General features: G+C 41.5%; 1 protein-coding gene and 1 non-coding gene across 7 annotated transcripts; both read left to right on the forward strand.

Annotated features, from left to right (window-relative positions):
• Window positions 1-17268: 17268 nt before the first annotated feature.
• On the forward strand, window positions 17269-127205 carry SNX13 (sorting nexin 13). Of its 6 annotated transcripts, XM_040964933.1 has the most exons (27): window positions 17289-17491; window positions 40216-40346; window positions 54850-54962; window positions 59783-59885; window positions 63144-63233; window positions 65139-65260; window positions 74950-75071; window positions 75164-75265; window positions 76354-76442; window positions 84133-84216; window positions 90604-90742; window positions 91080-91168; window positions 94674-94773; window positions 97466-97659; window positions 100253-100357; window positions 101060-101192; window positions 102511-102548; window positions 104969-105038; window positions 108402-108574; window positions 112032-112139; window positions 112757-112867; window positions 116049-116210; window positions 117086-117157; window positions 118715-118860; window positions 119103-119171; window positions 120718-120830; window positions 123773-127205. In XM_040964933.1, exons 2-27 carry the CDS (start codon window positions 40320-40322, stop codon window positions 124018-124020), a joined length of 2922 nt encoding a protein of 973 aa, XP_040820867.1. In that variant the 5' UTR covers window positions 17289-17491; window positions 40216-40319; the 3' UTR covers window positions 124021-127205. The 6 variants fall into 6 exon arrangements, with proteins under 6 accessions (XP_040820870.1, XP_040820868.1, XP_040820867.1 ...); XM_040964936.1 differs by lacking the exon at window positions 40216-40346 and having other exon boundaries at window positions 17269-17491; window positions 108435-108574; XM_040964934.1 differs by lacking the exon at window positions 40216-40346 and having other exon boundaries at window positions 17281-17491.
• LOC121145965 lies at window positions 59400-59509 on the forward strand. Its single transcript, XR_005882123.1, has one exon. It is a non-coding gene; the product is annotated as a U6 spliceosomal RNA (small nuclear RNA).
• Window positions 127206-288358: the final 161153 nt, after the last annotated feature.

The raw sequence follows: 288358 nt of genomic DNA on the forward strand, positions 1-288358 counted from the left end.
AAATTAGAAATCTATGCAGCAAATTAAGCCACTACTTGTGATGCCCAAAGCCCCTACGGAAGGGCAAGATTGTGTGCCAGCTGCCCAGTTTCTGATGCAGCTCCCTGTTGCTACATCTGAGAGAGCCGGATAATGGCTCACCTATTCGGGTCCCTGCCACTCACATGAGAGATAAGGATGGAGTTATTTTCAGTTTTTTTATATATGGAAGAAAAACATGCAGATACTTAAGTATTATATATAAAGTAGACAGTGCTGTTTGATCACTTCTCTCATAAAATATATTAACTTCCTAAATGCTGGTACCAGTGTTGTGGCACAGAGAGGTAAGTTGCCACTTGTAACACACTCATCTCCTATGAACATTGGTTCAGGCCTCACTGCTCTGCTTCTGATCCAACCTCCTGTCAAGGTGCCTGGAAAAACAGCAGAAGATGGCTCGCGTGCCTGAAACGCTGCTACTTGCATAGGAGACCTGTAGGGAATTCTAGGCTCCTGGCTTTAGTCTGGCCCAGCTCCTGGGTAGTAATGGCCATCTGGGAGTGAACCAGAGGGTGGAAGATCTCTTTCTCTCTGTCTCTGCCAGATAAATGTTAAAAACAAAAACCCCAAACTATTTAAATGCTTAGTTTTTCTACATATTAAAGAGTTAGTATATTGAATATACTAACATACGTGCATATTATCTGCTTGTAATTGCTTCCTTGTACAGAGGTGAAAACATCCTCTAATAGGTGTCATTGGTGCGTGGCTGGTGTTTCACGAACATCTCAGTGCCTACAGTCTTTGGTAGGAGTTACCGCCACACGTGTGTTGGCCATGGATACTGCCTTCTTAACTTGCATCTCTATGTCCTTCAGAAGAGTGACTTATATACAATATTTTCCTTGGATTGAGATATATGACTGCTTTTTACAGTAGGGTAAGACAGCTTGTGGAGGAAATAGATCATTTCAGTAACTGTGTGAGATGATTCACTTGGTTCTTACTCCAAACTAGATTTCTTTGTATATCATTTTTCTTTTTGAAGCTGAATATTTCAGGCCAAGTTTATTTGTACTTCTGCTGTAATTAATGACCATGAAAATCTGAGTTCTGTAATCAGGAATATTCAGGGGGCGACTCCTTTATCTTATTGCATCCAAACCTTTCTTTTAGCAAATACATACCCATACACAGAAATACATACATCTACGTATACAATACAAGTACACATTTGTGTGAAGACTGGCAAAATGCTGTTATAATTTGGCGAGCAAGGATTTAATAACTTTCTGTGCCATGTCTTTTTATGAGCGAGTTTGAATTAATGCAGTCAATAGTGCAAGAGATATTTGTGTGGGCAGAACTTTCAAGCATCAAAGCTAGCCTTTAAGCTCAGACTGGCCCAAGTTTATGTTCAACAGGCATAACTTGTGAAGCCATAGAACTTTCTTTTTCAAAAAATTTTATTTATTAGGCCCGGCGCGGTGGTGCAAGTGGTTAAAGGTCCTCGCCTTGCACGCCCCAGGATCCCATATGGGCGCTGGTTCTAGTCCCGGAGGTCCCGCTTCCCATCCAGCTCCCTGCCTGTGGCCCGGGAAAGCAGTCGAGGACGGCCCAAGGCTTTGGGACCCTGCACCCGCGTGGGAGACCCGGAAGAGGCTCCTGGCTTCAGATTGGCATAGCACTGGTCATTGCGCTCACTTGGGGAGTGAATCATCGGACAAAAGATCTTCCTCTCTGTCTCTCCTCTCTGTATATCCGCCTTTCCAATAAAAATAAAATAAATCTTTAAAAAAAAGTATTTCTTTATTTATTTATATTGGTAAGGTGGATTTTACCAAGAGAAGGAAAGACAGAGAGAAAGATTTTCCATCCATTGGTTTACTCCCCAAGTGGCTACCACTGCCTGAGCTGAGACAATCCGAGGCCAGCAGCAAGGAGCCTTCTCCAGTCTCCTATGCGAGTGCAGGGTCCCAAGGCTTTGGGCCATCTTTTATTGATATACCAGACCACAAGCAAGGAGCCTGATGGAAAGTGGAGCAGCCAGGACACCAATCAGAGCCCATTTGGGATCCTGAAGCATAGGAGGCAAGGATTTAGCCACTGGGCCTTTGCACTGGACCCTGAAGCTGTAGAAATTTCTCTGGATTGATCTAAGAATCAACTTTGTTTTTTGTGTACTGAGTGAACATTCTCAGCCAAGAAACTCATTGGTTCACATAAAAAAAGAAACACGAAGGCTATCCATGATGGCTCAATGGCTAGAGCCTCACTCTGAATGTGCCAGGATTATATATATGTTTGTGTGTGTGTGTGTGTGTGTATACACACACACATTGACACATACACCGCAGAGAGCAAGATAATGTATATGTGTATATAATATATACAATGTATATATAAATGATGTTATATAAAATATACTATATATGTTACATACCATATAATATATATATACACACACCATATATAACACACATATATTATACATACAGGCTGTGATAAGAAAGAGTTTTTTATTTTTATTTTTCAGTAACTCAAACACGCCGCATTTTAATTTCCAAATCAATTTATTCTCAAGGAAATCACCACATTGCTCTATCGTGTGCACTTGGCTTAAAAGGAGATGCGAGTGAGTTCTCTGTAGTACAATCGGCACAGTTACCCACCAGCCTTACAGAAGCTGACAGTTACACTGCTCCAGGTCGGTGAGCGCAACCAGCATGGCTTTCTGGGTCATGCTTATCCAAGCAATAAATTACTTTTTTTTTTCTTAAACCCAAATCCACCCTCTGAAGTGCTTTAGCTTTTTTAAAGGGAAATGTATTGAATGCATGGCTCTGGGAACCCTGTCTCATGCTTTTCACCAAGTGCAATTATTTTCCACTTGACAGCTAACATCACCAGAGGACAGGACAGGTGTTTTGCATTGCAGTGTCTTCTTATTCATACTGAGTCCAATTTTAATTGACCCTCAGCAAAGATGCTTTCCATCCAAAAACTTCATCTCACTGGCCTCTTAACCCAGAAGTTGTTTTTTTTTTTTAATAACTTAAAAATATCTGAGAAATAGCTCATCATGTTGGAATCCAGTAGTTATTACTTCTAAATGTAATGTCTACTGTTATGGCCTTGCCAGTTATTGCTAACGATACATGTAGGCCACTTTAACAGGCTCCGAAGGCATGCTGCTTTTTTATTCCACATTCATCTTTCTCAGCATCACCCAAGTCAAGTGAATAACAAGTGCTTCTCATTTTAGTTTCTCTTGAGAGCTGTGCTAACAATATCACACATACACAAATAGGCTAGTACACCTAGAAAGTAACCAGGAAGAAATTAAATGAAAATTGAGGGAGCTGGGGATTTAAAACTCTTAGGGAGCCTTGGAATCTAGGTTGACATCAGGCAATGGCAGACTGCACGTTCAGAGACCTGCCCAAATGCAGAGCACCACCACGGGGCGGCTGTGGTGGGCCGCTGAGCAACTTCTGACACAGACAATTCTGTTGGCTTTTGTGGGTTTAAGTCTGTGTGTGTGTGTGTGTGTGTGTGTGAGAGAGAGAGAGAGTGAGTTGGGGGTGGGGGCTGCGGGGAAGCCTTGAACTCTGTTCACAGGAGGAATATGACTCAAAGACAAACTGCACAGCTTGCAGTAGGTTCCAAAAGCCTCCAGGTTCACCAGAGGCAGCCTGTGAACTGAACAGGGACTGTATTTTGCCCTAAGTCTAAATCTCAAGTAGGGGCCCAGCAGCATTGCCTAGCAGCTAAAGTCCTCCCATTGCATGCACCAGGATCCCATATGGGCGCCAGTTCTAATCCCGGCAGCTCCACTTCCCATCCAGATCCCTGCTTGTGACCTGGGAAAGCAGTCCAAGATGGCCCAAAGCCTTGGGATCCTGCACCTGCATGGGAGACCTAAAAGAAGTTCCTGGTTCCTGGCTTTGGATCGGCATAGCACTGGCCGTTGCGGTCACTTGGGGAGTGAATCATCAGACGGAAGATATTTCTCTCTGTCTCTCCTCTCTGTATATTTGACTTTCCAATAAAAATAAAAGAAATCCTTTTTAAAAAAATCCCAAGTAGGAAATAAGCACTTTATGTTGTGGTTAGGCGAAAACGAATACCAAGCTGGGCCCATGAAGCTGGGAAGGCAGCATGCAGAAAGCACAGGGCCTGGACTCTACACCGCCAGGATGTGCCCTCTGCCTGCTGCTCGCTTTCCCTTGCTGCTCTGCCTTCCAGGTCACGGTCTCCTGCTGGAGGAGTCGTCTGCCAATGCAGTCATCATTGGTGCCTAAATTAATCGAATGTGAATTCCAAAGCTACTTCCTTGGCAGGAAGGTAAGAGAGGCGGGCGGAGCATGCAGCCGGAAGAAAGGTGGCAGGCCGATGGACCGTTTGGAACACTGTGACCAACGTCCATGGGTGCTTGCATCAGGAATCCTAAGCAACAGCGGGAGTGACAAGCAGGTTTTTTTTCTTTTTTAACCTTTATCTGAGAACAATTTTAGGTCATAACTAATCAAAGTGTGGAGGAAAATGCATATGCATGAAGAGTTAAAAATGTATTTTACTGATATAAGGAATGAGTGGTATGCAATTCATTGAAAATGATGCAATATTAATGACTTTGATATACAGCAAGTTCTTGTCTTTCTGATGAGCTCTTGCATCCTTGATAGCTGCAATCAACAAACAACATTGGTTGGTTTCTTTTTCTTTTTTTTTTTTTTTAAAGATTTATTTTTATTATTTTTTCATTGGAAAGGCGGATATACAGAGAGGAGAGACAGAGAGGAAGATCTTCCGTCCGATGATTCACTCCCCAAGTGAGCGCAACGGGCCGATACTATGCCAGTCCGAAGCCAGGAGCCTCTTCCGGGTCTCCCACGCGGGTGCAGGTTCCCAAAGCTTTGGGCTGTCCTCTGCTGCTTTCCCAGGCCACAGGCAGGGAGCTGGAAGGGAAGCGGGGCTGCCGGGATTAGAACCAGCGCCCATATGGGATCCTGGGGCGTGCAAGGCGAGGACCTTTAACCACTTGCGCCACCGCGCCGGGCCCCGGTTGGTTTCTTTTTCATTGACAAGTACGTCACCTGTCATGTGGGCAGTCTGTTTGCTGAATTGCATAATTGTTTTTGAAATCCTTGAAGCAAGGTTCCTCAATTTTTTATGTTGTTATTCACAATACAACAGTCATAACATTTTCTAAATTTTCTACGCATCGTCAGCATTTTCTTGGTCGTTTTAAAAATTCTAGACACGGGGCCCGGCGCGGTGGCGCAAGTGGTTAAAGGTCCTCGCCTTGCACGCCCGGGACCCCATATGGGCGCCGGTTCTAATCCCGGCAGCCCCGCTTCCCTTCCAGCTCCCTGCCTGTGGCCCGGGAAAGCAGTCGAGGATGGCCCAAAGCTTTGGGACCCTGCACCCGCATGGGAGACCCGGAAGAGGCTCCTGGCTTCGGACCGGCATAGTATCGGCCCATTGCACTCACTTGGGGAGTGAATCATCGGACAGAAGATCTTCCTCTCTGTCTCTCCTCTCTGTATATCCGCCTTTCCAATGAAAAAATAATAAAAATAAATCTTTAAAAAAAAAATTCTAGACACACAATAATTTAAGACTTGATTTGTAGTACTTGCCAGCTCCCATAGTGTAAATTTTCACATCCTGGCTGATAAGTTACTAAGAGGTCACCATGAAATAGAGTTGAGTCTACCACTCTGTAGCATTTTTGCTGAACAGACATTATGTGACCTCAAAATCATATTTACTAGGGAAAAATAGTCAAATGATCAGAAGTGAAGATTGTTAAGTATTTAATTATCTGTGCCAGTCCAAACTAAACCCAGCACAGCAAGATGGTTTGCATGATTCTGATGAAGATAAAGTCATTGAAACAACAGTAATGTGAAGTTCTTGTGAATGATATTGGGGGGCTGGCATGCAAATCGAAGTTCTGCCAGGGATCATGATGATATGCTTAACACAGAGAAGGTAGTAACCTGTTTAGGTGAAAATCCAGGAGCAGATTCACTCAACACCCATTGGTTCCAGTGGAAGTCGGGGCTGAAAACAGAACCAACCCAGCAATTGCAACCACCAGCTGCCCGGGGTGATGGACTGTGCCGGGCCCTGTACTTGCTAGTACATAAAAGAATCTGGTCTGGGAACACCTCAGACAAAGTTTCTTTGGGGATTTCCCCAATCGAACTGCCGGATTCAAAACCCTAACCAAGAAAAGAGAGAAAACAAAACAGTTCAACCAACCACCTCAGCTATATGTTGGCAGAGAAAAACTGGGCAAATGAAGACTCTATGATGGAGTATGTCAATCAGTGGATTCCTCAACGACCTCATCATGCTTGGAGTGGTGGTGTTGTCAGCAATTCATAACTGTTGAACTATCAAAACACTTCAGCAAGAATCTTGGAGCATGCCCCACATCTGGGACCTAGGATGGGTGTGAGACTGGGTGGGGCTTCTTCCTTAATATTCCTCTTTACCCCAGATACATGAAGGAAACGATATGGAAATAATAGTCTTACTTCCTGTAGCCCTTGAAGCTTTTTACCCTAATTAACTATGTAAAGATTGTCAAAAATATAAAAAAGAGAGAGAAAAAAAGAATTGCACTAGACAAAGTGTCTTGAAGAACACTAAGCATATACCATCTATTTCAGATACACAGCTTTTGGGAATATTATTTTGCTGAGAAATAGGACTTAAGGTAAATAATAGTGAGAAATATCTGTTGTTTAATTTCATATTACGTATCTGGCAGTGACTACAGAAGTGTCTGCTTGGAGGCTTTCCTGCCTCTAAGTTCTACACAAAGCAATGGATCAATAAGGGTAAGTACAGAACCAATGAAGTTGGAAATCGGACAGTAGTTTTGTCATTTAGTAGTCATTCTGTTTTGATTTAGAGTTCAGATTTGCCACTTTTAAAGAATGTGCCGGCATGGGTGTTTAGCCTCACATTTCAGCTGGCATGTGGAAATATCCGAATTTCACACCTGGTTTTCACTCTAGCTTCCTGCTAATGCACACCTGGGAGGCAGCATGGGTGGGAGGCACAAGGTGGGAGACCTGGTCCAAGTTCCCTGCGCTTGCCTTGGACATGGCCTGTCTGTGGCCGTTGTGGGCATTTGGGAAATGCATCGTGAGCTAGGCATGTTCAAACAGATAAAACTGCAAACATTTAAAAACCACTACACAGTGGCAAGACCTCATCGTTTTCTAAGCACATATTTTAAACCTTAATATTTGTAACTTGAAATAAGCAAGTTAAAAATAAAAGAGAGTGTGTGTTATGCCTTGCGCCCCTGCACCCACTTGGAATATCCAGAAAAGGCTCCTGACTCCTTGTTTTGGATTGGCTCAGCTCTGGCCATTTTTTAATTCATAACCAATTAATTCATTTGGGAAGTAAACCAACAAATGGAGCATCTCTCTTTCTCTGGGTATGTCTCCCTTTCTCTCTATAAATCTGTCAGGAAAGAGGCATCAGATGTGAATGGAAATAAATTTCCATTGGGGATAACAGATGGAAGCTTGGGGATTAACTTTGAACTTGACGTCTTAGAAGTGTCCACCTGCTGCTGCTGAAGTGAGTGCATACTTTGCACTTCGTGATGTTGCAGCTCGTAAGATCCTCCCTTTCTGCCCTTATGCAGCCCAGAGCGCCATGGCCTAGCCCATCCTGGGACATATCGGGTACTAGGAACTAGCCTAAGGTGAAACAGGATGTGCTCATGACAGGCTAGCAGGGTCTGAACCAGGAGGAGAGACAGATGCCATTTATCTAGCAAAGTTAGCTTCTAAGAACACAACTGATAAGCTGGCCCAAGTCTTGCAGCTCACTTAGAAAGAGAGGCAGGATGAAAAGACAGACTTGATATCGAAACAGGAGTCACACAAGGCAGGGATAACGTGACTTCAGGCCAAAGTATACAAGTGTGGCTGACATCAGTGATAAAGAGGTCCCAAGTGGACTTTGTAAGACTGACTGAATGTACAGGTAGCATTGGAAAGTTCAAGGAACTGGAGCTAAAGGAGTATGAGCTCACTTCGATACAAGAACAATTCTGAAATCCCTTGCAGCATTTTTTTCATAATATGCATTTTTGTTGTTTACAAGAAAAGGTTTTTTTGCACCAAAAATAAACTCATTTTTTTTAAAAAACAAAAGACTTATTTACTTGAAAGGCAGAGTTAGAAAGAAAGGACACACATACACACACACACACACACACACACACACACACACACACACAAAGGGAAAGAGAGACAGAGGTCTTCAGTCTGCCAGCTCTCTCCCCAAATGGCTGCCATGGCTGGGGCTGGGCTAGGCTGAAGTCGGAAGCCTGGAACTTCATCCTCATCTCCTCCCCGAGTGAGCACAAGGGCCGATGCTATGCCGATCTGAAGCCAGGAGCCTCTTCCGGGTCTCCCATGCGTGGTTGCAGGGTCCCAATCCTCATCTCCTATGTGAGAGTTAGGAACCCAAGAAATACTTGTGTGGTCTTCTGCTGTTTCCCAGGTGCATCTGAAGGAAGCTGGGCTAAAATCCAATTTAGCCCTCTGCATCACAATGCAGGCACCTGAATTTATACTTTTAATTCCAATTTTTAAGCAAACTTGCTTGAAGTCTCTTCATACAATGTCATGTCAGTGGGAAAAACTTAAAACAGTACAGGAGATTATCAGTTTATAATCAGGAGATGTAAAATTTGTTTGGGAGAACTGTAATTAGATTCCCACAAATTAAGAAATCAGGTGTGACTCTGCTTGGCTCAAGCTCCTATCTTTCTTCTTGGAGAGGAGCAAAGAGTGGGAAAACAGGAAGGACAAGTCGCCACTACACAAATGATGGTTTATTTCAGGAGCTTCTCCTGAGACACGGCTTATAAAAAGCAATTAATGCCTGGGAAAAGGACACACATTTTAATTGGCCATCCAAATGGTGTATTAACTTTTAGAACTGAGAGACTGAGCGTGTGAGAAGTCTACCAGGAAGAAAAAAAAAAAAAGAAGAAGCTTTGAGTTGGAAACATTGACTCAAATTGTTCTGGCATTTGTTTAACAGAGATTCTCAGGCAAATTATCCAAATGAGTCTTAATTTCCTCATTTCAGAATCGGAGCCAGCAACCTTGTCCTTGGGGGTTTAAAGGTAGCGAGGTACAGAATGCAGCTGGGACAGAGGAGCCATTCAATGAACCTGACTTTCCTTGTTCACACTGGTGAGCAGGTCAGTGTGGGAGGCTTTCTCTGTGAGAGGTGAGAACAGGTGAGGCTCCCCAGGGAAGCCCTGGTCTAGGCCAGGTGACTCCACCTCACCACACTCCCTGCCTGAATTCTTTGGGCCACATCCTTGGGGAGCTAGCAATGAGAACTCTGGGCATTCAGAGTAACTGCTCCCTGATTCTCATTCACACCAGTCTCTTGTGCAGTCTTATTTCCCGTCCCATCCTTTCTTGGGTGCTCTTTGCAGAGAAGTCTTGAAGGAGTAAGGTCCTAAAGTTACCCTCTTCCAAGAACGTCATCTCTGTGTGTGATGTGTATGTCCAATTTGTAGCACCCTGCCCGTGGCTTAGTAAGTAACGCTCCTTTCCGAACTGTATAATCAGAGATCTCCTTACTGAAAACAATGCCTTCATTCTAAGGAGATAAATCAACAACAGCAAAGAGGGTGAACATGCCCCATGTCTGGGCACTTTGAACTATCAGCAAGCAGAGTCAGTTGCATCCAGGCTGTGTATCGTTAGCTGCTCTTGCCATAGCCCACGTACAGTGTTGAGATGTTCTTTTCCTCATCTTGTGAGTGAGCTCTCCTCTCTGCACTTTCTGTTATCTCAAAATGTCACATTCAAAGTCACTTTGGAAAACAAGGGTGAAAGGAAGATGGCTCCATTCCCTTGGTCTGAGCCAAAGAACTCTACCTAGTATGAAGTCTACTTAGATAGGAGGGAAATGTAATGAATCAGTGGACATACAGCATAGGCATGCCATAGGGTGAGTTACACACTTCATGAAAAGTCCCCTCTTCCCAAAACAGTGGCTCATACATGAGAGCCCTGCTTGTAAAGACAAAAATGGAATTCAGAAGAGCCTCAATTCTGCTTTTACCGGCTCACCAACATTTTTGTCACAACCAGCAAGATCAATGATTTAGCCACAGGAAGGGACACAGCATCAAAATAAAGGCTTTTTAATTTTTTTTTTAAATTTAAGGAATTAACATTCTTTCACAGGGTATTAGACTACAATTGAAATAATAAGGACACAGAAGTTAATTTTTGATCACTACAATCACAGTCAAAATAAATCTGTAGTTCCTATCTTAGACTTAGGTCAGCCAGAAGAGTCAGTTTCAGCGAGTTTTCAGCCTAATGTATGCCAAAGTATTATTCAATCTGCTGTTTGAGATAATTTCCCCATCGATTTCCTGCTGTAAACGGAGCACATAGTGTAAAGATGAATAGCAGATGCTTGGGTTTTAATAATATGATCACAGCATTGAAAGGGAAATCCAGGTCTCGTCTGTTTCTCTTCCCCTTTTTGAGGCTCAACTGTATCAGGCAAAAACGGAAAGGGCAGAAATGCCCCCTTTATGCCTTCTAAGCTCTACGTGTTGAAATACTAGATGCTCCTTACTTAAATTCCATAATCCCATCATCTCTGAGTTAGAATAGATAGCCCATTTAAATCTAATGAGTAATCTGTAAACAAATCAGCTAATTCCATGATTCCACCACAGGATTCTCTCGTCAAGAGCCAATCATTTGCCTCCACCCAGAAGGGAGACATCTTGTTTGCAAAAAGTCCAAAAAACAGATTCCTCCATTCATCCTTCTGCCACTCCTACCAATCCAAACACGTCCCATTCGAAGCAGAACATCCAGCCCTGTGTTAGCAACAGAAAGAACACTTCCCCAGCAACAGTAAAACCCCAAAAGGACATCTATTTTTAAAAATAAAATGTGAAGCCCTCAGCATTTTGCTGATCCAGTGAACAAAACAGTGTTAATCTCACCCATCTCAAACAGGTGCATATCCTATAGATTTGAACAACAGCATGAGCTTACAAGCACCTTGTTTGAGTATTCGCTTTGATTTACACCAGATCTATTCTTGACATTTCTACTGATGTCTTTGTTCATGGGTGTTTCCACGTAGTGTTTGTCAAAGATTGGAGATGTCTCATTTTAAGTGCAAAGGTGGTAATTCAAAGAGTTCATTACCATATGCAGAATAGCTCGTGGCAGTGTGTACCATCGGAGGTTTGTGTAAAAAGGTGATGATGAACCAAGAAGGAAAATGATAGGAAAACGAGCTGCCACCTAACTTGTTATTCATAACAACTTTAAAATGAAAAGACATCTTACAAAGGATTTGATCTTGAGGCACAGGGCGATGTCCAGTGATTATAATAATAAACCATTGTATTAGTGTAGACAGCAGATTAGTGCTGATCTGATTATGTGTTTCCATCTCCTAACTTCACAGAAAAGGAAACTGAAGCTCAGCAAGTGGTAAGTTTGCACTGGAAAGGCTTAATCCTATTTAATAGTAAAGGTGAAGTCACAACGTGTGTATTATCAAACTCCCATTCTTATTCCACAGCCAGTGTCATGGGGCATGTATGGTGTGAATATTTATTACCAATAGTTTTAAGTTTAAATTTCTTATTGAAAACTACCATATATGCAAAGATAGAGGCAAGTCAAATAAACTTTGTGCTTATTTAAAAACAATAACAGTTCTTGGAATAATCTTGTTTACCTTAGGTGTTAAGCCAGTAAAATAGAAAGCAATATAAAGACAGTCTTTGATTTCACTCTTCTGTAAAAATGAAACTAGCCGAGGTAAGCTTTAGAAGTAGCAGAGATGACACTCAGTTCATGAGCGCTGAAACCTAGTCTCATTTCCTCTTTTAACTAAAGTCAAAAACAGGAGGAGAGAGGCCAATTTGTGAATCACATGAGCCTGGGGACAGGGATGGTTGAAACATGTCCACTTTTTATTTTAAGATTTATTTTTATTGGCAAGTCAGATTTACACAGAGAGATTTTCCATTGACTGGTTCATTCCCCTAGTGTGCACAACAGAGCTGAGCTGATCTGAAGCCAGGAGCTTCTTGGTCTCCCACATGGGTACAGGTTTCCAAGGCTTTGCGCTGTCCTCTATTGTTTTCCCAGGCCACAAGCAGGGAGCTGGATGGGAAATGGAGCAGCCAGGATATGAGGCAGTACCCACATGGGATCCTGGGCATGCAAGGCGAAGACTTTAGCCACTGGGCTAGTGTGCCGGGCTCTCCTGTCCACTTTTAAAGTTAGTTTAGGTTACTTAACTTACAACTCTTAACTGCATACCTACATGGTATATAACACAAACCTATATGGATATTTGTGTCTGTATACATAACTATCTATATTGTACCTGGATATTTATCTTTTTCTTTGAATACTGATTCTACTACTAGCTGTAAATTGGACAAAAAATTTAACTGTCTGGGTCTCAGTTTACTCATTTGTAAAATGAGAGCAGTAATAGTTCATTTTCTATAGGAATGTTGTGAAGTACTTGAAAGAAAGCCTGCTATATGGTAAGTACTTAATAAATACCAGGTAATTAGGCATTATGGAGATTGAGATTTTATATACTCATGCATTTCTTTCAGTACTTCACAGCGTAGAAGTAATGCTTATTCAATAAAATTGCTAGTTGTTTAGGGTCTACAAATATATGAAAGAAATTTTTAGGAAGCACTCCCTTTTCTCTGTTTCAGGACAGTGACAATATTCTCCGTGATATTTTAAAACTGGTGGATACATGACATTACGCATTTGTGAAAATTTGTAAAACTTCTCAACGCAGAGTGAAATTCGATGAATTAATTTTAGAAATCAAATCATTTCAGGAGTAAGCAGATCTCTGGAAAATAGACTGTACTAAAAATGGATGAAACCACCACACTGAAAAGGTTACGAGGAAAAGTGCTGAACTAAGTAAGTGGAAGTGACTGAATTCTAAAACTGAAGAGAAAGGCAAAAGGAACTGCATGGAGGTACGATATTCTAGTTGGTAAATTTGCTTCCAACCAGGTATGGGCTGCAACCATACTACTACTGTACACAACAGCAAAATATATTGAAGTGGAACGGAGTGAACAGACGGCAGGCCAACAGCAGCGAGGTGTCGCACCATTACAGAAGGAATGGCATGGAAGCGGGAAGAGTGACTATACAGTGGGGGGAGCAGACAGGCCCTACCTTAGGTGACAAAGGTCAACGTCAATAATGAGCAGGCAAGCTGATAGCGTGGACCTTGATCCTAGGTGAGCTGCTAAACCTCTCATGGCCTCTTATTGCCTGGTCCACTGTAGGTATTGCAAAACAGTACCCATAATTATGAATTAAATATTGAAAGATAGTGAATTAAATATTGCAAAAAAAATTGTTTTTAAAACTTTTTACTGGGGTGTCACTGACCTACGAAAGCCTCTTTTATGTATTTATAATACAGAGTTAAAAATTTGTGTATTGTGAAGCTCTTATTGAAGACAGATGTGAACAAAATTGCATATTCACCTCATTGTTTCACTTCAGTATATCATACAGTTATGTATGGCAGTATCATTGTTGGAGCCCCTACCTGGTTGGAACGAGATCTATCAACTAGCATATTTTGTTAGGGTTGCCATTTGCTGTTAGCAAAGCATTGTATTTGTGCCTTGATCTGTTGGTGTTGAGTTGGTCCAGTATTTCCTCAAAAAGTACCTTGTGTGGATCAAATGCATGCTGGTAGACAGAACTCACAGAACTTGTACACATCCTGTACTTTTCTGCTTACTACTGTCCTACCAAAACTGTATCAAGAAAACCTGTATGCTGTGTTGCTGTCTCTAGACTGTCCAGTCCCGATGTGCTGGCTTTGGCAGTGGACGCTTGAACACTCAGCACGGGTGATGCCTGACTGATGCTTACTGAACTTACATCTTAATAGGAAGAAAGTGGAGTTAACAAAGTGGCTTATGTCAGTAACATTCTGTCCTTCAAATTAGCTGGAAGATTCTGAATCTTTTTCTGAGCACATGGAAGAAACTGTTTTTGCTTAAGTAAGAGGCAACCTGGACATTCTGGCTCTTCGCTGGACGTTTAGAATTCACTAGCAGTGGCCTGTTTAAAAATATCTCACATGTGACTTTTGCCTTTTACCTTGTCAGTCCTTCCTTCCAGTGTTAACTGGACAGAAGGGACAGTTAGTGAGAAATAAAACCTCCTGTAACAACAGCCACACGTGCACCCTTATCACGTGCTTGCTTCTTAACATAGCTTGTTTTGTTTTGAACTTGATTGATAGCCAAAAAGCTCGGCATCTCCAATCTTCCTGTCCCAGGAACAAGTGATTATGAAAAGGATGTTTTTAAGATCACACGGAAAGAAACTGCAATTTGTACCAAATTAGGTGTACTTTTTTTTTTTAAATAAAGCTAATTGCTTTTGTAAGCACTCTCTTATCTAGCACCATAACTTCATTTCCATAACTCTCTGAAACAGCATACCTTATTCATTTTGTTCCTTCCCCTGACAGCAAATTAACTTTGACTCATGCCTGATATGTTATTTGTTTAGCAGGGTGAATGAGAGGTGTAGCTCAAACCTGGTCATATATACTTCTCTTCAGCATTTTAAAGGTTTATTCATTTTTATTTGAAGGGCAGAGTTAGATAGAAAAAGATCTTCTGTCTGCCTGTACATTCCCCAAATGGCCACAAATGCCAGAGCTGGGTCTGGCCAAAGCCTGGAACACAGAGCAACTTCTAGTTCTCCCACATGGAAACGGGGGCCACCTTGTGCTGCTGCTTTCCCGGGCACAACAGTAGGGAGCTGGGTTGGAAATGGAGCAGCCAGTATTTCAAAATGTGCCTATATGGGAGTCTAGCAATGTAGAGAAGGCTTGATCTACTAAACCTATACAACGCCATGGTGCCAGCCTCTCTGTCTAGCATTTCAGCAGCAGAAGTGATGGTCCCCTAATTTCAAGTACAGTGTCCATTTAAAACATATTTTAATCTTTCCATATCAAGGCTTTTGGGGATTTTGCGGGGCTGGGGGGTGTTGGGAAGTTTTTAGGAGTTAATTCACACAAGAAACACGGGCTGAATAGCTGTTCCCCTCGCCAGGCTTTATTCTAGTATTTTAGGTAGTCAAGGAACACTGAGCAAGACAGAAAAATCCTTCTGCCATGCATGCATTAGAGCACGCATTCTAGCACAAGGGCCAGGAAAGAAGACAAAGAGAACGGTAATTATGATAGAAGATGGAATTACAACCAAGGAAACTGAAGTGAGGAAAAGGAGACTGATAGGAAGGAAGCAATGTTTGAGACGGGATGGCTGAGGTGGGTATCATTGGTGAGGCATGACTGGGCAGCCACGTAGGCTCCCAGCCATGCAGGTGTGTGGTACAAAACGATCCTTCAGGTGGAGGTCACAGTGCGAAGGCCCAGGGCAAGAACAGGCCAGGGCAGTCAGAACAAATTGGTAAGTAGAAACAAGGTCACCGAGGCGGGGGTGGAGTAGGAGCTGGGAGGCCGGGAAGCTGAAGTATTTTTAGGTCATAGGAAGGACCCTGGCTAAGCAAAGTGGGAAGCATTTGGGATTCCGGCTTGTTTCCAGCACTGCAGACTAACGTTCTGAATGCTGTGTGCATATCCTTGCCCAAGTAACAGGTCGGTGCAAACCTGAGGTCCCGAGGACATTGAATTTACCACTTAAAAATGTGTGGCCTGTAGAGAAAAAAAGTGGAATCCTATGACCAGGTGGCTACATTACAGCTTTAACTCCCTAGCTGCCTTCTGAAATATTCATGAAACTTCTCTGTATTTTTCCAAGTTCCTCTTTCTCTAGAAGCTCTTCTTGATTTCCCTTAGTACCCAAGGCCAAGGAGTTTATTTGCCCCCTCTTCCCCCATCTTATTTCTTGCTCATGGCTTACTACGCCGATACCAGCAGCCTACTGTATTGTCTTGCAAGAGGTGAGATTGTTCGCTGGTGCAGCCACGTGGAAACTATGCGTACGATGCAGATTCAAGCAACTATGAAAACTCCTTTGCTTCCATTACTCAGATGGGGTACAATCGAGAGTTCCTCTTAAATTTTTTGTGAAACGGTTGAAACGAACCATTTTGTTCCCTTGGTGGGGACACAGAAGATTCTGGAAGGAGTGTGATGCGTGCACCTACTCACCTAAGAATGTTAAGAGTTATGTATTAAACAAAATGCATTCAACATCAATACATCACGTGGATGGGAAGGAACTATTCCCTGTCCTTTTGCCAGATGTCTTTGTGCCCCTTAGGACATGAGAACTAAATGCCCTGCCTGTCAAATTTGAAACTCGCTTGTCAATTTCTTTGGTGAGAACTTCAACTTGCTTAGCCCAAGTCCTAACTTAAAAACCCAGCGCCGAGCACTTGGCCAACAGGCTCACTGCCGGGTTCTCCCCACTCGGGAATGGGGCAGGGCCACCTGCTGAAATCCTCTTCCCTTCTCCTCCATAAACACATGGCCTTGAAGACACTAAATCCAGCTGACCCGCAGAAGCAGCGCCACCAAAATCCAAACCCGTTTGAATTTTTAAAGACGGAGGAAAGCTAAGCCCTCCTCGTCCAGCCAATGGGCAACCCGGCGGCAGTCTCCGACTGGTTCGGATCGCATCTGCAACCTGTCGCGACCGCCGGGGGTGAGGAGATCCCCGAGAACTGCCTAGGGGACAAAAGGCAGTTCCTGCCCACGTCTGGAAAGAGAACACGGGACCGAGTGGACAGCAGTTCCCCAGGCCGTGAAGGAAGCCAGGAAGCCGAGCCACTTCTGCCGCCCCCTCCCGCTTTCTTCCGTCTCCGAGGAGTCCAGGCAGATGCCTGAGGGAGGCTGTGGCACCGGAAACCTGCCACCTGGTTCCCGAGACGCGCGAGGTCGCCGGCAGTGCAAGCCTCGGCCTCTGCCACTCTCGCGCCTGCTCGGGCCGGTCCGGCCGTGGCGGACGGCGGCTGACACGCGGGCCCAGCCGCCTCCCGCACGGCCACGGCGCTGGGACCTGTTCGCACTCCCCTGCACCCCAGGTCGACCCGAGCGCGGGGCCGCAGGGACCTCCCCGCCGGCGCCCAGGGGAAGGCCCGGCGGCCGCCACCGCCTCGCCGCACGCCGGCGCTATGGAGACGGTCACGAGACGCCGGCGGCTCCGGCGCCCGCCAATGAGAGCGCACGTCGCGGGGAGACGCGGGCGTCGCTCTTCCAAGATGGCCGCGCGTCCGTCGCGAGCAGTCGGGCCGGGGGGAAGCCAGCGAAGCCGAGTAAAGCCGCCGCCCGGGAGAGGACTGAAGGAGCAGTTGCCGCCCTTGGCGGCGGCCAGGGCAGTTTTCGCTGCTGCTACGGCTGCTGCCATGAGGCGAGGCTAGGGAGGACCTCACTTCCCCGGGGTGTAATAATGTTAACAGAGGTAAGCGGCGACGGCGGCCAGTGTGTTTACCTGTGAAATGGGGAAGGGGCCGGCGCCAGCCCGTCCGAGGATAGCGTCTCTCCGGCCTCCGCCGCGGGGGTCCCGGGGCCTGAGCAGCGGCGGGGATCCTACAAGTGTGCCTTCCCACCTCCCTTCCCCAGAATCAGGAGCTGTGCTGAGTCAACACAGTCCCCCACCACCACCTCCGGCCGCTCGCGCCTCGCCTTTCGCAGTTCGCCCCCTGGCACCGGTCCCTTTCCTGCTGCCCGCTGTCCTCCTGACTCCCCGCTCCCTCCTGGGTGTCCCCTTACACGCTGCAGGCTCGCAGGGTTGGCTTGTCCGCCCCTGCTGCGGGTTCCCGTCCCCCCTTACGACTGTGCCAGTGCCCGAGGGTTCCCTCCCCTCCTCCCTCCTCGGTGCCCGGGCTCTCCTCCGTCCCCGGGCGCGGGCAGCATCCTCCAGGCTCGGCGGCTCGGCCAGTCGGCTCGACTTTCCTCCTCTTCCCCACCTCCCACTGCTACTTGTGGGAGGACCTTCTCTGTCCCCCTTTTTGCCCCCCAAAGGCTGGGTCACTCTGGCCACCCTCCCCCGCATCCCGGCACCTCTCCTTGAAACCGTGGCAGCCTCGAAGTTGAACGCAGCATCCGTCTGTCTCCTGGGTTTCGCCTGTGGTCCCTTTGCTACTGTCTGCGGAATAGTGTGATTTTTCTTTTTTTTTTTTTTTCTTTTTAAACCCCCTCTCCGTACCCTTGGACCCGAAATGGAAGTAGTGCAGCGATGGCGAGCCAAGCGTTTCCCCTTTTCTAGAGCCTGACTGTGCATCGGTTGCAAAGGCGGACTTTGGGAAGACGGGGAGAGTTTGCCTTTGCTTGCCCTGTGCTGGGCTCAGGTGAACACGGTGAAGCAGGTGTCAGGCAGGCCTTGTGCAGGTCGAGCCGAGCTCCCCGATGGGATAGGACAGCCTCTGAGAAACTGTGGACCGGAGGACCTGGAGATTGGGTTCCAGGGCTCAGGGCGTGGGGTGAGCATCTTTGGGATCTGAACTCGGAGTAGGACACAGGTTTCTCAGGTGATGGGCCATAGTGCTACTTCCTCCAAGTGGGCAAAAAAGGGAACGTAACCATCTGTGGATGCGTCGTTACTGTGTGGCGGAATGGTAGAGGACGCCCCTTGGAGCCCCCCGGAACGTGACTAGCTTACCCCGTGCACCAAGCCTGGCGCCGGCGGCTGGTGAGTAGTGCCTGGAAGGTTGTAGTTCCTGAGCCGCAAGTTCCTACTGATTTGAAGCTCACTTTTCACTGCCCACGTTTGTGTGTGTTTCAGTCCTGGAGTTGGTTTCGTTCCTTGGAGATCATGGTTGAATGAGAAATTGCTGTTGTCACTAACAACAGGGTTAGGTTGGAAAGAAAGCAAGCTCCTAAGCAGCAAAAGTTCTGCTTCGCCCTTCAGTGCTAAATGGTGCTGAGGGTAGTTGGCCTCACAGTACGCTTTCAAGTGGCTCTGTAATGTGACATGCTTAATGAGATGAGCTTTGGATTAAACTTGAGTTAGCTGGAGTTGGAGATTTTCTGTTGCCGTGGGAGAGTGGTCTCCTGCTGGGAAGATGGTGCGTTGGCTTGGTCCTCAGCCTGGGTGTTTTAATGCAGGCCTGTTTCAGGGCTGTATTGTGTGCGCTGGGTCAATGCCAGCAGTGTGTGCCTCAGTGCCAGCGTTCCCCGCAGGAGCCGGTGCTGGGAGCCCCTGCTGTGGAGCGCCTCTGGAAGGGAGGCCCACGAAGTCGGTCTGCGAGCTTACCTCTGGGCTGTAGTAGGCCTTTTATAGATGAGCAAACTGAAGTCCTGACTTATCCAAGGTCAAAGTTGCCAGTGACAGAGCTGAAACAGCCCTCATTTCCGCTCAGTGTAGCTTTCTACTCTCGATAGATTTTAGAAAGCACTGCCTTCTTGTCTGAATGTTATCAGGCAACTGTACGGCTCATCATCACTTGAGACCTTTTCTGCTATCCTGGCACTTTTCTTTTAAAGAAGGATTGCTTTTAAATAGTCTATTTTTGTAATATTTCAGGTATTAAGTTTCACAGGTTACTGAAGAATTAGGGTTAGTGAGGGGCACCCCGTGCAGCTGTGTGGTTGAGGCTTAGATCAGCCGCGGGTTTGGAGGGGCGATTTGACGTGTTAGATCCTAAAATACGTGGTGATGAGCTGTGCTCGGAAGGGTTTCCTGTGTTTACCTCGGCCTGGTTTGGCAAGCATTGCCTGTGCTCTGACGTGGTGAGTTGTACTTTGTGCTTGGTTTGTGCCTGCACATAGAGATGGTTGATGCCATCTCTGTTAGAAACTTGCGGGAGTCAGAACAGCTTGCTGGGAGCACATAACTAGTGGCGGAGCCGGGAGTCGCACCTGGCGATTCTCTTCCAAAGTTAGGCACTGTTTTAACTGTCACTTTGAAATGCATCCTTGATTTTTTTTGGGTAACTGATAGTATCATTATACTATTTTTAGTTTTCAGGTTTCTTTCCCCCAGTTTGGGAATACTAAGTGCATAGGTCAACAGTGATAACAGTGGTAATAAACATTAAATGAAACCTCAGGTTTTGTTTTGTCAAAATATTCCTTTAATTGAAATCCTTGCTGAAATGAGAAGCAACACATTATTTATTAAAGGCTATTTTAAGTTAAAGGAAAAATTACAGTTGAGCAAACCAATGTGTGGATTCAACTTTGAGACTTGTGAAATGTGATAATTGGTGTGAATTTGATTTTTTTTTTAAAGATTTATTTTTATTTGAGTTATGTAGAGGGAAGGAGAGACACAAATCTTCTGTTAGTTCGTTCCTGCAGTGGTCACAGCAGCTGGACTTAGGCCAGGCTAAAGCCAGAAGCCTGCCACTTTTCCAAGGTCTCCCCACTCGGGCGCAATGGCCCATGTGCTTGGACCATCTGCTGCTTTCCCAGCCATTAGGTAAGGAGCTGGGAAGGAAGTGGAGCAGCTGGGGACCCTGTTCTTTAGTTCTTCACCCCCCTCTGCCCCATAGGGCATGCCATGTTCCTGGCCCCTATGAATTGAACGTATGGACCTGGCTACATAGTTCTCAGTATGTGTTATTTTTGTTTAAACACAGTTGAATTATTTAGAAGATTTGTTATTCATCTTTCTGTGCTTGTGTTTTGATTCTGTTTGTGTGTGTCTGTGTTTCCATACAGGGTTGAGTTATTTTTAATGTCCTGCTAAGATTTTTTTAACTGTCTTCACAGACTAAGATTTACTACTCTTACTATTTCTACTACTTTTGGTTAAAAAAAAAGTTGGCATTGTATACTTGAGAATTATTTAATACCCACTCACTTTTTTTTAACTGTTAACTTTAGAAAAAATTACTTTTATCTGAAAGGCAGAAAGACACAGAGAAGAGAATTTGAGAAGAATTGCCTCTCTTGGTTCACTGCTCAAACGCGCATGTTGACAGGGGCTGGGCCAGACAGGCCAGGATGCTGGAACTCAATCCAGGGCTCTCATATGGGTGGCAGCTACCCAAGTGTTTGAGCCTTGGCCTGCTTTCAGTGGAATCAGGTGTGTGGGGACTGAACCGCACGCCCTCCAAGAAGTACTGTAGGTGACCGAGGTGGCATTTCAACCTTTGTGCCCAAAGCTTGCCACTGATGGTGTGCTCTATAGACCAACATTAAGAAGGTGGGAAGTTTACAGATTGCACTTCTGCAATGCTAAACTTATTAGCATGTTTATCAGTGGATTTTTCTTAAACACCCTCCAAATCTTGCTGGAGACTTCAAAAGTGGTTAGGGTTATGATTCTGAGCATTTGTTTTCCCAGAGGACTAAAGGTATAGTCATACATTAGATGTGTGAAAATGTGAATTGATTTCCATGCTGTGGTATACTCTGGAGATTGTTTTTGCATAAAAAGCAAGTATTAGCTTTTTGTCATGTGCTTTTCAAATTAGTAATTAGAAATTGTGGTTATTTAAAGTTACTACTTTGTGACTGAGGGGCGTTCAGTAAATGTTAAATGGTTGAATGCATTTGTCCTCAGTTGCTTCATCTCTGCTTGCTGACGTTGAGTTTTAGTACAGATTCTCATTGTCAAGTTAAATGGTGGGAAAAGGTGTAAACTGAGGCACGTCAGCAGCCCCCAAGGTGATAGCTGTTAAAGAAGAAAAAGGCTTTGTGATTCAAAGAATTTGCCTAAAAGAAAGTGAAAAGAATTTCTTATCTGGAGAATTCATAGCTTTTTTTGGTGGTACAATTGAATGTGCAACATGTTGCACAGTTGTTTACCTGCACTTGGAAAATTTTTTGTACAAGAGTACTGCCCAAGTCCATCCCAGGGGAATTAAAAGATAAGCTTATCCCGGTTCACAGCAGTTTCACTGTTTTGGCATTATTTTCCCATGAGCTGCTCATCCTTCCCCCTCCCCCATTTACTTAAGGAAATCTTGCAGTGTAGAGATGTTGTCATGCATGCCTTAAGGATCTCTGAATTTTCAGGGCTCTTTGCAGGTGTGTGCACTTGTGTTCTCTCTCTCTCTCTCTCTGACAGGTGCAAGCACACCCATAAGTGCTTAGTACAATATTGCGACTTATTTTGGTTGATACATATATAAGGGGAAAGACTTCATTTGGATTAGCCTTAGATTATACCAGCTGTTTTTTTCTCTGTTTTAATGAATGACGTTGCCAAAGCCATTAACCAGAATAAGAGCTGTCTAGGTCTGCGGGTGACAGGAAGCAGGAAAGGGGTTTTCCAGGGGGGAAGAAGGATCTCTCTGTCCACAGCGAGTCTGACCTGCCACTCTGTTTATGCAACTGTTAGCATCTTTTGGCAAACAAAATTGAATATTATTAACCGTTTCTCAATAATTTTTATGTTTATCTTTGTTAGTGTTTTAAATTATCAGTTATGTTTATGTACATTTGTGAGGTGCAGTATGAGGTTTTGAAATATGTATACAGTGTAGAGCTGGTCATCTCCTTGCCTGCTCTGCTGCTTTGAAGCATCGGTGTCGTTCATGGCTGCGGTCTCCCGTCTCCATTGCTTTGTGCATGCATGCTAGATTCTGACCGGACACTTCGCTTGATCCTGTGGCTTTGCTGCTGTGAATACTGTTGTAGTGCCCATGTGCATGCAGATATCCTTTGGGCAAATGAAGCCCAGTACTTGGTCATGCTTGTGTATCTAAAAGTGTGATTACATCATATGATAGTTTTATTTTTAGATTTTTGAAGAGCCTGCAGTCTATGGTGATGGTGCTCCTTTCTTAACATCAATGCTAATACGTTCATCTTTTTTTTTTTTTTTTTTTGCTCGTTTAAAGATTTGTTTATCTGAAAGAGGCAGTTACACGTAAGGGGGAGAGGGAAATAGGGAGAGTGGAGAAAAAGAAGAGGAAGGGAGGGAGGGATCAGAGGAGGAGGAAGGGTAAGGACTCGATCACATGGACCATCTTCTGCTGCTTCCTGGTGTTAGCAGGAAGCTCTAGCAGCTGGAACTCTGATGTCAAATGTTGGCATTGCAGCCAGTAACCTAGCATGCTATGCCACAGTACGGATCCTAACTTACATCTTTTTGATAATAACTGTTCTAGCAGGTGTGAGGTGATACCATGTTTTTAGTTTGCATGTTTCTAAAGGTTAGTAATGCTGAGCAGTTTTTCATGTACCTGTTATCCAAATATATGATTTCTTTTTAGAAATGTCTTTTCAGGTTCTTTATTCATTTTTTAAAAAAGTTTTACTTTATTTGTTTGTTTATGTTTTCTTCAGGCTGCTCAGGAGGTGGCAGTGACCGGGGTGGAGAGAGCTTATTTGTATTTGAAAGGCAAAGTTATGGAGAGGACTGGAGGCAGAATGGGAGAGCTGCTGCAGCCCAGATGGCCACTCCCTCCAGAGCTGGGCTGGTCTGAAGCCAGCGGGCAGGAGCTTTGTCAGGGTCTTCCTCGTGTGTAGGGACCAAGCTCCTGTGCCATCCTCTTTGCTTTCCCAGGCCATTAGCAGGGAGCAAGCGCCTTTGCCCATGTTCAGAATGCGTTGTTTGCTTGTTGAAATGCTCGAGTTCTTCAGGTTTGACTGCTGACGCCTTATGGGATATATGGCTTGCAAATAGCCTGTGCTACTCTGGGTTGTTTCTTCTTGAAATTTATTTTTAATGACAAAATTTGCATGTATTAAAGAATCTTAGTGTTTGAAAGACTTGTGTTTAATTTTCTAAGTTTCGAATAAGTTTATAAATGCACTGTTTATGAGATAATTATTTTCACTTTAATCCAGCATTCATGTTTGTTGTTCAGCATCTCATGGTCAGCAGTCATCTAATCCAGCTAGTGTCACCAAAATCACAAGTAGATGTTGTGATAATTTAGGTTAACGCCACAGCTATGGTTCAGATTAATGTATCTGTCGTTGGGCATTTTGAAATAATAAGAGATTTAAAGATTCCTCTGAATATCCTTGGGAGTCCTAAACTGGGAGATTAAAGTGTGCAAAAATCTAGTGTTCCAGAGTTTGCCCCAAAGTTGTTGACCTACTTTCTGTAGCTTTTAGAAAAGACAGTTCTTCCTTGGTCCACTTTATGATTAAGAGTATTGTAACATTAATAGCTAGAAATGTATCAAATTGCTTTTATTTGAGGAAATGTGGATAAAATTTGGGGTAGGATATAAGTAGAAATGTCTGCAAGTTTACAGATATTTTTTAAAAAAGATTTATTGTTGTTATTAGAAAGTCAGAAATCCAGAGAGGAGGAGAGACAAAGAGGAAGATCTTTTGTTTGCTTGATTCACTCCCCAAGTGAGCGCAGCGGCAGGAGCTGAGCTGGTCTGAAGCCAGGAGCCAGGAGCCTTGAGCCTCTTCCAGATCTCCCATGTGAGCAGTGACCCAAGGCTTTGGGCTGTTCTCGACTGCTTTCCAAGGCCATGAGCAGGGAGCTGGAAGGGAAACAGGGTAGCCAGGATTAGAACTGACGCCCATATGGGATCCCGGCGTGTGCAGTGGGAGGAATTGAGCCACTAGGCTGTTGCTCCAGCTCCAGCTTTACAGATTTAAGACAAATGTGATCATAGGACTGCTGTGAAATATGTGACTTCATCTCATACTGTAATTGCCACCAGCTTATATGTAAACTTTTTGCAGATTATAAAGGAGTGCATGTCTTAATCATATTGATAGATGTACTCATTGTGATTTGTGTCATTGGAAGTTTAATTGAAATAAAGAGACTTAAAGGGAGAAGAAAAAGGGTAATGGCATGGTGATGTCATAGGTCACTTTAGGTGGCATCTGCTAAGCTGTGTCCTGCTGAGCGAAAATGGACAGGGAGGAAACCTGAGTTTTTGGAAGGGGAAGAGAATAGCATCTATGATAGGAAGGGTTCTTAGTTCTGGCCCATTGGTGACCAGGCTTAGTGACTTTATAGCTTGCTTGGAAAGAAGCACTCAGATTTCACAGACCAGCTAGTGCTTCCTCAGTTGATAGTAGTCTAGAATTAACTTTGTTTGAGTCAGATCTGATGTTAATAATGTAGTGCTTTAATAAGTGTTTGGAGGTAGAGGGGACTTCGGGCGGGTGGGCTAGGGCTGACACTGGAGTGCAGTGGGTGTTACTGCTGCCTGCAGCACTGGCATCCCATGACTTCTGGTTGAGTCCTCCCTGCTCTGCCTCCCATCTTGTTCCCCATTACTGTGCCTGGGAAAGCACTGCTTCCGGCATGGGGGAGATGCTGAGTCCTCGCTCTGGCTTCAACCTGCTCAGCCCTTGGACAGTGTGGCCATTTTAGGTGCAGCAGATCATTGAATATGACTCTTTCTTTCCTCTTTTTCTTTCTTGTTCTTTGTTATTATCTTTATTTGAGAAGAGTTGCAGAGAGGGAAAAATAGGCACACCCGCCAGATCTGGATTGATCCGAAGCTGGGAGCCAGGAGCTTCTTCTGGGTCTGTTCAAGGGTGCTGGGGTCCAAGGACTAGAGCCCTCCTCCTCTGCTTCCTCAGGCCATTCACAGGAGGCTGGATTGAAAGTAGAGCAGCCAGGTCACAAATTGGCACCCCTGTGGTATGGCAGCAACAGAGGCACAAGGTTAGACTGTAGGCCACCACCCTGGCTGTATTTGTCTCTATTTCTAATCTTTCTCTCTGTGTAACTCTTTGAAATCCATTATTCAACTCTTTTTTTTTTTTTTTTTTTTTGATAAACACAGTGGAACAGCTTTTAGATTGTTTAAGGATGTTAAAAGTGGGAGAAATGGAGTGAGTATCTGGCTGGAGTCATGGTGAGCCTCGCTGTTCCGTCAGCAGGGTATTCCTGTTACAGTGCGAGGCCCTGAGTCCCGCTTAGCGGAAGCGGTGTAGACCATCAGTCTCGGCCTCAGCACTGTTCGTGCTGGCATTGGGGAAGCCGTGGCCTTTGTAAGCGCTTTCCTTCTGTGTGAGGCAGAGTAGTAGCACCTTCCTGGCCGCTCTCCTCTCCTAAAGGCCAGAGAGGATGCAGCTGTGAGCCCAGTCCTCACGCACGTGCTTACAGATGAATTTAAGTTTAGACTTTATTGTTGGGGGAGAGGGGAGAGTGGGTGCTGAGAATTACCCTGACTCAGGTGCTGGTTAGAAAGGGCAGGTAAGAGACTAAACAAAGTGGAGGAAAGCAGAACTAGACTGAAAGTGTGTCTAGCAAATTGGTGAGTTCAGGGAGTTTCTTGTGTGATACTTAAATCGACCCCAAAAAGGGTTTTTTTTGTTGTTAAGGAGAATTCTAAAAAAAAAAATGTTGAAAAAGGCAAGTTAATTTAAGGGCTAGGAGTTACCTGTATGCACATACACTCAGATATTTTTGGGAAAATTGTTTTTAAACAAACCTGATTAATATTTTAAAAATTTCAACAAATTGGGATTTGAAAATTGTATATGTATTTCAGTATGTATTTGTATATGTATTTGAAAGGCATGTACTCACACACGCACGTACACGCACCCACACGCTTGCACACGCACACACACAGCAGAGAGAGATCTTACATCTGCAGATTGACTCCACAAATGCCTGCAGCAAGCACATCTGGCCAGGCTGAAGCCAGGAGCTTAAAACTCACTCCTGATCTCCATGTGGGCTGGCAAGGACCCACGTGCCTGAGCCATTGTCTGCTGCCTCCCAGGGTGCTCATTGGCAGGAAGCTGGAGCAGAGCTGAGATTTCAGGCTAGGCACTCCAGTACGGGGTGTGGTGGGCACACTCAGTCGTCAGATAACTACCTCACACTTGGTCATTTCTTGATCAAAGAAAAGCTGCCCTTTAGGCTTCTGTTGTCAGTTCTTGGGGATACTGGCTTTCGGTAGATTAGTTTATTAAGCATGAATACACCTGCTTGTGCTATGTGTTCTGGAGCTCAAGTGGTGAGCCTGAATGGAACCTACCCTCAGAAATCTTACTCCCAGTGTTAAATTTAGCTTTGTTGCTACTATAGCTGTCAAAGCTGGAGACTTGAGGTATTTGTTAGACTGAAACAGATAATATGATTAAAGGATGCAAAATTAAGATGAGGAGAAGTATGACGTGGATTGGCCTCTCAGCTTCTGAGCAAACTGCTGCCATGGTTGCTCTGAGATGGCAGCTCCGAAATGAGCTGCCTGCAGTCAGGCGTCCTCTGCTGCCTGCAGCTGCATCAAGATATCGCACAGTAGGAAATGGAATGGAAGGAAGAAGGGAAGGAGAATCTTTGAATTACCTTTTTTCCTTTTGAAGATTTATTTGTTTTTATTGGAAAGTCAGGTAGAAAGGAGAAGACACGGAGACAAAGATCTTCTGTTCTCATATTCACTCCCCAAGTGGCTGCAACAGTTGGAGCTGAGCTGATGATCTGAAGCCAGGATCCAGGAGCTTCTTTTGGGCCTCCCACATGGGTGCAGGGTCCCAAGGCTTTGGGTCGTGCTCAGTTGCTTTCCCAGACCACAGTTGGGTGGGAAATCAGGCCACCTGGACACGAACCAGTGCTGATATGGGCTCTTGCCACATGCAAGGTCACTAGGCTACCACGCAGTCGCCAGGAGGTGGTTGGAGAAATCTTGAAGAATGGAACATATCCAGAAGAAACTGAAATAATATGCTTCACAGATGGTGGGTGTTGGTTTTTTTTTTTCTTTCTTTAAAGATTTATTTATTTTTATTGGAAAGTAAGATATACAGAGAGAAGGAGAGACAAAGATCTTCCATCCGTTCATTCACTCCCCATGTGGCCGCAGTGGCTAGAGCTGAGCCATTCCAAAGTCAGGAGCCAGGAGCTCTTCTAGGTCTCCCACGTGGGTGCAGGGTCCCAAGGCTTTGGGCTGTCCTTGACTGCTTTCCCAGGCCACAGGCAGGGAGCTGGATGGGAAGTAGGATGCCAGGATTAGAACTTGTGCCCATATGGGATCCCAGTGCATTCAAGGTGAGGACTTTAACTGCTAGGCCACTGCGCCGGGCTCGGAATTGGTACCTTCTGAGTGATGCCTTATCTGTTGTGCCAGATACCTTCCCGCTTTCTGATTTTGGTAAGAGACTATCTCTTAGACTGCGCATCTAATTTTACGGAGACTGCTGAATCCCATTACTTTGGTGAATATAACATTTCATCCTCTTATCCCCCTGCCCCTATGAGTGTAACTTGTTTATTTGCTTGTTTGCTTGCTGCGTTTTTCTGCTGAGCTCCTGGAGGGGTATTTATAGTTTTGTTCCTAGATCCCAGAACAGAGCCTGGTACTCAGGCCTGATTGGATATCTTTGGCTATTCCCTGGAAAAATTAAGATAAAAATAAAAAAAAAATTGTTAAGATTTAATTGTCTCCAATGAACTCTTACCTTCACTTTCAAGGATCAATTGCTCTGTATGTCCATTAAAGATTTTATGTCATGAAGAAAGTTGTGGCTGAATATTATATTGGGGATTGATTCAACCAAGGAAAGCAGGAGGAATTAGAATAATAATTCTGTTTTAATTTTCTCTATATATGGAAACTGTTAGGCTATTTTTACATAATTATAAATACAAGAAGGCATATTTTATTTAGGGGGTCTCTTACTCCTTGACATTTATTATTTTGCAAGCATCATTGAAAATTTTATTTCTGAACATTATACAGTTAAAGCTTGTTTCTGATAGTCCAGTAATGGTGATTTTCAAGGTACTTGGGTGAATGTTTTAGGTTTTATGACCTTTAATGCTTCCTTGCATACTTACAGGTATGAATAAAAACCTGCTTGTGGATTTCAGAGTTGGACATTTTGGGGATGCATTTCAAGGAGAGCAGCTTCTGTCACAGGCTCTAGACACAAAATGAAATTCTGTAATTTCATTTTATCTTCAGCAGTAATATGTATCAGAAAAGTCCAATAAAAATAATTCTGATCTGTTTATCTGTTAAAATGAAGCTGTGATGATGGTGTGTGTAATGTACAGCTGAAGTTAGGAGGAGAGACGCCCGTGGGTCAGCCAGGTCGTTCCCTGCCCCAAGGGAGTCTGGTGCAGTTTCATTGGGTCTTTGCACTGTGACATCAGTGCAAACTCAAGTAAGTTCTGCTTTGCTCTTGACCTTAGCGTGGAATAGTCCTTGGATGTTACTTTGTTTAATTCCAAATTGATTTTGCTCCCGAAATCCCCAGGTATTTTTAGCCTGGCTGTGGTTTGGCCCAGGCGAGGCTGTGCAGTTTTTGTGCTGCGACTTCTGAGTCTAGGCCAGCGCGGTGGGGAGCAGGGCCTTTGTGTTCACCATCAGTTGAGGTTTGGATCTGAGAAAACTAATTGAAGTTGCACGATTTTGGTGGAACAGGTAAATTTGAAGTAAATTTTCACCTCCTTTTCAGTTATTTTGTAAATTTTAATGATACAGTCTGACAACAATAATATGTTATTCAAGGCTTCTGGTCTAAGACATGATATTGTATTTTGCAATTGTTATTTGAGTTATTTCTTGAGTTTGAGATAGACTCAAGTGTTTTTTTCAGCTGAGAAGTACAGTTGGTGTGCAGTCAGGTGTCGGGTATCATGAATAAAATCAGGTACATCTTACATAAGCACCATCTTTTTCATTGGATGCGAGTGATTGCGATCTCTGCTTTTCCTGCTGCTGTGTGTAAGGGTTCAACACCTGCTGTGAAGACTCAGATACAAGTGAGCCAGGTGGTGGCTGGAGGAATCCTGCAGAGTGGAACAACACAAAGAAACAGAAGAAGAAACTAAAAAATATACTTCACAGATGGTGGGCGTTGGTTACTTCAAGGATTTAGAAAAAGCAAATGGGCTTTATATTGCTTTATGATTCATTACAAATGTCTGGCATAGCCATCAAAAATAGGCACAAATGCAACATTTGTGTGTGGAAGTCTATCTTTGTAGTGGAGCTCAGTGTAAATCTCCCTTATATAAACCTTGTCATCACAGATTGGACATTTCTGATGGGGAGTGCACACTTGTGGTTGTGAGTGATGACTGGAGGCAGATTGGGCCTGCGTCTGAGTTTTCTGACTTCCAGGTTGCTGACCTTGCGGAGCCCGAGTGTTCTGCTGTATGACTGATGGATTACTGAGTCCTGTACAGTGCTTCCTGTGGCAGCACTCAGTAGATACTTCGCGTTGCTGTATTACCTCCCATACAAACAGCAAATGGTGTCTTTTCCAAACTTAGATTTTAATATATGAAGTTGATTTTTGTGTTCTTTGTTTCATTGAAAAGCTTTAAACTGTCAAAGTAACTTCTTTGACCCAGATAACTTAGCTATTTTTTTTTTTACCTCCTACACCATTTTTTACTGACCTTCTGATTGATTTATCATATTCCAAAATGAGTGATAAGAGCCAGGTCTAGATGGAGCTTCAAGCAGAAATCAAGACGGGTGATGACTGTATAGTGTGAATTGATCATGATCAGAAGTTTTGGCTACCCAGGTATTTCTTCTAACCACTGAAACTTATAGTGGGTGGAAGGAAAGGGAAATTACGATGTACTCTTGCAGTATGCTTTTAAAATGCTGGTGCAGTTTTCTGATTGAAGAACTAGAATTCAGACTAGCGCAGTGGGGTAGCCAGCTAATTCTCCACCTGTATGTGGGCATCCCTGTGAGTCCCACTTTTGATCCAGTTCCCTGCTCGTGGACCCAAATGGCCACAGTGCCAAGGCAGGTCCAAAGCTAGGAGACAGGAGCTTCTTCTGGATCTCCTATGCGGGTACAGGAATCTGAGACTTTACAGCATTCTCTACTGCTTTCCCAGGCATAGGATCCCGACGTGTTTAAGGCGAGAGCTTTAGCTGCTAGGCTACCATGCCAGGCCCAAGTAAAATAAATCTTAAAAAGAAAAAACAAAAAGAACTAGAGTTCCTCTCAGTGGGATAAACTTCTATTTAAAGTAGCTTTATGTTTACTTAAAGGTTTCAGAAAAAGAGGTTTGAGCATGGTTTTTGATAACATTCTGTTGAATTATTTATCTGACTGATAGCAGCACAGATAGAAAGTATGAATAGAGCTGTACAGCAGGTTAACAAAAGAACTCAAGGCTGAGTTATTACACATTTATATTTATTTAGATCTAAATGGTATTAGACAGGTAAATGATTACAGTTCCTTTACACAGTGACTGTTTATCTGGGGTCCTGTAATAACACAGTAAATTGTTACAGCCAAGAAATGGGGTCTTCCTCTCTTCTTAACCAGTTTACTTACTTTGTGGGTGAATCTGTGTCACCATTTTCCTTTTTATCCCCTTAGAGATTTATTTATTTGAAATAGAGACACTGAGAAAACCTTTCGTCTGCTGGTGTACTCCCCAAATGACCACAGTGGCTGGCCTGGGCCGGGCCAGGTTGAAAGTAAGAGCTTCATCCAAGTCGACATGAGTTGCAGGGGCCCAGAGACCTGGGCCATCATCTGCTTTCCCAGGCACCTTAACAGGGAGCTGGGTTGGAAGTGGATTAGTTGGGACTCAAACCAGCACCCACATGGGATGCTTGCATTGCAGGCAGCCACTTTACCTGCCGTGCCACAGTGCTGGTCTTGCATTTTCCGTTGGTACTCGGGTTGCCTTTGCTTTATGGCTGTGTTGATGTCCTCCCCTCCTCCTGCCCCTTCTGTCTTTTTAATTCACCTTTATGCTTGTAGACCAGCAGTGTATTCTTTAAAGATTTTTCTCAGCTTTCACTTTTCCCTTCCTCATTTGAATGGTCACAGTGGAAAATTTAGCTTTGGCTTTTTCTGATGCATTATTTATGGATTTTAAAGTGTTTTTCATTGTTAATTAACAGTGAATGTAGAATGGTCTGTATGTTTTCTTATTCTGTATAGCCCAGTATTTCCTTGTATGATTGTGTGAGTTTTCTGAATTTGTATTTTTTTTTTTTTGGTTGAGTTTTTATTTAATGAGATTTACTTTATAGGCAAAGAGACAGATGGAGAGAGATTGCTCATCTGTTGGCTCACTCTCCCAGATCTGCAGCGGCCAGTGCTGGGTCAAGTACGAGTCTGCGTCTCCCACTGGGTGGGATGGGGGATGAGCAGAGACCCCGGAAGCTGAGCCACTGGGACTCTGATGAAGGGTGGGAGCTTAGCTGCTGTGCACGATGTCCACCCTGGAAAGACCCATCACTCCTTGAATTAAATGCATATTGTTAAGCTTAATATTTGTTGTGAATGTTCATTTAAAGAGGATCAGGATCATTGTTCTGATGTTACAGCATTTTTTGTGATCTGGGTTTATACTAACTCGGAAACATACTTTGAAAGTTATCTTAATACCTAAAATATCCTCATCAGATTATTAGAGATTTTCAATGACTTTTGATGTTAGTGTCATGTTAGTACTTCTGAGTTTTCAGATTATTACAAATTTTGAATCTTAGTGAATGGCTTTTAACTATTCAGATAATGAGTGCAGTATTTTCCCTTCTTTTTTGAAAAAACAATACCTGAAGTAAGTATAAAGTACAGATGCTTAGGTTTTAAACTAAATTCAAGTTCCCTGACTTAGCTGTTTCTTTATTGGTTGATCATAAGTAATGTAACTCATGTCATAGAGCATTGGTGTGAAATATCCGGCTTCTGGCTCACATAGGTTTCAGATATCATTTGATCTGGCTCTGCCAAGGTAGCTGGAAGTGTGACCCAACATCCAATAAATCTATAGTAGTCTAATTTTTAAATAGATGATTTTGTGTATTTCGTGAATTATGTGAATATATTCAAATAGCCTTTGATAGAACAAATGATTCCCTACCCATCACAGTTATGAGAATGAGACATATTTAAAGCAGCTAATGAAAGTCCTAAGCAGTAGTAAACACTTTGGAAGTGATGGTTCTGTTTTAGAGGACTCGCCTCTTTGGAGGAGGAAATGGTATGAGATTGGTGAGGATCCAGTGCTAAGCCTTGAGGATTTAGATTAGATAGGCTTGTGTTTTGATTCTGCTGGTTGTGTGTTATGGGGAACAGCACAAGTTAACAGTTATGAATATTGGGGGCCCGGAGCGATGGCACAGTGGTTAAGGTCCTCACCTTGCACGCCCGGGATCTCATATGGGCACCGGTTCTAATTCCAGCAGCCCCGCTTCCCATCCAGCTCCCTGCCTGTGGCCCGGGAAAGCAGTGGAGGACGGCCCAAGGCTTTGGGACCCTGCACCTGTGTGGGAGACCCGGAAGAGGCTCCTGGCTTCGGATTGGCATAGCATCGGCCATTGCGGCCACATGGGGAGTGAATCATCGGATGGAGGATCTTCCTCTCTGTCTCTCCTCTCTGTATATCCGCCTTTCCAATAAAATAAATAAATAGGTCTTTAAAAAAAATAAAACAGGGGCCCGGCGCGGTGGCGCAAGTGGTTAAAGGTCCTCGCCTTGTACGCCCGGGATCCCATATGGGCGCCAGTTCTAATCCCGGCAGCCCCGCTTCCCTTCCAGCTCCCTGCCTGTGGCCTGGGAAAGCAGTCGAGGACGGCCCAAAGCTTTGGGACCCTGCACCGACGTGGGAGACCCGGAAGAGGCTCCTGGCTTCGGATTGGCATAGTATCGGCCCGTTGTGCTCACTTGGGGAGTGAATCATCGGACGGAAGATCTTCCTCTCTGTCTCTCCTCTCTGTATATCCGCCTTTCCAATGAAAAAATAATAAAAATAAATCTTTAAAAAAAAAATAAAACAATTATGAATATTGGGACTAAATAGAATTGCTATACCCCCTGTAAGTAGGGGATAAAGTTTTTGTAACTGAATATGGCCTTAAAATTTTTTTTTAAAAGATTTATTTATTTTTATTGGAATGTCAGGTATACAGAGAGGAGAGACAGAGAGGAGGATCTTCATTCGATGATTCACTTCCCAAGTGACTGCAATGGCCGGTGCTGCGCTGACCCAAAGCCAGGAATCAGGAACCTCCTCTAGGTTTCCCATGCAGGTGCCATCCCAAGGCTTTGGGCTGTCCTTAACTGCTTTCCCAGGCCACAAGCCGGGATCTGGATGGGAAGCAGGGCCACCTGAACCAGAACCAGTGCCAACATGGGATTCCGGTGTGTTCAAGGTGAAGACTTTAGCTTCTAGGCCTCTGCACTGGGTCAGAAAAATCTTGTTTTTCTTTGGGGGATAGAGGGCAAGCATGGAGAGGGAGAGCTCCCATTTAATGGTTTGCTCTCCAGTTGCCTACAAAAGCTAGTGCTGCTGTTGACCATGCCTGGACATACAGTCCAGATCTACTTCTTAGGATGGGAGAAACCCAGCTGCTTGCACCATCACTGTTGCCTCCTGGGTGTGTACTGGCCACATACGGAACCGAGGCACTTTGGAATGGGAGGCGGATATCCTCACTGCTAGGCCAAACGCCCATTTGCAGAAAGGGACTGTTTTATCTTGCTTGGCGCCAGTGAATTGCTTTGATCAACATTTTTTGTGCTTTAGAGAAGGATCTTGTGAAAGTGGAAGTTTTCTGTTGTATAAACTAAATTTATTCATTCTAATTCAATTATAAGAAGTTAGGATGGATTTCCAAGTAATGGTTTCTTTCTTTTTAAAGATTTATTTATTTTTGTTGGAAAGGCAGATTTCCAGAGAGAAGGAAAGACAGGTAAAGATTTTCCGTTTTCTGGTTCACTTCCCAAATGGCTACCATAGCCAGAGCTAAGCTGATCTGAAGCCAGGAGTCAGGAACTTCTTCTGGGTCTCTCACATAGCTGTAGGGTCCTAAGACATGGGGCATCCTCCACTGCTTTCCCAGGTGTAAGCAGGGAGCTGGATGGGCAATGGAGCAGCTGGGACATGAATCAGAGCTCATGTAAGATGCTCGTGCGTGGAGGTGGAGGATTGGTCAGTTGAGCCAGTACGCCAGCCCTAAGAGTTTATTTTTAATATACAGTGATATATAGAGACAGTGATAGAGGATGACCTTGATGTTTGAGCACGTTAAGTGCTGTCACGTGGCCCAGATAAAGGGAACTAATTAATAGGAAGTTTTTAGGTTAAGAATGTTTGACACAGTATTGCCCTGTGCATTTTAATTTACTTTAACATGTTGTTGTGACAGGGGATCTAAAGAAAATGGTATTGGACATGTCATCTTTAGATTCTTTTTTGATATTTTCGTTCATGCTTTGGAAAATATAGTTGGGTAATGCCCCTTTTCAATTAAAACGTTTCTGTGGTAATTTCAGAAACACAATGAACCAGAACCTACACCAACATTCAAGAGAAGCTTTCAAAGAAATGGTTTCAGTATAATTTTAAAATTCATTGTCAGGTTTTTTTTTTTAAAATATATGTGCTTATTTGAAAGTCAGTTACAGAAAGATTAAAGGAAAAAGTGCTTATGATCAGGGAAGCCATTTTCCACGTTCTGGCTCACTCCCCAAATACCTGTAACAGTTGAGGCTGGGCCAGATGGTGGCAGGAGCCCTATCCGAGTCTCCATGAGGATGGGAGGTGCCACTTTTGCAAGTGACAGCTTGACATGCTGCACGATGATGCTCACCCCACTTACTGGTAATATTTTTTTAAATTTTATAATGAAAATTTTCAAACAGAAATGAACACTGAAAAGGATATTAAGACTAGCACTTGTGGACCAAAATCTAGGGTAACTAATATTTGGTCCTATTTTCTTTATTTCTAACTGTGTGTTATTTTTGTTGTTATAGTTCAGACTTGTTAAGGTAAAATGCAGATAGTATATCACTTAGCATGAACATACTTTTATGAAATTCCCAGGAATAAGGATTTTTTTTTCAATATAACAGCAGCATGATTGTAATATAATAAATTTATTAGTAAATACCTTTATCATGTAATATTTAGATTTTGTTAGTTTGAGTCAGGATATCATGCAGTAGTGTGATTTCTCTCTTTAGTCCAGAATTATTTACCTGTTTTTCTTCTTCTTTTTTTTTTTTTTTCTTTCCGGCTGCCATTCTCTCCTTTTTTGGCTATTTTAAAATATTTATTTTATTTTAAAGATGGAATGATAGAGAGGAAGAGAGAGACAAATCTTCTGTCTTTTGTTTCACTTTCCAAATGCCTGCCACAGCCAGGATTGTACAGCTTCATCCTGGCCTCTCATGTGGATTTCGGGAACCCAAGGTTGTGGCCATCAGCTGCTGCGTCCCCAGGGTTTTTAGTATCAGGCTGGATCAGAAAAAGGGGAGCTGGAACTCCGCCCTGTGAGTGGATGTTGCTGGCTGCACCTTAGCTCGCTGTGCCACAGTCTGACCCCTCTCCTTTTCTCATTTTTATTCTCTGCATTTTATTTATTTATTTTTTTCTTCCTAGTCCTTTTCTGTGTTCTTTGTTGTATCTCCTGTCTGCTTGTTTTCTCCCTTTTCATCATTTTAGGGAATGGTCTCAGTGTGATAAGGTGCGGTGCAGCATCTCTGGTCTATATAGCGTCTTCTCCCCTGAGCTGTAATACCCGTAAACCTTGCTTCATGTTGCCAGGTGTACTTTAGAGGTAAGATTGCTCATGGCCCATGAACACTACAACAAAATAGCACTTTAATTCTGAAAATTACTTCAGGCTTGTTTTACCGCAGATCAACTTGTTCCCTTCGTTTGTGTTTGTCCTTTAGCCACCTTGACTTCTCTCTGTCACTTCTTGCTTGTACAAACTAGTAGTTTGCAAAATAGCCATATTGAGATGTAATTCACATGTCACATGAATGCAGTTCTCTTCAAATGTGAAATCAATAGCTTTTGTTATGTTTGAAATTACGCATCCCTTATCATGATAAGTTACGGAACTTGTGACCCTAAAGACAGTCCTCACTCTCTGAGTCTTCCTCCCCAGCACCCATGCAGTCACAGATCTATCTCCAGGAATTTGTTGTGGAAGGTCTGTATGAATGGAGGGTCTTTGTGACATGTCTTTAGGGTTCATTCATATCGTAGCATATATGTGCATTTTAGATATCTTTTTATTGCTGAATAATATTCCATCGTATAAATATCGTACATTTCTTTTATCCTTTCATTAGTTCATGGAGACTGATGAATTTTCACAACCTTTGGCTGTTGTAAATAGTGTCTCCATGAACATCTGTGTTGGTTTTGGGTGGACTATGTGTTCCTTTCCTGTGGATATATACTGACAAGTGGAATTGTTGGGTCTTGTGGCAAGTTTGTTGAGGCCTTCGAGGAACTGCAAGGTGCTTTGCGAATTGGCAGCCCCACTGGCACAGCAGGAGGGCTCTGCGAGGCATGTGCCAAATGCTCACGGGGAGTGCACATTGTTCGGTTGGGTTGACCCACCAACTTTTGAAGTCCCTTCATAGTTTCTGCATATCCTGCAGGGCCTGTGAAGAGGTCTTTTGAATTGTAGTAGGCCTAGTGAGAAGTGGTATCTCATGGTGGTTTACGTTTGCATCTCCCTGATGGCCAGTGATTTTGAGCAGCTTTTTATTTTCTTTTGAGCATTCGTGTGCCTTGTTCAGATTCTCATGCTCCTATTTAGTTGGGTTATTCCTCTATTTAGTTTTATGAGTTCTTTGTGTTTTACAATTAGGAGTCTGTTGTCATATACATGCTTTGCAAATAAGAAAAAAAATAAAACATTTTCTGGCGTGGCTTTTCGTTTCCTTGTTGGTATCATTTGCACCACAAACTTTGCTGACTTTTATGTCTCCTGTTTTGTTATTTATGCTTTTGATGTCAAAAGGTAATTATTTAAATTCTGTCTTGAATTTGAGATTTTAGCTTCATTAATAGTGTGTCATATTCAAAGGATAAGAGAAAGGATGAAGTTAAGGCTGAAATGAACTTTCCCAAACTTGAATTTCCATGGCATCTCTCCATAGTGTTATAACCAGATCCTTGTCTCTAGAGGACTTTGCTCAGGATTTGAGGTGTGTGTTCTGCATTGGAAACTAAGAGCGCCGTTACCTACAGTTCTCCTCTCTGCTTTTATGGTCCTACGTATGTGAGTTCTCTTCATGGTCAGTACAAAGCTCAAGGAAATGAATCCTCTAAAAGCAGGGACTCTGCTTGCAGTCCCCCCTTGCTGCCCCTGCAGTCTGTTACTGCTCCCTGCTGTGAGATCATGGGATCCTTCTGACACCCTGGGTGTTAACTTTGGCATTTCCACAAGGGACTGCCCTGTTTAGCAGTATGCCAAATCCTATTTGACACAGGCCTCTCTGAGTGTGAGAGAGACACAGTAGTCAATGTTAGGATATTGTTTATCCTACTGGTGCAGGGCAGTGGGTTGCTGGTGGTCAGTACCTTCCCCTTATTAGATTAGCACTCAGTTTCCCTACAGGCTGGCCAAAACACAAGTCTTTGGTAGGTTTATCACCACCTTTACCGGGCAGTTGGCCAGTTCAGAGTGTTGGAGTTCCCATGCATCTCATTCAGCTCCAAAGGAGTGTGCCCAGCCTTGACAGGACAAAAAGCCTTGCACCTGCTCCCAGCTTGCTGCACTCCCTGCTTGCTGTGACTTAATTCCTAGGCCTACACATGCTAAACTAGGAGGGATTTCTGCTCCTTCCCCCTTCATCACATTTATATTCCTTGCAAGACTCTTTGTTGCATTATCTTTTAGTATACCCATTTTTATTTGAAGTCATCATGGGAAGAAAGTATAGTAAACTTTCTAATATCTTTCCTGTAAAACTGTTGCTGAAGACCTTAACTAGCATCTTATACATTGTCTTTCAGATAAATTACATATTATAGTATGATTTAAAAATATAGAGGTGGACATTATCTGTGGTGGTTCGTTCACTATGTGGGACAACTCACATCCCATATCAGCATCCCTGGGCTCAAGTTCTGGGTCTGCTTCACATTCCACCTGCCTGCTGGTCACCCAGGAAGGCAGCTGTTGATGGCTCGTGTGCTTGGGTCCCTATCACCTGAGACTGAGTACCTGGCTTTGGCTTTTGAAGATATTTGGGAGAATGACCCAACAGATGGAAGATTCCCTCCCTATTTGCCTGTCTTCCTCTCCCTTTAAAATACAATGAAGATAACTTTAAAAATAGTAATGAAATAAAAATTCAGTGCTACAGATACAGATTATTGATAATTGGTTGACTTTTTATGTTTGTTCCACACCTATTTCACAAATACCTGGGCCTAGAAATTGTATCTTCTGACCCAGTGTTTTTGTTTGTTTTAATTCTTTCGAAAAATTGAAATAACATTGATGTCCTGTAGTAACTATTTTGAAAAGAATGGTTCATTCAAGTTGAAAATACAATGTTGTGCAGTCACCACATATTTTCTTCTGTCTAAAAGGAGGACTAGTATTCATTGTTTGCGCCGATTTTTTTTTTTACCCTTTGGCCACCACCAATTTGAGCTCTGTCTGCATGGTTTTGATTAATTATGGATACTGCACATATATTATTCCTGTCTCGATCTGCAAGGATGCATGCTAAGGTTCCCCACACCATTTTCCCTGGGAGTGCTTTAAACTGTGCATAGTGTGGAATCCTGTACATAGTATGCTTGTTGCTATATATGTGTTGGTAAATTAAGTTCAGTAAGAGATGAAAGACAATAATTACTAATAAAGTAGAGCAGTTACAGCAACACACCGTAATAAAATCATGCAAACTGAGTCTCAGTTATCTTACTGTACTGTATTCATGCTTTTTATGATTAGAGATACAGTGGCTACATGTGCTAAGTGAGGTGGATAATAGAGGCATTGAGACAAAGGAATACGGGTTAGGAGAACAGATACCTGCTACAGTTACTCTAGGTGGCTACACAGCGAATAATGTGGGGTAGTGCATACTTCATGGTCATGCCTGCCAGTGGACAACTGGCCTGCTAGGTGGGGTGGATCAGGAGGCTGCTCAGAGGAACACTCAGCTTGAAACTTAAGACTTCTTTATTTCTGGAATTTTCCATTCAGTATTTTCAAACTGCAGTTTACCAGGTAACTAAAAACATGGAAAGTGAAACTGGAGAAGGGAAGCTGCTGTAAATGGAGTTCTACAGTCTGTGGTGTTTTGCATCTGGCCTCTGGATGTAGTGCACTGTTTCCAGGTTCATTTACTTCCATCAGTACTCCATTCCTTTTTTATGACTGAATGATACTCCAATGAATAGAGATACCACAGTTTGTATATCTAATTTGTTGATGGAAATTGAGGCTGTTTGCATCTTTTAGTTGTAAATAGTGCTGTTGTGAACATGTGTCTACATGTTTACCTGTTTTCAGTATTTTTGGCTATGCACACCTTGGAATGGAATTTCTTGGTCATATGGTAATTCTATGTTTAACTTTTTTAGGAACCACCAACTGTTTTACACAGTGGCTGCACCATTTTACATAGCCCCAGTTTGTTTTTGTTTGCCCTCTATCATGCTGAGATCATGCTGACTTGAGAAAGAAAATGAGCCAAAGATCAGTCTTTTTTAAGGTATGAATCTTACTTGGTACATATTTTGCAATAGATTTTTCAGCCAGTATCTTTTTTTTCAAGTAATCTCTTAAATTTTATTTTGTTTGTTCCTTCTTCTCTTGTTTTCCTTCATAGTTCTTAATGTTGTTAGAATCTAGGAATGATTTTGAGGCTTAAGTAAATACCTGTTACACAAAGTGGAAAAAAAAATAATATAAGGATAAATAGCTTTTGAAATAGTTTCGGTTACTTTCAAGGAGTTACTACAGTTACTTAAGTGAGGCGTCAACTGATGATATTTTGGCAGTTTAAATCTGAGACTGTCCTGTGTTTACTAAAAGAATTTCTTGTGTAACACTTAACAGTAGGATGAAAATGTGAAGTAAATGGTTAAAATAGGTTAAATGGAAGCCAGACCTCTTCTGCTTTTGAGCTAAGGCTGACTTTGATTGAGTTTGAACTAAATGATGACCCGTCATGGAAGGTTGACCTCCCCCCTCTCTTTTTTTAGCATTTCATTTTTTAATTTGACTTTAGTGAAAATGAGCCTCAAATTTTGCCAAGAAAAGAGTTCAGAGTTATTGAAAATGACTGGAAAGCTTACTCAAGCTGTCAAGAATAGACAGTGTTTCTGTTAACCAGCTAGTTTATTGAATATGGTTTTATTTTGCATCATTTGACCAGGGCTTATTACTTGCTGCCAGGTGATAGCTCTAAAGAACCGTGGCTGCAATGACAATGTTAGGATATTCTAGAGTGCTTAAGACTCATAGTCCCTTAGTTGTTTTTGCCAAAATAGAGACCAGAAATAGCTGAGTCGCATATTTATTATGTGCTTTAATGTAGTTTTTTTATTAATAAAAATTCATTGTAAAATATATGGAAATATGTTTATGATGACTAATATCTAAGTATAAGTAGAAATTGTGGTTTGATGAAATAACTTTTTCTGAATAGTATCTAAAAGATTTGGTAGGATCTTTGTAATATATTCACATAAAATATTGAACATATGTAGGGCTGAGAGGCAAGAAGATGGAGGGATGGAAGGAGGAAGAGAGAAAGAGAGAGAGAATGAGAGGGAAAGAGATGTCGAGATCTTGCATTTGCTGTTTCCTCCTCCAGGTGACTGCAACAGCCAGTGCTTAGTCAGGCCAAAGTTAGGAAAGGACTTTTGTCTGTGGGGTTTTAGTGAGGGAAAAAAAAATCTGAAGATCATTGTTCATTACTTTAGTGTTAGAAGATATGTACCTGCTAGTAGGTTTGTGAAATACATGAAAAGTATTGTGTTTTTTCCTTTTTTAAAACTCTGCGTATAATACAGATCTATCTTCTGCTTTATCTTGTGGCCCTACCCGCATTAAACTTTTGTCAGTCCTTGTGTTGGTGGTACACCAGTTTGGTTGATACTTGCTTCCTGTTTCCTGGTTTATCTATGTGATAGTGAAATAATAATCCTAAAATAAGTTGTGATTGGTGAGATTTGAGTCTCAACTTATTATTTGCTCTTTAAACTGGCTGTGGAGATCCAAACTTGTCACTGTGGCTTAGTGTGTTAGGGATCATTCGTATGGTTCACACTGCTGTCATCTCTGCTTAAGGAGTCCCTCATAAAATGCCTTCAGATATGGAGGATGGGCAGGCCTTTTTGAGTAGTTCAAGAGGGGGACAGGTCAAATAAGTATGTTAAAATCCAATTTCATATTTTTACATACATACTCTACTATTTTTGTTTCCAGTACTGCTTTTTGATTTTTCAGTGGCCTTAATGACCTCAATAGCCAAATAATTTACATAAGACCCAGCCAGACCAGAGAATCTTTAGAAGGAAGCATGCTTATGCTTCAGATTTACATCCTTCTTGCCTGTGCAAAAAATCAACAGAAGTTCTCAAAAGAGTTGCTTTAAGAGTGTATCATTGAGTTTGTGTGCGCATACACATGTATACCGTACTGTCATCCCAAGTTAATGTTTTAAACTGTTCATTCATGTGAAATCTACAGTGAATAAACAGGTTGTGAGATACTTTGCTTGAGTTCACATGCTGTCATGGAGCAGAGCCAGGTATGGGAATTAGAGTTCTTGAATGCTTCTGTGTTAGCTACATAGTGCATCTTGACTAAGACTTACCTATTGCTGGCATTTGCCTCATCTTGTTGGTTTCCAGTTGGGATTCGTGAATGTAAGGAACAGAAGTATACTCCAATTACTTCATGGAAAAGGGGAATCCATGGAAGTAAACTGGAATACAGCTGCTCTTACTGGAACTGCAATGCTGCCTGAGGCTTCCCTTCTTCCATTTGCCTTGGTATCCACAGAGTCTGAACTTGGCTTTACAGCATACTCAGCTTTGTTTCTAGTGCTTCTCTTTGCTCGCTTCTTGACTTAGTGACCTGTATGTCCTCTGGAAGTGACTGTGCCAGCTCCAGAATCATTTTCCACATTTTCCTACTGACTGGCAGTCATTTATAACTTTTTGCATTCTTGGAAAAAGTCTATTTCAGATCCCTATTGGGCCAGGGTCTCCCAATAGTGTATTTATTCGCTGCCTCTGTGTTTGATAACATAGCTGTCCTAAACCAGCTGAGAGTTGGAGAAAGGGAAACTAGATAGGATAATATGGTCCTCAGGGCTGTGTTAGGGCTTGCATACAGGAAACATACATGTTTATTATTTATTGTTGTAACAATTACTGGTTGAATATTTAGTTTGTTTATAATGATGAAGTATGTCCTATTCCTTGCATCTCTGCGTTGCTCAGTTTGTTAGTTGTAATTGAATTGTCTTACTTCAGGTCCCCTGTTATCTACCTGTATTCTGGTTATCCTTTGAGAACCTCATTCCAGCTGTCTTTTTTTTTTTTTTCTAAAATGCTTTTTTTGATTCATTCCCTCCCTCTTTTGCAGCCACCTGGGAAGATATGCTCCTTACTAGCCTCTCATGATAGTTGATGGGTTGCTGTGATTGTATTGTATTTTGTTATCATATGCATTGCCTTTTGATGCAAAACTGTGAGCTTCTTGAGGCTATCAACTGTTTGCCTTTGAAATAGCAGAGCTTTGCTATCAGATTAGAAGAGGCAGATCAGCATTCCCAAGAACTGTGGCATTTGAAGTAGCATTCTCTGGGAAGAGGGTGCAAGGACTGAGGGAAGGCATGCCTCAAAGGAGCTTACTTGATACTTACTATTTTATTTAAAAATTTTTAAAGTTTTTTTTTTCATTTGAAAGGCATGCTTACGGAGAGGAAAGACAGAAAGATCTTCCATCCGATGGTTCACTCTCCTAATAGCTGCACCAGTCACAACTGAGCTGATTTGGAGCCAGGAGCTGAGGTGTGGTGCTTGTTGGGCGAGGAGTAGGCAATTCAACCATCCTGCTGGTCTCAGGTTCTCTTAATATTTTTTAAATTCATTAGAGAGAGAGAGAGAGAATTTGCATCAGCCTCCCCCGCCCACACTTTGCTCTGGAAATGCCGGCAATGTTTGGGCCCTGAGCCTGGCGCCAGAAGTGCAAACTAGGTCTCTTTCTTGGCTGGCTTGGGTTACAGGAACCAGGCTCCTTACACCATCAGCACTGCCTGCTAGAGTCTGTCTGGGCAGGAGGCTAGAATCAGAAGCCAGAGTCTAGGGAGCAAGTGTCCTACCGAGAGGCCAAAGAAACAAAGTGACAGAGGTATTTGGGGTATATAATGAATTGGATTTTGGGCATAATGAATGTGGATACCCAGGAGAGTTTCAGGCAGTTTTCTATATCGTAATATATGCAGTAGCAGCAGATTTGTGATGTCAGTTACTTCCTGTGTTAAGATGAGGGATTATAAAAACTGTGAAATGAATCTGAATTTTGGAAAGGCAGATTTACAGAGAGAACTAGATACAGAGAGAAAGATCTTCCATCTGCTGATTCACTTCCCAAGTGACGCCAGCAGCCAGAGCTGAGCCAATCCAAAGCAAGGAGCCAAGAGCCTGGAGCCTCTTCAGGGTCTCCCACATGGGTGCAGGGTCCCAAAGCACTGGACCATCCTCCACTGCTTTCCCAAGCCGTAAGCAGGTAGCTGAATGGCAAGTGGAGCAGCTGGGGCACCAGCTGCCCATATTGGATCCCGGGTGGTTGCAAGGCGAGGATTTAGCCACGAAGCCATCTTACTAGACCCTAAATGGTTAGTTTTAACATCATGTGAGACTAGGTTTTTCTACTTTTTACTGAAAATTGAATGAGTTTGAAAAGTTTCAGGGTTTTTTGGGGGGGGCATGGCTGATTGTTTCAGTTCATTCTAATTGATGGCTGGTGCAATGTAGATGCCATTGTCCTTTTTCATGTAATCACTGTGATTATTTATAGTTATTTGTGATAAATGCTTTTTGGAAATTTCTGAAGAGTATATTTATTTATACCACACAACTGGTACATGCAGAATAAGGGTACTAGCCTTATTTTATTACCATTTATGAATGAATTTAAAAAATATATTTAGACATCAAAGTATAAATCCCCTAGAGTGTTCGCTTTAATTTTGGGAATCAAATAAATTCTCCCCTCAGTTCTGCTTCTGCGCAGTGGGTCTCAGAGCACTTGCCTTGTGGGATACCTTTTTCTTAATTTATTTTATAATATTTATATGAAAGACTTGGGGAGAGAGAGAGAGAGAAAGAAGAGAGGAGAAAGAGTGGAGAGAGAGACCATGTGTGCGTCCATTCCCTGAGTTGCTGCAGTGGCCAAGACTGGGCTACTGTCAAACCTCCGGAGCTTCCTCCCGGCCTCCCATGTTGGTGACGGGGCCCAAGCACTTCGCCATGCTCTTTGGCTTTCCCAGGACAGTATCGGGAAGCTGGATGGGAAATGGAGCTGCCGGGATGAGAAGCAGCACCTTTTTGGGATATGATATTGAAGGTGGTGGCTGTGTGTACTATGCTACAGTTACAGCCCCTGTGGGGTACTCTCAAGGACCCTAAATAAATGCTAGGGAATCTATTCATGGGGAGTTTTTGTTTTTGAAAATTACTGAAACTCTAATGTACAAAGTCAGCAGTTGGTTCTTGGGTGACACCATTTTGAGGAAATAAATTACAAAGAAGAGTTTCATTGTGCTATACAACTTACCTTTTAAAGACAAAGGAATAGTTTAAACTCTTGGAGCTTCTGTATTTTTCTGTATTTTCCAAACACTGCAAATATCTTTATTTTGGTGTATATTATTACCTTTATGATAGTTGCTTTTGTTTTACCTTTGCAGTTTGTAAGCATATTGGGAATAGAAATGAATTCACCTTCGTGTCTTTGAGGCCTAATTAATAATAGAATCAGTGTAAATGTGTGAAATAGTTGGAAGACAGCAGTTTTTTGGAAGATACTTTATTTATTTATTTTTTGAAAGAGTTAAAGAAAGGAGAGTCACACACAGAGAAATCTTCCTCCCTCTGGTTCCCGCCCCAGATGGCTGCAGTGTCTGGAGCTGAGCCGTTCTGAAGCCAGGAGCTTCTTCTGGATGGGTGTGGGGGCTGGAGTACTTGAACCATCCTCTGCTTGAGCCATCCTCTATCTAGACAGTAGGCAGGGAGTTGGGGTGAAATTAGGGCATCTGGGCCATGAACCGGTGTCCATCTGGAACGCTGGTGCCTACCTGCTTTGTCATGGCACCTGCCCCAAAGGATCATAATTAAAAAAAAATAAATAAGTATTATACAGACCTGCACATAAAACAGAATATTCAGACTGCTTAGTTTCATATTTAAAACTATGTTTTTCTTAATGGAACAGCCATGTGTATGTTGATCCAATATTAACAATCATTTGAAACTTAAAAAGTTGTATTTATTACAGTGATACAGAGATGGAGAGACATTTCTTACCTGTTCGTTATTTCCAAAATACCTGCAACATACTGGGACTGGGATAGGTCTAAGCCAGGAGCTGGGAACTCAGTCCACAGCCCCTGTGTGACTGCAGAAGTCCAAACAGCCTTGTCAGCCCCTGCTGCCCTCCAGGGTGGGCATTAAAGGCAACTGCAGTTAGGAACAGTGCCAGGACTCCAGCCCTGGCCCTTCCGTAGGGGATGGTGGTGTCCCAGGCAGCATCTTTACCCCTAAGCCAAACCCCTGCGCGGGTGAATTTTTTAATCCCAGGTAATATATAGGTTAGTGACAGGCTCTTTACTTCCCTATTGGGAAATAGAAATGTTACTGTATTTATTGTTGAAGTGAAGTTTATGATCGCTGTGGTTTTAAAAAAGATGCTTAAAGAAAAATTTCAAACATTAAAAGTGAAAGAAATAGTACAATGCTGGGTTAGACATTTATCCAGTCCTAGCCAATTGTACATACTTCATGTATTTCCTACAGCAGTCCATTGGTAAATATTCATAATACAGCTCTAAAATACAGAATTCTTATTCTAAACATAACCCTCATATCAGCTTTAAAAAAAAGAAACTTTTTAAAATCCACCTGCTGGTTTACTTCCCAGATTCTCTTATCATCCAGAGTTGGGCCAGGATTCCATCCAGGTCTCCCACATGGGTAGCAGAACCCAAGTAGTTGTGCCATCTTCTGAGCCTGCCAGGCACACCCACAGGAAGCTGGGTCTGAAACCTCAGTTCGCCGGTCTGGAACCAGCAGTGTGCCGAATTTGGAGCTTCCACAAGCGTGCTGCTCCACAGCACCTGCCTTCAGTGATATGTTCACTGTATTTTTCCCCCTTCTTGCCTTTCCGTTATCACTTTCCTCTCCCCTCTCTCAGTGTATTTTTGTGAAAATAACTTTGAAAAGATCTGCATTTTACAGTTTTAATCCACAAGTTTCTCTGTCCCCCCCTTCTTCCTAGTCTATTTTCCCTCGAAATTTGTTGAAAGAACTGAACTTTTTTTAAATTATTATTTTATTTTGACAATCTTTACATAGTTAATTAGGGTAAAAGGTTCAAGGGCTATAGGAAAGTGGATAAGACCATTATTTCCATATTGTTTCCTTCATGTTTAAAGCGGGGTATTAAGGGAGAAGGCCCACCCAATTTCCCAACCTCCCCAGGTCCTGGATGTAGGGCATGCTCCAAGGTTCTTGCTCAGGTGGTTTTGATAGTTCAACAGTTATGAATCGCTGCCCATCTTGCCACTCTAAGCTCTATGAGGTCTTTGAAGAATCCACTGATTGACATACTCCATCATAGAGTCTCTGTTTGCTCCGTATTTTGCTGCCAACCTATAGCTGAGATGGTTGATTGAACTGTTCTTTCTTCTCTCTTTTCTTGGTTAGGGTTCTGAGTCCAGCATTTCAGTTGGGGAGATCTCCAAAGAAAGTTTTTCTGAGGTGTTCTCAGACCAAATTCCTGAATGTACTAGCATGTACAGGGCCTGGCACAGTCCATCGCCCCGATCAGCTGGTGGTTGCAATTGCTGGGTTGGTTCTGTTTTCAGCCCCAATTTCCATTGGAACCAATGGGTGTTGCAGTCCAGCCTGGTTCTGGCCAGCACACACTCAGTAAGAACTGAACTTTTTACCCGTAAGTTTCAAAATCTTAGTTTTACTTAGCTCATTTCCGTGACGTAGTGTAACACTTTCCATCTTCTGCATTTCCTAAGTCAGATGTGGCTTTTTTTTCCTGTTCTTTCTCTTATTCTTCAGAATTCTTTTGTAGATGATGATGTTAATTTCTAATTGTATTTCTTTTTGTATGCACTGTTAGTAATTTAAGGACAGATTTTTGATCGCTGATTACACTGATAAGTGTTAAATTCTTTACAACATTTCAAAATCATGAGTTGATTATATAACCCTCTTCAAGGGTTATTAATGGAACTCAAAAAATGTCTTTCTGGTCTCTTAAACACTGGAGGCCTTCCAGTGTGTGGCATTTGTTCTTCCACCCGCTGGCATCTCTCCAGGTTATCACGAGCCCTCCACTGACTGTATTGAGCAGGGTGGTCACTGTCTGGCGTTCTGGGCTTATCTGAAATGCGTTTCTTGCCCCTGACTCAGAATCCACCACTGCTCCTGGGTGTCTTATTTGAAGTAGTGGAATGAATAGCTATGGTAGTTTTTACTGAAAGATAAAATATTTGTGGGTTTTTTTTTGTGTGTGTGTGTGTTTGTTCCTTTTTCTTACAGTGTATCATGCTGGGTATTCAGAATCAATGCTTTCTGTGTTGTTAAAATCACTTGAAGTAGTTTGCATGACTTATATTTTGTTAGTAAATGCAGTTGAATAGTTTTATGGTAATGTACAATACTTACACTGCTACAAAATCAAGTCTACAAAGGAGTTATTTTTATTTGAGAGACAGAAGCAGAGTAAGTTCCTATCCAGTAATTTATTCCACAAATGTCTTAGCAGGTTGAGGGTGGGTGGGGTAGACAAGTCACCTGGAGCTGAGAACTCATTGCAGGTCTCTTCATGAACACAGCTGCCTGTGTCCCCGCTTGGGCCTGCAAGCGTCTGCAGCAGCAGGGGACAGAGTCAGCTGGAGCTGTGTGTTGCTGCGTGTCCAGCGCTTGCTCTCTGCCTAGCTGTCTTGGTTCTCCCTCAGAGTTTCTGTGCAACATTGTGTAGCACATATGTTCATTTTTGTAAATCTTTCTTAGATGAATGATAGCTATACATACTTAGCTAGTGTGTAGCTAGATTTAAGAAAAATAATTGGAGTAATTAAACTGGCACAATTTGTTAAAAATAAATAGAATGACTGTTTCCTTATATCTAGATTCTGTTCACAGCTCACATAATTAAAAATAATTTTTAAAAAAATTTATTGTCATATGAAAGACAGAGAGAAAGAGAGACAGAAAAACATCTTCCATCTGCTGGTTCACTCCTCACTCCCAGATGGCTACAATGGCCGGAATTAGGCTGGTCTGATGCCAGGAGCCAGGAAATTCTTCCATTTCCCACATAGGTGCAGGGCTCAAGCACACAGGCCATCTTTCACAGCATTCCAGGGCACATTAGCAGGGAGCTGGATCTGAAGTGAAGCAGGCGGGTCTTGAACCAGCTCTCATGTGAGTTGCTGATGCTGCAGGTAGAGGCTTAACCTGTGGGAACAACCCCTAAATATATATATTTTTACATTTATTTGGAAGGTAGTAAGAGCAAAAGACTCTTCTATCCACGGTTCATTCTACAATTACCTGCAGCTGCTGTCGCTGGGCCAGGCTGAAGGCAGGCTTCAGGAGCTTAGTCTCTCTCACAAGGGTGGCAAATACCATGGTACTTGATCCTGCTACCTTCTGCAGCACATGTAACAGGAAGGTGGAGTTGGAGGTGGAACTATTACTCAGAACTACACACTCTGGTATGGGATGTGGGCTTCCTGGGTGACATTGTGTACAGTGTGCCAAGTGTCTGCCTCTGGAATCCAGTTTACATGTTAGTGTGCAGTGGTATGTTGTCTTTCATAGCTAGTGGTTTAATAATAATAAAATAATAGAGTGTTTAGCATAGCGGTTACAGTGCCACTTCGGACACCTGCATCACCCCATGTTGAAGTGCCTGGGTTCGAGTACTGCCTGTCCTGGTCCCAGCTTCCTTGCTAGCACACACTGGTGGGCAGCACCTGATGACCCAGTCATTTGGGTCCCTGCTGCTGTGGGGGGAACCTGGATGGAGTTCGACCTGACCCTGTCCTACCTGTTGCAGGCACTTGGGTGTCAACCTGTCAGTGGAATATCTTCTTTTGTCTGTATTCCTACTTTTCAGACAAAATCATAAACAAAGGAACACAGAAGTTTAGTGATTTTTGTAGAGGTTATGTGGAAAGTTAATGGCAAACTGAAATGTGTGATTTCTGTGTTTTCTCTTGGTATTAAGCTGCTTTTCCAGTCACAAGTACTGGTAACAGTCAGGTGAATGTCAGTATTCCTTACAGGCTTAATTATCATGATATGCATCATTACTATTTTTTCAGGTTTAATTATTTTTTATTAGAAAGATTTACAGGGAGAGAGATTGAAAGATCTTCCATATGCTGGTTCGCTCCCCAAATGGCTGCCAGGGCTGGAGCTAAACAGATTCAAAGCCAGCAACCAGGAACTTCTTACGGGTTTCCCACATTGTGTAGGATTCTAAGGCTTTGGACCATACTCTACTGCTCCAAGCAGGGAGCTGAGTGGAAAGTGGGGCAGTTGGGATATGATCTGGCACTGCAAGGTGGATGATTAGCCATTTGAGCCATCACATTAGGTCCAGTTTTTTTTAATTGTTAAGCCAGGCATAGTAATAGTGAACAAACTAAATGGATCGCTAAGTCAGAGACTCATACAGTCCTCCAAGTAATCAGGTGATATGGATGAGGAAATGGAGGTATGTGGTAGTAATAAACAGTGAAGTATAGGGGTGAGAGATTTCACCTCAGTCATACTCTGGCTACTATTTGCTGCATTTTTAAAGTACTGTTTTGCTACCTTCTTGGCTGCTTCCTCAGTTCTGATGAGCAAAGGAGGTGGTGTGTAGGATGCATGATACGGTTTCAATTTTCAGCTTTTCATGGATTTTGGAATTATGAGTAAGTATTTCTGGATCTTGAGATTAATTTGGGGAAGTCAGAGATATATAATTATGCTTTCTTTTAAACAGTTCTGGTAGCTTGTTAGAAGGGAAAGATTCAGTCTCCACTCTGGCACTCTACCTCGGAATCTGCGTTGTAATCACCTGCATTTGACATACTTAAAGTTTGAGAAGTGCTGGAGAAGGTGATCTTGAAGCCATCCTGCAGCCCTCGGTTGTGAGTGATTGCAGGTGCAGTGTGTGGAAATTTCAGTGTTGATTATTCCATGTAGGAAACAGAAGGTTTTTTTTTTTTATTTTAATGCAAGTCACTGTTGTGTAGATTTGTTTTTGTCTTTTTTATTGCCTTTCATTTTGTTTTTGCTCTTGTGGTAATACCTGTTTGTGTGAATGGTTTTTAGCTTAGTACAATGTTTCCTTAAGTTTTGTCGTTTATCATTTTAGTAAATATTTATAACTCAGAAATCTTAAAATGGCTTTAGATCATCTTGATTTTTCTTGATTAATCTCACTAAGTAATAAGCTTATAATCAACCAATTATATATAGGAAACATTAAGGAAAATAGAAACTGTTTGGATAATGTACGATTTCGATGTTTTAATGAATAGTGTTAACTTTTTTTTTTCTTTCAAAGATTTATTGTGTTTGAAAAAGAGTTACAGAGTGAGAGAGACACTTCCAACTGATGATTCACTCCCCAAATGGTTGCAGTGGCTGGGATGTGCTATGCCAAAGCCAGGAGCCTGGAGCTTCTTCCACATCTCTCATGTGGGTACAGAGGCCCAAGCAGTTGGGCCATCTTTCACTGCTTTCCTAGGCATTTTAGCTGGGATCTGGATTGAAAATTGGAGCAACTAGGACTCCAGCCAGTGTCTGTTTTAAAGAGGCTGCTTTATCCACTATGCCACCATGCTGGCTGGTTGCAATAGATTAACATTTGGAGTTGACAGTTTAACTGCAAAAGAAATGAGTTGTTTCATTAGACATGTTTTCTTAGTCTCTTGAATTTAATCACAGAAATAATTCTGCAGGTTTTTAAAAAATGTGATTGTTGTTCAAAAACATTGATCTATTCATTTTGAGAGACAGTTGCACAGAGAGAGGGTGACGCAGAGGGAACTCTTCATCTGTTGCTTCATTGCCCAGATGGTTTTCAGGGGTTGGTCAGACTGAAACCAGGGCTGAAACTCTCTCCAGGTCTCCCCTGTAGGGGAGCAAACGTTGTAGGGGACCAAACGTTTGGGTCACCTGTTGCTGCCTTCCCAGCTACATTAACAGAAGTTAGAAGGGAAGTGGGAAAGGAACCTGTGCTCATGTGGGATGCCAGCCTTTTACTCGACAGCTTATTTATGCACCGTACTGTTGACCCAGATGTGACTTAAAAATCTACCTGTTTGGGCCGGGCACAGTAGCCTATTGGCTAAATCCTTGCCTGTATCTGGCGGGATCCCACTGCTCCACTTCCCATCCAGTGCTCTGCTTGTGGCCTAGGAAAGCAGTGGAGAATGGCCCAAAGTTTTGGGACCCTGCACCCACATGTGGAGGACCCTGAAAAAACTCCAGGCTCTAGGTTTCAGACAGGCTTGGCTCTGCCATCACAGCCACTTGAAGATTGAATCAGTGGATCGAATGTCTTTCTGCAAATCTGCCTTTTCAATAAAAACTAAAAAAAAAATTTGTAAAGCATCTCTGGTTCACTATTAAATCACTAGCTCTTGGGGCATTACTGGTATTTGCAGATATTTGTTGAATAGGTGAATGGATTTTGGGAAAAAATTGTTACACTTTTCAAATGAGGACTAAGAAATCCATAGGAATCTAGAACAATAAATGGATTAATTGCGGTGTCTTACTTGTTAATTAATTGCTGCATTAATTAATCTTGCTCAAATAAACTATGGTCTTGGGGGAAATTTAATTTAGAAAGATGATTCAAACTTATGAGTAAATAGGCATTTATTCAGCTGAAAGCAAACAGCCAAACACCAGAGTGAAAAATAGACCAGGCCCCTGGTGTGTTACTCTTCAGTTGCATGTTGCTTCATATCCGGAGATTGTTACTTTACTCGGTTTAATTTTTAAAACCTCTGAATAAATCCTTAAACAAAAGCTGTTTAGCTTTGTGAAACTAACCAGCATGAATAAATCTGCGTAAAGAAAGAATGACTTTGCTAGTATTTGATAACATGTCACTGGATAAGGTAGGTTTGAATAAAGTATGTGGGTTGTAGTCTAGTTTCAGTCCTCTGGGGAATTTATGATAACTGTTTCTTGGGAAGTTAGCCAAGATGATTTGGAGTGAGTCTTGGGTAATAGGGTAATAGCATGTGTTTCCTCTAGCCAGGCATCTTGTGGTGTGCCCTTGTGGGTTGGCTACTGGATTATGTATTCAGCAGGTGTTGTCAGAGGTGCTTCGCTGCTGCTCTGTCACAGTGTGTGGCTCTCAGCTCTTGGAAGGAAGTCAGAGGCCACTTGGGTGTGGGAAGTGTATTCCTCCTAATCTGGAAAGGTGGCCTGAAGGCATAGCCCACTTCCTTGAGCAGGCATCTTTATCCTTTGGTTGCTAGATGATAATGGCTGTGATAAGGAAAAAGATTGCTAAAACTAGAAATGAACAAGAATTGCATCAGTCTGATATAAAAACGAGAAATGCCAAAAAATTTCTGCTAAGAAACATGAATAGACTGTTTTCAAGGGATAGGAGACAAAATGTTAAAAATAAATTTTCCCTGAATAGATCTTGTCCAAGATTTCCATTCATGTGCCATTTAATTCAGAGCTTGTTGGACCAGACCTAGATGCTTGCTTTATTATTCCGGGTAGCTCGTATCCCCATCTGATATAATCATGTTGACTTAGTTGTTTTCCTCCCCTCTGGACTGTAAATTTGCTTTAAATAACTTTGTTCTTTGTTCAGCTCTTATTAGGTATGTAAGCCTAAGAGGATATGCTTGTGTAGTCCTTGGGAAATATGTTTTGCTCCTTGTGCTGTTGCCAGCACATTTTTGCACATAAGAAAACAGTAAATGGCGAATGAATGAATAAAACTCTCCTTTCTCTTATAGTCCACAGCACCATTGTCTGTTCCATAGTTTTTTGGTCATTGGTTTTGTTTAGTTTAGCTTCTTATAATGCTTTCTTTTATTTTCTTTTGGTTTAGTGTCAATTGTTTTATTCCTATAAGACATTCTTCTCTACCTTCCTTCATGGCCTTGGAAAGACAAATGCTTCCTTTATATGCCTCACAGTGCAAGTCAAATGGCTGTAGTAACTTGTTGAATGGAATACATTTATTTGTTTACAATGCCTTAAAACATTAAAATCCAGTTTATCTTGAACAAAAGGGGCATCTTTACTGGATAAGATAATATGATTCTATATGATATAGAGTTTTTACTTCTTAAGGCATAGATATTTTTAGAGATGTTTTGTTGAGCTGAAAAAACTTAGTAATTAGAGCTGACACTTTTGCAACTGTAATTGTATGGATTTTTCATCCAATTTGAGTAAAAGAAAATGTTACAGCTTTTAGGGAGATGAATCATTTTGATATTTTAATTAAAAATTAAATGTTTTATTGTGGTCGTGTTGGGCAAAGTTTTAAAGTGAAATATTGGGTTTAAGTAAGTAAAAATTTTGTATGCTATTTAACCTTCATATATGCTTTTGCATATATAAAGTAAAAATGTTTTTAAAAATGCTCTGAAGTTTCTCGTGCCAGCATTCCATTCAGCCATCTGTGTAGCTGTTGCTGTCTTTTACTTTGTGTGTGGCCACTGTTTTTTTTTTTTTTTAGGTTGCTAATGTTCCTTATTCATAAATACAAATTTATATATTATTCCTTAGAGATAAATTTTTAATAACATACTTAGTACTTCCAAAATTGAATATTTTGGCATCATTTGAAACAATAGTACACATTTTTAAGAGGAGAAACTCAAAACCGAAAATTTTATGATTGTTTTCTCATTGATAGGGTGAATTATTTATTTTAAAAAGCTCTTTTTATTTTGTGCTTGTTTTCAGGCTAGTCTGTCCATATGGGGATGGGGAAGCCTCGGCATTGTCCTTTGCCTGATAACCTTCGGACCCTTTGTAATATTTTATTTGGCATTTTATATCCTCTGCTTTGTGGGTGGGTAAGTATTCTTAATGATAACTTCATAATTCATATGTCATGGTGTTCAAAACAGAACAAATGGTATGAGACTGGGAGTATGATTTATTTGTGACTGTTGTATTAAAACTGCTTTTAGCAAAGTTAAAACTAAGATTTAAGATACCAGTTTGTGCAGAAATATAGTTTCATCCAAAAATAAAATTCCAGTTTCTGAAGAAAAAAACATTTAATGAGACTCATGAGGAAGGTTTAAAAACTTTAATTGTCTTTGAATGATGAATTTTTAAAATTAAATTAGTAGGGAAAGTTAAATTGGAATAACATACCAAGTTTTGCATTGTGGAAGATACTGTTTCATTGATTAGAATTCAGCTGTTAATAATTTCTCTTAATATTGTTGCCCTAGAAAATTCAAGTAAATATTCAATTTTGCAGGTTTGTTTTCATGGTTACTTGGTGTATGTTGCTGATGTTTTTCTTTGATAAATCTTTACAAAGGAAGTGTCAGTCATAATTTTTATAGCTTTATTTTCAGAAGATTTGATATCAGACGTAAATGGTAAGAGAATGTATAAACAGTGCAATTTTATTTAAACATTAACCAAAGTAAGTTAGCTGAAATGAATTTTTTTTTGTCATTAATGGATGTGTATGCATGTTTATATAATTAGCTGTAGGATACACACCTGTGAGTTTATTTTTAATCATTTAGATCACAAGCATTTAGAGGATGTGTTATGAGCCTATGCAAGTAGAGGGCTTAGCTGGGTCGGACGGCACGTGAAACAGTGACCTGAATGACTGTGACCGTGCAAGGGTGGCTTCTGAATCACTGTTCCACCTGTCACCCTCAGTCACGAGCCAGGTGATTGGTCGTCTTCTGTGGAGCATGCCCACTGACTGTAGAGCAACCGACTTAAATTAAGCAACTATGTCAAGTGTGTTAAAGTTGTATTTTATGTTATAGTTACCGAATAGAAAGGAGATTTAACTGAACAGGCAAGGTTTCTTCCAGTGAAGGAAAAGGATTTCAGCATATTTATAGTACTTTGAATCAAAGGTAGGAGGGCTTGGAAAGAGAAGGCTAGAGTGCAATTTCTCCTGTAATTGGAACTACTTCATATAAAGCTCGTGATAGAGAACGGTGAGCAAGCGCCTTCTTCAGTGTCTTGGGAGAATTTATTGCTCCTGATTGGAATTTGGTAACTTAGTGGGTAGTAATTTCACAGATCTGGACAATGTTTTGTAAAAAATTTTTTAGGTAAGGTTGAATATTGAAGAGTGTGTTATGAGTTCTAAAAGACTCTTGGGAAGATATTGACAGTTACATGGTGAGTCTGAAATCCAGGTTCATGCTGTTTCGTAAGTTGGCCCAGCATTCTGTTCTAGACAGCACCACTCCTGTGAAAGTCACTCCATGAGTGTGTGAGCTGATGTCCCAGAATGATGTCAGTTAATTATGCTTCCTCAGGTTAATGCAGTTATGGTCAGTGAGTAGCATAATTTCTTTATTCATAACTTTCTTATTTTGTCTCTGATTTGAAGAGTTAGTGTCCCTTTTTAATGTAATTTAGTGTGGATTAATGCTTTAAGAACAAAAATAGCGGACTGGCATCCCATATGGATGCTGGTTTGATTCCAAGGCCCTCCACTTTGGAGACAGCTCCCTGGTAATGTCCTGGCAAAGCAGCAGAAGATGGGCCAAGTATTTAGGTATCTGCACTCGGGGTAAAGCTCCTGGCTCCTGGGTGTTGGCTCTGGCCTAGCTGAACCCTGGCTGTTGAGGGCATTTGAGGAGTGAGCCAGCAGGTTGAAGATTTCTCCCTGCCTTTTGCCCTCTGTAACTACCTTTCAAAATAAAAAACCAGGGCCCGGCGCGGTGGCGCAAGTGGTTAAGGTCCTCACCTTGCACGCCCGGGATCCCATATGGGTGCCGGTTCTAATCCCAGCAGCCCCGCTTCCCTTCCAGCTCCCTGCCTGTGGCCCGGAAAGGAAGTTGAGGACGGCCCAAAGCTTTGGGACCCTGCACCCGCGTTGGAGACCCGTAAGAGGCTCCTGGCTTCAGATCGGCATAGCATCGGCCCGTTGCGCTCACTTGGGGAGTGAATCATCGGACGGAAGATCTTCCTCTCTGTCTCTCCTCTCTGTATATCCGCCTTTCCAATAAAAAAATAATAAAAATAAATCTTTAAAAAAAATAAAAAACCAAAAATGAAGTCTTTACTATCAAGTAAAATGATTCTGTTTCATATAATTAGAAGTCATTTCTTAGTTTTAGGTTTGTTTTCTTTTTATTAAGTTCTTTAAAAATTTTTTTTGTTTCAGACAGGCAGAGAAATAGAACATTTGTTTTTGTTGGTGCACTCCCCAGATGCACACAACAGCCGGGAATAGAGCAGGTGAAGCTGGGTGCTGGGAATTCAGTTCTGGTCTACCATGTGAGCGGCAGGAGCTGTTATCTCTGCCTGTGAGGGTCTGAATTAACTATTTGCTTTTGGATCCTCTGTTTTTAAAAATAATTAAATTAAATACGTATATGTTACTTTTGTTCTCTGTGTTGTATAGATGAGAGAACACTGGAGGGCTGACTGTTACCCAGTATTCCCCAGTGTCTGAGAGGAATATCTTAGTCTGATTTCTTAGCTCTCTCGTTAACTGTGTTCATAGATGCATAGAGACATTTCATTAACAGTTTTCCGAAATTACGTGTGTTAAGATCTGCAGTTTCCCCATCTGGAAAGATTGATAGTAATTTTTTTTTTGTTTATGATCAAAGCTAATTCCTTTCTAATATAAAAAAACATTTTTGGGAATAAATGTGAGGGATTTTTAAATTTTTATTTTTTGTAGGTACAGTAGTGATTGTGGAATATTATATTATGGTTATTCCATGACTTTCTGCTGTCTATTTGTCAGTATAAGTAACCATTTGTTGCATTTATTTTTACGTAGAACTCATGGCTGGATCTATCAGTCACGCTGCTTCTAATTGCATACTGTTGCTGTCCTGCTTTTCTTACTGTTGTGCTGTAGGCAAAGGTTAATCTTTTATCAGTCTGTTTAATAAAAATGTTTTTAGAAATGCAGTGTCTACTTTATATAAATATTTTGTTGTGTGTGGTTACTAAGGGAGTGAATCTAAAATACAGGGTCAGCTTCAGTCTTCATAGCATCAGTTACCAAGTGGCTTCAGTGAAACGTACCGCAGGAGCTGGCTGGCCTCAGGGGCTGCGCCCTCCCCAGCTGTCTGTGGTACCTGTGCTGAGCGCCACTGAGTGGATGCCCTCACAGAAACTGCTTTGGAGAGTCTTCCTCTCAGTAGTTGAGACTGTCAATTTTTATTTTTACTGTTTTAATCTTGTCGCTAGTCTGAATCATTGTAAGATTGCTCTAAGATCATCATAAGAGAAAAATCTAGTTTAGCGAATTTCAGTGCTTAGGTTTGTTTGTAAATTTTAATACAGACAATATTGATAACTTTTAGTCATTGGTAGTTTTTATCCAGCATTTATCTTATCTTGATCTTGTAGATTTTCCAAGATTTATTGGTTTTACTTTAAAGTCAGAATTTCTGAGAAAGAGGAAGGGAAGGAGAGAGAGAGAGAGAGAGAGAGAGAGAGAGAGAGAGAGGGAGAGAGAGAGAGAGAGAGAATGACTCTTTTTTCCACTGGTCCACCTCCAAAATGGCAGCAGTGGCCAGAGCTGGGCCAGTTTGGTCCTTCCACCAAATGGCTGCCGTGGCCAGAGCTGGACCAGTCTAAAGGCAGGAACCAGGAGGTTTTTCTTGGTCTCCCACATGGGTACAGTGACCTGAAGCCTTGGGCTATTTTCTGCTGCCTTCCCAAACCATCAGCAGTAGGCTGGATTGGAACTGGAACAGTGCTCATAGGGGATGGCACACCACAGGTGGAGGATTAGACCACTAGGCCACCATGCTGCTTCCCCCACCATCATCCTGTAATTTTAAAATCAGTGTTTTGGTAATGCATTTATGTTTCTTTTCTTGGTTCCAGCTGTATTTTATGTATTTAGTTTTAAAAATATTTGTTAGTATGTTTAATTATTCATTGAAAAGAGTGTCATAGACAGAGTATAGAGACAGAGAAAGCTCTTATATCCTCTGTGTCACTCTCCATGTGGCCATAATAGCTGGGAACCAGGAACTCCATCCTGGTCTTGCAGGGAGGGAGCTGGATTGGTAGTAAACAGCTGGAACTTGAACCAGTGTGAACAAACCAAAACTTAAACCTGCTCTGCTGTAACAGCCCCTCCGACTTTAAGCAATACCCTGAATAGCCCTTGATTATTTTATTGATTATATTATATATATTATATTTATTGATCATAGTGGCAAGTTATATTAATTAGTTAACAAAAACCATAGAATTCTGTCATTTAGCTATAGAGTTCGAGTCTCTTATCTATAATTGGTTATTTGCTAGCCTTTTGACTCCGCTTGATTCTGCAGCATGCATACTAAAATTGGAACGATATAGAGAAGATTAGCCTGGCCTCTGTGCAAGAATGAAATGCTAGCCTACTGAATTAATGAGGGTTGATTTTTTTGTTGTTGTTGTTTTTAAAGTTTGAAACTTCATGGGGTTCTTTGTGAAACAGTTTGATGAAATTTTGAAGGGCACTATTGTGCGAATCACAGAATATCTAGTTTTTTTAAGGTCTGAACAAAAAATTGTCAATTTTTGTTTTTGTGCTGCAAAGTCATTGGCTTCTAAGTGAGTGTTGAACCATCTATGAAATTTGAAAAATGTCCTTTAAAATAGGTGTGTTAAATCATGGTTGAATTTTATTTTTGTACCTTTAATTAAATTTCTTTTCTAGGGGTTTAGTGGTTACTCTCCTGTTCGGAAAAACAAACTCAGAGAAGCACCTAGAGCAGTGTGAACATTCATTTCTTCCTCCAACGTCGACTGGGGTTCCTAAGGTAAGCAGCGTGAGAGGATCTGAAGTGTCACATCCAGCCCTCCTCAGTGACAGGAGAGTGGTGTCTGGGTGTGGCTTTGCAGGTTTCACTCTCAGTTGCTGATGATTGGTGTGACTCTGGAGGTTTTCCGATGGCACTGACATGATTGGCTTTAAAAAGTCACCATGATCACTTTCTTACTGTTAGTGTGAAAGAAAAATTGTGATTTTGACATGTAGAAATTGGAATGTTTGAATGTTTTCCCAACTTTTTTAAGATGGAATTTTAAAGTATCATGGGTATGATATGACATATCATGACATATCAGAATAGTTTATTCTGAAGGTAATTGCAGGGAAGCTAGGGGTGGGGCAGTGGGCACTTTTTCTTTGTTTGGAAAATATAGTTTGAAACTGAGTTACACAATTATAGTTTTAATAAGTCAGACTTAATTTTTATTTTCTTGAATGTTGCTGTTTTCTATTCCTCAGTATGAATCTGTAAGTAAATGGGTAGACTTCAGATTTGCCATGGTTTTAGTTTTTGTGCAGTTGGGGCGACTTTATGTTCCTGAAGAGACATAGTCTGCATTTGATGGCAGTAACTTTACAGCTGTTTACTTGCCATTATGTGCCAAGCTGTAAGAGACAGAAGAGGTAAATGATGATAATACTATATTCTGAAAACTTAGATCTGACCTCATGCTACAAGGTGAAACATGCGTACCATCCTGTGTTTTCTGACAGCAGGGATACCTCCTGAGACAATGTTGTTAGTTTCCTCATCATGGGAGTAACATAGATTGAACACCTTTTTTTAAAGAGATATATATCCTTTTTTCTTTATTTTAGATGATGTTTGCATAGTTGATCAAGGTGGGAAGGATCCATGGTTAGGAAAAGCGGGTGTAATCATTGTCTCCAAGCTTTCTGTTTCTTCCCATTTTTGGGAGGAAGGGAGGAGATGGGGGATAGGCCATACTCAGCCTCCCACCATCCCAGTCCCAAAGAATGGGGAAAGACCACCCGATATCAACCCAGGGTCACAGTGTGGCACATGCTCCAAGGGTCCTGCCCAGCTGGATGCGATAGTTCTGAAATGCTGTTGATCTCGCCAATGTATGGAATAGGAATCCCTTCCAGTGTCCATTGGCTGATGCAGTCAACCTTAGAGTCTCCATTCGCCCAGATATTGCTGTCAGCATTTGACTGGGGTAGTTGTCCACATGTTCTGTTCTCCATTCTCTGCTATGGTACCAGATGCCCTGTGCAGACTCCAGTGGGCTACCATGTTGCATGTGCACAAAGGCCTGCTGTCCAGCACTCTGTCCTCTGTGCTGAGGAGGACCTGTTATTTCAGGTGGACTCATGAACCTGAGCCAGGCAACCTGGGCCAAACTGGACCCTCCACCTGGGGGGTTCTTGGAACTAGCGCTCACTGCACAGCTGGGCCCACAGTCCTGGGCCTTGCGACCCTGGGACCTACCAGGGCTCACAGACCCAGCTCCCACCATGCAGGCGGGGTCAGTAACCTGGGGCTGGAGACTCAGGTCCCACTGGGCCCCCTGCCCCTGGGGCTCACGGATTCAGCACCCACTGCACAAGTGGGCCCATGGGCTTGTGCCAGGAGACCCAGCCCTATTAGAGATTGAACAGTCTTACATAGTGTAGCCTGGCACATACCTCATCTGTGTGATATATAGTGTCTTGCTTCTATCTGCAAACCTGCAAAATGTTCCTGTAGTGAATGCCAGAGGCAGTTGGAACATAGAGCTAAATACATCTGTAATCCGAAACTAGAAAAGGTACAGTAAGGGGGTTGTCTAGCTATATGGGACAGTTAGCATGAATGGAATTTGTGGGAATGCAGGTTGTCCTGGGTGAGCTGGGGACTGAGTGGTGAAGGCCATGAGTGCTCCTGTGTGTGACTGCAGGCTTCATAACCACTGCACACTTAGCTTACACTGCAGTCATTTCAAAATAGGATTTTTGTCTCTCATTAAGTATTCTTAGCTCACTGTCACTTATTTGATAAACTTTGAAGCATTTTTGACTTCCTGACACTTCAGGTAGCACTTAGCTTTCAGCACACACACATTGGACAACCAAACCAAAATGTTTTCTTTTTCTGTATCCTTGTTCTGTAAGCTTCTGCTAAATTTTCTTAGCATTTTAAACTTACATTATAGACGTAAAACACAACTCAGTGACAGGCCTGCACAGGGTGAGGACCATCTGTGTCACTGTTTGGCACCGCCGTAATTTGTCCTTCTGGAAAGTCTTCGGGTCTGTGACCTGTCCAGTGCTCGGTGGCACTGCCGCCTTCTGACACATCCAGAAGGAACCTGCCTGAAACTGCTCAGGGAAGTATCATTTCTTTAGAGCCATGTCCCTGTAGTTTGCTAGATTTGTTTTTTATTATGGATTTGCTCATAAGCACATAATAAGCCATGAATATTACTCTATACTAGTTCTATATTCATGAAGATTTCTATATTCACAAAGACATTTTTGACATTAGGATCTGTATTTTCAAACCTTTTAATGAGTTGTTGAGCTTCTGCCAAAGCTTGTTATACCCTTTCTTGTGAATTTCTTGTTCAGTTTCCCATTCTGTCTCTCTCAGCTGTGTGTTCACTAGTGCTAGGAATTACTTAGGCCTGTTTCAGTGTTATGAGCCCGCTGTTATGTAGTCCATGTAATCCAAACATTGTATGGTCCATGATTTTTGTGCCAGAATTTCTATTTTTAATTTAAAGGTGTTGTTACCTTTCACCCTATTCCCAGGCCATTGTTCTTTCTGAAGATCTAGAATAAATAGAGAAATACATGTTTTTTAGTGTCCAGAAATCATCCTTACATAAAACCAAGTGTAAAGTATATTATTTTGGCAACTGGTGTGCTGTGTTTACTGGGAAAGAGGTAGAGGAAAGAAGAGAGTGTGAAATGAAGACAGTAATTAAACTCAATTGAAGTGTTAATTTTATTTAAAAGTTTTATTGAAATATAACAGCCGTATAACTTGCACATTTTTAGTTGACATCATTCTAAATCATGTTTTCTGACTTAAAATTGAGGGAGAATCGAGGTTCTTTTTCTCAGTGTCGGATTTTGTTAAGAAGTAGCGGGTGGTTGGTTCATTTATGTTAGAATAGCAAGAAATAAGGTTTTTCATTGGCTTGAGGATAATAAAGGGGAGTTGTGATGAATATTCAATTTGAAGTGTTTTAGAGAGGCTAGAATTAAGACTGCTCAGTAAAATATTTTGATTTCCTTTAAGTGCTTAGAAGAAATGAAACGGGAAGCCAGAACTATTAAGATTGATAGAAGATTGACGGGTGCCAATATAATTGATGAACCTCTCCAGCAAGTGAGTTTTAGTATGTGGTATTTGCTTCTCATATATTGTGTGCTAGTGTCACTTGTTTTGAAAATATGGAGAAAAACCTTTAAGCTACATTAATAACATATTGGATGTTGATGATGAGGCCATCTTTGAGTTCTGTGCTCAAAGGTGCTGATTTATTCAAGCACTTAACAAATGAAGCAGTTCATTTACTGTGAAAGCCCTTTGAATTTGCATTTGGAAAAAAGTCTATGATGACTTGATAGTGTTTCTAATAATTTGATAGTTAAACTGTCACTGATGATGATAGGTTTATTTGGTGATTGACTTCTTTGTTAATTTACTACTTAAAAAATGAAAATCGCTTGTTTTGCTAAAAAAATAAAACTTAGAATTAGGCAAATGCATTATCCTCAGTGTTTTTCACTGATAGTTATTTGATTATATGATGTTTATAAATTCAGTATACTTTAAAATCTCAAGATTGTCTTCTAGATGAGCACATATTTGGGTTATCTAATTTTCAGTTTATATTTTGAGTTGTAGTCTGTGCTTTTTGATGGCATCAATGATACTAATAGAATTAAGTGAATCATATGATTTTTATAATTTGATAGCAGTAGATTTGATGTCACAGTCTTAAAAACTGTGAATTACGGTCCCCATCAGCATTGTTTTGCATCTCAGTCTGTTGAACTAATTTAGACTCTTTAGCACCAACAGTTACTCTTTTTCTGCAAACCCTATCTTTACTTGAATGTGAATGGGTCATCTCTATTTGTATGTCTGGGACTTTGCCATATGTAGTGTTTTAATATATTTTTTTTAAAGATTGTTTTTGCTTTTGGTCCCAGCGTGATAGCCTAGTGGCTAAATCCTTGCTTTGCATAAGCTGATTCATATATGGGCGCTGGTTTGTGTCATGGCTGCTCCACTTCCCATCCAGCTCCTTGCTTGTGGCCTGGGAAAGCAGTCGAGGACAGCCCGGGCGGGCCTTGGGATCCTGCACCCATGTGGGAGACCTGGAGGAAGCTCCTGGTTCCTGGTCTTGGATAAGCTTGGCTTTGGCTGTTCTGGCCACTTGGGGATTCAGCCAGTAGATGGAAGGTCTTTGTCTCTGTCTCTCCTTCTCTTTGTAAATCTTCCTTTCTAATAAAAATAAATAAGCTTTTAAAAAAAATGTTTCTTTCCTTTTTAAAGTCCATTTTATTCTTATTGGAAAGACAGGTTTATGGAGAGACAGAGACAGAGATAGACGCACAGAGAGAAAGAGGTGGATTTTCTCTGATGTTTTACTCCCCAGTGATTGCAGCAGCTAGATCCGGGCTGGTTGTGGAGCGTGCCAGCGCCGCTGGAGGGACATTCCCTTGCTGTGTCACCTCACCAACCGTCACGGTTTCTTTAAATTGTGAGCAGCAGATGAATTGGGATACTAAAATTGAAAGTTTTTGAAATTATGTTTGTCAGATTGATGCTTTTTAAAAAAAAGATTTATTTTTATTAGGTAGATCAGATCAGATTTATAGAGAAGGAGAAACAGAGAGAAAGATCTTCCATCTGCTTCAAATGGCCACAGCAGCTAGAGCTGGGCCATTTCAAAGCCACGAATCAGGAGCTTCTTCTAATCTCCAATGTGGGTGCAGGGTCCCAAGGCTTTGGGCCATCCTCCACTGCTTTCCCATTCCTCACGCATGGGGCTGCATGGGAAGTGGAGCAGCTGGGATACAAACTTGCAAGGGAAAAATCTAGTCATTGAGCTGTCTCACTGGAGCCAGATTTTGCTTTTCTAGTGAAGGCAGATATTCGCTACTACAAAATAATATACAAATAGGAAACCTAAATTGACAGATGATCAATTATTTTTAGTTTGCCACTATTAATATTTTAAATGCTAAAGAGCTGAATTTTCTCCCAATGTTTGTGTTACAGGTTATCCAGTTTTCTTTGAGGGACTATGTTCAGTATTGGTATTATACACTAAGTGATGATGAATCTTTTCTTCTTGAAATTAGACAGACTCTTCAGAATGCCATCATTCAGTTTGCTACTAGGTAAGGGGTCTTGATGTATTGTTTATGCCAGTGGGAAGAATAACTGGAGTGGTGGGAGTTTAAAAGGTGAGTGAAACTGGAGATTTTTGTTAAGATCCTTTTTACCCTTTAAATTGCCCCAGCCTTGAGGGTTTTCACAGAGTGTTTCTGGTAGTTGGGCCCTGTTCTCTGACGGTGTGTGGACTGAGACAGGTGCCTTTCCAGGGTTTTACTTCGACTTGCTGATAACACTTCCATTCCGCTTCCCCAAATACTCTGTTTTATTTTGAATCTATTTTGTACCAGCCAGACTGATTAAAACAAAGCTGCTACTTACTGTAGTAAAATAAAAATAACGTGTGGCAGTTTTTGAAAATTGTGAGGCTTTGGAGCTCTGCATTTGTATGCAGACACCTGCTTTGTCATGGGCAGGATGGTTCATACGTTAACCAGGAGGAGTGCGACAGGGACATAGGGTTTTTTCGCAGCATGTTAACTCTTCATCCCCCATTGGCTAACTCACCATCAAGATGATCTGCCTTTGTCTCCCACCTTCTCGTTCCTTCGATGCAGTGATTTTCCTGATTTTGATATCTTTGTCACCGTCTCACTTGAATGTCATGCTTTTTTATTTTCCCATTTTTGTGATATTATCTACTCTCAGACTTAATATTTGGATGATTATGGTAAAAACCTGGTTGCCTCCATTGGACACTGATCTGGTTTTTTGACAAGCTAACACAAGCTGGTAATAATTAGTGTAGAGGCTGCTTTGAAGTAGAAGGACACAAACTGCCATCAGATAAAGCTTCCGGCACTGGAAGGCCTCGTAGTTGTTGGTTTCTACCTTCCCAGGAATGGTTTACTTCCCCTGTCCTTCCAGATAACCTCATCCAGGACTTTGTGAACAGAAGTCCACAAACAGAAAAATGAATTCAAGATTTTTTTTTTGCCTGTTGAGTATTTTCACAGGTTTAATATTTTAAGGGACCTGTGAACTCAGAAAGGATTTAGGACCACTGGATTCTGGGGTGCTTACTGATTCATCGACTTTGAGAAGCTGTTAGTGTGTGTTTTAAACCAAGTATTAAATCTTGAGGAGAAAATTGGGAGAAGGTAGAGATGTTCTGAAGTGCTGGGTTTGAGCCTTAGTTCTTTAATACTCAGTAACTGCTCTGCTTGGCGTGGGTGCAGCATTCCTCATCAGGTAACTGAGGGTACTCTTAGGCATGAGCGAGCACTCTTGAGTGCCAACTTTACCATGGGTGCCAGTTAATCCCTTGGCATTCTGGGGAAGCGGAATATTCTTGCTAACTCTTGGATTGTTCTTTTTTGTGGATGTGATTGAAGCTGGAGCTTTAGATGAATCCTTGATAACCTGCATTTTTGTTTCCCCTTCAAATAAGATACCACAACATAAGGTAGCTCTCAGTAAGATGTGAAAAGATTTCTCTTGAACTTGTTGCAAACCCCAGGTATAAGAGACAAACGAGATGGTAGGAGTGACATATTTTGTGAAGTAGTGATAAACCGTAAAAAGCATTTAAAACAACTTCTGTGATTTACTGTGCCTTGGTCATTTGGCAGATGGTAAATATTCACTAAATGTTAACTTTGCTGTCATCATTGTAATTGCATTTACAAGTACGAAGTGTCTTATTTTGCCATTTCATATGTATATATTTCTGTTGCAAAAAGATTCATCTCTTATTTGGCAGGTAGTCGTGGAGAGACATACAGAGAGATTTTCCATGCAGTGGTTCACCCCGCTCCACCAAAGGGCCACAGTGGCTAAGGCTGGTCCAGACCACAGCTAGGAGCCTGTAGTAGTTCCATCCATGTCTTCCATGTGGGTGCCTGGAAGCTTAGTTTTTGGGTCTTCTGGTTTCCTAGGCACATTAGCAAGAGAGCTGGATCAGAAGTGCTGCAAGCACGGCATGACCTGGCACCGGCGTTTGAGGTGGTATCTTGGCCAGCTGCACCACAGTGCTGGCTACCATGTTCTACTCTTTGCCATTTTTGAACTTTCGAAGTTGACACTACTCAGAAGGACATTTATTCTCATGTTTATGACAGTATAGCAAAGCAGTTGGAAACCACCTAAATAAAAGAAGTAATCTGATTAATTTGTGTTTTATCATGCTTCCTTCCAGAGCATTGTGAGCTCCATTATACTACAACACTCCATATTTGTAATAATTCTGGGGGGTATTATTTTTATTTCTCTCCCTTTTTTTTCTCTAAATGAGATTTATTTACTTTTGTGCAAGATGGAGTGAGTAAGTGAAAAAGGTAGAAAATGTGTTTGATCCACTGGTTTCACTCCTCAAACGTGCCTCAGTGGTCAGGACTGGTCTGGGCTGAAACTGGGAACCTGCAGCTCCCTGGAGTTCTCTAACAAGGCTGGCAGGCCATAGCTATTTGGTCTATCTTCTGTAGCTTTCCCAGGTGCATCAGCAGCGACTGGCACTCGAATAGCTGGGACTCAGTGCTTTGATCTGGGGTGCTGGCATTTCAAATGGTGATCACAATGCCAGCCCTTGGAATTATTTTTGAAGTGTGTGGATTGCTGTTCGAGTTAATTTACTTTGGGATTAAAGTGCTCTTTTACTCTTAGTATAGTATTGATAATGACGTTTACTTAAAGCTTTATATTCTATATTAATGTGTGGGCACAAAGGATATTGGGCTTGAAACCAGACATTTGCTGACCTTTTCTTGATGAAAACATTTGTATCATTCAAAGTCAAACTTGCTGGTCTTTATAGAAGGCAAACAGTAAATCTTTAGTGGTGTGCATCTATTATTTCTTTTTTGTTTGTTTGTTTTTTAAGATTTATTTATTTTTATTGCAAAATCAGATATGCAGAGAGGAGGAGAGACAGAGAGGAAGATCTTCCTCCATTCATTCACTCCCCAAGTGACCACAACAACTGGTACTGCACTGATCTGAATCCAGGAGCCAGGAGCCAAGAACTTCCTCCAGGTCTCCCACACAGGTGCAGGGTCCCAAGGCTTTGGGCCAGCCCCCACTGCTTTCCCAGCCCACAAGCAGGGAGCTGGATGCGAAGCAGGGCTGCTGGGATTAGAACCAGTGCCATGTGGGATCCTGACACGTTCAAGGTGAGGACTTTAGCTGTTAGGCCACTGCCCTGGGCCCTGAATCTACTGTTGCCAAAGTTTACAATGGTTCTGTTCTCCCACCTCTGCATGGTTAGCTATCATAGCGAAGGCATGGGCTGAAGAAGTGTGAAGAGAGGCCTGTAATAGTGTGCTCTCCCATACAGCACAGCACTGTGGAGACAGCTGTGGGAAGGACAGACCGATTTGTAATCACAGAGCCATGAGACTTTGATCCTTGTGGTTGCTAATTTAGCACCTATTAAAGAATTTCCTATTTACTGGGGGTTATGATATAAACTAATGGGAAGTGTAAATAAGTTCAGGAATGTATGTGAAATAATTAATACTGATAACTTGGGCACTTAAGGTAGATAGCCAGATGGGAGAGACAGGTGCTCCAGAGGGATGGTTTTGGTAATGTGTGCTATTGGAGAGTATTTTGAGGTTGGAGTATGAAGAGGATTTCCTATCAGACGTGTGATTCTGTGCCTGGACCATTTTGCCCAAGTTTAGTTTCAGGTTGAGCTTTTGACACTGTGACAAAATAGTCTTTCAAGGACTCTTGGAGGATGGAACTCGGTAAAGGATTTTGAAGTTTAAAGAGTATATCCTTGTTTTTAGTGATTTATAAGTGGGGGTTAATATCTGTGGCTTGCAGGAAGAACAAGAATTTTTCTTTCACAGACCTGCTCAAAGACTGGATTGGTAGTTTAGAAACTCAGTGGGCTAAAATTGTATTCCTTCTCTCACAGTCTTATTAAAATCTACCCAGGAAAATGGCCTTATATAGAAGATTAATGTATATCATGATTTGATGTGCTTTTTAAAATACTAATCTTACTGCAAGTTTTAAAAAGCCTTTTTGTATGAGTGTGCATGTACACAGTGTTACTTCAAGTGTTTTTTGTCATTGTTTTTTTTTTGTTGACAATTTTTAAAATTACAATTATCATTTTATGATACAGTTCCATAGGCCTTGGGATTTCCCTTGCTCCCACCCCAATCCCTTTGTATCCACTAAGTACCCCTATATTATTACTATAGTATAGTTCTTCATACGCAGTCATTTGTCCGTTATTGCAGGCATAGATAATGGCAGAGGATCCAGTATCCTATTTTCAAGATACAGTAAATGGTTTCATTGGGAGTTCATCTTTGTCTGGAAGTAGATCTGCGTAGTGCATTGTATCCTCACATCTGGATATGATAATATCCATTACACAGTTATTATACATCCCCCTAAATGAAAAACCAATACAAAATCAACAACAGGAACAAAAATTGAAACTTACAGTGCTGTGAAGTTCTCAAGAGGTTTGATAGCCCACCAGTCCTGAATTCTGTCATTCCCACCACTCCAGTCGCGATGAAATCTCTCCAGAATCCACTGGCTGCTGTGCTCTCCACCTTAGAGTCTCCATCTGTCTGCCGGTGTGTGCGATATCTGGCATTGGCAGAGATCCTGACAGAGGAGCTTGGGTAACTCCTCTGTCAGGACACAGTGCCTGCAGGTGAGTGCCAGAACCAAGATAGGAAGCAGCCTAGACCATGCCAAAATACGATATCCACTGGCATACATTTGGCGCAGGTCAGGGGCAGGCCAGGCTGGGTCAGTTCATATCACCTGCTGGCAAATCTGAGTGCCCGAATGCAATATAGGTCAGGCCGGGTTGGAAATCAGTACCGGCCAATTTACATTAGGGCCGGGACTGGTGGCCGGCTGAGCTGGGCTAGACTGTAGCCTCTACCAGCATGTGTTGGAATTGAGGGTAGGCCGGGCTCAGCCAGGCTACAGCACCCACTGGCAAATGACGAATTGAGGCAGGCTGTGCCAGACTGAACTGCAGCACCCAGCCAGCACATGTGAACCCGGGGGGTATGGGGATAAACCCAGTGGGGGGACTATGGCAGCCCCCCTACTGGGCCACTACTCCCACTGGTGACAATGAGAGCTGGGATGTTGGTAGACCAGACCAGGCAGGGCCACAGCATCTGATGGCCTATATGTAAGCTGGATCAGGGAGAAGGCAGGCTGGCCTGACTGTGCTTTCTGGTACATGCATAAGCCACAGTGGGTATGGGTGGGTTGGGCTTTGCTGCAGATGCTGGCACAGGGGGAAAATTCTGTCAGGCACAAGCATGACTAGATGGATGGTGGCATCCTCTGGGCCTGGTGGGGGTTATTGTGAGTCATTCCGACGAGGCTGCAGCTCCCATTTGTTTGTGTGAAAGTCAAGTATGAGGTGGACAGGATCAGGCTGGACTCCCAACATGCTTTGGTTTGTGTAAAACATGGGGCTGGAGACAGAACTGACACAGTAATTATAACTACCAGTGTGTGTGTACGCTGATTTTTGTGATGAACTGTGCTTGACCCTGTATTAAATTAAAAAAAAAAACAGAAAATTAGAATTAGGTCTGAGAAGGCCATGGGTTGACCGTGGTGTGCATGTGTTGGAGCTGGGCCGCCTCAGTGGCTCAAACGGAGCAGTGGGCAGCATATCCAGGTGCACCCGGAGGGTGTGGCAGTGTATTGGAGCCTCCAGAGAACACCTGGTACCATGGCAGAGGACGGAAGACAGAACAAATTGATCAACTACTCCAACCAAGTGTTGGCAGTGAATATCTGGGCAGATGGAGACTCTAAGGTGGACCATAGCAACCAGTAGATTCTGGATAGATTTTGTCATTAGTTTTTCATGATGAAATCTCAGTGATTTCAGTGATAAGTATGTGTTGGAACATAGCATTATAAGATTTCTATGGGAAGAGGGGCTTTCACTGTGTTTGTTTTAACATAAGTCACCTTTAAAAACACTCTGCTGAAAATGTAAAGATGCCGTGCTAAGCAACAGTCACTGTCTTCTCCAGTGAGGCAGGCCCACATGATGTCCACTGCGTGTGTGAACATACAATTAATAGGTTGTCTTTTTGTGTGTGGTCTCTGACAACATTTCAAGCTGATTTTTGAAATGTTACTTCTTTACCCCTGTAGTGAAACACTCCTGGCTGACCTTGAATTAGCAGTTGTTGTCCTAAGTTTCTGCACAGCAGCCTGCTTACTTACACCTGTAGCATCATGGTTCAGCTAATAAAGTGATCTTTGTCGATGCCTGGCCTTCCTGTTCCCATGTTTTATTCTAAAATGAATGAATCAAAGATAGGTTGCAAATGCTATCAAAAGTGAAATGTTTGGTGCTACTGAAATGAATAGTTGTAGACCTGGGGGAATATTAATGATGGCATGTAGAATTTAAATTCTGGATGAACTCCAAAACATAAATGGGAATTGTCATGTTGATGTGATGAAGGGAAATACTTGGAATGTGGGCAAGCAGACGATACAAGGAATATTTTCTTCAGAGCATTGAGATCAGAAGGAACGTATTTGATTGGAGAAATAAAAGGAAAGCCTCTGGGTTTATAGAACAAAGGGGAGAGGATGAACTAAACAATAAATAAGCAAAAACATGTATATGCAAGATCTGAAAATGTTTAGTACTAATAATGGGAATTTGTAAAAGTATTTTGAAAGCTCTTATTGTTCTGTTATTTTGTACATACTTTTTTTTTATCTGAAAGGCGGAGAGGGGGAGAAGGGAGATTTTTCTGTTCTCTGAGTTCACTTCCCAAAAGGCCTGATTTTTCATCTCTATCTCCCATAATGGGTTCAGGGACCCAACAGTTTGAACTCTTGCTGTTGTCTGTCAGGGTGCAAATTGGCAGGATGCTGGAATAGGAAACAGCTGGGCCTCAGACCCTGACTCTTCAGTACTGGGCTGTCATCCTAACCACTGTGTCCAAGCCTGTCTCAGATATTTAAAAGTTACTGTGCTGCTGTGTGGACCACAGAGTGGAAAGGGTATAAGTGGATGTGGGAGACCTGGAGGTAATACTGTGATAACTTTGGAGGTAGAGATGCTGACCTGGCAAAAACTGGGTTCAGAGAAGCATATGTTATTGTTTGGTTCTGGTTTCGTGCTTTAATTAAAACTTGTGTGCTCTTTTGCATCCATTGTTAATTGTCTTTGCTCAGATCATGCTGTTGAGCTATCTAATCTTCAGTGACCTACTATAAACTTTGTGTTTCGGGTTAAGATTGATCAGTCACTCAGTCTTTTGATCAGTATGAAGTTTTCTGTTTTTAAAATTTTTTTTATTTTAATTTTTTTACCTTTAAAAATTTTTTTAAATTTTAATTTTCTGTTTTTTTAATTCAAGAAATAACTTATAGCTAAAAAGAAAATGAAAGTGTAATAGCGTGCATTGTGAAATAACTCCTGTTTTCACTAGAATAGGAATAATGGAGTAAATGACAAAGAAGTTATGCACGAACATACTTTTTTAATTTTTTAATTATATTTTTGACAATCTTTACATAGTTAATTAGGGTGAAAAGGTTCAAGGGCTACAGGAGAGTAGGTAAGACTATTATTTCCATATTGTTTCCTTCATGTATCTGGAGTAAAGGGGGATATTAAGGGAGAAGCCCCACACAGTCTCCCACCCACCCCAGGTCCCGGATGTGGGGCATGCTCTGAGATTCTTGCTCAAGTGGTTTTGATGGTTCACCAGTTATGAATTGCTGCCAATCTCATCACTGCAAGCACGATAAGGTCGTTGAAGAATCCACTCATTGATATAGTCCATCATAGAGTTTTCGTTTGCCCAGTATTTCGCTGTGCGCAAACATGCTTTAATGATAACTGATTACAAAGAGCTAAGTAGTGGTTACAGTGGGAAGAGGGTGTTTATGTAATTGAGTGATGTCTTTGAAATTCACACTCACATCCCATTTTTTACATATTTGTCATACACCATAATTCAAGAAAACACTTAAACACTGTAAAAAGGTTTTTAAGTTTATTAAGGCAGGTATTATTAGGAAGCATGAGTATAGTGTAATTTATAAATGAAAAACAATGTACTGTTTTTCTAATCTAAAAAAGCAGGTGTTGAGATATATCATCAGTTTGCATGCAGTTAATGGAAAGTGTCAAGTGCAAGGATATTCTATATCCAGCATATTTCTACACTAAAAAAACTTTAAAAGAACCTCTATATATTTGCATTGGTATATGGTTTCATTCATTCTAAATTTCTATAATCCTCTATAACACATTTGAAATGAGTTCAAAATGTCTTCCAAAGTTGGTGAACATTATTTTATTTCAGCATGTCAGTAAATGAAGTTATAGTATGCTACAGAATAGAAGAGATATAACTGGAAATATTGCATATTGTTTTCTTCTAAATTTGTTAGAATGAATCTTTATAGATTAAGTGAGATAGTGGCCAGTAATAAGAGAAAGAAAGAGATCTCTTCAGTTTGCCGGTTCACTTTCCAGATGGCTGCGCAGGAGCGAAGCGAGGAGCCGGGAGCTCCATCTGGCGCTCACATGGCTAGCTGAGGGCTCACGCCGTGGGCTGTTACCCACTGTCTTACCAGGCACATCAGGAGTGGAACAGCTGGGAGCCTCAACTCAGAGATTCCTTTGTCTCTCTCTGTGTATATTTTAGAGTTTCTGTCTGTCTTGTCATGTATGTAACACACTGTAGTTATATCTCTAAAATAAAAATTGGTACAAATGTGTGTTTTTTGAAAACAATCATCTTGTTATTTCTCAGTGCCTGCAGCTCTCTTAGTGGTCACTGGCAAAACCTAAACTCCTTCACTAGCTTTTCAGTCATTCATGTATGGATAATTATCGCGAAGAACTATGGGGTAGGGTTTCTCCATTGCCCAGCATCTTAATAAATGGACTCCTTGTCTTTTATTTACTTGGCATGTTCATAAAAGAGTGAATTAAGTTTAGTGCTTTTTTCTTTGAAAAAAAAAACAGCTTTGAAAAAAATCTTTATTTCAAAGTATCGAATACTCACTGAATTCAAGGAGCGATAGCATTGCTTTTTATATCATCTGCTGTGTTTTTTGAGTTTCATTAGTGTATTGGGTTAGCTGTGTTTTTGAAGAAATCTGTTGTTTTTGATACAGGATGCTAGATAATATTATAAAGCTAGAGATTACCTTTTTTCTCTGGATTCTAGCAGTTTATATATGTGATATTTACATCATTCATTAACTGCATCACTTCATGATGGTTATGTTCTGAAATCCAGTATGTGCAAACAAAAAATCAGTGCACTCACTCATACCGGATGTATTTGGCTTAGAGCTCGGGCCGGATAGCTAAAGAGAAGAATGTCAAGAATTCTCAGAAAGGCTTCAGAAGAAACCGAAAAACGTCTGAAATATTAGCATCAAGTCAGAGACATTCTGCATCCCTTTGTTTTCCTTTGTCTGAGCTGAGAAATCAATTATAGTTATTGTCTGACCCACCTCAGATTTAATTATGAGATTTATTTTCCTAACCTGGGGTTTAGATAAATGGTTTTTATGTATAGCATTCTTCAAATATAGACAGTAAAATATGTATTTTATGGACTTTGGATATTATAAAATAAAATATTGCACACAATCAGTATAAATTTGCAGTGTCCTAATCATGTGCTTTGTTGTTTCCTATTACAATAAGATTGTGTTTTTAATATTTATATGATGCTTACTGTAATGTGTTTTCTGTAAGGTCAAAAGAAATCGACTGGCAGCCTTATTTTACCACACGCCTTGTGGATGATTTTGGCACACACCTTCGAGTGTTCAGAAAGGCTCAGCAGAAAGTAACAGAGAAAGATGAGCAAGTAAAAGGTAATGATTTTGTTCTCTGTGAGAATTTAGATTGCTAAATCTGATCCTATTTATCATTTTGCATGTCTCAAATTGTGCCTCTCTCTGTCCAGGTACAGCAGAAGACCTTGTAGAAACCTTCTTTGAAGTTGAAGTGGAAATGGAGAAGGATGTTTGCCGTGACCTAGTGTGCACCTCTCCCAAGGATGAAGAAGGTTTTCTTTTTCAACATACTCTTTAGGGAATAATAGCTAACCAGAGACAGGCTAAGGGTGAAGTTAGTACATAGGACAGGTAGCAGAGTAAAGATAGTATTTATTTGATTTGTTGGCTCTTAAAGATAGTTCCTAGATCTTTAAACATTAACATGCTGTCTTTGGAATTACAGCAAGCACCAACATTTCATATCTGAAACTTTATATCTTAGGATTTATAAATGTTTTTTCTTTGAAGTTCTAATTTCTTCTTTAATAGCACATCTGTTACTTGAAAATGATTTTTAATGGAATAATTAAATTTATGGTTTTGAATGGAGTCATCCTTTCTTTGTGGGAAGGTGGGCCAGCCAGATTTTAGTTGAAGATTCTCTTCAGTGTTTACAAATTACTTTTTAGTAATTATTATTATCTAGTTATAGTTATAGTTCCAGGAAGCACCAGCATTGGAACAGCTTCTAGTTGAGGAAATTGGTTTTTCGGTTTTGAATATATATATTAAATTAAAATTTTCCTCTCGTTAATTCTCCTTTTTTTAGTTTACATTTATTGTATCATTCAGTTTTTACTTGCTTGTTCATTAGCAATGATAGGAAATCACTAAATATAAGAAGTAGATACATATACCACATATAATTGTATCTTCTCTATATATTTATATTACTTTTATGTGTGATTAAATATGTGCATAATCATAACTACTCGAAGAGCATGCTCTCTTTTTCCTGTTGATACCTGTTCAGGTAGTAGAGGTTTCTTTTGAAAGAAGAATTACGTGTGTATTTTTGCACGTACAAATTGCTTACGTATACAAAGGTAATTGATGTTAGAAGTTTAAAATACATAGTACATTGAAAACTGCTTTGGGGAAATTTAAAACCAGTTAAAATAGAGCAGAACAAAGAAACCTAGTTTGTTACTCAGTATGTGCTGTTTGAAGAAGTGGCCCTGCTGGCTGGGCAGTGACGTGTGCTGACTTGTCAGGTGTGAGGCAGTCAGCAAGCTGCTCCTTGGGACTTGTCTCAGGTGAGCAACAGTAGATGCCTCCTGTCTCCTACCATTAATACTGTAACTTTTTTGGTTTTTAGGATTCCTAAGGGATTTGTGTGAAGTCTTACTGTACTTACTGCTACCTCCTGGAGATTTCCAGAACAAGATCATGCGATACTTTGTCAGGGTAAGCTTAAACTTACAAAGAGTGGAGGAGGTAAAGATAAAACGAAACAGTAGTTTTCAGAACTTTCAGTCAACAGACCATGTTACATTCTTAAAGATTATTCTAGACCTCAAAGGAGCGTTGTGTGGATTTTCTCTGTAATATTTATATATTATAAATTAAAACTGAGACATTGTTAAGGTACAAAGAAGCACAAGCATGTGATCCATGAGCTGATTCATTCACCAGCATGCTGTGTAGACCTGAGATCATGTGAGTGGAGAATAAATAAGCTTAATAGTATGAAAGTAGTTAGAGAAAGGGGCCAAAGTCTGTGACTGCTAATTTTGGGAACTGCCTGACTTAGAGTTAGGTACTTGCAGTTTTGATTATAACAAAGGGATGTTGGGCCCGGCACAATAACGTAGTGGTTAAAGTCCTTGCCTTGCATGCGCCAGGGTCCCATATGGTCTCCGGTTCTAATCCTGGCAGCCCTACTTCCCATCCAGCTCTCTGCCTTGTGGCCTGGGAGAGCAGTTGAGGATGTCCCAAAACCTTGGAACCCTGCACCCGCGTGGGAGACCTGAAAGAGCTCCTGGCTTCTGGCTTCAGATTGGCTCAGCTCCAGCCGTTGCAGCCACATGGGGAGTGAATCATCGGATGGATTATCTTCCTCTCTACCTCTCCTCTACTTGTCAGAAGATCCTCCTCTCTGTCTCTTCGCCTTTCCAATAAAATAAATAAATAAATAAATCTTTATAACAAAGGAATGTTTTAAATTTTTTTTCTTAAAAATTTAGTTTTATTGGAAAGTCAGATATGCAAAATGGAGGAGGGACAGAGAGGAAGATGTTCTGTCTGCTGATTTACTCTCCAGGTGGCAGCAATGGTCAGAGCTGAGCTGAGATGAAGCCATGAGCCAAGAGCTTCTTCTAGGCCTCCTGTGTGGGTGCAGGGTCCCAAGGCTTTGGGCCATCCTTGACTGTTTTCCCACACTGCAAGTAGGGAGCTGGACGGGAAGCGGGGCCATAGGGGCACGTAATGGTGCTCATATGTGATCCTGGTGTGTGTAGGGTAGGACTTTAGCCACTAGGCTACTATATTGGACCCCCCTTCTTCCTTTTTTTTTTTTTAAAGATTTATTTATGTGTATTGGAAAGTCAGATTTACAGAGAGAAGGAGAGACAGAAAGATCTTCCATTCGCTGTTTTCACTCCCCAAGTGACCACAATGGCTTGAATTGAGCTGATCCGAAGCCAGGATCTTCTTCTGGGTCTTCCAGATGAGTGCAGGAGCCCAAGCCTTTGGGCTGTCCTCGACTGCTTTCCCACACCACAAGCAGGGAACTGGAAGGGAAGTAGAATAGCCAGGGTATGAACCAGTGCCCAAATGGGATCTAGGCTCATGCAATGTGAGGATTTTATCTACTAGGCTACCGTGCTGGGCCCCAATTTTGTTTTTACTATAGGTTTTCTTAAATTGAGCTAAATAAAAAATAATGTATCTGGAGAAAGTATTTTTTAGCGACTTGAGCTGTTTTACAAAGGATTCTAAGTGTAAGTCAAATGCGAACAATATTTCTGCACATTTTATTCTCTGGGTGTAAACTTTTAACACTTGTATCAAAAAATGCATAGGAATAGCATGTGGTTTGGCTGTTGGTTTTGTTTGAGAAATAATAACTTTATCAAGTTGAATGAACTAAAAGGACTTCAAATCTTCCCATTTCTGAGCCTGATTTTACACATATCTGTGGTTTTGTTTGCAGTACCACAGACTTTCCTGAAACCTGGCTAAAGATCTGTAAACTTCTCAGATATGTTAATGACGCTCTTGTGACATGAGTAGAAAATGGTTGGTTTCCATTGGTAAAGTTTGATGGATTAACTTGGTGTTTTTTTTTTTAACTTTATTGGAAAGGGAGATTTATGGAGAGAAAGGGAGACAGAAAAATCTTCCTACGCTGGTTTCCTTCCCAAATGTCTACAATGACTAGAGCTGATCTGAACCAAAGCTAGGAAGCAGGAGCATCTGGGTCTTGCACGTTGGTGCAGGGTCCCAAGGCTTTGGGCCATCCTCTACTGTTTTCCCAGACTGGCAACAGGGAGCTGGGTGAGAAGTGGAGCAGCTTGGGCACAAACCAGCGCCCATATAGGATCCTGACACTTGAAGCCGGAGGATTAGCCAATTGAGCCATCTCCCAATTGCCCTTCCTCATTGTTAAGACGATTTATTTGGGCACATCATTATCGGGGGGTGGTAAATGTAAGTGTGTCACTAGATTCGCGTGTATCACAGAATGAAGATACCAGTGCTCAGTTGCAGTATTCGTTCCTGTCAAGAGCCTGCAGCATCAGCGCCTGTCCATACGGTCCTGTCCGAGCCTCTGTTGTGGCGTAGCTCTACAGCGTTGCGCATGACTGCCCATGTTTTCCTTCTTGAAGCTCTCTTTTCTGTGCCTCTGCCTCATACTGCCACCCTATCGTTTTGTGTTTTTTAATTTCTCCTTTTCTTAACTGTAAAATTCTCAAGTTCTCTTGTCCTAGCCCCTTTTCTTACTCATAACATTCCTTTGCTTTAAGCAACGTTGACTCGCTAACGTGTTCTAGGATTGTGTCGTTCATGCAGACTTCCTTTGGAGCTGCGTGCAGGAGGTGCCCTGACCGACCACCCACTTTAGTGATTCACAGGCCTTTGAAAAGTCACAATGGAAATCTTACTCTTGCCCCATACGCTGCCTGCCTGTTGGTCATTTTCCCACTTTGCAGGCAGTATGAGCTCCATCAGATGTTTCACACCAGACCCTGTGTATGAGGCTTGCTTATGTCTCCAGTATTTGTGCCCCATTGCATCAAAGAAAATCATAGTGGAGTAGCAGTTAAAGTGATGCAAGCTGATTCTATTCAGGATGTATTGCAGAAGGGCAGTGGAGTCTTCAGTGTACCTTATTCCAAACACCAGGGAAAATGGAGGGTTGTAGCCAAGGAACGGGTTGAGGATCTGTGGCTGGAAAATGACCAGGAGGTCGGCGTCAAGGGGAGCTCTGATTATATAGACATATTGAGATTCTGGCTGAAGGCCGACCAGCCAGGGTGATGGGCCGGCACACGGAGGACGGCAGGTGTGGGATTTGCTCTGGGATCAGAGTCTGCAGAATCCAGTTAAACCATCCCTACGGTGTTGTTGCTAAAGCTGCAGTGCAGAGATGGACAGTCAGTGAAGTCCTCACACCCAGGCCTCGTTGGGAAGAGTGTTCAAGCAGCATGGCTGAAGTTTGGTTAAGCATTCAGTCTTTTCCAGCAGTTGCTATGATGAGGATCCTGGCTTTTATTTCCTCCCCAAAAATGGCATTTTGTTTCCTGCAGCAGGGCTATCTCATAAACTTTTTTCCTCTGCCAGGAATGATTGATCTTTTTTCATTTTACCTAAATAGTACTCAACATTGAAATCGCACTTTTGCTGTCACTTCGTCAGAGATGTCTCCAAGACCCACCTCCTCACAGTCTCCTGTCATTCACTGTGGGTGGTGCCCAGTTGTTTCCCTTCGTAGCATTTACTCTATTTAAAGGTGATTATTAGGCTTTTGTTTCTATACTTGACACTACAAAAGCTATATTTGTGTTGATCACCCTTGTATGTGTAGCAGTTACCACAGTACCTGACACACAGTAGGTAGTAAGTCAGAGGATACCCTTTTCCTGGAGGTTTGCTGTAGGTTTCTCTTTGATGGCTCTTTGGGTGAGTCTACCTGAGTGAGGGTTGTTAAAGAGCAGTACATTCAGTAGACTGATTGGTATTCCATCTTACTCCCTTTGTCTTTTATTAGTAATTAAATGCTAGTTTCTCTGGAATATATTTTGTTTAGGTTAAATAACAGATGAAAGAGCTCATCTTGCCTTTGTATGGATCAGTTGTGTAGGTTGCACAAATGACAATATCTGACTGAAATAATTGCTGTTTTCAACTGCCTCACTTTATTTGCATTGCTGGATTTTATTTAAAGAATCATGGGGCTTCAATGACTGTGCCTCCATAGTAATAGCTATTTTCTAGAAATTATGGTTCTAAAAGTAGGAATTACTTATAAAGTGCTGCTTATTTGGGAGTGTTAAAGAGCCCTCAGTAGGACCTGTATAGGAATTTTTGAGTCAAGGAGTTAGTCCCTGACCAACCAAACACTTCCATGAGGCACATTCAGAGATCTTGCCGTTTTATCAGAAACCAACTAGTTGGTAAAAGAACATTTACTCAAAACTCTGCACCATGAGCTTTTTCCTGAATCTAGAAACTTGTGGAAGTCCAGTGTCATTGTACAGCAGGATAAGCCTACTGCCCTGGTGCCCATTCAGGTCCTGCTCATTCTGCTTCCAATCCATTTCCCTTGTAATACTCTAAGGCAAGCAGCAGAAGATGCCCCAAGGACGTGGGTCCCTGTCACCCGCATAGGAGTCCCAGTTGGGAATCCAGGTTCCTTGGCTTTGACCTGACCCACCCTGGTTGTTGTAGCCCCTTAGCGAGTGAAACAGCAAATTGAAGATCTCTTTATGTGTCTCTGTATCTGCCTTTCAAGTAAATAAGCTTAAAAAAATTTGTGGGGGGGGAGACATTTTGTGTAAACTTTCTTCCTACATGATTTTAGGGGAAAAGAAAGAAGATTGAAAGGCAAGGCAACAGAAAGGGAGGAAAGTAGAGAAAGAGAGGGAGAGACAGACGGACAGACAGACAATGGACAGATGGAGATCTATAGAAACCTGTCTTACATATATTGGTTTTCTTGCAAAATGGTTACAACAAGCGAGCAGTGGGCCTGGCCACGGCTGGGAACTTCCCCTGGGTGTCCCACCTGGATGGCAGGGACCTGGATTGCTTGCGCCACCTCGTGCTGCCTTCCCAGGTGCATTCTCCAGAAGGTGGAGGTGGGGACTGTGATGTAGGATGCGCAAGTCATAGACAGGGGGCTTAACTCGCTTCACCGCAGAGCTGGCCCCAAGGTCCATAGCGGAATTTGATCACATATAACCAGATGCCTAATTTGAAGGAAGAAGCCATGTGAGTAAACATTATTTTTTAGAACCTGGAGACTGAAGCTAAATGTGAAAGAAATAATCCCTTGTTAGTTGGGACTATAAAGTACTTAAAAATATGTTCCAAAAGATGCCTGGTAAATCTGTTGATGTCTTTCATAAATAATCATCACAGAAGAATGTTGTTAGTTGTCAGGGACTGCCATAACTTGCCGACGTTGAATTATATAAAATGCTTCCCTAAAGAAAAAGACTTAGCTTCTGTCAATTTAAACCTGAAAGTAACGTGGATTAATAGGGATTCAGGAAGAAGGAATAAATATGTCCTTAGAAAAGTGAAACATCCTTTCAAGATTGCTGTTATTTAGCATATCTAGTATTGTCAAGAAATAATGTGTGACAAATTTAAATATCAGAGGCATTAACATGAAAGTTAGGACTGAGTGAAAGCATTGCTTTGTTAAGTTAGTTCTGAATTTGTGGCTTTTCATTTTCTGTTCATTATTAAATGTTTAAAACAATGACCTTGAGAAGATGGAGATAATTATTTTGAGACTTTTGTTTCCTTCACCCGTGCATTCAGTGGCGCGTTTTTCGATTTCATGGTGCTGTAATTTTTTTGTTTGAACTTCATATCTGTTGATTTTGTTTCATGGCTTCTCATTTAAGGGAATGTATAGTGGTGGCGTGATAGGGACTGCCATGTTCAGATGTGAAGATACAATGCAGCATGTACTCCTGCTTCCAAATCCAAGATGGACTCCCAGCGAAACTGTTGGGCATATCTAGACAGTGGGATGCTGCACTGTCTGCCACTGTGCCAGCAATGCTGGGGCACATTACATAACAGAATGATGGAATTAGGACTGCTTGTGGAGGACTACACTATTGTAATAATATGGGGAAGGTATGTTAGAGGGTGGGAATCCTGGACTCTGGAATTGTACCATGAAATTCAAAATTAAAAAAAAAATAGTAAATATAGCAGTTGCTCAAATTCAGTTCAGATGCAGAGTTCCTAAATAGCTGCAGTGTGTAAGGAAAATGTAAGTATGGACCTGGTGCCATAGCGTAGCAGTTAAGGTCCTCGCTTTGCGTGCACCGGGATCCCATATGGGCGCTGGTTCTAATTCTGGCAGCCCTGCTTCCCATCTGGCTCCCTGCGTATGGCCTGGGAGTGCAGTCGAGGACAGCCCAAAGCTTTGGGACCCTGCACCCATGTGGGTGACCTGGAGGAGGCTCCTGGCTTTGGATTGGCTCAGCTCCAGCCGTTGTGGCCACTTGGGGACTGAACCATCAGACAGAAGATCTTCCTCTCTGTATATCTGCCTTTCCAATAAAAATAAATAAATCTAAAAAAAAGTGTAAATACAATAAATATTAAGAGATAGATGCAGGAAACATGTCAGTGTATGTTAATTATCTGTGAAAAAGTGATTAGGTGGAATGACAAAGGTTTATTTAAAAAGATGATTGCTCTGTAGTCAGAGTTGAAAGGAAGTGTAAATTTTTTTTTTTTTTTTAAAGATTTATTTTTATTATTTTTTCATTGGAAAGGCGGATATACAGAGAGGAGAGACAGAGAGGAAGATCTTCCGTCCGATCACTCACTCCCCAAGTGAGCGCAACGGGCCGATACTATGCCGATCCGAAGCCAGGAGCCTCTTCCGGGTCTCCCACGCGGGTGCAGGGTCCCAAAGCTTTGGGCCGTCCTCGACTGCTTTCCCAGGCCACAGGCAGGGAGCTGGAAGGGAAGCGGGGCTGCCGGGATTAGAACCGGCGCCCATATGGGATCCCGGGCGTGCTAGGCGAGGACTTAGCCACTTGCGCCACCGCGCCGGGCCCGAAGTGTAAAATTTTAATTGGAACACAAATTGATTGTAGAGAATGAGAAGGTATAGTCTGGAAAATGATGAGTATATTAGCATATTATTTATTTAAAAAATTTATTCAGAGTGACAGAGTAACTGAAGAAGAAAAAGGTGGGGATATGTGTATGAAGTATGAAAATTAGAAAGGTGTTCTTGCCAGGGTTAGACCAGGCCAAAGCCAGGGTCAAGAACCCCTCAGGGTCTCCCCTCTAGGTGACAGGGACCTCGGGTGCTTGGGCTGGTAGTGTCCCGTCTCTCCAGGCACGTTAGCAGGCAAGGATCTGGATCAGAAGTGGGGTAGCTGGGGCCTGCATGGGCTCTCTGATGGATGTAGGCGTTGTAAATAGTCGCGTAAGTCACCGAGACGTATTTTGGTTTTTGTTTGATTTTTTTTTTTTAAGTCAGGAAAATGTTTATACACAGGAAAGTATGAAGAAGAATATGATAGATATTTATGTATCAGTGTCAATATTTACTGTAGTTACTTTGTTCCCTCCCTTAGGGTAATTATAATTCTAAGATTGGAGTGTATTCTTTGTTTTCATACTTTGAACACACATTTCATTGTCTCATGTGTTGCCTTGAAACTGAATGTTAGCATACTAAATGTATGCTTTGCTTTTCCTGGTTGTTATTGTGGAGATGTGTCTGTGTCACTCTAGGTAATTTTATCTTTCTAATTTTAACTGAAGGTTGTAATAGCTCATCTTTAGTTTTCATTTTTATGTCCATGCATATCACTTCTTTCTTAGGAAATTTACACTATTGATTTGAAAGGACTATTTCATTAAATTTCTTCAAAAATTTTTTATTTAGGAAATCCTTGCACGAGGAGTTCTTCTTCCATTAATAAATCAACTCAGTGATCCTGATTATATTAATCAATATGTCATATGGATGGTAAGTAGAGCTCTGTTTTTGAAACAGTTTTTGAGATGTGAATAACATGTCTAAACATAAAGATAAATATTCACAGGAAACTGTCGAGTGAAGTGCCATTCGCCTAGGTAGTGGTGTGAGGGGCTCCCGTTTAGCCAGGTTAACCATGATGATTCATAAAGTCTGTATTTGAACTGCAGAAATCAGGTAAGAAATCTCAGTACCCCAAGTTACTAGGAAGCCGAGAAGGACCGTATTTAAATTAATAAGAAAAATTGTTTTCTTCTGTGTCAGCATCTCCCCCTTCTGGCACAACTCACAGTTGAGATAAAATTTACGAAAGAGACAAGTGCAAAGTTGCTCCAGTATTAGGGATGTTTCAGAGCAGTGTCCTGCGTTTGCTTCTGTTGTGAACTGCTAGTGGGAACGGTTGTCCTTTGGATACTCCATAACTTACACTGAGTGAAGAGAGCTAGTAATACCACAGTTAAAATCCTCCGGTCAGCAGGAAGTGTTCAACTCCTTCCTTCTCGCATGAGACAGAAAGAAAAGAGTAGAGCCTGTGTTGAAGTTGTGGGATTCACAGGAGGTTGTTGTGGTGCTGTTTCTGTCTTGGTCTGTGGAGGACGAAGCAAACTGCGGCTGTGGCAGCATCTGAACTTCTGTAGGCAGACACCAGAGGGAGCCAGTAACTAAGCAAACTGATTGAGAGATTAATTGTGAAAGGAGACCAGTTCAGAAAAGACGCATTCCTACAGAAGGTTTGTGAGGTCTCCCAGCCTCTGTAGCAAGGTTGACTGATGAACGTCTCCCCTGTAGGAACTACTCTGTAAATCTAGGAGCCGGAGGGGGGTGTCTTTTTTTTTTCCAGATGCAGAAATTACAGCATTAAGTGGCCACAGGATGAAATGAGAAAATAGCTAAAATAAAAGGACTAAATAAATATTCAGGAACTACAGAGGCAGATGTGTGTATTCCTTCATGAAGAACTGAAAATCATCAAGGACCAGCATTGTACAGTGGTTTAAGCCCACTGCGCATTGGATGCTAGAGTCCCATATGCAAGTTTGGTTAGAGTCCTGGGCATTTTACTGTCAATCGATTCCCCTGCTAATGCAGCAGGGAATATACTAGATGTAGTACTTGGGCTGCTGCTACCTGTGTAGGAGACATAGCAGAATTTCTGGCTCATTTCTGGCTCCTAGCTGTAATGTGGCTTAGAGCTTGTTGTTTACAGCCACTTGGGGCAGATTGGCAGATTGAGTCTGTATGTCTGTTGCTATGCCTTACAAATCATCTTACAAAAACAACACACCCACACACAAACAGGCTCAAATTAATCCTCTTAAAGAAGTTCAGCATACTGAGAGGATACATGGAGATAACCATGTTAGGAAAAACACTTGAACATAAATGAAAATACCAACAGAGAAATCATGAAAATGAACTCAGTTCTGTAGTTGAAGATTACAGTAATAGAATTCAGAAGTGTCCTAGAGGAGATTACCAGCAGACTGGTACTCAGAGGAAAGAATGAACTCAAAGGCAAGTTGTTTAAAACTGTTGAGACAGGTACAACTAAAAAAGAAGAATGAAGAAAGCCAGACAGGTGTACAAGATAGCCAAATGAAATCTGTATATGCGTGGTCAAGCACCATGAGAGAGAGGAGAATGGGCAGAGGGTTGTTTGAGGAAATAATAGCAGTAGATGTAATAGCAGTAAATGTAATAAATGTAATAAAGGAAATGGGATCTGGGACTGGTGTAGTAAGTAAAGCTGCTTCCTTTGGCACTGGCACCCCATGTAGATGCCAGTTAGAGTCCCTGCTACTCCGCTTCCAACCTATCTCACTGCTGATGTACCTGGGGAAGCAGGAGAAGGTGGACCAAGTGCTTGGATCCCTACACTGGCATGGGGAGAGCAGGGAGAAGTTCCAGGGTTTGGGCCAGCCCAGCTTTGGCTGGTGTTGCCATTACTGCATTACACCTTTGGATGCAAGACTTTTCTTTCTGTCTGTCCCTCTCTCTGTCTTACTCTATAACCCAGCATTTCAAATAAGCAAATAAATCTTTAAAAAACCATAAGAAAGAAAATGGCATCTTAAGTTCCAGAAGTTTAAAAAGTTTCAGGTAGATAGAACCTGAAGAGACACTGTACTCAGAGGCATTACAGTCACAGGATCTAAGTCAGTTGTGAGACACCCTGTTAAGCTGTTGCTTGAAGAGCCCCCAAACCATGTATGAGTACTGGTTGGTGTTCTGCTACTCTGGCTTCCCGATCCCCCTTCCTGCTCATTCTTTTGGGAGACAGAATGTTGGGATGGTACCTGAACTCTTGACACATGAGAGACCCAAATAGATTCCATATCTCCTGGCTTCAACCTGGCCCTGGCGTGGCTGTTGGGTGACATTTGCGGGGTTGGATCAATGGATGGAAACTCTTTCTCTCACTTTCCCTTGCCTTTCCAGGAGATGAGAATAAATTAAAAAAGAAAAAGAAAACAAGTCAAAAAGAATCTTCAGAGCAGCAAGAGGAAAACAGATCATCACTTATCAGCCCTTGTAGGATTATGAACAGAATTTTCAGCAGAAATCTTCTAAGAGTAGAAATAAACACCATCCCAGATCCGTTAAAGCTGAGGAAGTTCATTAGCACTAGCCCTGCCTGATCACTTTCTAAAGGGAGTCCATTGAGTTAAAACAAAGAGGAGGATAGATACTAGCTGCATGAGAACATAGGGAAAACTCTGACAAAAGTAAACGCGTCGAAGCACATAATCCTGTGGTACTATAGTGATGGTATATAAATCATGTTGATTTAGTTCCTGATTTAAGGGGTAAAAACAATTATGAAATTGCGTCAATGGATATAAAGCTTAAAGGCATCGTTTTAAAGGCTAAATGACATTGCTAAGATTAAATAAGTGTAAATCAATGCAGTTTTTATGTGATTGAAGTTGTTAGTTTAAAATACAGTAATTGATTTCCTGAGGGCCATGGTACAGCAGTTTAAGCTGCTACGTGTAATGCCAGCATGTCATATGAGTGCTGGTTCAAGTTCCAACTGCTCTATTTCCAATTCAGCTTCCTATTAATGTGTGTGAGAAAGCAGTGGAAGATGACCAGGATTCCTGAGTCCATGCCCTCATGTAAGAAAATCTTGGATGGACATGTAGGCTCCTGGCTTCATCTCACCTGTTAAGCCATTTAACAGTGAAGAGTTGATTGAAAATCTCCATCTCCCTTTCTCTGTGTAACTCTTGTCCTTAACAGTAAGCAAAGAAACAAATAAAGAAATCTTTTAGGGTTTTGAAAAGCAAAAAAAGTTCCCAATAAAATAAAACCCAGGACTGAATGGTTTCCCTGGAGAATTCTATCAGATATTTAAAGAAGAATAAATAACAATCCTTCTGAAGCTTTTCCAAATAATTGAAGGGGTAGAGTACTTCCAGACTGAGTATTCTGGTACCTCTACAAAGGAAAACCACATAACTGTTTCCCTTGATGACTGTTGAAACAAAAATCCTCAAAAAATGTTTAAAAGATTAGTGTTTATATGCCCAAAACAAGCAAGAAAAATAAGTTTTCAAGTAAATCCATTTGCAAAAGCGTCAGAAAGACTAAAATACTTAAAAAAATTAACTAAACCAGTGAGGCAAAAGATCTGTGCAGTGAAAATGACAAAAGTTTGCTGAAGAAATGAAAGACAACACAAATAAATGAAAACACATCTAGTGTTCACTAATTTGAAAAGTTAACATTGTGAAGATGTCCATACTGCTATAAAAAGGAGACTGTTCATTCAGTGTAATCCTGTCAGCTCTCCAGTCATGTGTTTGTAGAAATAGAGGGGAAAAAGGGCTACAGCTTATTGGACTCTCCAAAGACCCTAAGTAGGCAAGCCATGGTGACAAAGAAGGCTGCGCTATTCCTAACCCTAAAGCCTGTTTGCAGGGCTACAGTAATCACAGAAGTAAAGGATATATAAACACAGATACACAGCACAAACAGGAGCACAGACTAGGGAACCCAGAAATAGTGCTCATGAATATTGTCAAATTATCCTTTTTGTAAAGACTGAAAACATTCAATAAATATTTTCATTGGAAAACATTTCCAGAGAAGAGTCAGAGAGAGAGAGATATTCAGTGTGCTAGTTCACTCCCCGGTTGGCTACAACAGCCAGAGCTGGGCTGAGCTGAGCTGAGCTGATCAGAAGAGCCTGGAGCTTCTTTGGGATCTCCCAGATAGGTGCAGGGCCCTGTCACTTTGAGCTATCTTCTACTGCTTTCCCAGACCATAAGCAGGGAGCTGGATGAGAAGTAGAGCAACTGGGACACAAATGATCCCTTATGGGATGCCAGTGCTTAGGGGTGGAGGATTAACTAGTTGAGCCATTGCACCAGCCTCAGTCACATTACCTTGTGATACGCAGTAATAGTCTACACTACAGGAGAGGATAAACTCTTCCACATTCATGTTGGGAAAGCTAGATGTGCATATAAAAGTAGTAAAGTTGGACATTTACCTTATGCCTTTTTGTCATGCTGTAATCAACGTAGAACATTAAAAACCTGAGTATGAGACTTGAAACTACAAAACTAGAAGACTAAGGAGAAAAGCCTATGGAGTTGGCCATAATTTCTTGAATATGACACTAAAAATTCTGGCAACAGAAAAAAAATGAACAGTGGTAGCATTTCAAGCTATAAAGCTGCCCAGCAAAGAAAAGAATCACCAATAAAGAAGAACTGACAAAGTGAGGGAATCGGATTGAATCTGTGCCATGTATTTGACTAGGGGTTTGGGGGGTCATCACTCATCATATGTTAATAATAATAATAATAATAATACTTTTTGACAACAGCAAAAAAAAAGTAACAGTTCATTTATTTTAGCAGCTTTTTAAAAATATATATACATGTTGAAAGATGGAGAAAATTCTTTATCTGTTCATTAATTTCCATTTACTACTGATTTATCTACTCATTCATTTCCTCAGTACTCAGGGTTGGGCCAGACTGAAGCTAGGAGGAACCTAGAACTCAAGACTGGATCTGGCATATAAGCAGCAAGGACTCAACCTCAGGCACCATCACTGCCTCCTCTCAGGGCACACGTTAGCAGGGAACTGGAATTGGAAGCGGAACAGGGACTTCCAAAGGCAGGCATTCCAAAGGCATCTTTTAACCATGATGCCAAATGCCTGCCCCAAAGCCAAGTTAAAAATGGATAACAGATTGAAAAGACATTTGTCCAAGGTAGTTTTAAAATGTCCAGCAGTTACATAACAAACTGTTCAGTATCTGTAATCATGGACGTGTAAATCAAGGCTGTTTGCATTATCTTATTACCTTTTAATGGTCACTGTATGAAAAAAAAAACAGAAAATGATAAATGTTGGCATGAGTGTGCAAAAATTTAAGCCTTTACATATTAATTGTGGGGATATAAAATGGTCATTTTGTAGATCCCAAATTTTTCTTGAGCCATTTGAAACGTATGAAGAGTTTTTCAGTTTCCTTGTTAGAATTCATTATTTTGACTCATTAAGACAACACGCTTCCCTGATTTTTTTCTTCAACTCTTAAGGTCTTTCTCATTCTTTTTTGCTACTGAGCTGTGCCAGGTATCTGTCATCTCTTATTCTCCTGATGATTCACCCAGATTTGTGGACTTAAGTGTGATCTGTATGTCGGTAACTTTTAGCACCCCTTGTTTGGTCCTCCTTCCCGAATGGTTCTCTTTGCTGTCCATCGTCACTCTGCCTTCCGGCAGGCTTGTGATGGGATCACCCTCCTCACGTGGCCAACACCGAGGCGAAACAGTCCTGTCCTGCTCCACTTTGTCTCCATCCTGTTGAGGTTAATTTTGTTTTGGTTGTTCAGACCTGCAGTCTTGATGTAGTTCTTCTTTTTCATTTCCTGCTCGTATCTGATTTGACAGCGAATTTGAACACTTGTTACCAAAAACACTTGCTTGGAAAGCACCTTCCAAAGCACTTTTTATTGCCAGCTCCTTGCTTCTGGGCACCACATCATTTTTCACCTCCTCTTGACTGTGCCCTTACTTTGTTTTACTTCAACAGGTCAGTGTTTCTTCACATTTCCCCACAGTGAATCTTGCTTTTTGTTTCACTCTCCTGGTAAGGAGGGGGAGCCCCTCCCTACTACAAGGCTCCCCATCATTGCTGCAGACCTCAGCTGCTTCTATACCCATCCTTGACTTCACTGCAGCCGCCTGATGTTCTGAGCATACCCTTGTGTCTTCCAGTTCACACTCTACTTGTGTTTACTTTGATTGCCATTTGTGAGCTCTTAGAATGTGAGTGTCCTGAGCAAAGAACAACGCTTATAGCAAATGAACTCTCCTCCCACCTAGTTTATTTTTTTTTTACTTGATTTTCAGATCCGTGATTCTAATTGCAACTATGAGGCCTTTATGAACATTATTAAATTGAGTGACAACATTGGAGAGCTGGAAGCAGTCAGGGATAAGGCAGCAGAAGAATTACAGTATCTTAGATCTCTAGATACAGCTGGTGATGGTAAGTAAGTGAAAGAACATTTTCTTTAAGAAAATGTTTATTGTGCCTTCAAACAGAACTTTAATTTACCTAGATGTCATTTTATGCAGTTGTTTCTTTCCTTCAGTAACTCTTCCCTGTTAACATAAACATTATTTTCTGAATGTGAGTGATTATTCCAGTTATCTCTGAAGAAAAGGAATTGTTATGTGTTGTTGTTAAATAATATTGTATTCTTTCACTGCATGAAGTAATTGCACTATTAATTGGTTATTGTTACAAAAATTTTAAGTGCATGTTCAAACAGTTTCATAGCCAACTACCGCTTGGAGCTAAAAACCATTCTGTTTATTTCTAGATATCAACACTATCAAAAATCAGATAAATAGCTTATTATTTGTAAAGAAAGTATGTGATTCAAGAATACAGCGATTGCAGTCAGGCAAAGTAAGTAAAACACTTTTGAATTTACATTTCAGTTATAAATGTTTCTTAGTAAGTAGAATGCTAGCAGTTCAGTGCTCTAATAATGACTTAGAAAAGTTTGCTAGTATGCTGTGTTACATGGTAAGTGTGCATTACATGAACAACACTGCCTCAAAAATGCTAGTTAAAGATTTTTTTTTAATTTATTTTTTATTGATTACACTGCATTATGTGACACAGTTCTATAGGCTCTTCCCTCCCCAAAACCCCTCCCCTCCCAGGGTGGATTCTTGTTGCATTACTACAGTTCAGATTCAGTTGAGATTCTTTCCTTGCAAGCATCTACAAAGCATAGAGTTCAGCATCTTATTGTCCAGATAAGTTCAGCAGTTTCTTGGAGAGACCATCTCTGGTCTGAAGGTAGAGCTGACAGAGTATCATCCCAATCAATTAAAAACCCCGACATTACATCAGTAACAATTTATAACATAATGGAATTAGTTGACATGGTATTGTGTAACCAGCATGTTAAAAGAGAGAGAGAGAGAGAGAGATTTAACTGATGATTTAGTCATTGATTCAAAACCTAACACTGAATATTTGAGCACCCTTTTTGAAGGACTAAAACTCTTTACGGAGCTGGCATTTCAGTTACACATTCTGAAATCTTAAATTCAAGGAAGTGCTACTAAGTGAAGTTACTGTGTTAGGTATCATTTTATTTTTGCAGTGAAATGCTTGAAGTCACACTGCTTCATAAAAGAATAACATTTTATTTGGGATCATAATTCTACCAAAAGCAGGAATGCTAACATGAATACTCTTCTCCCCTGTTTCCATCTCCTCATGGGAACACAGGAGTCTGTCTCTGCCTGCGAAGGCGGGGGCTCTGTGTCCTCGTCCTCCTTAGAAAGCCACTTGGATTCAGTCCTGGAGCTCTCCTCCAATGACCTTATTCAGTCACATCTTGGAAGCCCGTTCATGATCACCATGGTCAGATAAAGTTCTGCTCTCTTAATTTCAGTAATGTAAGACTCAGGGGGTTAAACCTCTGCTCAAATTCTAGATCATCTTACTCAAACCACAGTATAAGAAAGAAGCTACTCCTCCCTTAATGTTAAGGCTTTAGTATTGTTTTAGGCAGAGTGCAGAACTCCCCTGGAGAAGCAGAGTAAGTGGCTGGTTAGAGTGAACACAGCCCTGCGGGTATGAGAAACCAAGTATAGAAGTTATCCGAAGACAGAGCTTGCTCGAGTGTGCCCACAGATAACACTGAGCAAGATGAAGACTGAGAATGGACCATTGGGTTCACACATGGCAATGATTGCTTCTCTGATGACAGTTCTGGCTGAGATTGGAAAGAGGATGAGAGAATGTGAATTAGAAGCAGTGATGATAAATAACTGGAAGGATTTACGGTAAAGGAGTGCTAAGGTAGAAATAAACATGAGCTCATACCTTTGGTTTTTAATGTGGTTACCATTTTTGCTCTGATTTTCTGTTTTATTAATTCATCTCTCTGGTCTTAACATTTTATCATGCATGTAAGGGATAGAAGGATTATTTTTTTTAAGTAGTTGTTTCCTGTATGAGTATTAGAAATTTCTGAAGTATTACCTAGGATTACGTTTGTCAGCACATACCATTCATGAACTTTAAAAGGTTCACAGGAAATGTGTCATTGATGGATTTGAAACTTTTTTATATGAAAAGAAATGTATTTTTAATTTTCACTTCCCAGGAGCCTTTGGAAGCTCCCTTTATATGTATGTGCTTCAGTTAACTGGTTTATGTGGACATGCAAGTTAGAAGAATGATATCTTTTTCTCTCCTCACCATTCTCCCCCTCATTTTACAATATTATGGTCCTTCAGCAACAGTCACAAGTCCATCATTCTGCTGTTTCAGTGTGTCCTAACATTGAAGGTACAGGCAGTGGTGGAGAGTGCAGCCTTCTGTTGTCAAGATACATTTAACAGTTTCATTGTGAGTCTTCCTTTTATTTGGGAGTAGATCAAGCTTTACTACAATCAGGTAAAATCAAGTAATGTTTTCCTTTTGAAAATAACCCCAGAACCCCTACAGGTTTGTAGGACTTTTTAATGCGATTTAAAAAAACATTGATTTGGAAGGTTGCATATTTTTTTTTCTAAGGAAGTCGTGGTGAGAAGAAGAGACAGACAGGCTTTCATTTGCTGAATCACTCTCCAGATGGCTGCTATGAGGAGGACTGTGCTAGATGGAAGCCAGGAGCTTGGAGCGCCATCCGGGTCTCCCCCACATTTCACAGCAGCCCAAGTGCTTGTGCCATCTTCTGCTATTTTCCTAGGTGCAGAAGCAGGCATCTGGAAGGGAAAGGGGAGCAGCCAGCACCTGAACCAATTCTCCCATATGGAATGTTTATATGACATTTGGTTTAACTGGCTATACCACATGTGGGCCCCACATTACCAGTTTTGTAATGCTGAGTTACCTGAAATCTTAAAAGACAACCTTTTTCATGTTACAAATAAAGTTAGGTGAATACACTCCCCCATCCCTTATCTGTGGGGCTCTTGCTGGACAGAAGAAAGGGGAGACAGCGTGAAGAAGGGGGATTAGTGAAAGTGCTGTGCATCCTATTCAATGCCAGACATCTAAAGTGAGTTTTCTTACACTATCTAGTACTTTCAGATTCTCTCCCATTTCCTTTCTGTGTCACGTATCTTCATCGGGTTGCCTGATTTGCAGTGAACCTGCTTGTCTTTTGTTGTGGTTGTTATTGATGCTGGTTTTCACATGTACAGTTGTGAGATGTGGCTTTGGAACTGTGGAGAAGCTAATGGAAGGACAGCAAAATTTGAAGACAAAAAGTGCTTTGCAGTGCTGTGTTTTTAGGCGGTCTTTCTCATGTTTTTCCTTGCCTGTTAGAGTGGGGGGGTGTGTATCTAGTAGGTGTGGCAGTCACAGTGCTTGGCACACAGGTGCCCTGTATGTGTGTGCTTCCCCTTAATCCTTTTGTTTTTCTTCCTTTTTTTTTTTTTTTTGGTTGGTAGGTAAATGCTGGCCTTGAAGAATATGTATGATTATATAGAATTTGATTGATTGTTTAGTAGTTTGTAGAGAAATGCATTTCCTTTGGTTAGTACAGTTTTTACTTAGGATTAAGCTATATCTTTCGTAACAGGTAAAGTCTGTGGCTCACACTTGAACGTGTGGAAATTTACTTACTCTTGGACGTGGTCAGTGCTTGAGATACGTCCTTCTTACTTTAATGCTGTGAAATGTTTACTTTCATTTGAAATGTGTAGGACAGAGCATAGCTCCAGTGTGATGCTTCACATATAGTTTATGTAGGGAGACATTAATGCTTACACTAATGCAGATATGTCTATTGAGATACTCTTAAAGAATTTGTTATATTGGGAAACAACATACATGAGAAGAGAAAAACTTAACATTTTTATTCTAATTTCATTTATTGTATTTAATTTTTTAATGTAAGTGGCTGAATAAAATATTGACCTGTATTTACTCTTTTGTGTAGGAAATAAATACTGTGAAACTTGCAGCAAATTTTGGGAAGCTTTGCACAGTCCCCTTGGACAGCATTCTTGTAGATAATGTTGCACTACAATTTTTTATGGGTAAGTAAATTCATTTTACTTAGAGAAAACAGCCAATGAACATTTTTGTGTGTTTTTTAATTTGTGGTAAAGTATATCAGCATATACTTTAATATCTTACCTAGTGATTAATGTACAGTTCTGTGTCAGTAACTACATTTTCAGTTTGTACATCTATATCACTTCTAATCTCCAGAACTGCTTTGTACAAGTGAAACTACATACCTTTTGGCTCCCTGCTCCATCTTCCCTTCACAGTTGGGCAGCTTCAGTTTTCAAACATTTTTTATTTTATGATTAACATTGCTTACATTGTTGACAGGGAAGCATGCCCATGTGTGCCTCTGATTAGAGTGGAGGATTGAGGTATAGAGGAAGCTGGGCAGAATAAATGTTTCAGCTTGTTTTTCTCCTGGGACCAGAGGGATGGGAAGGGGGATGGAGCTAGCCCTTGCTGTAAAACTACATCAACACTTGGGGATGGGGTGCAGTGATTTGATAACACCGTAGAGACCCCGGTATGAGGAAGAGTGTTATTTGAGTAGTTTGGCAGTTCTCAGACATCGTTGCCTTTGTAGTATCAGAGTTGAGAAACTCTTTTCCAAAGTCTATTGGCTGGTCAAGTCCAATTTAGTATATCCAGTAAGATTGGCCAGGAGTGTGGTCCAGCCTGTTCTGCTTTCTGTTCTCTGCTGAGGTGCTCGATGTCTTCTGCTGGCGCAGATGGGCTGGCTAACATTTCCTCTGTGTACACCTGGGTATGCTCTCCACTGCATGGGCATTGGTAACTGAGGAGGTCCCATTCTGATGCATACACTCCAAGGTTGGACCACATATGATATTCCCTGTGGCTGGGGTTTGAGTCCAGCAGTCTAGTTGGGGAGTCCCACAAGAAACCTCTTAGGGTGACCTCAGATTCAACTCTTGTGTGTGCAGCTAGTACAGGTCAGATTGGTCTGTCACTGCATTGAACCAACACACATGCTGGTAGATGTAGTTACCTAATCAGTTCTGCCCCCAACTCTGTGTCTCCGTGAATCAACAGGTACTGTGGCCTAGCCCAGCCTAGACTGCCTCAGGTCCATTCCTCATGCACACCAGCAAGTGCCACAGCCTGGTTGGGGTGACCCCCAGTAACACCCAAGAGGCATGCTTCCAACCCTGTATTTAGCACACGTGGGCATGTGCTATGGCTTGAAACAGCCTGTGCTACATCCTAGACCTGGCTTACATGTTTTAACTGGAGTTGCTACCTTGTCCAGACTGGCCCACCCCCAGGTCTGGCTTTCATGTTCAATAGTGGGAGCAGCAGTCTATCAGGGGAGTGCCCACAGTTCTTCTAGGCTCACTTTCAGCCCTGGATTTTATAGTTATTAGGGGTACTGTGGTTGAACCTGACACAACTTGCATCCAGTCCCAGCACTTGCCAGCAGGTGCTGTGGCCTAGCCCAGTCTGACCTGTTAAAAGCCTGAGTCCACGTGCAGGCTATCAGGTGCTGTGTAGCTCTCCTAGCCTGACCTACCCCCAGTCCCAGCTCTGAGCATCATCATTGGAAGCAGTAGCCTAGTATGGTTCTCCCCAGAATTTTCCTGTGAGGCCTGCTCTCAGTGCTGGGTCTTAAATGTGCCAGCAGGTGCTGCAGCCCAGTCTGATACAACCCTTTTCCCATGGTGGCATTTTCTGGCAGGTGCTGAATGGGAAGTGGGGCCGCCAGGATTAGAACCAGCACCCATATGGGATCCCAGCGCCTTCAAGGCGAGGACTTTAACTGCTACGCTATCACGTCGGGCCCATCATTCATATTTTTAATAATCATCTTACTATATTTCACATATGCTGTTGTTTTTACATTCCTACCCACAGTGAAAAAGAGTTCCCATTTTTTTTCTAAACCTCCTAGAACTTGGTATTTTCTGTGCTTTTGTTGTTATTAGTTACTAACCTAATGTGTATAGAATAGTATGGTGGTATCTCATAATTTTGATTTCCATATCCTTGGTGACAGAGGAGAAAGGGAGAAAGATCTTCCATCCTGTAGCCAGGAGAGGCAAGGCTGAAGTCAGGAGCTCTGAACTCAGTTTAGATCTTCCAAATGGTGGCACAGAACTAGACACAGAGAGTGGATGTGTGTCCTAAGCAGCACCACCTATTCTTTTTGGGTGTTTCCAAAACTAGCATATTATGACAAATGTTTGTTAAGAGCAACTGTTGTTTTTCATGAGGTAGTTTATTTCTGATGAAACTTATGCAAAATTTACTAAAGGTTTTATCATGAAAGTGCAGTTTACATTTTCTAAATGTACTTGATTCTTCTTTGGTGTCTTAGAGGAATAGTGCTTAGCTTTTACTAAATTTATGTTAATGCTTTTTCCTTCAAGGATTTAAATGTCCTGGATGTAGTATTTCAAGTACCTTGATTGTTATTTTATTTCATTTTATCTTTTTGGTTCACTTGGGAGATAGAGATGGAGGGAGCGAGCTTCCATCTTCCCAAAATGCACGGAATGGCGAGAGCTAGGCCGGAGGCAGAAGCTGACCGGCAGGAGCCTGGGCTCGCACAGCTGCCCCCCAAGTCAGCCTTAGGCGGAAGCTGGAGCCACGCGGCTAAGTGTGCAGTCCGCTTCCTAAAGTCCTAGTCCTGCTCTTTACTGCAGCTCCAGGGACCATGAATCGTTGACATTAACTACTGCGTTGTTTTTATCTTTTGGGTAGATTACATGCAGCAAACTGGAGGTCAGGCACATCTTTTCTTCTGGATGACAGTGGAAGGATACCGGGTTACAGCGCAGCAACAGTTAGAGGTTTTATTAAGTCGTCAAAGGGATGGAAAACATCAAACCAAGCAAACCAAAGGTCTTTTAAGAGCAGCAGCTGTTGGGATTTATGAACAGTATTTATCAGAAAAGGTGAGGATTGATTTTGATTTCTGTACTCTTATCTTCTTTGACGGTATCATGTATTATTTTGTAGGTTTGGCAAAAAATTAATCAGGCGTGGCTACATCACATTGTCTCATTCAGTCCTGGTAAATAAACAGTTCTGGAAAAATAAATAGAAAAACAAGCACAGATAAAATTTGAGGAAAAAACTGTTAGGATTGGCCCAGTCCTTGAGATATCCCTGGTACAGCTTGTCTCATCATCAGAAGCCTATGTGTGAGTCCTAGCTTGCCTCTGTCCCAGTGCTCTGCAAATGCACATGCCAGGAGACAGCAGGTCTGGACAGTCCACGTGCTTGGATCCTTGCTGGGAACAAGTGGGAGAAAAGAGAGCGTCAGACTTCCTCATGAGAGGAAGGGGAGACATCATGACCCTACTGAAGAGAGATTTTAATAAATACTATGAACACATTCATGAAAATAAATTATGCAGGGTAGCTGAAGTGCACTATTTCTAGGAAGTTACAAATTGTAAAGCTGACCAAAGGAGACATTTAAAAATCCAACTGGATAAGTTAAAAAAAATAATACTTGGAAATCTTTTTGTGAACTTTCACTGATGTTTCTGCCAGCTCTTTGAGGAAGTAATAGTACGTCACAGATTGTTGAGGAAGCAGAAGAGACAGGACAGAGGTCCTGTGGCATCTTGTGCTGCAAGGCAAGTGTTACCCTGATGAGAAAGCCAAAATAACTACCTGAGGAACTACAGACCACCATCCCTCATGAATGGAGATAAAACATCCTCAAGATCCCAGATTATTGGCTCTGTAGAGCTAAAATGGCTATTACTCGTATTAGCATGAAATTTTTATTTGAATCTTATTTATTGAGTTAGTTTACTTGAAAGAAAGAGGGAGAGATGGAGATCTGTCTGTTTGCTCACTCCCTAAATGGGCACAGTGGCTCAAGCTGAGCTGGTCTGAACATGGGAGCCAGGAGCAGCTTCCAGATCTCTCACGTCTTGGCCCGTCTTCTGCTGCTTTCCCAGGAAGTTAGCAGAGAGCTGGTTCAGAAGTGAAGCAGCTGGCACACAAGCCATTGCCCATGGGGAGTGTAGATGCTGCAGGTGGAAAATGAGCCTATTGAGCTGCTTGCCACCCCCACCCCGCTTTTAAAAATTTATTCACTTTTTCCTTGAAAGAGTTAAGGAGAGAGAGGGAGAAAGGGCGGCAGAGACATGGAAAAATTAATTTCAATTTTAGACATGAATTTAATCTATTAAAGTGATATTAAAACTTTTTCCTTATGAAGTATATTTATATTCACAAGAGTGCCTAGTTTTGAGACTGTGTAGCAAACACATTCATACGTACAATCCAAGTTTAAATGTGCTTTAAAGTTTACGTCACTTGTTCTTATCTGTCATGTTCACCTCCTGCCTTACTTAGAACTTTGTGAATTTGAAGATAATTTACTTGATTTCCCACACACTTTTACTTTAATTGTACAACACGTTGCGTAACTTTTTCTCTAATGTTTGTGTTAATGGTATGAAACTATGTTTATTGGGATTTTAAAATCCCCATGACATTGAAATAAATAGATATTGATCCATATCCACATGGAAGACACAAATGGAATCCAAGATCCTGGCTTTGGTCTGACCCACCTGTGACTCTGTAGCCCTCTGTGACAGTCCCTTTCTCTCTGTCACTCTGCCTGTCAAATAAATAACAAGTGGATAAAAGTAAACAAATATTAAAATCTTACTTTCAAACTGACCTGTGTTTTAATTTTCTGGAACCTTTAGTGAGCTTAGAATATGAATGAAACCACAACCAATGAACATTATTAATTTTTTTACCATATTGAATTTTTTTATTTCTTATTATATCAGAGAAGCCAGCTCCCCACATACAGCACATGAATGCCTCCTCTACGCCATGTAAAAGGCGGCAGGAACAAGGTCTGTGTGGGTTGGCTAACAGGGATGTTGGACATACATACCTTGTTTACTTCTTCCCCACCTTTTCTTGTTTGTTTTGTTTTGTTTTCCCTCCTTGCCTAATTTCTTTCTGTTGCTTTGATATTTTATTGAAAATAGTGAAATTAAGCTGTGTGCTTTGTTACTCTCTGTAAGTTACATCTCTCTGGTACTCATTTACTGTCTAGAGCCTGCGTTAGATTCAGAAGCTGCCTGAGCCAAAGCTGTTGACATGCCCTGAAGCTGGCATCAGAAAAACAAATTTAGGCTTATTGTAGTCTGTTAAAGGCATTCAAAAGAATTTTCTAGTATGAAGTGAGGAGTCATGTGGCAGTCGAGTGCGTCTAGTACATTAGATATTAAGAGTAATTAGTTCTTGATGATTGCTTCCTGTGTGCCAGCCTCTGTTACAGGTTTTGTGTAGGTATTTTTGCTTCTTAATCTTAAATTGCCTTATGTAACATTAGCTGCATTTCACAGATGGAGTAAAATTTGGTGCAAGTCTGTGTCTGTGTGCTGGTCACCTCTGTGACACGTGAGGAAGAGAACTCTGTTTTGCCTTGTTACTCCTACCATCCAGTGTTAGCACTGTTTCCACTACCAAGGTTATTGCTACTGTGATTTTTCTGTCTGACAGGCATCTCCAAGAGTTACTGTTGATGACTATTTAGTTGCAAAATTAGCAGATACTTTGAATCATGAAGATCCAACCCCTGAAATCTTTGATGACATTCAAAGAAAGGTACTGTTTACAGCATTTATCATTGTATCTTCTCAGAAAAAAAGTGTGTTTTTCTGTCAGTATAGTTTTTTCCAGCAAGTTGTGAAAGCATTAAAAAAATATATAGTATGAACTAAAAAATATAAATTATGACCTTAATGCTTCTCAATTCCAGTTTTGTAGGGCAATGTTTTCTATTTATGTAACTGACTAGTGAAGAAGATCCTTCTGTTATTTTATTTGAATCTGACCAAAATCAGATATTCTAGTATTAAAATTTGGTAAATTAATATGAGTAGCATGCCTTTCATTCATTTTAGTGTGAGCATTGAGCCTTTCATGTATGAATATATTTTTAAAAACACATGGATAAGTAGAATTTGTTTTGGCATAATTTTTTTTTGAAATCCATGTGTTATTTTTTTGCTAGTGTGTGTTTCTGTGAACTTTAAAAAAAAACACTGTGCTTGTTTCATAGAAAACACTATTTTGTATGTGTGTAAAGCCTGTCATGTGATTTGTGTTGACACTAGGATTCTCTGTAGTATAGTTTAGATAGTAGAGAAATCAGAAATACCCATTAGCTCTGCATTGTTTCACTGCTGACAGTGACTGTGATATGTTCTGGCAAGACCCCAAGGTAGCTTTTGGTGAAATGTTACTTAACAAAAAGCACCATAATGTGTGTATTCATTATTGAATGTCTTGATTTATTTCCACAAGGTGTATGAGTTGATGCTACGAGATGAAAGATTCTACCCTTCCTTCAGACAGAATGCGTTGTATGTACGCATGCTAGCAGAATTGGACATGTTGAAAGATCCTAGTTTCCGAGGATCCGATGATGGGGATGGAGGTAAGCTGGCATAATTTTATGTTGAGATGCACGTGTTTCTTTTTAAAGATTTATTTAATTATTTATTTGAAAAGTGGAGTTAGAGAGGAAGGGGGTTGAGGGAATGTTTCATCCGCTGGTTTAGTCCAAAAATGGCTGCAGTGGCTTGGGCTGAGCTAGGCTGAAGGCAGAAACTTAGATCTCCATCTTGGTCTCACACGTAGCTGAAAGGGGCCCAAGTACCTGGGCCATCTTTGCTTTTCGAGGCCCATTAATGGAGAATTAGATGAAAAGTGTAGTATTCAGGACTCCAGATGGTGCTCATGGGGGATGCCAGTGTCAGAAGCAGAGGCTTGACCCACTGCAGCACATTGCAAGCTGCTGTAAGTGTATGTAGTTTTGTCTATGGGGTTGGGTCTTCAGCCTACTGGTTAAGACATGATGAGGATCTCAGTGTCCCAAGTTAGAACACCATGTTCCACATATAGCTCTACCCTTCGCTGACTTTACTGAATGGCCACAATGATGAATTCCTACGTTATTTAGATTTTTGCCAGCCAGGTCTGAGCCCTGGGTTGAGTTCTTAGCTTCTGAGTCTTGACTAGCCCAGCCCATTCCATCCCCAGCCCTTGTGGGTATTTGGGGAGTGGACCACTTAATGGCATTTCTGTCTCTCTCTTCATTTCAGAAGACAGATAGATAGATGCAATATATCTGGAAACCCAACTGCTTAGATACACAAGAAAATCCTGAGAAAAGTATTTGTGTGTGACATTCCCTAATACCAATTTTAAAATTGGTTTCCCAGTTGCTTTTTAAATGTACATATAAATTATTAGGAATTTTCTGGTCTAGTAGTTATGTATTGAATAATGTGGGATTCAATGTTTTAGTGCCAGATCTACCAAAAAAACTTGATAGATATATTTAAAATCAATCTGTTTCTCTCTCTTGCTGAACTAAATTATTTGGGATCAGTTAACCCATTGAGACAGAAACAGCAGTGCTGCTGTTCCCTGATGGGCTTCACCCTGCAGTCTCTTCTGACTGCGAAGGCTGTTTAATAGGAGACTATGAACATGTATCCTTTGCTCTTCTATACGTGAATGTCTTTTTGTTCTTGGTCAACTGTCAAATTCATGTCTGTATTTCATGGAAATACTGGCTTATGCAAAACCAGGAAACTTAAGTGACCAGATGTTGGGAGTATACCATAGTTTTTCTTTACTTTTTATATTGCGTTGGCTTGTTTTTTTTTCCTTCTCAGCATTTGAACTTTAAATAAAATAACAGTTTGAAATGTTTTTTACAGTGTACTAAGTTGAATTTCCTCTTACAGAATCCTTTAATGGGTCTCCTACAAGAAGCATAAATTTGGTGAGTATTACAGGTGCTTTCATTGTTGTAGTGACTTGAAATAATGTTAAAGGCCAAGCTGTGCCAAGCGGCTTAGGTAGGCAAATAACACACCCAGAGCTTCTCCATATGTTTCTAAAGAAATGTATGGTTACCACCTAAGGCATTCTGGAGCTAAAATTTAATGATTTTATTTCATTTTTACTTTGAGAATTGGGTTGAGTTCGCACCTGCATAAATATGATCACATTTCATAAAAAAATAGTTTATCTATTTCCAGTGTTTGTTGTGGTTAGGTGGTACTTTTATTAATACTGTGGTTGGCAGTAAAATGTGACACATAAATGTTCACCTTAGAATCAGTTTGTCTCTTCTTATTTTTAGGTGACAACATGTAACTACTAAGGATAGCCAAAATGTTTTAGATATTTTTATATTCCACACTAAAAAAAAAATCAGATTATTCTAAAAAGGATTTTTCAGCTTAGAAACCCTGTAGCCACTACACTGTATGATTTGAGATGTGAGAATGACCTGTCTTTGGCATATAAACTGTCACTAGTATTGCAGAAATTCACCATCAAATATAAAATAATATACATTCTATTACATCATATATCAAACTTTGCCATTGAGCAACTTATTTCCTAAAAATCTGTTAGGAAGAAATATCAGCAGTTCTTTAATAATTTCAATGCTTTATTTTTGAAAACTGGCTCATGTTTTCTGTGCTTGCTTGAAACAGTCGTTACAACAGATAACATAAATTTGATGGTTATTTCATTTCTCTGTCATTCTCATGAAAATAATATTAAAGGCTGTGCTGTTTCTGTCCAATTATTTTATTGTTGGTACCACAAGTATTTCTTTAAGAAGTACGTGCTGATTCTTTTCATAATATTTTCACTCACATTGTTTCTTGTCACAAATATGAAGTTATTTTTTAACACCATTTTACCACTGGGAAAAGTGAAATGCAAGAATGAGTTATTGGTGTAATGAAGTCTTTAATAGATCAGTAGTAAATCTTGGAATAGACCTCAGTTAATTTAAGGGTTCTCGATTTGACCTCAGAAGTTTTATGGATTATTTATGTGGAACTACAACCTTCTGCTTCTCTCAGCAGTACTTAGTAAATGCTTTATTGACTTGTCCTTAGGAAGCAGTTGCCTTCATTTAAATGGTCTTATGTCAGTTGGAAGGGTACAAAAATCATTTCAATGTCTGTTTATTTTTTGTTTCTCCCACTGTACAACAAAAGGGCTCATTTAGTTCCTATGTTTTTGAAGTGTGAGATATATCTGAATTTTGTAATGCCTACGTATTGAGGGTCCCCAAGAGCATTCCAGCATAAGTACTTTGCTGAAAAAACCCATCGGACTCAGCGTCTTCCCACTCCCAGCTAAGATGTTTTACAGAGAGAGAAAGCAGCATCAGCACAGGGCAGTCATCAGGGTACAAGGCCCAGGTCTCCCATGTCCTCTCCTAGGACAGTCCCCCAGATGTGCTCACTTCCTGCACCGTGAGCCCTGCGGCTGTGGTGGTGCCCCTGGTGTGACTTACAAGAACGCAGAGCAGAGTGGTAGGCGGATCACAAAGCTCTCACTCAATGTGGCAGTTGCCAGAGCTCAGGACTGTCAGAAGCAAGGCGGATGTTCAACATAAATCATGTTGTTTATACAAACCTGAACCGCAGTGTGCAGCTCTGGTCAGCTAGACTGTGGTGGGGAGTCTCCCTACTTCTGAATGCCCAGTGCCAGCCGTGGATACCTGCAGGTCGGTTATTTCTGGGAAGTTACAGGCCACCTGCTCACTGTTGTGCCTTCTTCCTGAGCTTTTGTTCATGCTGTGTATGTGGGTTTAGGCACATGGCAAAATGATTTTAATGTTTATATCCAGAGTCTCTGTTTGGACAGAATTTTTGTTTATGAAGTTATTTTTGTATGTTAATTATTTAAACTTTGTTGACAGTATATGAATTATTCTCATTTAGTAATTTCTGTTTTACATGCCTTACTTAATTTTTGTATAACCCTGTATTGTAAATACTATTATCTTCATCTTATAAATAAGGAATGTAAATAAACTAGTAAAATGCTTTCTAAGCAAACACAACTTAGCTGGTTCTAGTACATTTTAACATAGCTTGAGAATATATTTGCTTACTTCTTGCCATGGATTGAATATAACTGGAAAAACTTCAGTAAGTTACTTGAGGATTAGCAGTAAAGAGAGAAGCCTTATGTATTGAATTGGTCACTTTTTTTTTAGTATAATCTTGGCTTTTGTTTATTCTGTTAGGATATGAGGAGGATTAGTGTGTGGGGGTGAGGGAAGAAGCGTGGGAGGGAAACGGACCTGAATGCAGTGCGTGTGGGATGCAGACTTGGTCCACACTTGTTCTCATGTGCTTACATGTGCTGTCCCCGGCTCTTCCCCAGTCTCTAGATGACCTTTCCAGCGTGTCTTCGGATGACTCGATCCAGCTGCACGCGTACATTTCAGACACTGGTAAGAGACGGTGCTGGGACCCTGCTTCACAGCCAGCAGGGTTGCTTGGCTGATTTTCTGCATTGATTTGACAAGTCATATTTTTTGTTTCATAGTCAATTTTCAGTTCTTTTTTTTCTACAGCATTTTCTTCATTTGAGTTTGTGATGCTACCTTTTTCTAATGTCACTGTTAGCATTTCAAAATTCTTATATTCTGTTTTGTCACCTAATATTCTTTAAATCCAATGTTCTGTTTAGACCTGAGTCTGGTTGATAATTTGCTAAAATCTTTTACTGAGATATATCCGAGCTGAATAGGGTTTGTTTGTTTGTTTGTTTGTTGTTGTTGGTACGTGCAGCCTCAAACTAGAGAACTGGGGATAAAGGAAGTCTCTTTCCAGGAGTGTGCGGAAGTTGGAGAAATGTTTGAACAGTATGGGAAACCTATAAGTCCATGAACTGTCAACATCAGTGAGCTGAGAAATATTGAAGACAAGGGGCCTATAGTAGCGTAATGATTACTGCCTTGGTTATTTTTTTCTTAAATTTCTGTTTATTTGAGGTGTGGGGTAGAGAGAATAAGAATTGCTGAGACTGAATATCACTCTCATCCACTGGCTGTCTCCTCAAATGCCTGTGTGGACCATGCAGCAGGGCAAGGACAAAGCTGGGTGCTTGGAGCATACTTCAGCTCTCCCATGTGTGGGTGCCAGTGACCCAAGCACTTGAACCATCGCCTGGTGCCTCTCAGAGTCTCCAGCAGCAGGAAGCTTATCGGGAGTGACAGCTTGGGGTTGGACCCCGGGTACTTCAGTGAGGTGTGCGATGTCCAGGTGCCATCTCCACTGCCACACCAGGTAGCCACTCGTGTGTGGGCTGGCTTGCCCATGTTCTTGCTCTGAGGTTGAGAAGAAACAGGAAAAGCCAAGACCATGGTTAGCTGGGACCGAGTCCTTGGCACACAGCTTGGTTGTGAAGAGCTGCTTGATGTGGAAGAACAGAAAATCTTAGCCTGCCTTCTGTGGAAGGAAGAGTAGTGTCCAGATCAACCACAGGAGATGGGAAGCCCAGTTTGTATCCCAGCAAGGAGCTCTGGGTTTCGCTGTCCTGAGATCATCATGTCCTAGTGTCTCATACTAGACAGTGCAGACTTCCGTCATTATCCATGAGGAGTGCTTCCAAAATCCACAGATGCTCGGGTCTCTTATTTAAAGTGGCAAAAACTTTGTAGAGAGCCATGCTCGTCCTCTTCTATGCTTTAAATCTTCTCTGTATTACTTACAGAAGTCTATGCTGTGTCAGTGCTGTGTTGTAAATAGTTTCACACTCTTGTATTGAGAATAATGACAATGACACTAGGGCCAAATTCTTTCTGAACCTAACAAACTAACCGTCATAGTGGTGACACTGCTCAGTGTGAATGCTTCCCCATGTCGGGCACTCAGAATTCCCAAAGAAGAAACAAGATCTTTTGGAATCAAGCGTATAGAAATGAGTTCAGGGCCCAGTCAGTAGCCTGGTAGCTAAATCCCCGTCTTGCAAGCACTAGGATCCCATATGGGCTCCAGTTCGTGTCCCGGATGCTCTACTTCCCATCCAGCTGCTTGCCTGTAGCCTGGGAAAGCAGTTAAGGATAGCTCAAAGCCTTGGAACATTGCACCTAGAAGAAAGTTCTGGCTCCTGGTTTTGGATCAGCTCAGCTTCAGCCATTGTTCTGCGTGGGGTGTGAACCAGCAGATGGAAGATCTTTTTCTATTTCTTTCCTTCTCTCTGTAAAACCTGTCTTTCCAATAAAAATAAATCTTTATTTAAAAAATGAGTTAAAAGCTACAGGAAGAAATATGAGCCACAATTAGGGAGATTCCACAGAATAAGCTAATAAAATGATTTACATCCTAAAAACTCAGCAATCTTTGGATTTTCAAAATGTGTTAAAATATTCAGAGATAAATCCTGAGGCCAGACTAAACAAATAAAAATAGCTTAGTAAAATTTTGGAAATCAAAATATGTAGTGTTTGAAATCAAGGCAGAAGAGTGGATTAAGAAATAGACCAGAAACAGCTGAAGGAGACTCAGTAACCCTTGTCGACCTAGCTTAGTGTAGGATCGAGCGTGGAGTTAGAAGTAGCGAGCAAGCCAAGTTTAGAAAAGTGACTGTGCACGAGTCCTCTCTTTATTTGCTTTTTCTTTTATTCTTCTAATTTTTTAACAGATTCCATATAGTTCATATGTATTGTTCTAGGAATATAATGATACTCTTTCCCTTTATTCTCTTTTTCCCTCTCTCTTTCATTTTTGAGATAGTGTTCTTATTTAACATTGTACTCATAGGCTTAATGCTTCACCAAAGAAGAAAAGTAACAAGTAAAAAGACCTTAGTTCAGCAGGAATTTTAGCCAAGAGTAGTACAGATGAACATGTCACCCATACGTGGTAAATTTTAAAGTAATCCATAGGTCATTAAAACTATGGTAGCATAACATGTATATATGTTGTATATTAAATATGTATCAGTATGTTTATATATTATACTCGTGTTTTATAAATGTATAACAGTAACATATTACATGCTGTGCAGTAAATGTAATACACATATGTATATGTAATATATTTATATAGTGTGTATACTTGTGTCTACATAAAAATACATGTTATATGCTCATTATATATTTATATAATACATATTTATATAACATATCAATAAGTATTACACATACAGCCATTGCATTTCCTATGTTATATATTACATATACATACATGTATATAGGAGATAAATGTACAGACTTAAAATTTGATAACCCTTTCTCGAGATTAGTACAAAGAAAGAGTGTATTCTGATTTAAAAGATTGCCCGACCTGGTAGCAATGTTTCAAATTAGCAGGAAACTATCTTTTTAGAAACCTCAGATAAGCTAAAATTTTGAATGATTGCATACTAGCTGAAAGAAGTGCCAGAGGATGTCTGTTATCCTGTTGCTTTTGCTGTCAGTTGAAGCAATTTTAGATGAAATGCAGGAGAGTAAGAAAGGTAACACCCAAGGGTGTGATTTGGTTATTTTTCCTCCATTAATTTTAAGGGAGTGTAATGCTGCCTTCTGAGGTGGTACTTACATCACTGATCATGTAGGTAAAAGCACCTGAGAAGAGAATCCAAATAGACATAACTTTGTGGTTATCAGTGGCATCACAAACTTCTGTTTTGTGTTGAGCTGTTACATGTAATTTTTTAAAGAAATGAATCCCTTGTTGACATCTTTTTATCTCAGTCTGTCATTTCAGATCCCCTTTCATTTCATTTCATGTTGTCTTTTTTGTTTTTGTTCTTCATCTTCCTCCTTTTTGTGTCTTTTGTTTCTCTTCATTTTGTTTTAAACGGTTAGTATATGCTGACTGTGACCCATATGCTGTGGCAGGCGTTTGTAATGATCATGGCAAGACCTATGCCTTGTATGCCATCACCGTGCATCGACGCAGTCTCAACAGTGACGAGATGTGGAAGACCTATCGCCGCTACAGTGACTTCCATGACTTCCACATGAGGATCACTGAGCAGGTAATGACGCCTTTGAGGCACGCTCACTTCCTGTTGCTTCTTGACTCAGTTTTGGTTTAAATTGTTTTCAAGAGTCTCAGAGCTCAGATATTATCCAAAGCTAATGACGTAAAGTAAGTTCAGTATGTCTTGTACAAATGTTAGAGTCATTTGAGTATTTAATTGATCAATATACTGTTGAAAACATTGACTAATTGTAAGTACTCAGGGCTACTGACAAAATGTCCATGATGTACCTTGAAAAATTTAAATGTGCATTGTAATTTTTAAAAGAATTTGTTTTGCCACGATATTTGATCTTGGTTGGAAGTAAGGACAGGAGTCTCCATACTGTAGGTATTTTATTTCCCGATTCATTATATTTGCATGGTAGAGGTGCAGACAGAGATAAGACAGAGATCTTCTGCCTGTTGGTTCACTCCCCAATGTTTGAAACAGCCAGGGCTGGGCCAGGCCAGTCAGGCTCCTGAATACGGTCCCAGTCTTCCACGTGGCTGGCAGAGAGCTAGTATGTGAGCCTTACCTGTTGCCTTCCAGGGTGTACATTAGCAGGAAGCTAGAATTAGAAGTGAGGTGGGACTTAGAACAGTCACTGTGGCGTGGGATGCAGCTGTTCCAGAGTGGTGATGAAATGCTGAACCACTTGCCTGTCTCAGATATAGTTTATGATAAATACAGCCTCAACCAGCAGTGTAACAGTTAAGTCTTTGATCTACACTTCAGTAATTTTGAATCATTAATTTAAAATAAATGTATTAACTAAATAATATAAGTAATATTAAATATATCTTCTGAACACATCCCTCTTGTTTTGTACAAGTAACTATATGGACTTTCACAGTCTTTAAATACACCCCCCTCATTTTATACAAACAGCTGTAAGGACTTTTATAGTCTTCGTATTTTCTCTCTGTGGCCCAGTGGATAAAGCTACTACCAGCAATGCCAGCATCCGATGTGGGCACCAGTTCAAGTCTCGGCCTCTTTGCTTTGGCTCCAGCCCTCTGCTGACACACCTGAGAAAGCAGCAGGAGATGGCCCAGATCGTCAGGCCCTTGAACCTGCTTGGGAGACCAGGGAGAAGCTTGTCTCCTTCCTGGCTTCAGTCTGGCCAGCCCTGCTGCTTGACCATTTGGGGAATGAACCAATAGGTGAAATATCTGTCTGTCTTGATTTCTCTTTGTCTCTCCTATTTTTCTTTGTAAAAAAATTTTGTAAGTAAATTTTTCAAAAAATAAAATTTTAAAATTTTATATATATAATATATATTTTTCTTCCTTAACAAAGAATAAGAAAACATTGCCAGATCATTTGTATTAGATCTGTGAAATTTATTTGATTCTTTTTTTTTTTTTTATACTGCAGTTTCCATTGGCTCTGGAATTTCTCCTCTTTCCTACCCCAAAACCTCACAGCTTTCCCTTTTGTTATTGTAATAGTATAGTCCTTCATAAATGGGTCACAAGTCTATCATTCTGCTATTTAACTGTGTCCAAACAGTGTAGGCATAAAGAAGAGTCTAGCATCCTGTTGTCAAGACATAGTTAGTAATTTCATTGGGAATCCACCTTTGATTTGGAGGTAGAGATGCACACTGCATTTCATCTTCAGAGCTGCTTATGATAGTTTCTATTACACGTTAACTATACATCCCCTTGAATGAAAAGCCAGAAAACAAAATCAGTATCAGGAAGAAAGCTAGAAAATATACACCATGAAGTTGAGCAGCATGCTGCTGAACAGCCAATATTTTGCTGAAGAAATGACAAAGTCAAAAACCTTTCTGAAGGAAACGATGACCTATGTATTACTAAAGATATTAATAAGGAAAAAACATTTTTTTTGAAGAAATGAATATAAAAAAAATCAGAACTCATGAGATATAACAAAACTGGCATTTTTAATTACATTTATAGTAGCTCCCCTCCATTGTCCCCTGTCTTTGTAGTAAAATAATATTTAGTTCTTAAAAGTTTTTGATATATTAAAGGCTTTTAAATACATAACTGGTAATAATACAGTAAAAATAATAACCAATCTGATTAAATGACATTTTGCTACTGTAAAAATTATTCTGTTAAGATAGTGAGAAATGTTACTGCCTTTAATCTCCTTAAAATATTTTTGTGGGAAGTGAGCTCTAATAGTATAAAAGTAATTAAAAGCGTGATTTGTATCGACTTCTGAAATTCATATTAAGAAGACTTGAATTGCATTAATAAGGAAATTAATAACTATGGAGACTTCTAGTGTTAAATGTATCTTTTCTTCATGTTTAGCTTGATTTGTTTGCTAAGGTGAAAGATTTCTTCACCTGCATTGAGTCATTGCTTAAATTTTTCGGTTTAATATTTATTTGATATTGTTTTAAGGATATGTATTTCATATATGTTTCTTTCTGTGTTTAAACTTGTAATAGCCTTACTTTTAAACTAATAGGAAATGTGTTCAATTTGAAATTTGCTTCCTATGAATAGCTAGTACTAAGCTTGCTGGCCAGGCGCTCTGAGTGGATAAATCACTTTGCCCTCGCACTGCTCTGATGGCTGATAGGACTAACAGCCATGTCCCAGCAAATTACCATGGACCCATACGTGGAGTTAGACATAGAGCATTAGCATCCCTTGTGTTAGTGGTTTTACAGAGATAAAACACATATACTATGGGTCTTAATTTTATAATGTAGTTTGAATTTCTTCTGACCAATGTGGAAGAAGTATTAGTGTTTGTTTTGTTTGTATGTAGAGGTGTACAGTATAGCTGTTATCTGTATTCTGAAATTTGCCTTTTGCCCTTCAGTGATCACATAATAAATTTGAAGTTACCAATATTAAAATGTTTTAATTAATTTTCATTGAGCCAGAAACCCAACCTTGATTACTAAACATTTGGTTAATACTTTATTTACAAAGCAAAAGCTTGTGAATGAAAATATTTCCTAAAATTCATTTATTATGAAAAATTTGAACAATATTAAAATGAGATAACATGGAGCTTCAAGTGACCCATCTTTAACTGTTATTTATTTGGAATTCAGGGTTATGTAGAGAGGGATGGCTTCCCCGGGGTTTGATTCAGGTCTCTAGCTGTAGTTATAGGGTCCCAGGGACTTGGACTGTCTGCTGCTTTCCCAGGTGCTTTCACAGGAAGCTGGATCAACCATAGTGTGTGACAGTTGAACCTGTGCCCATATGGTTTGCTGGCAGTGCAGGCAGCAACCCCATGTGCTGTGCTACAATGCTGGTCTTCCCTAAAACTGTGTTCTAGAAAATGACATATAAAAGTTGTTAGGTTTTAGACAGATTTGGATAATTTTGCATCTTCTGTTGATTAGTATAATAAAATATATTAAAACATTATGCTCTTGACAGTGTTTTTAATGTGTAGAGAAACTCACTTGGAAAATCTGTTTTGTATGCTAAACTAAGAAAGACTGTTGAATTAATTCTGTTTTCAGTTTGAAAATCTGTCAAGCATATTGAAGCTTCCTGGGAAAAAAACTTTTAATAATATGGATAGAGATTTTTTAGAAAAGAGAAAAAAGGATCTAAATGCATATTTACAGGTAAGTCACTTTTCTTAACTGTAAGTTTTTGTTTAATATAGCATGCTGTTATAGTAGATTGCCTTATTAGAGTTTATTTGTACTCCAACAGTGAAATAGCAATAACACTTAACATCATTTCCAGTATACTGTGATCTGTTTAGTAATTTGTGAACACATCTGTGTTACCAATAAATTTGTTTGTTGTCTAGGTACTAGGGATCTTTCATGTGTAGATGAACCTGCAAACCTACATATATCTGTCCCAGATGACTGTAAAGTCTGGGTAATTTAGTTTAGACTAAATGTGTTAAATTTAGTCTAGAATTTAACACATGTGTCCAGTTCTGTGGACAGCAGCTCTTTATGTGTGTTGAAAGCTAATGGATTTTTATTCCCAGACAAGTGTGTGTAGCTGCCCTCCGTAACCCAGACTGATTCTGTGTATAATATGTGACATCCAGGACATAGCAAGGAGTCATTGAAAACTTCATAGATTTTTTTAATGGCCTTGTTTGTCTATGAAATTTTTAAGAATAAAAATACTATGTATTAACATTTTACAAGGTAAAGTTATTAGCATTAGCTGATTTCCAGCAGCCTGCCCACGTACGCCTACCCTCTTCTTTTCCTGGCAGTTACTGTTAACCCCTGAGATGATGAAAGCATCCCCAGCGTTGGCACACTGTGTGTGTGATTTCCTGGAGAACAAAGCCTACAGCAAAGGGAAAGGGGACTTTGCTCGCAAGGTAAGCAGCTCCTGCCTGGGGTTTCGTTTGGAGGCTCTTGTCCCACTGTGTTTTGAATTAAAGGAAAATAAATTTCAACTTGGATGTATGACTTAAAGCTAGAGGAGTTTATTAAGCGCTCCTTTCCATCTTCTGGTGCTAAGTATGCACTGCATGTTAGCTTCTGCCCTATCAAGCAGAGGCTACCAGGGAAGAAATATAAAAAGCATCAAGAAAAGTTTGCCTAATAGACAAGTGGCATACTTGTCGTTATCTTGAAAAGGAAATGTTTCTTACTGGGAGGAAATATTTCTTGGAGTATGATTGGGGAAAATGTTAAATGGAATGTTGCTGTAAAAGTCTTTATTCCTCCGGAGTAAAATGCTTAGGATTTACAGTGGGGCAAGACCTGTCCTTTGGGACCCAATGTGGTTGCCCAGCGGCTAAAGTCCTAGGCTTGCATATGCTGGGATCCCACATGGGCATGGGTTCGTGTCCTGGTGGCCCCACTTCCCATCCAGCTCTCTGCTTGTGGCCTGGGAAAGCAGTGGAGGACAGCCCATGGCTTTGAGACCCTGTACCCATGTGGGAGACCTAGAAGAAGCTCCTGGCTTCAGATTGGCTCAGCTCTGGCCATAATGGCCAGTGGGGTTTGAATTGGTACAGAAGATCTTTTTCTCTGTCTCTCCTCCTCTCTGTATATCTGAATTTCCAATTAAAAAATAAAAAAGACCTGTGTTTGAAATAAAATGCTAGGTCATGACAGTAAAGAACAAATATTCAACATGCACAGGACATGTGCAATTTGGAATCTGGCAACTTTGCATTCAAATCCCTGCTCTGCTATTTATTGGCTACATGTGGTCATGTTACTTAGCCTCTTGTGATTTTAATTTTGCTCAATAAATGAAGAATTTAATCTTTGAGAGCATTGAATGAGCCCTGTGAGAGGTTCTGTTATAGTTTCTGACCCGTGATCATCCTCTGACTGAATTTGCTGTTAACAGTAGGAGCAGTTAGAGTGGCAAGGGCAGCTGCAGCGGTTGTGGAAGGAGGGAGTTTTCATGGGACTTCTGCACTGCATTTGCAAGTTTTCTTTCATAATCCTGACATTATTTCCAAATGGAAATTAAAGACTCCCCCATGACTCCATCACCCTCCTAAAATGACCTTAAAGAAATGGATGAGAGATAAGTAAAAACAAGTTGTTGTTATGTGTAATGAATTTATAAGATTGCACTTTGTGGGTCCACACCTTATATTAGCACCGTTCGTTCAAGTCCAGGCTACTTGAACTTCTGATCCAGCTTCCCACAATTGGGCCTGGGAGGAAACACTTGATGAACTATTTACTTGTGTCCCTGTTACCTACCCATAAATTGTGGAGGTGCTTCTTGTTTTCAGCTACCCCAACTCAGAGTAAACTCACTAAGAATAGACCATTATTATGCATAATAAATTTATAGGATTACACTTTGGATGTCCTCACCCCATGTTAGGGTTACTGGTCATGTCCCAGATACTCCATACTTCGCAGCCCAGCTCCATGCTGTTACACAGAAGTTCATGCTCACCCTGTCGTTCTGCACTTGCCTAGTATTCAATCTTTATCACTTTGCCTTTAAGTGAAATACATTTTTGAAAAAAGATTTGCTTATATATTTGAAATGTAGGGGTACATAGAGAGAAGAAACAAGTCTTCCATCTGTTGTTTACTCCTTAAGAGGCCACAACGTGCAGGCTGGGCCTGGCCAAAGCCAGAAACCTGGAACTCCATCCTGCTCTCCCACATTAGCAGAAGGAGCCAAAGCAATCGGCCCATGTTCTGTTGATTTTAGAGACACGTTAGCAGAGAGCTGGTTCAGAAGTAGCTGGAACCTACGTGCCATGCTAGCATTGCAGGTAATGTCCCAGTACACCATGATACTGGCCTGTAAATAGTTTTTACAAAAATTAATTCAGTTTGTTGTTGGCACCATGTTGTTATGCTGAGCCTCGGCCTGCAGTTCCAGTAGCATAAATGGGCGCCAGTTGTGTTCTGGCTACTCTGTTTCTGGTCCAGCTCCATGCTTAAGGCCTCGGAAGGCGAGAGGGTATGGTTTAGGTCTTTGGGCCCCTCTGTCCTTGTGGGAGACCTGGAGAAAAGCTCCTGGCTGCTGGTTTCGGGTTGACTTAGCTGTGGCTGTTGCAACTGGTGTGGAGTGAACCAGCAGATTGAAGACCCTTCTTTCTGTCTTTCCTTCTTTCTGTGATTCTGCTTTCTACATAATACACAAATAAATAAGTACAGTTTAAAAAAATATTTCATGAAAAATCAGTTGCATTTTCCATGAATTATGTAAGTTCTGTGGTAGTTTTTGCATTCTACCTTAGTAAGATGTATGTAACTTACATGTCTGATTTGTAACTTATTTTTTCCTGCTATCTGAATTACCTCAACAGATTGTAATTGAGTATAAATGATATTTTTAGAAATTAATCCTGGGGAGCAAATCTTCAGCCTAGTGGTCCAGATGTCAAGTGAGGCTTCTGCAGTCTGCTTTGTCCCCTGGTTTGTTTCTTAGCTCTGATCCTTGTGTCCAGCTGTTAATGACTGTAGGAAGTCGTAGTATTTATTCAGGTAACTGGCTTCTTGGCTCCCTTGTGGAGGACCTGGTTTGAATTCTGGTTGCCAGCTCTGCACCCAACCTTTCCAGCCTGGCCCAGCCCAGCCTAATACAGCCCAACCCAAACTGTTGGCATCTGGAAAGAGAAACAGCATTTGGGGGTTGTGTGCGTGCGAGCATGCATGTGTGTCTCAAATAAATATTAAATATGTGACTCGTTAGTCCAGCTTTCTGTTTTCTTGCCGTTGTCTTTTTGATATCTACTTGAAAGATCTGATTGTTCCTGAGATTGTAACAGATGGGTGGCTAATTCTGTTTGTATCATTTTGTTCTGGAATATTTTTCTTTAATAAGAAGGCAACCAAAACGTTTATTTCTTTTCTACAAACAGTCTCATCAGGCAGAATCATCCATTTATATTAAGTACGTGAAGAGTAATTTTTAATAGACACTGAAGGTAGTAGTTTAAAATACAATATAATATGGAATGGAGAATTATTTTATGCTCTCCAAGTTGCATTCTGTTTTCCCAGCCTTCTGAATTGAATAACAAATCTGATGCGACAAAGTCACAGTATAATATTCTTTCCCTTTAGATGGATACTTTTGTAAATCCTCTTCGCAATTCTATGAGGAACGTTTCAAATGCTGTTAAATCTCTTCCTGATAGCCTGGCAGAAGGAATGACTAAAATGTCAGACAACATGGGCAGAATGTCAGAAAGATTAGGTCAAGACATAAAGCAATCGTTTTTCAAGGTAAGACATTGTCAGCAACGTCTAAGGCAACTGAGGCACCGAGGGCAGTTCTGCCTGGATGTATGCTTTATGTCCTCTCACAGTCTTACTAGGACAGACAAATTGGATACATTTGTATCTGAAGAATACATGATGATGTCCATGGTATAGAGTTTAACACAAATGTATAGAATTGGTAAGGTTAATAGTTTGTGGTGCTTTATTTAATTATGCTATTTCAGAATTCTGTAATGTTGTGCCATAGGAAACAAATGCTGTTTGCAAACGAGTTGCATTCTCAACCATAGGATTCAGTCATTTTCTGTTGCTGACATGTTGTAGGACTTTGCATAAAACTTACTAAACTCTTCCAGGCTTTTTGTCCTCCCCTGTAACTTGAAGGGATTGAAATAGGTGACCTCGATGGTCCTTCTTGGGCCGACAGTTGATCTTCAGTTAACAGTGGTCTCCATCCTTCTGTCCCCTAAAGTTACTAACAATTGGTTACTGGTTGCTTAACATCTGTTAACATCCTGTCAGGAGAGCTCTTTATGACAAAGCAAGAAAGCGTGTCATTCTGCTTACTGGAGACTGTGCTAGGTGATCTTCGAAGCATTTAAAACATCCTAGCTTCAAGTTCTTCTAAAAGTTCAAGTTCCATTAAGTTACCTCGCTTTCCACCTTAAAAGCCAGCCTGATAATTTTTTAAAGGGAAAAAATTAGGTAATGAATGAAATAATCCACCCTTTTATAATTGATTTGAAAATATAGATGATTAAATTTGCATTTATAGTACTTCAAAAATAAAATTAAATGCACATTTTGATTCTATTATGTGTTGCTTTATTTACTTGAGCTTGTTTTCTTTCTTCTTTTTTTTTCTTTGTAAATGTTAGGTCCCTCCTTTGATCCCAAAGCCTGATTCTGATCCTGAGCACTGTCGAGTCTCAGCTCAACTGGATGACAATGTGAGTGCTTTTACTTGTTCAGCGGCATAGTGTCAGTTTATAATCACAAGCTTCACCCTGCGCTAAGGGAAGAAATCAGCAGGTAGTAAGTAGAAAATCCACTGCTCCTTGAGAGGATAGACAAGGGCTGCTAGCAGTAACCAGGTCTCACAGTGCCCATGTGGTTCATGTTCACAAATCAGGGAAAATACAGTACTTGCCATTGGGACTGCTTTACTTTGCTAAATGTAACAGTCTCCAAGAGCATCCATTTTTGTTGCTAAAGGGCTTTTTTTTTTTTGGTTACTTCTCTAAGCAGTATTATTTCATGTCATGTGTGTCACTGTTTCTTTATCCAGTCATCAGTTGATAGGCATGTGGTTTGATTAGCCATTCTGTGGTTATGTTTCACATGACTTCACCTTTCTCTGATAATAATGACAGGTTGGACACCAGTTTGAGTGTCTTGTCCAAACCTTCTGCCCATTGTTCTCTTGGCTTGGCTGTGTTTTTCTTTTTGATGTGCTCTGAATGCTTTGTGAGGTGTCTTCACAAAGTTTAAGGAAATGCATATCATTAAAAATGGTATGCATGGACAGCACAGTAGCCTAGTGGCTGAAGTCCTCACCTTGCACTCACTGGGATCCCATATGGGCACCAGTTCTAATCCCAGCAGCTCCACTTCCCATCCAGCTCCCTGCTTGTGGCCTGGGAAAGCAGTCGAGGATAGCACAAAGCTTTGGGTCCCTGCACCCATGTGGGAGACCTTGAAGAGGTTCGGGGCTCCTGGCTTCGGATTGGCACAGCTCTAGCTGTTGCAGCTACTTAGGGAGTGAATCATTGGACGGAAGATCCTTAAAAAAAAAGGATGCATGGATTTCAAAATTTTTGCATCAAAATCAGATTGTCTGTTTGAAGGACTTATAGTGTGAATGTGAGTTCTTTGTTTAGTGTATTGGGAATATTTCCTGCCTCCTGTTGCTTTGTTTATATACACCCCGTGTCTCCTGCAGGGTTACATGATACTGCCCTGTGACTTCTTTTAAAATAACATCCTTTTGTCTTGCCATACCAGTTTTTAAATTTATAGTTCATCTGCAGTTGGTTTTTGTATATAGAGTGATGTAGGAGTCCAAACATCATTTACTAAATGCACCTGCTTTCCCAGTTGTGTTAGCTGGGAACTGGGTCTAAACGGGGCTGAGTTGGCCGTGACTGAGTCCTACAGATGCAGGAAGCGTGTCACAGCTGCGTACCGGGCCTCACCTACGGCCCCTGCTGAGAGCCAGGCACCTCCTTCACAGACCGGGATGAATTCAGTTTGAGATTTGTTTTTTTTTTTATTATAACCTTGAAGTTTTTTTCAACTTGGTAGGTTATAAAATTGTGTGTTCCATCAAAATGACTCTTAGAAGTGTTTGTTTTTAAATTTTAGAATGAAGTACCAAATTTTGAAGGCCATGATGTAATCTGTTTATTTGACTTAGAAATAAATAGTGGCAAATATTTATCAGATGTTACCGTACATTCTAAGCATATAACTTAAACTTCCTCTTATTTATTTCCATATTTTGTCAGGTGGATGACAATATTCCACTTAGGGTGATGTTACTTCTCATGGATGAAGTGTTTGACCTAAAAGAGAGAAACCAGTGGTTGCGAAGGAATATCAAAAACCTGCTTCAACAGCTTATTAGAGCCACATATGGTGATACCATTAATAGGTACTTAACCCCCACTAGAATCTGACCTTTCTTAACCTTTAGCCTTTTACTTCTGGAAGTGAATTGCTCAACTTATATAGTAGATTTTGTGTTTTTCTGGGCCATTTGAATTCACTAAAACATTGCATAGCTCTCAGAGCTCATTCATATCCCAGTCAAGCTGCCTGTTCCATGGAACTCAGGTTTGTTTTATTCATCTTCTAAAATTGTAAGATTCATCATTTAAATTTGTTTTCTTTCAGGAAAATAGTTGACCATGTTGACTGGATGACCTCACCTGAGCAAGTTGCCGACTCAGTGAAGCGTTTCAGGTATGACTCCCTCCAGACACAGTCCCTTCTCAGGGAGGTACAGGGCTTGTCATGGTGAGCATTACGTGACTTCTGTTACGTTGTTTTTCCCAGCCAGATCATTGGCTCAGTCATCATTGGTAAGCAAAAAGAGATGTAAGAATTCCAGTAACGGTTTGTCTCTGGAACCTACTAGTGAGAATCCAAAATAGGAAAAGTGTAAAAAAAAAAAAGATAATTAGGCCTCGTTGCATGTAACAGTTATGTCTTTAAGATGACAGAAAGATTAGAAGCTGCATAATTGTAGTGTTGGGTATTAGTTTTCTCCATTGTATTTGCTAGCCTTGATTTTAAATGAAGGCTGTTTGAAAAGCATGTGTCTGATTGTGGTCTGATTTTCATTTCACCCTCTGAAAGGGATACAGCCTAAGCAAAACTGGCACACCATTTCATAGGCTGTTTCTATAGAAATACACTGAGCCTCCTACCCCCTGTGAAGAGTGAGAGATAAGATGCAGTCTTCAGGAAAGCACAGAAGTATAACCCTCTTCTCTAAAAGTGATAAGCAATTGCATAGAAGTTCATGGCATTGTGTACCTTGAAGGGAAGGAAAGAACACAGGGCGGGCATTGTCCGTCATGGGCATTCGGTGCTTGCCAGCGTGCCTAGCTCTTACTTCATCTTTTCTGATTTCCATCCTGCTTTACAAGGTCTGTATTTTTGTTTCTCTTTGGTTATGAGGACTGGAGGAAAGACCGAAACCTTTAAGTGAAAAGTAGGGGACCTGGTCTTTCTAACTTGAAACTAAGTTTGTCTCCTTTATTCTGCAAGTTGGATGGCCTGCCTAGCACATACTGGAGCTGTCGTTCTCAGTCTTGGATATACTTGGGGAGCACTCAGAAAGTCCTGATGCCTGGATCCCTTCTCCAGGGAGTCTCTCTTAGTTAATTGTGGGGATAGACTGGACAGTAAGCTCCCCAGTATGTCTCATAAAAGTTAAGAGTGGTTGCTGTAGGGAGTCTCTCTCCCTCAAAATCATATCCAGATGGAACCTTATGTTCAGTGGCTGTCGTTGGGTCAAGAATTAAGGGAATCAAATACACTTAAAGTCAAGGAGAATGAGTTGCTTTGTGTATGAAAGCACCACTGCATCCAATTGAGGCATCAAGTTGTGGTTGAGTTTCGTTTTGTCTTCGTTATAAGGGAGATTAGCTATTAGACTTTGATTAAGCAAATTCAAGACTTAGTGAAGTTGAATTTGGGTGAAGTATGTACGCTTATTAAAGTCTAAGTGGCTGTGATGTGGTTGTCCACACAATCCTTTTTGCTTTCTTGTTTAGAATTTGGGAACTATTCTGAGGCAGAAATTGTTTGTTATATATATCATTTATGGCTACATTGAAACCTGCATGAAGTGATGCCTTTTGTACATCTTTGTGCCTTTATAACATTGCGAAAACTTTTCTTATTTTTGTTCACATTTGTGTTTTCTGTAAAAATTTGAAATATTATTTTGTATCATTAGAAATTAAAATGTTTACAAAATCTATTTAATCTTCTTAAATAGAGATGCGTTTTGGCCAAATGGCATCTTAGCAGAGGCTCTTCCATGCAGAGATAAAGCTATTCGAATGAGAACACGAGTAGCAGGAAAAACAAAATTACTTGCAATTATGCCAGGTGAGTGAACAAATTTGATAAAAATCTACTAATTTGTAGTTTTTAATTTTGGGCAGTGATTATGCTTGCTTAGCTTTCTTTTGTGTGCCACCTACCATGTATTTTATATAGCAGGCTCTGTACCTGGTCATTTCTTACATGGTCTTAGCTAATCCACGTTATGGTTTTGTGAAGGTAGGTCGTGCTAACCACACAGCTTTAACACGTGCAGAAGCCACAACTCTGAGCAGTTAGTCATTTCCTCAATCTTTAGGATAAGTAGTAACATTAGGGTTCTGTCTCAGCTCGGAGGGACTTGATAGCTTGTGCTTTTAACCACTTCACTCTGCTTTACCTTGAAGTGTTTGGGGAGCAAAATTCTAAAATAATTGTGTGACGCGTGAAAGGATTAATCAAAGAATGTAATGCATGTTTTATAAGAATGTTTGTTAAGAGAGCAAATTCAATAGATTTATTTACATAAATATAGCTGATTAATTCAATATTACTAGTCTTTACTAATTAGACAACCATAAGAAAATATACACAGTGGCGTTTGGCCTAATTTGTTTCTTTAGGATATGGCATTTTCCCTAACTTGGGCTTTCTTGATTCCGGTTGTATTCTCTCTCTTTATGGTAGGTGGAAAATAGTTTTGTATGATAGAAAGATAGTAGTGGTGATTGTGTCTCTTGGTTGATGAGTTCATTTCGGTTGCTTGGGTAGCTTTTCTCCACATAGCAGTTATGCACAAATAGAATTGACAAGACATACTTACAAATTACCGAGTGTCATATAGTGCTTATTTCTCTCCTGATAATATATTTCTTCCTGTAATTGTTTTCTTATTTGAAAACTATTTTCATTATTCAGTTGTCATAATATTTTCTGTCAAAATTTTGTTACATGTGACTGCAGATTGTGTTTTTATATAAAACGTGATCTGTAGAAATAGTTGCTTAAAAGAGCGACACAGTGGCTTAGGTTATGACTTAATCTACTCTTAAGTAAACCTGACAGTCCTCTAGCCCGATTCCAGCAGGCAGCGGCAGGGGGGCTTGGTCCTTATGTAATATTGATTGAATGTGTACCATGTACCAGACAGAGTTCTTACACGTCCTGTTCCTTGAAGTATTCTGTGGAGGGGGACGTGAAACAAATACAGTATGGTTTATTGGGTAGCAGTAATGTGCAGGACGAGAAAACAGGCAAGAGCTGCTGAGCTGTAGCTGCAGGTGGGATGGTTAAGGAAGGCCTGACGGAGATGGAAGAGCCATGTGAGGGTCTGAAGGACATGTGGGTAGATATAAAGTGTAACTTTTTAGCTAATTTAGCTAATTTGCTCTAAATTATATTGTGATTCTTGCTAGCTGCAGGCATTTTAGAGAATCTGCCGTTTATAACAGCAAAATAGTATTTTTGCTTTTGAGGACTTGATTATGAATGAGTAAAATTGGCCATATGTGTTGGTCCTGTACTCGGGGTTCTTCAGTGATGTCCTGCTGCCTGTGGGTAAACTCCAGGCAGCCCCAGCACGCCAACTTTGCATTAGTCTGTCCATTTTCTTGTAGAGCAGGCATGAAATCCAGCCAAACTATCACATTCGTATTTATCTTTTAAATTTTTTAATAGAATTTTCCTTTTTTTTTTTTAATATGTGTTTATTTTTATTGGAAAGTCAGATTTACAGAGAGAAGGAGAGACAAAAAAAGGCCTGTCTGCTGGTTCACTCCCGTAGTAGCCTAGGGCCAGAGCTGAGCTGATCTGAAGCCAGGAGCTTCTTCCAGGTCTCTCATGCAGGTGCAGGGTCCCTAGGCTTTGGACTGTTCTCCACTGCTTTCACAGGCCACAACCAGTTTGCTGGATGAGAAGTGGAGCAGCTGGGACATGAACTGGCACCCATATGGGATCATGGTACTTTGTAGGACAAGGATTTAGCCACTGAGCCATCACACCAGGCCTGTCATGTTCCCATTGCTTAAATACACCCTGTCATTTCTCCACTCACTGGCTTGCTTGTTTTTTGATGTTCTCTCCAATGGTAGTCATTCGCAAAATAGTGAAGAAGCAAAATATGTTTCCATTGTCACTTCCTCAAAGGGAACCTTTCCTTTTTAATCCACTTAGAATTGTCCACGTTATAGACATCTTTCTGCTTATTAGTGTTGTTTATTAGAAAAAAAAAGATCAATTTGCTGGTTCACTCATCAAACGCTCACACTAGCCAGAACTGGGCTGATCCAAAGCTGAAACCCAGGAGTTTCTTCTGGGTGTCCACATGAGTGCAGCAGTTCCGGGCCTTGAGTCATCCTACGCTGCTTTCCCAGGCCATTAGGGAGCTGCCCTGGAAGTAGGTCAGCCGGGACATGACAGGTGAGGTGCTGGTGCTGTAGGCGGAGGACTAGCTTACTACCACCACACTGTGCGAGTCCCTACATCTTAGTATTCTTACGACACCGTTATTATATTGCAAGTTTCTAAGTTTCTTGAGATTATAGATGAGGATTGTTTTGGATTTTTTTTTTTCACTGTATTCCAATTAACTTTATTCTCAGTCATGGATTAGTTTCTTTCCATATAATACTTCTCACTGTTACTAGATGTAGTAAGAATGTATGGTATTTTCGATTGTACAGTTAACTGTTCATAGTATCTAATTAATCCTTACGGCTCTGAAGATATGATTATCAGAAGTACACATGTAATAGATAGCAGACAGCTGGAGTAGGTTAGTGTCCTTGAGTGCTGAGGAACAGCTCTTGTCTCCCAGAGTCCAGTTGTGTAAGTGGCTGGATGGGTGCATGTGTGCACACCTGCATGAGCGTCAAGTTTCAGCTCCAGTAACTGTGTACCACTCACCAGTCTCTCTGCCGTGTACGTTGCACACTTGAGGAGTGTTAATTAGACTTGTGTTTCCTTTATTTAGGCAATGAGTTATTTGTGTCATTCCTTTGTTCCTTCAGACGAACTGAAGCACATTATTGGGGCTGAGACGACACGGAAAGGCATTCTTCGTGTTTTTGAAATGTTCCAGCACCACCAGTTAAATCGGAGAATGGTTTATGTCTTCTTGGAAGGCTTTTTAGAAACCTTATTTCCACAGTACAAATTCCGTGAACTGTTCAACAAACTACATTCGCGGTCTAAGCAGATGCAGAAATATAAAGAGAAACTACAGACTACTCAAGCGCCTTCTTTACAGAAAAGGTGACACTTCATTCAGTGAAGCTGGTGTTTGCTTTGTCCAGGACTAATGGTATGGACAGATCTTCTGGGGCTTAACTCATACATGGTTGTGTCTGCACCAGTCTTAGTGTTTCAAGGTAGATTATTAATACATCCATGATACTGTGGTTCTTCTCATCCTCATCTATAATCTTGCCACTCCCGAGAGAGGTTTCTGTCTGAAATGATTTGGTGCGAGTTTTGCAACATTGATTGAGAGGACCCTGCCCCCATCTCAAGCAAGAATGATCTCTTCCATTTCAAGCTGATCAGCGTCCCCCAGCAGCAACAAAGTGCCAGAGTGTGTGTGCAAGCCGAGGAAAGCCCACGACGGAGGTTCACGGATACATTGGCTGCTTGGCAGTTGGAGACTGTGGCGTGTGATTTGGAGGGATTTGCTTTCGTAAGAATTTCATGGGTCTGTGTCAGCATTTTGATACGGTGTTGATTAGCCACGTACCGATCTTCAGAAGTGTGACAGAATGCCATTAAGTGCGGAGTCACCCGATCCCTGACTACAGTCTTGTCACATGAAATAACACTGAGTGTAAGATAAAACCAGTCAAAATAGATTTTGATTGACTTATTTGTTGGAATAAGATTTCTGTTTTAATTGACGGTTTTCTGCTTTAAGGGCTCTATTTTGCTCTTATGGTACTCTTTTTTATAATTTATCTTTTGGCATTCTGTGTACAAACAAGAAGCTTGGGGTGGCTGTCACTTCAGTTTAAAATGATTAGCTTTATCCTTAACAAATTACTGATTATCCAGGAGAGGGTAAATTGTTGCAAGGACTGCCAAATACAATCTGTCCTTCTAAAATATGGAAAAGACAACAGTACTCTACTGAAAGTTAGAATCTGAGCATTTTAAATTGTGTGATCCAGACATGCCTTAGATGACTGCAAAAATAGCAAATCAGAGATTAATGAACTTATTAGTCATGTAAACATATAAATTCTGAATTCTATTACGGTGTACATATATCAAAATAAATAATGAAGACAGAACTATAATGTTTTTAGAAATATGCTCTTATTTATATTTCACATAATGTAAGATTCTATTAAATAAAGCTAATAGGCAAAACTCCTTGGTGTATACATTTAAGTCCCTAAAATAGCTTTATACCATCAAAGCAAAATATTTTTTCCAGTTTTGAAGACTCTGCACTTCCTGTAGTTTTCTCATTCTCCGTTTTGTCCATTATGAAAGTCTTCATATCCCGTTTATGCAGGATTTCTGCACAATTTTAATGCTTCCATTGATTAGGGGTTTGAATGTGTCACCTCTTTCTGTTTTAAAAATATTGAACACTAAAATCTTAAAATAGTGAAGCTATTTTTCAGACCACTGAGCCAAGATCCTGGTATTCAATGAACGCCTGGGTGCTTAAGATAAAAAAGGGACAGAGTATCGGTATCCCAGTTATTTGGGAGCTTTAAGATTGGAACAAGATCTTTGTGTCTTGTTTTCACATAGATCCTACATTCAAGGTGAATCCTGTTAACAGAATGAAAGCCTTCCTTTAAAGCTTTATGGTATTCCTATTTATTGGCAGTGCTGATGTGCATATGTGCTGTGTGCATATATCTAGCAGGTGTTGCTGTCTGCAGAATTACAGAAATGAAATCCCTTTCAGTGCAGCTTGTGGCTCTGGAGGAAGGAAATAGTATTTCTTCTCAGTGTGTCTTCCTGCTCCGGCCCCTCCCCAGGCTTCCGGTGCAAACATGGGAGTCATGTCAGTAGGAAGCCACAGCATGGCCATAAGTGCAGTGATTTCTGTAGATGCACCTGCCCAGTTCAGCATGAAAAAGTCTCAAAGTATTCCAGAAGAAGTCTCATAAGAACCTTGTGTGTCGCAGGTGAGAAAACATTTCTGTACCTCGTGAGGAACACTGCCGTCAAACCAGGGAAAGAAAGGTCATGTGAGGTTACAGAGTTTGCCCAATAGAGTCCTGCAAGGTAACTGCAGTTATACCAAAAATAATTTGAATACATGGATTTTTTAAAGTAAATTTTTGTCTAAAAGAGTTTATATTTCAAAAAGCAGAAATGAGAGTAGCCTGTCCAAATGGCTTCTTCCTTATGCACATGCGTGCTCCCCATCCAAGAGAGCCATGGTTGTGCTAAAACTAGAGATGGTCCTTGAGTGACTTGGTCAAGATGTGTGTAAAATGGTTATCCCATGTGTCAGGTCACAGAATACTATGTTTAATAAAGTTACTACATTTAATGCATTCATTGCATACATGAATAGAAACAAGAGGCTTCTGGTATTTGATTTTTGAATGTGATTATAAGTCAGTGGTGCCTTCAGGCAAGAACCTTCAAAAGTAATCATTCTTTGGATTTTCCGACTCTCCAGGTAACATATATAAACTATTTAGAAACCATCATAGTTTATTCATCCCGAAAATTGATTGTATGATTTAAATATAGCACTTACATGAGCATTTCCTATAATCAGGATGTTCAGAATAGTTGCTGAAAACAATTGTGCCATTGACCGATGGATGCACTTGGTTAGCCTTAATTTTTTTAAAGAAAACATTGAAAACTTTCTTGAATATTTCAGTTCACTCATTTTATGTTTGTGCTGCTGGTGTTTGGGGGGAAAAATCAGTAAAGTGCTACCATAAAGTGTACCAATTTTTTTTTAAAGAACAATATAAATTTCACAATCTGAAATTTTAATTTTGTGCAATATTTTCATTTAGTGCATGTGTATTTTGAGTAATTGTAAAATAAATGAATTTTTAATGTTTCGAGATGTAGTTCAAACTGTCTTCTTAACCCAACAACTTACATTCCGTTGTTGCTGCATCCTTTTATTTAGGACTTGTTTTAAAAGTCTTTTTTGTCACTCCTTGTAAAATTCTTTTATTAGTAGTAAATTTTGCTTATAGGAGCATGGCTCCTGTACTACAAGGGAAATACATAAAGAGCACATTTTAGGATTATAATTGTTAAAAGATCACTTGTGCATATCATTGTACAGTAAGTGTCAGCTGTGTGCCTAACTGTTCTATCAATACTTTCCTTCTTTAACAAAGAAGAAACAATCAGAATGTCGGTTATTTTTATTAAACTAAAAGAGAAGACTAAAATTTTATTTGGTTTGCGTTATGTTCTGTCCATTAGAAAATACTAATAAAGTATTAACAAACATTTTTGTCGACTTTATTTAGTAACAGTTGTATTTGTTTTAGAAGATCTTGGACAGTAGCCTGATTTTATTGTGTTTTATTGTTTTCATTTCAGAAACTAAGAAATGCAGATTCTGTGATGGATGAAAAACTGATTTTTTTTTTCACTGATACATATTTTTCTCTTTGTAGATGATATCACCACCCCAAGGTTGAGGAAACTTCATATTTCTTTATTAGTCTAAAACTTTGCAGGAAGGAAGAGCTATCACTAGTAACTCATTGATTTTGATTTCACTTTTACTTACTGTTTTTGCTAATACTTTACACATTGACAATGTTGGCTTCCTCTGGGAACTGGCTATCACCACATTTCAGTCATGTCAGATACGAGGATTGCTGGCCTGCCAGATTGTATTTATTAAAGCAATGCTGTAAAGTGGTAGTCCCTTAATTTAAGTGTTCCTGGGTAAAAGCTTTTTTATGCCGCTTAGGCAGAGTTATGTACATACCATCCATAACCCCAAAATGTTCCTTCACAATTCAAAAGTTTACTTCATTGCCTCTGAGAAGTTTTTTGAAGATCTGTGTTTTTGCTCACCTGGTTTTCCAAACTCACTGCTTAGCCAATGATCTTGTTTTATAAATAGCCTAAGGATCATGCTCCTGAGATGCAGTTAGGTAGCAGAACACAGAACGAAATGATGCAGAATCTTCAGTTAGGAACTACAAGTTGGGCAGAAAAAGCAGTAGGTTGGGACTATGATTTTTTTAAACCTTCAGAAAAAAACAATATGAAAAGCTAACATCTGCAATATGAAGAGATAACAGCTGATTGTATATCAGATATTGTGGAGATGAAATTGACTTTGGGTATGAAAATAATGAACTAAGGGATGATGGAGATTTTTTAAAGTTATTTGAAAGGCAGAGCTCTAGAGGAGGATGGAAGAAAGGTCTTCCACCCACTTGTTTGCTCCCCAAGTGACCACAAAGGCCATTGCTGGTCCATGTTAAAGCCAGGAGCTGGAAGCTATGCTGACCTCCCGTGTGGCTGCAAGAGGCAGGTGCCGCTGCTTTCCCAGCTATACTCGCAGAATCTGAAGCAGGGTAACCAGAACTTGAACTGACATTCAGATATTGACTTAACCTGAGGTGCTGCAGTACTGATCTTTGGGGTGTGTTTCTTGAACATTGGGAAACCTTGGCAAAGATTTTGCTGATTTAGAGAATGGCAAGAATAAGAATTGTATAGTTCAGTTTAGAAAATGTGTTAGACATTGACCCACAATAGAAAGCAATGTGGTTGGGTTGGAAATACCATCTAGAGGTAGGGAAATGCTGTTGGAAGTTCCCAAGAAATCTCCAGATTGAGCTCACGAGGTGCAATTGCAAAACAGCATGTACTGCTATAACTGAGATGGGTAACAGCTGAATAGTAGAGAGCAGGGGGAGGAGGTGCAGGAGACAGTCTGGGAGAACCAGGCTGAAACTTCCGGTAGTTCCCTCCCAGTAGAATCACAGGATGCATGTAATTCTAGAAAGTGGCTGTACAGAGTGCTGCCAACCAGGACAGCCCCTTGTGCCTGTGCTTCGTATCAGGCAGGTCTTGGGGGCGCCCTCAGCTCGCCTTGTACTGAGAGTATTAAGGGGATGCAAGTATTTTGTTTTTGTACAATTTGGGTTTGTTGGGCCACTTTTGACATTTTTGGAAATTGAGGGCAGTATAGGGTCCACCAAGTTCTCAGATGTCTGAGAACAGCGCTAGCAATGTAAGCAGGTTTCAGAGAACAGCAGTCAGGCTTGCTGTGGTAAAACTTGTTAATGACTGTAACACTATCCAAAGAAATAGTTCATGGAAAATGATGAATCATGTTGGAGGTCAGTAGAATTTGTTCTTCTATGGAACCCTTCACACATGGAAGTGGAAATATGACAGAATTTAGATGGAAAGGTAAGGTAAAAAGAAAAAGTTTGATGGGGCTGGCACTGACATAGTATTTTAAGCCTCCACCTGTGGTGCCAGCATTGCCATGTTGACATCAGTTCTGGTCCAAGTTACTCCACTTCTGTTCCAATTCCCTGCCAGTGTGCCTTGGCAAACAGCGAAAGGTGGTCCAAGTTCTTGGGCCTTTTGTAAGATGAAGAAGCTCTGGGCACCTGGTTTTAGACTAGCCAGCTCTAACCATTGTGCCCATTTGGAGAGTTGACCAGAGGATGGAATATTTCTGTGTCTCTCCTATCTTTGTATATCCACCTTCCAAATAAAAATGAATCTTGAAAAAAAAACAGGTTTGAGTGATGCTGATATGGATGTATATTGTAATCAGAGAAACTGAGAGAATCTCTTTAAAAATTATCAGAGCGAAATTATATAGCACTGGATAGAAACAGCATTGTGAGGCGTAGGTACTGTTATTTTCAACAATATACAGCTGGGGAAACGTGTGCCTAGTGTGATGCGGTGGTAGTGGATCCAAGTTTTTACAGCTGTGTATGCTCAAGGTGGAAAGTCGACCCAGGTGGTCTGGCCTCTGCCTCTTTGTGGTTCCTCAGCAGTGGAATGATGGAGATTTGCGGTTGCATAGCTATTTGTTGTGGATGCTTTTCTGTGCATTTTAGGATATTTATCAGCCTTCTTCTCTGGCCCAGTAAGTGAAGGTGGGTAGCTCTCCCCTCCCATTGTAATAGCCCCAAAACATCTCCAGAGTTTGTCTAGTTACGTTGGAAGAGTGCGAAGTGCCATCAGCCTCAGCCCTAACAGGATAAACCAGGGACTAGAGCCTTGGAAACACTGGTGGTTTGACGTGTGGGAAGAATGTGGAGAGGATGACCTACGGCCTTAAGGGATGGCCCTGGCGTGGGTCAGCAGGGGGGTCCTCACTGCCTGTTAGTAACCCATAGTGGGGAGGCACTTTGCAAACCTGAAAAGCAGGTAAAAGGCAGTGGTTTTCCACATGTTTGAGGATGAAAGATTGCATTGGAAAACTGCAGTTTTGCTACACAAGCAAGCTATTAACTCAGTGGTATGTGTGGTATTAATTCAGATGAGTAATTGTGAAAGCTTTTTCCCACCTTCCTCCCCCTCCCCAAATGACTGGTCTCTTTTATTCCTAAGCCAGCCTTTCACAGGCTTGGATGACTCCTGATGGTCTCCCCTTTTTCTTGGATGCTCTTGTCTGTGTTTTCCTTTGACAGGTGAGGTTTTCCCGAAGGCCCAGGTGAGCCAGCTTGGCCTCCCCAGCTAAGCCTCCTTCAGCCAATGAGGACTTGACCTTCGCGGACTCAGCTTGCTCAGCCCTCCTCCCGCTGCTTTTCCTGGGTCTCGGGGAAGTCTGATGGTGCTTTGGATGGGTACTAGACTGCTGCATTCTTGGGAAAGTGGAGGCAGATGCTGGGAAGCTGGTGTCTGCCCTTGACTTCTGACTGCCAAGCGGCCATTTCACCTGTTCTGGTTGTCTTTTCCACTTAGAGGATTTAGAGTATCTGCAGGGCATTTTGGCTGCCGACTCTTACTGTAGGGCTAAGACGCTGTTCGTGTTGCAGCCTGTGCCAGTTTCCTGTGCCCGCGGCACCATCTTCCTTGGTGTTCGTCTTACTTGCCCAGTACTGGGAACCTAAAACCATCAGCCGGGAGCAGCATCTTTACGCCTGTTGGGAAGGAACCAGCTCTATGGATTCTTTGTGTGTCTATTCTCCTTGCTGTAACAAATTGGTGAGTTTTATTCTTCTTTATATGTGTTTTGAAACTATCTGTTGACTTCAGAGCCAGCGAGAGTGAGCTCTCATCTGCTGCTCCACTTTGCCTGGAACAAAGAGTGGGTGAAAGAAACCTGAGGTTCAAAACCCAGTCCAGGTCTGCAGGTGAGTGGCAGGACCGCAAATGGCTGAACCATCACTGCTGCCTCCTTGCACCTGCGTGAGATGGAGCCAGAGTCACAAGTCACTCCTAAGGTGTTTGGATGTGGGGATGCAGGTGTTGAGACTTTACCACGAAGGGCCTGGTGCTGTGGCTTAGCGGCTAAAATCCTCACCTTCAATGCGCCAGGATCCCATATGGGCGCCGGTTCTAATCCCGACAGCCCCGCTTCCCATCCAGCTCCCTGCTTGTGGCCTGAGAAGACAGCCCAAAGCCGTGGGACCCTGCACTCACATAGGAGATGCAGATGAAGCTCCTGGCTCCTGACTTTGGATCGGCGCAGCGCCGGCTGTTGCAGTCGCTTGGGGAGTGAATCATCGGACAGAAGATCTCTCTCCTCCCCTGTGTGTATCTTACTTTCCAGTAAAAAATAAATAAATTTTAAAAAATAAAGTCTACCACAAGGTCACAAATATGCGTTTTTTCATTGGTTTTTGTTTTTTAAGTTTCCTTATTTTACTTGAAAAAAAAAAAAAAACAATAGAGTTACAGAGGGAGAGATGGGAGAGAGCTCTCCACCTGCTGCTTTCACTGCCCAAAGTGGCTGCAAAGGCTGGGGCTGGGTCAGGTGAAGTCGGGAGCCTCGAACTCAATCCTGTGTCTCCCACATGTGTCCCCGGGCCCCAAGGACTTGGAACATGGCTCAGATGCACTAGCCCCACTGCACCACAGCAGAAGCCATGGCCCTTTAAAACAACTCGAGTGCCTACTGAAGACAGGGAGAGCAGTGAGCAGGGGTTCAAACCAGCGGCCCAGACTGGCATATCACAAGAAACAAAGACTCATGATCGAGTACCAAGAAGAGAACCACAGCTTTCGGTGTTTTTAAATGAAATAAGACATTTCTGCAGTTAGATTTGCAAATGTAGGACAATCCAGGTAAAATGACAAACAATGTTTGGAAAAATCAGGTTTAATTTTATTTAAAATAACAGTCTTCAGTGATGGTATGATATTGTATCTGTAGTTTGGAGTTATATTCTAGTATTTTTAGATTGTGGTTAAGTGTATTCCAATACTAAGCATTCCTTGAATTTCTTGGATTCATCTCAATAGGTTGTTATTTATGGTCTTTGTAGTAGATTGATGGATTCGATTTACTGATAAGGATTTTCATGCTTGCGATCATGAGGGAATCACTGGATGTCTTGGAAGGTCCCAATTGGGTGATGAGATGTCAACTTCATAAAATAGCCTGGGAGGTATTCTCCGTGTTGTATTCTGGAAGGATCTGTGTGACACTGACAATTTCTTCCTTTTGTTAGAATTTGCCTGTGGGGTTATGGGGCTTCCAAGATTTTTTTTTAAATTTTAATAGATTTATAGAAAAAAAAAGCATCTTTCAATTGGTGTTTCACTCGCCACATGGATACAGTGACTGGAGCTGAGCCTATCTAAAACCTGGAGCCGGGAGCTTCTTCTAGGTCTCCCGCGTGGTGCAGGGTCCCAGGGCTTTGGGCCGAGCTCTGCTGCTTTCCCAGGCCACAAGCAGGGGGCCTGGATGGGAAGTGGAGCAGCCTGGACAGGAACTGGTGCCCATACAGGATCCTGGCACTTTGCAGGGGAAGATCAGCCATTTAGCCGTTGTACCAGGCCTTTTAGTTTTCTTTTAGTGACAATTTTGAACTCCCAAGTCAACATCTTTTATAGATAGGGATAATTCAAAATCAGACAGCTTGGGGGCAGAAGTTGGGTAGTTACGAAGGCTCTGCCGCCCATGTTGGAGGGCCAGCATGCAGACTCTGTGAGCATCTGACGTCATCTTCCTGCTGATGGGCATCCTAGGAGGCAGAAGGTGACGACAGGAGGGTCCCTGCCGTCCGTGTAGGAGGACCTGGGTTTTGTACCCTGCTCTTGGCTTCCACCAGGACAGTCAGGGAGTGAGGCAGCAGATAGCAACAACCCTTCTTTCCTTGTATCTCTGTGCTTTTAAAATAAAATTAAGAAGCAAACAAAATTTTGAATTTTGGAGGTTGGGATCTTTTGAGAAATTTCATCTAAACCTATTCATTTCATCCAAATCACATGTTGGTAATCAAGCTTTGAGCAAGGTCATTTCTTATAGCAGGAGCGTGTTGGTGAATTTTAGGACTGGGAGCAGCGTCTGCGGCATTTGGCCAAGTGTCCCTTTGGGTGAGAACCTCTGAAGCAACATATCAGATTTCTTGACTTGATGTTTCCTGTGTTAATCTCCTGTCTTGTTAGAGGCGCCGTAGGGATGCTCTGTCATCCCTGATACTGCTTGCTCACGTCTGTTGCTTTGCATTCTGTCCCCCATGCTTCCCGCTGCCTCTGTCCTTTCAGATTGCCTAGAACTTAATTTAAATATTGATTTTTGTCAAGAACTATTTTGTTACTGATTTTTGTCTGTTTCCCCTGTTTTTAGTTTTATTTATACACTTTCTAAGGTTTGATTTAGGTTGAATTTGTTCTTTTTTTTTTATTTCTTTGGATGGATGTTTAGATTTATTGAGTTCGATTTATTTGTTGGTTTTTAATCTGACTTTTGGAGACCATCATACTTAGTGAAATAAGCCAGTCCTAAAAAAAAGACGAATACCATTTCTTTGATTGGTGGTAATGAGTTGAATAACAAAAAAAGTGATGAATATGAGTGAAATTGACCCATCTCTGATGGGGACTGTTTGAACAGTGTATTTTTTTTAACATGTCTGACTTGCAATGTTTTTATATTTTGGGGAAGGGGTTGGTAAACTTGTCATAAATGGTTACCTAGCTATAAGAGTACACCCCACCCCCAAAGTTTGTAGAAACATTGGATTGAAAGATAAGTGTTAATTTTACATGGATTTTTCGAAAGTGTTGATTTCTGGGCCAAAGATGTCTTCCATTATATATATTTTTATTTTTAGCAACATTTTGGAAATAGAAAACTGTTGCTTCAGGTTTGGTTTTGCCCAGGCTGTGTGATCTGAGCATCATTTTAACAGATTTCTTGGTGACAAGTTACAGCTGGCTATTTTGAGTCTTATTTTTGTTAGTGTTTATTTTCATTTACTTGAAAGGCAGATGGGGGAGTGGACAGGTTGATTATGGGTGTAGGTAATTGACCTTTAATGATTCATTTTGCAAATGCCAGCAGTATGCAGGCTGAAGCCAGAAGCCCAGAACTCCTCCCAGGTGGCAGGCAGGGCTGTCATCTTCCATCTCATGATGTATTGCAGGAAGCTGGATGGGAACCAGAGCACCCAGGACTGCATTCAGCTCTTCAGGATGGAGTGTGGGCATCCCAAGTGGCAGCTCAACCCACTGTGCCACAATGCCCTTCCTTGTTTGCTTTTTGAAATATCTGCTTTTTGAGTAAACTAAATGTATTGCTATGTTTGAATTTAAACTGTATTTTTTTACAATAATTATTTTTAATTTTGATAATTTTTATGTAGTTGATTGAGGTAATAATGGTCAAGGGCAACAGGAAGGTGGGTGAGACCATTATTTTAACATTCTCTCTTTTTTATTTACTTCCGGTATCTGGAGATAAGGGGAGAAGCCATACCCAGCCTTCCAAACACCTTTGTATCCTGAGATGGAGGACAGCCATCCAACACCATTCCAGGGTCCTTGATGAATGGCATGCTCTGAGGGTCCTGCTCAAGAAGTTTTGGTAGTTGAAACAGTTCTGAATTGCTGCCAATCTTGCCACTCCGAGCACGATGAAATCACTCTAGAATCCACTGGCTGACTTAGTACACCTTAGAGTCTCTGTTTGCCCAGATATTCACTGCTAACACTTGGCTGAAGTAGTTGATCAATTTGTTTTGTCCTCTATTATGGTACCAGATGTCTTCCGCAGACTCTAATGTCCTAATATATCTTTCATGTGCACCTGGATATGCTGTCCACTGCTCTGTCTGACCACTGAGGAGGCCCAGCTTTGACACTTGCATTCTGTGGTCAGACCATGGAACCTGCAATTCTCTCCGTTGTTGGGTTCTGAGTCCAGCAGTTCAGTTGGGGAGATCCCCAAAGAAGCTTCATCTGAGGTGATTCCAGACTTGGTTTTTGTGTATGCTTGCCATGTGGGCTGGTCCGTAGGTCTAACCCAGAATGGTCTTCTGATCTCTCTCCTCCAAACACCAAGTCTCAGTCCCCTGACTTATGTGCAGGTGCAGTGGGCCTGTCATTGGGTGTCACTCAGGATTAATTCCTTAGTTATGCACACAGTAGCCTTATCCATGGATGTCCCTAGGCAGTAATTAAATACCCTCAAAACCCCAGAGCTTGTTGCTAGGCGGCGAGAGCACCAACGGCATCAGGCTTCACCCACTGGCCTGCCTGTAAGCTCAGAATTTGCCCACTGCCTGGCAGCATGGCACGGGGAGCTAGGATCCTCAGCACAAAGCCTGGCCCTGTGTGAACTCCCCCAGCCACAGCCATCCGCACCTCTGCCCACACTTACCTGGACTCTGCCCACCAGCAGGGCAGTGTTGAGCTGAGCCATGGTCCTGAGCATGCTCAAAGCTGTCTGAGATCCACCATTGTGGAAGGAGGGAATTCTTGGACCTTGGACTTAGACAAGCTCAGGATTTGTCCACTGCCTGGCAGTAGTGGACGGGGAGGTAGGATCCTCAGGAGGAAGCCTGGCCCGGCGTGAATTCCCCCAGTCACAGCCACGTGGCTGGGAGAGTCAGACATCTGCACCTCTGCCCAGACTTTCTTGGACTCGGCCTGTCTTTTTTTTTCTTTCTTTCTTTTTAAGAAAAAATATTCATTTGGAAGGCAGAGTGACAAAGAGAGGAAAGGACAGAGTTGTATATGCTGGTTTTCTCCCACAAATGCCCAAAACAGCCAGAGCTAGGGTGGAGCCATAAATTCCACCTGGTACTCTCATGTTAATGGCAGGATCCCCAATGCCTGGGCCATTAGCAGGAAGTAGAAGTGAAAGTCAAACCAGCTATGGGATGTGGGGACTCCAAGCTGTGTCTTAGCCTACTATATCACACCAAACTCTAAGGTTTCTGCCTTGCTGTCTATTCTCTTTTGTGTTTTACTCTTGTTTTCCTTTTCTTGTGGATAATTTTTTATGATTGTTACCTGTTCTAGAGGCTTACTAGGTTTATGTCCATAAAAGCAATTAATGGTCCCTCTCAAGTTCATAATGCACAGCTGTAATTTATCCCAGCTGCCGCAGAATAATATTGTGGATCTTCATGTACATTTTATACATGACTTCTGAAAGTTATAGAAAAACAGCATTGTCTCATTTCATTTGTCCATAAACCTTTTGAAGCCTCCTAACATAGTCTAGGTGTCTTGGAATAGTATGTATACAACTTCTACTTCCTTTAATGTTTAAATCATCATACGTTTTATTTTTGCATATATTATAAACCTTACAGCATGGGGCCGATGTTGTGGCATAGAGGGTAACGCTGCTGCCTGCAATGCCAGGATCACATATGGGTACCAACTCATGTCCTGGCTACTCCTTTTCTGATCCAGCTCCCTGGAGATGGCCTGGGAAAACAGCAAAAGATGCTCCAAGTGTTTAGACCCTTGCAACCATGTGCGTGACCCAGATAAAGCTCGTGGCTTGCCACTGGCTATTGTGGCCATCTCTGGAGGGAGCCAGCAAATGAAAGATCTATGTTCCCACCTCTCTCTGAATCTGACTTGCAAAATAAGTAGATAATTACTTAAAAAAACACCCCACAGTAAGTTGTTATTTATGTTAGATGTCTTAACGGTAGTTCAGATCAAGAACATCTATCTTTTGCATTTATGCTATTTTTTTTTCATTTTTGTACCTTTTATTTCTTTGTATAGATTTCCGTTTTAGTATGCCCTTGCCAGAAATTTTTCAACATTTTTTTGAGTCATCTCTGCTGCCGCTGAATATGCTCATATATTGTCGTGTATAAGCCTTTAGTTTTGAACAGTGATTTCACTGCAAACAGTTGTGGATCAGCTGCACTGCATGCCCCTCGGTATTCTCAGTGGGTAAGTACCTGTCAAATGATGAGTGACTGCCAGGAATTTGGTCAGTGAACCTTAGGGTAAATTCCATGCTTTGGTTACTAAAAATGTAACAATTCTCTAATTATTGCCCTAGCACAAATCAATTTAACTTTCTATCACAATAATCAGCTGCAACAGATGAACTACAAGAAAAAAAGTGGATGGGGGCCAGGGCTAATGAACTGGGTTGCATCTCTCCTTCACTCTGCCGTTGCTGAGTAACTCCTGTGTAATTCTTTGCAGCGTGCTGGCTGTCTTCGCTGGCTGTCTTCAGGGTTGGTTTCTTCAGCTTTGGTGACTGGTGTCTCCAGGGGGGTGCAGATGTGTGAGCATGTGCACCTGTGTGCTTTTTGTCTTTGTCAAAGAGAAATCTGGCCTCACCAGCCCCTTTACTGGAAGATAAAGTGGCAGACAGCGACCCTGCACACACTGTGACCTATGACCTAGCTTGTTTTAAATTATTTTGTTTGTTTTTTTTTTTGATACAATTCAGTTGATAGGGGGCCCTCCTCTCCCCCTCCCCCAAGCTCCCTCCGCTCCATTCTTTTCTCCCCTCCAGGTTCATGATGTGTGTCCATTGTGAATTTTCCCAAGTCCATCGTGTTTCCACTGGAGTGTCTCCCAGCCATGTAGGAGACTAACATTTCGTTGTAGGTTAATTCTTGTATCCCAAGATGTAGGTACAGTGAGGATTAGATCTTCATTGATTATGGGCAGTAGCAGTAACCGTGATAAAGGGGACATTGACCATCTCAGGTGATTATAAAAAATCAACCTCTTGTGGATGGTTAATTAGTAACAATTAGTAACATCAGTTCTTGTTACATTAGGTACGGGTAAGTATGAAGTAGTATTGAGTAACAGTAATATTCACATATGTTATGTCTAGATTTGACATCATATTATATTAGATCAAACATGATATGTGACCTTTTGGGATTGGCTCATTTTCCTTAGCATAATAGTCTCTAGTTTGGCCCATTTGGCCACAAAGTAATGTATTTCATTTTTTTTTTTTTTTTTTTTTAGTCACTGAGTAGTATTCCATAGTGTAGATGAACCACATTTCTTTATCCAGTCCTCTGTTAATGGGCATTTAGGTTGCTTCCATGTTCTTGCGATTATTGATTGTGCTGCAATAAACGTTGGGGTGCATGTTGCTTTGTCATGTAACAAATCTTTTGGTTATATTCCTAGGAGTGATATTGCTGGATCGTATAGTAGGTGAATTTTTAATTGCTTCAGTGTTCTCCATACTGACTTCCATAGTGGCTGCAGTAGCCTGCATTCCCACCAGCAGTGGAGTAGGGTTCTCTTTTCTCCGCAACTTACCAGCAGGTGGTATTGGTAGATTTCTGTATATGGGCTATTCTTTCTGGTGTTAGGTGTAACCTCAGTGTTGTTTTTATTTGAATTTCCCTTATTGCCAGAGAACTTGAGCATTTTTTCATGTGTTAGCCATTTGAATTTGTTCCTTTGTGAAGTGCCTGCCTCCCCTCTGTGATGTCTGTTGATAGTTTCAGGAGCCAGGGTTTGATTAATTCCTTCAGCCATTGCTGGGTAGAGAGTTCAGGTCCAGCAACTTCCACAGTCACTTTTGGATCGGGAGCTCCTTGGCACCCTGCCACAGCAGTTGAGCTCAACACTTGTGAGGACCTGGCCAGCACAGCTGTGGCAGACCGAAGGTCGGTGGGGGCTCAGGTCCTGGCACCTTCCCCTGCCCCAGGGATGGGGACGAGGGGTCCCGTTTGGAATGATTTTACCATTAGCCAAGTTGTTTTTCTAGTGAGGTTTTTCCCATGTTCTAAGTTAACCTTTTTTTGTGATGTCCATTTGTTTCCCTTGAACGGTTGCTCTGGAGAATTGGCTAGATAGATAAAATAGTGCCAAATGAGTAAGTGGCTAAGTAGAAATGGAAGGTTCTGTTCTCCCAGGCCATCTAGCAGCTGTTACGCCTGGTCTCAGTTGTGCCTGGAAGGGTATGGGCAGTTAGTGTTCTTCTGTTGAGCTACAGCCATAGAGATTAGCTTAGCAGGAGTCAGTTTACAGCTCAGGGAAAAGCACCAGATCCTTCTACCAACTCTGCACTTGCAGAAAACTCTTGGGCATCTGCTGCTTGAGGCCACTCTTTTGAGGGCTAACAGGTGCCTCGTCCTGAGTAGCAATGATCCTAGCTAATATTAACAAGCAAGCAAGCACCTGACATTTGAAGGCTTTGTATAATATATCTCAGGGAAGTCTTACAAGCCCTTACTTGAAAACACAACCCCTGGTTCTGGAAGTGACTCTTCCTTTGATGCAGAAGCATCGACTCAGGGCCAGGGGCAGGGTTCATGGTCAGTGGTACAGCCAGAATGCTGAGTTCATCTCTGTCACTCTGCAGTCCCTTCTCTGATGCCATCCGGCTGAAAGCCAAGCTTCCAAGCCAGGAGATTTGATGATGAATCTCAGTAGGCACCAATGGCCAGGATGGTTAATCCTGTGGCCCCTGAGATCTTAATCTGAAAGCCCTGAGCACCTAGCACTCCAGCAGGATGCTCACACCGTGATGACTGTGCTAGACGTGGGCCATCACTGATGCTTCATCTCACTTAGCAGGCCCGTTTCTGTCAAGTGCCAAGCAGGGATTCAGATCGTTTGCTTCAATTTTCCCAGTCCTTGATTTCTTCTGCCCAGTGATTTGTAAGGAAATCCAGGTGGCCTTCTAATGTTTAAGAAAAATGAAACAATTGATCTATTTCCACAAAGATAATATATTCAAGATGCAAATTTTCAAGAAGTAAGATTTTTCAAAGTTGCTTAAATGATCTCTATGTGGCTTTGATTCTGACAGTGGAAGACTGAGATTGCTAGAGGACTAATCCTGCTTCCTGGCCAGGCTGGAGAGCTTGGCAAACCACCTGGGCTGGAGGGCACTTACAGGACAAGGGGTGGAGAGTGACTGGCCTCAAGGGAGGGTGGGGAGAGGGGGATGTCCATCACCTGCCCAGCTCGTCCTGCACTCTTGTTGCCACTTTGAGTGTGAAAGTGAAGATTGTAGTGAAGAGGCAAGTCAAAAATGAACCAGTTCAGGACTCTAGTAACACACAGTATTAGGAATAAGAATATTGGTCATAAGACACAGCTCCTCACCTATGTTTCGGGACTGGCAATCTAGACAGAAAGGCATGACCACGAGGGCCGCAGCGGGTCTAGTGATAGCTTTTCCAGGCCTTAGTTACAACACCGTAAGCCAGAGTTGGTGAAGAGAAAAGATGGAAAGCACAAGTGTGACCAGGCCGGTATACGTATGGCACATGAGGGGCTTCCCAGAACTATGCAGGTACAACTCACAGGTGTGTGGGGCCACGGACCCAGTCGCTCGCAGCTGGGTGGCAGCCCAGTGTCTATCGGTTAGGCTACCCTGGCCGAGCTCATTGTGCAGTGAGGTTTGTTTGGCTTTTGTCTTTAGAACCTTTGCCCTTTGTCTCTTACTTAGAGTTCACAAATCATCAGAGTACATGAGAGATACTTGGGACAATCATGAAAGCTTGCAGCCTCTGAAAGTCCAAGTACTGACAGTGTATCAAAAGATTACAATAAAGGGGTGAATCTTTTACCATGTTCAGCTAGTCCTTGAGGACTTTGAACTCCCAGATCTTTGGATCCGTCTGTGGAGTGCCAGAGCTGAGGGCATGAAGCTTGCTTGGGAACAGAACCCACTCTGCTTTGTAAAATTCTCCCTGGAGCAGGTGCAGCTTCTCTCTTTCTCCCAGGGCATCTGAAGATCAAAGGTGCATGAAATGTGCCCTAATGCAGCCGAGCTGCTAATCATACACGGCAAGATGAAACCAACAGGCTGTGAACAAACTCTTCCCACCACCTGTTTTTGTCACCTCACTTTATTTTTTCTTGCCTTGGCATTTTACACTTAATTTGTGTAAAATTGCTGATTTAGTTGTGTCCAGGTCCTTTCTTCCAGGCTTGCAGAGCACTCATGCACTTTCCAGCTGGGGTGACTGCGGCTCAGTGGGGGGCAGGGCTGGAGCCAAGAGCACTGGCCAAATCACATGTAGGCTTTGGGGCCTGGCCTCAGCACCAGGAGCAGGTAACTGCAAGCTCTCAGTATGTGTCCACAAAGTTCAGGAGCTCCCAGCATGTCTGTCTTTTTCAAATAGGACTTTCTAGGGAAAACTTGAAAGGACTTCAGGTCACAGAGTGGCCTGTGCTGGAGCTCTGTAGCATGCAGCGTGACTGTGCTGCACTGGCCCCAGTGACATTGCCACCCTGTGTCCCAGACAACCTGCCATTCTGATGTGGTTTCTGGGGAATACAGGCAGATCCCAGAGCCAACACTGGACCAGCCTAGGAGCCTGGTGGATTGCAAAGCCTGTCTTTGGCTCTGCACTTGCACACAGTGTCAGGAAAATGTAGGAAAACATATGGAAAACATAGGTTGCAGTTGATGCTTAGATTACAATGGGGTTATAGCTGAAGAACCCATCATAGGTTGGAAATCCTGCAGATGCACTTCATACTCCCAACCTACCAAACACCATAGCCTAGCAACACATTGCCTTATGGGATGCCAGGGGTCCTGTGGCTGCCTGGCTCCATGCAGTGCTACTACCCCACATCATGAGCGTAGCTGGCATCTCATTATTCTGGGCAAGGACCAAGATTCATTCAGCAGTGCTCTTTCCTGCTGAATAGGTGTCATGTCCACACTAGTTGAAGTGAAAATGAGAAGTCAAAAAGCATCCATGTTGGAATCCACGTGTACGTTCTCTCTTGGGCAACACACAAAATGAATTTAATCCCAGGATTCATGGCTACTGTTTTCCAAATGGAAATGCAGGTTGCCTGCTTGTGTGTAGCTGAGCAGTCAGAATGGTAGCAAGTTTGAAAGTCTCATTCAGTGCCTGACCCGATCTCTTGTCAACAGGGATGATGTTTTGAAGTCGTGATCAGGAAAGCCACACTTCATTTCCTGTGTAGCATCCCAGGCTGAGAAGGGATGTTGTCAATGGCGTGGTTAGTAGATGGACCATGCATTTATCTGCCAAACTTTCATAATGGCTGGATGGAATGGCACAAGGCCTCTGACCACCTCACAGAAGAATTTCCAGAGGGAGAAAATAACTCCAGAATCTGAAGCATATAAGAGAATTTCCTTTGTGATACGGAAGGCATCTCAAGTTGGTAGGACACACAGAGCCATTTAATAACAAGTGTAGGGGTGAGGGTTAGGTGGCCAATGTGGCATAGCCAATAAAGTTGGCTGCCTGCGTCACCAGCATCCTCTGTGGGCACCAGTTTGTGTCCTGCCTGCTGCACTTCAAATCTACTTCCTTGCTGATTGCCTGAAAAAAACAGTGGAGGATGTTACTTGTTGCCCATTGGGAGATCTGGATGAAACGCCTGGGTACAACCTGACCCAGTCTTGCCCATTGCAGCCATGTGGAGGTTGAACCAGCAAATGAAAGATCTGTGCTCCTCTGTAACTCTGCCAAATAAATAAATCCCTGTTAAAAAGTCTCCTGGGACATGTGCATCATTTATTAGAGTGCCTGAGTTCAAATCCCAACTCCACTTGCAATTTAAGTGTCATTGCACCCTGGAAACAATATGATGCACAGGTTTTTGGGTCTCTGCCCTCAACATGCAAAACCCAAATCAAGTCCCTGTTTCCCAGGTTTGGCCTGGCTCAGCCCTGGTCTTGACAGGTATTTGGAGAGTAAACCAGCACATGAATATCTATTTCCCCTTTTGTCTTTGTGTGCCTACCTTCAAGCAATAAAAATTGAGTGATGAATGTCACAGATAATGAATTACATCCTTACCTCACTTGTATATCATGAGGAGATATATCCACAACCAAACCTTAGAAACAAAGGCCTAAAAACACCAGGAAAAAAATACTAGGAGGATTCCTTTGTATTCTTGAAGTAGGGGGAGGGTATAAAAGAAAGGATTTATTCAGGTGAATAATAAAGTATATAATTCAGGTGTGGAAAATTGTAAGCATATCAAGTCAAATGACATACTGAAAAAAAAAATTGTAACTCATAGAAATACGAAAGGTGTATCTCATACAGAGTTCCCCAAAATCAATTATGAAAAGAATTTGGGGCCCATTATGATGGCTTAGCGACTAAGTCTTCCCCCTTGCAAGCACCAGGGTCCCATATGGGTACCAGTTCGTGTCCCAGCTGCTCCACTTCCCATCCAGCTCCCTGTTTGCGCCTTGGAAAAACTGTTGAATCAGCTGCAGTTTCCATCCTGCACTTTGCACGCTAAGCAGTAGTATGTAGAGTTAACAAGTTAGGCTGATCTTTGAATGCTGGACAAAACCAATGAATGTGTCAGTTAAAACAATGTGTGAAGCTCCAGGGTGAGGAGGAACTGTGAAACCAAGATCCCACAGACGGGATGTCACCCAGTGTGTGGTTTGTCTCTCAAAGTGTGCATTGATCTGTGACACCACCCCGTGCTGCTAAGTAACCATTTGGCTGCTGCCAAGAGGCTAGGGAACTAAATAGAGCTTAGAGCTAAAAAAGAGGAGATTATTCGAGGCTTCTGGGTCCACCGAGGGCATGGCAGGTGTGGTGCTGGGAATCACACTTGCAGCAGAGCAGTCAGAAGGGGCTGTGCCTTAGCAGTAAGGGCTTTTGTGATGACTGGAACTTGGCTTTGAAACAGTTGGAACCCAGATTGGGTTATGGTGAGCTGCTTCTGTTTTACCCAACCCTACTTCTCTGGCAAGAGTAGAAAGGAGGAAAAATGAAGATATTGGAAATAAGTACACAGGTGTCAGTTATTGGAGTTTTCTAGCATTGTATTAAACATGACTGTAAGTATTATTTCAAATAAAATAGATGAGAAACTAACCTTTTTTTTAAAAAAAGGTGATATTCAAGCACTAAGAGATAGCTCTAGATGAATTTAACATTGGAGATGTCAGAGAAGAGAGATATTTGAGGTGAAAGATAAATCAGAAAACATACAAAGAGCAAAACAAGAAGGTTCCTGATATAGAGTGTGTGAAGGTCTAGGTAAGGTGGTTCAATATGTATGTCATCGGAGTCTTCAAAATAAAGAATGGACTGGGACAAAAGCAACCTTGGGAAGGAATTTTCTGAAACAGATAAATGACATCAAGCCACAAATTGGCAGAGTTCTTTCTACACACCTTAGCTAAGTAGAAAAAAAAAATTACACTTTAGTATGCCCTAGTATAATGGTCAAAGAATGAAAACTAGAGTGGGCATTGGGCCCAGTGATTAAGGCATGGGTTCAAGTCCCAGTTCTGACTGTTGGTTCCAGACCCTGGGAGGCAATGGTGACGGGCCAACTAATTGGGTTATTGCTAGCCAGGTGAGGAAGTTGGGTCACATTCTCAGCATCTGGCTCCAATTCCAGCTGTGCTCCAACTGGTGTATGCATTTGGACACTGAACCCGTGAGAGAGGATTTTTCTCTCTCATATAGTAAACAACCAATTAAAAACAAAGATCAAGGGGAAAAAAACTAAGAGCCCCAGAGAACAGTGCTAAACAGTAATGTGGTGTGAAGTTTAACACACGAGATCATTATAGGAAAAAGGAAGCAAGGAAGCAAATAGTGGAGCTACACTGTTGTAAGTTTATGCAACAGTTTGGCAAATGATAAGTCAGTGATCCATATCATAATCTGTAATCACTTGGAAGAGCAAACTAAAGTTTTATGTATTACATATATGTTTCTAATGTTTATATAATATTTATGATATATAAAGGGGGAGTGATGACATGGTGAAATAGTGATGAACACAGACAGACTAAGAAGAAGAGGTAGTGTAAAGTCCAACAAGGGGTCCCAGTAGAAAAAACAATGGTGAGGTGGTGAATCAAACTCCGACATCTACGTCCTATTGAATAGATAGAATGTGATCAAAAGCTCAGGGTTGAGGGAGCGAACAATTGAGATAGCATTTAAGATGCTGTGTGCGGTGCTCTGCCTCCTTATCAGGGTGCCTGGGGTGTGGGTGATGGGGCGCTGCGTCTAACTTCAGCTTTCTACTAATACATGTGCCAGGGTGGGCTGGGAGGAAACTTGGCAGCAGGTGCTGGCTCAGCAACTTGAGATCCCTGCCTCCCACCTGGGATGCCTGAATTGAGTTCCTAACTGCTGACCTTGGCCTAACCCAGCCCCTGCCTGTTGTGGGTTCTTGGGGACAGAACCATTCGTTCTGTTTGCCAGCTTCTCAAGTAAATATATAAATTTAAAAACTAAAATAAGAAGACTTGCAAACAACTGGCAACCCAAGACAAGTAACTCTGAAGTAAGATTACTTATCATTACACTTCAATTTGTTTAAAGAATATGACAGGGGACAGTGTTGTGGTTTAGCGAGGAAAGCTGCTGCTAGACATGCCAGTACCTAAGGTGCACACCAGCTTGAGTCCTAGCTGCTTCACTTCCAATCCAGCTGCCTGCTAATGGCCTGGGGAATAGCATGGGCCACTGCCACCCACAGGGTGAGCCAGAAAGAGTTCCTGGCTCCTGGCTTTGTCCAACTCAATATGAACCATTGGAATGAATGGGGAAATGAATATTTCTTCCTCTTTCTAACTATTTCAAGTTCATATCTTTTTTAAAAGATTTATTCTTATTGCAAAGTCAGATATACAGAGAGGAGGAGAGACAGAGAGGAAGATCTTTTGTCCGATGAATCATTCCCCAAGTGACCGCAACGGCTGGTGCTGCACTAATCCAAAGCCAGGAGCCAGGAACTGCTTCCAAGTTTCCCACATGGATTCAAGGTCCCAAAGCTTTGGGCTGTCCTTGACTGCTTTCCCAGGCCACAAGCAGGGAGCTGGATGGGAAGTGGAGCCGCCAGGATTAGAACTGGCACCCATATGAGATCCTGGCACATTCAAAGCAAGGACATTAGCCTTTAGACCACTGCACTGGGCCCCATAACTTTTTAAAAACTATGACAATAATATAGAATACTTCAAAAATATCAGTACAATAATGATATCTCAGACTTTCAGGTCTATTTGCTAATTTAATTGTGTGTGTGTGTGTGTGTGTGTGTCTTTCTGGGGACAGCAAAGAGGAGGATTTATCTGACATCTGCCATACCCCACTAGTCAAAAAATTGACCCAGCGTGACAGAACTCTTCACTTGACTTGAGTTGCACGTTCCCAGGTGTATGAGCTGTTCATCGAGAGAGTCCCCAGCCTCTCCTGCTCCAGCAGCAGTGGGGATGCTGGAAAGAAGAGGAGGGGCAGGCGCTGTGGCCTCACGCCATGGAAGCTGTGCAGAAACAAGTGGAGGCGGGCCCTGGAGGAAGGGGTCACTAAATGCATATGAACACATATGAATCCTAATGCAGACACTTGTACCTGGGCAGCCCAGAGTTTGCTGAAGAGAAGCCCCAAGTAAAGCTCTCTTTGCACCTGCCTTGGGCAAGCAGGACACATACAAATCTGCCTTCTTCCCCAGGAAACTTGTAGGGTGGATTTGATAGAAAGTAACTGTTGGCTCAACCAATCAGTGAAGGAAGTTCATTAACTCAGATGAAAGCAGTTCGGATCATTGGTGATTCTAACAGTCGTTTCATACGTAAACTTGCAGTTTTCAAATCATCTTCCCTCTGCCCAGCTTACTTTCTTCTTCCCAACATTGTAATGTTTTCTAATTCAATGTATGTAACTCCAGCACACCTTGGTATAATATCCAACTGCTTAGTCAGCTGTTTCACAACTAGATAAGACAAGTTGCCAATTGCTCAGTTAGAAAAATAAGCATTGTTCTTGTTTGTTTCTTCCTCATTTCTATCATGAACAAATCAAATGTTTCACATTCCTTATGTGCCATAGCTTCTCTTCTTTGTATTTTGCAGTTTTAGTATTCTTGTTGGCAAGCAAGGCTGAACTGTGGCTAATCTAAGCAGAGGTTGGGTCTCCTGAGTGGGATATCCAGTGTGAGGGACTCTGGGGAGAGAGGGAGAGCAACTTGAGCAGAGGCCACAACAGGATAAGGACAAACTCAAAAATCACCAAACAACTAATGACGCTTGGATTTCTCAAGTAGAGGCCTTTATAACTGAATTGAATTGTTTCCGTCTTTTATTATCCCTGGTTTTCCAATAATGAATCTTCTTAACTATTACGTGGTATGAATCTCTCTGTTGGCGTTTCACTGTAAATGAATGGTTTCACTTCCTTTTAGTCAAATATAAGATCGTTTAAATTTTCTGCCAGACTCTGGTTGTGTTTTTGGCAGCTAAAGGAGTAAATGTGTTGAGCATGGGAGGTTCTGCTGATGGTGTTTTATTGATTTTTTTTTTTTTTTGGTTTGTAATTAAACCAGCCTTCTTGGCTAGTCAGCCAGAGAGGTGATTTATGCCCTTATTGGGTCAGATTTCTTATTTTGCGAATATGCTGATAGACACCCTGAAAAATCTAAGATAAGTTAAAACATACAATCCATCTCATGTGATTTATGATTCTCTACAGAGCAAAAATCTACTTTGGTCTAAGCTGGCCAGATTTTTTTTTTTTAGCACCAGCTCAAGGATAAAAATGCTATTGGCTATGTCACCCATGCGTGTATGATTATAACTAGAAAAGAAAAGGGTTCTTTTCAACTTACAGGGTTTTTCTCCTAGGATCCCTCCAAAATCATAACTATATTTCTATGTATGTTTTTGGTCTATTTAGTTAAACTAAATTTTTGTGTATTTAGTTAGAAGTCAGTTCAAGAATTTAATGTTGGGTCTGTAAGTGTCACAGGAACAAAACATTGACTGATTTTTTTTTAAATAATAAGCCAGCATGTAAAATGCTGTTTTGAATAAGTCAAGACTCTTCATAATTACTGTGGCATCTCCTGTGAGACGGAGTTAGGGTTTTTACAAAGGAAGAAGCTGGAACACACAGACTCCTACAAATTGCTTGCATTCACAGTGTTAATGAACGGAATCAATGATGAGATTATTCTGCCTCTAGTACAATATAAGCAAACATTCCCCATTGGGCTCTCTGCCATAACCGCATGATTGCACGAGATAGACCATTCACTAACCACCTTGATTCAGCCGAAATTGCTTATGGGAAATTCAATGCAAACAAACCCAGATATGATAATCTGTTTTTTCTTAAGCAAGCAGAAAGGCAAGGCTTAATGAGCGATGTGCTGAAACTGGTGCTATTCAATCATAAAGTATTTATAGTTGGTATCACTGCAGGAAGGACTAGCTTGTGCTGGGGCAAAGTGGCTCAATGTGCACCACCGTGATGTGCGACTGCGGTGGCAGCTCTGGCAAGACGAATGAGAGCCAACTTGAAGCACACACATCCACCTGCACAAGCACTGCTAAGCGAGCCCTTTGGGAACCACTGTTTGGGTTCCCATAGATGCCTCAAAGGAACCCGCAAAAGTCCCAGGGAGCACATATCCCACCCCACCCCGCCCTCTCACTTTCAACCCTCCCTCCCCAAGCTTCAGAGAGCTTTGGGAGCTGCCTGGGTTTTTCCAGAAACTGGAATGCCTTCTGCATTTGGCAGTCATGAATCTCATTCAGGCTGTGGACTTTGTAAAGATCACATGCTCCCTATCAGGAGATAGGGATAGGGAGAGGGAGGGGGTGAACATGACTCTCAGGTTTCCTTTTGATCTTGCAGTCCCCTCATGGGCTGCAGGGTTACATGTGTGCTTCAGCCCAGCACCTATCCCTGCACCTTCTCTCTAGAGGGCAGCCTGCTTGCTTTCTCTTCCCAGTAGCCCCTTTGAAGTGAAGGGATCCCATTCCCAGAATTCCCTCATCACTCAACCTCCCACTTTTCTGGCTTCTCCCTGTGCATTTGGGGGGTGGGGATAAGGAGAGGACAGACACACACACACACACACACACACACACACACACACCCCAGACTGCATAATTTTCTCATCAACTGGAAGTTGTGGAGATTTTGATTTTGATTTCACAAAGCAGACCTGTAATTTTCCTCTGCTTCCATCACCATATAAAAGTGATAAACACATATTATGTTACATTGGGTCTTTGTTTTATATGGTGACCTGAGTGTTGTTCTTGTTTTGAAGACTGTTTTCATTTAAAAGGCAGAGTGAAGCACATTAGAGGTGAGGACTGGTGAGGGGATGAGAGGTGGGGGACTTTCATTGATTACTTTACTCCCCTAAATCCTGTGACAACTACGGCTAGGCTGGGATGAAGATGGGTCCAGGGGCCCCAACAGGCTCTCCCAGGTGCCTAAGTCATCACTTGTAGCTATTCAGGTGTAACAGCAAGGTGCTGGATGAGAAGCGAAATAGTCAAGATTCAAACTGACACTCTGAAATGGGCTATGAGTGTTCCACTTAGTAAGTTAACAAGAAGCTCTCTCAGAAGTGGAGTAGAAAGGAGGAGATCCAGTGTCCATGTAGGATAGGGGTATCACAGCAGTTTAAGCTGCTGTACCACAGTGGCCATCCTTTATATGTTAGACTTCATTGGATAATTCTAGCACTGTGAAGTAATACTATCGTTACATAAGAGATGAGACCATTGAGGTTTTCCAGTTTTAACAGATCTAGGAGCCAAGGCTTAAACCAAGCGTCTCGCTGATACTGAGCCCATGCCTGCCCTTTTGCTCAGACTGTTCTACTTGACTTCCGTCTCACTCCAGAGGGCATCTATGGTCTGATGAGGGAGAGAATGTATTGTGATAACATGGAAACCATAGGCAAAAGATAACATGGGAAACTCAAAAGTACATGGAATAAGCACCCAGCCCAGCACCTAATATATCATAAATAGTTAATGTATGCTCATGCTGATGGAAAATGAGGACAAGGAAGGAAGGAAGGCATAGGCTGTGTAGATGGGTAAACAAATGGCCAAGAAGAGCTTCCTTCTGCTTTGGATGGAGTTTATGTGAGACTGTGTGGAGCCCCAAGTTTACAAGCACTGGAAGGAAGCATACACAGCTGGTCCTGGTAGGGCCTGGGTTCTTGAAGCAATGGAAGAATTACATCCCATTAGGATTTGAGGGTGGCAGATGTGGACTCTCAAATTCCTCAGGAGAAAACATCTTTATCTCTCTGCTCATATTCAAGACAGCAAGGCAGTTAGAGAGATGGGATAGATGTGTCTGTGTGAGGATGCCTGCCAGGACTGGTGTGGGAAGACAATGTGACTGGCTCCGTATCTGTTCCCAGACACACTGTAGGTACTTATAAACAACACTATTTATGCAGCAACAGTGCAGTTGGAGTCTTCTGCATCATCTTACAGTGAGGTTTGCTTTGTTCTCATCCTGTGTCCATCTGAAGGATTCCAGGCACTGATGATGCTCCTGGACATTCTTTAGAAGAAAAGAAGACATTTGAAACTTGGAAAATCTTAATATTTAGGCCAACCTCGGAGTTAACCGAGGAAGACATCGAGAAAATGGGAGACACAGAATTCCGAAAACTCGTTATAAAGCTTCTGATCAACAATGAGAAGCACATACCACATACAAGAGTTCAAATAATTTAAGGAATATGTTACACAAGAAATAGCAGCAATAAAACAAATCAAGGTTGATGTATCAGAAATTAAGAACACAGTAGAGCAAATTAAAAGTACAGTGAAGAGTCTCCAAAATAGAATGAAGCAAGCAAAAAAAAAAAAAAAAAAAAGAATCTCAGAATTGGAAGATATTTCCTGTCACCAGGGGGAAACAAACAAAAAGCTGGAAGCAGAGCTGGATCAGGCCAAAAAAAAGTATTCAAGAATTGAAAGACACTATTAAGAGGCCAAATATAAGAATTATGGGAGTCCCAGAAGGTGCAGAAAAAGAAACTGGTTTTATAGATATATTTAATGAAATAATAAGGGAAAATTTCCCTAATCTATGGAATGAATTGGAAATAACATCCAGGAGGGGCACAGAACTCCCAACAGGCTTGATCAAAAGCGATCTTCACCAAGACACATGATCATCAAGCTCTCTTCAATTGAACATAAGGAAAAAATCCTTAAACGTGCACATGAAAAAAAATCAACTGACATATAAAGGAATGCTAGTTAAACTCACAGGAGACCTCTCACAGGAAACTCTACAGGCAAAAAGAGAACGGAGTGACATATTCCAGATTCTAAAAGAAAAAAAAATGTCAGCCCAGGATAACATATCCAGCAAAGCTTTCTTTTGTCTTTGAAAATGAAATAAAAATTCTTCCACAGTAAAGGAAAGTTTTAAGAATTTTCCTCTTTCAAACCTGCCCTACAAATGATACTTCAAGATGTTCTCTTGACAGAGAAGAGGAATAGCACCCAACAAAACCAAAGGCAAATGTGAAGAACATCCCAGTAAAATGACAACAGAAGACTACATCAATGAACCACTCATTCCTAAAATAGGACCAAATTATCACCCATACTTATTAACCCTGAATGTAATTGGCTTAAGCTCAATCAAACGTCATAGATTAGTAGACTGGATTGAAAAACAAAACCCATCTATTTGTTGTCTAGAAGAGACACATTTCACCAACAAAAATCAGTGGAAGCTATCTTTCATGGATTTTGAAGTTTTGTTTTTGTGGGTTTCATCTCTTCAAAGCAGTTAATCCCCTCTGAAGCAGAAACACCTGAATATGCATTTTATATATGCATTGTATTGTGTGTACACACACATACACATATGGCAAGACATGTGACTTGTCTGACCTCTCAAGTAAAACTGATTCCAAAGACTCTTTGGTAAAGAATGTGGTAGTTTAACAGGGCTCATTAAGGAGTTAATATTTGTTAAAAGTGTTTTCTTGAGTTTGTTCACCTTTCAGTCTGGTTCAGTGTATTTAACACAATTTTATAGCCTATGTGTGCCAGTCCGTCTTCAATTATATTCTCTTTTTAAAGATTCTTTGTATAATTTATTTTCAAACATCATTTTCTTTAAGAATTACCTAGAAGTACTGCTGATAAACGATTGCACTGCTTTTACTGTTTACAACACCTAATTTTTTTTTTTTAAATTGGGAAGGCAGATATACAGAGAGTAGGAGAGAGAGGAAGATCTTCCTTCCGATGGTTCACTCCCCAAGTGGCCACAGTGGCTGGAGCTGAGTAGATCTGAAGTCAGGAGCCAGGAGCTTCCTCTAGGTCTCCCACATAGATGCAGGGTTACAAGGCTTTGGGCCGTCCTCAGCTGCTTTCCCAGGCCACAAAACAGGGAGCTAGATGGAAGCAGGGCTGCCAGGATTGGAACCAGAGCCCATATGGAATCGTGATGCATGCAGGGGGAGGACTTTAGGCACTAGGCTACCATGCTGGGCCCGCAACACCTAATTTTTAAGTATAATATTAGCATGTATCCATTCTTAGTTCATTAAAGTGCTCTGAAATGCAACTTTTAAGTATTTCAACAATGAGTGATGTTATTTGAATATTACCCAAAGCCTTGGAACCCTGCACCCACATGGGAGATCTGGAAGAGGCTCTGGGCTCCTAGCTTCGGATCGGCACAGCTCCGGCCACTGGGGAGTGAACCGTTGGAAGAAGGATCTTCCTCTCTCTCTCCTCCTCTCTGTGTATCTAACTTTCCAATAAAAACAAAATCTTTAAAAAATGAATTAAATGATGAAGCATTCTAAAGGTTGAAGATTTTAAAAAGTGATGTGTTTGTACATCTTCACGTTCATTCGTGGAAATTCTACAGTTCATCTGCTTTGCTGAAATGTTTGAATTATTGCACATGGAATTTATAGTTTTAGTAGCAACATATCATAGCCAGTGCTATTTGTTAATTTTAAAAATATCCTTTAGCACATTAAAAATAGTCATATAAAGTGGCTATTGGGTTTCATTTACCCATGGCACTGTCCATCTTAGATGTTTACCTAAGATGTTTATCATTAGATAAATAGTGTTTTGATTTTGAAATGGAAACTCTTCTAACACAATCTTTTTTGGCTTTTTCTTTTAAAGATTTATTTTATTTTTATTGGAAAGGCGGATATACAGAGAGGAGAGACAGAGAGGAAGATCTTCCGTCCGATGATTCACTCCCCAAGTGAGCGCACGGCCGATGCTATGCCGATCCGAAGCCAGGAGCCTCTTCCGGGTCTCCCACGCGGGTGCAGGGTCCCAAAGCTTTGGGCCGTCCTCGACTGCCTTCCCAGGCCACAGGCAGGGAGCTGGAAGGGAAGTGGGGCCGCCGAGATTAGAACCGGCGCCCATATGGGATCCCGGGCGTGCAAGGCGAGACCTTAACCACTGCACCACCGCGCCGGGCCCCTTTTTCGGCTTTTTGATGACATATGTGTGGGACGTGAACAGGCAGATGTAAGATACCTGTCAGAGGAAGATGTCTCTCCCCCTCTCTCTCTCTGACTCTGCCTCCCAAATAAACAGAAGAAACATATTTAAAAATTAAATGTAACAATTTACTTTCCCTGTGATTTCCTTTCATCAGAAGTGGTGCATCCTCCTCTTAGGGTTCCGGTTGCGTTTAGGGTTAGAATTCAGAGGAAAGTGGCAGAGCTAGCTTTGGTGAGACTGTAAACAGTGGGCATGCGTGCTCTTCCCTCTGTTGGGATATTCAGAGGATTTTGTGCGACTGCCCCGTGTACCACATGTGCTTCAGCTTTTGTCCTTGTAGAATTGTTACTAGGATTGTTGTTTCCTCAGGGGGGTTTCTGTAAGTGTGATGTTTAAGCCTGGAGCAGAGGAAGGAGGCAGGGACATTTCTAGGTCTTTGCATTATCCTGGTATGCGGAGTCACTGGTTTGCAGAGTGGCCCTGGTGCCAGCCCTCCCTGGGGACATGTGAGTGGTGCAGACTGTGGGGGCCCGTCCTACACATGCAGCATGAGGCCCTGTAGGGTTACGGCATGCTCAGCCTTCCAGGTGACTCTGCTGTCCCTGAGGGCCCAGGAGTCCCCGCTCTCCTTGCTGTCTGTCCTCAGAGTGCAGTGTGAATTGCACTCGTAGGTATATGTGAGAAGTTAAACGCAGATCAGTTCTCGTGGAAGAGGTAAATTAAGCTGCTGTAGTTGGCTCAGTTAATGCAGGAATGTTATGAATCGGCACAGAGCGCTTGGATGGAACTGTAACTGCAAGAATGTTCGGTAACATCTTTGGAAGTCAGTTTCCACTTGAGAGTTGAAATAGCACCCACTTCTGAGGGTTTCCCCCCCCCTTGAAAGCTGTTTCAGATTTGCTCAAGAGACAGTAGCCATGTGTGTTTTGAACATACAGTCATGTATCTGTAAAGTAACAACCACACATTTATAAAATCACATTTAGTATATTGGAGGTTAGACATTCGCAGACAGGAAGAAGTTACCTCCTCTGTCTGATCAGAAACTGCTGAATTGTAAGGATGTTATCTTTGTATCCTGAGAACTGAAATATAATGCAGTCCTAATACCAGTTTTTTCCCTCCGTCAAAAGAGGAATCAATGTGTTATTCACAGAAGGAGATTTTGCATGTGGAAATGAAACGTGTTTTACCCCAACATAAGTAAAAGAAGCTCCACTAAGTACGCTTAATGTTTATTGGAAATTATTTGTAAATACTCCTTCAAATAAGGCTAACGTAGGGATTTTTCTTAAATTTACATCTAGGAAATAATGCACTATTTAAGCTTTTCTAGTTGATAAAAGTTTGTGTAGTTGGTTGAATTTTATAATTTATAGCCATCATGGTAATGTCAGTGCGGGAATGGAATTCAACTTTCCTTGCCAATGTAATAAAGGGGATGATAAATATTATTGTAAAATCAATTGAATTTATGGCAACGACTAGGGATTTAGAAAGCATATGTTCCTCTCTGGCAAGATTCTTCCTGTAGTTTTTCTGTTCAAGTACAGCTTATAATAACAAAAGATAAAACAACCTTTATCACGGTATTTTTCCATGAATTTTTTATTTGAATAATGTAAAGCATTGTTTTTTGAAGAAGGAACATTTGTTATGTAGAATGAAATGGACATATGAGCCTAGATACATGGGGAAGGAATGTGCCATGTTGGAAAGCAGAAGTATATTTAAGTGCAAGTGGAAATAAGGCTGAAATTATCTAGAAAATGGCATATTTACTCTGAATCCCACCATTGATTGGATTAACTAGGTTATGTTGTAGGGCTGTTTCATGGGTTTCTCCATGAGGAGAAAATGGAAGCATATTCATGGTTTACTGTTTTGCTCATACACTGAATGCTCAAAGTCAGATCCTCGGGCTTTGGGAGGTGGGGTGGGAAGACTGTCGCATTCTGACTTCCTGTCAGAATCAGTGGGTGACTTTATTCCCAGAGATCTGCTCTGTTTCTCTGCATTGTTGTACGTATAATTCCCTAGATGTATCGTTTTAAGTGTCCCAGACAGCTGAGTATGCAGTCATTTAGGGTTAAGTATTCTCAGTGTCCTGTAGTTCTAACAGTCCCATTAGGGACTGATGCTCCTATGTAAGGTGGGAAGACTGGGTAACTCCCTGTGGGCACCTTCTCACAGCTTGCTGTGATGGCTGGAGGGGACGCTTATTGTCTTTGCCCTTGACTCAGTGACTGGTTCCAGCTACTCAGGTTCTGTATATGGCGTTTGCCCTCACTGGAAGGTGAGGAAGCTAGAGGTCAGAGGTGGTTTGCGGAGTGGAGAAGTCTAGGAGGTGGTTCGTAATTCCACACACACTGGAATCAGGCTCCCTGGCTTTTTATCCAAGCTCCATTTCTGAGAACTCTGTGACCCTGGGGAGTGTCTTGACCTCCCTGAACTCTCAGTTTGTTAATATATTGAAAGAGCAGCAGAGGTGATGCCGTGGGACCGTCCTGCAGGTGACGTGCATGGTCCTGCAAGGACACTGCTGGGCCTGCAGCGCATGCTCACTACCACACAGCACTGGGACACATGTGTTTAAAGTGATCTAGATGACGGGAGTAGCCCTGTGACAGTGTGAAATGGCACCTGCTCTGTCTCTGCTTTCTAGTCAAGGTGAGCAGTAGATGCACAAAAGTGAGCAGAAGTAATATACTTCCTGGTCATTTTAAGAAGGAAGGAGTAGACGGTATGAGATCGAGAGAAGGAGGGACATGGCATGTCTGGGTAGAGAAGCCAGAGGATAAAGTGAATTTTCTGAACAAGCACAGTAGTGTGTTTGAGGTGACTCTGGGAGGGAACACACCCTTCCTGGACACATCTGTACACTGTATTTACTTACATCTTTTACCACGGATTGACCTGGGATCATTTCCCAGAGGACACTTCTCATGCCATTTAACAAAGAAGCTAACATATTAAATATTATCCTTGCAACATTTATAATTCTGTGTAGTTTTGTAGAAAGTTTTTTTTCTTCAAGTTCTTTTAGTACTTTAATTAAGTCCCATCAGTTACTTAAAGTTTTTGATTATTGTTTCTTGTTAGTGTAGTTTAAATGTCCTACCGACATTTGGGATCCGTCCATTGTTTACTCACGTTGGCTGATAGCCCCAGTACAGGCTCACAACCAAGTCGTCAGTGACTCTGACATGGTGATACCTTTGACTTCTTTAACTTCTCAGTGGCCCAGAGTCTCTCAGCCCTTTTATGTGATTTTTCTTTACTAGCGACTTTACTTGAATTAATATCAATTCTATTTATTAAAACTTAATTTTAGGAGTTTCCTAATGATAATTTAGCTAGTTAAGTATGATAGTAATATTATTGGCCCAGCTTAGGATATGTGTGGTTTTGTTTTCTTTCCCTGTAATAGGAATTCTTATATTGATGGTTCATATAACTCTGAAATTGTGCCCCAACTGGAGCTTTGGAAAAAGTTATAGAGTGAAATAAACCCCTGACATCATGAGGTTTTACTGTATGCAAGGTACACACTATGACTAAAGAAAATGTGCAGTGGAGTATTATGCAGTCATAAAAGTGGAATCTGTCATTTGGAGGAAAGTGAATGGAGCTGAATATGATTATATTATCTGAATTACACCAGCAACTGGAAGATGAATACTGCATGTTCTTACTCATGTGGAAGGTAAAAAATGGATATTTTGAACCTAGGCTAGTGATAACTAAAGATCAGAGTGGTTGGATGAAAGGCCCCAAAGCATTACAAGTAACTAGCTCTGATGTTGCCAGTGAGACGACCAGAGTTCACAGTCCTGTGTTCTACTCTGTGCGAAAAGCTGGGAGAAATGTTCCTGGAAAGAACCGTGTGATGTCCTGAAATTAATTCTCCACTTGCTGATTTATAAATCTAAAGTGAACCTAGCAATAATAGTGATTTTTTTTAAAACAATATTGATGTTTATTGATGATGGGAGAAGATAATTCTAAATTTGGGAGGAATATCTCTCTGAATAAGGTGCCTGGTTGATTTTTACTGCTCACCATCACTAGTTGCTGATCCTGAGGTGCACCTCTACAGACATTCCCATCCTTTGTAGAGGCCATCTTCTGAGGGACCTTAGCCAGTAGCTAGAGTAGATTGGATGCAGAGGGAAAGGTTCATAAACTAGATTGGAAATGGAGGGAAGGATTCATAGCAGCTTGTTCAGGTACCTGAAAGTTTAAGTTGTGTGGTAAAAACACCGTGAGCTCCTCAGGTCGTCTTTGACAGTGTCAGCGGACATCTTCTTTGGATCCTTCCGTTTCATTGTTAGCTTTGGAATGGGAAGCTGTTCATTGTCCCAAGGATTGCTTGCTCATTTTATTCTCAGTGAATGCCAGTGTTTCAGATTCTCTCTTCTCCCTTGTGTCCAGAGGTTTTCTGTCACAGTCCTTTAACGTTACTAATTTGAAAGTCTGCCTATTCATCTCATTGCTTTTTTCTCTTCTTTCCCATAGTTGCATTAAAGTCCTCCCCTGTGGACAGAAATGGAGGCCAGGATAACTGCAGACCAAAACTTGGAGAAGGCCTGAACTTGCAAGAAGGAGAATTCTTACTTCAGGTAAGTTTTAGTAAGTGAACAGAAAAGTTCACCTTTATGTAAGTTACCTTAAAGATGGAATGTGAAAAAATTACGTGCATTACATGAGGTAGAATAACTAGGGTCCTAACTCTGCATTCTGTTATATTTCATATAGCCAGAACTGTTAGATTAGTGGATAGGCTCCCATTTAATATATTGGGTTTGCATAATTTATTCAGGAACATAACTCAGTTAAAACAGTTGTATTTAATTGCTAGTTAAAACTTCTTTTTAATCAGAATTTGTCCCAGTTGGCTATAATATATTTCCCTTTAGTAGAGTCTAATAGATTTTCTCAGTAAGTGTAAGCCCTATGCATTGTGGGAGCTTGGAGAATTTCGAATAGATTTTTCTGGAATAATATTCCAAATCCTTTTGTTCTTCTTTTCTTTCTCTTGCAACTGACACTATGTTTGTCATGTAGCATTTTCAGATATTTATTTTGTTAAAGAAGTAACCACAGTTTTCATAGCCCATTAGTTTTTTTCACTTTATTATGATTCTATAGTTCTGTCCAAACTCCAGATAGAAGAAATTAACTTTGTTTCCATGTTTATATATATATTCGAGCTAGGGTCCTTAGCCACAGCTGAGGATTTTTATGTTTACATTAACAAGCATGTCACAACTGTCTGTCAGCTCATAGGAAGAATTCTAATGATCGCTATTTACTGTGTTTGTACACTTCCTGTATCACTCAGGTGATAATGAAATCCTTTATTCCAATTGAAAATGGAGAAATACAAATTGATGAACATAGCACTGGATAAAGTGTGGGCCAGTGATTGAGACCAACCGTGTGCATATTATTATCAAGGGTTCAGAATAAAACAAGTACTGATGCAAGGCTAGAGTTTGTAAAGGATTTTAAATTCTCTGGAAATTGCAAATCTTCAGGTACTTATAGCACCCACCTTGGGATGGGTGTCATTTGGCCTTCAGTGACGACGCCGATCAGGACGTCTGAGGACTGCCCTCGGAGTGCTCGGGTTTGTTCTCGTTCTGCTCCTGATTGCGTCCTGCTGATGCAGACCCCGGGAAGCAAGAGGGATGACTCAGGGGGCTGGGTTCCTGCCGTGCACAGGGGAGGCCAGGAAGGTGGTCCTGGTGTCCAGACTCAACCTGGTCTGACAGGTGCAGACCTGTGAGGAGTAAACCAGATAGTGTGACCTTCCATCTGTCTCTCTCTCAGAGGAATAAAGTAAACCCACCTGTTTGAATCATGTTGGATACCACTTGTAGACCACCCTTAAAAGGAAGCATCCCATGCTGTGTGACTGGCTTAGGACCATGCTCATCTGTTATCCCTTCATGAGGAAGGCAGCTGAAAATACTACAGACATGAGGAAAGGGCACATTTCATGATACACAGTTGTCTTAACAGCATCTGGCTGTATTATCTACCTGTAGCTTCCAGCCAGTTACCACTCTATTGTGGAAGATGTTAATAGTTTAGTGTGCCATGTGGCCGGGAACTTGTGCTAAGGAATCTTTTCCTTTGCTTTTTGTTCGTTCATTCTCATTTTACTTGAAAGGGAGACAGAGAAGGAGATCGTCCACCCACTGGTTCACTCCCCCAAATGCTTGCTACAGCCTGGGCTCAGCAAAGCCAGGAGCCGGAACTCAGTGTGGGTCTGCCAGGTGGGTGGCAGGAACCTGAGGACCAGGTCCATGCCCCCTCTTTGGATGCGCGTTAGCATGAAGTTGGGTCAGAAGCACAGCTGAGACCTGAACCCCGGCACTCTGACATGGGGTGAGGGCATTCCAAACAGCATCTTCCCCACTAAGCCAGAAGTGCATCCCTCTTTGCTGCTAACCAATAATGTACATGTGTAAATATTCCATTAACAACTGTTGTAGCTATTAGTATCTGGATTTTTCCTCCTTCCCACTTCGAGATAAGGTGGAAATCAGGAAATCTCAGAATTATTTAGGAAAAGATTCAGAATTATAAACTAATTGTTTGAAATAGACTCCTAACTTTAAAAATGCCTAGTAAGCCATGTGCTTCTTTAATCCAGGCTCCTGTTTCATTGTCTTGCATCTTTTTTCTTTAGTCTGATGTCATACATCAGAGTGTGTATGAACTTATCCATACCGAGGACCGGGCTGAATTCCAGCGTCAGCTACACTGGGCGTTAAACCCTTCATCTGGCACAGACCCTGGACAGGGCGCTGATGGTAAGAACATCTTGCAAAAGATGGTGTTGATGGCTCTTTAGGGCATAGAGCCTCAGGCTGGCATTAGGAAGAGTGGAAAGGGGTGAGTCTGTAGCCCCAGCCGGGGCCAGGTCACAAGGAGCCTGGTGAACTGAAGTGACATTTTGATGTCACAAGGTGTCAGTAGATGTTACACAAGGACTGTAAACCTCATGAACCGTGGAAGGCAGGCACGAGGGAGATGCTGGGGTGTGAGTAGACCTTCTGTGTACAGTATCCCAAATCAGTCAACTAACATGTGCAAGTGCAAGAAAGCTTCCCGGTACAGAAGTGTTCTCAGAAACTGGAGAAAGTGTTAACCAAGCAGAAGATGTTGGAAAACATGGAAATTGCTGTTAGTAATAGCTCAGGATAGACAGAAACTAAAGTTCTATGCCAGAAAGATAATGCAGTTGTCAGGTTTTATTGGATGGTTGGGAAAAAATGTAGATTTTTCATAATACAGTTATTTCTTAGAAATTAACATTTTAAGCCAAGTGAAAGAAAAACTTGTATTGTTTTTTTATCTACAGAAACTCATGCTCTCGCTCAGCCAGTCTATTACAGCCCAGACCAGCTTCCCCCAGAAAACTCGTCCTTCATGGAGAGGTGCTTCATATGCCGGCTGAGGTGTCTGCTGGATAACTCCTCAGGGTTCCTGGTAAGGTGCACAGTGTCAGCATGCCGCTTTCACTGGGGGGGGGGGGAACAGGAAAATCCAGGGAAGCCAACTTTCTTAGATGATATATTTCTGTTTTTAAAATCTATCGTATTCACATAGGGTGTAGAAATTCCATAAGTGCAGATTTAGAAGTATAGTGATTCTTCCCAGCCCACCCTCCTCTTGTTTACATTCTGTGAACGAAATAATGTAAAAGAAGTGTGGGAGTCTTTGCTAGAGGGTCAACGCTAGGGTGCAGGCTCACCATACAACACCATAGCCTTGTGAATAGTGGTTTCTGTGCAGGACACTTGTAAAGAAAAGTGACTTCATAAACATTAGTGCAGATCCTGAGCGTTCCCATCGTATTCTCCTGACTTCAAACCTGACTGCCTTTAGGGGATTCAGTGACCTGGAGCTGCCCCACTAGGATGTTGGTGCTGGGTGGAATCAGTCCCTGGCTCTGCCCAGACTGCGTTAGGTACTATTGGTGATGGCTCCTCTGCTTTGTGTCCCTTTGATGAAATAAAAAAAGGATTAATGTGATGGCAGGTCTAAATTTCTTCCATTCCTAGCAATGAAGTATGCTCTGCTCTAAGCTTCTGCATGATGGGTTCCAGGAAGTGATGAGTGTGGGTGCGACCAGTAGGAGGCGCCCTTGTTGCCTGAGTTGGGTGGAGTTTGTGTGAGGCCTGGGAGGGTGGGCCACGGTGAGACAAAAGGGATCAGAGGTCTGGGCTCCTGGCTAAGGGCCAATGTCACATCACAGAGCAGGGGAGAATCAACACAAGCCAGCCAGCCACTGAAGACTGTGGCTGGGAAGGCGTGTAGGAAGAGACAGCAAATGGGGAGGTATTCTCTGCGTGGGAGCCACCATTGCTGATTGTGCGCATTTGGGATAGGGCCTTGTCAGGCGCCAGGACAGGAGGTAGACCTGTGCGGGTGCTAAAGCCGGCTGGTAGATGAACGTAGAATTCTAAAGCATGAGTGGCAGTGCATCACCGCGGAGTACCGGAGGGCGGGTGACTTGGACCATCGCCCCTGCAGGCTCCCGGGCTGTGCCTGCTGTTTCAATGCTCTCTTACCTTCACTAACCTCTGCTTCAATCATTCTGTTTCTACTTTATTGGTGATTTTCCAGATGCACACAGATTTAAGTTAGTCACAAAGTACATTTTGTTTTAAGATTTATTTGTTTTTATTACAAAGATATAAAGAGAGGAGGAGAGACAGAGAGGAAGATCTTCCGTCCGATGATTCGCTCCCCAAGTGACCACAATGGCCCGGTGCAGCGCCGATCCGAAGCCAGGAGCCAGGAACTTCCTCCAACTCTCCCATGCAGGTGCAGGGTCCCAAGGCTTTGGGCCGTCCTCAACTGCTTTCCCAGGCCACCAGCAGGGAGCTGGATGGGAAGCAGAGCTGCCGGGATTAGAACCGGCGCCCATATGGGATCCTGGTGCATTCAAGGCGAGGCCTTTAGCTGACAGGCCCACAAAATACATTTTGTATGCCTATATATGAGTGCAATGCTTCTGTGCATTTCTGAGCCAACACCGCCACCTAGTGGTAAAAGCATTGCCCAGCTCGTGATTTTTAAAAAACCGATCTTCATCCCAAGTCAAGGATTAGTGAGATAGAGCAAGAGGAGTCGTTCCTGACAGTTCAATTAAAGAAATTATTTTACACAGAGACACATACAGAAAACTCCAATATGTCGGTTCACTCCCAGACGGCCGGCCTGCCTGCCTGCCTTCCTTCCTTCCTTCCTTCCTTCCCCCAAGTACTGCATTTTAGCATCACACCAACCTCTGCTCTGGCCAGGAGGGGTCACAAGAGGGGAAGAGTTCAGCTTAGGTCAGCGCAAGTGCTGGATGGGCTCTGTCTCTCACGCTTCGTGGCTCCGATGATCTGAATCAGCAGGCTGTCCAAGTTTTCCTTAGTGAACCTCAAAATGCAGTCCTGCGCGTTCTGTTAGAACTGAAACAACTTTTGACCTTGAAAATCACTGTTAGAATTCTTAACCTACTTTTGTCCTTAACCTTAAACCTTCTTTTGTTACTTGTATGAAGTATTTCCAAAAGTTCATTGAAGATGCGGTTTATTTTGGTGCAGAATCTTTTTGAAACCCATGCCTTGTCTTTTCATAATAAACATTTCTGTGAAAGTTCTGAAGGTAAAACCCTCAAATCTGCATGGATTTCTATTCTTTAAAGATTTGTGTATTTGAAAGCTAGAGCTACGGAGACAGAGAGGCACAGAGAGTAATATCTTCTGTTCATTGGTTCCCTCCCCAAATGGCCGCAATGACTAGAGATGGGCTTTGCAGGTACAAAGAGCCAAGAGTTTGGTCTGGCTCTTGCAGCTTGCTTGTAGGGCCCGAGCACTTCGGCCACCTTCCATTGCCTTCTCGAGCACATTAACAGGGGGCTAGACAAGAGCTTGAGCAGCTGGAATTCAAGTTGGTTCTCACATGGCGTGCTGGCATTGTGGTAGCATCTTAAGCTGCTATTCCACAATGCTTGCCCCAGATTTATTTATTTTTATTTGTTCCAAAATAATCTTATCTTCGGATCCCATTTCGTGTGAACTTTTTGAAGTACCCGTGTGGGGTGTGTGTGTGTGTGTGTGTGTGTGTGTGTGTGCACCCATGCGTTCATGTGCATGTGTCTATAACAACAACAACAAAACAGTAACAACCCAACAGGCTAGAAACTAGAAGATGTAATGTGAATCTCCAGCTAAGGAAATGTGGCCTCCAGCATGTGCCTGAAGCGAGGTGGATGGTTCCCCTGTGGCTCAGGGCTGAGCAGCACTCTGCCCCTACCCTCCCTCGGACTCGGGTCCTGCTGGGCACACTGGCAGACCTGCACCAGCGTTGGTATCAGCAGCGAATGCTGCAGTTGAGGCCAGTGAAGCAGGGGCGGAGTGGAGTGTGCTGTTGAGAGTGTAATGAGGGTGCTTGCATCACCCGCAGTGTGGGAAGCCGTCTCTAAGGAGGGGGCTCGGAGCCCGGACCCTAGCAGGTTACGCCAGAGTCTGAGATTTGCTTTTGCCTCTGCCGCCCACCTAGTGGCGCGGGCTAACAGTCTGAGTGCCCCTTGGTTGTTATTTGTGAATTTGTTAAGTCCTGTGATTCTGTGACCCAAATCTCTGTCCAGATTTCATTCTTTCTTCCAGCGCCATTGCCTCTCTTGGAATCCTTCACTTGCTTTCTCCACAAGGAAATCTCTCACACGGTTTCAGGGTCCCAAGGCTTTGGGCCACCCCTCGCCGTCTTCCAAGGCCACAGGCAGGGAGCTGAACCAGAAGTGTACTGCTGGGACATGAACCAGCACCCCTGTGTGATCCCGGCACCTGGAGGTGAAGGACCGGCCAATTGAGCCAGGGTGCCAGCCCACAAGTAAATATGTTTAAAAAGGGAAACTCGTATTGATTTGGGTATATAGGAAACCCCAATAACTGCATTGATTTTTGGACCCGAATAATCTTACATGAGCTCATATAGAAATTACACTGTAGAAAACATTGCAGATTTTCTTGCAGCCATAATTCAGTTTGTGATTTCATACCATCCCCTTCATTTTTCAGATTTTCAGTTTTTCTCTAGATTTGTGCAGGCTTTCTTAAAAATCATTTTTTCTAAAAACAATTTCTAATTACAGAAAACGTCTGGCCTGGTTTCACTTGGGTAAAGTCATGCTCAGAGGACAGTGGTCACCTGACCTTTCCTTTTAGGATGACTGAGAGGGGATGTTGGGGTCAACAGGTCATTGCAAGCAGAAATACTAAATGAGGGTCACCTGAACTGATGCGGGACCCAGTGCAAAGAGGTGTGATTGGATGATTAGTAACTGCTGTGGCCCAAGGACAGACTGTGGGTAGTGGACCTCAGGCCAAGTCAAAATTTCTCACAGAAAAATTGGATTTTTTAAGCAGCTGTATGCATATCATGGTGCGTTGTTTAAGCCATGTCCAAAGTGTAAGTTCTGATGCCTAAATGAGATGCAGGCATCACAATGTGGTGGCTTAATGCATTATGCCACAACTCTAGCCTATGGGCTCAAGCACATTGCAAAAGTGCATCCAGATCCACAGCTCTCTCCTCAAACCTTCAGATCCAGTGATACGGGGTAGAGGTCCCTGTCCCCACCTCCATCCCAGTTGTACCAATGCAGGCAGTAAAAATGTCACTCAGAGTAAATTGAAACTGGATTCTCTTTAAGAACTGATTTTTTTCTTCCCATTATTATTTTATTAATAATTTTTGCAGTCTCTAGTACTCCAGTGTCGGTTTTGTGATGGCTTGGGGGCGTCTCGGGGGCAGCCTGGGGTTCTCCTGGCTGCACTTTGCAAGGCACAAGGAGTCCACTAACTCTGGAATGGGGCCTCCCCGATGCCTTGGTGGGGGGGCATCCCAGCATTCATTCATTTGTGTCTAAGAGGACTCACCATCGCACTTGGCAGCTGAAGCCACACACATGGAGGCAGCCATGCCCTCTCAGGCCTCTGGGGCTGCTCCCGGGCTCCTTTCCCCAGGGGAGACAGAGACACCAGAGGAGACAGGAAGGGAATCAGGAGATCAATGGAGGCCTTTCACGAAGGGGATGAGACTTACTGCCATGGCCCACCCTCCCTGTCAGGACTGTGGTGCCACAGGCTTTAAGGGCCAGGTGCAAGCCTTGGATCTCTGTCATGGTCCCCAGGTTGGGTGGCAGGGGCTGCAAGAAGGATAGCAGCCTTCTCTCCAGCTGCCCCTTCTTGTGAGGGTGAGGCACTGGGCCGCGAGGGAGGAAGAGGTGCAGCTGCCGCCAATGTCCTCTAGATCCCAGCCGCAGGAGCTCCTTTCCCAGTGGCTGCGCTGTTTGACATTAGAAGACAAGTGAACTTGAGGAGCTTATGAGATGCAAGACTGGTGGTCACATGGAAACTTACACTGCATTTCTGATCAGAAATACAGGAAGGAGAGATTTGTTTTTTGAGGCAAAAGCTGAAGTTGGGGGTCCTCAGGGAGTCTCAAGGACTTTCAGCTGCACGCTTGTTGAGCAAAATCAAGGCATTGACCTCGTGGAGTGTGCGATTCCTCACACCTGTGTGGAGCCTCATAAAGTCTTCAGCCCCTTATTAATGCCACTTGCATTCCTTTTAAGGCACTGTGGGATTTTCTCTGATTCTCTCTCATAGCAAGAGAAGTGGAGACTTGGCCGGGGTAAGGATCTTGCCCAACTGGGAAGGAAGAGGTGCAGCTCCACCACAGATCTAGTGGGCTTCAAGCCGGCTTCATTTCCCGCCCACCGTCCTGCCTCTTCGTAGGCATTTTCTGCATGCTCTCAAGCAGGAGACTCTAAATCTCCCGAGAGGACTAAGCGAGGCTTCCTGGGAAACAGCGTGTGCCGCCTTGGGAGGAGTGAGCGGGAGTTGAGAGGCCGAGGGGAGGGAAGCAGGAAGGGGCAGCTCCGTGGAAATGGCAGACGGGATGCCAGGTTCCGAAGGACATTGAGTCACCAGTGTGACTGAAGCTGGAGGTTCAAGGAGAAAGTGACAAGAAATGCAAGAAAGCAGGTGAGCTGCCTACGGCGAGGGTGCCTGGGAAAGTGAAAATGGCTTCTCAGTTGGCACAGGGGCATCCCTTGTATGCGTGGCTGCTGAGCTTGGGGCCACCTCTCTGTGGTCTGTGGATGAGTAAGGCCCAGCTGTAATGGGAATGTGGGCCAGTGGGGTTACAGAGGCCAGCTTGGTGATATCGACCTTTGCAGGGCAAAGAGAGAGAGAGAGAGAGAAAGAGAGAACCTGTAGCCTGGGGGGGGGAGGGGGGTGTGTGTGTGTGTGTGTGTGTGTGTGTGTGTGTGTGTGTGTGTGTGTGTGTGTGTGTGGGTGTGTGTGTGTGTGTGTGTGTGTGTGTGTGTGTGTGTGTGTGTACGTACACGTACGTACCTGCAGCCAGGTGTTGGAGATGTAATAGCATTAAGCACTCTGGTGTGGGGAATGACATTGTTGAAAGTACATGCCTGATTGCTCTAAGAGCCATGGTCTGAAGCGTGGACCAGGTAAACGTCCTTCTGGAAGTTTTGATATGGCACGTATGGAAGGAAATTGCATTTACTCAGACACTAGGCAACATCCCACTATTGTACCTAAAAGTACCATGTCAAGCACACATCGTGATCCCAGTGAAAGCGGAACCTCAAGGCCACCATCTCACAGGTGTGCCTCTAGTCCTGCTGTGCTCAAGCTACGCACCGGCCTGTTCTGCCAGGTGCCCTGAGTGGTCCGTCTCCTCTGCCATTTAACCCTGCAGTTGCAGGGAAAGGTGAAACTGAAAACTGGCACTTGAGAGGTGTGTTTTCAGTTGCTGAACATCCTTTGCGTTTCTACTCGGCCAGGGGAGCACAGGCCCCAGCTTCCCTTTGTGCAGGCAAAGCTCAACTGAGAAGGGAGTTCAAGTCCATAAGACAGTGTGGGTGGGGCAAGGAGGGGCCCCTGAAGCCTGCAGTAAATGGAGGAATGATATCCCTTGCTCCTCTCCCATAAAGCACGAGGCAAGCTTTGGGGAGCAGAGGTCTCTGCTTCCAGCATGTGTTGAGATTTCTCTCACTGTTCTTGCATACATGAAGCAAAGCAGCCACTTTGGACCAAGACAACTGCGACCCAGAAACAGCTGTGGTTCTTTGATGTCTGTGTTGAGCAAGGATCCCCATAGGTGTGGTTTCCCTTGAGGACTTACATCCCCTGTGGCCACAGGGTGGACATGGCCAAATGTTAGCAACATGGCCTTGGCTTCCACTGAGGGAAACCACATTTACGTGGGATGCGAATCTGTAATATTTTCCACATGTGAGTACAAAGCAACCCAAACCTTCCATTGGATGGCACAGGCTTGGGACTGGAAGCCATCCCAGTGGGAACAGCAGGTGCTGTGGTTAAAGCAAGCTGAAGTGGCTGGGTCCTCTTGGCCACTCCCTCCTCAAGCTTCAGTTTTAGATGCCCCTTGCGGAGGCTCTCTGGGGATTACACTGGTAAGGGCAATGGGACTGCCATGCATGAACTCTGCGTGATTTTACTTGTAAAATCAAAGGCACCTAAAGCTGTTGTCTCCTCAGGGTGATGGTACATGACGTAAATGGACTGTGCACGTGGGCAGGGGTTGGAGGGACAAATGCAAGAGCAGGTTTTTAGACACCAAAACGCGGAAGTGCTGTTGTAGTTGGGACTGTTAAGTTTTGGAATCCCATTAAAGCGCACAGTAGGGGTTCATTGACCCTTTGCACACTTGGGGGTAACTCCCACTGACACAGAGTCAACCTTAGGCATAACTTGATTCATCATGGTGGAGGGTAGGCCGTTCAATTCCCGTGGAGATGATTAGAATAAAAGAGGCCTTCACTTGTGGGCACCTGACAAGCTCAGTCATGCTTCTGTTCCTGAAGAGTTTGTTTTAGGATCAAGGTGTAACACGATCCCTTGAAATTGAGCAAAGAGAAGGAATAATCACTGCTCAAGGTTCAAATATGTATGAACGTAGAGGGAATGTTGGGCCTTCTCCATGCTTCCACATAAGCACAGGAGGTTGGGAGTAGTGTGTGTGTGTGTGTGTCTGTGTGTGAACCTTTCTTTTAATAGGTCTAAAATGGAAATGTCTCATATTTGTAGTTTCTGATAGTGTTTTTGTGTTACAAGTTACTTTCATAAGCTTAATTCTGAAGTCCTGGTACCTGGATAGTTCTGCTTCTTTTGTCATCATTTGACGTGTATTTTAGTAGCTAGAAACAGTAATAATAGCTGTGGTCGCAGAGCTTGGCTCAGTTTGGGCTCTTTGGTTCAAAAACGTCAAATGATTGCAAGGCGCCTGCAGGCTGGGTTAGGTGAGGGCTTGCCTCCAAGCTTACTCATGTGCAAGCGAGCTCTTTGTGGGTTGTCGGCTGAAGGCTGTGGTTCAATTTCTGGCCATCCAGGCCTGTTCATGGGGCAGATGATGTCATGGCAGCTGACTACAGAACTGGAAGGCACATAGGGCCCGAGAGAGAAAGCATGAGAAAGATGGGCTCGCTGTCTCCCAGAACCAAATGTCAGAAGTAATGTATACGCTCTGGTACAAACTGCTCTTGCGGCTGTACCTCCTACACGTTCAGGCACAACACTCGAGGGGTTTGCCAATAGGTGAATCCTAGCAGATGCAGGAATCACCACAGGTCATTTATACAACTGCCCAACACACTGGGCCAGTGATGGTGCTGCAATACTAACAGTGAAAAGGAGAAAAAGTGGTCATAAAACACACACAAAATCTTGGCATTGCAATCCAAAATCTGCTGTATTCCAGGAGGCTTCAGCTATCTTGTATAACACCTCAGTCTTCTTTTTTCTCATTTTTAATAGAAGGTGTATTCATCCACGACTCTAAAAGTATTTGAAATGTGAAGAGTTTTCAGTAACTAGCGAAAGTTTACATAGTTAGAAAAGGATAGTGATAGGCTAATAACTCTTTAAACCTCGGCAGTCAGATTATACTCCCTGTTTCTCTTAATCTCCAAAGAACACCAGAAAGGACAAAATTGTTAAAACCATCTGAAGGAAATGTGACATGCTGCACAGGTACAAATATATCATGGCTATCACTATGGACACAACAATACAGTTGCTTAAGTGTCCATCCCAAAAGGTGATGCTAACATCAGTTTTCCTGTGCTGGAAAATTGAGCAGTGCTGGCATTAAGGTGTAGCTGTCTATCCTTGTTTTTCCATGGAGCGTGGAAGCAGAGTGAAGTCCTGTTATAGCCTGTTTTTGACAGAGTGGCAGTTCTTATGTGAAATTCAGAGGAAAGCCATGTTTGACTTAAAGGCCAATAACTGGGGCTGGAGAAGGAAAGGATGGGTTGGGACCAGATGGAGAATTCGGCGTACAAGGGGCTAGTTCTGATGTTAACCAAAAAGGCCTATGGCTCTGACAAGGACTGAGTCACCTCACAGGGCAGTGTGCTGGGATCAGAGCTGGAGCTAAATGAAATCTAGCAGGAGTTAGGGAGCTCAGGATGAAAGCACAGTGGCTGGGAAGTATACATATGATCAGGTTAGTCTGCAAATTCAGCCACGAGAGTGGATTGAGGCCAAATCCATGGTGAGGCTTAGCTATTGGAAATAGTAGCATCTTATTAATATAAAAACTTCATCTTTCATCAGAATGGCTCTGCACAATGGCTCTATTTCCCAACGGCCGTTTGACACTAGTGGGGTTCCCACTTCACAGGTGTTTCTTGGCACCACAGACTTGAGTGTTGCTTTTTCTGTAATGTAGCAATTCTTTGTTTTAGTTACTGGTTAGATGGTTTATTTCACTACAAATGAAAGTGTGATTGGATCAAAGCATAGCCTTTTTTCTGTTTTCACTTACGTCATTTGTTCATTTACCCCCATTTCTAACTTCTTGTGGATTGATTCAACATTTTTTTAAAGATTTATTTTTATTATTTTTTAATGATTTATTTTTATTATTTTTTTATTAATTGGAAAGGTGGATATACAGAGAGGAGAGACAGAGAGGAAGATCTTCCGTCCGATGATTCACTCCCCAAGTGAGCGCAATGGCCGATGCTATGCCGATCCGAAGCCAGGAGCCTCTTCTGGGTCTCCCACGCGGGTGCAGGGTCCCAAAGCTTTGGGCCGTCCTTGACTGCTTTCCCGGGCCACAGGCAGGGAGCTGGATGGGAAGCAGGGCTGCCGGGATAGAACTGGTGCCCGTATGGGATCCTGGGCATGCAAGGCCTTAACCACTTGCGTCACCGCGCCAGGCCCTGATTGAACATTTTTAAGGATACAACTTTATCTCTGCTATTGACTTACTATTCCTCTTTGATTTGCATTTAATTTTTCAGTAATTATAATACACTCCAACTAATTCTCAAGCAATATTGTATAACTTAAACATGCAATCTGTGAATCTTTCAGTAATATACTTTCATTTTTCCCATCCTTAGTGTTAGTATAAATTGTATTACTACATATACCAAAGACTCCATAGTAATTTTGTTTTTTCTATTTAAAGTTATTTCTAAATAAATTCAACAACGAGAAGCAAGTTTTTCTTTGCTCACATGTGTTTGCTTTTTGCTTCTTTGCGCGTGCTCAGGTTCCCAGCTGCATGTTTTGCCTTCAACCCGAAGGACATCCTTTAATAATTCTGACCATGCAGCTTGGATGTTGATGAATTTCTTAGTTTCTGTGTTTATTAAAAACCCTTTCAGTTTATTTCATTTTGAGAAATTTCACCAAGTATAAAATCTAGGTTTTTGACATTATATAATTTTATGAAGACATCTATCATGAATTCATCTACATTTTTAATATATAGTTCACTTAAACTTTTTTTTTGAATGTATTTGAGCAGGAAGTGGAAGATAGAGATTTCCTATCCTTTTGGGTTCATGGCTCATATCCCCAACACCTGCAATAGCCAGGGTCGGGCTGAGCCAACACCAGGGGCTGGGGACTCAATCTGGTCTTCCGTGTGGATGGCGGGAACCCAATTTCTTAAGCCATTACTGCTCCTTCCTCAGTTCTAGACTGGTGGGAAATGGAAGACAGAGGCTAGAGCTCAACGTTGAAGCCGGGTACTCCAGGATGAGACTTGAATGCCCCAGCCACTAGTCTAAATGCCTTTCCCTAGGGCTCAGTTTCTGTTGCACTGGTAAGCATCTTGTGCATAGTAGGGAAACAATCTCTGGAACACTTCAGCTGTACAGGTTTTAGACTCTGTACCTGCCACACAGCTGTTTCCTTGTATTCACCCCCAGGTCGTAGTAATCATTATTTCATTTTTCAATAAAGATTCATTTGAAATGCAGAGTTATAGAGATATAGAGGTTAGAGATAAAGGTTAGATATAAGTGTTATATATGTGTGTGCGTGTGTGTGTGCATGCGTGCGTTATATCAAAAGAAGGGAAATCAGAATGAACATCCACCATACTGACTCACTCCCCACCGTGGCCATAATGACTGCTGCAGCTTGGGCTGGCCTAGGCCAGACCTGGAGCATGGAATTCCATGGAGGTGTCCCACAGGAGCAATAGCAGCCCAATTACTCAGGCCATCCCCTCTTGCTTTTCCAGGTGTATTAATAGGGAGCTATATTTGAGTGACATTCTGTAAATATGACTACCTTATGTCTTTCATTTGTGTATTTCTTACAGTATCTGTTTCTTGGTGACCTTCTAGATATGATGCCACATGTAATGGGATTTTCTTCCGTTTTAGGACTGTGCGTTATGCATGTACCGTATCAGGCTTATCCGTTCGTGTGCTGGTGGATATTTGCATTGCTTTTACGTCTTGGTGCTAGTGATTAGTGCTGCAATGAACACAGGAATGTATGTACCTTTTCAAGATTCTTCTTTGGATAGTTTTGAATAGCTGCTCAGAAGCAGAATTTTTGAGTCATGTGGTAGTTTTTTCTCCTGCTGTGCCATGGCGCTGGCACCACCTTGAATGCAGAGGTTTGCCAGGGTGCTGACATCTCCAGATCGCTGCTAAAATGGTGTTTTCTGGTTTGATGTTTATAGTAGCCATCCTAGTGGCGCTGAGATGATACCTTAGAGTGGTCTTGCTTTTCATTTCCCTGATAGCGCTGGTAAACATCTATTCATAAGCTTGGTGTCCATTTGCATACCATCCCAAGAAATGGCTGCTCAAGTTCTCTGCCGATTTTTTTATATTGGGCTATTTGATTTTTGTTGCTGTTGAGCTGTAATTATTCTGGATATGTTTGAGATGTTAACCCTTTCCATGATTTGCAGACTTTGAATTTCTTTAATTAGGAACTCACTCCTCAAATGCTTCCACATTTGGGCAGCTGGGCAAACCTGGAATTGGACACTGGAACTTAGTCTGGATTACCTATCAGTGTGTGTGTGTGTGTGTTGCCGGGGAACCCAAGCACTTGGGTCACCGCTTATCATCTCTAGGGAACAGATTGTGTCCTTTGATGAAAAAAAAATTAATTCTATGTGATTCCATATATCTATTTTTGCTTTTGTTGCCTGGGAACACATGTTTGTGTATTTAAGCAAAATTCTTTTTCGGCTTTCATAATTTCTGGAGAGAAACCCGAGGTATAACTTTTCCTCGTTTTTCTATATTTGACATGTATTTTTTTTTCCTTTGGTTGTTTTTACAAAATATTTTCTTTTTATTACTGGCTGCAGCAGCTTGATGACGGTGTTGTTTAGTGTGGTTTTCTTTGTAATTTTCTGGCTTAGGGTTTGATGAACCACTTGTGTATGAGGGTTTATAATTGCCATCAACTGTGGAATATTTTCAACCATTACTACTTGAGATCATTCCCATCCTCCACTTACAATAAGATTTTTGCTGTTGTGACAGAGATTCCCCTAAGTTATGCTATTTTATAGCGATTTTTCTCTCTCTGATTTTGGATAATTTCTACCATGATACTCATATTTACTGTTTTTTTCCTTGTTGTTCTCCAGTTTTTAATTCACTATTCATTCCACATAGTGATATCTCAGTTTTTGAATATATTTTAACTTCTGTTTATTGATTACTTTCTCACATCTAATAATTTATGAAACACTATTTAAACTTCAGTACGTTCTCTTTTCTCAGAGGTGATCCTGGCCTCATGCTGTTTCGCATTCTGCAAGTACATACTCCTTTTCAGCCGCAGAGTCCAGGGTCCTATATGGAAATATCTGTAACTTTCTCTACAGATGCCTCGTCCAGCAGGCCAGTGGCAGTGGCCACTGTCTGCCGCACCCTGTGACATTGCACTTGGAGTTTCCCTTCCTGGCTCTGGAGTTCAGAAGTTGTCTTTGGGCAAAAAGCCTAGAAAATCACAGGACTGATGTTTATTTCATTCCTTGCTAGGACCATAGTTCTCAATTGCCTGTTGTCTAATTTCTGAAAATAGCTCTCTCCTGCGTTTTCTCCTGTATCTTAAGTCCTTTCAGAGAAAAGATAACTTCAGACCTGGTTAGTCCCTTACATCCAGAACCTCTGACTGCAGCGAAGCTCTCTTCCCACAGGCTTTATGCACCTGTAGGACAAGGAAGTGGTGCTCAGAGACACTTTATATGGAAGTGGGAAAAGTGTTGGAGTCATCACTGGGGCCTGGAATTGGACTGAACCATGAACAGTTGACAAACTTCCCCCCAGAATAACATGCTGATGTTCAAGGGTTAAACACACACTTCCATCTTTCCTGAGTATTTGGAAAAAAAATAGAGTTGGGGTGTATAAGAAGTTTCAGAGTATGCGTTAATGATTCAGGAGTTGATCATTTTTGATAATTTTATAAACTTACATGAAAGAGTTTTTGGAAAATGGAATTTAAAGACAAGTTTATTTTAGTGCAAAAGATTTTGAGATCTCTGCCATGCATGAGGCTTTCGGAAAGGTTGTGAATGCATCTTAGGAAAAAGTACTGGAGTTAAATATTTGACTAAAATAGTAAGATTTACACATGGTCCATCTGTCTCATGATCTTTCAAGCCAGTTGAATTTAAATAACCTTGTTGGAGTAAGGATACTGTGTTTCTGCAATGTCAATGGTAAAATATAATATTGGTGCTCTTTTTTTCATCTGAACTACCTAAGCACCCCAAATAATTTCACTTGATTCTGTATAATCTTATCACAATTCATACAGAAAATCCACTAAATATACTCTAACTTAATGCCTTCCTCACCTGCTGTTGTGTGCTGCTATGCTCAGTTTGGGCCACATTTGCTTCCATCCATAGAATGAATCGAGGCAAAACTGATGGCTTAGCACATCACACACTCCTCCAGGCGCCACAAAGTTCCTTGGTGGCCCCTGGTCCTACTTTGCACCCCAGTACTCTTTGCTATTCTTTGTGTCTTTCTATCTGTGCATCATTTTTTTTTCCATCCCCGACTCACTGATGACCCATTTGCTCCCCTGTTTAAATGAACGCTTTTACTGAAGTTAAAATGGCAACTGTCCTCATGTACAAAGCAGGGAGGACTTCAAATGTTACCTGTCAAACAAGGAGACGTCACGAGTGGTCCAAGCAAAAACCCTTGGGACTCTGAGAGGGAACGAGGCTGTTCGAGGGCCCTGCTAGTCAGCAGTCTGCTCTTCCTGAAGCTCCTCTGGTGTCTCTAGCCATTGGATCATGAAAACTTCACAAGGTCTGCATCTCTGGACTCAATTACAGTAGTTCCCAGGCCCGGAGGAGAGAAACCAGGGAGGTTTTCATTAATTTGCCTTCTCCCTGAAGGTTTTAGGCTAGCTGTTTCAAGGAGTGATCCATACCCCACCCTGAGCCAACTGTCTGTTGAGCCAGCACCCAGAGAGCCTTCTGCTAAGATCGCAGCCTTGCAAAAACCAAATGCTGTTCACTCCCACTTTGGCACCCATCAGGCTATGTAGTCTTTTCTTTCTTTCTTTCTTTTTTTTGTGAAATTCATTTGAGAATGTTTGCTTCCTCTGGTAGCTCAGGGAACTTTTGCTTGCTGTTTGAAATCTAACACTGGAAAACAAAAAGTATGACTAATCCTACTTCCTGGAATTGCAATGTTTTCATCAAGGCTACAGTTTTCCATTTCCAATTTTATATAATAAGGGCAGCGTACCAACTGGCAAACATAATGGTTCTCTTTTTCAGTTGAAAGACATCAAATGTTCCACTCTGTTATAGTTTTATTATGGTGGTTTTTGCAATAGAAAAAAAAAGTGTCTTTAAGGGCACTTAAAGAGGCATTCAGGGTGTGAATACTCAGCTAAGGTATTGACTCAACGCACTTGAGGTTCACCTTGAAGTTGCCTTTCGTATTTAGTACAGCAAGGATGTTAGGCTGTCTCAATGTATGAGGCAGAGGAGTGTATGAGGAAGAGTATGTATCCTGACTGGAATCACAGCCAATGCAAAACTTTTAGAGCCACACACAAATACTCATGCCCTGACAACGACTTAGTTAAGTAACCCGTGGGACTGTCTTGGAAAGATGGAAGAATATCAGCTAACCCAAACCAAGCTTTTTTTTTTTTCTTCTTCTTCTAGAGAAACCCTTTATCACCCTCTTATGTCACCTCTTATGTCTGTTCAAAATACAGATTTCTCGGATGCTGTTGGGGAAATCTCGAATAGTGGGCTCTGCAGGAACTGGGCTGGAAGTGACTCACCAGACAGTCCTGTTAAGGTCACAGATGGGCTTAAGGGGGAAGCTAGAGGCTAATCTGGAATAGCCTCTTCAGCACAAACACTTGGAGAAGACAAAACAAAAACAAACAAAAAATGTGTATTTACTTGCCCTTTCCAGAATGTTCGATCCCAGGGTTTCTCATTCAGTGGATCACTGTGACTGCTTTGTTTCCAGCTTGTCCTGGGCACAGTCATGATCAGCAACATCTGGCCTCAATCGCCAGGACTGTGGCAACAAAATGGCTACTACAGATTTTTGGATTTGACACGCAAAGGCAGATCTTTCTGCCTTTCTGAAGCCTGTAAATCAATGCTAAGTCTCCTGGTGTGGTGCATGTCTTCACTGACCCTTCATGGGCTGATTTCCCTACTGGGCTGACTGATAAGCAATAACTGCAGAGCTGCCAGAAAATCCATTTTCTCCAGATGAACTGAGCACAGTCCTAGGGATCCAGACCTCCATTCTTACATAAGCATTATCATTGATTTCTGGGTTTTTTTTTATCATTGATATTTTTAAGCACCTGATTTTGAGAACTTGTGAATTATGACGAGTATTGATCAGTTAGCATCAGATACCAATTGGAACTGAGTCACCAGTGTAGAAATCACTTTCATTAGATCAAACTATTAAAAGCATTCAAGGGCCAGTTTAGGTCTTTGTTACTCCACGTCCAGCCTAGCTCCCTGTGAATGCGGCTGGCAAGGCAGCAGAGGTGACAGGAGTGTGTGGGCTGCTGGCATCTGCATGTGACACTTGGGTGTGAAGCTCCTGGTTAGAGTGCTCGCCAAAGCAGTCATTTGGTGAGCGGACTAGCAGATGGAAGCTCTCTCTTTGTCTCTGTCTCTCCCTCTCTCTAGTACAACTCTGACTTTTGAAATAAATTCATTTTAAAAAATCCTATTCATTTCACTGTTTTATGATTGGGCATCGTACATAATCAACAGGCATTTGGTAATGGCCTTCACTTCCATTGAGTAGAGTCACACAGACCTTTAAGAGACTGATGAAATAAATGCTTTCTGATACAGCTTTCGGGGGATATTGAATCCTGCATGGGATCCCAGTGGGTTGTGAAGATGGGGACAGAGCCTTGTAGGAAAGGATGAATGAAGACGTGTTGAAGATGGGAACCAGGGTCCCATACTCACAATCAGTAGAATACAAAGTTGCACAGAATATATTGGGTCGGAGCAGTGGCTTGTGGTTGTAATGAGTCAGCAACTACTGCTGGCCTTTGTGTGTGTGTGTGTGTGTAAGAATGATAGCGTTTTGTCTTGGACAGGTAGATTAGAAGGCAGGACTGAGGCAGTAAATAAGAGACCTCCATCTTGGGTAGAGGGAGCAGCTGGGAAAATGGGGAAGGAGAACCTGGGCAATATGTACAGAGGTATGCTGAGGGAAAACTCGGCTATGCAGATTATTTACAAGTGTTGGGCCTGGTACAGTGGCCTAGCAGCTAAAGTCCTTGCCTTGAATTTACGGGGATGCCATATAGGTGCCGGTTCTAATCCTGGTGGCCTCACTTCCCATCCAGCTCCCTGCCTGTGGCCTGGGAAAGCAGTTGAAGGCTGCCCAAAGATTGGAACCTTGCACTGGCGTGGGAGACCCAGAAGAAGCTCCGGGCTCCTAACTTTGGATTGGCTCAGCTCCAGCTGTTGTGGTTTCTTGGGGAGTGAATCATCGGATGGAAAATCTTTCTCTCTGTCTCTCCTTCTCTCTGTACATCTGACCTTGCAATAGAAAAAATTAAAAAATGTTTTACAAAGAAGAGAAACTACATCCTACAAAAGAAGCCATAAGGTAGCCATCTATCTGCACAGTGGCACAGCAATGTCTGACCAAATTGGCAGCTTGTTTAAATGCTTAACAAGATTGAGGCATGGCATTAATTCTGTTCATAGGAGAAAGTTTTTGAATTAACAGGAATATACAAAATAGCTTGTTATATAGCAAATATCAGACATTCAGGCTCTTGATATGGTGAAGAAACAGATATGACAAGTTAGTACAATGAAATATTAAGCCAATCTACATAATGTTTGCTATATGAAAATATCCCCCCTGCCCCCCCAATGATGTTTAAGAGACAAAGGTATTGGAATTTGTTGGCTTCTTTCAAGGTCAATTTTAAAAAATGGCTTGGTGGATATTTCCTTGGAGGATGCTCCTTTACATGTTTTGGCTCCAATGTGATAGCTCCAATCAACCCTCACCTGTATTCTCTGGCACTCAGTCTTTATACCAAAGGACTTGAGCCAGTAAAGGCCCTTGGCCCAAGGCAGCAGATGGCCTCTGAGAGTCAGGCACCTCTCATGCTGCCGAAGTGCCTGGGGTGGAAGTGTCCACGCATCTTGGAATAGCCTGAGAAAGCAGTGAGGGTATGGAAATAAGTACCTACTTGGAGATGTGGAACTATCAGGGGTCAAGGTTACAAAACAGCTTGAAAGGACCAAAGTAGCTAACTCCTAGCCTCAGCACTCAATTCCTCAGACACAGCGCTGAGAGACGCTGGATAGTCTTGGAACTTTTCCTCAAGATGAAATCAATTTATATACAGAAAAGGGAGGGGTTATGCAATTTATGACAACCCTTGGCATTTCTCAGCTCTATGCCAGTTTTGTGGCAAGAACCTGAGATTTGCTAGAAGTAAAGTCTTCAGACTGGATTAAGGTTCAACATTTTTGATCCTCTCAAGCTTGAACATAAAATCATCAGTGGGCAGATTGAAACATCACAGCCATGAAAAGCTAGCTGTTGCAAGGAAAGAACGACATGACACTTGTTTGTTTTCATAATGCAGGGGCTTTTCCTCAGAGGACCCATCCAATTTCCCTTGTATTTTTTTTCATTCTCTTTGGAAATTCCCTGAGATCTTAATGCTCTGAAGCTCAGGAATTGTTTAGTTTAAATCTTTCTTCAATCTCTATTCCTACTATGAACACTAACAGGAGAAAGTAACTTTCCATCATACTTTGAAACACAATAATGCTAATCTGAATTTTCCCAAATCAGCAAAGAAAGCTTGTATTTAGTCACAGAAGTCTTTTGAATAAATGCCAGCTGTGATTGGACTTTGGGCCTTAGGTTAATGGTCCATCACATTAATATACCTTATTAATATACCTTATAGGGGCAATCAAACAGAACCCTAACTTGTCTTTGCTTTAACACTGCCGGTTTTCTGATTCTTGTGTAAATTCTTCCAAGTCTTCCTTCATTCATGTGTTTGGCCTTCACTGTTTCTTTAATAAGGGTGCATTTGGATTCATTTCCTCTTGGCATCAATATCTCTCCTTGGGGGCAGAGCCACTGGACATGTCAGCAGCTTGCTGAAAGATACATTCCTATGGTGGTCATCTATCCCAGGCTCAGCCTCACCCTCAAGTGGAATTCAAATTTCTGGCTGCCAGGAAAGAGCTGCCTCTGCCAGTAAGTGTGATGCCTCCAATATGAAGAATAATCAAGCTTGATAGACACTGTGACTCTTGTAAGACGAGTTCGCATCACTGAGACTCTCTGATGTCTGAGCACATCCAGCGACTCTGTCATCCCCTTCTTTCTACATGGAATGTTTAAAAGCTTGACAATGCCGCACTACAGTGTTGCTTCATGTTTGGGGTTCAGTTTCCCAGCTCAGCATCTGGTGTTTATTATGGGTTCATCTGAGTTTCATGTATTGAATGATGCAGTTCCCAGTTTGAAAGCTCATTTAAGAGATTGATTCTTGATACTGGTAAGTCTCCTTCTCCCGGAGCTCTGAAATCACATATTTGGCTTTTCTCCCCTCTTCCAGTGCTGGAAACTCCCAGCAGCTATCACTATAAGGCAGATTTGTTTAGTGAGCTTTGTCGGGAAGAGCGGGTAGAATTGTTGTATGCAGTAGCAGTGATGTATGTGTTGGGTACTGGTCTTAATTCACTCTTGTGTCATCAGGGTCCAAATTATTATTCAGATGTGAGGTGACTCCTGGGATTCTTGACTGCTGTCCCATAGGATGGGAGCATTACTTACCCTCAATATAAATTAGAGAATCAAGAGCTGATGCTTGGTACCCAGCCACTTCTGGGACTACCCAGATCACATAGGCCTGGAATTGCCTTGAGGAACACTGGGGAAATGCAGCTAGATAGGGAGGGAGCTAGGGTTTCAAATCAAACAGACTGACCAATTTCAAACCCAATACCCTTCATACTGGAGGGACCAACAAATGACCATAAAAACATATGTCGTTACCATGCCTAGTAGAACACATGACCAGTCCTTTCTTGAAAACTGAGGGGAGCCTGGTGGTAGAAATGCCTAACGTTTCCTAGGCAACCTAGTTCAGGTGGGAGATGGCTTTTCCCAGGAAAGATCAGGAGCCATTTGCTTATTTGCTATAAATGTAAAGGAAAGTCAATCTACATTCTCCTTAATTTCCTTATAGATAAACTGATGCATGAATGGTAGCTAAAAAATTGTAAGAGTTCATTCTGTGAGCCATTAGCCTGTAACATTGAAAGATCTAATTGGTCACTGCTTTTCATTGCTGAATTGGTTATTATTAATTTGAAAAAAATCATTTTAGGAGACAGTAATTTTTTAAAAGCCATAACTATACCTTTTAGGAGGGTACTTCAGAAACTATTTGTGGATTATAATTTTTATACCAAGATTAATATGCTTTAATTCCATTTTATATGACCTTTTCAAAATACTGTCATGTGATATAGCATTAGTAAGAATTATTGCTTGCAAGACAATATTTCTATTCTGTTTTTTTTAAATTTAATTTTAGGCTGCGATTTAAGGATAGAGTTCCCTGGAATTCATGTTGTGACCCAAGCAGTCCTCTTTACAACATCTTGGTACTTTTCTGAGTGTGTAATGTTTTGCTACATTTCAAAACTGATTATAAGCAGATTAGGTGATTAAATTGAAATAGTTCTTGGTTGAGAATAGTTCATATAGATGAAGATGTGTCATCCTTTTATTTTAATGAAATATGGTTAGAAAGCAAGTTGATTAGTTGCTTTATTACTCACTCTGTTCTAGCCAGCCCTTGGTGCCATGCGTTTGTCCTCGTCAGGCTTAATTTGGGGTGGTGGCTGTGAAACATAATGACTGAAATAACAGAGAATGAAGTTTATGGCCAGTCTTTGGGTCCATGGTTAAGACATTCTAATCTGAAATGTAAGAGACCACCATGGAATACTCTGATGGATGGTAGATCCACTTGTTCAGATCATTATCTCACAGTATTGACTTGAGTCTGGCTGTCTAATCATTGACAGTATTTACAAAAATGTTGTGCACAGTTGTGACCCTCCTTTGTGTATTTGTGGCCTCACGTGTCAGCAAAATAACAACAGCAGAGGCGGGATGGTAGTGAGGGCAAGAATAACTCCAGTGTTGTTGATCCATAGGGGTTAGGGTTGTAGCAGCGAATCTGTCTCCTTTTCAGATGTTGAGGAGCTGATGGGAAGGGATGGACTAGACATGGAGCAGAGAAGATGGAAGGAGGACAGCAGCAGCTAGGAGAACGGATAGCTGCCCTCAAGGGGAAACACAGTTGCTGAAATCCACTGCACTTTGCTTTGTTTAGTCATGTTTTCTTCTTCCCATTGCCAGTTAAGGAAAGTGAGTAACAAACACTGATTGTTTGGAGCCTGCGTCTGTGTAGATTGCTCTGGAGCATTTTAGATGCAAACTTTCCAGCCCAGGAATTTGGTTTGTAAAGGCAAATAGGTATAATCAGCTTGAGCATGGCAGTTTAAAGAAATATTTATCCTCTGGATAAGCATATCCTGTGATAAACAGAATCAGTGCAAGATCCGACTCCAATTGCCATTCATTCCCCATCTGAGGAATGTAGTGAGAAGGGATACATGTCATTCACATTTCTTTCTTTTTTAAAAAATTTATTTATTTTTATTGGAAAGTCAGATATATACATAGAGGAGAGACAGAAAGATCTTCCGTCCGATGATTCACGTCCCAAGCGACCGCAAAAGCCGGTGCTGCGCTGATCTGAAGCCAGGAGCCAGGAACCTCCTCTAGGTCTCCCACGCGGGTGCAGGGTCCCAAGGCTTTGAGTCGTCCTCCACTGCTTTCCCAGGCCACAAGCAGGGAGCTGGATGGGAAGCAGAACTGCTGGGATTAGAACCGGCACCCATATGGGATCCCAGTGCATTCAGGGCAAGGACTTTTAGCTGCTAGGCCACGCCGCTGGGCCAAGTCATTCACATTCCAAAGCAACAATTTCTACAAGGATGTATGATTAAGTTATTCCTATCTAAATTGAAGGGCTTGCATTATTGAATTCAATCCTATGGGCAGAATTCTCCCTGGATCTCTGAGCTTTGTAGACGTAAGCCAATGTTCTGATTCCTTCCTGTCATTGTTCAGGAGATTGTATCTCAGTGAGAGGGTCCCCTGACTTTTGTCATCTGGGTAAGTAGCTGGCACTGAATTATAGGTGTCCTAGACTTTGTTCCACCCCTTAGAGATAATGGCCTTACATGGTCTGGGCTGAGAGTTCTGGCTCCTCGAGGCTTGGAAGTGCTGGTAGTTACCTGGTTTGAGGTGCTGGTCTGAGTGTGAGCAGGTTTCAGCTTTTGTCCCAGTCTGCCTCTTGCACACTTGCATTTCAGGCCTCTGATCAAGAACAGAAGTCTACAATTTTATGGGAGAACATTACACTAGAGTTCTCTCCAGGATTTTTGAAGTTTCTTTGGGAGAAACATGCAAATAGAATGACACTGAAACACAGTGCAGTGGCGAATGTTTAGCCTGTGGTTGAAGGCGCCATTTATATGCATGCAGTTCATTTTGGAGTTTCTCGGTTTGATAGCCAGTTCTGGTTCCAGAGTCCAGCTTCCTGCTAATCCTGACACTGAGGCAGAAGTGATGGCTTCAGATAGTAAGGTTGTTGGCACCCAGGAGGGAGACTTGGATTGTCTTCCCAGGTTGGAGCTTTATCCGACCCCCTTCCTACACCGGAGTCGTTGCGGGCACTTGGAGGATGCATGGAGTGCTCACCTGCTCGCGCTCCCAAAGAAAATCTAGCTTATTGCATATTGGATGCTCAAATTCTTGCATGTGTACTTATAACCACTTTGTTAATGGAAAAAGTGGGCTGCATTCTGGCTATATTTTCAGAGCATGAATATAGTGTAAGGTGACAAGAAGCCCAAAATGAACAAAGACTTGTTTCTGCTATTCTCTAACCACCTTCTAAGAGATTTCTCTGTTCAGATGAGATGGAACTTTGGCCAAGAGATTTTTAATGTCATTGAAGAAAACTTGCACAAGCTGCATGATTGAGGCTGGCCTGGCTGCCTCATTCCCTAGTCTCCCATAGATGATGATGATTATTATTGTTATTAAAATACAGTTTTTTTAAGAAGGGAATGTGTAGTAGGTTCTTAGGACAGAGTGTAAGTCAAGTTGAACGCACCATTTCTTTTTGACCTTCAGGCCATGGTTGCTTTTGTTCTGTCTTCCCTCACACAATGCCAGTTGCTCTTAGCTGGAAAGGGAAGGCAGCTTGAGTTCAGCAGCAGCAGCAGGCACAGCAGCAGCCCTGGTAACTGTGGACACAGCAGACTCCTGTGGGCATTGGCCAGGAGCTCGGGTGCCAGCACATATCATCGTGTGTAATTCCCAGAGCTCCCAGGAGGTGAGCCCAGTCACTCTCCGCATTTTGCAAATGAGGGAGTCGACATTTTTGAAGAGATTATAACTAATTTGCTCCAAACCTTCTAGAATCATTGTTTTTAAAAGTCTTTTTGATGGTTTAAATCTTTTTTGCCAACACTGAAATTGTACTTCTCTCCTCATGTATCTCTCCCCTCTGTTTCTCCCTTCCCTCATCTTAAATAATTGAGTATCTGCAGCTATGCAAAGATTCTAGTTTCTTGCTTCCATGAAAATTATATAGAAAAGGGACTTCGAAAAGAGCACATTGGGGCACATGTTGTGGCACTCTAGGCTAAGCTGCTGTTTTGTTTCTCACACAGCTCCCTCCAGCTTTGCCTGAGAAGGCAATAGAATATGGTCCAAGTGTGTTAGTCCCTGCTCTCTTTCTTGGAGAGTTAGAGTTCCAGGCTCCTGGCTTTGGCCCGACCCAGTCACAGGTGTTACACCTGTTCAGAAAATGAACCATGAGATGGAACTAAGCCACTCTTTTTCTGTCATTTCTCTCTCTCTGCCTTTAAAGAAAATCAATCAGCAAAAAATTATGTGCTGTTTTTCAAAATGTACCTGTCTAATTTTATATATTCTAGGACATACATATAATTATTATCGCATAGATCAGATTTTGATGCATTTTATCTTTAATAAAGTCCTATTGGGGAGTTCCACATTTACTCAAAAAATGACAAAGTAATTATTCAGTACATTTTGCCTTAAAAAGGTTAATAATAGGGCGCTTCAAAATATGACAGACTTCTAGCACACTGAGTGAATTTAGTATCAGATTTTGTATCAGAAGCTCCATTTTGTGTGTGCTACAGGAGGTGCTGTTGGATCAGTGGTAGTGGTGGACCTGGGCATTTGTGGGCTCACTCTGTGTTTTCATCTGTATTGCTGTGAATCTAAAGCTGCTCTAACACAACCAATTTTGTTAATTAAAATAAGGGGGTTGGTTAGAGTTTCAGCTCTGGGAATCACTATGTGATCCTGAAAAAGCCACTTTGTAAAATAAAGATAATTTTGTATCAATATGAAGAGGATTAACCATCTACTCGTTTATCTATGAACCTACTTACCTACCTACCTAAAATCCTACCTACTTACAAGCCCACCTACCTACCTCTCTTCCTACTTACAAACCTACAAACCTACCTACTTACATACAAACGTACTCACCTACCTACCTATCTACCCACATATTTATAAACCTACTTACCTACATACCTACACAACTAAAAACCTATCTACAAACCTACCTACCTACCTACCCACCTACCTTACAAACCTACTTACCTACAAACCTATGTACCCACCTATAGATCATGTATCAACTTGCTTAAGGCATTTCCCATAATCCTAATGCCTCCTGAAGCCCAGCTCAGAGGGCAGGAGTGAGAGGTGCCTTTCTGCGTAGAGTGTATGGACAGAACCTATTTTGTGGATTTTGTTGTTAAGGTGATCCTTGGTAAACTGGAGTAGGCACATTTTCCAGGTCATGCTCAAGTTCCCTGCAATCATGTTGCACAGCCTGAGGCTGAGGGGCGGCCCTTGAAAGCCTGTAGGAAGGTGTGTCTCAGCACCATCTATCAGCAAGCCTGAACGCTGACTGTGCTCCACGGTCTAGCAAGGAGGCTTGAAGTCTACTGGATTTGACAGGTGCAAAGCTGTGTGCTTTAGTCATGGATGAGCCACTTCCAGAAAAGGATGACTCGCTTCATCTCCTTGATGGTTTAATTACTGATCTGCCAAACAGCTCCTTCCAGGGCCTTCCAACTTGATTATGTTGATTTGCCAAATCCGAAGCTCATCTGCTTTACAAAACAGGACCTTTGTTGTCATCGAGAACCATGTTGAGGATCTAACAAAAACCATGGGCCTGCTCCCAGAAAACGTACATGTGCAAGCATGCATGTGTGGATACACAGACATATGTACATGAAGGTCTTCAGTTGGAATTCAGTTTCAGGAAGTGAATCTGCTGTTAAAAATGTAGCAAGACAGATACTGAAAATAAAACACAGAAATGTGAAGCATAGAAATGAGAATCATTCAAATAGGGCACTTCCAAGGAAAGTATGAAACCCAAGGGGTTTTTTGTTGCAAAGTGAACTGTATGAGGTTCCGGCCACCTTTTGATACGAAGGCCAAGGGGTGAGAAGGACCAGTGGTAACAAAACTAAAAAGCTCAAATTCTAATGAAATGAAAGAAGCCAATATTGAATGGATTTATATAAGTAATATTCCTAAGAATGTATCAGTTGCCCCTTTTTATATCCAAGGACCATAACCGAGACTTAAAAAAACAGATTTAGGATGTAGTGGCCCAACCTGCTAAAGTACTGCCTGAGATACTCAGATGCCGTTACTGCCACTTCATGTCCAGACTGCTCCACTTCTAATCCAGCTGCCCACTAATGTGTCTGAAAAAGCAGTGGAAGATGATACAGATGCTTGTGTCCCTGTGCCCACCTAGGAGACTACAGATGAAGTTCCAGGCTCCTGGCTTCAGCCTAGCCCAGCCCAGGCCGTTGTCACCATTTGTGGAGTAAACCAGTAGATGGAAGGTCTCTTGTTTGCTCTCTGTCACTCTGCCATTCTCTGTGTGTGTTTGTATCTGTGCAGACAAAATAGTAGAGAGACAGGTATAGAATGAACAGTGCACATGGTTGCAAAGAAGGAAGTTCATGAGGGATAAAGGGTAATAACACATGACCTTTCCATGTGGGAGATGCTTTAAGAGGCTGTTTCTGGTGAGGGAAGGACCAGCCCTAGGCCCGTAGAGAACCAGGCAAAGGACACTGATGACAGTGTCAGTTTCTGAAACAATTTATCGCTTGGCTTGGCAGTGCACAGTTCATAGGACCATGAAACTTGAAACCAATGTAGAGACATAGCAGGGAAGGAAATGGATTGTCATCTGTTTAAAATAAGAGTTGAATAGATTATACTGAGGTAGTTATACACTGAAAAGGTAGAGAATGAGAGAACAATATCTTTTTCATAGATGCTTTGTTTCCCTCAAGTGTCTGCAGCAGCTGGGATAGGTCAAAGTCAGGCACCCAGAGCCCAGTCTGGGTCTCCCTCCTGGGAGGGCAGGGGATCCAAGTACTTGAGCCAAACTTCTGTCTCCTGGGGTGTGTATCAGCAAGAATCTCCGTGTGAAATAGAGGCAGGACAGGTGTTGGGAGCAGGGTGTCCTGATTGGTGCCTTAGCCTGCTATGCCCTAATACCTGTCCCTAAAAGTATGCCTACCAGCACACTTGTAATTTGGGGGAGTATAAATAGCCAGAAGTGTATATCCCTGGGGATTGAGATTAGAGATTCAAAGTGTCAGGCTGACAGTAGCAAAGTTTATTGATGATTTTTTAAAAAATAGAGAACTGGATCTGATTGATTTTTATGAGAATCTGAAAATATGTGAAATGGCAACCAAAGTGAAACTATTTCACATATCCATAAGCTCACATAATTTGCATTTTCCTTTTCTGTGTTGCTGAGGACAACAGCTTGTGTTAAGATGTTCCCTGTTAGCAAACTCTGACTGCACACCACAGTATTGAGAGCTGTGGTTGTGTTGGTGCAACTCACGTCTCTAGAGATCACCTTGAATAACTGAACCCTTGTATCATGGCCAACATCTCCCCATTTGCTCTGCTCTCCCTACCCTTATCTCTGGCTACCACTATTCAGCTGTCTGAGATCACAGTATATGTCTTTGTGTGTCTGCTATATTTTACTGAATGAAATGTTCTCCAGATTCATCTGTGTTGTTGGAAGGGGTAGGAGTTTATTCTTCTTTGGGAGTGTGTAGTATATTTTGTATCCTCACCATATCTCGCTTGTGTATTAGCATGCTGATGGATCTTCATGTTGTCTGCAATTGTTGATTATTGTAAACAGAGTGAACATGGGAGCGCATGTAGCTCTTAAACATACTAATTGCATTTCTCTTGTGTATATATTTGAAAGTGGGATTGATGGATCAGGAGTTCTGTTTTCTGCTGTAGACACCCCTCAGAGCGCCCACCTCTTAACATCACCACTTGCACTTCAGAGGCTGAAGGTGTTGCAAATACTTGCTCACATCCCCCATCCTTTCTTTTTCACTCAGTGGATGGTTTTATCTGCTGTGCAAAAGTTTCTTACTTTGCTATCACCCCATTTGTCTATGTGTGACCTTTGTATTGTGTACTTTTGAGTCATGTCCAAGACTTAATTGCCCAGACCAATCAAGAAACTTTGCCTTGGAAGGGAGTTCCAGTTCCAGACATTCTGCTTTGGATTCAGCTTCCTGATTACATGCCAGACCAAGCAGTGGAAGTGCTTGGACACAGGCCATGTGGGAGACCTGGATGAAGTTCACGGCTTTTGTCTTCAGCCTGACCCAGCCCTAGCTGTTACAGCCATTCGGAGAGGAACTAGTGGTTTGGAGCCCTTTCTCCATCTCTCCCTTCTCTATTTTACTTTGCCTTTCAAATATATAAATGCTTAAAAAGTAAACTTTTAAAAAACCTTTTTTCTCCTGGTAAGTTTGTGGTTTCAAATGTTAAGTTTGAGTCTACTTTGAGTGGATTTTTATGAGATGAGGCTCCAATTTCATTCATTTGCACTTGGATTCCCCATTTTTCCTGTTAAGAACACTTATTGGTGAACTTCAAACATCCAGCTTCTTTGATGTTTAGTGATTCTGTTCAATTTATTTCAATTTGTGTTTCTTCTTATAATTCGAATCTAATTTTAGATGAATACACTTACTATTTTTGCACGCATAATGTGAGGCTACTAGCTTAATACGCTTTCTACAGACAACTAGTACATTCTTGATTGTGTTCATCAATGATAACTGGCCTAATCTGAGTGATTCTTTCTTTATTCATAATTCCTATACTGGTTGATTTTTTTTTCAAAAATAAGAAGGCAATAAACTCATCATTTAAAAATATATCACCCCCAGCTCGATTGATTTTTAACTTCTAAGTGACATAGGGTACTTTCTCTCTTTACTTCTCTTTGAAACTTGTTGCCAACACCCATTTCTAATTGAGCTATGCTGCTAGGGCTTTGGCCTGCTCTGTTTGCAGCCACACAAGCTTTCCGAGGACAAACACTGTTAGTTTCCATCCCACACCTAATAATACCTGGTACATCTTCTCTAAGGGAAGTTAAAAAAGCAGACCTTAGGCTAACTTAACCCTTACTGTGGGTCCTTATCATCCATGGTTAATTCTCAGTTCTACTATATCTGACCAGTATAACAAGGGTATACAGTGTGAGAAAGATATGATTCATATCATATAACAGATGACAGTGCCAACACAGGCCGCAGTATGTAAGCCAGTCACTGACCCTCACTGAGGGGTTGAAAAGGGAGGCAGGGGCAGTTCTTCTGGGCCCCACACACCCAGACCTGTACTACCCAAGTTCTGGCAAAGCTCATGAGCCTGCCTCTTCTTTTTCTTTAGGCTCAGGGTGCTCCATCAGCTTCTCTCGTCTCTACATCCAAGACTGGCAGTGGAATAAGAACAGTAGCCTGTCCTCTCCACCCTGTGACATTCTTTCTATTTGTTTATTCCCTCTGAATTTTGGACTCAGGAACAAGTGCTGATTTAGAGCTTGCATTCTAGGTGAGACAGTCCTGGCTATGAAAGATTTGCCCACTTAAGACAAATTGTGCCTACCTAGAATGCTGCTGTGAGTGGGTGAATAAGATATACAGGTAAAGCCCGTAGCATGGTACCACACAGAGGAAAACAGGCAAGTGTTAAATAGTGTGACTGTTGTTACAGTCCTGTTTGCTTATAGCTTCGCCTCCTCTAGTATTAAACTTTTCCAGGACAGAGACAGTGCCTTTGTCATCCCTGTTACCCTATTTGCCTAGCAATGTGAGTGGAGCACACAAGTTACCCAATACATCTTTGACTAATGAGCAATTTAATTTATATGTGAGTTAGTACAGCATGATATGTATATATATACATATACTTAAAATTAATGTGTAAATACAAATTAATTTATACAAGCATTTCATATACATACAAACATACGGATATATGAATTTATATAAGGACTAAGGATTTACATGTTTATATATAAGGATATATATTGATATATTTATTAGGATATATACATATTTATATTCTAGCCTTAAATTTTGTTATTTGCTTTTGAGAGACAGACACATATGCCACCTGCTAATTCACTGGCCAGATGCTTGCAATGGCTAAGGCTGGATCCAGGAGTTAGTAACTCAGGCCAAGAATCTTTTGTTAGCTGCAGGGGCCCACTACTGGAGCCTTCACCACTGCCTTCCATGGCCTATGTTAGCATGGAGTTGGAATCCAACCAAAGTCCCCTAAAATGAGATACAGGCATCTTACTTGCTTGGTGAAATGTTTTTTTGAAGCTCTAATTTGCTGACCAGTGGCAAGTTATTACAGTAATTATCAATAGAACTACTAGTAGAATTTCCTGTCATCATAATGAGAACTTTCCAATTATTGTTAGGAATACTCAAGAAAGCTAGTCCTTCAGGGCAAGATTCGTGTATTACAAAGTAGACATACATCTAGGCAATGGGAAATGTATACTCTTTGGATTAAATGGACAGGCAAGGTCCAAGTGCCCTGGGATACTAGCTTCCCCCAGGGACTACAGCGAGATGATTCAGGTCATTCATGTTTGAATGCATCACTTGTTGATCTGACATTTGGAGTCCCAGGCCTGAATGGCCACAGCACTGGGAACACTGCAGAAGAGAATGTGAAGGCCAATCTGAGACTTTTATGCAACTCTCTCGTGACAGTTATAGCTGGGATTTGAGGCTAGTTCTTTTGACTGGAATTCTAATAAATATTTCTGTTTTATTCACAATAGAACTAAAATAACAGTTTATTAGTATGCATAAAATTAAAACATAGTCACATGCCATTTAGAAGAAATATACTTTAGACTTCTAAAATCTATTTCTGAGCAGCAACAGAATAATAATAAAATGGTGTAAATACACAATGCCAAAAACCTTTAGGTCAATATAACTTCGTATATAGTTATAAAATCCAATATTTAAAAAGGATAACATGAACATTTTTAAATCATGTATTTTTTCACATTTTGTATTATTTTAGATGATGTTTACATAGTTGATCAGGGTGGGAAGGATTGAGGGTTAGGGAAAAGTAGTTGTAGTCATTGTTTCCAAACTTTCTACTACTTCTTCCCATTTCTGGAGGGATGGGGGAGTAAAGGGGAGAAGCCATACCCAGCCTCCACACCATCCTAGAGAGTGGAGAATGGCCACCTGATATCAACCCAGGGTCACAGTGTGGCACACACTGCGAGGGTTTGGCCTGCTGGTTGTGACAGTTCTGAAATGCTGTCACTCTTAATGATCTATGGATGAGGAATCCTTTCCAATGTCCATTGGCTGACACAGTCGGCCTTACAGTTTCCATTCACCCAGATACTTTCTGTCATCGTTTGGGTTGGGGTGGTTGTCCATGTGTTCTGTTCTCCATTCTCTGCTATGGTAGTAGATGTCCACTGCAGGCCCCATTGGGTAGCCATGTGGTAGACATGTTTCTTTAGGTACCAGTGAAGCAGGTGAATAGACCTCTGCAATACCCTGCCCTTGGGAGCTCACCTCTCAGGATGCGGAATTGTGTCTGTTACTATCCCATGGCCCGCATGGCTCCCCAAAGCAGCTCTGTTGGAAACAAAGCAAAGCAAAACAAAAACCTCCAAACCAACCAAACAAGCCCCCTGCAAAATTGGGATTCCCTACTTTACTGTCACAGAATTAGTAGAAAATAGGATTCTCCAATTTTTTGAATGAGGACTCAGGGTTATTCCATTGTCCACATGTTTAATATTCAACATCTATGAGAATGTTCCATCTGCATTTGAAATAAAAAGAACTGTATTTTTATTTAGAACACGGTATCAACAGTATAATGCTGCTAGACACCAGGGAATCTGTGCCAAAAAAGCACACAATTTGGGCAATGTGTTGTCTCCATGAAAAATTTGAGTTGAGACTGACCTGTAATTTCTCTGGCTTTGGGGCATTCAGGAACAAAAGGATGGCCTGAATGTGCAGAGGAGAGCCTTCTCAAGCAGCTAGCTTCCTTGTCTTCTGCTGGTTCCCCTACAGCCCATCTCTTGGAGGAGTCACAGACCTGTTGTGGGAGCACACAGGGCTCCACTTCCCTGTGTGCTTTGGTTGTGAAGCCTGTGAGGACTGACTCTGCTCCGACCAGTAGGGCTGTGCCATGGCTTTGTGTCCAGTGCTTATAGGTCTGACACTGAAGGTCACCTGTCATGTTTCTGGATCATTGTCTAGCTTTTTGGAAGTGTTGGTTGTCCTTGAATGTATATATAAAGACGTGTGTTTCATGAGTCTCTCTGCTGTTCATGGCCCTGTGCAAAAGCCCAAGCTATCAAGTGAGCAAAGTACACAGGAACTAGTATGTCCTGATGGCTCAAGACCACTTTGCTGGTAGGCCTTTTGACATCTTTTGCCCTTAATTTTGTCAACATTCATACTGATATTTAGCTTATTATGAAAATGATAAAATGGAAAAAGTTGCATATCTAAGGGAAGTCCAAACGTTGATGGGAAATGTAATTAAGGGAATGTGGTGCAAAACGTTCTGGAAATCCACATGTACAAGTGGTCTTCATAAAGATCACAGAGCGTATACATTGTGACAATATATAGGTTTCAAAGTTTTTAGGTACCAAAATCAGTCTTTTAATTCTATCCTTCCAGAAACTTTTTGAAGTACACTTGCATTATGTTCTTCATTTTTGCAAATGGATCCTTGAGATCCTGGTTGATTTGAACTCCTTGTTCTGTCACTTAGTGCTGCTTTACGATATTTGATTTTCAATTAAGTCGGTTGTTTGGATTTGTGGTAGTGATAGTGCAGAATTACTGTAGCCTTCAGGGGAATGGAAGGAGAAATGGAAGTGATTAAAGCTAAATTAACTCTCTCATGTGCAAAAATTAGGAATAGTGGAGCAGCAACACATTCTTAAAATGATTAAGCAATTTACCATGACATTTTGAAGCTTCATTTGAACTTAACAGATTGAAGTAGATGCTGCTCAATTCATTTTGTTAGCAGCTTGCCCAGTGCCCAAGGCTTTGATTAATAGCATTAGATCATAATCTCCACTAATGGCAATATTACAACATTTGAAAAATGATGAATTAAATAGTGAGACAAAGACAGAAAGAGGCAGCCTCTAAGGAAAACCTTTACAATAAGTTTCACAAGGTCTTAATGTATGGGTTACCCTGACAAAGCTGAAATCTTCAGGCAAGGAGTCTGGAATGTGTCAGTTCACATTAAGATTCTGAATACTTTTGCTGAGCACCTATGACATCTAGGAACATTCAAGCAAATTAGTCTGGAACCAAAATTCTAGATCTCCATGAGCCATGTACATTCACCATAGTATTATGGAAATGGCCAGAAAATGAAGCTAGACTGTCCTCTAGGCCTGTTTGCAGGTTTATGTCTGGTCTGTCTTGGTCCCGTCCATTCCTGCTGAAGAAGGCATTATCCTAGAGCTGCTTGTCACATGACATGAACAAATAAAGGAGCCTCTTCTGAAATTTGTGCCCTAACGCTTCATTTTATAAGAGCAGGAATTTCTCTTATTTTGCATGCATCATTACTGCCTATGCAAACTGACAGTGATAAAGAGTTAGAAAATGCACCAGATATTCAAATTAAGTCCCATGCCTTCAAGGGTTTTTCTACATTTCACTTATGGGCTGAAGCTGTGTCATTTGCTAGTGCCATAGAACTGTGATATGTAAGAGAGATAGACTGGATACTCCATTTTGTTCATAACTCACAACCCTGGCATTGTTCCAGTCAGTATACTTTGTTCATTTGTTTATCTATGTTTCCATTCTCTCTTATTTCCACTTTCTAAGCAAAGGGCTAGGTAAGTGACACTTGTGAAACAATTATATATGTATGTCCTTAAAGAGTTAAAGTATTCCTAGTGAAGTCACCAACACTTCATGTCTTTGCAGTAGTTTGTTCAATGACCTGTGTTCACCAATCTTTCCAAAAATCCTTGACATTCGTTCACTTTAGTCCTTGTGGAAATATTCTTGTACTCAGTGATAAACAATAAGTTGCATGTAAACCAGTGAAGTAGATGAGGACAAAGACTGTCTCCACAAGGACTAAAGTGAATGAATTTGCAGTTTTAAGAACACAATTGGGAAGATTAAGAATTGGGAATAGAAGCGTGCGAGAGAATGCAAGATGGCTGTAGGAGTGGACATGCTCAATAGCCCTTGGGTGCGAGGGCTTTTGTGTTAGTCCATGGACTTGATTAGGAGGGATTGACTGAAAGAACTGGAATAACATTTAACCAGGCTTATTCTTGATGAGACTCTCTTTTATTCACTTTAAACACACAAATTCTCATCTATGTAGGGAGGGGTATTGTCAATGCCACTTCTAAAAATAAAGCAAAACTTTGGCAAAGTAGCTTGTCCAAAGCCATCATGCTAACGAGTAGCAGACTGAGAGAAAGCCAATATTTTGGCTATCTCTGAAGTTTCTGCTTCAGTCTATACTGTTACACATTATCATAGTGGACCTTGACTTAACTAAAACCTCCAAGGATTCTACATCCATAGAAAGAATGCAGGTACCACCAATGAAACCACTCTGCAGCCCCCTACTTGTTATGTCAGGTGGTCGCTGTTCGTGTTTTGGGAAGTCACAATAAAACTTCTGCTAAAGGAGCCTGGAAAAACACCAGCCAAGACTTTTGGCATCAGTGCAAATGAGCTTAAATACTCCAAATGTCTCCTCTCATTTTAAGTTAATGGGTAGAAAGTTTATAATTTCAGCCAGAATGATGTCAGATGTAATGTATCCCCAGGACCTAGCACAGGTTGAGTCAGCTTGTAGATTTCCAAGCTCGGAGCATGGGAATTTTATGATAGACATTTGTTTTCTTGTGGTTGTTTGTACTATTGCTCCACCCTGCTCAGCTTAATTCCCTCAGTTTTGATGAAAACTTTGATCTTTGATTAGAGAGAATAATTAGAAGAATTAGGAAATGTTTATGGGTTTTGTTGGTGATTTAGACTGTGATATGTATGCAACTAGGCTGTGGGTTAAACTCAATTTTGTATGTGCTTCTTTCTTCATTTCTACATTTAGAAATTAAAGTGCTATTTAAAGAAATACATTTTGGAATAAGAAATTGACTTTGGCGTTAAAGAGCAAACCTTGGAATAAGCCAATTGCTTGTTTTGGCCTCCCAGTGCCTTGAAAATTTCTGCCCAGAATCTTTTCTCTTACATAACACAGCTGACTGCTCTTTCTCTTCAACGAAGGCAAAAGACTTTGTAGCACAATGGATGTTTGGACTCTCCTATACCTACACAGAACGCTCCTGCCTGCCTTCCCTAGCGTGCTCTTCTCAGCAGCAATGGGTTTATCTCACAATGGCTGAATTGCTTCACAGGTCAAGGAATCACTCCTGCCTCCTGCCCTCTGAGCCCTAACACTGATCACCTCATTTATGTGAGTATGTGCTGGCACATGCTTAACACCCAACACTCAAGGACAAAAAAGCCAAAAACCAAGCCAAAACCCAACACCGTGGCCTGATTGACAGCCCTTGATAATCCAGAGTGTGAAGTACTCTCTATTTGAGGCTGCCACCCTGACACCAGTAGACACTGAGTTCCAGCATGGATTTCTGAAGAGCTGCACATCACCTTGCTCCCGCTGCCTCTTCTATCAGTGTGTGTAGGTGCCCTCCTGATGTTGTTGACCAACAGGAAGGCAGCACTATATGCAGTTTCATTTGGCCACACTTCTGAGTTGAGGCCCAGTGTGATGGCTCAGTGGCTAAGTCCTCATCTTGATGCCCTGATATCCCATATAGGCACTGGTTCATGTCTCAGCTGCCCCATTTCCCATCCACTTCCCTGCTTGTGGTCTGGGAGAGCAGTAGAGGATGGCCCCAAAGCCTTGGCTCCTACACTCATGTGGGAGACCTAGGAAAAGCTCTTGGTTTTCTGGCTTCAGATTGGCTCAACTCCAGCCATTGAGGTCTCTTTTTACAAAGGGTTGAATAGATAAAACTTAAAAATATACATATATACACATATATATATTTATAGACATATGAGATTAGACTTTATATAATAATTATGTGTGAAGTTTTTATTAATTTGAAAGGCAGAATGCCAGACAGAGAAAGGGAAGAAGGGAAGGAGGGAGGGAGGGTATGAGAGAATATCTTCATCTACTGCAACATGTGGGACAAGACCAGACTGAAACCAGGAGGTCAGAACACCACGCAATGTTCCCATGAAGGTGACAGGAACTCAAGTGCTTGAATGATCATTCACTGAGAAAGCTGGATCAGAAACCAGAAGTTGACCCAAGTGGTGCCTTAACTCACTGCACCATAACCGCATTCCCAGTGACCACCTGTCTTCTACCTTCCTACTTATTTTAGGAAACTGTGGGAAGTTCTGTCAACCTCAGGAAAGAAGGGATTTTGTCTGTTAAATATTTGTGAATGAATAAATGAAGACTAGCATATATAACCCATTTGATAAAGTACTGGCATATTGTAAGTATTCACTAAGCATGATTAGTGCTAACAAGAGTTAGCAGTCACTTCTTGGTGCTGCCCAATGTGCTGTTTCCTATCTTATTCTGTGTCTTTTCCTTCTGTTGTTCTGCAGCTGCTGCCTCTCTCCCTAAGTCATGATTTTGCTTTTCTTCCACCATTCTTGCCTGCTTTCTTCCTGTGCACATAGCACTGGGCTGCACTTTGTGTCTGGAAAACAGAAGAGGACCTTGCAGAGTCCCTACCCCATGTCTCTCAGTATGTGGCATTTAGGCAGAGTGGGTGATGGGAGGAGGAAGACACTCATGGACAAGGCCAAGAACCTCTTCTCCACCTCTCCTATGTTGACCTTGTCTCCCTGTGGCTGCTTAGCATTGATGGCTGCAGAGCCCAAGTGCTACCAGTGGCTGCACAGAAACACACTTAGCTCCATTGGTTTTTGGATGTGATGGACACATCCCGCTTTTCCCCTACTCATATCCATGGAGGCATAATTGACTAAAAGTGTGTGTTCAGTGTATGCAACATGTTTTTTTTTTAAAAAGATTCATTTTTATTTAAAAGGCAGAGTTAAAGGAGAGATGGAGAGATCATCCACCTTTCACTTGGCAAATAGCTAAAGTGGCTGAAGCCCAACTCATCCAAAGCCAGGGACCAAGAGTTTCTTCAAGGTCTCCCATATGGATGAAGAGTCCCAAGGACTTGAGTCATTCTCCACTGATTTCCAAAGCCATTAGCAGGGATCTGAATAGGAAGTGGATCAGCCAGGATACAAGCCCATGTCTATATGGGGCGCTGGTGTCATAGGCAGGGTAAAATTAGCCCACTATGCCATGTTGCTGGTCATGCAACATGCTGTCTTGATTGATGTAAAAGTGCTTATAGCCAGTATGAGGGGCTGATTGTATCATCTCCTCCACCCTGGTTTCCTTCTCTTGTTTATATGGCAAGAACACTTAATACCCACTCTCCTAACAACTTTTGGGCATGCAGTGCATTGTTGATCATTGTGACGGTTATGCTGTGTGTGTAAAATACAGTACTTCCATTCATGAACTGATCCATTTAGTAATTCATTAGTTCCTTTAAGAGACAAAATGAGAGCATTTCCATCTGCTAGTTCACTCCTAAATTCCTAAACACAGCCAACGCCAAGCCAGGCTAAAGCCAGGAACCAAGAACTTGAAACAGGTTTCCCACATTGTTGGCAGGGATCCAGCTGGTTCAGCCATCGGCATCTGCCTCCCAGGATGCACCTCAGCCGGAAGCTGCCATCAGGAGCAGTGCTGGTACTCACGCCCAGTCACTTTGATATGGCATGTGGGTATCAGATGTACAGAGAGGAGATAGAAGATCTTTCATCTACTGTTTTGCTCCCCAGTGGCCACAATGGCCAGAGCTGAGTTGATCCAGAGCCAGGAGCCAGGAGCTTCTTCCAGGTCTCCCAAATGGGTTCAGGAACTCAAAGCTTTGGGCTGTCCTCGACTGCTTTCCCAGGCCACAAGCAGGGAGCTGGATGAGAAATGGGGTCACTTGGACACAAATCAGTGCCCATAGAACATCCTAGTGCATGTCAGATTAGGACTTTAACCACTAGATTACTGTGCCGGGCACTATTTGAGTGTCCTATGTGGAGTCCTGACTACTGTGCCAAATGCCACCTTGCAACTGAGTTTCCCATTCAACTAAATAGAAATTTGTGGAATGCAAAAGTGAGATAGAACATAGAAAAAAAGACATGATTTGATGAATTCAGAACATGAAGGATTTGAACTTGATGCTGCAGGAATTTATTTTTCAGTTTCAGAAATCTAGTGAAGACAATTAAATATGCACCCTCACCCAGAGAATCTCAAGAGAGAGAGGAACTTGGTATTGCCTTTAGTCTCTGAGGTCCTGAATGTCTCCTGATTCCCTATACCCCGGTCATGGATTTGGTGAGAGAACAGCTGTCACATATTTCTTGGTAAGGTAAGAATAAAGGGGTCAGGTCTGACACAGTAACCTAGTGGCTGAAATACTTACCTTGCACGCACTGGGATCCCATATGGGTGCTGGTTATAATCCCAGGTGTTCCACTTCCCATCCAGCTTCCTGCTTGTGGCCTGGGAAAGCAGTCGAGAACAGGCCAAAGCTTTGGGACCCTGCACCTGCATGTAGGGTGTAGGGTGTAGGGACTCTTATAGGAGACCCGTAAGAGTCTCTGGGCTCCTGGTTTCAGATCGACACATCTCCAGCCCTTGCTACCACTTGGGGAGTGAGTCAATGGATGGAAGTTCTTCCTTTCTTTGTATATCTGACTTTGCAATTAAAAAATATAAATCTTAAAAAAAAAGAATAAAGGGGCTGGCATTGTGGTGCAGAGGATCAAGCTGCTGTTGGGATGCCCATACCCTATAATATAGTGTTGGTTCCAGTCCTGGGTACTCAGATTCCAACTCAGCTTCCTGCCAGCATATCCTTGGAGGTAACAGATGGTGATTCAAGTGCTTGTGTCCCTGATTCTTGCTTAGAAGACTTTGGGTAGAGTTTCTGATTCCTGCCTTTTGCCTAACCTAGTCCTGGCTGTTGCTAGCATTTGGGGAATAATCTACCAGATAGAAGAGTCTCTGTAACTCTGCTTTTAGTTTTTTGTTTTCTGTCACGCACCAAGTTCACCACCCTTGGGTTCATGGACTTGGCACCCACTAAGCAGGGAAGCCCAATGACCCAGGCCAGGTGACCTGAACCCTGCTGGATCCTCTGCCCCTGGGGCTCATGGACCCAGCACCCACTGCCCCAGGATGACAGTGAGGTGAGGCTTGCCTCACCTTAGCATCCACCAGTGAATGCTGCAGCCTGGCTTGGTCCAGCGTGCCCCCAGCTCCAGTTCCTACTGGTGGATGCTGCAGCCTAGCCCAACCTAGCCAGTCCCCAGTCCCAACCCTAATGTGAAATGGCTGGAGTTGCAGTCCAACTTGGCCCCTCCTACCTACCATCCTGGTTCTGAGATCTGCCAGTGGATGTTATGAACTGGCTTATCCTGGCCCACCCCCAAGACTTGACCCACATGTATGCCGGTGGGTACTGAATCCTGGCTTGGTTTGAGCTGCTCCTTGCCTTGGTTCTTGTACTCATCTACAGGGACTGTGTCCTGACAAAGGAGTTCCCCAAGCTCCTCTATAAAGTCTCCTCCCAATGGCAGATGTTGTACATATTTATCTCACTACATTTCTTCTGCTTTCCCCCTGTTCTATATCATTAAAAACCTTAAAACTGCATTAAGAATTTTAGCCTATCTGATCTAGGGACCATTCTCTACTCATTGCAGTTTTTTTTTCTAATGCTTCGGGGCAGTTTGGTTCGTAAGAAGTAGATTTTCTTTGAGAGTAGTAAAATCTACCTGAGTATATTTCTATGAGGCCTCTCTGAGGCATGCCAGAAACATGGCCAAGTTCTTCTAGGAACCAGAATAATTCCTCTGATCCTATCAAAAGTCAATCAATTTCTGGGTACATTTATGTCATGGGCAGAAAACTATAATGTCTCTCAAGTGCAGGCCTTTGCTCTGGTAATTCCTTGGGGCAATTGCCACCACTTTCATAGGATATTGTTTTTCAATTCTATGTGCCTCCTCATTTTGTGCCTGTGCAGCTGCCCAAACTTGCTGTTTCTCTTCAGGTAAGAGGCTAGAGTTGAGAATGATAAAGATATTGTGCCATGTCATGAGATCGGGTTAAATATTGGGAAGTTTTAAAACAAGTGTCTGGGTTAATGGTAAAAGAGCCCAGCCATTTTTCAATTTTGGAAAAATTGCTGAAAGGGAATATGAACTTGAATTATCCAATTAAGGTCTGTTAGAACCCTGAGTGGAACAGGGAGAAGATAACCCTAATCCTAATCCTGAAGCCTTTTCTCTTTCCCAGCACTCATTTTCCCTGCTTTTACCCCAGAAGGCAATAGAGTGACCGTCAAGCACCCAGCCCCAACTGACTCCTGTGCCCTCCTTGTAAGTCCCTCCCCAGTTGGACTGTCCCATGAGGCTGATGATGTCTGCTATCTTCTTTTTCTCCCCTACCTTTTATCTGCTTTCCCCAACCCTGCCTCACATATGAAGGTAGTAGATTGTCAAAGAGTTAGGGTTAGGGCTAGGGCTAGGACTAGGGTTAGGAATAGAATTAGGGTTAGTTCAGAATTGAGTGAAAGATAAGGGTGAATATTCAGAGTCTGGGAGTAGGAGGGCACAAGGCCATGGCTGACTGAGTGGGCCTGGCAGCAAGATTCACCAGAAGGAACTGGGATCCATTTTTCTCTCTTTCTCTACCACTCTCTCTCTCAAGCTGTCTCTGCATGCTCAGCTCCTTGGAGGGGAAGCAATGCAAACAAGTCTTCGTGTTATTCTTACCATGACAAAACTGCGATACCAGATCCAGCTTCCTTAGCTTTTCTGAATGTGACTTGCTGCATGGGTAGCTGTTCAAATTGGTGTCTCTTTGGGGGAAGTGGTCACTGTAGGATCTTCCTTAGCCATCATCTTGGTCTCTCTTTTCTCAATAATTAAGTGTGAATTAGTCCTGATCCTAAGAAATGCTATCTTCCGTCATGCCAGAGCTGCAGGGTGAAATCAACCTGTACCTTCAAGTCAGCTTTCAGAACACAATGGCTCCATCTAGACTGGTTACTATGAACCAAATCCATCTCTATTTATCTGAACCACTTGTGAATGGGGAATATTTTGCTATGGCATCTTGGTCCACACCCCAGATTGAATCGGATCTAACATGCACAGCTCGATTGCTCCTCCCCTTCAACCCATCTGGTTTCCTGAAACCAGGCTTGGTTACTTTGAGCCTTCCCATGATGTTTCCTGAATGGCTGAAGAATGGTTCTTTCTCCTTAGCTTCTTAGATACAACGATTCTTGCTGCAGCTGTTGGCCTTAGCAGACAAAGGCAGCTGCCTTTCTTATGAAGGAGCTTGGGAGTTTTGAATTAGATTGTTTTTAAACAAGTAAACTCTTCATGCTTGTATCATGGAATCTTTGCTACACAAGATTTTAATCTGCACTGTGTTTTCTCTTAATGTCAGTGTGTTGGGCCTTGTTGTTATGGTAATAATATTTTTTCGAATACAACAACGAAGGCAATGTAGTTTAGGAAGTGTGAGAGTATTTGGGACAATAGAAGCATACTTGAATTTAAAAAAATATTCTGGGAATACTCAGCATTTTTGGCTATCATGCTTATAACAAAAGTCCTTTGGGTATGGAAATCATGTTTCACAAATTTCTCTTTATTAGAATTTTCACGGCTGCCCTGAGACTTTTTAAAATAACAGTGTAGCTGTTCTGTATAACTCATGTGAAGTGAACCCCAAGATTCTGATTTCCCAGGAAAGGAGGTAAAATCTAATCTTTGTCTTCCAGCTTCTCTCTTTTCTCTCCCCTAAGCCCTTTCAGATTGTAAAGCTTTTAACACTTATTTTTTTTAATCTAAAACAATATGAATAAGCACCCATTTTCTCCAGGGTCACATTTGATTTGCAGTGTGGGCATTGTAGACTCTTCATCCCGTGACCTTATCCTGCCCAGCCATGGGCATCCTTGTTAGGTGACGTAATGCCCTGTAAAGAAAAATTTTCAGAAAAGAAGTGAAAGGGAGACATGCATTCCTTAATTGAATACAAGAGCCAGTCTCTCAGAAGCCTCCTTTCTCCTCTTGCCCCCATTGTGCTCATCTGCAATGCCACAACCCTCATTAAACTCAGTTGTCTACACCAAACCCTGATCTAGAAGCTGAGTCTCATGGGAAAATAGAGCAACTGTGACTTGTCTCCTTCGAGTTATAACCACAACTCTCAAATGGACACCTCACATAGGTAGTCCTATTTCCTTCTGCTTTATATTCACCCTCTTACCACCTGAAGGTGTACTTTTTTTCTTGTGTATCTACCTCTACAGGTGACCTTGCCTTATAATCTTTCTTTTGAATGATAAGACCTGGATTTGACACAAATTCTTCTGAAACATGGAGCCATGGGCACGTCAGACCTCAGTCTTCAAATTGCAGCCTTGGATCTCTTCCATTTGGCCCTTTCTCTGCCGGAAACAACGCCTCTTAGGTTCCCTCCCAGCTCTTACCTGTAAGCACCTTGTAGAATCCTTTCTCGTCCATATCACCAGGTATATGAGGTGGGGAAAATGTGCTGACTTCGCACTTTAGCCTGCCAATCCTCACCTGGACTAGTGGACTGAAGAATAAGCAGTAAATTCCTTGAGTTTCAATCAGGCTTGTCTGAGTCTCTTCCACAAAGGGGCACATGGGGCTTAAGCGTTCTCATCATAGGAGACACAGAGGACCTCCAGCTCTAAACTAGGGTTACTTGTGGGTTTATGATGAGGAAGCACTTAATGTTTGATAGTTTAAGTTAAATAATACAAATTTGTTTCCTTACTTTAGCAAACAAGTAGGTAAGTAAGTAAGTAAGCAAGTAGTTCTACTGTAAGAGTAGAATTCTTAGGCAAGGCATAGGGCCGGGGGGTGGGACTAGCTGATTCTACTTTAGGAATTGCTTTTCCTTTCATTCAGCGCAGGTTCATTGAGGTTGGGACCCTCATGATGTTGGAGAGGAGTTGCTATTTATCTTGTTCCATAAAGTTGCCAGGCTGAACATGATGGGGAATTGTGGTATTTGAAATAAGCAATTTGGGGGCAGGGTGAGAGCATTATATTGAAAGTGGTATTGCCTCAAGGTACCTCAGTTGTTTTACCACTGAGAATTAAACCATGAAACTGAAAGGAGTTAGGTGAGAGCTGAATTCTAAAAGATAAGTAGATCTTGACTAACCTGCATGAAAGTTCGACGGATGAGTTCCAAGCCAAGTACTTTTTTGATGGCTTGATTCTTCGCTTCCTGCACCCTCCAGTATTCTGTGACTGTCACACCCCTCCAGGAATGTTGTAGAAATCCACATGGAACTTCTCAGAGGTAGATTTGACCTTTGATATAGGGGAGGAATGACCTTGCAAAGGGTAAAGAAAGACAAAACTTACATTGCATCAATATTTTCATAGAGCTCCACCTACTTTGAGGGTCATTGTATGCTCTAGAGAGACACACCACTTCCTGACAGTTGTTCAAACAGCCTTGGATTGCTGAGTGTGACTCATGCACATGTCACATTCCTTATAGACACAGATCAGCATTCAGTTTGTTACTGAGTCCTTGCCAAAACACCCACAGAATCTTGGGAGGTGAAATAACTTAACTCTAAAAAAATTTTAGCTCCACCCATTCCTTTTTTATTCAGTTCAAATGTCTGACATGATCACTGCTGGGGTTACATGTTTGTTTCTCATGAGGAATTTGGTGAGCAAGCATGTCTCAAGTTTTGGAGCCAAGCAATATTCTGGAAAAGTATGAAAACCTCATCTAAGTTAAATCCAGGAAGTTATCCAGTGCCAATCATGTGGTCCTGCTTGCAGCTGTGACCCTGGATGGAGTTGACATTATAGAGTGCATCATATAAATGGAAGATAACAGGTTAACCTATAACATGCCTATTTAGTGTGTAGCTGTACAGGAACTTCCTTTTGGTGCTTCAGGTCAAATGAAAAGATCAGTTTCACACATCTTTGCCATAAATCTTATGCCAGGAATCATGACCATTGGTCAGAATGTTCTTTATAATCTCTTTAACAGGTCTGAAGATGGAATAATGTGTCTGTGTACATATGGACTAAGGGAGTACGATGTACTCCATAAGGTGTAGAGTGTATACTGGGTTAAGGGAATGGGTATTTTATGTCAATTATAGGGCCAAAAGGTGCTAGCACATAGGTATTCATTGCTTATTTATTAATTATGTTGAGTTTGTTAAAGGGATGAAAATGTTTCAAGGCCCCAAATATTTATTTTTATTGATGTTCAGAGAAATAGGGGTGTTCACTAAATAAGTACTTAGAACATTTGACCCAAGTATTAACTCTACTGACTGATTTTTGGCAGCTGTATAATCTTTCTCAGTTTCCTTATATGTAAAATTAGGAAAATAATAGAGCTCATCTAACAAATTTGTTATGAATGAACGAATACAAGTGAAATTCCTACAATAAATAACGCAGCTTGATTTCTTTTGTAGAGACATAATTACTGTATTGTTGCATACCAAGTTACCCTAAATTTTAATAACTTAAACTAGCACTCATGTATAACCTCATAGTTTCCAGGGGCCTGAACTATAAGCAGGGATTAGCTAGGCTCATTACTGCGGGGACTGCAATCCAGTCATCCTCTGGAATGTTGTCACCTCCAAGCCACACCAAGAAGAAATCAGCTTGCACATTGGGACATACGCTTTTTTTGGGAAAGGGTTTATTGTGTTAATGGCTTTTTGCCAGTATTTACCTTTAATTCCTTGTCATTTAGGCCTTTGCGACATAGCAGCTTACTTTGTAGAGTATGCAATTTGAAAAATCAGTAGACTTGACTAACAAGATGCAAGTCACACTCTTTAATCGCTCGATAATGAAAATAACATTTTAGTCTTTTGCCATATTTCTTTTGGTTGTAGTCAGTCATTCAGTCCAGCCCACAATCCAAGATTGGGGATTATACCAGAATATGAATATCAGGACTCAGGTTCTATTGCAAACTATGTTCGAATTGTGGGTAATATCAGGAAATTCTCTGTTGAAGACATTATAGATAATTCTAGAAGGAAATGGCAAAGCAAATTTTAATAAGGACTTAGAAGTAAACATACAGTATTTGAACACAGTATTGATTGCTGATTTGAGTTGAGGTGTTCAGATGAAAATGTCTGAGGAAATACATCTTAATTTCCTATTTGAAGGATCAGTGGAGTTAACTAATGGTTGAAGTGTATGAGAATGGTGGAGAGTCAGCACAGAAGCCTCGAGATAGAAGAACGCCTGCCTGTGGCGTCTCCATGTGGCTTGGCCATCTCACAGCATGGCTGCTGGTTTCTGGAATAGACTTTTCCAAGAAAGAGCACTTTGAGAAAAAAGTTGCTGGGTCAAAGTTCACAACAGCTCTGTGTTCTCCGAATATTCCACTGTAGAATTCACCAGAGCAGTCACAGCCCCAGACCCATGGAGGAGGTGATAAACTTTTCAGATTAGAGAGGCAGCCTGCTTACACATGGGAACCAGCAGATTTGGTTTGGTCCTGGCCACAGTTGATGAGCTGAACAATAACAATTTACACAACAAAACATGTGTATGCACCTTTACTGAAGCTTAGGTAGAGGCAGACATTTGACACAAAGGTTAAGTTACTGCTTGGAATGTCTGCATCCCATATTGGAGTGTCTGATTTCCAGCCTGGACTCTGTTCCTGTTCCAGCTTCCTACTAATGCAGACCTTGGAATTTGCAGGTGATGATTCATGCACGTGTGTCCCTACTGCCTCCGGGAGAGACCGAGGCTGAGTTCCAGGCCTGGCTTTGGCTAGGTCCACCTGGGGCTGTGGCAGGTAAGCAAATGTAAAGTGAATCATTAAATGGAAGATATCTCTTTCTCCATTTCCTTTTTCTCTCTGCCTTTCAACGTGAAAATAAGTAACAGAAATAATACCAGTTAGGGTTTGGGTATGGGAATTACAGAAACAACTAACCTCCTTAGAAAATGGACAAGATGTTGTAAATTTATTAGGGCTTTATTCTCCAATGATCATGTATCTAAAACAGCCAGGTACATAAACCTACTCCAGCATAGAATGAGGATACTGGACTCATTTGTGCCCAGCATCCTGGTAGATACTATACAAACGCCGGAGAATAGTAGATAATACTCACTAACAATCACTTTTGGTGTCTGGCTTTGATGACCCAAGTGAGTGGCATCAAACTAGCTAGAAAAGAAAGATAAGCAGCTGTGCATGATTTTTGGGTCGCTTCCATCCAGTACTCTTTGTACAGGACTGTTATTTCTTACTGAATATACATGACCTTGTATTATTTTCTAATTGTTCAATTTGTGATAGGAACTATGCTTCCTTGTTTTTGTTTTAGAATCCTAGCTCTTTCTCTCTGAAACTAAGTCTAAATTAAGTGTAACTTAAGATTTCTTCTTTAGTTAATAAGAAACTAGGATTTGGTTCCTACCAATGCTAAACATTTTACTTTGGGATGCATTTACTTCAGATTATTTCAGGTGTCCTAACAATGGAATAATGTGGAATGTGGCTGCCCACACACTCTCCAGTGACAGGTTACTGTGTCAAAATGAAAAGAGGAAGAGGTGAGAGGCTCATTAGTCCCTTGGTGGAGGTTTGTTGAATGAATGAATGACAAAATCTGAATCTGGAAAGTCAAGTTGCATTAGCTCCAGTACTTTCATCTCTTTTCTTGGGAAAACTGAATTAAATCCAGCTGTTCTTCCTACTTCCTAACCACTTTTGAGCAAGTTCTTTTCTGTTTCTCCCATTTCTCTTTATTTTTCCCATGGGTGCTGGAGAATAAATACTTCACCAATTATTTACTCTTTACAAGGGTTGGTCCTTTGTACTTGACATTTTCATAGCTGTTCACATTCTGCATATTTAGTTGTTTTTCTAGGTGCTGTTTCAGTCCAAGCAGCATCTTATTCTAAGACTCTTGTGATTAGAAGGTAGTACACATGCCAGGTGATCTTTTGTCCTTTCCACCTGTCTCTGCTACACAGTTTCCATACGACCTTTTTTTTTTCCTTAGTCTGATCTCATCATTTATCATAGAAATTACTTGGAAGTTTCAAAGGACTTAAGCTTCAAGTTGTAGCATTCATGTTGCTTTGTTTTGTTCTTATTCTGTTCTATCATTGTATCATTATATTTTGCTTGTGTAACATCACAGTTTATCTGGCGTCTGCTTTCACTTATCATTCCTCCCCATTTCTTCTGAAACATTATGTAACATTGTTATTTTTGCTGCCTACCTCCTGAATCATTTAGCAACCCAATGGATGGGCTAACCAAAGCACAGCAATATCCAAACTCTCTTCATTCATGATTTACTTCAGCCCATTTTTTTTTGTTATCTTTTCTTCCTATCCCTCTTTCCAAATATTTTAAAAAAATTATTGAGGGGCAGTGATGCTGACTTCCTTCTGTTGGTTTGTTGCACGGATACCCAGAATGGCTGATCATGAATGGACTGGGTCTAGGACAGGAGCCAGGAGTCGGAAACTCATTTCGATCAGTGTCCCCTTAGAATAGACATCTGCCTAAAATCTACAGGCAATTGTAGAAAACTGTAAAATTGTGGAGGCTATCCATTATCCTTGCTATGATGAATATGATTAGCAAACCTTCCTACTGCCTAGTCTCTGAGCTCACCGTCTCCACCTGTGGACGGGAGACAGGTGTGGCCAATTATGTTATACATGCCTGATGACTGAAGTTACGCACGTGACTCAGAACCAATGGGCTGCTTCCCTGTGGTTTATGAGATGGCAAAAGGCTGGAGCTGTGGTAGGCATATGTCCCTTCGGTGGAGAAGGCCAGCTTCCAAGACAAGAGTGAAGTCAACATTGGCAAGGAAGCAGAGGTGAGTGGCCTGCGGAATGAATGGAGAGGGAACTGAGGTGGTAAAAAGCCTACAACTCTTTGTCCAGCATTGGGCCTACCCCAGGAAACATTATTTCCTCTTTGGTCTGGGGTGATTGGTGTGAGCTTTCTGCCACTTAATATTTGCTTTGGTCCTAATCCAGGTGTTCTCCTCTTGGAGACTAGGATGTGTCTGTCCCAGCAAAATTCTTAATGCTGATCCCATCATCAGTGAGTTTGAATTTAAATTTTGGGCTCAGTTGAGCTTAACTTGGCATTCTTCCTTGTGGGAATCAGAACTTTAAGAGAATTTGAACCCAGGCAGTTTGGTTCCCCCCTGCCCCTGCATCAGACTGCTTTAAGCCAGAAGATGGACTAATCCAATTAATGCGGGATTTGCTGTCATTGAATTATATTTCCTGGGGAAACTAGGTGTCTTTTCCACAGAAGGGTGCACATCTTTGTGCTGTTGTGCACCGAAGTCGATCTCTAAGTGGTCAGCTGGTTTTTGGGTGGCCATTGTCTAGCCCTTAGCAAAATGCCTTCTTTAAGACACAGGGCTGGACCTGTGTGTGTTGGTTTAGCCAGTGATGACTTATCGCTCAAGTATCTTGGAGTTGGCAAAATGTTCTCTGCATTTCTTTCTGAACCAATGAGTTTTGCTTGAATGCATTGGGATTCGTATGTTTTCCATTAGTTCACAATTAGCTCTCATCAAGTTATTTTCTAAGAGCTCCTTGACTCTCCCTTGACTCTCCACGTCCTGGGTGTTTCTTTTTAACTATTCTAAGCTTTTTGACCTTCAGAGGTATTAGGCCTATCAAAGGCAGCTGATTAAAAGGTGAAGGCAAGTGAATCTGGCCCCAAGTTAATGGATAACAGGAGTTTGGAAGACAGCCAATCAAATGTCGTGGGAGACCCATTACCAGAAAATCTAAGTCGGAGTTGCAATCCAACTGGTGGGTGAGCTGATGAGCATTCCTTGCTCTTAGCTGCTCATCTGTATCCTGGAGAACTGCAGAAAGACCTGCAGTATGGGACCCAGTTAAGTACAAACCAGCACTGTGACTCCTGCTATCCATCAAACACCTCCTTCCTCGACAGGGGTGGCCCACTTGGTGTTGCAGTGGTCTCTGCTTTGTGATCCTCATCGCATATGCTAATAGGGTCTCATTTCCCAAACCGGTCCTGATGCTTTTATCTTGGCTCTTCACAAATATGATGTTTTTGTGGTGCAAGTCCAGCAAGCACGGAATTTTAGTTCACAGTACTTGTGTTTGAGACAGGTTTAAAAGCAACGCAATGATCCCTTTTCGATTTTATGCTCTGTTCGTTACATGACTCGATCTTCCCAAGTGACAGTGGTTTTCCTCAGATTCTGTTGAATCCCAGCCTATATATATATCCCAGTCTTCTGATCCCAGGCCATCATCTTCCTGAAGCGTGATATGTTTTCCCAAAAGCTATGTGTGTAGAAGAATCATTTCTGAACCGTGGTGTGAGGTCATGTGTGGCTTTCAGGCACTGGATCGGGTGCCCAACACCTTACTTCAAGTCATTGGTTACTCCAGTATTGATTATGTAGCAGACCAGCAATGAATAGCCTTGAAATGAAAAAATGAATTTAAATACTTGATTATCTCCATGCCTCTTGTTCCTGCTTTGCCTGAGGTTCAGGCTCAGGCCTGCTCCAAGGACTCTTCTCAAATGAGCTCAGCCAAATAGCTTTCTCCTTCACATAATAGAATTTACTATTTCTCACATCATTTGCCTTTGAACTCTGATCTTGTCTCTTGTTTCTGTTGATTACTGTGTCATAAATTGGCTTTCCCAAAGTTCATTCTAATTTTTTGGAAGATTTATTTGTTTTTACTGGAAAGGCAGACTTAGAAGATAATACAAAGATCTTCCATCCATTGATTCACTCCCCAAGTTGCTGCAGTGGCTGGAGCTAAGCTGATCCAAAGCTAGGAGCCAAGAGGCTCCTCCAGGTCTCATGTAGGTGTAGGGTTAAAGGCTTTGGGTCATCCTTCACTGCTTTCTCAGGCCACAAGAAGGGAACTGGACTGGAAGTGAAGCAACTGGAAATGAATTGGCATCATATAGGATCCTGGCACTTGAAGGGGGAGGTTTAGCCAATTGAGTCATTATGCTAGGCCCTTAAATTTCTTTGAAATACAGATTAGATAGAAAGTATAAAATGTTTCAGAATCATTGGAGACTATTGCATTAGGTACTCAGCTGTTGCCTATTGATAGATAAACCCTAACGGTATGTGCTCTGTTTGATCCTCCGAAATGAATAGACAAAAGTAGGCCATTGGGACCACAATCTATTCCTCATTTACACGTCATCATCAGGCAAGCCTGTGTTTTTGTTAAAAGCTTGGATTACAAAAGTAGTAAGATGGCATGCCTGGGAACACACAGGAATGTTTCCATCAGTTGGTTCATTCCCTGAATCCTTGCAATGCCTGGAAGCTGGGACAGGCCCAAACCTGGAATCAATTAATGAGTTCCTATTGCTGTCTTTCAGGGTGTGAAAAGCAGGAGGCTGACATCCATAGCGCAGCTGAGACTCAAACCCAGGTACTGTTTGTGGCATGTAGGTGTCTTAACTGGTGCTGTGTGAAGAACAGATTTCACAAGTACAATTCTAAGAATTTTAAGTCTTGTTGATACTCCCGTGTAACTGGAATTTCTGGTTTGTTTGTTTGTTTGTTGAATATTATGGTCAGAGGTTTATTAAGCCTGTGATTACGGAATGGATTGAATGTGTGCTTTTGCTAAAAAAAAAAAAAAAAAAAGAAAAGGAAGAATGGAATGGGGTTGTTGATGGGAGGGAAGAATGGTTAATTGGTAGTTTAACCTAACTCTTCTCCCACCTGATTCTAATTTAAACGTTTCAGGCCACAAATGGACTTTATATTTTAAATGAATACAGGGTAGGATTATTCAGAATAGTTTGCTAGAGCTGAACTGAGATGATGGAAGGCTCTCTTAAGAGCAGAGGATACTTTCTTGGAAAGCTGTTTGATGCTGGTGTCTACATTGGGAGGTGTATACCATCATCTCTGGGGACACAGCGTGTGCCCCATTGCAACCTAGGAGTTTCTGATGCAGATGGCTTGAATTGGGAACCAAACGTTGTTGTTGCTATTTTAAATACAACTCCCAAAGACGTGCAAATGATTAAAAGCCGTTGGTTTGGAATTTGAAAATGTTGATGCACAAGAATAGATTTGGTTCAGGTAAGAATGCTGAGAACTGAAGATCCAAAGAGGTGTACTTAGCTTTTTTTCTGAACTATTATTTATTGAGAAAACATCTACACTGATGGGCTTCTTTGTTATACTACAGTTGTAAAAAAAAATGCTAAGAATAATTGATATATAAAATGTGATTATTTAGGAATTTATTCTCCCTTTAAGCTAAAGGAAGAGTTCTTAGGGTCCTGAGATTTCTAGGTTGTGTTTGCATGGCTCCAAGTCCAATTCCTTCAAAGGAAAGGTGGCTTTTTTTCTTTTTTCCTTCTATGAGACTCCCAGATACCGCACAGTCCTTAACTTTGCCTGGTCATTCTTACCTGGTGTGTCTTCGGTTTGTGGATCCTGTCACTCCTCTGGCCCTGAATAGCCTCTGGAAAGCAAACTGGTAGTTTTTGACAGATATACATATTCTCTTTCATAAATTTCCTATTTTAAATGGACCAGATGATGTGTTGTCTAAAGGCTGTCAAGTCATCAAATAAAGTGGCTTTTATGTGGAACGCTATGATATATCACAGCTGATAGGTAGCTGTCATTCCTGTGTCCTGGGCTTCAAAATGGCCACTCTCGTTAATCTGTAGGGCAGAAAGGCACAAGGAGTCCCCATTCCCCACCCACTACTGTGCCATATTATTGCCTTGCCCATGAAACAACACCTTATAAAATTATTTTGGCACTCACAAGTTATTAACTCGAAGTTTCCTCTAGAACAGTATTTTGTCAGGATTAGTTTCTATGTACATTCATGGAGTAGCTCATGGAACAGCCATGATGGGAGGCACAATGAAAACCTCAGGGCAGAATGGGCACAGGTGTCACTCCTGCACTGCATGTGAGAAAAGTGAGGCCTAACTTGAGAAACTGTCCAAGGTCAGTGCCGCTGGCTTACACTTCATTGTAACTCGGCACCCACTTGGACAGCTCTGCTGTGGCACCAGGATCTCAGTAGGACCTGAACATCGTGAAGGAGTCAAGTTCAGAGCACCTGTTGACAGTCTTTCTTTGTCCTTCATGGAGTATGCTAAGCTTGCACCCTGCTCCTGCACAAGTCCCTCAGTGACAGTGTGCACTTTGCTGAGTGCTCCTAGTTCCATGTTTCTAGTCAATTGTTATTTCTAGATATCTGCTCAGTTTCCCTTTCTCAGCTTGCAATTTAAAACCCAAGGTACTTGCTTCAGCTTCTTAGTTCGGGGTTAAGCATCTTCATGATCTTGGGGTGGGAGGAGCAGAAGATGGGAGGCCTCTTCCTGATCATGTAGACTGGTGCAGTCTTCCAGTGGGTTTCTGATACTCTCTCTGATTTGCCATGTCTCAGTGTGGCAACATCCAAGAACTGTCCTAGATGCCTGAAATACGGCTCTGCATGGCCTATTTCACTAACAATGGAGCCTCCAGTTCCCAGCTCCTTCCCCTGACACCCCTAATCCCGGTCATCCACCTGCAGCCTCCCTTGCCACATTGCCACCTTTGGCAATCACCTGGTGAGCAGCTGACTCACCTTTTGTGTGCCTTAATGTGTGCATGATTGTTTGATCATGAATCACATCTGTGGCACAGGACAAACTGTTTTGTCTAGTTGGCCTTCAGGAGCTTAGCTACCCTTTTTGTTTGTTTCCTCATACCACAATTCTCCTCTGACCTCTGTAGAAGGAGGCTGTGCATACACACTCACCATTAGTATCCTGTCTTCTAGGAAAGTCCTCATGAAGTTTTCCCCACCCATCTTCCCACTAACTGGGGTATCCAGGAAAGAAAGAATCCTCTCACATGGTCTTAAAAGCCACAGTCAGCACTGTCCCCTCATCTCTCATGTAACTGTCATTCCAGTCTTACTTGTGACTGGAATTGCTTAAGGAGCTTTACAAAATCTTAATTAGGGTAGATGTGTGGCACACCGGGTTAAGCTATGGTTTGGGATGCTTGCATCTCCCTGCATCTAATGAAGCTTCTTGTGAGTGCTCCTGGGAGCTGGCATGCTATAACCCAAGTACTTGGGTTCCTGTCTTTCATGCGGGATATCAGGATGCAGTTCCTGGCCTTGCTGTTGTGGGTATCTAGAAAGCAAATGACCAAACAGAATACATGTATTTGTCCTCACAACCACTACCTCTTCCTCATCACTCTGCCTTTCAAATGAGTAAAGCTTAAAGCAGAACTCCCACAAAATTCTATTGCCAGGATTGACACCTTAGCTCCATTAAGTATAGGAGGCATCGATACATTGGCAGACTTGTAGAACCCCTGGTAATGCTGATGTGCAATCAGTGCTAAAAACCACTGGATATAGGGCTCAGGATAAGTTCTGATGGGGGCTGGGGTGCTACCTGCCGGCATTGGCATTCTCTCTCTGGTGCTAGTTACTCATCTCCTGTGTGGAGCTCAAGACCTTGGCCAAGCATTTAGGAGAGATGTCCCTTCAATCTCCTGTTAGGCAACAATGTAAAAACAGTTGTAGTTTTCAAAGGGAAGACAGGAGCCTCTGCTGTGGTGCCTAAAAGAGGTGAATATCAAGGTCAACAACAGCAGATACTGATCAACCAATGAGTGAGTGCAGTCCACTTGTTTCTCTCCATTTCCAGGACAAGTTAAAGCTGACACTGCATGTGGGTTTCCCTGCATCCCCCCACCCGAATGTCTGTGCTCGCCTTTTTTATTGAAGGAATGCATAATAATGAGACTCTTTGTTGTGACGACAGTAGTCATGAGTTGGTGATAGTGGAGCACAAAAAGGATGGAGCTGTGGAGAATGATTCCATCTGTAAATATAAAGCATGACCGAGTCTGAAATTTGAAGAGACAAGGTTGCATTTTTTATACAGAGGCATCTGAGAGGCTTAGTGGCTGGGATCAGGAAAATTCACCAAGGCCACATAGGAAAAGATGTTTTAGAATGGAAACCTGGGAGCTGGTATTGACCCCACCAGTGTCTGCTTTGGACTGGCAGCTAAGCACTACTCAGAAGCCTCACCTGGGAGCCTGTGTCTTCCAGCCTGGGGACCAATTGTGGCTGTGTAGCTAATGGGAAGTTGCAAGACATTTCAGCCTATCACGCTTCAGTTACTTCATCTGCAAATAGGGAACACAATGGCACCTACATCCAGGTGACTATGAAGAGTCAGTAAGTTAATTTTGAAAAAATATTCTATTGAAGCAGTTATCAAGTAGACATTATCATTGAATATCTCGTATTTTCTTGCGCTTCAATATCTTCAGTATTAAATGCAAGGCTAGGTCTCCAAATTCTTTTCTCTAAAATAATGAACATTTTTTTAATTACTTTTATTACAAAGTCAGATATACAGAGAGGAGGAAAGAGAGAGACGAAGATCCTCTGTCCAATGATTCACTCCCCAAGGGAGCGCAAATGCTGGTGCTGTGCCAATACAAAGCTGAGAACCAGGAACCTCTTCCAGTCTCCCACGCAGGTGAAGGGTTCCAAAGGCTTTGAGCCATCCTCAACCTTGCTTTCTCAGGCCACAAGCAGAGAGCTGGATGGGAAGTGGAGCTGCCAGGATTGGAACTGGTGCCCATATGGGATCCTGGTGCGCTCAAGGCAAGGACTTTAGCTGCTAGGGCACGCCACCGGGCTCCCTTTTTCTCTAAAATAATCCAATGAGTCTATATGGGTTTGTAATTTTTCAGTTTCCTAGTTAATTTTCTTATGACAATGAATAAAAATTAACATTTAAACAGAGCTTTTGACCTACATCTTCCCCAGTAGGTTCTGGTATATGATTAATCTTTATTTAAACAATTCACAATTTTTCAAGGATGTATTTTTTTTTATTTGAAAGGCAGACTTACAGAGAAGAGAGTCAAGGAGCTTCCTTCTGCTGGTCCACTCCCCAAGTGGCTGCAACAGCCAAGCTGAGCTGATTGAAGCTAGGAACCTGGAGCTTCTTCCAGGTCTCCCACACAGGTGCAGGTTCCAGAGGCTCTGGGACCTCCTCTACTGCTTTCCCAGGCCACAAGCAGGGAGCTGGATGGGAAATGGAGCAGCTGGGACACGAACCAGCATCCATGGGGGATCCTGGTCCATGCAAGGACTTTAACCACCTGCATAACATGCTGGGCTCTGCATACAATATTTCTAAAGTTGATTTCATTCTGGGCATTGGCCAAATACTTCACATTCATGATTTCTCTTGTTTCTCACAATATCCCTTATAAGCCATGTTTTATGGCAAGCTGCCCTTAAGCTGGTTTCCTCCCCAGATGCCCACAACAACCCAGGCTGGACTAGGTCTCAGTCCAGGATTTTCTCTTGCAAGTAACTGGATCCTCGTTACTTGAGTCATTGCTTGCTGTTTCCATTGTCATGCATTGGGAACCTGGAGTTAGGACCAGGAGGTGGAGAACTGAATCCACACTCTCCAATGTGTGACAGGGTTGGACAAGTTCATTACATTGCTCACTCTACATTACATACTGAGCACAGTCAAATACATAGGATAATTCTATGCATTGCGTATGTCCGTTATTTCACAACTGAAGTATTTTGTTTTCATATTTTGTTTTATATTCCTTGGCACAAGAAAATGTGCTTATACTTGAGACAGGAAGTTGTAGCAAATTTCTTCCCACTCTCTGATCTTGTCTAAGAGTGTAGTGTCTGCTCCCTCTGCCATTCCTTGTTCAGCGCTTGTATTTCATTAGATCAAGGATTTCCCTTGTTCAATATTGCATGTTTATCTTTTAGAAATGGCCCTGGAGCAGAATAGAGATTGGATATGCAAGTGTTTGATGAATTTTAAACTGTTTAACGTTTTTGTGATATTTTACTCATGTTCTGTTATGCCCATCAACATGACTGTAAGTGGATGAGTTTTGACCATTCTTCAGTCCTGTAACTACAACTGTAATTGAGATATGCTGTACTTCTTTCATTATAAAAATTCCCCCCCATACACCTTTCTCCAGGCAACCACTCACCTGCTTTGTACCACTCTAGTTTGTGCAGCCATTGAGCACTATTGTCCTATATCTAAGACATACATAGACTTAAATATGGATATGCCACTTAGCAATGGGTATACCACTAGGGTAACTTTAAGATAAATATGTTGAAATAGTTATAGAATTGTAGAGACTTGGTTCCTAATGGAATAACAAAATGGAATCACAGTTCACAGTCTAATCAATGTGGTTTGGAATCATCCATGTTGATACACATGGATCACATTTTGGTAGACACTGGATAGACATTTCAGTTCTTCCTACTATAAGAATTAGGAATAAGTTGGATTTTTTCCCCTTCCTGAATCTTGCTGATAAACTGGCTACATGGACATTGACAGACGATGCGTGATTCCTGAGTAACAGACCAAGACCAGAGGATTACAGTAGCCGAGAACTCAATTAGCAGAGTTTGAATTCCCAGTGAATGCCATAATGATGAACAGGTGAAGCTTGCACAGGGCATGGGTGGCATCCCTGAAAAGGACTCTTGAGCTTAGGGAATGCAGATCTTGTGGAATGAGCAGTAAGACTGCTTGAACTTTGGCCCAGAGGCAGCTACTATCTTTGTTGCACTGTGCAACCAAATAAACCCATCCCTTGCTCCCAGGCCATTAGTTTTAAGCATGCTTTGGAAAGAGTCCAACATGAAGGCAGCCAAGTGCATCTACTTGTAGGACATGTGCAGAATAAACTCCCAACATCCTGGCATTGGCTATTTTAAGTAAAGCTGCTCTGAACATTAGCATATATATATATTTTTAATGTGTGGGCTTAGTTTTTCATTTGTCTTCAGTAAATACTTGGGAGTGGAATTTCTGGGTTAAATAGTAAGGGTGTGTTTACCTTTATAAGATAATGCTAAGCTGAAGTCACTGGAGCATTCTGTATTCCCACAAGCAATGCTTGAAGTTCCCTGATGCTCCATGCATTTTAAAATTTTAGCCATTACAGAAATCATATTGGAGCGTTTCATTTGTAACTGTAACTTACATTCCTCCGATTATCAATGATGTTCATTACACTTTCATATGCTTTGTTCTATCAACATCTCCTTTTTAGTGTTCAACTGCATTGTTTAAATTACATTTTTTGTTAGTGAGCATTTGAAAGAATTCTTTATGAACTCTGAACCCATATTTTTTATTGGATACCATTGGGAGAGAATTCCCAAAGGATCTCATATTTGCAAACATTTTGTGAGTGGAGGAACTGGCAGCTATTAGATTATCTTTTAAACAATAGCTGTGTAGTGAAAAATCTTGCATCCATTTGCTAGGCAAGATAATAAAGATAACAGCTCACAGGTCTTCTTGCAGCTCCAACAGTTTTGGTATCCACTTCACTTATAAATACTGATGCAGTAAACATGAAAGTTCAGACATCTCTTTTACTTGCAGAATTAATTTCCTTTGGCTCTACACAAATAAAAGGTTATGTGCACTGTACGGCAGACCTGGTTTTAGTTTTTTGGTGAACCTCCAGATTCTCTTTACAGTGGCAAGTTGATTTGCTTTCTGAATGATGACATTCTGGGATTCCCATAACCCCACAGTTTCACCAGCGTTTGTTATTTCTTTGTCTTTTTATGAAGTACGTTAACTAGAGTAAGATGATGCCTCATTGTACCATTCATTTGCGTTTCCCTCAAGGCTGGATATATAGATATTCATATTGCTTCTTTTGATAAATGTTAGCTTGGATTTTTTTCCCCATTTCTTTACTGAAATTCTTGAGTGCTTTGTGTTCCTTGTGTATTCTAGATTCTAATTCTTAGTCAAATGAATAGTTTACAGATATGTTCTCTCATTCTGCTAGTTTTTCACTCTGTTGGTTGTTTCATTTGCTGTACAGAAGCTGCTTTTATTTTGTATTCATTGTGGGAGCCCCATGAAACTAGGGAGATACATAAACCCAGATCTCTCATGACAGAGGTTTGTAACTTATCTATTTATTTTTCATGATACAGTTCCACAGGCTCAGGAATTTTCCCTTCTACCTTTCCACTTCTCCCTCCCCCACTGATTTCCCCTACATTACTACAATAATATTGTCATTCAGCAAAAGTCACAAGTTCATCATTCTGCTATTTAAGTGTATCCTGATATTTTATGTATAGACACTGGTGGAAAGTCCAGCATCCTATTGTCGAGATATATTTAAGTTTCACCAGGAGTCCATCTGTTATATTTATGAGCAGATAGGCATACTGTAATGTATCTTCAATTCCTGGCATGGTAGTCTCCATTTTACAGTTCCTCTATATGACTGTATATACATATATGTTTGCTTGTACATCTGTTGCTCTTATATTTTGCATGAAGTCACCTTGCATTAGGTAGAACATTTGATATTTTTTTCCTATGGCTTATTTCATTGAGCATAATAATCTCTAGTTGGGACAATTTTGTTACAAATGGTAAAATTTTATTCTTTTTAATGGCTGAGTAGTATCCATAAAATAGATATACCAGTTTCTTTATCCATTTCTTTCAATGAGCATCTGAGTTGTTTTCATGTCTTCACTATTGTAGATTGTGCAACTATAAATATAAGGTTGCAGGCCATTTTCTCATATGCAGAATTCCTTTTCTTTGGATACATTCCCAAAAGTGGGATAGCTAGGTTTATGGTAGATCAATTTTTTATTGCCTTAGCTCACTCGGTTACAACTTCCATAGTGGCTGTATTGGCCTACTCTCCCATGAAAAGTGAAGTAGGCTACCTTTTTCCCTACATCCATGCCAGCAGGTATTGTTTAGTAGAATTTTGAATGTAGTCCAATCTCACTGGTGTTAGGTGAAACATCGGTGTGGTACTTTATTTCCCTGATGGCTAGGGAGCCTAAGCATCTTTTTTAATATGTGTATTAGCCATTGAATTTGTCATTTTGTAAGATGTCCATTTATTTCATCCATTTCTTCAGAGGATTGTTTGTTTTGCTCTCATTGAGATTCCAAAAATCTTTACAAATGCTAGATACTAGTCCCTAGTGCATTGTGTAGTGCGACACCCCTCCAGTGGGTTGTGTAGTGCGACACCCCTCCAGTGCGTTGTGTAGTGCGACACCCCTCCAGTGGGTTGTGTAGTGCGACACCCCTCCAGTGGGTTGTGTAGTGCGACACCCCTCCAGTGGTTGTGTAGTGCGACACCCCTCCAGTGGGTTGTGTAGTGTGACACCCCTCCTACCTATCTACCAGTTTAGTTTATAGATCTTTGCTTCTTTTAAAGTCTTTTTGTTGATTTTTATGTTACCATTTAAGTCTCTATTACTTCTCCTATGATGTTATTTATTTATTTTTACTTAGTTTAGTTTGTACTTGCATTTCTAGGTCCTTAAGATGTATTATTAGTTTGCGTATTTGAGAGCTTTCTGTTTTCTTGATATTTAAAGCTATAAACATACCTCTTAGTACTGATTTCCTGTATCCTGTGATTTTCGATATGTTGTGTGTTTGCTTATTTGTTTCAAGGAATTTTTAAAATTTCACTTTTTACTTCAATGGATTATTGTTTATTCTGCAGCATTTTATCTAGTTTCCATATATCTGCATAGTTTCTAGAGTTTCTTTGTTGTTGTTCTTGTTGATTTCCAGTTTTCTGTCATTGTGATCAGAAAAGGTACCTGATAGCTTTATTTAAGTTGGGACTTGCTTTGTTGCCTAGGATACAGTCTGTCCTAGTGCTGGTGATAAGAGCATGCATTCAGCAGCTATTGAATGGAATGTTGTGTATATGTTTGATTAATCTGGTCTATACTGTAGTTTAAATGTGATATCTTCATTTTTTGGGGGGCTGGTTTATCTGTTCACTGATGGAAGTGGAATATTGATATTAGAGCTTAGAATTAGATGTATATAGATTTTGCTTTCACATCTTGTTGAATTGATCCCTTTATAATTCAATAGTGATTTTGTCTATTTTCATAATCTTTCTCTTATAATCTTGTATGATATAGCTACTTCTCTGGTTTTTGTCTTCTAATTGTATGAAATATCTTTTTCAGTCTACATATGCTGTGTCTTTTCTATCAGTGTGTATATATTACTTTTTAAAAGTTCATTCAATTCTCTATTTTTTATTTGGGAAGTCTAGACTATGTTAAAAATTATTTAAAACTTGGAAAACAAAATTTTTTGTAACCAATACTTAAGGCCTATCACTCCATCTGTTTATTTTGAATATCCTTGATTATTTTGTTACTGGCGTCCGTGCAATTTATTTATTTAAGGAAGAGGCCATGGGATGGAGACAAAGTTTAGAGGGAGTAGCCAGCCTGATGTTTGAGCTAAGAACTCAGTTCAAGTCTGTGTTGGTGGCTGGGACCCAACTACTTGAGCCTTCACCTGCTGTTTCCCATAGCATGCATTACCAGGAAGTTGGAAGTAGAAGTGGATCTAGAAATCAACAAAGCAGTTGATACATGGATTGCAGGAATCTCACTGGCATCTTAACTCCTAGGCCAAATGCCCGTGGTGTCCCACATTGGTGCTGGTACTTGTGCTCCTGATAGCGGTTGTCTCTGTTTCAGGATTCCCTGAAACACTTTTTGTAGAGCTGAGGTGGTAGATTTCTACATTCTGCTTGGCTTGTCTTGGAAAGGTGGATGGTCTTGCTGGGTATAGCAGTGTTCTTGGCTGGCAGCTTTTCTTCAGAACTTCTAACCTCTAAGGTTTGTGTTGAAACATCTGCTAATATTATTATGGGTCTGGGTGGGTTCCATTAAGTGTGAACTGGCATTATTTTCTTGCTTATCTTTGAAATAAATTTCTTGTACTTTTTGAGAGTTTGACAGAATGTGTCCAGCTAAGGATTTATTTTCTAGTAATGTTTATTTAGGACCACATAGCTCATTTGTATGTAGATGTCATATCTTTCTCTATAAGGGGGAATTTTCAGTTGCATTTAATTAGATTGGCTTTTTTTTATTCTCGTCTCTTTCATGAATTAAGAAAATTTAAGCAATATGTCAAAGGTTTCAGAAACTATCTTCCTTTTCTTTTAAAAAAATGGGTATATTTCAAAGCACCTCTCATCAAATTCAGAGATTTCTTCTGAGTTGGTCTGTGTTTGAAGCTTTCATCTGCATATTTTGTGTGACTTGTTCATTTTCAAGATTTTTGCTTGATTTCTTTTCAAAGTTTATCACTTTGACCTACTCATATCACTGGCTGACTTCCTCATGTTGGCCACCGGTAATCTCTTGTTCATCTGATCATTCTTAAAATCATTCTTATAAATTCTTTATCAGACATTTCATCAATCTCTTTGAAGTCTGTTAGTAAAACAAGATTGTGTGTCTTTGATCTTGCCATACTGCATTACTTTTTCATACTTACATGAAAATCAACATGTAGGGTATCTGCACCATTAGTTCTTTTTAAAACTTTTTAATGAAAGTGGCTTTTTTTTTTTTTTGGTAAAAGACTTTTCCCTGAAGATGCTTGAATGCTAGTTTGGTGGGTTATTTTTACTTTATTTCCAGTTGCATGCTAAGTAAATAGTTTCCTTGTATGTTATTCCATAGCAATTGATGATGAAAATAGTGGTAGTGATATCACACGCTGATCTCAGTGGCAGCAGGATCATGTGGGTCTTAGTAGTAGCTTCAAAAGAGGGGTCCAGAATAGCAGAGGTGCCAATACTTCATCGATGTGGGAGGGTTACGGGAATCATAGGCGTAGAGTCCTGATCGGCATGAGTACTTACATTGGCATACTTCAGGGCATGTAACCCCAACCCAAAGTCCTTCATGTGTGTATGGGTTGCTTGGTGCCGAATCCAAGTGTCTGTAATCCCTTGGCACCCTATAATTTTTCTTTACCCAAGCACACAATCATTCTGTGTGGTGCTTTCTGATGTCATGGGAAGGATGGAGTGAGCAGTCTTGCATTTTGCGCTATCCCAATGTGATTGCACAAGCCAACAAGATCGGCATGGGAGCAGGGCCAAAGCTCGCTTTGCCGTACACTGCCCGATGCTTAGATGCACATACATCTCAAGGCTGCTACAGTGAACTACAGGTAATATTTGTTAGGAGATCACTCCAATTGACCAGGACTGTAGATATGCATTTGGGATTAGATCAGGCCAAAAGCTCCAGCTGTAAAGGGTTGATCTGGGGCATGACTGAGTATCTGTCTAGTGATTGTGTTTTCAGTGCAAAGGTATATTCCTTTTCCTCTTCCTGTGTGGTTGAAATCTTGGTCCTTGTGTTTGAGCTAGGTGGGGATAGGTGGTGAAGGCAGCACCTTTAGCTGCCTAGATTGACACTAAGCTGGGGCTCTCACCAGATCCTGAGCAGCGTCAGGTGTATGTGCCAGGCCCACATGGAGCAGTGGGTGATACAAGCCCAATGAGGACCATACCACATGTTTGCAGGGCTCTGCCTGCTGCCCAGGTAGCTCTAGGGGCTCTGTCTGTGAGAATGGCCTCTGGCCTGCTCTAGATGGTACTGATTCTCATTGCCTGTCACTAAGCCTCTGGCCCTACTCTTCAGTCCTTCTCTACTGATAGCCAGAGGTTGGGGTTGGTGGTGAAGGGCTTGTATGCAATGCTTGGATAAGGAGGGCACAGAGGTCCAGAGTTCAGTGCTAGCCTGAGGCTAGGGGCCATGTGCAGCTCTCGGATTCATTATTGCAGGTCTGCTGCTGCTGGGTTTCAAATGTAAGGCCTAGAGTTGGCTCCCTTTGTCTCTCCCCAAGTGGGTGGTGTGTCTGTACTTGGAGCTAGGAGAAGGGGGGGATGTGGGCAGTTCTTTCCTTCCTGTCTTCTTCATTGTGGCTTTTCTTACACTACAACTAGGCACTGTAGTCTCTGTCCTGACTTCCTTATCTCTTGTGTAACACAAGCAGCTATTCACATCGGCGTTTCTATGGGGGAGTTGTTCAATGGAGCTGCTAAAACAGCCTCCTTCTTGCTTCACTCTCTGAATATTCTACATCTTTTATGCCCTTGGAGGAAAATCTAAGAAAGCTGTCATATTTTCATAGATATGGGCTGGGGTGCAAATGCTTGTATAAACTCTGCCTCAAAACATATAAATAAGAATTTATCAACTTTTATGAATGTAAAATAGAGCCTAAATTGAAACACTACTGAAGTTACACAGTAAATATTGATGTTCTCACATCTTAGTTCTAGAGTCTGAACTTGAAGTGATAGCAAAGTCTGGTTTATGTATCAGTAAAATCTAAAAAGAACTTAAACACCAGTAAAATAATTTGTCTTTAAGGACTGCTAGTATGCTAGGAAGGTAAAAATGCAAGTCAAATGTACCTGAAACAAAAATGACATGAATAGTTTATTAACATGAAATAGAAAGTATTCTAAGTATTCAAAATCTGAAGGAAAGGGAGAGCCATTTGGTTTAATGGTTAAGATGTTGTGTTGGATTGCCTAGGTTCAAGTCCCAGCTGAGCTTCTCATCCCAGCTTTCTGCTAAGAAGCACCCCTGAAGGCATTCAGATGGTGGCTGAGTCCTGGTTTCTCTATGCCTATCTAACTATCTCAAATAATAATATGAGGTCTAATGGACAAAAACCAGTCCATTTTCATAAAATACATACAGTTAGCAAAGATCACACTAAAACCCTCTTTTTCCAACATGATGATGCAGACATTTAAAAAGAAACAACTAGGAGACAGTGGTTTCAAACAGACTGTTTTGGTGTTTCCAAGCTATTTGAGTTATACATGTAAAATAAATATGTCTCTGTGCTGACATTATTTCTACATACAAGTATCACCAGAGAAAGATGAATCAAAAAATGACTTAAAAATAAAATGATGAACAGTGATCTGCTCCCCAAGCTGTGAAAGCACATGCCTGTGGACATTCTGGCCTCCATTTTAGACATGCGCAAATGTAAGTGTGCCTGAATCCTTGTAAGTTATGCAATCATCATGGTAATTTTCACAATCATACAGGCCAGGGGGGCCACATTTCTGACTCCGCAGCATTCAACTACACAGTGATATGAATCTCCTGCTCACATTGGAATCACTTGGAAAGATTTAAAAACGTAACAGTACCTGGTAGCCACCCTATTCCGGTTAAACTACATCACTGATTTTGGAGAGCAGGCATTAGTATTATTAAAAATAAACAAAATAAAGCATTAAAGCCAAACAACTTGTCCGATGATTCTGTTGCACAAGGTTAAGCTGCACTGAATGTGCTGTGGCCCTAAGGTTGTGTTTAATTGGATGTTGAGTCAGGGAGAGTCACAGCCTATGGCATTCCCTTGATGTGGTATTGCATTTCATGACCCACAAGCAGAGTCAAATTCCCTGAGCTGTTTTCAAGGATGGGGTTAGGTAGTGCCTTCTTTTCTAGCCATTCTGTTGTTCTGCTTTCAGCTGAGTCATGATGAAGCAGTATTGTGTTTTGCTAAGCAGACTGCACATGTTTATTTCAATCCCTCTCCTTGATTCTGGGAGTCTGTTTCACCACCTGGAAGTTTCCCACAATAGACATCATTTTTAAATGTAAGGTGTGATTGCTGGTAATGCTTCAGGAAGTGTTGTAAAGTTGACTCTTACGTCCAAAATGCCCTTGGGTTCCTCCTGAAATGTGTGAAAAGCTGCTTATGGGAACTTGAACGGTCACTAGCTTATGTGGCTGTTCTTAACTGCAATGCTGGAAGTGTAAATGTGCTTACCGGTTGCTTTTTCTCATTCTGAATCCATTATGATAAAATGTTTTGATCCTCATTAGGTGAAGATTTATGGATTTCATTTATTGAAAGTATCTGAGAGCTTTACCTTATTATACAGACACAAGTGTCATATTTTTCTTATTTCAAATACAATAAGGAAAAGGGCAGAGCAGAATGCTGTGAGATGTGTTCTGAGGTGGAAGAAAGATGGCCTCCTGTGGAGTCCTCCTAGGACCATCCTCCCCCAACACCACCACAAGGAAGCAGGCTCAAGGCTCTGTCCTGTGCTGTGTCCTCACATATCTCTTCTGAGTTTGTTTTGATGTGTTTGTACTTTCCACGACTTGCATGTCACACTCTTCCCAGCTGCCCCAAGCACTGTTTGCTGAAAGGGTTACTTGAACTCCAGACTTACAATTGAGCAGTTACACACTGTGGGCATTCATCTCTTCAATGGAGACGGGATGGTGAGTGTTTGGTCCAGTGGTTAAGGCATTTCTTGGGACACCAGTGTCCATGCCCACAGACACAGCCACACTATGCCTCTGATTTTAGCTGCTTGCGTGTGAGCACCTTGCGAGGTGCTCAAGTTCCTGGGATCCTACCACCCACAAAGGAAATTTAGATTTAGTTTTGGCTCCTGGTTTGGCCTAATCTTAGGCATTATAAGCATTCTCTCTTCTTCTTTCTCCAATTCTGACTTTTGAATAAATCTTCTAAGTTAGAATAAAATTTTGCAGGTGATTCTGTATAAGGTATGTATGTATATGGTAATACTCGTTTGAGTATTTTCCTATGGAGTGATTGGCTGTATGAATTGTTATCTTTACAGATATCAGTGAGTGAAAGGGTTTTTTTTTTTTTAACATATTTCTGATGAGAACGGACGGGTCACTATGCAGGAAGCTCCCTACTCTGTGGGTGCACAAGACACAGCGAAGTGAATTCGCTTTCAGGGAGGTGTTTGTGCAAGTTAATGACCACCCAGGATGATAACTCATCAGAGTTTTGTTGTGATGATTCAGGGTTGGATTAACCATGAAAGTCATTCTAGATATGCATTTAAATGCGTGTGTTTGCCTACAGACACGGAACCCTTAGCTCTAGGGCCTGTGCATGGATGCATACAAGATGTAGGCCCTGCTCTGTCCCCCATGTGTGGGCACACCTTGTTTACAAAGGGAGATTCAGCTTTCATAATCCTGTACAATTTGGCAAGGAGAATGTCAAAGCAAATATTTATTCTCCAAGGATGAGTTAGCAGTGTTCAGGTAGGAAAGATTTACCCTGTGTGATTTTCAAAAAGGTTTATTGAGTAATTAATGTGGCGACATTTTCTATGAATAACAAATATTAAGAAACCTGTCAGATTAATTGTAAATATTTAACGATCTTTGTGAATCAGACAACAGAAAATGAAATGACTCCCCTGTACCCAAGCCTTTTTTTTTTTTTTGGCTCAAAGTCAGTATTCGGGGTGACTCAAAATTAAGACTTCTGTCCTATGGACACTGGGTCTCCTGGTTGTCATATGCGTCTCGGGTTTCTGGACCATGTGCTCTGGGAAAGTGACCCATTCTGCATGCGTCTCCAGGGACCTGTTCCATTTTGCTGACTCACATAGAGACACCCAGTTCTTACTGAGAATACTTGCAAATAATTCTTTAATCCTCATCTGGGCTAAAGGAAAAAAAAGTTGTTACTCTGCCCATATGCATGTCTACATCAAATATGTATATATATATATATATACATATTACAAATAGTTGCTCTGTATTAGGATCCTGAAAGACTAAAATGGGGTTCCTTGAACACTTTGTTGTGTTGCAGCTTCTTTTGGCACCGGTTCTATCCAATTCATTTCAGCTCTTTCATAGCCTGGAGGTTGTGACAGTTGATGTCACAGGAGTCCCAAATTATTGGCATATGACTAGAAATAAGAGATCAAAGTGAATTTCCAGACGAGTTCCAAATGTGTTCTCTAACTGCTGGGAAAGACATCCACGATTCATTCCCTGGGCTTTTCCCACCCAAAAAGAAGACTGATGCTTGTCAAGTTGCTCATGTATCGTCTACCTTTGCTGATAGGTAGACGATCGTCCCATTTGCCAGAGCCATTGGTGAACTCACGGGTCTCCACTTTGCTTTGTATTTCATAGAGAGTTCTACTCCATAGATACCAAATGTCTTCTATCTTTGTGCACAATTCCTAGGATGACTTCTTGCCAGTCTAAACACTGCTAGAAATTGTTTATAGGGCGTGATTTAATACTCCTCCTGAGGCATGTACACTATTAATTTCTGCTTGAGAATTTCCAACAGAGCAAACATTTACACAGTGGGTGATTCCCAAGACTTTAATCACTGAAGAGCTTGTGCCATGAGGAAGACTCCATGTCTCTTTCTGGCTCTGCAATGTTACGTTGTTGGCTCTTATACTGATGCCATTTACTTCACTGCATGGAGGGTCTACCCTAGGGGTTTTCCCCTAACCCTATAGGAATCACCAGCCAGATATGATATATTTAAAAACGTCACATTGAGAGAAAGGTAAGGCAAAGAAAGAGGAAAGATGTAAGGATAAAGGTAAGTTGTTTTATAGTCCTTCTTAAGTGGCTCTTTCCTTACAGAAATGTTTTCACCTGCCTTGCCAGAGCCTTGATGCTGATATCTGGCATAAGCAATGCTGAGCATTTATTCATCAGCTTTGGCTTCTTAATTAATGAGCTTAGCAATGAAAATGACCGCCCTCTTCCACTAAAAGTCCAGGGTTTTGTAATGCCAAAAGGCTTGCTCCCTACTTAAAGCAGCTACATTAATCAACTTTGATATATTGGCTCATAAAACCCACAATGGGCCTAAGCCTGTTCTGCTTCAAGAAATTAATGCACCCTCTTGACACATGACTTGGCTCTGAATTTGAACTGGATAAACATCTTTTGTTTAAATCCTGCATCTGGAAAGCAAATTGACACATATAGGAGTAGGTGATCTCCCCACTTCTTACAGACGTCACTGGAGTCAGGGAAGCACCTGGACAGCTATTGAGTCTCCTCTCTGAAGCCAGCACCCTCTTTTAAGGCGCTGACCCAGCGAGGCTGAGCTTGAAGTTGGGCTAGGATCTAACGGTGGTAGCTGTGTTCAGGAAGCCAGAGCAAGGAGCACTGGCCTGTCAGAGGTTTCCTGTCATCCACTGGGAGAGTGTCTGGGCTGCACTGAATTGAACCTGAACTGTGTCTCATGCCAGTTGAACCACTAGAAGCAAAGCATGGGAGCCAGGATGAATGAGTTACGGTTCTGCAGTTACATTATTTCGATGGCTGATTTAAATCAGCAATGCTAAAAATACTTTTTTCTAAAGTATTTGAGGTCTGAAGGAAGAGCCGACTAACAGCTGACTCATTCTACTAAAGGCAGGCTTCAAAGAAGTTTCCCAATCAAGATGATATGGTAGCCTAGTTTTCTAGATGAAAAGCAAAACCTCTGACATGTTTCAACTAATAATTAATTTTTAATGAAACATTTGTTTTCATCTACTTGAAGGACAGAGATAGACCAAAAACAGAAGTTTTTTTTCTCTGAAACTAAGAGAATCCCTTGAGTTAGGAGGAAATTACTTTCAACCACTTCATCTGGAGGGAATGCTAGATCTCAGCTGTCTTTATAGTTATTGTTCAGCTCCTTTAGGGATGTTTTATGACCTGGAATGTGTTGCTCTCTCTCCTCTCATCTGCTGTTGTCATTGCAGTCATCTCCTGCGCTTGTCCCCGTGCTCATCACCTCTTTTTTCCCCACAGGGTCAAGCTGATCTTTGAGTGTCAGTGACCAGAAACTTGTTAGGAACACCAGGCCATAATTACCAGAGACAGAAAGCCAGCGTTTATAGATGACAGAATGTATCTGAAGAAGTCCATGGAATCTGCATGAGTACTTACTATGTACTGTACAAAACTGTACCATTTCATAGTGTCTCTGGCCTCACAAACCATAGCATACTCCAAGGCCTTATTTCAACACCCCTATAGGCAGCTGTGTGGCTTAATGGAAGGAATGAGCACCTTCAAATCAAGTTCATGTTTAAGCACCAGCATTCACTGGGGTGACCTTTGGACACCTGCCTGTATTACCCAAATTTCAGATTTGTCATTAACAGCATAAAATACCTCTAACACTGAATAGCTGGCATGCTCAGGAAAGTCTAACTAACAGTTTAAAAAAAAAAAACCAAAAAAAACAACAAAACTTTCCTTGAAATTTGCAATTGACCCATGCAGAAAATATTGCAGAAAAATGGCAACAGTAAAGAATTAAAAGGGGGTGAGGGATAGGTTTAGAAAATAGGATTTCTTAAAAAGGAGAGACTAAATACCATGCCAGGTAGTCCTGTCCCACGTGTACTGAGTTTCCCAGGAAAGCGATTTGAGGAAAGGATGCTAAGTGAGCGGATTATGTCTCAGAGGGGTACCCAGCTGCTGGTAGGTAATGGGCCATCTTGATTCTATATGGCAGAGCCATCTATAGCAAAAGTAAACCCATTTGTTTTTGTGGGAGAGTGGGTTAGGGGTGTTAGCATAGACTTGCTGTCTATAATGTTGAGCTGAGGAGCTGCAGTGTCAGTGTTAGGGCATGACTGAGGAGGATTCTGCAAGGTACTCCAGCTCCTGGCCTTTTGTTGCTAACAAGGCTTGGTAGCTTGCTCACTAAGCAGGGAAGCAAAACGCTGGGTGGGCAGGTGCTTGGAACGGGATGCGTTCATTACTGCCGCCTTTTCTCCTGTTTAATGCTTCCCCTTTCCAATTTTCATCTATTCATGTGGCACAATTTCTTCTTTGCAAAAATGAACATGGGCTACTGAGCTGTCACAGTGAGTGCTGTCCTGGCTGGGAATCCAGCAAGAGTGAAGAGCAGTGATAGATCAGAGCAGTGCAGCCAAGTGGGCATGCAAGTGTCTGGAATCCCTAGGGATAGGCAAGGTGTAATCTCGCAGATGAAACAATCAGTGAATGTTTCATACATGAGACTGAATCATGACCTCAGCACAGAACGTGTTTATCTTCTGCCTGTTGGAGGGAGGTACCTATGGACAATCTGCAGTTAGAAAGTTAGACTTCTATAGGTACAATTTAAAAATACTTATTTGAGAGACAGAAATTAATCTGGTTCACTCCCTAGATGCATTCAGCAACTATTTTGGAGGTTGGAAAAAGGAACTCAGTCCAGGTCTCAGAAATGTGGTTGATAGGAAGCCAGCTCCTGATCCATCCCTGCTGCCTCCCAGGGTGCATATTAGCAGAAAGGTGGAGGAGTCAGAGCTGGATAGCATGGCGTTCAGACGTGTGATGGCTATCAGAACCACATCCTAACCACTGGTCCAAGTACCCCTCTTACAGGTACAATTGATCTCTGCTGAAGAAATACTAAAATTGCTTCACATCAGTATGACAGAGGAAATGGAGACAATGAGACTATAGTTGGAATGAAAAGGAGGAATGTGTAATGTGTGGAATCCTTGCAGAGGAAATTGGAAGTTGATTTTGTCCAGATGATTCCTGGAATGTTGATTAATTCCAGTAGTGACAGCTGCCAACCACAGTAGTGACACCCTGCAGTGCCTGAAGCACACTGGGAGCTGGAGAGGTGGAGCTTACACGAGGATCCTGTGTAATTGCGCTTTAGGATGGGCAGAGTCTGCGGAAAAGACACAGGGGGCGATGAATGAGAATGTTCTCTTCTTAACTGCTTGTATTGGCATGAAATAGAATGCAGGGCTTCCAGTCTAGGGAAGGAAGGTTGTTGGAGGTACAGTTGTGGAGTGAGAGGCAGGAGGAGCAAGATCCGTCCAGGTGAGGAGATGGAGCAACTGAGATAACCAAAGGATGTTCTGCAGGTGTCAGGACTACAAGAAACGAGACAAGAACAAAAAGAAAACAGGGAGGAAGAGATAATGCAGTTTAGTGAGCCAGAGTCATGAGCTAACCTCTTCAGGACATGCACAGAGAGATGGATAATGTACGGATGTGATAAGGAGCAGTATTGGGTACCAAAGTGCTAAATGTGTCTCAAATAGCTGAAGTTTCAATTGACAGAAGAGCAATGATCTAGAAGTAATAAGTGGCAGAAAGGACAGCAGTGCAGCAGCCGGCATGGGATCAGAGGGGTTGGAGAGAGAAGATGGGATCCCCTGAGAAAGCTATAGAGGGAGAAAGCTGTACTCTCAGGGAAACCTGGTTTTTCAGCAGAGCCAGAAGGGCCAGGGGACGTTTACAGAGGTCACTGAGGAAACCTGTGGATTTTCTTAATGCCAAATTGAGAGTTCCAGAGAACTGAGACCGATGAGAAAGATTAGAGGGGCTGGGAAATTAGGGGAAAAACAACCTATATAGAATTGACGAGCTGGGTGATCCTGCCCTGGGGCTTTTAGGAGCATGAAGATATCTTACGAACATGCTCCACCTTATCACCAGACTAGATCAAGGCTTGTTCCATTGGGTATAGACTGGATCAGATGTATTCTGATCTATGGTTCCTTGCCTAACACCACGTGTCTTATTGATCCATCAGACTTCACATAGTCTTGGAGGCCGTGCTAGTTCATTTCTATTGTGGTTTCTTGGTTAGTGTAATGGAGATGTAAGTTGCGTATGATGCAGCTCACCCTGTGTGGTATGTGGTGATAGCATTTTGATAAAGGCATGCACTTTCAAATCAAGATTTTAGATCAATTCCAAAAGATTTTTGCCTCCTCAACTTACTCACACTTGTCATCAACACCCAATTTGTGCCCTCAGCATCTGGTACCCACTGAACTGCCTTTTGTCCCTATCATTTTGCCCTTTTCCATGTGGCAACTCAATGGTGTCACACAGCCTGAGGCTTTTAGAAGTCTGGATTCCTTCACACTTTTCAGGCAGGCATGAGTTGTCTGTTAGTGCTCTGTGGATTATCTCTATTCCATCACATAATTACGACAATTTATGAATTACTCATTGAAGGTCATTTTGGTTGTTAACAGTGTTTGAAGTCTATGAATTAAAGTCACTACAAACATTCAGTTCTTGTGAGGACATACATGTTTATTTTTTTCTTGGATAAGAAAAATGTGTAACTCTTAAGAAACGGTTAAAACTTTTCTCAAGAGTGGGACCATTATCATACTTGCCAATGTCACTGTAAGTTTCATTCTTTCTGTAAATTTCAGTGTATCAAGTACATTGGACATTATTACGTTGTGGTTTAAACTGGCATTTCCCTATAATATATACATGTATATATATTTTGAAGCATCTGTTCAAATGTTTTTACAATGTTTTTTAAATGTTTTCAAGTTCTTTACATATTCTAGGTTACATTAAAAAAAAAAAACAAACAACTTGCTGTGCTGTTGAAGAACTCCATTTCTCTGGCTCTTGTTTTGTTCCACAAGCTTTCTACCCTTTGTGTAGACTTATTTCTGACCTGTTTGTTCTCTTCCACTGGCCATTGACTTGAAATTGTACATGCCACTGGGTCCACACCAAAATTAAGAGGCCTGTTACTAGCGCTATAGGTGGGCTTGGCTTCAGCCGTTTGATGTGGCTATGCCCATGACTGGTACCAGGGACCGGGGAAGACTGCAGTGGAGTAACTGCCACTGGAGTGCCAGTCTGTGTTGGCGTGCTCTCAGAATCCTGGGGTGCCGTGGAGTATCACAACTGCCTCCCTGTATGCTGAAGCTGCTTTGAAGGTACTTCTTGTGCATGGATGATTGTCCAACCAGTGTTTCCACTGGGAGGAGGATATCTGCTTGACATCTCTCTCTATAGTCTCTTTAAAATATTTTGCCCAAGGCTAGCATTGTAGCATATTAAGACATCGCCCATGACACCAGCATCCCACATAGGTGCCAGTGTGTGTCCTGGCTGTCATGTTTTCCATCTATGTCCCTGCTAATGGCCCAGAAAAATTAGTGGAAGATGACTCAGCTGCATGAGTGCCTGCCACGCCCATAGGAGACCTGGATGAAACTCCTGGCTCCTGCTTTGAGCCTGGCCCGGTTCTGGTTGTTATGGCAATCTGGGAACTTATCCTGCAAATGGACAGTCTCACAGTCTCTCTCACTCTGTCCCCCTCCATCCCTCTCTACCTCCCTCCCTCACTCCTTCCCTCCCTCCTTGTTATAACTCTGACTTGCAAATTAGTAAATCTTTCAAATACATTTTATGAAGGCCAGTTGCTATATTTTTGTGAATAGTGCATTTTAAAGATGTACAAGTCTTGGGTCCTTGGGCCCAGGGTGGTAGCCTAGTGACTAAATTCCTCACCTTGCATGTGCTGGGATCCCATATAGGTGATAGTTCTAATCCCATGGCCCCACTTCCTATCCAGCTCCCTGCTTGTGGCCTGGGAAAGCAGCCGAGGCCAGACCAAAGCCTTGGGACCCTGCACTCATATGGGAGACCTGGAAGAAGCTCCCGGCGCCTAGCTTTGTCTCTCACTTCCTATCTTGTTCTATCCCATGATGCCCCTTTGTCCTTTTCCTTATTGGGCTTGCTATGGTTTACATTATGGTATTAAATATAAATAGAGTTAATAACAATTTTTCATTATTTTCATAGTAAACATAATCTTTCAGCTTTTAAAATGATACCTAGTTTCCTTTTTATGCATACAGTCTATCTTAGCTGGCTATGAATTTTCAGTATGAATATAGGTTTTTACCAATCTTTGTTTCTGCATCTGTTGAGATAACCTGTGGTTTTACCTACGTTGGTTCAAATAATCAATTACATTGACTGATTTCCCAATGGCTGAATCTGTTTTCAGATCCCAGTTTAAACCTTGCCTAGTCATAATGCATTATCATTTGTATAGATTGCTAATATCCAATCTGTTAAAATTGTGTAGAAGATTTTTGCCTTTATACTATAGTTTTTTATAAATAGAAATTTCTTTGTTTTTGGTGTCATGGTTACACTTTCTTCATAAAATGAATTAGAAACTAATTAATTGTTCTATGGTTTCTAGACAATTCTGTGAATAAATGATATTATCACTTCCTTACATTTTTGGTAGAGCTTGCTACCGAATCCTTCTGGCGTTGGAATTTTTCCTTGTTGGAAAGCTTTCAGTATAAATTCATTTTCTTTAGGAGATGGTACTTGGGTTACTTATTTTTTTCTACAGAGAGACTTGGCAGTTGGTATTTTTCAAGAATATTCTATTCCATCTGAGCTGTTGAATTGTTGGTATTTTAAACTACACCCTCTTTCTTCCCTCTTGGATGTCAGTATGCCAAAAGTTTTTCACTCTCATTTTTTTTTCATTTAAAAAACCAGCAATTGGCTTCATTGATTCTCTTCGTTTTTCTTCTTGTAATTTTATTTTTCTTCTCTTTCACTCCCTCCTGTTTGCTGTGAATTTATTTTTTCTCTATTTTCCTGGTTATTTGAGGTGCCAGCTTAGCTAATGATTTGATCGATTTTTTTCTGGTAGATTTAATGCTCTTGATTTTGCATCACTCACCAAATCCCCCAAATTGCCATGTGTTTATACTTTAGCACAAATAAAAATATTATCTTACTTCCCTTGTGATTCCCTTTGACCTTGAGTTATTTATAAGCTCACTGTTTAATTTTTCAGATGTGTGAGAATTTTCAATCTTTCTGTTGATTTCTAGAGCAATGTTTTTAATATCATAAATCATTCTTTGTGTGCTTTTTAATGACTATAAAAGGGTTATTTGAAATTCATAGTTTAGAAGGTGGTCTGGTAAGCATTGCTTTTGCACTACAAAAGGGTGTGCATTTTGCTGATTTCCGGTGGTTTGTTTTAGAAATCAGTTAGCAAAACTTGATCATTAGTTTTACCCAACTTCCATATTCCTGCTTATTTTCTTCCTTGTTTTAATAATAGCTGAGAGAGAAGAATATTTTGCTCTTCAACTGTCATGTTAGATTTAATCACTTTCTCCTTTCAGATCAATCAGGGTCAGGGTTAGATTATCAGGTCATCTTTGTGCTTCAGTCTTTGTGACATTAATGCTTCCCTTTTTTGCCTAAAACAGTTCTTTATGCTGAAATCAACTTTGAGAATAATGCAGTCATTGCAACATTTTTAGATTAATTTTTGCATGGGATAGCTAACCCCTACTTCTGTCTTTTGCCCCTTGAGTCTCTAGATGTCCAATGAGTGTGTTCTCACCAGCAAACAAGAGGGAGTTTCCAAAAAGTTCATGGAAAATGTCTTATGAAAAGAAAAACAAACCCACAAGCAAAAAAGAAAATGCCATTCATGAGTTAGTTTCTTTTTTTTTTAAATACAAGCTGTTAGTGATATTTTTCCACAAATTTCTTGGGGTACCCTTGTATCTTGATTTTCTCTCTAATTTTTTACTTTGGGATTTCAATTAGTGCGTGTTGACTATTTGCCTTTACTGCTAGCTAAACTTTGATATTAGGTCAAAGTACTTAATTTTGTTTGCTCTTTCCTATTTGTGTCACTTGCATCAAGTACTTTTGGTATTCATTTTATTCCAAATATAAGCTAACTTAAAAAATGTTTTGCCTCATTTTCTAGTCTTATCTTTCTCTATATATTTCTGATTACACTCTACCTTTATATAATATACTTCTGAAGGTATGAGAACTGTAGAACAGTATATTTCCAATTCCACCTTCTGGGCATTTGATATAATGTTATAGATTTTTTTTTAATATATTAAGGTATTTCTAAAAGTTCATGAGTAGCAAAATTGAAAGGTAAGTTTATCTTATTGCCTGTCTTTAAAAATCTGCATACAACAAGTCTACAAAAAGTTTATAAAAATCCATGACAACCATACATAGATGTTGAAATGTTTTACACAAAAATAAATTTTAATTTGATTTTGCCAAAATTTTTGAAGTATGTTATTTACTGTAAACAAAGATTGTTGTGTGATGTGAATGAGATCACACAAGTAACACAAGTATGTCTCAGGTTTATCAAGGAATCTTTATTAACCAAGCTTGGTGATAACAGGGCCCACTATAAATAGCAAATCACAAGTCCATATGGCAACCTAATCAATCATAATCCTGTCAATCATAAACCCAAGAGGAACAAATGATCATTACCTTCAAGTCCATTTAGCTGAACACCTGTGTCCCAGCTTCCCCAACAATATGTTGTCCTAAGAGACCTGCAACGGATAACCTGGACACACAAAGCTGCAGATATTCACCCCTCCCTGGCCTCTCTGCCCACATTCCACTGCTGCTAGGCCTCACCTCTCCTGCTCCTGGCAGCACACAAACCAGAAATACAAAGCATCTTAACATTGCTGTCCTCTTTGTCCCACCTAAGCAGTAAAAGAGGGTGAGGAATACAGACACGCAAGGACCATGCTCAGGGGATTCCTGGGGAGGCCAGCCCTCCTTATAAAGATAAAGGCTTGTGGGGGCAGTGGTGACACAACAATGCAATACCTCCCCCTCACTGATGATAGGTGAGAGCCACAGGTGGGCAGGAGCAAACACCTGGGTGGTGAGGAGGAGTGGTTGAGGGCTTCCTAACGATCAAATTAGCATTGCATTGTAGGCCCCACCTTGACGACAGAGGGTGGGGGATACAGCTACATTCCATTGGCCCATTGTCAAGGGGTGCTGGCTATCACTGGCTGCACCCCATAACAAGATAAATTTGTGCTCTTGCTTTTGGACGGTCATTTATTTTCAGTCATTTAAATGAAAATTATTTGTATTCACCTTCATCCTAACCAATTTAACAATTTTAATTCTCTGTATACATTCCAATTTCTGACATATATTCCTTATGCCCAAAGAAATATTTTAAAATATGATATTGTACAAGCCTGTTGGTAATTATTTCTTTAGTATTTACTTTTCCTGCCTTCTTCACTGTGTATGAAATTTTCAATTCTGTTTTTCCTTGGACTAATCGGCTTGCTCCACGTCTTAAGAGAAAGATGCTTTCACTTTTAATCCTTTCAAATTTTGCCTTTATGCAATGCATTTTTTTCTTTGAGTATTTTTAAGATTTCTTAAATGCTTTTATTCTTTTCATCATCTTGCATATGTTCATTTCTGAAAAAGAGAGATTGATTTAATTATTTGAAAGTTAAATTAGAGATAAAATGGAGATCTTCCTCCTCTGATTTAAACCTTAGGTGTCTGATACTGCGCAGGCTGGGCCAGGTGGAAGCCAGGAGCCGAGAGCTTTTTTCATATCCTACCTGGGTGGCAGGGCCTTAAACACGTGGGCCATCTTCCACTGCTTTTCCCAAGCCATTAACGGGGTGCTGCATCAGACACGGAGCCGCTGGGACAGAAAATGATGCCCCTGTGAGATGGGACATTGCAGGCAACACCTTTACCTTGTATGCGGCAGTACTTGCCCCATGTTTCTCATTCTAAAAAAAAAAAAAATTACTTATTCCGCTTGTACTTCCTGCACTTTTCAGATACGTAATTTGATGTTCTTCCCATGCTTTTAACAAATTCTTGACTGCTGTGTCTTAAAGCACTTATTCTCTTTTTCTCTTATCTTCTGGCATTCTAATTGAAATGTCAGATTGTTTAGTATCATAATAGTTATTGGTTTTACTTTGAATATTGCAGCAATAGGATCTCACAGATGGTAATTTGCAATGAACAGAAGCAGACTTCTCAAGTTCTAGAGGCAGACAGTTCAAGGCTGCAACATCGAAAATGGGGAGGCGTGCCGTGTTCTCTTTTTTCATGGAGAAAGGTGGAACAGCAAACACACAAGTCTCCGTCAGTCAAGCCTGTTACACAGTGCCCTGATCTCATCCTCAGAGCAGGAGTCCTTATGGGCTCCTCATGCTGGGACACTCCCTTTTTGACATTGTTATGCCTGAAACACTTGACTTCTGGAGGGGTAACCCTTATACCACAGCACTCTAGGGTAACTGTACTTTGTTTTCTTTCCTCTCTCTCTCTGTTTTGGTTTGTTATTTCTGCTGACTCGTTTTGTTTCTTTTTGATGCTGTATCGCTGCGTGTCCTGAAGGGGCAGTGCTGAGCATCGTGGTGATAGTTCTGTCTTCCTTTCTGGCACCTTGGTTTGACTAACGGTTTCATGCCTCTGCTGAACTCTAACCGAAGCTCATGCACACTTTTTGAGCCAAAGCCTTCACATGTTCACTGTGGTGATATAAATTCCCTGCCTCCAACACTGCGTTGTGTTCAGCATGGAGTCTTACCCATGGATCTTCTTAATAAAACCACTCTACCAACATCAGTGGACCTTCTCTCACCATGTCTAAAACCCAGAGTTTTTGAGAGCCTTCCATCCCTAAAGGGGCAGGCTGCCGTCTGGATCTTAAGTTCTTGCTCCCACTAAGGGGAAGAGTGCTTTGTTTTATCAGGGGTGGGCCAAGGAGACTAGTTGAGATCGCCTGAATTTCCCTCAGGCCTGCATTCCAAGGGTGTGTCTCTGTTTCTTAACCTTGAATTTTAAGATGTTGTAAATTTCTCCTTTTTAGGATCTTGTGACTCTTTAAAAATTTATTTTATTATTCTATGATATGGTTTCACAGGCTCTGGAATTTCCTTTTCCTCCTCCCCAAACCCCCAGTTATTTTGCCTGTTCTCTTGTGTGGGAGCTCTGGCTTCTGTCTGTTCCCATTAGGAAGTTCATGTTCTTATCCTTCTCTCATTGAGGTGATTTTTGTTTGTTTTGAAGCATTAATGTTAGGTACTAGAGAGGTGGTGTAGCAGGGTGATCCTCCATCTATGGCACTGTCATACCACGTGGATTGTTTTGTGTCCACTTATGACCCAGCTCCTTGATAATGGCCTTGGGAAAGCAGCAGAGGAGGGCCCAAGGCCTTGGAAACCTGGAAGGGACTTCTGGCTCCTGGCTTTGGATCAACCCAGCAACAGCTGTTGGGGCCATTTAGGGAGTGAATCAGTGAATGGAAGATGTGTTTCTTTTTCTCTGCTCTCCTTCTCTGTAGCAGCTGGGTTTCAAATGGGAACCCATATGTGATGCTGGCAAGGCAGGCAAGTGGCTTTATCTGCCATACCACCCCACTAGCCCCAGCCTGTCTACTCCTAGCTTTTAAGTTAGTGCATGTTCTATGCCAGTGTTTCTGAGGACTCAAGAAAGCTTAAGATCTCTAGTACCTGTGGTTTTGTCTGGTTGACAGGATAGGTGTGACATTCTTCCCAACTTTGCACACCAGATGGAAGCCAGAAGTCAGCAAGAGCTTTTAAGTAAAAGGCCGTCAGTATATTCACTCTGGTTCATAACAGAGTAGATGTTGAAACGTTTTGATATTTACTCCAGTGAAGAATAGAGCTTGGCTTAACGTTCTCTGAGAGATTGCAAAGATGAAGCAACTGTGCCCTCTTATAGAAAGTAATTCTACCCAAAGGATCGCATCCCCACCAGGGAGTGGGCCCCTGTAACCACTGCCCGTATTTGCCACCAAATCCTGGGCCTAATGAGTCACAGGCACATTTCTAAATATATCAGCAGCCCTACAGAGGGGGCACATCCATCCATTCCGGTCATGGGAAAGGTCAGAGTAGCACAGGCTTTCCTCATCATTTGCCGCTCCCTCTCCAGTTTGCCATGGGTGTGTTGAAATACTGTGATTGTTCCCTTAGAAGCATTGTTCATTTTTGAGGACTGCTTACTGGAAATGAGTGAAACATCTGAGGGAGGCCTTCTATTTAAAGGACCATTTCCTCGTTCAATGGCTTTTTGTGTAGCAAGGCATCTCAGAAACTACTGTCGCATTCCCCACCCTCCTTTCCTCCAAACCATTGATTATGATCCCTAGTTTCAACTGAAACTGAGTGCACTTGGACTTGGATGCAAGCCATTGTCCTTGAATTCCCCTCTTCTAGACTTCTGTAACAGCAGCGGGGCAGTTGCCAGCACTGTGGCCCTTCTGAAAAAGTAGTCCTGGCAACATCGTATAGTCCATAAAGTCTGCTGATGTTTTAATGTGGCTCTGAAATGGGCTGTGATCTTAAGGACAGCTGCACAAGAAGTGAGCCTTGGAGAAAAGAACATCGCTCTGAGTCCCATGACTTCACAGAGTGTTCCTTTCTGTCTTCCTTTTAACTAAGAGCCATGATCTTGGCAGATTGCATAAATAAATAAGCTAACAGGAATTAGAGAAGAAAGTGTTTTGGAAATGAAGTATTTAAGTATCTCTTCAAGTCAATCTCCTAAACCGGCATGTTTAGTTTTAATACTGTCTGTGTTGCTGTAATTTGAAGCAACTCTCACTTTGCTAATTTTTCATCTAAAATTACGTGGATTTGTCAAGCCTCAGATTGTTCATTAAGCTCATTCAATCAGCTAGAACGGTAATCTGCCCACGTTGTGGCACAACAGTGTCTCCTGGAAGGTTTAGGGTCCTGTTTTGCATTTTTTAGATACAGAAGGAATTCCAGTAACAAGTTGTATGCTTTTGTAATCTGTTTATCAGTAGAAACTCACATGCTTCTTTCATTTCTTTTCCTCTAAGTTAGAATCAAAAACAATTGAACTTCATTACTTGTTTTTATTCATTCTCCATGTATTTACACTACAGCGAGTAGTGAAATTCTTAAACTCACCAGTTTATGATCACCCATGCTCTGTGAAGTTGCCAAGCACATCACAAGTCATTCAACACCAAAGTGGAATCTATATTTATTTTGGAAGAAAGACAACATCAGTGAAGACCAAACCATGTGAAAGTATTTTTGTTTGTGCCAAAACTAATCTAGCTAGAAAAAAGTTGTCTAGCAAGATCTCACATGGAATAGATTATGTAACAGAAAATGAAACCATATGACAGATAAGATAGGAGATAACCCATACCACATTCAGATAAATAAAGTCATGAAATGGAGCAGCCATCACTCCTAAATAGAGATGGTGGAAAAGGAGTTAAGCATAGATGCCATACTGAGTGAATGCAAAATATTGTGTATTGTGATTCAATTGGGGTACTGATCCTACACCAGACCATCATGTCCATCTCATTTCTCACCAAACTGACTGTGTTGAGATGAAATCCATGTCATTAAAAACTATTCAACTCTCAGAGCCCAACATATATAGAGAGAGAATGTTTTCCGGAGTGCTTTGTAGCTGCTTTGATCTTTTAACAACTGTTGACACTTGCCTGTGTTGATAAATACGTCTCCATGGTGATTCTCAACAAGGGACAACTCTAACAACCCAAAGAATTCAGCATTGTGCAGATATTTTCTCACACTTGGCATCTACTAGATGCTATCCTCCAATACGCAGAGCTTCCATTATAAAGATTTGTATAATCTAAAATTCCAGTAACATTATGGTAAAGAACATCTCATTTATAATATTTATTTGAGTCAGAAATCTCCCATCGACCAATTCACTACACGGATGCCCAAAATAGTATTTTTGGGCAGTATTTTGGGCAGATAAGCTGAGCCAATGCCTGGATCTTGGCATCCATCCACATCCTTTGGATGGGTGGTGAGGAACCAATTACTTGAGCCATTATTATTGCCTTCTAGGTCTACATAATGAGGAGTCTAGAGTCAGGAGCCGGAACTGGGTCTCACACCCGACTATTCTGATGTGGGACATTAGTATCCTAAGCAGCACCCTAACTCCTAGACTAAATGTCTGTTCCTGTAATATTTTAAATGGCTACATTATTGTCTAATTTCAAATGGGATTATCCGTTGCTCAGTCATGGGAAATTTGGATTATTTCTAAATTTCTTACTGTTAAAAACAAGCTATTGAATAGTCTTGATCACACATTAAAGGCATATTTCTGTTTAAGTTGAACTAGAACCAGAGCCTGCAGCTACTAAGCTCAGGGGCTGGTCCAACATGCACGGCCCAGTGTGCACATGTAGACACTAGACCAAAACATCCAACTTTACAGAAAAGTCGTTCTCTTGAGACAGCACACCATTTTATTTCAAAATCAGTGAACATAGGTACACTTTGTCCTAAATTAGTCAAGTGCATTTTCATTATTAAGTTGTGTTATAGTCTGATTCTTTTTTAACTTTCTTCGTATCAGGGAGTAGCCATAAGCTGATCATATCAATATTGTCAGAAGGTCCAGTTTGGAGCTATCCTGTTTTATGGAGGGACTCTTTCTTTTTAAAAGAGATTTATTTACTTTTATTGGAAAGTCAAATTTATGGAGAGGAGGAGAGACAGATCCTCCACCCACTGATTCACTCCCCAGATGGCCACAATGGCCAGAGCTGAGCTGATCCGAAGTCAGGAGCCAGGAGCTTCTTTTAGGTCTCCCACATGGAAGCACAGTCCTAAGGCTTTGACCCATCCTCCACTGCTTTCCCAGGCCACCAACGGGGAGCTGGATTGGAAGTGGAACAGCTGGGATGTGAACTGGTGCCCATATGGGATCCCAGCACATGCAAGGTGAGAAGCACTACGCTACCGTGCTGGGCCCTATTTTTCTGACTCTTGATCTGGTCTCAGTTGTCCAAAAGACATCTTTTCTTGTCAGTGTTGAAAGGTGGCTACACCTATGCTCCCCATTTAACCCACACTCCAAATCCATTGAGAGTGTCCCTTGCAGCTAGCATCTACCACTGTGTCTCACTGGCCTAGGTCCCTGACACAACCTGCACTTACTGAGCCAAGTGGAATGTGGCATACCCTTTAGGATCCATACCATCAAACTGGAGGAACGGTTAAATCAAAATGAAGAAAAAGAGTATGTCTCTGCTCCTTCCTGGCTTGTCGAATCCATCTTATTTCCCTCTGCTCTTTTTCTCTTAGTGTGGCTTATATTCTTGGGGCTAGGCTGGCCAGGGGATGCAGTATGAGTCAGAAAAACCAGGCCCCTGGCTATCCTCAATTTGATCTGCCATGTTTACATCTAGCCTCCTGGAAGTTCGTTAGTTGGAAGATAATTTTAATGTTACTGTTAAATAGGAAGCACACCATCTCAGTGTTGGAAACTGCTGCTTCTCAAAGGGTTGGAAAGTACTGACCACACACAGAGTTCTCTTAAGCTCTGCTGTGAAGTAGATGGCTTATCAAAAAGTACAGTGATCCTAATCCCAAGAGTCCAAGCTGTTATGTCATCAGAAATGCTTCATTGCCTAATCTTGGACAAACACAAGGTTCATTTTCTACTGCAAAGACTTGAGAGGCTGATAAAAGGTCTTTGAAACAGCTCTTGTTGCAATGTTAGAGAGGTGTCTGTGTATCATGAGAAAATACTAGTTCCTGTTAGCATCTCTGAGAAGGTGAATTAGATTTGGAGTCTTGTCCTCTATCAACTGCTCTATCCAAGGCCTAAGGGCAAAGAACCCTAGTAAGCACTGTGCAGTTAGGCACACCTGCTGTGCTCCACAGAGCTGCTATCTGTTTCTAGCTCTTAGGAAACGAGTGCTCTCATGGTTTGGTATCATGCTCCAAGTTTGCCATAAGCTTATACAGATAAACTTTATCTGGTTGCTTTCTATTCTTGGTTTGCTTGGAATTGTTATCGTGAACACACACTGTTAAATTTCAGGTAAAGCTTTTTTGTATCCCTTGGAATGATTATATTGTTACTCTCTCCTGTTATCTCTTTGTGCTAAATTCAGTGTGTTGAGTCCTGGGTTTTGCTACATATGCCAACCTCCCATTTCTGCAGTCAGTTCACAGTAGCCGTACTACTCAGCCTTTTACAATACTGATGTGTTTGATCAGCGGTCGATGCCTCTATGATCAGTGGTTTGGGTTCCAATTTTCCTTTCTCTTGAGACCCGTCTTTTTTTGGGATACATGCTTACCACTAGTTTAACAAAATGAGGGGTTGATTTTAATTTTTACATAATTTGTATTAATATTATATTTCAGCTAATATAAATGAGTTTACAAAGCAAAAAGTATATCTGGTCATTGACATACTATCGATGCCTGACGTTTGGTTCGGTGTGGCCTTTGGGGTCATTGTGGACTATTAATTCATTTTAGTGTTTCATTAGTTTTGTATTTCACTTTGAACTGTGTTTATTAAAATGCTGTTTCTGAGAAATTCTATTTTTTTAACCAAGTTTTCAAATGATGTAAGATCATCAATAAGATACCTTTAGCCTTTATCACATCACATTTCATTCCGAGTCTTTGCTAATGGACATCTCTTAATCCATTTTGTCAATTTTCTTATTTAGTCATCTTTATAAAGTAGTTACTTTGGGTCATTTGATTGTCTCCATCAAGCCCTTTAAAGATAGATTAACTATTTGTACCCTTCTTTTTCTTTTTTTCTTTTGTTTGAGAGAGAAGGAGAAGAGAAACGGGCCTTCCATCCACTGGTTCACTCCCCAAATGCTTGCAATGGCCGGAGCTGAGCTGATCTAAATCTGGGAATCGGGAGCTTTTCCTGTCTCTCAATGGATCCAGGGACCAAAGCTATTGTGTCATAATTCCCCATTGCTTTCCCATGCCATACACAGAGAGCTGAATTGGAAGTGAAGCAGCTGGACACAAACCAGCACCCATATGGATTCTGGCACAAGCGGGTAGAGGATTGGCTTACTATACCACCACAACAGCCCCACCCTCATTAGTTCTTAGTAGTTTTTTCTTGCTGCTTTATTTTTGGAATTTTCTTATTCTAAGTTTTGTAATTTATTCATAATTTACCTTACAACATTTATGAAGGCCATAAGTCTCTCCTTCGAGTACATTTTCTAAAGACTTTGATATATCCTACTATGTTTTGTCAGCTTATAAATCTATAGATTTTCAGTTTTCTTTGTGATCTTGTTTATGAATTTTTTCCTTGAGAGAGAGGAAAAGAGAGCTGTCATTTTGTTTGCTCCCCAATTGCTGGGTGAGGCCATAGCTGGGAACTAGGAACTTAATCCAAGTTCCTATGTAGTGCGCAAGGCACCCACCTGCAAGAATTACCCATGCTGCTCTTCAGGGTTTTCTTTAGCAGGAAACTTGAATTGCGGAACAGGCATAGGATTTGGACCCAGGCACTCGAATGTGAGATGTGGCCATACTAATGGGCACCGGAATTGATAATTCACACATTAGTTTTCCTAATGATCTCTTTGTGTTAAATTTAGGTAATGTAATCTATGGAATAAGATTGATTTAAAGATTCTTGAGGCTTAGTTTAATAGGAATGTTATCATTTATCTTATGCATTACATGTAATGATTTATATGTACCTCATATAGGCTTCTATACCTATATTGAAGCTTCTATAGCCTCTCCTCTCTCTTCTCCCTTCTCTTTTTTTCCTTACCCAGTATATCTTGCCTTATTTTCAGAACTGACATTACTATTTTTTAAAAGATGCAGCTGAGGAAGTTTTAACAAGTCTTAAAGGTGGATACACATCACAACAATCTTTTTTATATCTCAAATGTTGTAATGAAAAGTCATGAAATCCTCTTTTTCTTCAAGGGGAAATATTAATACTTAGATGTTTAGATGTTAGTCAACCCACAAACTAATTAAATTCTTTTTTTTCTTTCCACAATGTATAAATAACGAAAATTTACGTATAAATATACATATTTTCAAGGCCTTACTGTTTAAAACATAAGATTGAGTGACTTCTTCTACCCATTTGCCCATTTCTGCAGAAAGCTGTATTTTATGCATGTATTGTGAATTATATTTTATAATGAAAGGAGCTGGAAGGATGACATTAAATCTGAGTCAAGTCACATTTCCTATTGCTACACAAGACGTGCGTTTCAGTGCTTTTCAGGTACATTTCAGAGTCCTGGAAGAAATGACCTGCCTGTGTTAGGTGCTATTACTAGCTACCTATGGATTGAGAATTGCGGCCAACTGTATGGAAAGCCAGTGCTGTCACATACAGTTGTCTCAGTATTCAGTGACTGTCAGACACCTCAGGGACACTGAAATGCACAGATGTTCATGGTTCTTACATAAAATGGTCTAGTCATTGCATCCAGGCAACACACATGCAACACACTTTAAATCATTTCTAGATTACATGTAATAGCTAGTACAATATAAATGCATTGTGAATAGCTATTACTATTGCCTGTGGAAAATGAAAAATTCTGTACGTGTTCAGTACAGATGTAGTATTTTCTGGATAGCTTGAATTGAATTGCTTGAACCTGCTAATGTGAATAATGGAGGTCAACTACACTATGTGTATTTGTAGTTTTAAAACAGCTGATATGTGATTTCTCCATTTCTCCATCCCCTCTCCCCCTGCTAATTTTTTTTTAATAACCTGTTCCTTTCCTAATGAAAAGGTACCAAATAGTTTGGATTCATCTAGTAATATGCCAACCATTATCTAGGGAGTGTGGCAAGAATGCAGAATGTTGTCCACCAGTAATCTCAGTTCCTGAAAGTACAAATGTCACTCATTTTGGGAGCTAACTCATCTTCGACTGAAGATGATCCAAAGTGCCTGGGTTGACACTTCATATATGCACATGTGGTCAAGTGTCTGCTTTCAGTGCAAGATCTTGTTAAAAGTGTGACGTAATCTGTGCTAACAGAGACACTGGGTGCTGGTCCATCACCTTCCTAGTACAGTGGTATGAATTTGGAGGGGAAAGTGTTTTGAATAAGATTACATAGACCTGGGAAAATTCACGGTGGACACACATTATGATTCTAGAGAGGAAAATGGAGGGGAAGGTATTTGGAGAGAGGCAGGGGAGAGCCCACTGCCAACTAAATTGTATCAAAAAACAATAAAAATAAAACAAACCAAAAAAAGACTTCACAGGCTAAAGAAACGGCAGTCTGAGAAGAGATTGTTTTGGGTTGCTTGGATAGAACATCCCATCCCCTTTGATGGGATGTTTCCAGCATCTTCTTTGGGGACCTTTTCTGATTCCTTTCAGATGTTGCTTCCTGTAAGGCTGCTGCATCTGGTAAGCATCCTGAGATGTCACAGTGTCCACCCCCGTTTGTCCATGCCTCCCTCCACTGTGGTTACTGAGACAGGAGCCTGTGTGAGGCTGATCCTCCTGGCAAGACTGGTCACTAAATGGGGGATGAAGAGCGATGAGGCCTCAGGACAAGGGCAAGGGCAGGTGGAAGTGCTCAGTGAAGGAAAGATTTAAGTACTCCATGATAACAGATTTGCCTTCTGATGTTGTTAGACATTGGACTCCCATCTCTGGATAGATGGTGCAATTTCCTTATGAGCAGGGAAAAGGAAAGGGTTCAGTTGCTGCTGCATGACTTGGTAGCACAGGTAGGCCTTGTGTGTGGCAAGGAGTGAGGAAGTGACTATTCATGCAGTGCATAGCTCTACTTCCCAGTACTCCCAATCAGGAAGGCTAGTCTTGAGAAACCTCTTCTTGCCGCACTTCCAATGCTTCTAGAGCAAACAGCATGGGACTGGAAGGAGTTCCACAGACTGTTTTCCTAGAACCTTACCTCACTGCCTGAGGTCCCCATGGGCTGTGTGTCATGTTGATGGGCCCTTTTTATGTCTCATCATTCCCTGTGCCTATCTGAGTTTGTTTGAATTTGTCAAGGCCCTGATGTGGCAGCCACATCTACAGGCAGCTATAAAAATTAAGCATCTGTAAATCCTTTTGATAAATATTTACAAAGTTACAAAACCCTCAAGTCTGATAAGAGCAAGGAAGCCTGAGAGCCAGACTCCCAGGGAAGCCGCTTTGGAGCCACAGTGTAGTCTGGCCAGGGTGACTTCCGTGGGGAGTCCTGGGTAGGGAACTCGCAGGAGTGAGATCAACCTCTGGAGCAGAAGGCAACAAATGAGAGCAGGCGGTCTATGCTGGAATGTCCACATCAAACATTAAAACCCTCTCTTAGAGACAGGGAGAGAATTGTCCACCAAAAAGCCTGAATGAAAAGACCAAACAAAAGCTTGCAGGTGAAGTCCCTGTGGTTTTTTCTCCTATTGTTATTGAACTGAGGCAACTTTATGTATTATTCACAAAAAAAAAAAGCTTACATGAAATGTATGAAAGTAAACTCTCAGCCGAATAGGCCGTTCTCTGGAGAATTACATTAATAATAACTGTACCCCACCAGCATCCCACTGCACCTTCTCCATCGTTTTGTCAAGGGCTTTATATATATTAAAATATGTGTGTATGAATATATATACTACATATGGATATATGGATGTAATATATAAAATGTATAAAATGTATTATAATATTGAACAAATAATGTACATTTATTTATTCTTCCTCAATAGGTTTAACACTGTAAATTATATCAACACATAGCAAGTAGAAATTATAACAAAATCCACAGAAACCTACTATTCCTCAGGAATATAATCAAAGGCTGTACACAATCATATACCAGAATCTCTCACACCTATAGGTTACATTGTACTCTGGTGCCTGGTACCACAGACTAGGGAATCATTGTATTTTGGGGACTGACTCATTTCACTAAGCATAATGATTTCCAATTGTATCCATGCACTTGTAAAAGACAAGACTTCTTTCTATAGCTGAGTAGTATTCCATAGTGTGTGTGTTCCACATTTCCTTTATCTGCCTTCCAAATAAAATTAAAATACATGAAATTAATGAAGATATGTTTATCACCCTATCTACCAGTAGTAATATCTCAGGAAACATACAGATAGCAGAGATGTGTGTGTGTGTGTGTGTGTGTGTGTGTCTGTGTGAGAGAGAGAGATTGAGAGCATATGTGAGGCCACATCAGTCTTCCTGTAACTCAGTCAAATCTCTTGAAAGGTACAATGTATGAATTCCAGAGACATAGGGAAAGTAACTGAAAGCATTTGAGTTCCATAGAAAGCTCAAATGGTAAATACGGAATTTTTCATTGGATGAATACAGATACGGGTGGGAGGAGAGAGAAATGAAGGCGACAAAACGTTGGATGGAGATTCACCGTCAAGGTGAACTGTTGTGCCTGAAGACTCGGTGAATCCCCGGAGAAGGCCACTGAGCATTAGTCTCTGTGCACACATTCCTGATTGCATCAGGAAAATGCTTCTGTCCTGGTGGGTGGTTGGGAATATTTTTCTCTGAAAGTTCCTGTAGATGTCACCACAGTAAATGACTTTTTTACCCTTGAATTGATAATGAAACGAAAAAATCCACAAAAACATAAAAAAAGGGCAGAGTATAATAAAATAAAAATACTGTTATGTGAAACCCATGTACATTGTGACATTAACACCATCATAAAATAGCAACAACAAATTCGTTTGCAGATGATCCTGTTTTATTAGCCATGACTTAACCTGCATTTAGTACTCCTGTTACCTATTGGAGAAAACCGTTTCTCTCTCAAAGTGCTGTCTCCTTTTGGGGCTGGTGGCACATTTCTCTCCCTGTACATTCCATCATTCACCAGTTGGAGATGCCAAGTCTATGCTAGGGTTATGATGTCAGTAAGCTAGAAAAGGCAGTAGTTTCTCTCTTAGAGGGAGAGAAAACTCAGTAGGAAATGCTCAGTTAGAAATTTCATGTTTTCAGTGCCAAGGAGAACATTCAGAAATGTTGGCCCCTGGAGAGAATGTTTCCAGCTGGGCCACGGCACTGCATGTAACACTTGTCCTCAGCAGGTTACACTATTTCCTAATACCTGTCCAGGACTGGGACCCTTGAAGAATCTAAACGAAGAATTTACTGATCTCCAGTGCCATTGGGGGAGTGACAACTGCCTTGACATTGGCAAGACTTTTGCAGGCTGGATTATAGAAAGAATCCTCTAGAATCTCCCCTTTCAAGGAACTTTCAGGTAGATGTTCAAGATTAAAGCCTATAAAATGTGTCAATGAAAGATGGATAGAACCTTGAATAAGAAAAAGATCCAAACAGAGCAGGTATAACTGTTGTAATCATCCTAGAATAAGTAGCATTATAGGTCCCACTCTTTGTGGTGCACTCTTTATGGTGGGATAAGATGCCACCTTGCATATTTCACCACAGTGTATTCAGAGTCTAAGGATGGTAGCTTTTCCTAATTTGTTTCTGTCCTTCTGAAGAGTATTCTGAAGAACTCCTTCTGTTGTCATGACCTTTAGACATTTACAGAGAATGGATTCCATCTACACACACAGCACAGCCATTGATTCTGTTATCCCAACTGGAAAACATAGTTTTAATTTAAAAAAAATGTTCTGGGACATTTATGCTTGGAATAATTTTTTTTGTCACCTTGGTAACATTATATAAAGGAAAATGTATTCTGTTCAGTAGCACAGTTCAATTTAAAAACACAATCTAAAGAAAGTGAAACATAATTACGTTAGGGGACAAAAATTTCAATCCTAGATTCAGACCCAACCAAGTGAACAATATGTCAACACAACAGCTTGTGCACAAGTATCCCAAACAGCACTTACCCAAGTATTTTCAATTGGTGTAAATGTCCATCAGTCAGTGAATGGATCAATGTGATCTGTTTATATAAGGAAGTATTATTAGACAATAAAAACGAGCATTAACCTAGGATCTTACTGCCTTTTACTGGTTCAACTTCTGAAGCATTAGGCATTTTTTTTTCTGTAACATAAATTTAAAATATGTTATCCCCTAGATTAAGAGGAATTGAAAGAAAGATTAGGAGGAAAGGAACATCACTAAATTCTTAGAACTGTATCTATTTACATTTTTTAAAAAATCCAATAAAAAATGACAACATACTGCATCATTCTGTTTAGCTGAAATATCCAGAAGAGATAAATCTGTGCAAACAAAAAGATGAGTGGTTGCCAGGAAAGAAGTGCCATCTTCAATGGCAATTACCAAAACTCTTTAGACTCTTCAGGTCTGTTGAGTTTCCAGGAAAATTAAGGGGTGGTTGCTAGTAGATGTGAAGGTTACTTTCAGGGATGGTAAAAACGTTCTTGGGTTAGACAGTGGAAGGGAAGACACAATTCTGCAAATCTACTAAAATGCCCTGAGCTGTACATTGGAAAAGGTAAATCTTATAGCTACTGAACTATATCAGTTAACAGGGCAGCAGATTGCTCCCTGAGCCTAGTGAATTCAGTTTGGTTTTCTTTCATTGATGGTCACAAGATAGGGAAGCTGATGCTTTGATCAGTTCAATATTCAGGGTTAATTTGAGGGTTTCTATTTCTCCATTTTCTTGTAGGCATAGAGGAAAATGAGAGGGAGATATGCAATATATTTAAGTTAAAATTTGCATGGATAACTGGAATTAAAGATAAGTTTAGATTAATGGAGAATGCACATTGTAAAAATATGTACGGATCTAAAATAATTTCACATCGAACTTGCCTGACATTTTGATATTTTCTGTGAACTTTTGAGAACCTTCCTACCGAGGCGGTGGTATTGGTCACTGTGAGAAGAGCCATTTCCAACAGGGCCGCCAACAGTCAGTGCATCGTAATTAAGCCATGTTCCCAAGGCCCATGAGGCACATTTGACTTGCTGTCTGGTAGAAATCTAAGCTAGACTGTGAACTTACATTTAAATAACACATTTTTAGAATTGCATGTGTGTGAGTATATCCATTGCATTTATACAAGGAAACCAATTTCAATATCCTTGTGCTTTTGTTTGTATTCTTTCTGTGTGGAATATATTTACACTCTTAAAGTCTTATAAACCCATGGGTATAATTATTTTAAGCTTGATTATCTTCTAGCAGAAAGCAATTTAAAATGATTCTGCACTCACTTTTCTCTTTCCAACAATTAGAGCATCAGTTCAGGTGAGACAGTCCTATCATCAAATGGTTTGCTCCAATGGCTTTGAGTATACAGTATGCTTACAAAAACTGGATAGAGTTCTGTAACTAGGAAAGCCCAAAATATGCTCCTGACTGTAGGACGTGAGGTTCAAGCTGCAGAACAATTGTTTTGAAGCCCTTTGTCCCAAACTTGGGGAGCTCCTTCATGTTTTACAACTGTGCCCCGCAGTGTGGGATGGAGTCCCTTCATGTGGCTATGTGATTCATTGCAGGGATGCCAGGATGGTTCAACACATGTGAACCAATAAACATATAACACATCACAGCAGCAAATGGGAGAATAAAAACCATATGATTATCTCAGTAAATGCAGAAAAAAAAACATTTAAAAACACTGCATACTTTCTTGACAGAAATTTTAAGCAAAATGGATATAGAAGGGACATACTTCCACATAATCAAGGCAGTATAGGATAAGTCCCCGATGCAATGCTGAACGGGGAAAAGATTCCACTAAGTTCTGGAATCCAACAGGGAAAAGCATGCTCACTCTTACTATCCAGTGTAACTTCTGGGAATTTTAGCCAAAGGCATTCAGCAAGAAAAAGAAAACAAACTGGAAAGAAAGTAAAATTATCCCTATTTGCAGATGACATGATCCTAGGCATAGGAACACCAGAAGACTCCACATGGAGCCATTAGAACTTACAAGAAAATTTGGCAAAGCTGATGGATTGATCTCACGGAAATCAGTATTTTTAAACATAAACCACTTTGTGGCTCCCAGTAGTAAATATATTTATCTGATCTGTGTTAGTTTATAGGGTACAAAAATGTATGTGTATTGGGTGAAATTGTCATCTTGCAATTGGATTATTGTTGATAGAGTTTGTCTATATTCCTATGCAATGGTGGGTTTTTTTTTTCTACTTGAATTATTTCTTTAATGGAGGTTTAAACCTCAGATTGCACAATAAATTGATAGCATACTATTGCAAAAATTGGAGGAAGAAATGGAGAGGCAGAGTATCATTATGTATATAAAATTGTAAATATTAACTATACAAAATCCATTCTATTGATCGTAAGAAATAAATCTAAAAAATTGCAAAGTCGTTAAAACTGTGGCAGTATATATTCCTCTTTTTAGAAGTTTGGTAAAACATTGTATTTGTCCTATACTCTTATCTAAGGAAGTCACTTGAGGTTTACTCCAGCAAAACGAATCTGAAAACAGAGCAAATGACTGTACAGAGAGAAAATGCAGAACTAAGCTACAGGTCCAAATGATGACCCTGGACCAAGCATGGCACTATCACCAGGGAACACAATCTGGTCTCTGACATGGGCAGCAGAAACCCTCCTGACACTGCTACTTCTTCCCAGGATCCATATTAGCAGAAATTTCGGATCATAATTCGGGCAGATATCAAACCCAGGTACTTGAATATGGAAGCTGGGTGTCTTAAAATGTCCTCACTGTAGAACAAACACCTGCCCTGCACCAACCATTTTTTAAGGTTTATTTATTTTAATCAAGGAGACAGATCTACAGAAAGAAGACAGTCAGTCTGTTCACTCTCAAATGGCCACAGTGGCTGGAGCTGAGCTGATACAAAGCCAAGAGCCAGGTTCTTCTTCCTGGACTCTCCAACAGGGATGCAGGGTCTCAAAGGTTTTGGGGCATCCTTTACCGCTTTCCCAGGCCAAAGGCAGGGAGCTGGATGGAAGTGGAGCGGTTGGGACACAAACTAGTGTCCATATAGGATCCTGGTGCTTGCAAAGTGAGAATTTAGCCACTAGACAGTCACACAGACCCTATTCCAACCATTTCTATGTGCATCTCATTGATGCAAAGTTAGACACAGGACGACACCTAAAGGAAATTGGTTTGCACAATGTGACTGCTAAGACAGGAGTTTAGGGAGGGAGCTATATATGAAGAAAAGTTGGAATGATGAAATGCAAACTGCTGGGATCCTTTCCAAGAAACTCCACAGAGAAGACATTTTGGTAGTAATTCTATTTTTTGTAGGCATTTTATTTTTATTGGAAATTCAGATGTACAGACAGGAGGAGAAACAGAAGCAAATATCATCCATCTAATGGTTTAATCCCCAGACGGTAGCAATGGCTGGAGCTGAGTGAATCCCAAGCCAGGAGCCCAGGAGCTTCTTTTGGGTCTCCCATGCGGGTTCAGGGTCCCAAGGCTTTGGGCTGTCTTTGACTGCTTTCCCAAGCTACAACCAGGGAGCAAGATGGGAAATGGGGCTGCCAGGGTTAGAACCGCGCCCATGTGGGATCCTGGCACTTGCAAGGTGAGGACTTTAGTCACTAGGCTACCATGTTTTGGTAGTAATTCTTACAGGTCTTTATGGCCGTATTTTGTTACCTATTGTGTTTCTATTAAAACTTCCATTTTTTGTTAGTGTTCAAAAAGCTTAGAAAATGTATAGTAAGATAAACTGTGGATGTATTTAATGTTAATGTGAAAATAAAGCTTTTTTTATTTTTTATTGGAAAGTTAGATACAAAGAGAAGAGGGCAGAGGAAGATCTTCTGTCTGCTGATTTTTGCCCCCAAGTGGCTGCAACTGCCAGCTGAGCTAATCCAAAGATAGGAGCCATGCTCTTGTTCAGGTATCCCACATGATGCAGGGTCCCAAGGCTTTGGGCCATCCTTGACTGCTTTCCCAGGCCACAAGCAGGGAGCTGGAAGGGAAGTGGAGCTGCAGGAACATGAACCAGTACCCATATGGGATCCCAGCACGTGCAAGGCGATGCCTTTAGTCAACAGGCTACCATGCCAGACCCACAGTTACTTTTTAATTCTATTTTCCATGAACTCTTTGAATTTCCTTTGCATTTAGGAAAATGTAATGCAAAGGCCTTAAGGGAAAAATTAAATCTGGACATTAGATTTGTACAAGGACTCATGCCTTTATATACATATCAAATATTAGGATATATAATAGTGCACATGTATGTATTCCTACTCAAATGAATATGTTTTTGGTTTGAAGTCTAATTTCACAAAACTCTAGTTGATTTCAAGTTCCTTCAAGGAATATGTGTAAGTCTAATTGTCATGGCATGAGGGAATATTGTGGTTTGAGATAGTCTGTGATAACTTCTTTTATTATTATTAGCTTTTAATTTAAGAAACAGCAGCCTTACGATGGAGGCTTGGAAAGTATTAGCATATATTATTGAAAATCTTTGTTTTCTTTTTTCTTGAGTTCTTTACTTTTATTCTGATATTATGTTGCAATGTTTCCTGTTCATTTTTGAAGGCACCAGTTTTGCTTTTCAAGCAGATGGTACAACTGAAATCTTTCCACATAGCCCTTCCTCTGCAGCCAGGTGTGAGTTAGTTAATGACATTGATATGCAGGTGTAAACAGCCTCTCACACAGATATAAAGGGGATTCATTGGCTGTGGACTTTGTGTGTTCAATTGTCTTTTGAACATATGCTCAGTTTTACACTATTCTTCCTTGAAATGACTGAAAAATTAAAATCAGTTTCCAGGTAGTTTCCGGTTTGTAGGTTCCTTAAAATTCTGGTCTGTTATTAACCCTTCATAAACTCCTTTCATACTTGCGTGGCTCCAGATTATTTTAAATTTTAGATTAATTTGAAACAGCTGTATGTTTTTATAGGATGTAGCACAGTGCTTCAACAGACACAGCATAATCCCATCGTGCCAGCAATTACCCATTCCATGTTTCTTATCATGAACTATAGTTACTCCACTGTTCTTTGGGTTACCAGAACCTATTGCCTTCACCTGGCAACAGTGTAGAACTCATGCTCCTGTTATAAATCTTCACTATGTTATTGATGATTTCTTCCAAATATTTGGTTCCCTTTACTTGTTCCTTCATTCTCCCTGCCCCTCTTCGAACACATAGCATTTTACTCATCTGTGACCAGCTCTTTGAATCTGGAATGGTGCTGTATGCTTAGTCTCCTGTTTCTTCTCCTGTGATAAATGGGACATTCTGAGTCTTTCCTTGGGGATTTCTCAAATTTCTTTTACATTTATTTTTAGCCTGTGATAGGGCTATTAAAACCAGATTTCCTCTCAGTTAATTATGAGTTTCTATGGATTATCTCATCTTCATTTCCAAAGTTAACTGCCAAATGTGCACTCTCTGTCTGGGATGGGTCAATTCTCCTGATCTTTTATGGGAACTTTGAAGTCCTGGTTTCTTTCCACTCTGATGGCTTCTGGCAGGGCTGGGAGTAGGGGAGCAATGGACAGGCATCCTTGTTAAATAGCTGTGGCATCGTAAACAATGCAGATGCCTCACCAAAGATGACATATTAACTTGCTTGGCTCTAAGCGTGACGAGGCAAAGCTACTGAAGTTCAGGTTTGCAAAACATCAGACAACCATCAAATATCTAAGAGTGGAATCGTCTCTCTCGCAGAGTGGGCAAGCCACTCATAAAAAGAGGCATAACTAACACTTGTAGGCTGTGGTTTCCTTTCAACCTGGAAGAATTTTACATGTGCTATGATTTAATAAAATCAATGTTTCTGGACCCAATATGCATGTGTCACCTGTGGACACAGTTGAATTTATGCAGAACTCTCAGTTCTCACAGAAATATAGAGTAGGAGATGCAAAGGAAAGTATGATCCTATGTAAGGAGACAAAGCATAGTTAGTGCTGAATGTTTGTAACGCCCTTCAGACACAGTTTATTTTTGGTTAAGGTATAACCTGAATGCTAACCAGAAGTACAAAAGTCCGAAGTCATCCTGCTGGAGATTGGATCACAAAGTCTGTAGGTAGCTGAAGAAGTGTTTCTGCTTGTCATGTCTGAATTGGCATCCAATAGGAGAATTAGAACAGCAGCGATGAGAAGTTAGCTTTTTGCTAATGCTCACAAGTTTTCATACATTTTTATCATTTTTCATGTATCTGGAAGACGGACACACAGCTCAACACAGATTTTCCACCTGCTGGCTCATTCTCCAAATTGCAGAGGTGCAATTCCAAATGTCCACATGTGAGTTACAGCTAGTATTGCTAAAATTTAAAGTCTTCAAGGAAGATAGCTTCATGCTTTAGTAGGCTGTTTCCACCTCTGGCACTGGCATCCCATAAGGGCACAAGTGTGTGTCCTGGATGTTCTACTTCTGACCCAGCTTCCAGGTTATGACGTAGAAAAGCTGTGGAGGATGGCTCAAGCCCCTGGCCCTACATTCAAGTGGGAGACTCAGAGGAAGCTGGTGGCTACTGGCTTCAGACAGGCCTGTCACAGCCATTTGCGGAATGAAGCAGCAGGTAGAAGATCTTTCTGTTTCTCCTCCTCTCTGTGTCTTCCTTTCATATAAAAAGAAAATAAATCTTTTAAAATGCTTATTTTCAAAACATGTTAGAGACATTTTACAGAAGTAAACATAAGTGTAATAGGGAACTCTTCTTCCTTAACTTACTCTGCAAGGCTTGGTCCCTGCATGTTCTTCTTTGTGATTGGCTTAGCTAGATTTCAGATTATTTGGATGTGAATGTTGTGCTCGGTCCTGCTTCTGCCAGGCTGTCATGACTGATGTCACAGTTACGTTTTCATGCTTGAAGGGGAATCTGATGACTTGAAAGGACAGGACCATGCTTCAGTGAAACTGCACACAAATGTATTTGCTGGGCAAAATCGGAGGGAGAGAGCAAGACAGAAATCGTTCATCTGATGGTTCACTCTATGCCTGGTTGCAAAGGTCAGGGCTGGGCCAGAGGAAACACAGGTGCTTCTTCTGGGTCTCCCGTGTGGATGCAGGGACCCAAGGACTCAGGAAATCTTTCACTGTTTTTTGTTTTGTTTTGTTTTCAAGTGCACAGCAGGGGGCTGAATCAGAAATGGAGCAGCCAACACTCAAACTGATGCCCGCCTGAGGTAGCATCGCAGGCAGCAGCTTCAGTCACTATGCAACAATGCCAGCTCCACATAAAATGCTTTTTTATTTTATTAATATTATTTTATCTAAAACCAAGAATGGGCTGACTTTTATCAAAATGGTTATTAGCAGCTGTTGAGATGATCAAATGTTTTTTTGTGTTAGGTTTTTTTTTTTTTAATGCAATACTTCACATGAGATTTCCAGCTATAAGCTACCATTTTCCAAGGAGATGTTTTCAAAGGGAACATTCCATGAACTCCAGAATGCACGTCATTCTATTAATCTCTTTCACTGAGAGCATAATGTTTAAAAAGGGGATTTCACCTTTTTGCTCTTATTGAATTTCTCAGTCACACTGTAGACTTAGAAAACAAATTTTAAAAATTATTAAAGTGATGCACTCCCGGGTCATCTTATTTGTTGCCTTGAGCTGAGAAGTGGATATTTCATTTAGAAGATTTTTGTCTCTTCAATTACATTTGGAAATTTTATTGTTTCATAAAATGACTTGCCAATGTTTTCCTTGCGCATAGCTCCTTCCTTCTCATGTTGGCTTCAGGAGATTATCTGTGCCCAATACTCCTCTGTTATTTGTGTTAGCATGTGACTCATGTCCCTCTGTCTCCCGTCTTTCATCTTAGCTTTTAAACATGTTGAAGGGAGAAAAGACCAAAGGATTTTATCTATGAGACGATGAAAACAATTAGGAAAGAAGTGTCTAAACATTGCGGTTGTCTAACTCATTATTTTACCAATAATTTTGTCATTTTAATGAGTGACATATAGGTAAGAAGGACTCTTGTGAACTCCCAGGGATTTAATGCCTGTGATCTTGTTAAGTTGAAATTCACAGGCCATTGTTGTTGATAATGTCTTTTGAGAGGAAAGTGCCTGTTCATTGCATTTTTTACTTGGGGCTTATCTTATGTGTCTTTTGATCAGTGTTTTGTACAAATTCAGTGTAAGTGGATGAGGTGAGCACCAACAAAATCTTTTACGGAATCTGTTTATTAAATAGCATAGCTGAAATTACCTAAGTATACACAGCTACATCTTTACAGAGCATAAAATGTCTCTTTGCAATAGACATTGTGCCACTCAGACATGATCCAGAAACTCAGTGGACAAACTATATATGAATAAAGTAATAAGTAGCATTGGACATAATTTGGATTTAATCCATTGTAGTTCTGGTGTGTAAAAGAGGAAAACCCAAATAATTACTGAGGAGTGTGGAGAATCAGGCTGGCATTTGGAAATACAGTTAAGATGTGTCTTAGGACCCTCACACCCCTGTTGGGGTCTTTGGATTAGGACCCTGGCTGCTTCCGATGGTGATCTGTTCAGGGTGCACTCAGAGACCACAGCTGATGGCTCTCGGGCTTGAGTTCTTATCACTCATGCAGAAGACCCAGGTGGAGTTCCTGCCTGCTGATTTCCACCTCAGATTGTTCTGGATGTTTGGGGCATTTGGGGGGTAAACCAGCAGAAGGGAGATCTGTATCTTTATCTACTGCTACACCTTTCAAATAGGATTTTTTTTATTATACAAGGAAAATAAATTCAACTTTTGAAAAGCAAACATTTTGAACTTCAAATAACAATAGTAGTTTCAGGGACGTGAGAAGAAGACAAATTTGAATACATTATGCCACTTCCCTGTGTGGTTGTACAGATTAGTTCTCATTCCGCTTCAGTATTTTTATTGATATAATAGATAATAGCCATCCTATAGAATTAGTTTAAGCTTCTCTACATGCATGCATATATTTAATTATATCAATGCATGTGTATTCTCTAGTCCTTGCTATTTTATTTAAGGTCAGTAGTGTCAAAATGACCTTGACTCAGTTTCATGGAAATTTTTTCAGTTGGAGCAAGAGTGAGAGAGAGAAAGAAAGAAGGAGGGAGGGAGGGAGAGAGAGTTAGTTTTCTAGCTGGTTTACTCCTTAAATGCCCACAACAGCTGGAAGTGGACTAGCCAAAGACAGGAGCCCATGTCATGGGGACAGGGCCTCTGCTAACTGAGTTGTCTCCTGTTGCCTTGTTGGCTCCACATTTGCAGAAAGCTGGAGTAGACAGCATAGTCAGGATGTGAACCCAAGGATTCTGATACAGGAACTAGACATCCCAAGCAGTACCTCAACTGTTGTGCTCCTCAAATTAAGTATAGCTTAGCTCAGGGATCTGCATCTCTTTATATATGTATAAAGATTTAAAAAAAAGATACAGAAGCCAACAATAGCTATAAAGCATGAAATATGGGATTGAGATATTATTCATTGTATCTTACATCTTGGATCAATAGTCAAAGGAAACTATGATGGATCCCATCCCCGATCTTAGTTCTGTTCACTTCTCAAAACAGGATGCTAAAGTTGCATTTTGAGCAAGACACAAAGACAGAAATCTAAGAGTGGATTTTGGGAAGATGTCTTGGAGGAAGGCTTTGCTGTGAGCCATGCCCTGGAGGCCAGGCACCTACTCCTCTTCAAGCCTGAGGACAAGGAGGCTTCCAAGGGGCATTGAAAGTTTAATCTGTGACAGCTACATGATGTTTTCTGTGATCCAGCTCTTACCAAGTATACTTAGAAGAAGCAGATGCTGGTCGCTGCTTTGGTTTTGGAGCCAGTAGAAGATACAATAGAACCTGTTCAAGGGCACTTCAGGGAAAGTTCTCAGCAAAGTTCAAGTGAACGATATGTTTGACAAAAGCATTTTAATTCAGGCACTTTTTTTTTTTCATTACACATGTTTTCCTTCACTGTTTGGAAACCCATCTTTTCTTCCTGTAGTTTATCATGGACCTAATCAATGTTGTGTTGAAAAGTGTTCCAAGAAACAGCGAACAAGTAATAAAATGACCAACAGTCCTTTTCCTGTCCCCACTTCATAGCAATGATCAACTTGCATGGTGTAAATATGGTTATGTGGCTCTTAGGATATCACTGAACATGGAGTTGGGACCAAATGCATGTAATATACTTTCCTAAGCCTGAGAAAGCTGACATCAGCAAGCACACGATTATAAAGGAAGTAGTGGAGGAGGGAGAGGAGGAAACAGAGAACATAGCAATGGGATTGATGACAGGTGAATCTTTAGAAAGATGGAAAAAAAATCCCTTGGCAAGTACTTGGATTGAAATCATACAACTGGGGTCAGCACCATGCTGTAGAGGGTTAAGCCTCTGCCTGTAGTGCTGGCATGCCATATGGCTACTCCATTTCTGATCCAACTCCCTGCTAATGTTCCCGGGAAAGCATTGAAAGATGGCTCAAGTTCCTGGGCTCCTGCACCCATGTAGGAAACTCAGAAGCTTCTGGCCAAGCTCTGGCCAATTGTAGCCATTTTTGGAGTGAACCACTGGAAGAAAGATATCTCTCTCTCTCCTCTTTCTATAGACTCTACCTTTCAAATAAAGACAAGTATATCTTAAAAAAAATATACCTTCCCAGCAAAGTGACTCCCATTTGAGGTTGATGGAAGCTGTAAGGAAGCACAAGAGAGAAGAGAGCTAGGGTACGTGAAGGAGAAAGCCAGTACTTCCTCATGGGAGGTAGCCAAAGGCAGCAGAGAGGTGGAGGGCTGTTTTGAGCGGTTCTTGGTCTTGAACATGAGCCTGTTTTTGCACTCCATCCTAGTAATCATTTTATAAAACCTGTCCCGCCAGCATGGTCTCACCATGTTTGCTTTTTCATTTTGCAGAAATAAAAAAATGGGATTCCAAGCTTGGGTTGAAACAGAAGAGTGGTCATAAGAGTGAAAGGAGAATTCTGAAGAAGCCACGAAAATGGCTTCTTTTTGCCAGTTACTGTGCAGAACATGAGCTTTCTACTTTGATCATCCGTGGACTTGCTTGAAGGTGAAGTGGTAAGTCACATTCACAAGTGTTGTGTAACTGACATTTGCGTAACAGGAAAAAAATCTCCTTCCTATGTTTATGTTTGTTTGTGTTTTGAGGAAGACGTATGATAGGCTTGCTGTAAATCCCATCACAGCGGTCTTTTGCTTAAACATTCTGAGGACAATTGGGAATTAGAAGACCATTTCAGTCAGCATCTTGCTTCACCAACTTAAACGGGCCAGTATTTGATATTAATACTTTGATATTGATGAACAATTATAATCAGCTGAATGACTGTTTAGGGCTGAAATACCTTCTGCTGTCTGAGTATCACCATTTACTCTTCCCCTTAGCCACTGTGGGATGTCTCGGTTCAAAGTTTTAACAATGGGATACGAGTTAAAAGTTTTGACGATAGATCTGCAGTGCAGATATTGCTAACTCTTTTAAGCAGACGTCAAGGAGAGAGACTACTGAATTGTGTCAATACTTCTGTAAGAAATGCTAGACTGTTTTTCAAATTGGCTACCATTTTTTAATCCTTCCAGCAATGGATGAAATTTCATCTTTGCTTCATCCTTGTCTTCATTTGGTGTTTTCACTATCCTGAATTTTGATCATTCTAATAGGTGTGTAATGATTTCATTGCTTTAATTTGCATTCCTCAATGACATATGCAATATATAGCAACTTTTCATTGGTTTGCCATTTGTGTGTTTTCATTGGCCAGATGTTTCTGAAGGCCTTTGCTCCATCTTTTAATCAGATTGTTTATTTTCTGTTTTAAGAGTTCCTTGTATATTTTGTATAATACTTCATCATCTATGTCTTCTGAATTTTTTTTTTGTAATCTGTGACTTGTATCTTCATGGTCTTATTAGTTTTTCAAAGAACAGAACATTTCTTATTTTAGTGAAGTCTAGTTTACCAGCTTTTACTTTAATGGATCATGCCTGTGTAGCATATTTATATCCCTGCAAACTCAGGCCGTCTAGATTTTCCCCTGGGTTATCCTCCAGGAAGTTTGTAGTTTTGTATTAAACATTTAGGCTCGTGGTCCATTTTAAAATGCCAGTTACTGTCAAGAGTGAAAGGTATGTTTTAGTCATTTTCACCACACGTGGACCTCTCGTAGTGCCAGTACCGTTGTTTTTAGAAGAGTCTCTCTTCTGCATCATATTGAACTTGCTTCCTTGCCAGGGCTCACCAGACTGTATTTACATGGGCTACATTGGAATTGTTTTGTTTCATTATCTGATTGCTCATGCTTCACCTCTAGTATTTTGATTACTGTAGGTCTATAATAAATTTTAAAATCAGGTAGTATCAGTCTTCCAAATTTGGGTTTTCCTCTTATAAAAAAGATTTATTTTTATCGGAAAGATGGTGTACAGACAGAAGGAGATGGGGAAAAATCTTCCATTTGTTGTTTTACTCCCCAGATGACCTCAGAGGCTACAGCTGACCCAGTCCAAAGCCAAGAGCTGGGAAAGACGTTTGACAAAATATGAAACTAACATTTTTTCCCTTAAAATGAAAATTAGGAATTGATGGACACTTCATCTATCCAGTGAAACACCTGCGAAGCACGTACAGCTCACAACACTTTAACAATGGTGCTACATGTAGCATCATTTCCTTAGTGGCTATGGAACCAAAAACCAGCATCACTATTCTTCTAAGATCGGGAGGCAGAAAGGTCAATTCTAACCACATCTAATCAGCGTTTTTGCTGCACCCTGCCATGGCTTGGAGGTTGCTCGTCTGCCTTTTACCAACCCCAAAGGCCAGTGTTCCAGGAGTATGACCCACATGCCGGCAGTATTGGGAGGCAATACAGTGTCTTTAAATGTGAGGGACCCCAGTGAGTTCTTCAGACAACATTGTTTGAAAGCATGAGGCTGGCCCCACTTAACCCCTCCTCACATCCTGGTGAGAGATGAGATCAAGGTCCTGCATGCCTGTGCCACTTGCCAGGAGGACCTTGCCAGAGCCTGTGTAGTGCTGTTGGAACTTTCAGCTTCCTGGGCTAAGGGAAATAAACTCCACATCATATAAAGTTAGTCTCTCTAGGCATTTTGTTGGAGCAGGAAGAGCTGACTCATACAGGGTCTTACAGTAAAGCAGACACACTATGACATTGGTATCTTATTGGGTTTTTAAAAAAATTTCTTAAAATATTTAGCTCCCACAAATATTGATGAACTTATAATGGTTCTGACTCATTTCGTTCAATGTGATGTCCTCCAATGGTGATCAGTTTGATTCCTGACCACAAGATTTGTGATAAGGTTCATGTACAGAGGAGTCTTGTATCTGGAAGGCACAGATATGGCTTTTCTAAAGTAGTGGGATACAAGTTGCTGCCTGTGGGTATGCCACAAACTCAGAATAAATTGTGTTAGGGCCCAGCTCTACCTGTCCATTTAGATATGACCCATGATTGCTTTTGTAGACATGATCGGCTGCAACAAAGGCTGTATTACTTGAAAATCCCCAAGTGATTCATAGGCCTGTAATAAAAATGTGCTAACTTTGCTCAGAATGACTTTAGAATATTTTAACTGTCACGGAGCAGTCGTGCGTATTTGTAAGATGCCATGTACGCACTGTACAGTGTTCCTTAGAGGGTAAATATAATCATTTGCTACAATTTCATTTTGGTGAAAATATTCAAAATCCTCCCCTGTAGCATTGTGTGTGTGTGTGTGTGTGTGTGTGTGTGTGTGTGTGTGTGTGTGTGTGTAAGAGAGGGTGAGAGCATGAATGGATCTGGAACTGATGCTTTTCCGGGTTCCGTTTATGTGGAAATGGCTTTATTTCTTCTAATCAAAGAGATAACTTTGCTTGGTGCAGTATTGCAGGTTGGCATTCCTTTTGATATCATTATTCTGCTTGCACTCCTCAGCCTGTAAGGTTTTGGCTAAGAAGTCTGCAGTCAGGCTCATTAAGACAGCGTCCAGTGTTAAGTTTTTCTGTTCCCTTGCAACTTGGAGAATCCTCTTTGCTTTCCTTCTCTTTGCTTCTAACTTGAAGAACATGATGATAATATGTCTTGGAATAAATAGGGTCAGTCCATGTTGACTGGTGACCTCAGAGCTTTCCATTTTTGAACAGTTGTAACATGCTCAAGTTCAGGGAGTTTTCTCATGTTGTCTCTTCGAACATGCTTCTACATTCTAGGCCTTTAAGTACCAATAACTTAGATATTGGATCTTTTCATTTTCCCCCAAAGTTTCCATAAGATTGACTCAATTCTCTTCTTGCCCTTCTCTCTTCTGTGTCTTTGAGTCCCTTGCCTTTGGGCTCTCTGATGCTTCTGTCTGACTGATTCTGTCTGTCACTCTGGATTTCACTAACAGCCCTCTTCTGCTGGATTACTTTTGAGTTTTCAAACTATCTCTACATATATTTTAAGTGTATCTTTTAGAATACTTAATTGTTTCTCTGTTTTTGCAAAGCTTGCTGAGTTTCCTTCAAACAGGCACTTTGAATTCTGCAGCTGATAATTTCCATGAATCAGTTGGCATCTAATCGTTTTCTGACACCTCATTTCGTTCAGTTGGTGAGCTTGTATTTCTCTCCAAGTTTTGATGTGTGTTGGCATGGGTTATTGTCTCTACATCAAATAATTGTCTCCCGCTTTCACCACCCCATCTTTGTAAGCTGATTTTGTCCGCCTTATAATGAATTCTGAAGCTATTTTTACTTCTGCTGTTTCAGCACTAGATGGCTCCCTAAGCTGAGGTCTACCAAAAGTCGCCTCTAGTTAACACTACTCAGCATTATATCTCATCCCTGCTTCAGGTTTGCCTGCATCTATAATTGGTGTGTTGTCCAGAAAACAAAACAAAGCGAAACAAACAAAAAAACTAGCTGAACCTCCATCAGTGAGCACTGAGCTGTGGCTTTGGGCCTTTTCTGGTGCTGGGTCTCACTGTGGTAGGCCCAACACTGAGTTAAGAGGCAAAATCCTGTCCTGATTTTCCTATTCTGCAACCTGAGAACTGGAATCCCATTTCATTGTCTGCCAGAGCTTGTGGGTGGAAAGGTGGAGGCTGCTCCTTTCCCGCGTGGCTGAGAAATTCTACAGGTGCAATCCACAGGTACCAGCTTGGAAGGCAGGAGCCATGGGGCCATGTCCATTCCTAAGATTTATCATAGTGTGTTTGGTGCTGGGTTTAGGTCTGTATTCTGTTCTTAATTCCACCACCCCTTGCCAAATAGGAGATGGAGAGTCCAGCCTCTGCTGCTTGGAGCTTATGGAGGGGAAACAGAAGCAACTCATCCTTGCCTTCTTGCCAATGCTTCTTTCTTCCTTCCCAGTCTCCCGCCTGGATTTGTTAACTCTGTAGTGTGGACAGCTGTTGAGATCAGTGTCTCTGAGAAGAAATGATGGCTGGAGTGTGGCACCTAGCTACTATCTGGCTCTGCATGGGTTTTTGAAATACATATTAAAAAAAATTAGTTTGTCTTTATTGGAAAGGCAGATATACAGAGAAGAGGAGAGACAGGAAATTTTCTGTTCAATGATTCACTCCCCAAGTGGCTGTAGTGGTAAGAGCTGCACTGATCTGAAGCCAGGAGACCAGAGCCTCTTCCGGGTCTCCCATGCTGGTGCAGGGTCCCAAGACTTTGGGTCATCTTTGACTGCTTTCCCAGGCCACAAGCAAGGAGCTAGATGGGAAGCAGGGTTGCCGGGATTAGAACCGGCGCCCATGTGAGATCCTGATGCATGCAAGGTGAGGACTTTAGCCACTAGGCTACTGCGCTCTGGCCTTTGAAGTACAAATTATAAAATTCATGCCAGGGGGCCCAACACAGTGGCTAGCAGCTAAAGTTCTCACCTTGAACACATCAGGATCCCATATGGGCACCAGTTCTAATCCCAGCTGCCCTGCTTCCCATCCAGCTCCCTGCTTGTGGCCTGGGAAAGCAGTCGAGGACGGCCCAAAGCCTTGGGTTCCTGCAACCGTGTGGGAGACCTGAAAGAAGTTCCTGGTTCCCAGCTTTGGATTTGCTCAGCTCCGGCTGTTGCGATCACTTGGGGAGTGAATCATCGGACAGAAGATCTTAATTTCTGTTTTTTCTCCTTTCTGTATTTCTGTGACTTTGCAATAAAAGTAAATCTTTAAAAAAATAAAATTCATAGCTAGGTTTGATGTTAAGCTCTTACAAATTGTTCCTTATTCAATTAATGTTCCTGTAACCAAGACTGATAATAGTTAAAGCTGAATATAGCCTCACATGGTCTCTGGCAGAATTTTCTTGAAGCTGTAAGTGTAAAACAGCATGAAAGGTCTAATAGAAACTTAGGTGATTCTAGTGAGAGCAGAAATCCCTCAACAACCACATCAGAATTCACTGTTCCTCCCCAGGTAGTTTTGAGAGAGCTCTGACTTACCAGACAGACCTGGCCCTTCTTAGTGGTGTTCCTGGTCACACTGGAGCGTAACATTAGTGAAATTCAGATTGAGTGGGAATAGTTAATTTGCTGTCATCTGTAAGACTTAGAAAGGATGGAAAGAAATGACAAGTTTCTGAATAAGCTATTCGAAAACCCATTTTTAAAATTTAAAATACAACTGAAGTCTTACAAAGTTGTTTTTCAAGCTGTTTTCCTGAATCCTACTGAATACATTTTTTTCTAGTTAGTGCCATTCTAAGCCAGTGGCTCATCATAAAACAAGCCACTAAGTTCAAACCATGTAAATCACCTATGTGGAAGGCTTTGGAAAATGTCATCAGTAATTCCATTGAGGGTTTTTTGTTTGTTGATTTTTTAAGTCAGTGTCTTAAGTTGATGATGTAAAAAAAAAAACTATTCGGACAAATCAAAGTTACAGAGTCTAAATGAGAACAAGAACAACAAAAGATTGTCAGATGGGACCGTGAAGATGCAAGAGCCTCCCACCATAATGATTTGAACGGCATTTAAGGGAAGCAAAGGGGAGGTGATGCACAGAAAAGAGAAGTGTGGCTCAGGTGGCTCTAGTGAGATCTTGCCCTACTCGAATATGATTTGAGCAGTTGGCTACTTGGCTGTTGTGATTGAACGGGACTCTGCTATTTGTTACAAGGACAAATTCCTAAGTTAAATTTTTTAGTTTGCTCATGTACAAAATCCAGGATGTAGACTCCACCTAAAGGAGTCAAATATGTGAGTAAGGAGGCTCTCTAGGGCCAATTCCATTTTATTAAACAGTGTCTAACAGCTATAGAAGATCAGTCAGTCACCATCAGACTTCATTATAGAAGGAGTGTAACTAGTAAGACACAAGAAGTCCTTGTGTTAGGAACTGGGGAGAGCATTGTGGTGCAGCGGTTAGGTTTCCACTTGGGACACAAGCACCCCCTCCCAGGATGCCAAGGAAGAATTCCTATCCTTGAAATTGATCCAGGTTCCTGCTAGTACACCAGGGAGGCAGTAGGAGATAGCCCCAGTGTTTCAGTTCTTACCAGCTACATAGGAAACCTACATGGGGTTCCCGGCTCCTAACTTCAGCCCTATCCAGCCCTGGCTATTTTGGGTGTCTGTGGACAGACTCAATGGCTAGAAGATTCTCTCTCTCTCTCTCTCTCTCTCTCTCTTTCTGTTTCTCCTTTTCTCCATCATTCTTTCAAATAAAGAAATGCTTTTTAAAAATTAAGACTGAAATTCAGAATCAAAACAGATTATTCAGTTTTAAAATAGGAGCATAGTATCTTACAGCTTTCATAGCACATAATTTTGTTGCCATATATGTGTCCCGACCAGATAATCCTCAAAGGTACACAGGTTTTCAGAAAATCTCATCGATAATTTGGAAGAGAGGGGGAGAAGGCAGAAAGATTGACCTTCTGTGGTGAGACTGAACTTGGGACGTGAGAACACAGTCCAGGTGCCCCATGTGGGTGACTGGAACCCAATTCCTTGAGCAATGACCTTGGCCTCCTGTGGACTGTGTTATCAGGAAGCTGAATCAACACTGCTTGGGAGACATGTGTGTATTAGTTGCTCAGCTAAATGTCCACTGCTGGTATAATGATACTTACAATTTATGTTCTTCATTCAACTTTTCAATGTTCCCTTTTATTGCTCCCCCCCGCCTCAAATATTGTTTTGTTGCATTTTATGGACTTTCGTAAGCTGCCTATTCATTTTTGGGAAAAGGAGTAAAACTAATTCATAATTAAGGTAAAACTAATTTTTAAAATAGTTACCCAGTCTTGGACTTTCACTCATGCAACCAGAAGTAAAAAGAAATCTCAACAACTATGATATAATGGACTAAATTTTATATTAGCAAATTGTTCTGTAATAACACGTAGTAACACTACAAGATCCACCTCTTTAGATTGTAGGAAATGAAAAATATCAGTTATGAGAACTAATACATTAACGCTTGCTCATCAGTGCATGGTAAATATATTAAGTTGTTCCGGTAACATTGTTATTATTTCAATTTCATAAGTAGATATTGAGGATGAAAGGGGTTAGATAATATAAACCTGAAAGAATAGAGTTCGCATTTCTCAAGTTCTCCGATATTGAAAGCTATGACTGGAATTCATCCACTAGCGTTCAGGAGGCCTAGACTTTAAATTTGTTTAAAGGTATAACATTTTCTAGAATGATCATCCTTTGGTTCCCAAATCAATAACTTTTTAATGGAGATTATAACATAAACTTTGTGAGTACAGATTTTTATGTTGCAAATTACTTTAAAATATTTGTTAATGTGTACTGTTTTCTTCCTTTAATGTGGAATTGAAAATTTCAACATAAATGTGCATTATAAACCAACCCAACTAGGCAAATAGTCCATCTCCTCATCTCTTCTTAGTGCTTGGCATCTGAGTGCCTCTCTGCTAGTTCCTCGTGCATCGTATAATACATATTGTGAGCTACAGTCACCCAGTGTGCTGGGGAGCACTTGACCTTATTACTTCTGTCTGACTGCTTTGTTATCCATTATCCAACCTCTCTCTTCCATGCCAACCTCCTCCCCGCCCCCTGTTCCCTCCCATGCAGCTTCCCAGTGTACCCTTGGGGTACACTGTTCCACATTCAGTGAATGTTTTCCCTCTCTTCCGCATATAAGGAAAATCATGTGTAGTGAATTTCTCCAACTGGCTTACCCCTGCCCCCACTTAACATAAGGATTTCCAATTCCGTCCACTTTGTCGTAAATGTTAGGCTTCATTTTCATAGCTCAGTCGTATTCTGTGTATTTGTACCAGTTTTCCCATCTGTTCATCCATTGGTGGACACCCTGGTGGGCTCCAAAGGCTGACTGTTGTGAAGAGTGCTACAGTGAACAGGGAAGACAAATATCTCTAGAAGTTTATGGTCTTTGTAAATAATCTTTATTGAGTTTTAATATTAACATAATGCTGTCTTGATAAAATTGTATGACTATGGTCCTATTTTGATAACAAGAGTGATTGAAATGACATTTAAATTGTTTTAATTTTTGAAGTGTAGCTGGAAATGTCAGGAACCAAGTGGTTCTGATGTCTTCTTAATGGAGGAACTTCATCAAGTATCTAACATCCTCTTTAATCATTGATCTGTTATTTTCTACTACCTCCTGGGTCAAATTTAGTAATTTTACATTTTGGGGGAGACACTGAAAATAATACTAAGTTTTACTCATAAAAATGGCAGAATTTTTAAAAATTTATTTTTAGTTTTAGATGATGTTAACGTAGTTGATCAGAGGGGATGGATAAAGGGTTAGCAAAAGTGGATATGATAGATGTGATGATTGTTTCCAAATTTTCTCTTTTTCCTCCTTATTTCAAAGGGGATGGGGGAGGCAGGGAGGGATAAGGGTAGAGGCTATACCCAGCCCTGCAGCTGCTCCAGAACTCAGGGATGGAGATTGGCCACTTGATATAAAGCCAAGGTCCCAGTATGGCACATAATTCAAGAGTTCTGCCCAGGTGGTTTTGATAGTTCTGAAATGTCAACCTCGCCAATCCAAGGATGACGGAACCCTTTCAGTGCCCTTTGGCTGACAAGTCGACCTGACTCTCCATTCGCCCAGATATTTGCTGTTATCATTTGGCTGGAATAGTTGTCCATTTTTTTTTCTGTCCTACTTCCTTTAGAATGGTGCAGATGTCCCCTGCATGGCTCAGTGGGATGCCATATCCTCCAGATGGATCTGGGCCAGCTGTTTGGTACTCCATCCTTTCCATTGAGGAGGACCAGTTCTCGCAAGTGGGCCAACTACCCTAGCCAGGTGACCTGGGGCCCACTGGACCTGCAGTCCCCAAGGTTCACAGAACCAGCACCCACCACACAGGTGGGCTAAGGACCCAAGCCAGGTGACCAGGACCCCACTGGACCCCCAACTTCTGAAGTTCAAGGACCTTGCATCTATTGCACAGGTGGGCCAAGGACCCAGCCCAGGTCACCCAGAACCAAGGCTCATGGGACAAGGATCCAAGCAAGGTGACCCGGGCCCTACCGGACCCCTGCCCTTGGGGCTCTCGGACCCCAACACATAGGTAGGTCAAGGACCTGGGCCAGGCCACTCAGGACATGTGAGACCCGCTATCCTGAGGCTCATGAGTCCAGTACCTACTGTGTAGGTGGGCCAAGGACTCAGGCAAGACAACCCAGGCCCCACTGAACCCCAAGCCCCAGAGGCTCAAGGGCCTGATACCCACTGTGCAGGTGGGCCAAACCAGGCAACCTGAGCCCTTCTGGACCTCCCACCTATGTGGTTCATGGACCTTATCTGTACCACATAGGTGGGTCAAGGACCTGAGCCAGGTGACCCAGGCCCTGCTGGGGTCCACTTCTGGGCTCACAGACCCGACCCTCACTGGGCAGATAGGTCAGGGATCTAGGCCCCACCATGTGAATGGAAAAAATTTTTAATAACAAGAAATTTGTCAATATACAGTTCATTACAACAAATAATCAATAAGAATGTACACATCAACATGGTTTTTGAATAGTCACAGAAAAATAGTGAAACAGAATTGAAACTCAAGTCATGTTTCCTAGTGTATATGTTTCCTTTTAAGGCAAGGATTCTAAGCTCCTGGAAACTGCAGCATAGTCTGGACTGGGATGGGAACAGACACATAGTTTCACAGGGGACCTGATCCTTGGCCCTTCAGGTAAGAAGGCCAGATCAGTGGATTTGAACAAGTGTAGGCAAGAACACCGACACCATTGCCTGGACCTCAGCCCAGTGATGCAGCCATAATCTTTTCTCTGCTACCTCCATTACAACAATCTCTCCACCTGCCAGAATACACAAGCAAAGATTATTTATAGTACAAGTGCAACTGACCTAAGATGGAAATATCATTCATTACAACAACCTAACCTAACTTTTCCTTACCAATACACCTGTGAGGATGTGTGCGTATGTATGCATTGCATGTCTATATGTGTTAATGATCAAACATGTGGACAGGGATACTTATCATATAGCTGATCAACATAGATTACTGGTCAGGAATGATATATGCTGACCTTGGGCAAATAGAATAAAAATGAGAAAGGTAAAGAAAGATAGATTAAAAGGAAGAAATAGTAAAATCACAGGTCGTTCTTAGAATATGTATTGATTTGAAAGTAGATCTCGCCCATGTACCAGTTCAGTCCCCTAATGTTCCCAATAGCCAAGGCTTTGCCAGATTGTTTTGAGGAGTAAGGAATTGAACTGAGGTTGTTTTGCACACAGATGGTTGGGACTCAGGCAGTTGAGTTACTACCTGCTACCAATCAGTAAACATATTAGCAGAAAGCTGGAGGCAGAACAGAGCAGAGATGTGAGTCTCAGCATTCTGATACAGGCTGGGGGCATCCCAAGCTTGTGGAGTAATGGCTGCAACAAACACCTGTTCACACACACACACACACACACACACACACACACACACGACATTGCTAAGAAAACAGAACTTGGGTGAATAGGTATCTGTGCATAAGGAGGATATGAAAAGATGAGCGTTCATATGTAAATGGAGATGACTTCAGGAGTATCCTCTACTCTATATTTGCATTTTCTGAATAATGCTGTCATTTAAGTAGGGGGTAGGGAGGAGAGAAGTAAGCCATTTTCCCTGTAGGAGAGGAAGCACAACCCAGCTTCTCTCCTTGAAAATGACATCTTCCCTCTGATTCCAGTGGCTGTGTCCTTGGCCTTTGTGTTTTTGGCGAACTGTGTGAGTGCATTTCCAGAATGTAGCACCTGTGTAGAAATAAAAACATGAGTTGTTCTGTTTTGCCGATTGCTTCTAGTGGCAGCTGCCACTTTTGACTTGAGGGTGCATTGGGTTCATGTTGTTGTTGAGATTCATCTTTGATACTGACTTAGGAATCTCAGTGGAGACCCGATGCTTTAAAACTCAAAAAAAAAAAATCTTCCAAATGATCTTGTTTGGGCCAAGATTAACCTCATTTGTCCTTTGCGAACGTTGGGTAACATTAAAGAAATTACGGATGAAATCTGGAAGAAGATAAAAATAATGGAGTTAATAAAATAACCTAGTGACAAAAAGTAATATAAATAATATAAAGTAAAAGCCCAGAAATAATGACAACAGATAAAAATCAGGGGAAACTACAAACAAAAACTGGGAGATTAAAGAAAATTTCAGAGCTAAAAAGCATGTTAGGCGAAAGAGCAAACTGAAGTCATAAAATAGAGTATGTAAATCAAGAGTGTAATAAAATGTTAAACTAATAAATGAGAACAAAATCAAGGGCCGTTTGGGTGAAAGTTGCTCAGAACTAACTGTCCCTGCAGGTACCATTGGTGTTCCTGTGCTGGGAGTCTGCAGGTGGGGTTTCTGGGCTCTGAGGCTCTGGACGGGTAATGATCAGAAGAGCAGAGCTTGAGGTTCCTGCTGTGCAGCTCCCTTCTCAGTTTTCTCTCTCATGACCCCATCCGTGACTTCCACTTAGGCACAGTTGAACCCCGGTACCTCCACACCTCTGCAAACACAAGGTTGAAGCAATCCTTCACACATGTTCAAATATTTGCATTTCTCTGTACTTGTTTATTTGGACACAAGATGAAAATCAATGTAGCAAAAGTCCCTAAATTTTCCACATAGCCCTTACACAAAAGAGATGATTTTACATAAGCAAATGTCCCAATCTGTAAAGCTGGATTAAATTACTTCTGTGCCAACACTCATTCATAGTAGGAAATTGTATGTACTTCATTTCACATGAAAAGAGTACTGAAAGATCTGCTTCCCCTGTCCTAGCCCATTATGAGTCATGCAAATGTCCCAGACTCCTTGGGTCTTGGAATCTATGAACAATTTTTTATGATGGTTTCATTTCGGTCTTCTACATAAAAGAAAAGTAAAAACTTCTTAAATGTCACAAGGAACAAACTTTTTCTTCCTTGCAATAGCTTGAGATTATTTTATTTGATCAACCTGCAGTGTTTTTCAAAAGCAAAGTGACTTGAATTGAATGACCGTCCTTGACTGGATTTCCATTTGGATAAATCTGTCCATGAGTTGCACGTTATACATAAATAGTTACCACATGTTTATGATGACTATATAGAGGCAACGTGCAGGAAATAGCCTGTCAAAAGTGACATGCAGGAATGGGTAAGAAAGTGTTCAAATCAGAAAATTGAAGACCACAAGGGATGGCCTTGTCACCTGTGTTGAGTAGGTGAAGGGCAGCAGTAAGGCATTTTGGAGAATTAGCCTTTTTCTAATCCTCTCTCCTTTGTTTCATAATGAGTGACCATCATTCTTTTCTTTTTTTTTTTTTTACATTTTATTATTATTATTTTATGATACATTTCCATAGGCTTCTGGGATTTCCCTTATCACCTCCTCAATTCCATCCCCCCACCTAGTTCTTCTATAACATTACTAACATATAGTTCTTCATACACAGTCATATGTCCATCATTGCAGGCATGGACAATGGCAGAGAGTCCAGCATCCTATTGTCAAGATATAGTGAACAGTTTCATTCTAAGTCCATCTTTGTCTGGAAGTAGAAATGCATACTACATTGTATCCTCACATCTGGATGTTAGTCTCCATTCCACAGCTACTGTACATCCCCTCAAATGAAAAGTCATAATACAAAATCAACAATAGAAAAAAATAGAAATTTGCAATGCCATGAAGTTAAATGACATGTTACTAGATATGACAGTCTCCATTACATAGCTACTATACATCCCCTTAAATGAAAAGCCACAAAACAAAATCGACATCAGGGAGAGAAAAGAAATTAACAATACCATGAAGTTAAATAACATGCTACTAAATGACTAATGTGTAGCTGCAGAAATGGAAATCAAGAACCTTCCTGAGGAAAATGATGCAACTGTACGATCTATGCGTCACTGATTTAATCAGAAGATTTAATCAGAAGAAAGTGTTTTGAAGAGTTGAAATAGTGTCTTTCAATTCTTGAATACTTTTCTTGGCCTGATCTAGCTCTGCTTCCAGCTTTTTCTTTGCTTCCCCCTGATGACAAGAAATATCTTCCAATTCTGAGATTCTTTCTTCTGCTTGCTTCATTCTATTTTGGAGACTCTCCACTGTACTTTTAATTTGCTCTACTGTGTTCTTAATTTCTGATATACCAGCCTTGATTTGCTTTATTGCTTCCTTAAATTCTTTGAACTCTTGTGCTTCTGATTGTTGATCAGAAGCTTTATAATGAGTTTTCTGAATGCTGTGTCTCCCATTTTCTTGATGTCTTCCTTGGTTAACTCTGAGGTTGGCAAAGGGTTTTGCTCCTTTGCAGGGGAGTGCTCAGTAATATTCATTGTGCCTTTGTCTCTTCTTTTGCTCTTGATCATTGTACTTCTGGTTAGCAGAGTCATCTTCTTGGGGCAGATTTCTAAGCTGTGTCACCCACAGGTCTACAATGCGATTTTACTTGTTGCAGTTGGTACACAACTTTTTGCTTGCAGCCACTTGTGCCACAACCTCCAACGAGTTCCAGGTCTGGGTTCTTATGTTATATTTCCACCAAAAACTCCATAGCCCCAACTCCTGGCTCACAACTCTCTACCTCTTGTGATACAGTGCTGAGGGGGCACCATTGTCTCTGCAACCTTTCTCCCACTTCTGGTTGGAGCAGGTCCCAGGATTAGAGAGACACCTAACTATATATCCTATATAGTTAGGTTCTTGATGATGCTGATCTTTTTTTTTTAAAGATTTATTTTTATTATTATTATTTTTTATTGGAAAGGCAGATATACAGAGAGGAGAGACAGAGAGGAAGCTCCTCTGTCCAATCACTCACTCCCCAAGTGAGCGCAATGGCCGATGCTATGCCAATCCGAAGCCAGGAGCCTCTTCTGGGTCTCCCACACGGGTGCAGGGTCCCAAAGCTTTGGGCCATCCTTGATTGCTTTCCCGGGCCACAGGCAGGGAGCTGGAAGGGAAGTGGGGCTGCCGGGATTGAACTGGCGCCCATATGGGATCCTGGGCGTGCAAGGTGAGGACCTTAACCACTGCGCCACTGGGTCGGGGCCCAATGGTGCTGATCTTGCCGGAACCTGTTGGACATTAAGTCTGGGTGCCACACGGACATATTTTGACCGGTACGATGCCACAGTCGGTATTATTTTCCTGCGGGACCAGTGCAATCCATTGAACTAAGCGAGTTCTTGCAAGCTCAGCATGTGCGCAGTTCACTGTTGTCCCTGCAGTCCTAAAGCTATTGCCACAGTGTAAAAAAATGGTGCCTGACATACCACTACTAGAGTTCTTGATCTGCTGGCTGTCAGATCTGAGTGCTACCCAGACCTGTCTTGGGTGGAACCTGTAGAATGCCACATTGATGCAGTTCACCGAGTCAGAAATGAGCTCACTCCCAGCTCAGCATATGTTTGGTCCTTTCCCTTGCCTTTGCCTCCTTATACAAAATGTGTGCCCAGTTCAGCTCTAGGAGGCTAACTGGGCTGTGAAATCCACGCTGTTCTCGCACTGTCCATCTGGGATCTGCTGATCTGTCTCTGCTCCTGGTCAAATCAAACGGACTAGCATGACAGACAGTTCTTTGTCTGGGTTCACCTCCCAAGCTTCCAGTAAAAGTCCCTTCCCACCTGGTTGCTGGTGGAGCTCCAGCTGCTGGTGGAGTTGAGATCTCCATTAGCTGAATGCTGCTGGAGTATCAGTCACTGTAACACCACACCATTGTGCCCGCTGCTTTCCTGTGTCTGTCAGTCGCCAGGTACCCCTCTGCTGTTGGTCTGTCCTTTCCTATTTCCTGGACTGTGTCCTCTCTGCTTCATCCTGATTAAATGTTTCTCCATCCATTTAAACGTGTCCTTACCCTGTTCCACCATCTTGATTCTTCTGAGTGACCATTTTTCTTGAGGTAGCATCTCAGCAGTATAATCCACAGGACCTTTTCAAAGGCAGATGTTCTGTTGAAAACAGCAGCAGCAACTCAGTCAAGGATTATCTCTTGATAATGTTAAATCTCTTGATAAAGTTGGTGATATTAGCCTCCCATGTTAAACACAGAATAAGCTTCTCTCTGAAGAGTCTTCTTTGATTTATACTGTCAGGTCACAGTTGTAATGGAACTGGTGCTATTGGACCTTCTGGAAGCTGAAAAAGAGAGATAATGGTGGTGCCAGCACAAGAGCTAAATGGGCACGCTGCCTGTCAGAGCTCATGAACTGCCCTGAGTCACAAATGCCAACACAGAGTTGAAGGTCATTCCATGGCCCTGCTGTCTGGACAGCAGGCACTCTTCCTGTGTCCTGAGTCCCTTTGCTCCAACTTTGATCATCTATCTTTTGGATGCTTCTAGACCAAGCATGCTTGATTCCCAGCAGTATGGTGCTACTGTTTGTTTTTAACTCCTCTCCCCCACAAGTGCTGTTAATGGACTGACCTAGAAAGCTCAGTTAGCTTCTTTTGGAGACAATTGTTGATCTTGAACAGGACATCAATTTTTACAAGAAGCATCTGAGTTATGCCAACTGCTACACAGTAGTTAGGACTCCTGGACTACCGATCATGCCTTCATCTGGGACTATAGAAGTTAGAAATACCACCTGCAACTTCTCTGCTTTGCTCAGTGAACCTGGACTTTCTGCAGTGCTCAGAGAAATATTCATGCAATATCTAGCTTAGCCACTGTTGCTAGCATTCCATGCTAGAGAAAAACCACTGCTTCAGAAGTCCGGGTATACACACTTAATGTGCCTCATTTGTATAGCTCAGGCCTGCCACAATGTTAAGAATGGGCATAGGGGCCTATGCAGGTTTAAAATTTCAAGGGTATTTAAAGGGGATGCATGCCAGAAGAGAGGGAGACATGCAAAATAGCTCCCATCTACTGGCTTATGTTTCAGGTGACTGAATGAGGCAGCCCCTGGCCAGAGCTGGGAGCCAAGACTCCATCTTGTCCTCCCAAATGGGTGGCAAAGACCCAACTCTGAACCATCGCCTGCTATGTTCCAATATCCATAGCATCAGGACGCTGGGGTCAGGAACTAGAGCTGAGAATTAAACAACATGAGTATCTTAACCAGTCTCATCATCGTTGGGTCAAATGCCCACCTCTAGCCTGTTTCATGTTGACCCATTTCACTGTTACCCTCTTGAATTTGTTCATCCCAACAGTACACATTTAGGCAGCTGCAGCCTTGCGGTGTGCTATAATCACTAAAGGGGAAATATAAATGTTCAAGACAAACAGCGTGGCTTGAAGTCAGTGTAGACAGAGATAACAGTTGAACACAGGAACTCATATGAAAAGTCCAGCTGGACCCCCAGTTGATTTTGTAGCAGTTTCTTGTCAGTAATCTGCAATATGTCTTTGCCTGGCCCCAAGTACAAGGATAATATGTAGTTCATCTCAGAAAAATACAATCTTTAGAAGTCTGACTTTGTTCTCCCCATTCCACAGGCAGTCTGCTGGACGAAAACATCCCTACGTGTGCACACTTCGTTTTTTTTTTCTTTCTTTCTTTTTTTTTGAACAAATAAGTCTTTCCCCATCTTGAATTTTCTATTTTTATATCCCCTAACTTGTAGACACGTCTCAAACTCTGAGCACAGGTTGTATTTTTCTAGCTTGACATTTGCTTCTGTATTTCTGGCTATTTCAAGTCACCCAGCCTCTCCATGAAACAGCAGGTGATACTGACCTCTTTTGTCTTCTCTGGGTCACCTGTGCGTTTGGATGCCAGTGCAGCCTTCCTGCCAATGGTTCATTCCACAAACGCTTCATTCCATGGGCACTGCACAAGGCTGGGAGGTGAGAGAGGTTCCATCCATTATTAATGTGAATTAGTTCTGATTTCGGGTTCACATGGATTCAACTTATTTGAGCAGCTGAAATGTAACTTGTGACAAGGACTTCTTCACTTGGGATGGGTGTCTGATGCAGCAGTATGCTGTCACTTGAGATGCCTGCCTCATATGGAACATAGACTTGCCTGTGTTCAAGTCTGAGGGCCATCCTCTATGCCAGCTTCCTGCTATTTTATACCCTAACAGGCAGGAGGAATTGGGCCCCTGTAACCCATGCGGGAGACCCAGACTGAAGGCTCAGTTGCTAGCTTCAACCTAGCCTACCACCAGCTATTGCAGTCATTTGAAGTGTGAACCATCGGATCAGAGTTCTGTCTCTAATTAAAAAACAAAGCAAAAAGAATCAATGACCACATCCCAAATTAGAAAGCCAATTCCCTTTTGTCTAGTTCTGGGACTATTTAATATGCAACAAAAATAAATTGAGAAAGAATTGTTTTCTTTACTTGAGATAGTAACATTGGTGGTTTTGAAAGAATTCTTTCATCAAATATATTTTTACTAATTTATTTTTGGTCTGGAAAAGCACCTTCATTTAGAGAAATATTCAATGAAATAATTTGATCACATACATTGGATGACATTTCTCAAAATATTACAAAAAATATAGATCAGGAAGTATGTATGCCACTTTCAGTATTGTTTCTTTGAATTTCTACAGGATAAACTCATCCACATCTGAGGACATTAAGATAGAGAAGCAGATCTTTTAATACCGCTCTTATTGGGGTAAATGGGAAAGGGGAATGTTAAAATTCTATAGATTATTTCCATTTGAAACATAGTTGTTAAAATTCCAAACATTAACCTACACATCTCAAACTATTAAAACTGAAAAGAGTGTATTTTTAGGCAGCGGGGTGCTCCAAAATAAGAAGAAATGAGTTCTTTTTTATTAAAAACTTCAGAAAGTATATTGCAAAAGCCATTTTTCTTTGAAGTAGTATTCACATTCATTTTTTTTTTACTGTACCTACACAACTTACTCATGCACCATATTTTTTTAATAAGCCTTTGGCAGTGTATCTTAAATTTAGAATTGAAATAGTTCCATTGAATGCTCCCAGAGAAGAGAAAATGAAAAATGAAGTGATGATTTTAGGCTTATTTAAATCCCTGCCTAAATCTGCTTTTGAGAATTAATAGTGCCAAAATTCTACATTTGTGAGTTATTTATCATTTGGCTAAAGTGAACAAATAGAAGTATTATCATATTTTTGTTTCCAGGGTTAGCAATTTCTCTTCCAAATGTCTTGGGAAGAAGAAAGCTCTTTTCACTGAATCAGAGCAGGAAGAGATAGGAAAGATCTGTGAAACCATTTAAACCCAACTTGTTTTAGTTACAACTGGCAAAATTAAAATCTAAATCATTTTGGTTTGTTCTGAAAATCCCACAGAAACTGCTGAATGTACCTTGCCAATAGGCTGCTGGATTCTCTGTCATTGTTCATAGCTACAGTGTCAGGATACAAAAATAGCAGAATGATGGACTTAAAACTGATTGTGAAGGACTGCACTATTGCAATCACAAGAGGGAACTCATTGGGGTGGTGGTGGGTACTTGGGGATAGGGGAAAGGAAACCCAGAGCCAATGAATCTGTATCATAGAAAATAAAATAAATATTTTTTAAAAAGGATTATAAAAAATCTGGTTGGGTATTATATTTTATATATCACTCACACTGGCTTATTCTATTGCACAGTCTTTCTGGGAATCACTGGATAAGAAAGAGATGAGTATCCTGATTGGCTAACTGGAGGCCCTTCAAACTCTCTCCTGCTGCCCCCATCCTCTTAGGATTCAGGTCCCTGCTTGATGTCTTACTGCCAATGTGTTGGGCTACTGTGCCAGCCCTCTATAACACAAAGAGTGCTTCCATTTCTTCTTTTGATCCTCAGTGACCTTGTTTCTAAAGAGTTTCCGTTTGGATTCTGGTATTCTGCACTAACATGACAGAGGCATGGGGATATAAACCCACACCAAGTTCATTACCATGTTGGGTCACAGTCCTCTGAGTTATGCTTTTTTGTTTGTTTGTTTTGTTTTGCATGATGAAGTTACTCAATGGGGGAAATGTGATTAAAAAAACAACAAAAATGGATAGAGTGATAATGTGAAAATATTTGCAAATGATCTAAGAGTGTTTGATAAATTTCTCTCTTCTGAAAACAATTTCAGCATAATATTCATTTTATTTGTAAAATATACCCTTCCATACAACCCTAAAAATGCTGGCTAACTCCACATGGAGCACAGGCATTTGGGATAGCCTAATACTAACTCCAGTTCTCTAGTAAACAGATGGCTATGGAAGTCAGCTTTATGTTTTTGATTTTCAAGTTGGAATTCACATAGAATTTGCTTTCTTGCCAATTAGATTTTATGGTAATGTCATCTGTCCCCTGATGTTTGTCACCAAGACCTTGCTACTGCTTTGGTTGTGATTTCTAACATTAAACAGGTTTATCAGGACTAAATGGGTTAGACGGGCTAGTGTTCCCGAGCTTATTCTCCAAATTTTAAATAAATTTCCCTTTCTTAGTATGTTTTCTTGTGCTGAGGTAAGAAGGATAATCAGGTAACAACAGATAAAATTATAGTAATGTAGATTAAACTGTAATCAGTGCTGCAGATTCTAACAGACCTGAAGACGTCTCTGGATTTCTCTGTGTTGGGTTTTATCGTTGGTGCCTGCTTGCAAGGCATATCTGGTGTCATCCCTTTCCCACTAGGATTCCCTAGACCTGGTTCTGCTTGCAAAATGTTCCTCTTACTTCTCAAACCGCTCATCACTGTGTGCCATACCAAATACCTTAACAGTTTTTAAAACAAAGGACCATGAAAAAAAAAAAGTTAAATCCTGAGCTTAATAAAATGGAGCAGATCTCACATTCCTACATGGAATCCCAATATAGTTATATCTCTATCTCTATCTCTGTCTCTATCTCTATGTTTCTACCTATGTATGTATGTATGTATGTATGTATGTATGTATGTATCTATCTATCTATCTATCTATCTATCTATCTGGGAAAGAGAGGAGAAAGAAGTCTTTCATGTGCTGGTTCACTTTCCAAATTGCTGCAGTGGCCAGAGCTGAGCTAACCCCAAGCCAGGAGTCTGGAATTTCTTTCAGATCTCCCACATGAGTGCAGGGGCCGAAGGACATGATCCATCCTCACTACTTTCCCAGACCATAAGCAGTGAGCTGAATTGGAAATAGAACAACCTGAATACAAACTGGCTTCCATAAGGGGTGCCAGCACCACAGGCAGAGGAGTAGCTTGCTGTGTCACCATGCTAGACCAAGGGATCCCAATGTCTTTGGCTGAACTTGTGCCCTGACCATGGAGTCCAAAGCAGCCATTTTGCTGAACACTGAACAATCTGACCTCACTGACCAAAACAGGTTGATGTGTTACAGACTGAAAGAAAATCCATTTTGGAAACCATCTGAATTGCTGCTTTCCAAACTATGTACTCATTGTATATTTAAAGGTCACCAGTACACATCAATGCTTCAACCTTCTGGGAATTTGTTTACTGCTTGTAACTTAACCGAGGTTGCCCTGTTTTTCATTAGGGACTGGTATTTTTAGTGTCTGTGATTTCTAGTCTTCTAAGTTAGAAGCAGAGCAAAATAACCTTTTTTCAACATTCTGAATCATGGCCAAGAGTTTTTCTATTGCCAAGATGGCCACAGAAACTAGATGTGCTGTTACCTCCTTGAGTAACCAACATTACCCTAACTAGGAGAGTTATATTTTTGCCACATTGGGCTAAATCTGAGGGGTGTAAGATTTGCCAAGATTACATTTGAATTGAATAAAATTGCCTCTTTCCATATTTGCTTTTATTTTCTAGAGAGTTCTTTGTAGGAAAGAATAAGCAGTTATCAAAGTTTTCTCCAGATAGTGGAAGCACATGGAATGTCAATTTGCTTCTAAAGATTTTTCTTTCCCTTTAGGTTTTACAATTTGTCACTATGAAAATAATTTTGGTAATTAAAAAAACAAGGCATTAGCATAATTAAAATATTACTGTCTTTATTTTCAGACAAGTGTGACATCATATATTCTGGGCAACAGTTTGTCATGATTCTGTTGCTTTTCATGCTTTCACATGTGTCACAATCATGTAGTGTGTAATTTATTTGTTTAAGGATTTATTTTTATTATTTTTTCATTGGAAAGGCGGATATACAGAGAGGAGAGACAGAGAGGAAGATCTTCCGTCCGATGATTCACTCCCCAAGTGAGCACAACGGGCCGATACTATGCCGATCCGAAGCCAGGAGCCTCTTCCGGGTCTCCCACGCGGGTGCAGGCTCCCAAAGCTTTGGGCCGTCTTCGACTGCTTTCCCGGGCCACAGGCAGGGAGCTGGAAGGGAAGCAGGGCTGCCGGGATTAGAACCGGCGCCCATATGGGATCCCGGGCATGCAAGGCGAGGACCTTAACCACTGCGCCATCGCGCCGGGCCAATGTAGTATGTAATTTAAGTGGAGGTTCTGATTCAGTGAGTCAGGAGTGGAACTGGAAATGTGATGTTAATCTTTTAAAAGAGATTCATTTAAGTATGACTTATTTGAAAAAGCAGAGTTGAGACAGAATGAGATCGTCTAGTTCACTCCCCAAATCACTGCCATAGCCAAGCCCGAGGCAGGCTAAAATCAGGAACCAGGGGTTCCTTGGTCTCCCACACTGGTGCCTGGGGCCCAGTTGTTTGGGCTCTCTTCTATTGCCTTCCCAGGCACAATAGCAGTGAGCTGGTTCAGAGGCAAAGAGCTGGGACTGTAAGAGGCATCCTGATGTAGCATGCCAGAAATCAAAGCAGCATCTCAGTCTACTGCATCACAACACTGTCCAGCTCTACTCGTTTTAGCCGCTGTTGGTCTGGTAACCACATTTTGACTAGCAAGGGCCAATCAGTGCTTTGCAACTTAGCTCACATCAAAGTTGCTGACAAGCATCCTCAGGTGCTGACTGTGGCACCAACAGCTTCTGAAGGAGTAGGCCCAGGAATCTGCATTTCCATGCACATTTCCTGGTAATATGGAGACAACTTATGGATACTGACCTAGAACCTTGTTAATCTGAGTGTAGCTTCTTAGGCCCCTACTTCAGAGCCATCAGAGTAAGATTTGAGAAGGATTACTAAAACACTCTTGGATGTTCCTCTCCATCAGTGGTTCTCAGGTTTAGCTGTGTAGTGTGAACAACTATGGAAGTTTAACAAAGTTCTGATGTCTAGGCCAAACCTCAGAAAAGCTCCATGAGAATCTCTGGGACTGAGGCCAAGGCTTCACTGAGCGCCCCAAGAGACCCTGGTGTGTAGCTGGGAGCCAGCAGAGTGGTTTGCTGCTTCCTCTCACAACCCTATTCTCCGATGTATCATCCACTACCAAGAGAGATACTTTGGGCTGGAGCCTCAGATTGCATTGATGCTTTTTCTAGTAATCTGTGTGCATGTTTTGGCTCTGTCGTTGGAATTCACTTTTCCAAAACTTTGTTCCAAACAAATTAGAGTTATCCATGCCTGCATTGCACCATCTCTGGGTGAAGACTTGGAAAATTTAGTGCATAGGCATTTGGATTACTTTCCTACTCAACATTCACTCAAAACTTAAATATTCTCTATCACATTGGAATATGGACAGAGTTCTACTTGAGTGGTGGATACCAGGATGCAAATTACACTATTTTAGAGGAAAAACAGTGCAGAGTAGTACAGCGAGGGGGCAGGATGTATGTGATAAAATAGATCAGACAGAATAAAGAATTGTCTGCAAGCACATGTTTGGGGTTTAGTCTAAAAGTGTGCATTCATGTAATGTGGGCATTTAAGCTGCAGAACTTGCTGTTACAAGCCTGTACTAACATTCAGAACCCTTAAAATCTTTGTTAGGCCATCTATTGATTAGTAGTTGATTGCTGGTTTTGGAAAAAAAAAAGTCATGTATTATCTATAAGTGAAGATGAAATTGCTATCATTTCCAAGGGTTGTAAAGGCTGTATGTGATTCTTAAAAGTTTTGAATGAGTGAGTATGCTCATATGTGCAAGATACTATTTGTCACTTCATCCCATGGAAGCCCACAATGGCTGCTAAGTAGGAGCTGGAATCCAGGAGCCAGAACTCATCAGTTTGTTATTAGTATGAGGTTAGAGTTAGGAACTGAACCCAGACAATTCCATGTGGGATGATGGCATTTTAACCACAAAGGCAAAGGTCTGTGCCTCTGATAACGTTTCCTCATTTTCTATTGCAGGAAAGGATGAATTACATTTATTAATGTAATGTAGGACTTCCTGTATGCATTGTGCTGTCTGTGGTATATTTCATACAAACGTTTCATACAAGAGATGTATAAAACTTATGGAGATGATGGAATTAACTTAGAATGCTCTTCTCGGAGATAAGTAATCTGAAATGAATTCTACCTCTAATTTCTGTCAATTTTTTAAATCTTTTTTTGACTTGTCTTCTTCCACTGCCAGGTTAACAGTATGCCACCTGTCATGTGAATTTGAATACCTGTACCTGTATTTCCCTTCCCTAGGAAGGCCAGCTCTGGTGTTCATCTCTGCCTCCCTGACACTGGCCCACAGAGGAACTTCTCCATGAACCACCTCATTGTTTCTTGTGTGGGCTGTGCCTGTTGGAAAGCCCTCCACCCTGTGCCCTGTTGCCTGAGGGTGGTAGGCACACCTACACTAGAAGTTGCAGAAGTGGCTTGACTCAGCATCTCTTTCAGGTTGCAAACAAAATCTATCATAAACATTAACTGAGAAAGCTGACCAAACAAGCTGTAAGCCAGGGAATTTTAAAAATGTATTTAATTGGAAGGCAAACAAACAGACCTTCCATCCACTGATGGACTCTTCATATGCACACAGTGGCTGAGGCAGGGTGTGGTTGAAGCCAGGAGCCCAGAACTCAACCCATGTATTCAAGTTTGGTGGTGTAAACACAAGTATTAGTGTCCACACCTGCCACTTCTCAGGTTGTACCTTAGCGGGAAGCTGGGATCCAAAAAGGAGCTGGGACTTGAACCCAGTACTATGATTGGGGACTAGGGCATTCTAAAGCTGCCGCTGAGCCAGCATGCCAAATCCCCACTCCCAACTGTGGGACTTTTGTTAAGTGAAAAGATCAAAACAAAACTCCTTAAGGAACCATCCTCGTGTTAGCCATGAATGTTAGTAAAATTTTAACAACTTTGTTTGGCAGTGGGCATAAGATTATAGGGTTTGCTAATTTCTGTGACATAAAGACTCCAGATTTGGCTAATTCCCAGCTGTTGGAAAGCCAGTATGACAGCAGCACCAGAATAACAAGTCCACAAACACCTGTGCTATTTTAACTACCTACATCTCCTTTTCCTTCAATGCGACTTACCAGGGGATGTCTCAGGGACATATTTTACCCTGGTAGATGTTACCTTTGTGATCAGCTCCCAACAATTCCCTGTGTTTTTCAGGCAGGCTTGAGTATCATCTGAGGAATCTCTAATGACATTTGTTTTCCTGGCAGGCCACTATTCCCAGACTTTCTGCTAAACCGATGGTGGAAAGCAGAAGCCTGGTGAAAATCCAGTACACAGTCCAGAGTCCTGGCAGAACATCTAAGCTACAAGTGACAATGCTGAGAATGCTGACAGATGGCTTTAATCTCCTACAGCCACCTTTATTAAAAACAAAAAGCAGTTTTTTTGGGATTGGTGTTGTGTTGGGGGTAAAGCTACTACCTGTGAGGCTGAAATCCCACATGGATGCCAGTTTGAGTCCCAGCTGCTCCACTTCTGATCCAGCTCCCTGCTGATCTGCTAGGAGCAGCAAATGGTCCAAGTAAAGGCTTGAATGAAGCCCTTGGGTCATGGCTTCCACCTAGTACGGCTCTTGCTATTGCAGCCATTTGGAGAATTGAATGAGTGAATGGATTATTGTCCCCCCCCCCTCTCTCTCATGCCCTTTCACATAAATAAATCTAAAAAATAATTTCCTCTTGGTAAGTCCATTGGGGCCCATGCCTATTGAAAATAGCAAAGGTTGTGATGATCTCCTAGACATGTTATATCTCCTATCCCTTAGGTTGAGCAAAACAATTATTAAATATTGCCACTAGTGGTGATTCTAATTTTTATACACCTTGAACGGGATTTTATCCTTCTAATCTATTGATACTTGATGTGATTTTATTTATTTATTTGTTTATATTTTATATGTGAAAGGCAATGAAACAGATGGAGTTCTAATTTTCTGATTCATTCCCTGAATTCCTGCAATAGCCAGGTCAGGGCCAACCCAAAAGCAGGTGCTCCAAACTCTATGGGGGTCTCTCATGGGGGGTGATGATGGACCCCGGAACTTGAGACATCTACTGCCTCCCAGAGTGCATATTAGCAGGATGCTTGAAACAGAGACAGAGTTGGGACTTTCTAACCAGACACTTTGGTGTAGGCTATAGGCATCCCAAATACATCTTAACTCTCAAGTGCCAAAGCCTGGCCACCCTATATCATTTGTAAAATATACATGCCTCACTCTCACCAACTCTAGGCACCCACATTGCTTGTTAGGGGACTGGAGAGCTGTGTGAATGGTGCTGATATTGCATGTGGCAGCTGAAACTATTAGACCACATGCTGTTCCCCAAATTACTGTAAATATGGGGTAAGGGAATGTCTCCAAATGAGGCTGTGGTCAATGCTTTTCTAGATAATACTTTTCTGTTACATTGTATTTGCAATATTAGTTATAAAATTATCTAGGTAAAAATAATTAATCGGAAAGCAATATTGCATATAGCTTATCATGACTGCATTCCTATTCTGGTTAATCTTATCTTACTAGAGAAACTTTCCTTATCACAATAAGGATGGTAGAATTTCAATGTAATGTTTTGGAGGCAAATTGATGCCTCCACTGTTCAACCAGCTTTTACTCAATCGCTTCATTATTCATCTGTTGACAACTCAGGTTTCGAAAGTTCGTGACATCTCTTTCTTAAAAAGAAATTTATTTGGAAGAATGACTCATATCTTCCATCTACTGGTTCACTCCCCAAATGGTCAACATTTAAACCACCCTCTGATGCTTTTCCCAGCCTCATAAAAGGGAGCTGGACCACAAGTGAACCAGCAGACTCCAGCTCATGCTCTGCTGGTGTTGCTGGTAGTGATTTAATCCTCTGCACTGAAGTGCTGGCCCCCTGTTGTTTTAAGAGTGACAAATTTGGAATGCAAAGAGACAAGCAGAAACGAAGACATCTCTTTCTATAGGTTCATAAATGGCTGATGTCCTTACTTTAGGGTTGGTTAAACTAACATTGGAATTTTCCCCTTTGGGCAGATTATGTTCCATTTAGAAAGCTTGTATTTTTATGTGTAAAACTAGATTAAAAACAAGCCTTTTTAGGTTTGTTGCAAGAGTTACATGTGAAAATGTGCAGAACATTCTCTACTGGTCCTGGTCCTTAGCACATAATAAATTATCCATGCGTAGGCACATACAGACATAATTTTACTAGCATGTATATAAAGTTTTAAACATACATGCATAAGGAATTGAATTTTTTTTGCACAGTGCCTACCCAAATGAGTGTATTTCTACAAGAGTCTTTGGATAGCTTTGCATGTCATCAGAGATGATGTGAACCCTTGAGCACAAGGAGAATGGATTAGTTCTTTGCCAATTCCTGTGTATGGGCAGAAGTGCTGGGGAATAAGGGTTACGTTAAGAGGCAAACATCTTTTGGAGATTCTTAGGCTGAAGTTTCCAGTGATCCAGTGGGCTGTCTGAATACAATCTTGCAGTTAAAACTGGAGAGCAATGGCCAGTGAAATCTATTTCACCTCTTAAGTTGACACAGAGGAAACCAAAACCCAGAAAATTGGGAACATGAAAATCAATTGAGATTTCACATGGTAAAACAGTGCAAAAT

The sequence above is a fragment of the Ochotona curzoniae genome, unplaced genomic scaffold (assembly GCF_017591425.1).
Source record: "Ochotona curzoniae isolate NIBS_2020 unplaced genomic scaffold, NIBS_Ocur_1.0 scaffold_3835, whole genome shotgun sequence".
Classification (NCBI taxonomy): Eukaryota; Metazoa; Chordata; class Mammalia; order Lagomorpha; family Ochotonidae; genus Ochotona; species Ochotona curzoniae.

Coding starts and splice junctions, on each gene's coding strand:
- SNX13 (XM_040964933.1), top strand. CDS start 40,320: ATGAGCCAAAGATCAGTCTTTTTTAAG. Junction 76,443..84,132: donor TCATGCGATACTTTGTCAGG/GTAAGCTTAAAC, acceptor TTTTTTATTTAG/GAAATCCTTGCACGAGGAGT. Junction 112,868..116,048: donor AAGGGGACTTTGCTCGCAAG/GTAAGCAGCTCC, acceptor CTTTCCCTTTAG/ATGGATACTTTTGTAAATCC.